Genomic DNA, 288,358 nt, shown 5'->3' with positions numbered 1-288,358 from the left:
GGAAAGGTGTCACTGAGCTTTGTAGGTATGCCTGGATGCCACCTTTTCTCCTCTCCAAAGATAGAATAACAACCACTTAATCCTTGGTCAACAACGATCAGTCAACAGAAATCAGTATTTCCTGAGAAGTGTGGAAGTGCTGAAGGAAAGCCCTGGAAGGGTCTGATGGCTGAATTACTTGGTGAAGATTAAGCCACTGCACTTTGAAAATGCAGGCACTTGGACTGGTACCCACTAAAGCTAATGGAATTTAATCCAAGGGATATTAGGAGTTTCGCCCCCTAGAGTCAGCCTCACTGGTATGCCATTCACAGTTGCTGTCATTTACATCAAGTAGCATCATATGTGGGCTTACCAGGTGGCGCTAGTGGTAAAGAACTTGGCCGCCAATGCAGGAGACATAAGACACTTGGGTTCGATCCCTGGGTCAGGAAGATACACTGGAGGAGGGCATGACAACCCACTCCAGTATTCTTGCCTGGAGAATTCCATGGACAGAGGAGCCTGGGGGGCTACAGTCCACAGGGGCACAAAGAGTCAGACACGACTAAAGTGACAGCAGAAGCAGCAGCATCATATATATAGTTGGTCTGTTTTAGACCATGGAGCAAACTCAGCTCATTACCGGTGAGAAAACTGTAACTCCAGTGCTGTGCTGACTGCAGGCAGTGAACTTCTGGGCTCCATTAACTCCCCAGCCTCCAGAACCCCTCAGAGACAGCCTGTGTGGCTACATCCCTGGCACTTCATTGAAATCTTGAGACCCTAAGGATCTTTGAAAAAAAGTTGGACAAAACAAAAGAATGAATGCCTGAAAGACATAAATAATGCATTTGAAAGAAAAGAAACTCAGTTCCCTGGATTTTTATTGGATCTTGCACTGCTTTCCTTTTCTCTATTATAAATCTTCTCCTTCCCTTTCCATCTCTCTCTCTAAACCATGAACACACATCACTACACCTGTGTGGTATGATGGAAAGAATATTGCTAATAAGTCAAAGGCATACTTTTTCGTGTGTGTGTGTGTGTGCACACGCTTGGTCGTGTCCGACTTTGCAACTCCACAGACTGTAGCCCACCAGGCTCCTCTGTCCATGGGGATTCTCCAGGCAAGAATACTGAAGTGGGTCATCATTTCCTACTCCAGGAGATCTTTCTGACCCAGGGACTGAACCTACGTCTCTTGCTTCTCCTGCACAGGCAGGCAGATTCTTTACCATTGAGCCATTTGGGAAACTGCTTTTTCTAGTACTGGCGCCAGCTCTACTTTGCTGTGTGGGACTAAGGAAGTCACTTAACCTCTCTGATCTTCCATTTCAATGCTGAAATTTAAAAACCAAAAACAAACAACAGCGACAACAAAAACCACGGTCACTTTGTAGGATGATGTGAGGACTGAATGAGATCATGAAATTTAAGTACGTTTAAAATTATAAACCCTCTAGTCTAAATGCACTTAAAACATAGTGCTGTCAATATGTTCCCACTATGTTAGATAATTTGGGAAGCAAAGCAACTGGATGGATAGCTTATAACCAATGACTGATTGACATCTTAACAAAATAAAATAATGATTTTCAGACTTGGCTTATTTTAAACGCAACCTTGAGAGCACTGGTCTGAGATCTGAGGGTCTAGGAAGAGGCTTGAATACAGGGACTGCAACAGAAGTTATGAGATCATCTTTTCCAAAGACTTATAGCCATCAAATATGTTTAAGCAATATAACCCCACTCTTTCCCTTTAATATCTATGCTCATCCTATTAATTTTCTTTTTCTGTCTCATCTCAGAATCCAATTTGAGAGAGTAGAAAGAGTACTGTGGATTTTTGGGCAAAGATATCCGGCTCTGCCACTTAGCCAGTTATTCAACTCTCCAAGCCTCGGGTTTTTCATGTGTAATATGGACTCACAGATATGATCGTATCTACCTTAAATTAAAGGCAAGTAGGATGGGGCTTCCCTGATTGTCCAGTGGTTGAGAGTCTGCCTGCCAACGCGAGGGACACGGTTTAGTCCCTGGTCTGAACCAGCGTGTGGGAGGATCCCACGTGCTGCAGAGGAACCAAGCCAATGCACCACAACTACCGAGCCTGCGCGCTACAGTCCGAGAGCCGCAGCTACTCAAGCCCGCGCACCTACAGCGCATGCTCCACAACCAGAGAGCCCAGCAAAATGAGAAGCTTGCACATCGCAACTAGAGAGTGGACCGGCCCATGCTCGCCACAAATTAAAGAAAGCCCTCATGCAGCAGCAAAGACCCAGCGCAGTTAAGTAAATAAACTAATTTAATTAAATCTTTGTTTATAAAAGCACTTAAGACATAAATGTCAGTTTTTTTTTTTTTGATTGTACTCCAATTGTTGAAGATTAGGAACATTACAGCAAACAGGAACATCTTTAAAAAAAAAATCCCAAGTGCTGTAATTGGGCTCTCCAACCTCCCTATCTGGACTTGTTCCTTCTGAAACTTGGCTTTTATTTACCCTAATCCCCTAATTTGGATGACATTATGCACCCCCAGCTGCCTAGCTGCCACCATTCAGTAATTCCATTCCCTCCAAATCTAAGATCAGCTCACCTAATTATTGTTCAGTCTCTCAGTCGTGGCCGATTCTGTGCCCCCATGAATTGCAGCACGCCAGGCTTCCCTGTCCTTAACTATCTCCCAGAGTTTGTTCAAACTCATATCCATTGAGTGAGGCCATCCAACCATTTCATCCTCTGTCACCCCCTTCTCTTCTTGCCCTCAATCTTTCCCAGCATCAGGGTCTTTTCCAATAAATCAGCTCTTCACATCAGGTGACCAAAGTACTGGAGCTTTAGCATCAGTCCTTCCAATGAATATTCACGGTTGATTTCCTTTAGCATTGACTGGTTTGATCTCCTTGCTGTCCAAGGGACTCTCAAGAGTCTTCTCCAGCAAGCCCCACAATTCGAAAGCATCAATTCTTCAACACTCAGCTTTCTTTATGGTCCAACTCTCACATCTATACGTGACTACTGGAAAAACCAGACATAGCTTTGACTATATGGATCTTTGTGGGCAAAGTGGTATCTCTGCTTTTTAACTCACCATCTAGGTTTGTCATAGCTTTTCTTCCAAGGAGCAAGCGTCTTTTAATTTCCTGGCTGCAGTACCATCAGCAGTGATTTTAGAGCCAAAGAAAAGAATATCTGTCACTGTTCCCACTTTGTGTGTGTGTTAGTCACTCAGTTGTGCCCAACTCTTTGAGACCCCATGGACTGTAGCCCACCAGGCTCTTCTGTCCGTGGGAATTCTCCAGGAAAAAATACTGGAGTGGGTTGCCATGCTCCTCTCCAGGGGATCTTCCCAACCTAAGGATTGAACCCAGGTCTCCTGCACTGCAGGTGAATTCTTTACCATCTGAGCCACCAGAGAAGCCCAAAGGAAGCCACCAGGAGAGCATATCTGAGGTGATGGATATTTCTCCTGGAAATCTTGATTGCAGCTTGTGAATCTTCCAGCCTGACATTTCCCATGATGTACTCTGCATATAAGTTAAATAAGCAGAGGGACAATATACGGCCTTGATGTACTCATTTCCCAATTTTGAACTAGTCCATGGTTCTGTGTCCAATTCTAACTGCTGCTTCTTGTGCTGCAAATAGATTTCTCAGAAGGCAAGTAAGATGGCCTGGTATTCCCATCTCTTTAAGAATTTTCCAGTTTTTTGTGATCCACACAGCTTTAGTGTAGTTAATGAAGCAGATTTTTTTTTAAATTCCCTTGCTTTCTCTATGATCCTACTGATGTTGGTAATTAGATCTCTGGTTCCTTTGCCCTTTCTAAATCCAGCTTGTACATATGGAAGTTCTATTTTCCATGAAGTTGAGAGTGACTGGCAGCCCGTTAAACTTCCAAGGGATATTTTTCTTTTAAAAGCCACATTCACTGCAATGCTAGGAGATGGGATTGGCAATGCTACAGAGTGGAAGGAGGAAGCTGCTGCTTCTCCTAAACGTCAGATACAGGTGATGAATGCCTTCCAGAGAGGTACCCTGCCAGCCTTCCTGGCTGCACACCCATCTGCCTTGGAGGTCAATGCCAAGCCATTCCACCCTCTACCTGTCTTCTACACTATCATTAATCAACCAAGATATCACCTAGGATGACAAACACAGGAAGCTCAAAGCTCAACTAATTACCTTCCTTCCTAAACCTGTATACCCTGTCCTGGTAAATTAAACCACCATAACTCTAGTCTGAAATTTAGTTGTTATCATCACACCTTTATGTCCCACAACTCTGTCCTGATTCAAATCCTTTTTTCAAGCAATGGCCTCCCAATTAACCTTTCTTTCTCTGGACCTGCTTCCTCCAATTGCTCTCAACAGGACAGAGAGAATGGTCTTTCCAAAAAGTGAATGGAATAATTTTACACTTCTGTTCAGAATGTTTACAAGCGCCCTGCTGGCCCACAGGACAACATCCGAATCTTCAACCTGTCACCCTCAGTGAGCATTTTCGGCACCCCCTCACCAGTAATTCCCAGTGTCCTCCTCTGCTCTCTGTGCATCTCTGATCCGTTAGACACCTCCAGGTCTGTGAACTTGCCTGCCTCTCAGAACGCCTTTACTTTCCTCCCTCTCAGGTGAACTCCTGCTCCTCTTTAGGTATTTAAGCTCAAGGGCACCTCCTTCTGGGCTTGCCCCTACGCCTGCCCTACAGCCAGCCCCACCTTACCCCCTCCCTACTTCCCTTCATCTCTGCTTTGTACAAACCTCTTGTGCACTGAGTGTCCAGTGTGTTTGCTATCATTTGCCAACAAGTCATGGTAACTTTGAAGGAAACAACTACGCTTTGATCATCTCAGTGTCCCCAGCAACTGCTGTGTAGCTGTCCCCTCTTCTGGTAATACATATTAAGGCATCCTTCAAGCAAGTTTGTGAGGATTTCACGGTGATGGAAGAAAGCCCACTGGGGTGCCCATATTTTACTTTGCCCAGTGCTAGTCAAGAAATAGTGGAAAACAGTGTAAAGTAATGGAAATTATAGTTAGTTGTCCAAGTGTCTGAAGTAGTTATTTATAATTCAAAAAAGTGTTAGGTTATTTACATAAGTCTTGGAATTGTTATTTTCCTATTTCCTTTACTGAATGCCTGAGTTTCCAATCTTTGCCATCCTCTCTTTCCTTGCTTCCAAATGGAGACTATTTAGTCATGTGTAGCTGAAGTATGTCTCCATATGTTACAGGGGCTATCAACCTTAGAAATCTTGTTTCAATCAAAATGAATATTTTGCCTCAAGGTATTTCAATATAGCACAACAGTAATACCTGTCATATGCTGACACCACACACGGTGTTATTATAAAGAAACTATAATTTGGAATTTTTTTAACCACTTCTTTGTGCCTTATTCACATTTCTCCAAAGTTTGACTCCCAAGATGCTATGCCAATGCTTTTTATTGTTTTCACTGCCATTAAGGCACTTTCATCTGAGAATCATTTCTTCATGACATCAGCTTAGTCTTTCCCATTGAGAAACTTTATTGGGGAACACTCTACAAGAATTAATGGGACACAAAACTACACCCAGGATTTATTCAATTTATATCAAAATATCAAGTCAACAGCATAAAATGTGGCTGTAGAATAATCACTATTTTTCAAAGCCACAAAATTTGTAAACCTTTTAAACCAACTAGAAAAATAAATGCACTCTGTATTCCTTTGACTTCTCTTATTATTTGTATTCACCACCACTACATTAAAAAAAGGGGGCTTTCTTCCAGAGACAAATCCACACACCTAGTGACACCTTATCTTTGACAAAGGAGGCAAGAATAATATACAATGGAGAAAAGACAATCTCTTTAACAAGTGGTGCTGGGAAAACTGGTCAACCACTTGTAAAAGGATGAAAGAACACTTTCTAACACCATACACAAAAATAAACTCAAAATGGATTAAAGAGCTAAATGTTAAGACCAGAAACTATAAAACTCCTAGAGGAAAACATAGGCAAAACACTCTCTGACATAAATCACAGAGGATCCTCTATGACCCACCTACCAGAGTAATGGAAATAAAAGCAAAAATAAACAAATGGGACCTAATTAAACTTAAAAGCTTTTGCACAACGAAGGAAACTATAATCAAGGTGAAAGAACAGCCTTCAGAATGGGAGAAAATAATAGCAAACAAAGCAACTGACAAAGAATTAATTTCAAAAATATACAAGCAGCTCCTGCAGCTCAATTCCAGAAAAATAAATGACCCAAGCAAAAAATGGGCCGAAAAAGTAAACAGACATTTCTCCAAGGAAGACATACAGATGGCTAACAAACACATGAGAAGATGCTCAACATCACTCATTATCAGAGAAATGCAAATCAAAACCACAATGAGGTACCATTTCATGCCAGTCAGAATGGATGCTATCCAAAAGTCTACAAGCAATAAATACTGGAGAGGGTGTGGAGAAAAGGGAACCCTCTTACACTGTTGGTGGGAATGCAAACTAGTGCAGCCAATATGGAGAACAGTGTGGAGATTCCTTAAAAAACTGGAAATACAACTGCCATAGGACCCAGCAATCCCACTGCTGGGCATACACACCAAGGAAACCAGAATTGAAAGAAACATGTGTACCCCAGTTTTCATCACAGCACTGTTTATAATAGCCAGGACATGGAAGCAACATAGATGTCCATCAGCAGACGAATGGATAAGAAAGCTGTGGTACATATACACAATGGAATATTACTCAGTCATTAAAAAGAATGCATTTGAATCTGTTCTATTGAGGTGGATGAAACTGGAGCCTATTATACAGAGTGAAGTAAGTCAGAAAGAAAAACACCAATACAGTATACTAACGCATATATATGGAATTTATAAAGATGGTAATGATGACCCTATATGCGAGACAGCAAAAGAGACACAGATGTAAAGAACTGTCTTTTGGACTCTGTGGGAGAGGGTGAGGGTGGGATGATTTGAGAGGGTAGCATTGAAACATGTATATTATCATATGTGAAGCAGATCACCAGTCCAGGTTTGATACATGAGACAGGGTGCTCAGGGCTGGTGCACTGGGACAACCCAGAGGGATGGGATGGGGAGGGAAGAGGGAGGGGGGTTCAGGATGGGGAACACATGTGCACCTGTGGCTGATCCATGTCGATGTTTGGCAAAAACCACTGCAATACTGTAAAGTAATTAGCCTCCAATTAAAATTAATTAATTAAAAAAAAACAAAGGGGGCTTTCTTAGGCAGTAGAGTGCAGTATATAAGATCAATTGTATTTGAGATTTTGCCCATTTAATTGATTTCTGGGGGTGGCAGAGGGAAGGGAATACTTTCACAGGTATGTGCACAGGTGATGTGTTTGTGTGAGGCATTTGTGGTTGTTGCTGTTGTTGTTAGGTATTCCCTCTTATTATATTTTTTGTTGTTGTTGTTGTTTAGTTCCTAAGTTGGGTCTGACTCTTTGTGATCCCATGGACTGTAGCCCACCAGGCTCCTCTGTCCATGCAATTTTTCAGCTAAGGATACTGGAACAGGTTGCCATTTCCTTCTCCAGGGGAGCTTCCCAACTCAGGGATGCAACCCGAGTCTCCTGTCTTGACAGGCGGGTTCTTTACCCCTGAGCCACCAGGGAAGCCCTATTATATTTTTATCCCTCTTATTATAATTTTATTAAACTTGCTCTTTACCCTGATTTTTCTTCATTCTGATACAACTTTATGTTGTATTGATAACTATTGATTAAAAATTCATTTACAATGTTTGGTTACAACGGGTAGGTTCTAATCAAAAGAGTACTAATAGGATGGACAATCTTACTTGAAAAATATTAGTCATGGCAGTTCATCCAGATGTTTTAGTCACGTGGGATTAGTAATAACCTAAGCCAGACTGTTTCTAACTTTATAGCACATTAACTTTTATTGAAAATATTCCTTAGCCTTAAAATGCTGCCTCTAATAAGACTGTAAAACACTACTTTGTGGAAAATGCTTATATAGTTAAAAACGAAGTTTTCATAACAGTTAATGAAGAATGTACAAAGCCCCCCAGACTCTTAAAGAGCAAAGAAAGGGAAAAGCTGACTCCAATGTTCAGGTGTCCCTGAATCAACTAAAAGTGGATGTATGTTGGAACCAGAGACTCCCAGAGGCCTTCAGCCATTTTCATGTGAAAATTTAAATTGATTGCTGATCATTCAGCTCTATCAGCAGTGAAGGATTTTATCTTTTTTCCCTTTTTTTTTGGTAGGAAAAAATTTAAAGAGATAATACTTCCTAATGAAATAAAGTATTTTTCAAATACTCTATTTTCAGAGACAAAGTGAAAGGAAAGGAGAAGAACATTTCAAGAAGGCTCAGACATGGTATACATCCTGGTTCAGGCCTCTGCTAGGGCAGCCTGCTATTTTATTTCTCGCCCAGGGACAGAGGAGCCTGGTGGGCTGCCGTCTATGGGGTTGCACAGAGTCGGACACTACTGACGTGACTCAGCAGCAGCAGCAGCAGCATAGGTAATTTACAGTGTTAGTTTCAGGTGTTCAACACAGCAAATCTGAAGACACTGCACAGTGTGTATGTGTTAATCCCAATCTCCTATTTTACCCCTCCGCCCAGCCCCCCTTCCCCTTTGGTAACCGTAAGTTTGTTCTCTATGTCTGTGAATCTCTGTTTTGGAAATAAGTTCATTCATACCTTTTTTATTTTAGATTCCACATATAAGTCATACCATACACTACTTATCTGTCTTTGTCTGGCTTACTTCATTTAATATGATAATCTCTAAGTCTACTCATGTTGCTGCAACTGGCATTATTTTATCCTTCTTTATGGCTGAGTAGTATTTCATTATATACCACGTCTTCTTTATTCATTCATCATCGGACATTTAAGCTGCTTACACGTCCTGGCTATTGTAAATAGTGCTTTCCCTTTTCTCTCTACTCTCTCCAGCACTTACTGTTTGTGGACTTTTGATGATGGCTAAGATAAGCTACTTAATACAAAGTTTTATATCAGTTTTCAGGTGGAATCTCACAGGAATGCCTGTTACACAAGAAGATCCCAGCCCAGATCTACTACAGTTAAGATCTTCTATAATGAATACCATTTCAATCAGGTTTCTATAAAACAGAATTATTTCTGTGTACCAACAATTTGTGGATCTGACTTGGCAAATATCTAAAATAAACCTACTTAACAAATGGTATCCCTGGTTCCTGAACACATAAAAGGCCTTCTCTATTGTACCTACATACCTACTTGTCTGAACTATACAATTTAGAACTCAATTTTACTTCTGTGAATTGATTCCCGTATGCTATTATAGTCTTTGGAATTAAAAACGAAAATGGATGCTTGAGAGAGAAATAGCTTTGGGTAAACTTCAATCACTGTGTTTAGCATAGATAAGAAAGAAGTTTCCATGTGCACCCAGACGTACTCTTCACTCCCATCCCATTACACAGAGTTCTACACTTTTGGCTTTATCCATGCTCATTGCAACCCCAGCGTACAGCCAAAGCCAGCAGGTCATTCTGACCTGGCTCTGTCAGCTCTCTTCACTCATGACTCATCACTTTTCTGCCAAACAGACATCAGAATTTAGTCCTCAGGCTCAGTACCCTTTCTCTCAAGGCTGACTTGGGAAAAAAACATGTAATTAACCTTTGCTTTTGATAATAGCAGACTTGGTAATCAATACCAATCTTTTCACTGAAGACAAATTGGAAAATGCTGGATGAAATAATTTTAAAACAGCTTCTTAAAAGCGCCAAAGAGCTAACAAGAGAGTGAGAACTACCGGGCCAAAGGGGAGAGATGGAGAGTTGGCCGGCTGCTTTTTCCGTTAACATGTGTCAGCCTGGAAGGGACAACTGAGATGCTGAGTTGCACAACGAGCAGCAGTCCGCCCAGTTAGAGGGCCAGGCAGGCAACGGTGAGAGCCCAAGGCCCGTGAAGGTTAGGGAACTGGGCAAACCACACTCTGCCTTAGGCTGGGATCTCACAGGTCTCCACCCTTAGGAAATAGGGGAATCCCAAAGAAATAAAAATGTCATCATTCACAGACAACATAATTGAGAATGTAGAGAATTAAGAATCTGCAAATAAGTTATTAGAATTAATAAGTGAAATTAATAATGTCATTGGTTATCAGACCAAAATCAACTGTATTTCTCCGTGCTAATGTGAAACACTGCAAAATGAAGTTTTTGAAACAATGTCATCTACAATAGGATCTACAAGTCAAACACTTAGAAACAATTGTTTTAAAAGACACATAAGACTTCTACACAGAAAAAAATATTATTGAAAGAAATTAAGAATCTAATAAAAGGGTGTACCATATCTATTTTCAATGCAACTCCAAACAAAATTATAGCAGTGTGCATTTGTGATGACTGACACTCAAGTTTTTATAAGATGCAACAGACCAAAAACAAATAAGATAAGCACAAAGAAGACAAAACTGGAGGATTTACTCCACCAATTATCAGGGCTTATTAGAAAGCTCTAGGAATTAAGCCAGTGTGCTACAGATACAATAATAGACACATAGCTCAATGGAAGGGTAGAGAGTCCAGGAAAAAAAAAACATACATATATGATCACTAGATTTATGACAATTGTGGCACTGTAAGGCAGTAGGAAACGGTCATATTTTCAAAAGATGGTGCTGAGTCAATTGGATATCCATATGAAAAACAATGAAACTTGACCCTCACTTCACATCATACCAAAAAAATCAATTTCAGGTGGATTGTAGATCTAAATGTGAAAGGTGAAACCATCAAGCATCTCAAAGATAACATAGGAAAACAACTTTGTGACCTTGAGGTAGGTGAAGATTTATTTAACAACACTAACCATAAAGGGAAGATTGATACGCTGGACTTCAATAAAATTAACTATTTCTGCTTACCAAAAGACATCACTAACAGTGAAAAGGCAAGACACATACTTGAAACACCAGTAACAGACAAAGGGCTGGTATCCAGAAGCATAAGGAATGCCTATAAGTCAATATACCTATCAGATGGACAGATGACTTGAAAAGACACCTAACAGGAGAATACCCAAATGGCCAGTAAACCTATGAATATATGCTCAACTTTTTAATGATCAGAGAAATACAAGTTAAAACCACAATGGCGTGTCACTACACACCCAACAGAATGCACAATATTCAAAAGACTAAAAAACTGACAATACCAAGTGCTTACAAAAATGAGAGCAACCATAACTTTTATACATTGGCTGTAGAAATGTGATCTGACAGAGCAGTTTTGAAAACTCTTTGACATTATCTACTAAAGTTGCACATATACATATGACCCAGAAAAACCACTCCTAAGTGTATATCCAACAGAAATCTGAGCACATGGATACCAAAAAAACTTGTATAGGATATTTATAGAAACAATCTTAATTGCCTGGAATAGGAAAATAGTAAAAAAAAAAAATCCATCAACAATAGAATGGACAAATGGTATAGTTATGCAATGAAATATACCTATCCTTTGTTGAATGATTTTAATTCAGTCCTGCAAACACTGCCACTACTGACTCATCACTAATTCCAGTGTGTGGAGGGGGTTTTCCCACATCACCAAGCAATTCTGACACTACTAACCCGGGGACAGCACCATGTCCCACAGGTTAAGGACTCAGTCCCACGAGACTGCACCACTCCCTGGCTTCCATCATCACCTGTGCTTCTGACTAGCTATAGATTGAAGGAAGTTTTCAAAAATGCCTTCCTTAGGTTCAGTTACTTATTAGAGTGGCTGGCAGAACTCAGAGAAACATTTTATTTACTAGATTAATAGTTTATTATCAAAGGATATAACTCAAGAATAGTCAAATGGAAAAACTGCATACGACAAAGTGGGGGAAAACGGTACAGTGCTTCCATACCCTCTCAGAGTGCTACTCTTGCCCAGTCTCCACATGTTCACCAACCCAGAAACTCTCCCAATCCTGTACTTTTGGGGTTTTTATGGAGAAAGAGCAATATTGCATAGGAACCTGGAATGTTAGGTCCATGAATCAAGGCAAATCGGAAGTGGTCAAACAGGAGATGGCAAACGTGAAGGGTGACATTTTAGGAATCAGCAAACTAAAATGGACTGGAATGGGTGAATTTAACTCAGGAGACCATTATATCTACTACTGTGGGCAAGAATCCCTTAGAAGAAATGGAGTAGCCATCACAGTTAACAAAAGAGGCCAAAATGCAGTACTTGGATGCAATCTCAAAAACAACAGAATGATCTCTGTTCGTTTCCAAAGCAAACCATTCAATATCACAGTAATCCAAGTCTATCCCTGACCAGTAATGCTGAAGAAGCTGAAGTTGAATGGTTCCATGAAGACCTACAACACCTTTAGAACTAACACCCAAAAAAGATGTCCTTTACATTATAGGGGACTGGAATGCAAAATTAGGTAGTCAAGAAACACCTGGAGTAACAGGCAAATTTGGCCTTGGAGTACGGAATGAAGCAGGGAAAAGGCTGATAGAGTTTTCCCAAGGGAACGCACTAGTCATAGCAAACACCCTCTTCCAACAACACAAGAGAAGACTCTACACATGGACATCACCAGATGGTCAATACCGAAATCAGATTGATTACATTCTTTGCAGCCAAAGATGGAGAAGCTCTATACAGTCAGCAGAAACAAGACTGGGAGCTGACTGTGGCTCAGATCATGAAATCCTTATTACCAAATTCAGACTTAAATAGAAGAAAGTAGGGAAAACCACTAGACCTTTCAGGTATGACCTAAGTCAAATCCCTTACAACTATACAGTGGCAGTGAGAAAAAGATTTAAGGGACTAGCTCTGATAGACAGAGTGCCTGATGAACTGTGGGCGGAGGTTCGTGACATTGTACAGGAGAGAGGGATTAAGAGCATCTCCAAGAAAAAGAAATGCAAAAAAGCAGAATGGCTGTCTGAGAAGGTCTTACAAATAGCTGTGAAAAGAAGAGAAGAGAAAAGCATAGGAGAAAAGGAAAGATATACCCATTTGAATGCACAGTTCAAAAGAATAGCAAGGAGAGATTTTTTAAAAAGCCTTCCTCAGTGATCAGTGCAAAGAAATAGAGGAAAACAATAGAATGGGAAAGACTAGAGATATCATCAAGAAAATTAGAGATACCAAGGGAACTTTTCATGCAAAGATGCACTCAATAAAGGACAGAAATGGTTTGGACCTAACAGAAGCAGAAGATATTAAGAAAAGGTGGCAAGAATACTTAGAAGAATATACAAAAAAGATCTTCATGACGCAGATAATCATGATGGTATGGTCACTGACTTAGAGCCAGACATCCTGGAATGTGAAGTGAAGTGGGCTTTAGGAAGCATCACTATGAACAAAGCTAGTGGAGGTGATGGAATTCCAGTGAGCTATTTCAAATCCTACAAGATGTTGCTGTGAAAGTGCTACACTCAATATGCCAGCAAATTTGGAAAACTCAGCAGTGGCCACAGGACTGGAAAAGGTCAGTTTTCATTCCAACCCCAAAGAATGCTCAAACTATCGCACAATTGCACTCATCTCACATGCTAGTAAAGTAATGCTCAAAATTCAAGCTAGGCTTCAGCAATATGTGAACTGTGAACTTCCAGATGTTCAAGCTGGTTTTAGAAAAGGCAGAAGAACTAGAGATCAAATTGCCAACATCCTCTGGATCATCCAAAAAGCAAGAGAGTTCCAGAAAAACATCTGCTTTATTGACTATGCCAAAGCCTTTGACTGTGTGGATTAAATAAACTACGGAAAATTCTGAAAGAGATGGGAATACCAGATCACCTGACCTGCCTCTTGAGAAATCTGTATGCAGGTCAGGCAGCAACAGTTAGAACTGGACATGGAACAACAGACCAGTTCCAAATAGGAAAAGGAGTACAAGGCTGTATATTGTCACCCTGCTTATTTAATTTATATGCAGAGTATATCATGAGAAATGCTGGGCTGGAGGAAGCACAAGCTGGAATCAAGATTGCCGGGAGAAATAGCAAAAACCTCAGATATGCAGATGACACCACCCTTATGGCAGAAAGCAAAGAAGAACTAAAGAGTCTCATGAAGAAAGTGAAAGAGGAGAGTGAAAAAGCTGGCTTAAAGCTCAACATTCAGAAAACTAAGATCATGGCATCCAGTCCCATCACTTCACGGCAAATAGATGGAGAAACAGTGGAAACAGTGGCTGACTTTATTTTGGGGGGCTCCAAAATCACTGCAGATAGTGAGTGCAGCCATGAAATTAAAAGACTCCTTGGAAGGAAAGTTATGACCAACCTAGACAGCATACTGAAAAGCAAAGACGTTACTTTGCCAACAAAGGTCTGTCTAGTCAAGGCTATGGTTTTCCAGTAGTCATGTATGGATGTGACAGTTGAACTATAAAGAAAGCTGAGTGCCAAAGAATTGATGCTTTTGAACTGTGGTGTTGGAGAAGACTCTTGAGAGTCCCTTGGACTGCAAGGAGATTCAACCAGTCCATCCTAAAGGAGATCAGTCCTGGGTGTTCAATGGAAGGACTGTTGTTGAAGCTGAAACTCCAATACTTTGGCCACCTGATGCAAAAAACTGACTCATTTGAAAAGACCCTGATGCTGGGAAAGACTGAAGGTAGGAGGAGAAGGGGATGACAGAGGATGAGATGGTTGGATGGCATCATCGACTCAATGGACATGGGTTTGGGTAAACTCCGGGAATTGGTGATGGACAGGGAGGCCTGGCGTGCTGCAATCCATGGGGTCACAAGGAGTCGGACACGACTGAGCAACTGAACTGAACTGACTGATGGAGACTTCATTACACAGGCACGAGTGATTAAATCATTGACCACTGGCAATCTATTCAACCTCTGGCCCTTATCCCCTCTCAATGGGTTGGAACATTCCAATTCTCCAATCACATGGTTGGTTCTCCTGACAACCAGGCCTCATCCTTAGGTGAGATCCAAAAATCACATCATTAACATTACAAAAAACACCTTTATGACTCTCAGTTTAGGAAGTTCCCACAGTTTTAAGAGCTATGTATGTGCCAGGAGCAGTGAAAGAAGGCCAAATTATATTTCTTGTTATAAATCACAATACCACAGCTACTAAAGCAAGAACAGTCAATAAAAAATATTTCCATTAGTGTTAATGGAAAAAAACTAACGCATTTTATTCCAATCATATAGGCCCAAATAATATTCACAGATAGAATATGTATCCAAAGAAAACAAGTTTGTATAAGTGAAAAAACATAGTTAAAAAGTAGTCTGCACATAAAATATAATGTGATATAAGATTTATTTTACTCTTTCTTTTTTATTCTTCTGCACCACTATTTATGTATTTGTTTATTTACTTATTGAAGGATAGTTGGTTTACAATATTGTGTTAGTTTCTGGCGTACAGCAAAGTGATTCTCAAATATATTTGTATGTATACACATGTATATATTATTTTTCATATTCTTTTCCATTGGTTTATTATAAGATTGAATATCTTATTGAATATAGATATTGAATATAATTCCCTGTGCTATATAGTAGAACCTTGTTGTTTATTTTATATATAGCAGTTTGCATCTGCTAATCCCAAACTCCTAATTTATCCCTCCCCTCTCCCTTTCCCGCTTTAGTAACCACGCAATTGGTTTTCTATGTCTGGATTCTGTTTCTGTTGTGTAAATAAGTTTATCTGTGTTATATTTTAGACTCTGAGCTTCCCCGGTGGCTCAGATAGTAAAGAATCTGCCTGTAGTGTGGGAGACCTGGGTTCAATCCCTGGGTTGGGAAGATCCCCTGGAGGAAGGCATGGCAATCCATCCAGTATTCTTGCTGGAGAAACCCCATGGTCAGAGGAGCCTGGTTGGCTACCATCCATGGGATCACAAAGAATCAGACATGACTGAGCAACTAAGAACACACATTTTAGATTCCACTTATAAGTGATATCATGGTGTGTGTGTGTTAGTTGATCAGTTGTATCCGATTCTTTGCGACTCCACAGACTGTAGCCCGCCAGCCTCCTCTGTCCATGGAATTTTCCAGGCAAGAATACTGGAGTGGGTAGCGATACCCTTCTCCAGGAGATCTTCCTGATCAGGGATCGAACCCAGGTCTCCGGCATTGCAGGCAGATTCTTTACCATCTGAGTCACCAGGGAAGCCCTATAACATGGTATTGTGAATCATTTTTTATAGCAACCTTTCAACATTTTGGTGGTTATGGCTTTTGCACTCAAACTGCTCTTATAACTAAACAAAGTAACATACGTTAAGCATAGTAAAACAAAATAGAGAACAAAATAAAGGCTAAAATGAGATTTCCTGGAAGCAATAGAAACACAGCAGTCTAAGAGTCATGGGAGATATCACGTCTGCCTTCCCTTCATGTCCATTCAAGACAAACACATTGTGGTTTCATGCAAATATGATAGAAATTTAGAATCTGTCCCATGTGACATAAATCAAATGTCACATATCACTTCCTACAGCATATTCATTTAGTATGCTTTAGGGTTGAAAAAGTCATTTTACTGAATAAAAAGAAGTCATTTCAAAAAAGTGGAATAAATTTTCAAAATCCATTATAATGAAGAGTTGTTAACCAACTAGTCATTAGGTAGGGTAAATCAGAACTACAATGAAAGTGAATAAACTATTGCTACGTGCAAGAACATGGATGAGTATCAAAAATATATTGTTGAGGGGTGAGAGGAGGTAGGAGATGGGAGGGAGATGCAAGAGGGAGGGGAATATGTATACCTATGGGTGATTCTTATTGGTGTATGGCAGAAACCAACACAATATTGTAAAGAATTATCCTTCAATCAAAACAACAATCAACACAACAATCAAAACAACAATCAACACAAAATTGTAAAGAATTATCCTTCAATCAAAAATAAATTATATATCTATATATATTGCTGAGTCAAAGCCAAATTAAAAAATTATATAAAAAACAAAGATGCAAACTTATCTGTAGTGTTAGAAATCAGATTAAAGGACACATTCGGTGAAGAGGGATGATATCATAACTGGGAAGGGCATGAGGATGATTTCTGAGTCATGGCAATATTCTGTTTTTTTATTTAAGTAGTAATAGCCAGGGTATGTTTTAGTGATAATTCATTCAGCTGCAATATCTGCGTTCTCTGCATTTTTCTGTTTGAGTGTCATACTTCACTAAAAATTTATTTTAAACAATTCTTTAAATATGGTTGAAAATAACAACAAAAATATTAAATACCTAAGGAATAAAACTAATAAAAGATATATAAATCCCTTAAACTTTGTTGAGCAAAATAAGAGAAGACCTAAAGAAATAGGGCTATCCCTCATATTCAGACGTTAGAAGAATAAATGTTATAAAAACTTAATTCTCCTCAAAAATGATGTATAGGCTCAACATAATCTTAATCAAAGAACCAATAGATCGTGTGTGTTGTGCATGTGTGTGAGTGTGTGTGTGTGTGTGTGTGTGTGTAATTTGACAAACTGATTCTGAGATTTATATAGAAAGGCCAAGGTCTAAGAATTGTCTATATTCTAGACATTCCGAAAGGGAAGAACAAGGTGGGAGGGTTTTTCTCTGCTGGGTATCAACACTTAATATAAAACTAAGATAATGAAAGGATTGTGATTCTGGTGAAAGATTACTGAAAACAGCTGATGAAACGGCGCAGAGAGGACAGAAATAGACTTGCGCACATAAAAACACTTCATGACAAAAGCGGCGCTGCAGAGCAGTCAGATGACCATGCTTTTTTATAAATGGTGCTTGGACAACTGGGCAAAGATATGGGAAAAACACAACTGGAAACCATTTCACACCAAACAAAAAGTCAATTTCAAACCTATCATAGACATTACTGCAAAAGGCAAAATAATACAGCATTTAGATGATAATATAGAATAGCTTCATGACTTTGAGCTAGAAAATGATTTATTAAATAAAGGGAAAAAAAGAAAGAAGAGAAAAGCCACCAAAAATCTTAGGAAATTAGACTGAATTGAATTAACTTCAGTTATTAGTAAAACTGAACTTCAGCTCACCTAAAAACACCATTAAATGAGTGACAGGCAAGCCACATAGTGAAGGAAACACTAACTGTAATACCTATGATCAATCAATGTGGGACTCCTATTATTAAAAAAAACAAAAACAAAAACTTTTACAATTCAATAAGAAAAAGACAACCAATTTTAAAAATGCACAAAAGACTTAGGCACTTTACAGAAGAGAAAATCCAAATGAATAAAACTAAATAAAGGCAAACAAATCTACCTCACTATGTATCCTTGGAAGTGTAAATTAAATCTACAGTATGACTGAGCTGCCACTGAAATGTCTAAATGTTTTTTAAATCCGATAATATCAATTGTTTATGAGGATCCTGACCAATAAAAAACTGTCAAACACTGCTGATGATAGTATAAATTAATATAAGTGGAAAACAATTTAGCATTATTGGTAAAGTTCAGGACATAAATATCCTATGACCTAGTGTTAAACTCCTAGATGTAAACCCAACAAAATGTACATGTATGAGAATGTTTATGGCATCAGTATTTATAATAGTTACAAAATTTTTTAAAGTGCCCATCAACACAGAAAAGATTATGGCATATTGTACTGCAGTGATAATTAATGAACCACAGTACACATCAACATGGATGAATCTCAAAAACACATTGCTGAAAGAAAACAGACACATAAGAGTATATACTATGTGATTTCACATACATGAAGCTCAAAAGTGTGATAAATAAATAAGCATTATGGTATTCAGGAATGTGTTTTTCATAGACAAATCTATAAAGTTATTTTAGTTGTCAGCTGATTAACTATTCAGTCTCAGGAAGTTGTATGAATCAGTTAAACTCCTACAACCAGAGTAATTCATGTAAATCTAATCACCTCATTATTTCAGGATTCTAAGTCAGCACTTTCTTGCAATATAGCAGTTAGAAAAGTTGACAAAATTTACTGGATTCACCTGGTCACATTTAAAGACTCTATGTTAATCAAATTCAACATTAGGAATTGTTCTTTTTTCTTCCATGATGTTCCTTCCAGATTTATCAGGGCAACAGGCAAAAAAAGTAAACCTATCTCATTCCCCAGTGATTTAATACTCTAAATTTTCCCCTAAACCAGATTTGAGATCCTCTAATCCCCAGATTGGGCTTCCCGCAAGACTCAGCAGTAAAGAATCTGCCTGCCAAAGCAGGAGACGCAGGTTTGATCCCTGGGTCAGGAAGATCCCCTGGAGAAGGAAATGGCAACTCATTCCAGTATTCTTGCCTGGAAAATTCCATGGAAAGAGGAGCCTAGAGGGCTATAGTTCATGGGGTCACAAAGAGTCGTACACGACTCAGAGACTGAATAACAATGAACTCTCAGAGTAGTTTCACCTTGCTTACTGGGTAAAGCTTGTTCTGGCTGGTTCTACTGGAGCCCAAATATCACTCCCTTGCTTACTCTGATCACACAGAATCCTTTCCTTTCTATCTCATGCATGTGTGCTAAGTCGCTTCAGTCATGTCCAACTCTTTATGACCCCGTGGACTGTAGCCCACCAGGCTCCTCTGTCCATGGGATTCTCCAGGCAAGAATACTGGTGTGGGTTTCCAGGCCCTTCTCCCCTTTCTATCTCAACCACCTGCAAAGTACAGTACCCCTGCATGTCCCCCACCAAGCATCCTTCCAAGTCCTCAGTGATGGCCATCTTCAAACTCTTCACACATGTATAGTCATACATCATCTTGAGTTGCGTGCTATTGGGGGTTTGTTCTCTCTCCCTAACTATAGCTCTTACAAGATAAGGATTAAGCTTCACCCTTGGCCTAAATTTCTCCACAGCTTCTAACATATTTCTCATCACCTAATAGGCCCATTGAGTGAGGATGGCAGTGTTGGAACAAGACTGTCTGCATCAAACTGCCTGCTGGAACACTGCTAAATGCTAAATGCACCTTAAATCACGCTGTGCCTCACCCACAGAATATCAAAGCAGGTGGAAGGAGAGAGGGAAGCTCCATTAATCTCCTTTGCTGAAGTTCTAAGTTTTACAAAATGCACATGGTTGATCTCTTCATCTTTCCCTTGTCTAGGAGATTAAAAAAGGCTATTTATTGTTGGTTCACTCTGTTCCCAGCCCCAGAAGGCCAACCTGCAGGGGCCTTGTGAGCAGACTGCCTTCCTGGCCCACCGGCTTTCAGCAGATTAAGAGGAAGAGTGAGGTCAGGATGTTATTCTTCCACCTCCGTCCCAAAGGAGTCCCCAGAGGTGAACAGCATCCTTCCACCAAGGGTTTTAACAACCCTCTTCTCACAGCCTCACTGTGTCTAGGTCCCGGTAACCTCATGCCCTCCCCCTGAGACCTCAGAGTGGTGATATTTTCCTATTCTGTCCTCTACTGCACTGTACCCAGTGGTTCTCCTACACCCTGCTCACATATCTGCAAAACTCTCTTCAAATCACCCAAATTGAATGGGTTCTTTCCTTTCAGGACATTGTCTAGTACAGCTCTTTTACTTTATGATCTTTCAATTTTAATCTTTATGGCATATTCCTAGTTTCAAGTAATTGAGCACCCATTATACTGTGCCCTTCTCTTAATAATTCAGGGTCATCAGTGAGACTCACAGACATGGTACCATTGTTTATTAGCTTTTTCCATCCACACTCTGCTTTAAAGACACTACCTCAAGCTCCGCTTTCCTCCAAAAAAACCTATGAGATAATCTGGTAAGTACATTTTATAGAACCAAGGCTACATATCTGTTAAGTGATAGAACTAGGAATGTGAGCCTGAATGCTTTGTTACAAAACCTGTCCTTAACTAGTACATGAAATTAGTTCCTCCCCACACTATGTTGTCTTAAAGGGCTAGTGACTCACATTGATATAGTGATTCTTACACTCAATGGTCCCCAGTGTCGCTTTTTCTGAGTTGCAATGATGATTTGCATACCTCCTCTATAGGACTGAAAATTAATCTGCATCCCAGTACAAATAAAACCTGACAGCCATGGCCCTATCCATTCACCTGCCTCTAGAAATCAGCCTTGACTGTCTAATTGACTGCTTATAATCTTCTATAGGCCAAGTTACATGAGGTGCAGCCCTACTGGAATTGTGAAATAAGAGAAACAATTTCTTGCGTAAAGGGCCTAAGAGATTTTGGAACATGAAATCTGTGAAAGTTACTTTCATCATCACTTGACAGCTCATTTTAATGTGTAATGAGTATCACAGTGTTGGGAGACCAAGCCACATGGAAAGGGCACAGGTAGAAACACAAGTTCACAGTGTCCCAGCTGAGGCCAGCTTTCAAACGCTTCCAGTCCAGGTACCAAATGTGGAGGGAGAAACCTGCAGAAGATTCTTGGCCCTCAGCCATTCGGTCATCCCTAGCCACTCACTTCTTCCCAGCTGGGGTCTCAGAGACAAGCTATTGCCATTGTGTGCTATGCAAACTCCTAACAACAAATTTCATGTATGTAAAAAAATGGTTTTAGTTTTATGCCACTAAGATTTTAGAAGGTTTTTTACACAGTACTGCTGCTGCTGCTACTAAGTCTCTTCAGTCGTGTCCGACTCTGTGCAACCCCATAGACGGCAGCCCACCAGGCTCCGCGTCCCTGGGATTCCCCAGGCAAGAACACTGGAGTGGGTTGTCATTTCCTTCTCCTTACACAGCACTGGATAACTGGAATACTGACTGTTAAGGGGAAAAAAAGGAGTTGAGATGTTATGCTATAAATTATGATAAACCAGAGATAATTAAATTGCCCCAACCAGAGCCTGTGTGTGTGTGTGTGTGTATATATATATATGTATATAGTTGTTATTCAGTCACTAAGTCATATCCAACTCTTTGCGACCCCATGAACTATAGCACACGTCTTCCCTGTCATTCACCATCTCCTGGAGTTTGCTAAAACTCATGTCCGTTGAGTCAGTGATGCCATCCAACCATCTCATGCTCTTTCATCCCCCTTCTCCTTTTGTCCTCAATCTTTCTTTTCTATACATATATATAATACATATTTATAATTACATACAAATAGTCAAGGCTATGGTTTTTCCAGTGGTCATGTATGGGTGTGAGAGTTGGACTATAAAGAAAGCTGAGTGCCAAAGAATTGATGCTTTTGAACTGTGGTGTTGGAGAAGACTCTTGAGAGTCCCTTGGACTGCAAGGAGATCCAACCAGTCCATCCTAAAGGAGATCAGTCCTGGGTGTTCATTGTTAGGACTGATGTTGAAGCCGAAACTCCAATACTTTGGCCACCTGAAGCAAAGAGCTGACTCATTTGAAGGGACCCTGATGCTGGGAAAGATTGAGGGCAGGAGGAAAAGGGGATGACAAAGGATGAAATGGTTGTATGGCGTCACCGACTCAATGGACATGGGTTTGGGTGGACTCCGGGAGTTGGTGATGGACAGGGAGGCCTGGCGTGCTGCGGTTCATGGGGTCACAAAGAATCGGACACAACTGAGCGACTGAACTGAACTGACTGATATAATATATGTATATAATTACATACACATATAATAGACTCTATAGTCTCATTTAAATATTTTATATATATTTAAGGATATATATTCTGCTATTAGCAGAAAACTCTGGAAAGCTAATTGGATCATGTTCTCATCTCCCCTCCAGGCCCATATCTGAATCTTTAATCTTACCACCAAAAGACAAGCAGCAGCATGAAAGGACCAAAAAGAATGAAAGATAAAAGAATTTATCAGTGCTGCAATGTGGAGCAAGAGACAGACAAGAAAAGTACAGACCTCTGCAGAGAGCACACCTATTAATAACCCAACCAGTTGATGGTGTGATTAATAATCTAAATAGCCAATAAAAGTAACATTCCCTCCTCTTCAATAGAGTTGCCTAAAGAACTTCCTCTCCACCCTAAGGGCTATTATCAGCTCAAAGGTAAAGTTTATTGGACTCCATTTTTCTACTTATTACTAACATTAAGATGGAAGTTGCCTTCTTAAGCCCATGATGTCCAAATTCTGCTTGCTATGAGGAGGCATAGGTAAGCTTGGTGACAGCCCTCAGCTAGGAATGTTCCCTGGATCTGAGTCAGAAGGAAGGTGCAACTCCAAGGCACAGTTCAAATGTACATCACCAGGACAGACGGGCAGGGTCCTAGTGCCAATGGACCAAGGGCATAATCCAGAAAGATAAGAGCATGGGTCCAATGAACAAGGTAAGGGTGAAATGAGAAAATAGGTAGTTGGGTAACTGGACGAGAGGGATGAACAGAACAAGACAAGATGTAACCTCTGCTATCACCCTTTTAATGTGGCACAGGCATAGTGTGGGAAGCAAAACAGGTGAAAGGTGGTAATTGGGGTCACACTCCCTGCTTGCTTATTCTGCTTTGTGGAATAACCATCAGCAAAGTCCTAGGCAGATGCCAGAGGTAATTTGAGAGCAGGTGACACCCAAAGGAAAAAAAAATAAAAGAGACGATTTCTAGGCAAAGGAAGGGCAAGAGCAAAGGCCCAGAGGCAGGAGATGCTCAGTGTTCAAGGAAGAACAAGCAGGCCAGCAGGGCTGGAGCAGAGAGAAGAGTAATAAGAGATGAACACGATGAGCAAACAAAGGCTAGATAATACAGAGTCTTGAGGCTACTATGAAGACACGAGCTTTACTCTGAGTGACCATTGGAGAGTTTAGAGCAGACAAGTGAAATTATCTAACTTCTTTTTAGCAGGATGACTCTGGGAGCTGTATCAAGAATAAACTAGAAAAAAAAAAAAAAAGAATGAATTGAAAAGGGCCAAATTAAAACAGGATGGCCAATCTGGAATCCACTGCATTATTCTGCCCTGGATATATTAGTGGTTGGGCTGAGTAGTGGAAATGGCAGAAGTGGTTGAATTTTCAGTATATTTTGAAAGGAAAACCATCAGAATTTGGTGACAGATCAGAAGTGAAATTGTTCCCCTTTCTTGTGTGATTCTTCTTTATATAACACTTATCACTCTCTGACATAGTACACATTTAATGTTCAGCGTTTTATTGACCTTCTCTCACAAATGAGAGCTTCTGAAGGTAAGGAACTTTTTGGTTCATTTTGTCCACTGCTGACCCCCCCAACTCCTGGTACACAGTAGGCACTTAGTTCACAGTTAACTAAATTAATTCACCTGAAGAATTTTTAAAACTTAATTAAGATATTTACACTTGTCACATTTTCTTCCTTTTATAAACATAAGTTATTATTATAGGTTTGATCTCACTGTTCCATGATGAGTCACTTACACAGTGAATCCACTTTTAATTGATCTACATTGTTTAGAAAGTGCCACCTAAATTACTTCTACAGTTTGGTAACCCTGTTCTGATAACTGGTATAAACAAACAGCTCTTGATGTGCTAGACATGGAATTAGGTCACTGCTGAGTTCTAATCAACTTCATTTAATTAGTGTGGATGTCAGTGAGGCATATTCAGAAAGGCAGATGGTGTAACAACCACTCTTGTGTTGAGGTAATGTGCCTGTTTTCTATTTTGAGTGTATGATCTGTTGATGAAGCTGCTTTGATGAAGCCATTTTGATGCCAAGATAACATAATGAGACCAGTCTGAGGGAACACTTTGAAACAAGAACACTGTGACACTACCTAAAAACAAACCATCAGATTTCCACCTTTCATGTTCTACCAAGTGATGAGCTTCATTCTCTCTTTGAGGGAACTGTGGCTGAAGACAAGATGGGGCCAAGAAAGAACTGAGGGATGGGCTGAAGTTAGGCTCTATCTTTAAGGACTCATAGGTTTGCTACATTTGCATATCTTAGAGAGGGACACCAAGGATTCTAAATGGAATTTCTCTCTTTCTTTGACATTCACCTATATCTTGCATGATCTGCACATTGAATAATCACCTGCTTTTATTTAATCTCTTTAGTTTAATAATGGCAGATTGTTCTATTTAGCATATGAGAAGACTGACTGAACTCCTTTGATTTTTTGCAGTGCTTCCTCCTGTCAGGCCAGCCAACCTTGCTTGATTAGATTTCTGTCAGACCCCAGAAATGAGGGGGGCAAGGGAGGGTATCAAGGCAAAGCAGATTTCCTATTCTCAGTCTCAGATGCACAGAAAATCCACAGTCAGATTTCTAATGCTTTTCTTAGGGCTCTCAGTTATATTTTGTAGATAACATATTTTATGCTGTATGTTGTATATAATATATTTTATAAAATGATTTAATAAAAAAGGTATTGACTGAAAAATATCACACTGCAGACCTAGTTAAATAACTTAGGACACTGAAAACACAAAAGAAGCCCTGAAATCTGCAACTATAACAGGTCAAAACAATTCCTTGTACCCTAATCATGTAAAATTTGGAATTTGCTTAATCCCAGCCAAGTGCTTACAGTGGATTTAAGCAGATTAAACAATACCATATATTTACATTAGCCAAAAAGAGTGAAATGGCAATAATTCCACCAATGATAAAGGGCACTTGTAAGACTGTTTTGCAATTTATTCAACAAGTATTTATGGAGCCACCTACTAGATGCCAGGCAGTCTTTTATAACCTGGGGATATAAAGGTAAGCAGGTAAACAAAGTTTGATATCATGGAGATAACTCCAGAGTGTGGGAGACTAGAAAAAAATAAGTCAATACATAAGATAACTGCAGGTTATGGCAAGAGTTAAGGAAAGAACAGTAAGGATGCAGGAATAAAGTATGAGAGAGGGAGGGGCGGGGGATACGGTGGTTAGGAAAGGTTTCTCAGAAGAGTCTGGTGAGGAGAGAACTACACTAAGATCTGGAGGAAGCGCATTCTCGGCTTTAGTAAAGCAGGTTTTAAGACCGGAAGACTGGGAGAAAAGGCCGATGTGTCTGGACAGGGAGCAGGGAGCAGAGAGCAGTTTTAAGCGGTCAGTTTGAAGAGAGAAGCAAGAAAACAAGATAATTCAGAACCTTAGAGACTCAAAGTAAAGAAGTCTGGATTTTACTTAAAGTGTAATAAGAAGTAATGGTAGTTTTAGTTATTATATGTTAAAAGCCAAAATATAGCACTGATTATGAACTTGGACTATTCTAAATGCCTTACAAATATGTACTCATTTAATCATTTAACAAGCCTATGAAAGAGTCACTACTACAGCTGACCCTTGAAGATGCAAGTGCTAGGGGGGCAGACACCCCACACAGTGAAAAATCCCTGTTACTTTACAGTCAGCCCTGCATATCCAAGGTTCCACATCTGCAGATTCAACCACTCATGGGTCATTTATACTGTGTTAGTCACCCAGTCGTATCCAACTCTTTGCAACCCCATGGACTGTATCCTGTCAGGCTCCTCTGTCCATGGGATTCTCCAGGCAAGAATACTGGAGTGGGTAGCCATCCCCTTCTCCAGGGGATCTTCCAACCCACAGATCGAACCCAGGTCTCCTGCATTACAGGCAGATTCTTTATCGTCTGAGCCACCAGGGAAGCCCAAGAATACTGGAGTGGGTGGCCTATCCCTTCTCCAGGGGATCTTCCCAACCCAGGGGTCGACTGGGGTCTCCTGCATTGCAGGTAGATTCTTCACTAGCTACATGTATACTGTAATAGGTATTTACTGAAAAAAAGCTGCCTGTAAGTGGACCCTCACAGTTCAAACCCATGTTTTTCAAGGGTCAACTGTACTATTCCTATTTTACAAATAAGGAAACAGAGGCCCAGAGACATTTCGTCACATATCATCACACATACTTATATACAACAGAGCCCTGATTATAACTAGGACAACTATCTTATTTTTAAAATTCACTCTGGTTGCAATGTGGAGGACAAAATGTAGGAGGGCAAGAACAGTTCAGGCCTGAGATGATAGGGCTTTAGGCCCAGAAATGACAGTGAAAACTGACAACTGAAGTAAATGCTACAAAGGTAACAAACAAGTTGCTGACGTGGAAAAGGGTAAGGGAATGTGCTTAAACAGGGAGGTCAAGGAAGGCCTTTCTGTGAAAGAAACTTTTGACTTGGGACCTGAAGAAGGACAGGAAAAAGATCATTCCAAAGTCCTAGGATAGGAGAGGTACGTGTAAAAAGACAAGTGCGGACGGGGCTGCATGAATGAGGTTAGAAAGGTGAGTAGAGCTTGAAGCTCAAAGACAGGACTTCACAGTATGCACTGTAATAGGAGGCCCGTACAGGACTCCAAGCAGAAAGATGGCATCATCATATCCTTTCGGGCAGTCAGTGAACAAATATATACTGACCATGCACCACATGACAGGGACTATTAGGTCCTGGCATATGCATACCCTAGAATACAGGGGGCAGAGAAGGCAATGGCACCCCACTCCAGTACTCTTGCCTGGAAAATCCCATGGACGGAGGTGCCTGGTAGGCTACAGTCCATGGGGTCGCTAAGAGTCGGACATGACTGGGTGACTTCACTTTCATGCATTGGAGAAGGAAATGGCAACCCACTCCAGTGTTCTTGCCTGAAGAATCCCAGGGACGGGGAAGCCTGGTGGGCTGCAGTCTATGGGGTCACACAGAGTCGGACACGACTGAAGCAACTTAGCAGCAGCAGCAGAATACGGGGGGAGACAAGAGGCCATCCTCTGTGTCAGTGTTGTGTGCTCCAGAATTCATCCAGCACCTCTAAATTATAAAAGAGGGACCTGAATGAGGGGGCGGTATACTTAAAATACACGTGTAAGTCAATCAAATTTACTTTGACTCCTAAATGCTTAAGAAAATAACCTAGTCTGTTTTATCCTCATAGTAGTTCCTGAATTAAGGCTTACAGGCTCAATGCACAAGTGAATAAATGATAGCAAAGTCAACTGCAGCTCTAAATAGTAGGCTATAAATGAATCAAGCATAAAACGGTAAGAGTTCCCAGAGTAAATATTTTCCTACAGTCATTGATAAATAATTCAGATTTTGGCTTGCACCACCTGTCAGTGTTTCTGAGGGAACTAAACTGAATATATACCTGCCTGTGACACCACTCCTGATTCATAAGTCACAGTGTGAACAAGGATACAGATGGGAGAGAGGCATCCTTCTCCACATTCTCTCTTGTTGAGTCGGCTTTCTTGTGCACAAACATCCCAGAAACTACAAAGAGTAACTAAGGAGGAGTTGCAGAGGAGGAATAGGATGAGGAGGGTTTTCCCCATTCAGGAATTATGGCAGTGTGGGTGTGTGGTGGGCTTCCCAAGTGGAGCGAGTGGCAAAAGAACCCGCCTGCCAGTGCACGAAACTAAGAGACATGGGTTCAATCCCTGGGTCAGGAAGATCCCCTGGAGGAGGGCACGGCAACCCACTCCAGTGTTCTTGCCTAGAGAATCCCACAGACAGAGGAGCCTGATGGGCTACAGTCCATGGGGTCACAAAGAGTCAGACACAGCTGAGGCAACTTAGCACACACACATGAGTGTGTGGTAAAGACCTCAAACTAGGAAGTCTAGAAGTCTGGGTTAGGTTCCTCACTTTGCCCCTTCCTCAGGTTCCAGGAAAATTGTCTTAGACATACTGAGTCTTAGGTTTCTCATCTTACATCATAGGGGGAAAAAATAGCTATAAATAAATTAATAATGATGATCATTTCAAATAATGCTAAATGCTATGAAAGAAGAAAAAACTGAGCACTATGACAGAGATTGGGAGAAGTGGGAATTCTGAGTCAACGAGATAGTTCGGAAAAGGACTAAGCTGCAGGTGCTGTCACTCTGCACTGAAGGGAATATCAAGATTTTACACATCAGAGGTTATGAATATTAAATGAGGGGGAAAATAGTAAGCATAAGCAAGTGCTCACTCTTCATTAATCCGTGTGTAGAAAGTAACACTTGTCTGAGAGGACCAGGTATTCAGAGGCAGGGCTGAGACCCTCACCACCATGAAAGGCAAACCAGGAAATAGTGACAAACAAGCAAAAATCAAGACTTACCCTGCTGCATCTGCATTTCAAAGGGACCCCAAATCTAGGCCAGTGGGTTGTCAGCGACACAGGTTCTAAACCAGAGGCTTCCATAGTCAAGGGATGCGCTTTTGTTTCTGAATCCCTCCTGGCTCACACAGAGGTTGACACGAGAATGGGAGCTGAATAGGTGAGAGAATACGTTAACTTATTTTTAAATTTAAGCCTTGAAAAAAAACAAGACAACAGATCCCAAATGGAGTCACTTATGTTAAACCTCACATCACCAAACCAAAAGGTAACTTATTTACAATTTTGGCTCTCCCAGAAATGGAGTCTAAACCCAGTTAATCAGGAATCCCCTATCAAACTAGGGTCCGTCGGCACTAATCTACCTGACAGACCCCTACTACCCCATAAAGGAAAGTGACCTTCCAGTGACCAACCCCAACAGTTTTACTGCTTAATATAACGTCCTCGGTACTGCGCTCTTCTGCTTAGATAAGTCTCATTTTGTATAGATCCTAGGTGGTGGTGTTTTAGTCACCAAGTCGTGTCCTGACTCTTTGCAACTCCATGGACTGTAGCCTGCCAGGTTCCTCAGTCCATGGAATTCTCCAGACAATAATGCTGGAGTGGGTTGCCATACCCTTCTCAGGAGATCTTCTCCCCCAGGAATCGAACCCAGGTCTCCCACATTCCAGACATTCTGTACCATTGAGCCACCAGAGAAGTCCATGGATCTTCGGAGCTCCTTTCTAACTGCTGGATGGAATAGTGCCTGATTCCAATTGATTTTGGCTCAAAAAAAAACCCCTCGGAAGTTTTAACGTGCCTCAGCTGATCTTTTAACGGCCCTGACTTCAGCAGAGGGCACCTGAGGAGACTCCTGAGAACCCCGTGAAGCAACAGGCGAGCGGGTGTCTGTACCTGAGACCCCCTCGTTCTCACTGCTCTCTTGCAGGTGGGGAGTGAGTCCCTCCCCCTAGCTCAGCAACTTTCCTGTCGCGTGTCGTGAGTTTTCGAACTTTTCTTGAGGGGCTCTTTTTCTCGCATTGGGGCCGGAAACCAGCTGGAGTCCAACCGGTTCCGACTTGGAAGCTGGACCGGGTCCGGGGCCAGCCTGGGTCCGACTGGGAAACCAGACCGGGTTCCCATCCACCTTCAGCCGGACCGCGTCCAGTTCGAGGCCTCACCGAAACTGAGTTTTGCTTCAAGGCCGAGCAAGCAAGTTAACCTTATTGGAAAATAACCTTGAATTACCGTGACTGCAGCGAAGAACTTTTCACCTGGATAACTTCTGCGTTTCCCGGATGCCCTGGAGGAGAAGGGCCTCCGCAAAGCACTCGCCATAATGGGCAGAGCGAAAATTCTTTTTCCTCCTCCTCAGTTTCTCATGACCAGGGTTAGAGCCTCCGGGACACCCTAGTGGCCGTGGCAGATCCTGCACTCAGAATCCTGGGAGAATTCTTACCAAAGTCAGCTCTTCAGATCTGTCTCTGTGGTGCTAGGTTAAGAAAGGAAGGTAAAATTTCACGTTGCCTCTTCCTTCCCAAATGCAGATTGGGGGGGGTAGGGGATTAAGAATTACATTTCGAATTGGGAATTGTGAACTTGCTTTTGGGTACTTTTTGTTGATCTTTTCTCTCTCAGAGACGAGATCATTGCCTTTTCATTCTTTCTTTCCTTCCTTTTTTAAAAATTTGGCTGCCTCGGGTCTTAACTGCAACATGGGAGCTCTAGTTCCCTGACCAGGGAGGAAACCCCGCCCCCTATAGTGGAAGCAGAGCCTTAGCCATTGGGTCACCAGGGAAGTCCCTGTTGCCTTTTGCCTTCTTGTTTGCCTTGACTTTGTGTCCTGAGAACTAGATTTGGCAACTATCAGGTGGCAGGGGCCCCAAAATATGGGCAGACAAAAATGCAGGATTCTGGGGTCCTGCAGAGTGTTGCCAGCTCTCGGAGGAGTTGTCTTTGGTCGGGACTGCCTCTGGCTCTTGGGACGGTAGTATCTTCTGCATCCTCTTTGGAGCTTTCCACATAACTTTGTGGTAAAGAATCTGTCTGTCAAAGCAGGAGATGCCAGAGACTCAGTTTTGATCCCTGGGTTGGAAAGATCCCCTGGAGAAGGGAATGGTAACCCGCTCCAGTATTCTTGCCTGGAAAATCCCATGGACGGAGGAACCTGGTGTGCTACAGGTTCATGGGGTCACAAAGAGTCAGACACAATGAAGCACACTTCCTTTCCTTTGGAAGGCCTTTTGCATCCAGGAGGTTGTTGCATACTGCCAGGAATAGTTACTATTTGTCCTTGAGGAAACCTGATTTTTGCTCAGATAAACTCTTAAAATTTTTAATGTGCCTCAGTTTATCTTTTAACAGCCTGCACTGCAAGCAATTGCATGGCAGCAACATAGTCAGATTCAGAGAGGTGGCTCAGAGTCAGAAGTTCGAGCATTTTTAATAGCATTTAAAAGAAAAAATTATCAAATTTGTCACTAAAATAAAAAAAAGTTGTTCATTCACCTGCTTAATTATAACTTTTTAAACTCATACTATCAACAATAAATCAGAGGGACCAAACCTGAACAGAAAGACTTCCAACTGCACCTTAAAACAGCATCAAATGAAAAAGGAGGCCATTTTAAACAACCAGCTTTCCCAAACCCTGAGGAAGCTGGAAGGCTGTTAAAACCGTTATTAGCATATCTAGCCACCAGATGTCACCATTGGTTTTAGCAAATATACTCTACCTAGCTCTAGGCTAATTCATAAATTCATACCATTTTGGACCCCAGAGACAAATGGCATTTCACCTGGACAGCTGATGAAACTGAGACTCCGGTTAGTTCCTAGTATTTACAGAGAAATTATTTTTTAGGATTCAGTCTTGCATCTTCAAATTCCCTTCCTAGTGCTTTCTGTTCCATGTATTTTTATTTTAAAAAAATTGAAACCAATATAATGATGCCCTTTACGCTAGTAAACTACACCTAAGAAGAATTAAATCAAAACAGTTGTCTGTGTCATGGGGCTCAGATCCAGGTAATAGTTTTCACTTACTTTTTCCCTTTTTAAAATGCCACACTCTTGGGTATTGCTAGTTGAAACACACCTTCACAAAGGAAAAAGGAAGAAGCTGCCAATCAAAGTCCAGTTAAAATGTATTCATTTTAGGCAGGTGATGTTTAAATAGGATTCCATAGAAGATAGTTCATATTTATGAACCTTACAAATGACTTTTTCACTATATATGTGAACCTAGAATTACTTTATTCCTTAGTTTCTCTATTTTTGATAAGTATAAAGGAGATTAAATGTTAACATCTCTTGTTGCTAATCCTTTAGCTTCTTTCTGTGGAATAGCAAGTACTTCCATTTACACAAATCTATTTTCTCTCCAACAAGACTCCTTCTGCATCCTCACCCTTGTTCAAATATCCCAAACAAGCAACTTTTTACATTTCTATCTCCTCCTTCCCATTCTCGCCACTTCTACTGCCTTGTAGGGAGAAACATCTAATAGATTTTCATTTCCTAAAGACACCACAAAGATACCCTGGAAGTTCCTCACTACATAGAAACCATCATTATTGCTTTTCCCCCTAAAAATAGAGCCAGGAAACAATACATGACAGAGCAAGGACCAAAGGGGAAAGCAAAGAAATGTGTGCAATGGAGATTTTATGAAAGAAAATTCCAAGAATTTACTCTTGGTTTTTTCTTATTAAATCACATTATTCTGGCATTGTGGTTTTATAGCTCTATGATTTTTTTATTTTTAATTGATGTATAGTTGATTTACAATATCATGTTTATTCAGGTATACACAAAGTGATTCAGTTATACATATTTTTTCAGATTATTTTGCATTAAGGCTATTATAAGATATTGAATATAATTCCCTGTGTTATGTAGTAAATCCTGTTGCTTATCTATTTTATGTATAGCAGTTTGTATCTTTTAATCCCATACTCTTAATTTATACCTCCCACCCCACCCTCACTTTCCCTTTTGGTAACCAAAAGTTTGTTTCCTATGTCTGTGAATTTGCTTCTGTTTTTTATATACATTCCTTTGTATTATTTTTAGATTCTACAGATAAGTGATAGTATATAATATTTGTCTTTCTCTGTATGACTTACTTCACTTGGTATATTATCTAGGCCCACCTATGTTGTTGCAAATGGCATTATTATATTCTTTTTTATAATTGGGTTTCCCTGGTGGCTCAGACGGTAGAGTGTCTGCCAGCAATATAGGCGACCTGGGTTCAGTCCCTGGGTTGGGAATATCCTCTGGAGGAGGGCATTATAACATTAATTTTATAATTAATGTTCCGTTATATGTATATATCTTCATAAAGATATTTATATCTTCATCTTCATAAATGAGTTTGTTGACGGGTACTTGGATTGTTTCCATGTCTTGGCTATTGTAAATGGTGCTGTTGTGAACATTAGGATACATGTGTCTTTTCAAATTAGAGGGTATCTTTTGGGGGTATATACACAGGAGTGAGATTACTGGATCATGTGGTAGCTGTGGTTTTAGTTTTTTAAGATAACTCCATACTGTTTTCCAGTAGGTGCACCAGTTTACACCCCACCAACAGTGTAGGAGAGTTCCCTTTCCTCTATACCCTCTCCGGCATTTATCGTTTATAGATTTTTTGATGATATATAGTTCCATGATTGCTTTTCTTTTAATTGGCAAACAAAATTACAGTCACTATTCAAACAAAATAACAAGGAATTGTGTGAGCTGCAATGAACAAAAATGCATAGTTGATTTATCTAAATCCTAGAAGTAATATTCAATGAGTTTGAGTAAAACTTGCTGCTAAAAACAGGACATTAAAGGTAATTTAAATATATTCAGTGCAGTCATTTATTCCAGTTTCATACACATTAAGTAGGTTTTTATCTCTAAGGTGCCATCAACGGACCTCTCAGACATTCAAAATACCAGCTTTACATCATTAACACATTTCTGGTCAATGAGTTGGGTAATGTAGAACTTATGAAAATATATATTGCCATTCTCTTTCAAATGAGCTGCATATTACATCTATTAACATAGCTCTATTGGTCTAATTTCCTTATTTTCAGTAGCGTACAGTTTAGAAATACAAATTGATAAATGAGAGCCAAATGAGGAAAGGGGTCTTACACAAAAGATCATAAATTATAAAGCTTCAACAAGGAATATCCTAGATAATTTCCATGATGTAAAAGTGTTAAATAGTATGCATTTAGGTTTTTCTTTTTTTAAAGAAAATCTTATGTTGTTTTAACCATTTTATTTCAGCAAATCTGTTGGTGGTAGATAATTTGACCTTTTTTAATTTTTTTTTCATTTATTTTTATTAGTTGGCGGTTAATTACTTTACAATATTGTAGTGGCTTTTGCCATACATTGACATGAATCAGCCATGGATTTACATGTGTTCCCCATCCTGAACCCCCTCCGACCTCCCTCCCCATCCCATCCCTCTGGGTCTTCCCAGTGCGCCAGCCCTGAGCACGTGTCTCATGCATCCAACCTGGACTGGCGATCTGTTTCACACTTGATAATATACATGTTTTGATGCTGTTCTCTCGGATCATCCCACCCTTGCCTTCTCCCATAGAGCCCAAAAGTCTGTTCTATACATCTGTGTCTCATTTTCTGTCTTGCATACAGGGTTATCGTTACTATCTTCCTAAATTCCATATATATGCATTAGTATACTGTATTGATGTTTATCTTTCTGGCTTACTTCACTCTGTATAATGGGCTCCAGTTTTATCCATCTCATTAGAACTGATTCAAATGCATTCTCTTTAATGGCTGAGTAATATTCCATTGTGTATATGTACCATAGCCATTTCCTACTCCAGGGGATCTCCCTGATCCAGGGATCAAACCCAAGTCTTCCACATCTCCTGCATTGGCAGGCAGATTCTTTACCACTGAGCGACCTGAGAAGCCCTACTGGGGCAGGAAAGATGAAAATAAAGATGATTTGATGATTTGCTGTTATGATATCATGAGTCTTGCACCAGATACATTATATATTTTAAATATACATCTTATATTTATTTATTTGTTCTTGTTTAATCACTATGTCATGTCCAACTCTTTGCAACCCCATGGGCTACAGCCTGCCAGGCTCCTCTGTCCATGGGATTCTCCAGGCAAGAATACTGGAGTGGGTTACCATTTTCTCCTCCAGGGGATCTTCCTGACCCAGAGATCGAACCTGTGTCTCATGCATTGACAGGCAGATTTTTTACCACTGAGCCACCAGGGAAGCCCAATATATATTTATATATTATAAATATATACTATATAGTGTATATAATAATTATACCTAATAAATATTGTATACATTTTTTAGGGCAAATGTTTCACAAATTCTCATGAATTGAAGGACAATAATGCCCTCGATTTTCCATCTGTGCTATTCAAAATGTGGTCCATGAACCAGCAGCATCTGTATCATCAGAGAGTTTTACAGAAATGAAAAATCTCAAACCTCATCCCAGACCTGTTGAATCAGAACCTGGATTTTAACAAGATCCCCAGGGGACTCAGATGCATATTAAAGTTAGAGAAGTGTTCCCTTGTACCACCTAGTTGTCCATAAGAAAATCTTTGTGAGATTTTAATATCTAGTAATTGTGACATAACCAGTCCATTGAAGCTCGTCATAAAGGACTCACAATAACATCACATATTTTACAGCACTTCGGCATTGTCAAGGCTCAGCTTATCTCTGTTCTACTCACAATTAACTGGTTAATTTTTAATCCGGTTTAGGTTTTTCACCTGTGCACTTTATGCACATGCAACTGGTCAGACAAGTGACAAGAAAGCCTATTTCTAGCACCTGGTGTTCCCAGGCCACCTTCTAATATGAAAGAAAGATTAGATAGTTCAGCGTCTGTTATTGGGTAATAATATACACTTATTAGCTTATCTCTGCAATTTAGCCACAGAGCTTCCAGATTCTGTGGGTAATACAGCTTTCCAGATTTTCATAGCCTCAGGAAAACTTGCCTGGGTGGCCTTATCAGCAGAAATGAAGACAGATTACCTCCTTTGGCTCTTACCGCTCCTTCAGATCCGCCTCTGTCACTAACTGGGAAGCCCGCAGCTACGATCAAGAGGCAAATTACCATCTGAGTTTTAGTGGGTGCATTCAAGGACAGACCATACAAACATAGGTTTTGGGAGAGCCAAATAAGATGCAGCATAGTACCGGAGAGGTACTGATGCTGGGAAAGATTGAAGGCAATAGGGGAAGCGGGGCAGGAGAGGATCAGGTGGTTAGATAACATCACCGACTCAATAGGCATGAATTTGAGCAAACTCCAGGAGTAGGGGAGGACAGGGAAGCCTGGTGTGCCGCACTCCACAGGATTGCAAAACGTCAGACACAACTTAGCAACTGAACAGCAACACCCACCAGAGAAGTACTCAAGGCCCATGCCAGCTGTGAGCTGCATGGGCTCACAGAACCTGGAGGATAACAAATCAGTATTTATTGAATGAACACATAAACCATAGATTAATATTCAATAAATGAATTCACCTGGAATTCGTATCTTTTAGGCTATTTTGTGTTTCTAAATTCTCATAGTTCCCTGATGAATGAAATCTCACACAATATTTCTTTTTTCATTCCTTCTCATGCCTGACCTCACGTTATAGCTGTGGGGATTCCATTTGTTTCAGGAGAATAATATCATAATCCAGTAAGGCCATCATCACATGATCACTAGCTATGGTGTTGAAAGTTTAATCTGGGGCCCACCACTTGTAGGCGGTATAATCTTGCATAGTGACCTAACTTTCAGAGCTTCTCTGTCCTTTCTTGTAAAACAAGACTTGTCTATAGGATTATTTTGTGATTTAAAGGGATAACATCTGTGGACATTTGTAGCATGGGTAGGTGGCAAGTCCTCAATAACTTATTGTACATTTCTCATTACCTCACCCCTACCCTAGATACGTTGTTCTGACTTTGCTTAAATCTTATCCATGTCCTTACTAGATTCAACTTCTGAGGGTAATTTAAATTGTCTACTTTTATAAATTGTTCTTAGAGGCAGAGCATAGAATTAGCTTTATTTTAGTACTTTCCAGTCCATTTGTTCATTCATTCATACATTCTTTCAAATGATCATTTTCTGAGTCCTTAGCAAGCATCAGGGCTTCCCTGCTAGCTCAGAAGGTAAAGGATCAGCCTGCGATGCAGGAAACTGGTGATCAATCCCTGGGTAGGGAAGATCCCCTGGAGAAGGGAATGGCTACCCACTCCAGTATTCTTGCCTGGAGAATTCCATGAACAGATGAGCCTAGCGTGCTACAATCCATGGAGTCTCAAAGAGTTGGACAAGACTGAGCAACTAACACTTTCACAATTTTAGCAAGCATCAAATATAGCCCCAATATATCCAACTAGAAAGAAGCCTCATTAAAAGAAAATTCTATAATGAGTGCAATTACTATCATCAGAATGCTTGCTGCTTGTTCTGCTCTGAACCTTAGTCTACATGCATAGAACTTCATCTACTCATGATGCCAAAGGGGAAATGGATCAATAGCAAATATCTCAGCATTAGATACATCAGAGTTTCCCTGATGACTCAGACGGTAAAGAATCTGCGATGCAGGAGACCTGGGTTCAATTCCTGGGTAGGGAAGAGCCCTTGGAGAAGGGAGTGGGAACCCACTCCAGTATTCTTGCCTGGAAAATCCCATGGACAGAGGAGCCTGGTGGGCTACAGTCCATAGGTCACAGAGTCAGACATGACTGAGTTAATTTCAGATATGTGAAAATTCTAATAGACAGGTCTCTTCACAATAAAACAAACATATACATCAGGTTATCTTTATGTCCAATATTTTTTTCATTTTATTTCCTAGAGAAAAGCTCAAATACTAGACTGATTCAGAATGGGACACCTGTCAGCATCTTTAAACTCCATCTGGTGAGAAGTGGCCTTCCTAAATACAGTCTGAATTCCTCAGGTGCCATGATTCTTCCTGAGCAACACCATTAAGCACCATACTCAGTAAGCAAGCACAGGACATTTTGTTGAATCCTGCTCATATTAGGTACTTTTACATTCACAAGCGCTACAAATTCTTCAAAGTCACACGCATCAAACTAAGAAAACTAATACCAACAGTCTGTAGGAGCTAGAACACTATTTCAGGTATCGGATTAGAAACAAGGATGATTTAGCCTCGGTTGCAAGTGACTTTATAACTTGTATCTTCTGAGGAGCGAAAAAACTAACTCAAGAAAAAAAAATGTAACCTATAAATTTTGTAGGATGTTTTCAACAATAGAAGCAGATATTGCAAGTGAAAAATAAATCTCAGAAAGAAAGTACACTTTGAAAGATAAAATATTAAGTCCTGGAAAAACCAGTGACTACAAAGATGAATAAACCTAGTTTAGACAGCAGTTGGGAACTTCAAGGAGAAGATGAAATTTCCCAATAGTAGAGCAATTGGCAAGAGATCCAGCTGAACAGAAGGTGACGAGACCATCAGTAAGAGGCAGGAGAAGAGTCCGGGGCTTCTCTTGTACCATGCCAAATCTCTGCTGTTGTTTAGCCGCTAAGTCGTGTCTGACTCTTCCGGGACACCATGGACTGTAGCCTCCCAGGTGCCAATGTCCATGGGATTTCCCAGGTATGAAAACTGGATTGGGTTGCCATTTCCTTCTCCAGGGGAGCTTCCCAGCCCAAGGATTGAACCCACGTTTCCTGCACTGGTAGGTGATTTCTTTATTACTGAGCTACGAGGGAAGACCGTGCCACATCGGTAGGTATTAGGAAATGAGCACAATGAAACAGACTCTCAAATGTTTAAGTAGTGTTCACAGCTGTACCTCACCCTGTTCAGCTGGCAGTGGGCTTTCAAGTGTCTCCAACGAGCTACGCACACCTCAAATCTAGCATAAATAAGGCTTCGTCCTTGCTCAGGATTCAGAGAAATCACCTTGCTTCCCAGTGTTCTGCCTGGATCAGAGTAGGTGTTCTGTAAACATCTGCTCAGTGAGGCTGAACTAAACTAGAATTTTGTTTGGATGTTCCTGTATCCCAAGATTTTGAAATGAATTGTGACCTTATAATGTGTGTGTATGTTTGTTCTAATAGAAATTAAACTGACAAAATAGACTTTATTAAATGCGCCCAATAAAAGAAGCTCTGTAAAAACATTTTAGTTGCTCTATAAGGTACCTTTGCTCTAACAATCCTGGCTGAGCAGAACTGGCTAAGGGCCAACTCTTAATTAAGTCATTTGAGCAAACTGTCCCTTTTAAATTTATTTTCCATTTTTCCTGATTCTTTTCCCATAGGGTAACCTGTGAAGATCTAAAAACAAAACTTTATTTGAAAAAGGTCATTTTTTTGTGAATAGAATAATTTCAACTTGACTGCCAAGAATTTTTCATATTTATCTAGATTTTTTATGATAGATGAAATTACTGAGTTGACCACATTGTGGTTGTGGTTTACTCGCTAAGTCATGTCTGATTCTTGCAGTCCCATTGACTGTAGCCAGCCAGGCTCCTCTGTCCATGGGATTCCCAGGCAAGAATACTGAAGTGGGTTGCCATTTCCTCCTGCAGGGGATCTTGCCCACCCAGGGACTGAACTTGTGCCTCCTGCATCTCCCGCATTGCGGGTGGATTTCTTACGGCTGGGCCACACATTAGTGCAGAGTAAATGATACTAAGTTACAACTTGTGTTTATTTGTGTTTAATTTGCCATTTTAACTAAAATTATTGCCAGTAAAGGTCATCATGTGGTGTTGGAGAAGACTCTTGAGAGTCTCTTGGACTGCACGGAGATCCAACCAGTCAATCAGTCCTGAATATCCATTGGAAGGACTGATGCTGAAGCTGAGACTCCAATACTTTGGCCACCTGATTGTGAAGAACTGACTCATTGGAAAAGACCCTGATGCTGGGAAAGATTGAAGGCGGGAGGAGAAGGGGATGACAGAGGATGAGATGTTTGGATGGCATCACCGACTAGATGGACACGAGTTTGAGCAAGCTCCAGGAGTTGGTGACGGACAGGGAAGCATGCTATGCTGCAGTCCATGGGGTCACAAAGAGTCGGACACGAAGGAGCGACTGAACTGAACTAAAAGGTCATCAAGTTTTCTATAATTTTTGCAAGTTTCAATGAAATTTTATATGTGCCCAAAGACCACCACAACAGATACATGATTTCACCAGACAGTTTTAGAATTATCATAACTGCTAGTGTATTTATTTAGTAGTCTTGGCTCTTAAATCTATAAACACACTACACTTCAATTAACTATGCAAGAGAATAAATCAAAGTAAGTTTTCTGCAAGCATACTTTTTGTGAGCAGCATTAGAAATAGAATACAAAAAAGACTGCAATTGGAAAGATATAATAACAAACATAACCTATCAGTATCCGATTAATGATAGGTGCTCAATGAATGTCTGGCTGAGTGAATGGACACAGGGAAGATGAATAACACAACTGTGGGATATGTAAGTTTATAGATAAAGAGCTATAGAAAAACTTTCTGAACAAAGCAGAAATAGAAGAGTGTGTTTTTATATTCAAGGTATCTCAAAGACAATAAAACAAATCATGTTCAAGCTGCTGGTGGCGCTAGTGGTAAGAACCCACCTGCCAATGCAGGAGACATAGAAATGCAGGTTCAATCCCTAATTCGGAAAGATCCTCTGGAGGATCTACTCCAGGACTCTTGCCTGGAGAATCCCCTGGACAGACGAGTGTGGTGGACTACAGTCCATGGGGTCACAAAGAGTCAAACATGACTGAAGTGAGCTAGTACATGAATGTTTTCATTCTCCATTATTGATTTGAAATAATAGAAAATATTAAAATCCAAGAACAAGTACAGGTTTAAAGTATTGAGGAAGAAGAAAATTTTAATTAAATTTTGCAAACAGAATAAATCTCATTTAAGTATGAACGCCTCTTCGAAAAGCAATTACTAATAAAAATGCTAATATAAGTTGAAAAAATCAAGAGCATTGAAAAAATTAAGACAAAAAGACAAAATTAATTTATAAAGACAGATTATTCCAACACAATAAATACCAATAATGCAATAACAGAGAAGCATAACAGGAAGTCAGGAAGGAACTAGTTTCACAGAAATAGATTTACAGAAAGAAAAAACGTCTGAAAGAGCCATTAGGAAATTTCCCAGTATAATGTGGGTTAACAGAAGCTGAAAGTGACATTTATTTTACAGAAAATACACGTACCACAGTATGGCTTATGCATTAAACAAAGGTTTATTTAGAGTTGACATTTGCTTCTTATTGAATTCCTTAAGGAAAACTAAGTCTAAATTAAGAATTTTATCTTGTGATTCTTAAATTGTGTTTCCAGTAATTAGTATATCAAAGATGAAATGTCAAAGGGAAAAATAGTTATTTTTTTAAAAATAGGTATCTCTCCATCAAAGTGCTTCATGTTGTTCCAAGTCTAAAAATGTCTTTAAGATGACACAGTATCAACAAAGATCAAAGAATGGAGATTTTTATCTTCCTAAGTAAATAGAGAAAAAGTAATCATAAAGCTCTTTCAAGCTCACTACAACTCTTAACTTTAAAAATTGAGAAGGCGGGGCTTCCCTGGTGGCTCAGTAGTAAAGAATCCACCTGCCAATGCAGGAGACATGGGTTCGATCCCTGATCCAGGAAGATCCAAAATGCCTTGGAGCAGCTAAGCTTGTGTACCGTGACTATTGAGCCTGTGCTCTAGAGCCCAGGAGCCACAACTGCTGAGCCCACACACCACAATGACTGAAGTCCGCAAGCCCTATAGCCCATGCTCCGCAACAAGAGAAGTCATTGCAATGAGAAGTCCATGTACTGCAATCAGAGAAAAGCCCACTCAGCAACGAAGACCCAGCACAGCCAAAATAAATAAATGCATAAAATTATTTTTTCAAATGTTGGATGCATTTACCAAATACACTTTAAAATAGAGTTTCTAAAAAAATTGGGGAGGTGGATCATTTTCTATGGGGCAAATAATTCAAGAAGTCAGAATTTTTTAAAGAAACATTGATTTGTCTTTGTCACTGTGAATGTGACTAACTTACTTTTGCAGCAAGTACTATTTCTTATTGGTACTTGAAATAGTTAATGCCTTCCTCCTGCCCAGCAGGTGCTTACTTTTCGTTTCTTACTATCTGTGCTTACACTTGACCTGTTTTCTTCAATGCAAACCCAAAATTATCTGGAAATGAACAAAGTGAAACCTAATCTTCACCCACAAGAAAAGTAACTCTTAAACACAATGACAACCATGCCAGACAAAAGAGACAAAATTTCCTATTTGCAGTCTAAGGTTGCTTAAAAATATTTTGGTGTAACTAGTCCCTTAAACATTCAAAGTTAAGGTGTTTCTGGTTGAACTGCTAAACTAGCATTAAAGCAAAATATGATTCTGTTGTATTTTTAATGATGTTGGCTAAACATCTCTCCAGAAGAGTAGCAAGTTGCACTGGTCGCAGGAGCTGGACTGTCTCTGCATTGTATGAAGAGTGAAAGGAATGAGGGTCCATGGTTGCATTCTCCCTGGCTTTCTGTCTTCTGGATTCCTCAATGAATATTTGATTTAAAAAATTGGTGAGGGAGTGAGGGTGGGGAGGGAGGGACAAAAGGAGCTAAGAAAAAAAGCAGATTTTTTGTGATTTAAAAGTTCTTGAATTATCTCAAAAATCACTGGGTAAAACAAGTCTACCAAAGGTCGTATTAGTTTTCTGGGGTACAGCAGGCCAGCAATTCCCCACCTGAAAAATAAAAGGACTTCCATATGTCTTTTCTTAAGGCCTAAATGTCTCATGTGTAACAAGGACTTTTATAACCACATCAGCTTAACTGTGGATTGTCTGAGTTGCTATGACTGACGTTGCACTTCACTTAGCTGTGTTCCTCAAGTGTGATCAATGACTGGCCCTGTGGTGATTTGCATGGGGCAGTGCTGGTTTGGACCTATCCTTCCAGTATAATTGTTCATTAGTAGCAACTCACTTCCCTCTCAAAAACTTCCTTGCTTGGAAAATAATTTACATGTGGTCACTCGACCAATGACTAACTGCCTTTGAAAATCTTTGTTTTTATTAAAAGTTGAGCTTCCTGGGTCCCACCTTGAACCTAATAAATTAGGACCTCTGAGGGGCTGGCTCAGAATATGCGTTTTAACAAGAACTTCCTAGGTAATTTTTAGGATTACTAAGATTTGAGAACAGCTTCATTAATATACATTAGAGGTTATTATATTTCAATGAGAAGAAAGCTGGAAAGACCAGGAAGAAGGTGACATTAATAAGCAATAGACCTAAAGAGACCAATGCATAATTTTATTTGGCGAGTTCCTTTATTGTCTGTATCCACTATCACCAAAAGGTCTACTTTTGTCTCTGCAGCAGCAGGATTAATAAAACAGTACAGGAGTGAGGAAGCTAGTGTTGGAGGACTTCCTCTGGCTTATGAATTTATACTTGTTTTGATCATCTACTTGCCTTTACTCCAAGTCTATGTATCTTCACTTTTTGTTCATCCGACCTAGTTCTCACTAAACCAGATACACTAGGCTACTAATCATTCCAGATGGTATGTTTCACCCCTCCCCATGCCATCTCCTCTGTATATCCAAAATTTAACTTTAGAAAAATAAATGTGATTATTCCAGTAATTAATGCTGATTTTTTTTTCCACCCAGAATTAAGAGAATAAGGAGGGCAGTATAACCCCATGAAGAAAGAGATAAAGTTTGGAAGTCTTCCTGTCTTCTTATAGTTGTCTTCTTCACAAACAATTGATTTTTTTCATTAAAATTAAGCAACCACATCCAGGATCACTCCATACATAGGTAGTCTTTAATTTCTGTATTAGCTAACTAATGTTCTTTGGTTGTGAGGAACATAAAACAAATCTGGCTAATTTAGACAACAAAGGAAAATTATGGGAAGGGTTTCAGAGCATTTCATGAAATCCGAAGAGGAGTGAAGGACAAAGGTTCAAAAAGGCAGTAAGTGGGGAGTCTCCAGGGCATCAAGGCGTTTATAAATCTCTCTTTAGAATCTACCCTAATGTGACAGGGATCAAATGGCTTTCCAACTCTCTGTCTCATCATTCCAAATGGTAATAGTCGAGCTGCAGAACATGATCAGGCAGCAACTCCCAGACAAACATCCATGGCCAGGGAGACAGAATCACATGGCACAGAAAAAAATCTCCTGGGCCCATGTCCATGCGCAAAGGAACAATCTTTCTGAGAAAGGAGAAATCACAATTGACCACACAGATACCCTAAAGCTAACTGCTACAACCCACCCTCTGGCTGCCCATACACATACATGCACACACACGCACACACACACACACACACACACACTCATTCATTCATTCTCTGTCTCTGTCACACATTCTTTCTCTTTCTCTCTCCCTCTAATACATACCTTACCCCCATATCCCCCCAAAAATCACTCATAACACATGACCCAACCAGTCCCCACACAACTGCAGTGGGAGACAACCACAGTCATTTCCAGCCACTACACACAGAGGTAAGATATTGGCCAGGACCTCTGGCTTCCATTGGATTGTGTCCATTCCTCTTCAGTTCTGTCACAATCCCGTCTCAGTATTCTACAGCCTTATAGACTACATGATAAACTCAACCACTACTTAGATAACATTGTGTACCCCTGAAAGAAAGAGGAAAGAAGAGAAAAAATTAATTATTTTTAAAGTATCATTTAAAAAGGAAACAGGAGAATAAATAGCATACTTAGCAAGGAAATACTGGTGCAAGTCCTCCATTCTGCTGGCATTCATAAGAAGGATGCTGACTTACAAGATAGATTCCTCCTCAACTTGGTCCAAATTCTCCTGGCTTCCAGCCAACACCACAGCTTGCCAAGGATCTTTGCCCTGATTGCAAAAAGAATCTCACATATCCAGGTGGCAGTCTCAGCTGCCATTTCAATCAACTTACATTTTTTTTTAACCCTTAGCTAAAGCATCCCTTCATTGAGTACTAAATTCCTTATGCTGAAGAGTTAAAGAAATAATAGCTCTTTTAAGAAAAATTAAAGCAAAAATTCTGAAAGTGAAAATGTAAGTATAATGTTAAAGAAGTCTTCACCCTCTGGGTCCTAGGTTGCATTCTGTCTATGAAGACAAAAGTCAATCATATTGACCACTGGTTCTGCTCATGTTGAGTTTCCTACAATAGAGGACACCAATATCACAAGGGGCTACTTCTTAGATAGTGTGTGTGTTAGTTCATCAGTCATGTCTGACTATTTGTGACCCCATGGACTGTAGCCCACCAGGCTCCTCTGTCCATGGGATTCTCCAGGCAAGAGTGCTGGAGTGGGCAGCCATTCCCTTCACCAGGGAATCTTCCTGACCCAGGATCGAATCCAGTTCTCCTGCACTGAAAGCAGATTCTTTACTGTCTGAGCCACCAGGGGGATCACTTCTTAGGTAGTGTTCTGGCATCACTAGGGTGACTGAGTATCCATACAGTAAGATCAGGCAGTTAGTAGCCTATCACATTTCTCCTTTTGCAATGCGGTGAGCTCACCTGTCAGAAGCCATGTATGGAATCCTGTGATGCTTGAGATGCACATGAGCAGGGAGAGTGAATCCAAGTCCAGAAAGATGATGCATGTTGCTATTCCATGATGAAAGGGCATTTCCAACTCAAAAAAAATTATCTGCCACAGGGAAGTAGATCAGGTCCCCTAGAGGCGCATTGCTAGTCATTGTTGCTAACAGTATATGAATCAACCTTGAGGAAAGGAAATTTATGTTATTGAATTCAAGCATTACCTCCATTCTGGCCATCACAACTGTTCTGTCTGTGAACCAATAGACTAGCTGGAGAAGGAGGAGGGCTGACTCCCACAGAAGGAGTCATATTGTTCTGCTGGTTATTAAGACACAGTTCAGTCGCTCAGTCATGTCCAACTCTTTGCAATCCCATGGACTGCAGCACACCAGGCTTCCCTGTCCATCATCAACTCCTGGAGCTTGCTCACTCATGTCCATTGAGTCGGTGATGCCATGCAACCATCTCATCCTCTGTTATCTCCTTCTCCTCCTGCCTTCAACCTTTCCCAGCATCAGGGTCTTTTCCAATGAGTCAGTTCTTCACATCAGGTGGCCAAAGTATTGGAGTTTCAGCTTCAGCATCAGTCCTTCCAGGGAATATTCAGGACTCATTCCCTTTAAGAATGACTGGTTTGATCTCCTTGCAGCCCAAGGGACTCTCAAGAGTCTTCTCCAACACCACAGTTCAAAAGCATCAATTCTTCAGCACTCAGCTTTCTTTATGGTCCAACTCTCACATCCATATATGACTACTGGAAAAACCATAGGTTTGACTAGACAGAACTTTGTCGGCAAGCTAATGTCTCTGCTTTTTAATATGCTGTCTCGGTTGGTCATAACTTTCCTTCCAAGGAGCAAGCATCTTTTAATTTCATGGCTGCAGTCACCATCTGTGGTGATTTTGGAGTCCAAGAAAAAGTCTGTCACTGCTTCCATTGTTTCCCCATCTATTTGCCATAAAGTGATGGGACTGGATGCCATGATCTTAGTTTTTTGAATGTTGAGTTTTAAGCCAGCTTTAACACTTTCCTCTTTCACTTTCATCAAGACACTCTTTAGTTCCTCTTCACTTTCTTCCATAAGAATGGTATCATCTGCGTATCTGAGGTTATTGATATTTCTCCTGGCATTCTTGATTCCAGCTTGTGCTTCATCCAGCCTCGCATTTCGCATGATGTACTCTGCATATAAGTTAAGTAAGCATGGTGACAATATACAGCCTTGACATACTCCTTTCCCAGTTTGGAACCAGTCTGTTGTTCCATGTCCAGTTCTAACTGTTGCTTCTTGACCTGCATACAGATTTCTCAGGAGGCAGGTCAGGTGGTCTGGTATTCCCATCTCTTGAAGAATTTTCCACAGTTTGTTGTGATCTACACAGTCAAAGGCTTTCAGGTAATCAGTAAAGCAGAAATCAATAAAAGGAATTCTCTTGCTTTTTCTATGATCTAACAGATCTCTGGTTCCTCTGCCTTGTCTAAATCCAGCTTGAACATCTGAAAGTTCACGTACTGTTGAAGCCTGGCTTGGAGAATTTTGAGCATTACTTTGCTAATATGTGAGATGGGTACAATTGTACGGTTATTAAGAACTTCTTCTGTAGTGAAGGCATCTTAGCATTCACATGGACACAGATATTTTCAGACTCTAGTCATATTCTGAAAGGTCCATCCACCCTTTCCTAAAACCTTCTTGTCATCAGTTCTCCGGTCTTGATCCTTCTATGTCTCTGATTATCTAGTCAAACCAGAACAACAAAATTGCCCAGTATTTATTCATTCAGCCTTGCGTGTGTGCTCAGTCACTGTGTCGTGTCTGACTCTTTGCGACCCCACGGACTGTAGCCCTCCAGGCTACTCTGTCCATGGAATTTCCCAGCAACAATACTGGTATGGGTTGCCGTTTCCTTCCCCATGGAATCTTCCTGACCCCGGGATCAAACTTGCGTGTCTTGTGTCTCCTGCCTTGGCAGGCAGATCCTTTACCACCAAGTCACCAGGAATGACCCAATTCAACCTTAAACCATCTCTAAAACATTGCCACTATCCCAAACCCCCTGCCCCATTATATCCACCATTGCCAAAGTCACTCTGGTTCTTCCCTCGGCAACATCTCTGACTCCCTACCATCCAGCAATAAAGGGGTTAACATCTGGCACCACCGGGAGGGTCTTCAGCCCCAGTTTCACTGCTACATTCCAACTGCCTTTCTTATCACAGATCTTGAATATCACCTCTGTGCCAAATAAAAAGCTCAAGAATCAGCTCAGATCCTGATCTCAGGTAAAAGCACAGACAATAATATGTTCCTTTCTAGACAGAGTGAATCATAAAATTACTGCTCAAAATTTAACCCTTGTAAAAAAAAAAAAAATTTAACCCTTGTAAGCATTTAACTTCTCAGTTGTAGTCAGGGCCACCCTGAAGACCAGCAGCACTTCCTCTCATCTGTCTGCTGCCAGTGCATCTTGCAAAGTCATCTGTACAGCAGGTTCAGGTTACTCTACAACTTGTTCACTGACAGTCCTAGGAGGCTCCCAGGAGACGTAAGGAAGAACCTGTAATGTGGAAGTACAACTACTTGCTCATACAAGTTACCTGTGTCTTTAGGCTTCCCCTAGACTCAGCCTTATAGGTTTCTCTTCCATCTCAATTTACTTGATGTAGATTACTGCTGGGAATGACTGGCATTATGCTAAGTGTCTGAGACAATACCATTTTAGGTCAGGAATGGAGGTACCATGGCCATCTTATGCCAGATGGTTGAGTGATTCAGCCTCTATATGAGCCTAACAATAAGCCAGGAGTCATTTCTCAAAATGAAGACTCACTTGCTAAACTAGTCTTTGCATTTTCCCAAACAGAAAAGGTCTCTTCTGCGATGGTCTTGTTGGGGCTTGGCATAGGTTCCACACAGCTTTCAGAAGAGTCACAGACCATTCCAGCCACACTGGACCCACTAGCTCCCTAGAGCCAAGGCAGAGATGCTTGCCTTGCATCTGGGGCCAGTTAGACAACCTCCTCTGACTCTGGGCCCCACTCCAAATGGACAGCTTTTTGGGTGGTTTCTGACAAAATATACCAGGGTATGACACAGAAAAGTGGCAATGCTGCTGCTGCTGCTAAGTCACTTCAGTCATGTCCGACTCTGTGCGACCCCATAGATGGCAGCCCACCAGGCTCCGCCGTCCCTGGGATTCTCCAGGCAAGAACACTGGAGTGGGTTGCCATTTCCTTCTCCAATGCATGGAGGTGAAACGTGAAAGTGAAGTTGCTCAGTCATGTCCGACTCTTCAGGACCCCATGGACTACAGCCTACCAGCCTCCTCTGTCCATGGGATTTTCCAGGCAAGAGTGCTGGAGTGAGTTGCCATTGCCCTCTCCAAAAGTGGCAGTACTACATTGAAAATCCTAAGAGGCCTCAACTCATCATGCTTGGTAAATTCTTTCTAAAAATTTGTGAATGAATGTTTCATATAAATTACAATCTCAATATTGAACTTCAGAATGCTAAAATTTTGAAGTGATGTCTATTATACTAATCAAATTTGGTCATTATTGTTTCCCACTTAATTTCTTTCATTCATTCAGTCCTTATTTAAATTTCAGTTCAGTTCAGTCGCTCAGTTGTGTCCGACTCTTCGAGACCTCATAGACTGCAGCACGCCAGGCCTCCCTGTCAATCACAAACTCCCGGAGTTTATTTAAATGTATCTTGCTTACAAAAGGAGTTGAAAGTGTCATGTCATGTCACATGCTTTTTCCTAATGGTATCAAGTAGTTACAGAATAAGACAGCATCTTATAAAATTCAAGTGAGTTCATTTAGCAGCTACATTTAGTTTCTATGTTATGAATGCATATGCAAAAATATGTCTGAAAAACTAGTCAAAGACCACTTGAAAACTCTTAGAATCTTTAGTTTTTGTGTAAGACAAGCAAAATAAATATATCCCTACCTGAGCAAGAAATCATCCTTCTCCATTCTCTTTCTTTGGAAACCACCATGGCAAAAGCTTTTAAATAAATGTCTGCAAGGAATTTTTTTTAACAAAACACTCTTTTGTTTATTTCTTTGAACAAAAATCAGAAGTAAATTAACATCTATGTCCCCGTGACCTTTTTTAAGTGGTTTTAACACTTGTTGATTTTGAGTGCACCCCAAAAATGCTTCACTCCATTTGTTAATACTTTTACAAATGTCTATTGGTCACCTACTATGTACAAGTTCTAGGTGAGGTCATAGAGAAATAAGACTCAGTCAATAAACCATCAAAAGATTATAATCTAGTAGGGAATATAAATAAATAGAAAGAAAATTACAATATACAAACAGTCCCCAACTTATAATAGTTCGATTTGTGATAGTACAAAAGTGATACACATTCAACAGAAACTATACTTTGAATGTTGAATTTTGATCTGTTCCTGTTCTGGCAATATCTGGCACAATACTGTCTTGTGACACCAGGCCATTCCCAGTCAGTCATGCAGTCACAACCATTCTATATCCAGACAACCATGGTGTTTTTTACTTTCAGTACAGTATTCAATAAGTTATGTGAGTTATTCAATACTTTATTATCAAATAGGCTTTGTGTTAGATGATTTTGCCCAACTGTAGGCTAATGTAAGTGTTCTAAGAACATTTAAGGTATACTGGACTAAGCTAAGATGTTCAGTAAGTTAGGTGTATTACATACATTTTTGACTTACAATATTTTCAACTTACAGTGGTTTCATCAGGACACAGCCCTATCATAAGTCGAGGAAGATCTGCAGTTTGACAGGGTCTAAGACAGGAATAACAAAATGATACTAGAGTACTGGGGATCAGGGAAGACTTTTCAAAGGAAGTGGTATTAAAACTGAGGCCTAAAAGGAGAAGTAGGAGCCATTCAGACCAAGATCTTAGTAAATGAAGCAAAGACTGTGTTGTGGGTAAAGCAAAAGTCATGTGCAAAGACCCAGACACCACAGAGAATATAGCATGTTTGAGTGCTGAAGGCAGTTCAATTAGACTGGCTTTTAGAATTGGGGTGGCAATGATTGTGGTAATAGAAATATATGTATGGGAGATATGGCTTCTCACTATACACAACTCCACTTTCTATTCTCTGCTAACAAAGCCTCTAATAACTAGCACAGGTCCAGGGATTTATGGCCAGCTAGAGAATGAATGAAGGTACTTTTCACTTCAGAATCATGAGTCTGGGATTGAGCATGTGATCCAGTGCTGGCCAATGAGATCTAAGGACAAGTCAGCAAAGGCCTCCTTTCCAGGCTAAAAGCAGACCTTCCCAAGCAGAAAGCTGTTGCCCTCTGCTTCCTTATCGAAGATGCTCACATAAGTCTTAAAGACTATCTGGAGCTGCTACCCCCGTCTTGGGATCAAGGAAAGACTCAAATTGCAAAGAGCTAAGGCATTAACATTTTGTTGTTGTTTAGTCGCGAAGTCATGTCCAACTCTTTGTGACCCCATGGACTGTAGCCCTCCAGGCTCCTCTATCCATGGGATTCTCCAGGCAAGAACACTGGAGTGGGGAGCACTTTCCTTTTCCAGGGGATTGAACCCTTGTCTCCTGTAACTCCTGCTTGGCAGCAGATTCCTTACCACTGAGCCCCCTGGGAAGCCTCATTTAGTTGAGCTGATAAACCATTCCCAGCACTATGTTTGTCTACCCTTCTTGGTACAAGAGAAAACAGAATGCCTTGTAAGTCTGTTTGTCTGTGTTCTGTTACTTGACGCTGAGCATCTTCCTAAGAGTTATATGGAGACTATGATTTGATAATCTGGGGCCATATCATGAAGGGCCTTACAAGCTATTATTTTTTTCTTCTTCAGTTACACTAATGTTGATTACATTACCAGTCATTAGTTCTTAAGTGCCAATTCTGTATTAATGTAACCTAAGAGGACTGTGTATCCTTTTGTTACAGGGATGATGCTGAAAATCAGGCAAATGATCATGACAAGGATTAACAGAATGCTTGCTATGTATCAGGAGCAGTCGTATTTTTCCTTACAAGCTGTTCTAACCAAGACTCTTTTGTTTGCAAGTGACAAAAACTTACTTCTAAGCCTAGGTGAAAGGAGGGACGTTATAGGAATGTACTGGGGTATCTTATGTGACACAAGGAAGAACAGAACAAGCAACTTCTGGAAGGACAGGGGTACAGGCAAGAGTTAAGGCCAGTTTGAACCAGGGCTTCCAACACAAGCAGCAGCTTGCTCCCTGTCTCTCATTTCTGCTTCTCCTTGCAGTTCCTGCATGGAGTGAAGAATATGGCCATTGACAGCTCTTGAACTTCTCCTCTTTTAGCTGCCATGCCCTAGGAAGGACTGGTTTATGTGCCCTCTAATATTAAATTTAAGAATCTCATTTAATTTCCATGTGTAATGAAATCATTCCGGATGACCAGAACAACAGAGAACACAGCACAGGAGACCAACAGAAGATTTTAAACAAAAGGGAGAAATAGGAAAACGTATATTTTAGAAAGATTGCCTTAGTTAGCCTTAGGCTAGAGAATGGGTTGGGAGGGTTGTTCTGGGACAAGGGGCAGTTTCTGTAATTCACATGAGAAGTAACAGAGTTTAAACAAATATAGAGATGATGTGGATATGATTATAGCTCTTATTTGAACAGCCCTGACTTAGCCATTATGGTTAGTCTTTTCCAAATCACAATAAAGAGCACAACTTGTCTGTGGGAAGCAGGGAGTGGCAGGAAGATGGGCAGAGAGCTGTGTTTATAATTGGAGTTTTATGCAAAAGATTTAGAAAAAGATTGATCCATTTGTCTGCTCTCATCCTGATCTAGGGCTTTCTAGGTGGCACTAGTGGTAAAGACTCCTCCTGCCAATGCAGGAGACATAAGAGACTCAGGTTCTATCCTTGGATCAGGAAGATCCCCTGGAGGAGGGCATGGCAACTCACTCTAGTATTCTTGCCTGGAGAATCCCATGGACAGCAGAGCCTGGAGGGCTTCACTCCATGGGGTCACAAAGAGTTGGACACAACTGAGCAACTTAGCAGGCGCACACAATCTAACCTTTTTTTTTTTTTTAATCTTTCAAACTTTTATTTAAGGGCACTGATCCACAATGGATTTTAGATCTTGTTGAATGCAGCCACAACCATAGACTGTACATACTCATCAAAAGCAGTGATCTGCTCCTCCAGCATGTCTGTCCCAACTTTGTCATCTTCAACTACACACTGTATTTGAAGTTTCTTAATGCCATACCCAACCAGAACTAGTTTAGAAGACTCCCAGACCAAGCCATCCTCTTGAACACTTCTGATGCACTCCTCTAGTTTTGCTATATCTGTGTCACTATCCCAAGGTTTCACATCTAATAAGATGGAAGACTTGGCAACAAGGTCTGGATTTTGGGCTTTCTTTGACTCATACTGTGCAAGGCACTCTTCTCTTAGCCTCTTGGCTTCTTCACTTTCCTCCCCCTCCTCAGATCTAAAGCGATCAATGTCATCATTGTTATCTTTACTATCTGTAGCTCCACTTTCTGTAGTGTCTGCCACTTTAGCAGGGCCATACTTGCCCAAGGCCTTCTTCACTCCTGACAGGCTGGCCTTTTCCTTTTCATAAGAGGTGATGTGACTATACCAACGGAGGGCATGACACAAGTTAGCAAGTGGTGGGCTGGAGACGGCTTCAAATACTGCCACATCTGCTTTTGATGGCATGTACCACTCGATGTAGCTCTTGTCCGCCAAGTAGTTGTTGAGCACCTGGAGGTCTGCGGGGCTTTTTAGGTCTCCAAAACCCATGGCGATGGCTAATGGGGAACTAGGCGGCAGCAGAGGGAAAGAAAAGCACAGGCATGCCACAGCAAGAGCTAAAAGGGAAAAAAAGGCGAACTTTTTTTGAAGTCTAGTCTTAAGTTTCTTCAGACTTCAAGTACTGTTGAGTCTGATGCTTATTCAGTACTGATTTACCATAAAAATTGATTAACAATTCACAAGTTTCTTTAAGACATAAAACATAGAATATGAAAATCCAGTGATCCATCCTTACACGTTCCTACCAAGCTAACATATTTTAGTAGAAAATCATTTACTGCACGTTTTGCAGAAAGAACACAGTTTACCTGAAACCATAGGCAGATGAAGCCTCAGGATGCATTAAAGTGCTGGTGAAAAGTGAAAGTTGCTCAGTTGTGTCCGACTCTTTGTGACGCCATGGACTATATAGTCTGTGGAATTCTCCAGGCCAGAATACTGGAGTGGGTAGCCTTTCCCTTCTCCAGGGGATCTTCCCAACCCAGGGATCAAACCCAGGTCTCCCACATTGCAGACGGATTCTTCACCAGCTGAGCCACAAGAGAAGCCCAAGAAAACTGGAGTGGGTAGTGCTGGTAAATGAAAGTAAACAAATAAAAGCATAGTCATGAAATGAAAGGTAGATCAAATACAATTATACATAACAGTAAAAATAATTAACCCAAGTGAATTATCGAATGTGTTAATGATGTAATTTAAAGATGAATTGGGTGTTTGTTTGTTATTGATGTGATTTCTAATACAGAGGGTTTTTTCTTTTCTTCATTTTTGCATCCAGGTCTGCTCTAGATGGTTGTTTCCTCAAGAATGGACCACAAACCAACAAACCAAGGGAAAAGACAAATATGGGGAAAGGTCAGGATGAAGGAGGAAAGGAAAACAGAAAGAGAAGGAAAGGGAGTATTTCCTTATTGTAAACCAATGTGTTCACTGTGTCTTTGCTGACCCAGTCTCCATGCTGGGATCGGCAACAGAAGTCAATAGGCCTTACTGTAAGCTCCAAGCCTACCAACTGTTGGAAGAGGTCATCCAGAGAACATGACCACCAGTTACCCAGGAGTTGGACCTGCACAACTGGAGGCTTCTTCCACCCTCCCCTTCCCTTGGAATGTATGTTCTGCCCACCATTCTCACAGTGGGAACAGTTTCAAGGACACAGCCTTGAGAGAGCTAAGTTTATTGAGACCATCTGGATGGTATACAAGACAGAACGCTATCAAGGCCTCTACATAAACTCTTAAGATTCTGGTGAGCAGCTGAGGACACCTCCTCATCTTGCAGCTGCCCAAGACAAGGCTTCGATGTAAGTTCCTTTGCCTATTAACTGCCACCTACCAATCTAGCGTTGCCTGCCTCTTTCTTTGTTCTCTCCTTGCCCTTTGTCGCCAGGCTGCAGTCCATGGGGTCGCAAAGAGTCGGACAAGACCGAGCAACTGAACTGAACTGAACTGCCCTCTGTCCATGGAATTTTCCAGGCAAGAATACTGGCGTGCGTAGCCATTTCCTTCTTCAGGGGATCTTCCCGACCCAGAGACGGAGCTCACATCTCTTGCATCTCCTGCGTTGGCAGATGGATTCTTTCCCACTACACCACCTGTGTGCTGTGTGGTGCTCAGTCATGTCCAACTCTTTGTGACCCCATGGGCTCGCCAGGCTTCTCTGCCCACGGGACTCTCCAGGCAAGAATGCTGGAGTGGGTTGCCATTTCCTCCTCCAGGGGATCTTCCCAACCCAAGGATCGAACCCAGGTCTCCCGCAGTGCTCACGGATTCTTTACCAGCTGAGCCACCAGGGAAGCCCCTAAACACATGGTTACCTAACATTATTTGCACAAAGGTGAAGTGTAGGAAGGAAGAGAATACAGAGTTCCTTACAGAGTTCTGTGTCCGGATCCTATGAGCCCTGCCGTAGTGTCTCTACCTCACCGAAGGTTCCCCAGCCTCTTAGTTCCATAGAGCCAGTACTTCTCAAAGTTCAGTGTACGCTGGAATAACCTAGGCAGATAGCTTAGAATCCAGAATCTTCAGCTTCAACCCAAAGGTTAATCCACCAGGTCTGGATAGAGTGTACATTGTTAATGAGCCTCTCAGGTGCTACCCATGTGCAGTGAAGCTGAAGAAAGTGATTCTGAAAGTGATCCAGCCCGAGAGAGACAGATTCAGGTCAGCAGAGGATCCACACATTCTCTGAGAAACAGCAGATTATAATTATAGCCATTAGAAAGGTTAAGTATAAATCAAGAAAGCCAGTTCAGATATAAGAAAAACACTGCCAGATTGTATTAAAGATTGAATGGTCCTGGCAATAAAGAATGGTACCCATATGGCTTCAAAAATTGTTTTACTTTGCTTTTTATTTTATTTATGGCTGCACGGGGTCTCCTTTGCTGCACTCGATCTCTAGTTCGGGCGAGCAGGGGCTACTCTCTAGTTGCGGTGCATGCGCTTCCCTTGTTGGCAGAGTACCAGCTCTAGGCATGCAGATTCTGGAGCACAGTCTCAGTAATTGTGGCACATGGGTTTAGTTGCCCCATGGCATATGGAATCGTCCCGTACCAGGGATCAAACTTACGCCCCCCACGTTGGCAAGCAACTTCTTAACCACTAGACCACCAGGGAAGTCCTGGCTTCTGATATTTTTTAAACTATTCTAAAACTGTTTTCTGCTTACATGATGAAGAGAGAGTTCTGACAGGAGAAAAGTAGAACATTTATGACTAAATATCATGGATAAAGCAAAAGGCCTAAACATAAATAGCAGACTCACCATGGATAGCAACAGGGCAACAGAATGACACGTTTATCTTTATACAGTTGTAGTTGCTGGAGCCCCACTCCAGACCTATGGAGTCAAAATCTTTGAGAATAAACCCCAGTCAAGGAACATGTTGATACACTGTAAGAGCTGAGAACCACTGCTTTAAACCAGGGCCACTAAATTTACCTAAATTGTAAGGTTAGCTTTCTGAATGATGGTTTCCTTCACAAGCTGAATCTATCCCACTAAACTGTTGAACTCATCATCACAATTATAAGCACTAAAAATATATATATATTAAAAAATATTAAAATTATTACTGGCACATTTGTTAATTTTTATTAAAAATATTTTAAACCCTAAAATATAATTAGGTTTATATAAAGTTTTATCATTGAGGTTTCACTAGTGGCTCAGACAGTAAAGAATCTGCTTGCAATGCGGAAGACCCCAGTTCAATCCCGGGGGCAGGAAGATCAGATCCTCTGGAGAAGGAAATAGCAAGCCACTCCAGTGTTCTTGCCTGGAGAATTCCATGGACCAAGAAGCCTAGACGGCTAGAGTCCATGGGGTTGAAAACAGTCTGACACAACTGAGCAACTAACACACAAAGTTTTATCATTTATAACATCTTTTCACATGTATTAATGAGAGTAATATTTTTGAATGAAAGTTATTGTCCACATTTGACTCATGACGAAACAGAGAGAGTAAATTAGTCCAGTGATTCCCAAGCTTGTTTGTGTGTTGAAATCAACCACTCAGGGGGAGGGGAGGAGGAACGTCGAAAAACACTGATGCCTGTGTCTCAGCACTAGAGAATGTGATTTAATTGGTCTTGGGTGTGGGCTGGGTTTTGAAATTTTTTAGAGACCCTGTGTGGGCTTTCCTGGTGGCTCAGATGGTAAAGAAGCCCTGTGATTCTAATTTGCAGACAAGTTTAAGAAACACTGGACTAGCCCCCAATCACTTAGATGGTAATTAACAAGGCTGGAATTCAGGCATTCTGACATCAGGTTAATGCTCATGGAATTGTCTTTGGCATAATGATCAAAGAGAACCATTAACCTCAACCAATATTTATTAAGTATCTCAATAGAACAGAATTTCCAAATTTCTCTGGCCGTAAGAATCACCTCAGTTGGGCGTTAAAAATACAGATTCTGAGCATCTTCCACAGAACTTTCTGATTCCGTAGGTTTGGAAAGGCCCCAAAGGCCTTGAGTATGTGCATGCTTCACAAGCCACCTTAGTCTACTTGGGATGCTATAAAAGACCCTGGGGGGCTTGTAAAAAATAGAAATTTCTCAGTTCTGGGGGCTGAGAAGTCCAAGAGCAAGATCCTGGCAGATTCAGTGGCAGGTGAGAGCCCTCTTTCTGGTTCTTAAATGGTTGTCCTTCCACTGAGTCTTCACACACCAGAGAGAGCTCTCTGGGGTCTCTTTTATGAGGAAAGAGTAGCACATGCATGCTCAGTCATGTCCAATTCTTTTTGACCCCATGGACGGTAGCCCGCCAGGCTCTTCTGTCCATGGGATTCTCCAGGCAAGAATACTGGAGTGGGTTGCCATTTCCTTCTCCAAGGGATCTTCCTGACCCAGGGATCGAACCCATACCTCCTGTATTTCCTGCATTGCAGGTGGATTCTTTACTACTCGAGCCATGAGGGAAGCCCCTTTGGTTGTTCTTCAGTCACTGTCATGTCTGACTGTTTATGACCCCATGGACTGTAGCACGCCAGGCTCCTCTGTCCTCTACTATCTGCTGGAGTTTGCTCAAATTCATGTCTGTTGAGTCAGTCAGGCTATCTAACCATCCCTTCCTTGCTGCCCTCTTCTTTTGCCTCCAATCTTTCCCAGCATCAGGCTCTTTTCCAATGAGTCAGCTCTTCACATCAGGTGGCCAAAGTAGTGGAATTTCAGCTTCAGCATTAGTCCTTCCAATGCATATCCAGGGTTGATTTCCTTTAGGATTGAGAGGTTTGATCTCCTTGCTGGCCAAGGGACTCTCAAGAGTCTTCCCCAACACCTCAGTTCAAAAGCATCAATTCTTTGGCAATCAACCGTCTTTATGGTCCAACTCTCACATCCATACATGATTACTGGAAAAACCATAGCTTTCACTATATGGACCTTTGTTGGCAAAGTGATATCTCTGCTTTTTAATATGATGTCTCAATTTGTCATGGCTTTCCTTCCAAGGAGCAAGCATCTTTTAATTTCATGGCTGCAGTCACCATCTGCAGTGATTTTGGAGCACCCCAAAATAAAATCTATCATTGCTTCCACCTTTGTCCCTTTTATGAGGACACTAATTCTATTCATGAAGGCTCTGCCTTCATGACCTAATCACCTCCTAAAGGCTCTACCCCAAATACATTGGGGATTAGATTTCAGCCCACAAATTTGGAAAGACACACACATTTACAGTCTATAGAACAAGTACTTACATGATTTTTAGGATAAAATTAAAGTGGAAGAAACTGTAACAAAGAATATCAAACCACATCATTCAGTACATAATAGTACTATTGAATGTTAAAGTTAGGTTTAAAACATGGCTGAGGATTAATGAAGAGACATCACCCAACACAAAGCCAAGAGAAATAATTGACACTCACCCTGGGAGGATCCAGTTGTATAAAACTATTTAATCATTAATTCAAGCAATTTTCTTAAAAAAAAAATTATTTGTGTATCAGGTGTTAGTTGCAGCATGTGGGATCTTTGATCTTTGTTGCAGCATGCAGGATCTTTTAGTTGGGCTTCTGGAATCTAATTTCCTGACCAGGAATTGAAACTAAGCCCCCTACATTGGGAGCTCAGAGTCTTAGCCACAGGACCATCAGGGAAGTCCTCAAGAAACTTATACATCTAAAGCACTCTGGTAGATAAAGACAAGATAAAGTCAGAATTTTTGCTCTCAAAGACCTAATTATCTATGTACATCTCTTGTGGGAAAATACAAACTGTTTGAGCTGAGTATGGGATATAAATCCAGGAGTCCTTATTTTCCTGAGAAAGTTACCATTTAAGATTGCTTCAGCAAGCCTATAATGAGAACTCTAACAGGCATTTGGGAGATACAGAAAATGTTGTGGCAGTGGTTGTGATAATAATCAGAGAAGGGCCAGGAAGTACTGGGATACCCTAAACTCAGGGTTGAAGGACACCTCCAGTGAAAGTCTGACCTTGCAGTAGGAGACGGTGATCATTCTTGTGTGAATGAGTCCAGGAAGAGGGGAGTGAATATCGGGAGTGATGAACAAGAGATGACAAGCAGGAATCAGTTGGAAGGTGAGTAAGGCAAATTAGGAATGCTGGGAGAAATATCAATAACCTCAGGTATGCAGATAACACTACCCTTATGGCAGAAAGTGAAGAAGAACTAAAGAGTCTCTTGATGAAAGTGAAAGAGGAGAATGAAAAAGTTGGCTTAAAGCTCAGCATTCAGAAAACTAAGATCAAAACTAAGGTTTTGAATTTCTTGATCAGGCATTTGATTTCGATGTAACCTTTGGAAGATTTTATAGCTGAGACTGAAGCCAGGAAATCATAATAGTGTTTAATTAACTTCATACTTTAAAAGTAATTCTGAGACATGGATTCTGTCTTCTATTACTTTACACATCATCACCCCTTCCACCATCACCCAGCACACCCACACAGTCACACTCACACACGTACATGCAATTCTTAGCATAAAGCAGGTACAAAAACAAGTACTAAAAATACTTATATTGCAACCCTCTAAACTGACTTAGTATTGAAGTATCAATAAATATACAACCCTAGGTGGAAAGATTTTAAGTTCCAGGTAAGAAACACCCAGGGTTGGAAAGACAATGGAAATAAGACTGAAAACAGTAGACAGAAAAACTGAGCAACACTAGTTAAAGAAACTGTAGTTCCTTGTACTGAATCATAAACTTAAAGTGAAACAGAGTTTAACATAATTGAGTATGAGGTAACCTACTAGAAAGGAATTCAAAATAATTTTGAGGCTTTTCAGCTTGCCTGAATACATAAGAGAGAGAGCTCTGGAAGGAAACATGGTCGAATCATGTCAAATTGGAGGTAATAAATTCTAATTTAAAAAATGATAAACCAGCCTAGCAGTGATATCCTGAATCTAAGAGTAAAAAGGCCAAAACCTTTGACTGTGTGGATCACAATAAACTGTGGAAAATTCTGAAAGAGATGGGTATACCAGATCACCTGACCTGCCTCTTGAGAAACCTGTATGCAGGTCAGGAAGAAACTGTTAGAACTGGACATGGAACAACAGACTGGTTCCAAATAGGACAAGGAGTACATCAAGGCTGTATATTGTCACCCTGCTTATTTAACTTATACACAGAGTACATCATGAGAAACGCTGGGCTGGAGGAAGCACAAGCTGGAATCAAGATTGCTGGGAGAAATATCAATAACCTCAGGTATGCAGATAACACTACCCATATGGCAGAAAGTGAAGAAGAACTAAAGAGTCTCTTAATGAAAGTGAAAGAGGAGAGTGAAAAAGTTGGCTTAAAGCTCAGCATTCAAAAAACTAAGATCATGACACCTGGTCCCATCACTTCATGGCAAATAGATGGGGAAATAATGGAAACAGTGCCTGACTTTATTTTTCTGGGCTCCAAAATCACTGCAGATGGTGATTGCAGCCATGAAATTAAAAGACACAAGGAGTAATCCTTGGAAGGAAAGTTATGACCAACCTAGATAGCATATTAAAAAGCAGAGACATTACTTTGTCAACAAAGGTCCGTCTAGTCAAGGCTATGATTTTTTCCAGTGGTCATGTATGGATGTGAGAGTTGGACTACAAAGAAAGCTGAGCACTGAAGAATTTATGCTTTTGAACTGTGGTGTTGGAGAAGACTCTTGAGAGTCCCTTGGGCTGCAAGGAGATCCAACCAGTCCATCCTAAAGGAGATCAGTTCCGGGTGTTCATTGGAAGGACTGATGTTGAAGCTGAAACTCCAATACTTTGGCCACCTGATGAGAAGAGCTGACTCATTTGAAAAGACCCTGATGCTAGGAAAGATTGAGGGCAGGAGGAGAAGGGGATGACAGAGGATGAGATGGTTGGATGGATGAGATGGTTGGATGGTTGGATGTCATCATGTCCGTGACTCAATGGACATGGGTTTGGGTAGACTCCGGGAGTTGGTGATGGACAGGGAGGCCTTGTGTGCTGTGGTTCATGGGGTCACAAATAGTCGGGCATGACTGAGTGACTGAACTGAACTGAAGAGTAAAATAGAAAAATCCTGATATAAATAAACGAAAAATCAATTCATGATCCCTGTTCCCACTCAAATATGGACTACATCTGACCCCCAAGAAAAGCAGAGATTTATTTTTTTTTAATTGGAGGAAAATTGCTTTACAATTTTGTGTTGGTTTCTGTTGTACAACAACATGAATAGGTCATAAATATATATATTTCCCCTCCTTCTACAGCCTCAGTCTCCTCTCCCCATCACACCATTCTAGGTCATCACAAAGTGCCAGGCTAGGCTCCCTGTGCAGTATAGCAGCCTCCACTAGCCATCTATTTCACACATGATGGTGTATATATGTCAACACTACTCTCCCAATTCGTCCTACCCTCTCCTTCACCTGCTGTATCCACAGTCTGTTCTCTACATCTGCATCTCTATTCCTTCCCTGCAAATAGGTTCATCAGTACCATTTTTGCTAGATGCCGTATATAGGCGTTAATATATGATATTTGTTTTTCTCTTTCTGACTTACTTCACTCTATATAACAGGTTCTAGGTTCATGAAAGCAGAGATTCTTAGAACCACTTCTAGCTTTTCCAATCCTAATGCTTTTCTACATGTTTTCATAACCAGCTCAAGACTGTCACCCAGGAATAAAATCACTTGAAATAGGAGGAAAACTAGAACCTGAACTAGCGTAAGGGTCTCACCATTAGGCAGTCTCTAAGATTTACCTAAGCAATTCTCATTTGACATGGCGGCAGCAACAGCAAGCAGAAGAAAGCCACAGACTTTTAGCCCTGGAAGGAATCTTAAAGGTTGGTCTAGAGGTCAGAAGCATAAAATGTCAAATCAATAAGGAATTTGAAATCAATAAGAAATCATATAACCAGGATTTCCAAACATTTTCAAAGGTAAGGATCTCTTCTATTTATTTCTAGTGTCATAATTTTAATATTCCTTATATCTGCAAATTGTAAAATTCAGTATGTACACTATAAAACAAATCCAAGCATTACCACAGAGTATAAGTGAAAATGCAACTTTCCCCCTCCTCCAACCTCAGCCCAAAGATCACTCCCTGGAGACAGCCTCTGTTAACATTTTAGTGAATAACATTAAAAGCCTATGCTTATATATAAAATATTTATTTAAATAGAATCATATTTCACATGGTGTTGTGCAAGCTGCTATTTTCACTCAAAATACAAAGAAAGAAAGAAAACATCTTGACCTCATTTTTTAAATAGCTGTCAGTGTTCCAATGTCTAAATGTACCATAATTTAGTTAACTAACCCTTCCTTTAGAAAGACAATTTACTGTTTTTAAAGTTTTAATATTATAAACCGTGTTGTGATGCTCATCTCCAAATGTTCACTTTTGTAGATTCATCTAATTATTTCTGTGGGAAAAAAAATCCTAAAAGTGGAACTGTGAGGTCACAGGCATGCACAATCATTTTGTATGCATTGCCAAGTTGCACCCCATAAAGCAATGTAAAATTTTTGTTTCTAACCTAAGTGTCTGTTAGTGGATATGTGGATAAAAAAGTTGTGATCTATATATATCATATTTAATATATATATAAAAATATTATCTCCCTGGAGTAGGAAATGGCAACCCCACTCCAAAATTCTTGCCTGTAAAATTCCATGGACAAAGGAGCCTGATGGGCTACAGTCCATGGGGTCACAAAGACTCGGACACGACTGAATGACTGAGCATGCACACATAAATACTACTCAGCCATAAAAAAGGAAATCCTACCATTTTCAACAAGGATGCACCAAAACAGCATTATGTTAAATAATAAATAATAAATAAATCAGACAGAGAAAGACAAATACTATATGATCTCGTTTACATGTGGAATCTTAAAATAAAAAGCAAACACCTCCAAACTCATAGAAAGACAGATCAGACTTGTGGTCACTATAGGCCAATGGTGCGAAGAGGAGAAACAGCAGGATGATGACTAAACTTTTAGTCATAAGATAGGTAAGTACTAGGGACATAGCATACAATCTGATGACGGTAGCCAACACTGCTCTATGATACACAAGAAAGCTGTTGAGAGAATAGAGTCTAAGAGGTCTCATCATAGAAGAACTTTTTTACTTTTATTGTACCTGTATAAGAGGACGGATATCAGTTAAACCTACTGTGATAATCATTTCACAATACACATAAATCAAACCATCAAGCTTACACTTGAAACTTCTACAGGGATGTATGTCAATTATTTCTCCATAATACTGGAAAAAATTTTGTTTTCATCCTCAGTTTATGAGAGTATGGGCTTGTCCATGTCCAATATCTTCAACACTAAGAATTATGCTTTTTTCATGTTTGCCAGTATGATAAACAAGAATGTTTTTAAGTTGAAAATTTTGTATTAAAAAAATTCTTTTGAAAAATTTTACTAGTTTAATTTCTTCTTTTATGAATTGTCTGTCCCTGGGCTTTTCAGTGGGAATGTTTATGAGGGCCCTTCTTCAATACTAAAAAATTCTTAGACTCTCGCCCACAAAATAGCAATATTAAATACACACGTAATATTGACCAAGAAAATACATAATACAAAGTTACTGTTAACTCATTAATGACCAAGATAGAGTAACAGGAACCAGATGTAAGCATGTACCTGAAATAAGTAAAACAAATAATGCCATTCAAATATTAGATATTAGCGGGAAATATTTATCCTTCCATCCCTCCACCTAAGTCCCTGGCACTGATTTCTTTTCTCTTTTCCATCTCCATAGTTTTGCCTTTTCCAGAATGTCATGTAACTGGAGTCATACAGTTTGAGGCCTTTTTGGACTGGCTTCTTTCACCTAGCAGCATGCTTTTAAGGTTCCTCCATGTCTTTTCTTAACAGCAAACTTTTAAACACTAATATTTCACTGTGTGGAGGTTTATTTATCTACTCACCCATTGAAAGACATCTTGCTTACTCCAAATTTTGGACAGTTGTAAATAAAGCTGCCATAAATGTTCACATGAAGGTTTTTGTGTGACATGTTTTCAACTCATTTGCGTAAAAGCTAGGAAGTGAAATTGCGGGTTAGTGTGTTAACCGCTTGTTTAGTTTTATAAGAAACTGCCAGATACTGGGTTTCCCAGATGGTACTAGAGGTAAAGAACCTGACTACTAATGCAGGAGACCTAAGAGATGTGGGTTTGATCCCTGGGTCAGGAAGATCCTCTGGAGTGTAGGAAATGGCAACCCACTCCAGTATTCTTGTCTGGAAAATCCCCTGGATAAAGGAGCCTGGTGGGCTATAGTCCATAGAGTCACAAAGAGTTGGACATGACCTAAGCGACTTAGCACACATGCACACCAGACTATCGTCCAAAGTGGCTATATCATTTTATATTTGCACCAGCAATGAATGATGGCTATTTTTGCTTTACATTCTCAACTGTATTTGGTGTTTTTCAGCATTTTAGATTCTAGTAGGTGTGCATTGGTATCTTATTTTAATTTGCAATTTCTTAAGGATAAAAGCACAAGCTGGAATCAGGATTGCCAGGAGAAATATCAATAACCTCAGATATGCGGATGACACCACTCTTAGCAGTTCAGTTCAGTCACTCAGTTGTGTCCGACTCTTTGCGACCCCATGAACCGTAGCACACCAGGCCTCCCTGTCCATCACCAACTCCCAGAGTTTACCCAAACTCATGTCCATTGAGTCGGTGATGCCATCCAACCTTCTCATCCTCTGTCGTCCCCTTCTCCTCCTGCCCTCAATCTTTCCCAACATCAGGGTCTTTTCCAATGAGTTAGCTCTTTGCATCAGGTGGCCAAAATATTGGAGTTTCAGCTTCAATATCAGTCCTTCCAATGAACACCCAGGACTGATCTCCTTCAGGATGGACTGGTTGGATCTCCTTGCAGTCCAAGGGACTCTCAAGAGTCTTCTCTAACACCACAGTTCAAAAGCATCAATTCTTCAGTGCTCAGCTTTCTTCACAGTCCAACTCTCACATCCATACATAACTACTGGAAAAACCATAGCTTTGACTAGATGGACCTTTGTTGACAAAGTAATGTCTCTGCTTTTTAATATGCTATCTAGGTTGGTCATAACTTTCCTTCCAAGGAGTAAGCGTCTTTTAAGTTCATGGCTGCAATCACTGTCTGCAGTGATTTTGGAGCCCAAAAAAATAAAGTCAGGCACTGTTTCCACTGTTTCTCCATCTATTTGCCATGAAGTGATGGAACCAGATGCCATGATCTTAGTTTTCTGAATGTTGAGCTTTAACCCAACTTTTTCACTCTCCTCTTTCATGTTTATCAAGAGGCTCTTTAGTTCCTCTTCACTTTCTGCCATAAGGCTGGTGTCATCTGCATATCTGAGGTTATTGATATTTCTCCCAGCAATCTTAATTCCAGCTTGTGCTTCCTCCAGCCCAGTGCTTCTCATGATGTACTCTGCATATGTTAAATAAGCAGGGTGACAATATACAGCCTTGACACACTCCTTTTCCTATTTGGAATCAGTCTGTTGTTCCATGTCCAGTTCTAACTGTTGCTTCCTGACCTGCATACAGATTTCTCAGGAGGCAGGTCAGGTGATCTGGTATTCCCATCTCTTTCAGAATTTTCCACCGTTATTGTGATCCACATGGTCAAAGCCTTTGGCATAGTCAATAAAGCAGAAGTAGATGTTTTTCTGGAACTTTCTTGCTTTTCGATGATCCAGCAAATGTTGGCAATTTGATCTCTGATTCCTCTGCCTTTTCTAGAACCAGCTTGAACATCTGGAAGTTACGAGAAGTTACCACTCTTATGGCAGAAAGCAAAGAGGAACTAAAGAGCCTTTTGACTCACTGGAAAAGACCCTGATGCTGGGAAAGATTGAAGGCGGGAGGAGAAGGGGACAACAGAGGATGAGATGGTTTGATAGCATCACTGATTTGAGTTTGAGCAGGCTCTGGGAGCTGGTGAGGGACAGGGAAGGCTGGCGTGCTGCAATCCATGGAATCGCAAAGAGTTGGACATGACTGAGTGCTGGAACTGAAGTGAACTTAACAACATCATAGGGGAGATGAATTAATTAGGATAAACGCTGGGCCATAATAATATTCAAAAATATAATGGCTTAAATAATATCAAACTTTATATCCTCATAAAACAATCCACTAAGGGCAGATCAGGTAGTCAGGAATTCATCTCTTTGTCGTCCTCAAAGTATTTCCCTCACCTGCATGGCCAGACAGGATCCAAACTGTGGGAGGGGGGAAGGCAAAGGTAAGGGTCTGTTTCTTTCAAAAGCATGACCCAAAAGTTACACACATGTTTTTCAGTCACATTGTATTGGCCAGAACCTGGTCACCTGGCCATGCCATGCCATGCCATAAAGCACGCTAGAAAATACAGTCTTCAGCTGGGCAAAATGTGCTCAGTTGAAATTTGTATTACTGTAGGAAAAAAGAATCAACAGTGAGAAATGACTAGCAGTATCTGTTACTAGTTACAGATACTAACAGTATCTGCCAAAGAAAGTTAGCAATGGAGTTAAAATCAGAAAAGATGGCGTTTCCCTGGTGGAATCTGCCTGCCAATGGAAGGGACACAGGTTCAATCCCTGCTCTGTGGAAGATCCCACATGCTGCAAGGCAACTAAGCTCATGCACCACAACTACCAAACCTGTGCTCTACAACCTGAAAGCCACAACTATTGAGCCCATGTGCTGCAACTCCTGAAGCCCGTGTGCCCGAGAGCCCATGCTCCACAACAAGAGAAGCCACTGCAATGAGAAGCCCGCACACCGCAAGGAGAGAGTAGCCCCCATTCTCTGCAACTAGAAAAAGCCCGCACAGAGCAATGAAGACCTAGCACAGACAACAAATACACAGATCAAATTTTTATTAACAAAGTAGAAGAGGAAAAGTGCATCTGATTGGGAATTAGGAAACAGGGGTTATAGTCCTAATTCAGCCTTACCCTGATTAAACCAAATTTTGACCCATGTTTCAACCTGAGTTCTTAGTGAGTCTTCTAAACTGTCCCTGTGCACAGAGAAAGAGACAGCAAAGACCTAGAGCGTGCCTTCCTAATCTTTCAGTTAAGTCCTGTTCTTTGTTAGACAGTGACCCTTTGAGGTGGTCATTATCCCCAAGTCTGCCAAAACCAAGGAATGGCTATGACCTCTGGGCTAAAATTTGCCCAGATCCCAGATGAGAAGCAGGGTTATACTGGATGGCACATGATTAAATAAAATTCTCCACTGGCAGTGAATAAGATGTCCCTTTTTTATGCCATCACCAGCAATTTTCTTGCAGAAGTTTCAGTGAATGATACTGGGGCTGGAAGTGTAAGGAGCTGTATTATTTATATATAAATCTAAGCTGGTGCAGCAATGAAAATAATTACCTTTCTCTTCAGTGTAAAATAAGCCTTCTCATTGTAGCCTTAATTTTGAAAGGAAAGGAAGTTAATTTTAATTAATGAAAGTTAATGCTTTTAATTAAACATCTGCTCTATTTTCACATGCACATAGAAGTTTGCTTAAAGATATAATCAGTCAATCCTAAAGGAAATCAACGCTGAATATTCATTGGAGGGACTGATGCTGAAGCTGAAGATTCAATACTTTGACCCCTTGATGTGAAGAGCCAACTCTTGGAAAAGAGTCTGATGCAGGGAAAGATTGAAAGCAAAAGAAGGTTACAGCAGAGGATGAGATAGTTACATAGCATCACTGACTCAATGGACATAAATTTGAGCAAACTCCAGGAAATAGTGGAGGACAGAGGAGCCTGGCATGCTGCAGTCCATGGGGTCGCAAAGAGTTGGCCATGACAAAGCAAGTGCACAACAACAAACAACTAAATACTGAGAGTGATAACAGAAGCTTTGTTTTGCTATGTGCAGAACACAACTAATCACAAGAATTAAACAAAAATTGGTCAATATATTTAGTACATATCTTTGAGTGCATCTAATTTCTGTATTACAAGATACAGTGAATAAACAACTTTATCTCTGCCAGTAAAATTTAGCTTAATCCTTCTTTAAATTTCTATCACTGATAAAAATTAAACAAATTTAATAACTTTTAAAACATCATTTTTTTTCAAAATTTATTCCTGTAGATTATGTAATTTTAATCACCTAGCAACTCTGAAGCAAAAACATTTTTATCAATGAACAGAGATTTGCATGTATAGCTCATATTAAACACATTGATAATAAGAATAGCTTAAGCTCTATCTTAGCAGGTACCAAGAGTATAGATGATGATGTCAAAGATGAGTCATAAAATAAAAGGATTTCAGGGCTGTAGAAAGCTGTATCTTTCTGGATGAATGGAAGAGCAAATATTTGCTTTATGGTGCCATTCACCAAGAGGCACAAGGATTCTGCCTCACGTGCTTTTGTTGGCTGAGAGCACAAGCAGCATTCAGAACATTAAAATATATTATAAACAGTACACTAAAATGTATAATATGTAGATGGATAATTTGTGTCTCTATATATATTCATACATACATTTTATGCATGTGTGTTGATGTGTGTATATATATATATATGTAATTTTTTTCCTCTCCAGCCCTAAGCAAACACCAATCTACTTTGTCTCTGTAGATTTCCCTATCTTAGACTTTATATGAATGGGATCAGATAATACCTTGACTTTTGTGGCAACTTCTTTCACTTAGAATGTTTTCAAGTTTCATCCAAGACACAGCATGTATCAGTATTTTGTCCTTTTTCACGACCCAATAATATTCCACTGCAGTACATTTTATTATTCATTCATCCACTTATACATAGTTGGATTGTTTTCACCTTTTGACTGCTTTGAATAATGCTGCTATATGTGCAAGTTTTTATGTGGACAGAGGTCTTCATTTCTCGTGGCTATATATACATAGGGGTGGAATTGCTGGGTCATATGTTAACTATGTTAATTACTTGAGGAACTGCCAGATCATTTTTCGAAGTGGATATATCCTTCTACATTCCCACCAGCAACATATGAAGGATCCTATTTCTCCACATTCCAGCTTGGACTTTTCCTTGAATAATAGCTTATTTGCTAAGAATGGTGGCACAGGAGAGGGGGGCAACACCCCAAGGAGCTAGCAGAGGCCATACAGCCCTGGGCAGCCTACTTTCCAATTCTTTTAATGCGGGAGTAAAATAAATCTCTATCTCATTTAATCCACTGTTACTGTGTGTCTCTGCTAAGGGCAGTTTAACACAATTCCTAATTCATGTGGTCCCATTAGCAATCTAGAACCAGCTTAACACAATTCCTAATTCATGTGGTCCCATTAGCAATCTAGAACCTGGGAAGCACCCCCAAAAAGATCATTGAATATGTAAAGATTTTTTGATCCTGTTACGTTCTAGAAAATGCACATTATTTCTGCCACAATTTCACATTCCAGCGTTCAATAGCCATTCTCTTCTTGGTACCTGTGTTCCAATTACCTGCATTTTGAGGAGATCCTGTGAACACACAAGCAACTTGCCGTCCGACTGGCTCTGGATGTCTAGGTTTGGCTCGCTAACAAATGTATCCACCACAAAGCCAGTCTTCTCAGAAATTGTTTCCAGTTCTCACTAGCACCTTGTAGGTGCTCTGCAAGACTGAAACACCTTGATGTACAGAAGGAATGGAAGTATTATAAATGGAGCAATTTTTTAAATGGGAAGGGAAAGCCCTCCTTGTGGCAATGCAGGACAAGCACCAGTTTATTTCTTCCTTTAAGTATTATCCCCAATGTTCAGTTCAGTTCAGTTCAGTTCAGTCGCTCAGTCATGCCCGACTCTTTGCGACCCCATGAATCGCAGCACGCCAGGCCTCCCTGTCCATCACCAACTCCCAGAGTTTACTCAAACTCATGCCCATCGAGTCGGTGATGCCATCCAGCCATCTCATCCTCTGTCGTCCCCTTCTCCTCCTGCCCCCAATCCCTCCCAGCATCAGGGTCTTTTCCAATGTATCAACTCTTCGCATGAGGTGGCCAAAGTACTGGAGTTTCAGCTTCAATGTTAGGACAACCTGAATAATGATGAAAAGTCATTTAACACTTAATGTTAAACTCTTTATGTTAAACCCAAAGCATTTCAGTGCCATGTTGACTAACATGGCCTTTTGTTAGGTAAAAGGAAACCTGAGTAATTAGTTTCATGAATCAGCTTTCTTTCTCACTCCCCCCAGTACCTGTGTTCCAATTATTTGCATTTTGAGAAGATACTGTGAATACCAAGCAACCTGCCATTCTACTGGCTCTAGATGTCTAAAGCTCATTGATGCCAAAGCTCATTAACAAATGTATCTACCACAAAGCCAATCTTTAATAAATAGGGCTTCTAATACATTTTCAGTAAATAACCAGTAAATAGCCTTGGTGGAAAGGAGAACATTAGAATCGGGAAATTTTGTGACCTATTTTTCTCTGAATGCTTTGATTAACTAATTGATACATTCAGCAACATTTATTGAGCAACTACTATGTTACAAATAACACTTCATTCTGTTAAAAAAAAATGTTTCTTTTAAACTCCCTAAGCTAGGTTTTTACAAGTTAATGGTTCTTGGAATCAAATATTTTAAAACAAAATATCTTAATCATCTCCCTTTTGCAAGGAAGTCTTTTTTTCTCATTTTAAAAGGATTTTTTCCCCTTTTTATAAACAGGACAATCATTTGGCTTGTGTTATGAACAGATTCATTTGAAGGCTTCTTATAAATTTCAGTTATATATGAGCAATGTTTTTCTTTTCTCAATTTTCTCCTAAATCTCAGCTTCTCATCAATTTGCTGTTTCATAGATCCTATTCATTCAGCATTTGGTTTATTCACATTTTTTAAGGACTTGATATTTGCTCAGCTCTATATTTTGTGCCCTACTGGGACAGGCTCAAATCCATTTGTGACAAACAGAAACCCCAAAGAATATATCCAGAGAATTATGTCAACTTTAAAGGTTATATAAATTCCTGGAGCTGTACCATCTTACTACCTTTCTATTAAAAGATCAACATCTTCTATATTTTTTCTGTTTCCATCTTGGTCAGACACCTTTCTATCCTGTATGTTAGCCATTCAGTCCTATCGGACTTTTTGCAACCCCATGGACAGTAGCCCACCAGGCTCCTCTGTCCATGGAATTGTCCAGGCAAGAATGCTGGAGTGGGTTGCCACTTCCTTCTCCAGGGGATCTTCCTGATCCAGGGATTGAACCCAGATCTGCTGAATTGCAAGGGGATTCTATAATGTTTGAGCCACCAGGGAAGCCCCTTTCTATCTTGAGATTAAATCTCTTGGTTCAGACAACCCTGGATTCAAACTTATGCTCAACATCCTATTAGCTGAATGCCTTTATGGTACTCTGGGCAACGTTTACATCTGTAAAATATGGATAATACTCTACCCACATTATTGGGTTGCTGAAGGATTACAGTAAATGTAAAGTATACAGCATATGCCTGGCACATAACAAGCAGCCCATTCATGTTACCTGTGGATTTCAGGCTTGTTTGCGTCATTACTCAATCATCTTTCCTTTCACCCCGTTAAATTGTTTCAATCAGTGACTATCAATGAACCTTTTAAGAAATATATAACATGAGGGATGAGTCATAGCACATTAAGACTGCTTTTCAGCATAGATGATTTTAGCAAGCAACACCTTTTCTTCATGTGATCACAGCAGGGTACTCAAAAACAAGAGGTTGGTTCTTTCCTGTTGACAAAGAATAAGAGAAGATGAAATTACTCTAAGTGTCAGTAACCTAGGTAAAAACGATATGTGAATATATGGGGATGAAATATATATATATACAGTTATTTTTCTTTTCATAGAGCCTTTTACCATTAAGCCCAAACTTGATTCCCAGATAGAGGCCTCTGTAACTTTTTTTGGCATTGGAGTCAAGACACGTCCTGTCCTCTAAAGCCACGGAAATCAATCGTGGAGGGAAGTCGCACGCGCAACGCACAGCACAGTGGGAACCCCGGGGCGTCCGCGGCTGTTCCCACCTGTCGGCCAGGTCATTGTGACGCAAATTCTATGGACACGTGGAACACCTGCGGGAGAGCCGGGGCGGGGTCACCCTGGGCGGCGGATCCGAGCGGGGGGCACCCCAGGAGATGGGGGTCGAGCAAGGACCCGAGGGAGTAGAGAGAAGGAGACTCACTCCCCCCATCCCGGACCCGCCCCAAACGAGGTGAGGCCATCGGCCCCTCCCTGCTCTGGGTCCCGGGGTCCGGCCGAGAGGGGTCGCCCGCTGGGCGTCCTCGGAGGGGGAGAAACAGGGAGGGGAGGCGGCGGCGGGGTCGCGGCCCTGGGAGCTCGCGGGGAGGCCGGGGCGCCCGCTCCCCCCGGCCGCTGCGCTGCGCTGCGGCGCGCACGGGCTCCGCCGGCTGCTATTCCGGCTGGCGGCGACCGCCGCAGGAAGGACCGGTTCCTGTGCTCCCTCCGCCCCCTTCCCTCGCCTTCTGCTGACGCTGACGTCGGATGAGGGAGCTGGAGGAACGCTCCGTTCGCGGCCGGGAGGCTCCCGGGGGCCGGGGCTCCGAGGTACCTGCCCTCCGGGGCCCGGGCGGGGGCGAGCTGGGCGGGCGGCAGGCTGCCGCGGGAGATTCCCGGCAGCCGGGGCGGTCGGGGGCGCCAGCCTGGGGCTGCCAGCCCTGCCCTCCGCGCGCTGGGTGACAGACAGGTCGCCTCCTCCTACCCCCCCATCCCCGTGCGGGCACCGCCACAAGCCCCTTCCCCTTCCCCGCCTCCGCCCTGGGGCCTGGGAAGGTCTGGAGGCTGCGCGCGCCTCGAGAGCGCGCGCCCGCCCCGGGGCAGCGGGAGGGACGCGTTCCGACTCCGGCCGCAGCTCTGGACTCCGCGTCGGCGGCACCCTTCCCCCTCCCGCGCACCCCGCCCGCGCCGGGCCTCGCCTCCCCGGCCCTGCCGGCCCCGGGACCCCGCGGTCCCTCCTGGGCCGGGACTTGACTTGTTGCCGAGTTCACCTGCCGCAGCCCCCGGTGTTCGGCTTTTTCCCTTCTCCCCATTCCCCATCTTTGGCGGAGGTGGAAGGGAGCACCAGAAGCACTCGTACCAGGAGGCCTGAGGTGGAGCCCGTCCCCCCTCCCCGGGTGAGGTGCTCCGAGCCTCGGACCGGACTGGAGCGGGACCCCCTAAGCAGGCCAGGTCCCCGCGAACCCCCGCGCGCCCGTTTCCTTTGGGTGCCGCTGACGCCGCCTTTCCTGCCTCGCGGCTCTCCTGCTTCCTCTAGAAACGAACATATCCTGTTATTACGTCTGCCTTTGCCCAGAGCGACTGTCCATTAACCTTCCCCGTTGCCTTCTGACTTGGCGTGCCCCTGAAGGCCCCTCAGCTTCTCTTTGGGCATCTTAAAAACGGTGCGTGCGCCTTTTCCCTGGCGAGAGGCATATAGTTTAGAAAGGGAATGGGGTTCTCTCCTAGATACCATAAAAAAATTATCACCAGAAAGGGTGCTGGTGGCAGCCTTAGTATCTGAGATCTGGTAACCCTGTAAAAATTATCAGGGCCTAGAAAATGTACTACCAGATCGTTTGAAAATGATATTGAATGTAGGAAGAAAAGCACAGAAGGCATTGGTCATTAATTCCTATAAATTATGACTCACTGCAAACATGTTCATGTCCAAACATTTCAGTAAAAACTCGCCAGAAAAATACCAAGTTGGTTTCTGAGGACCTTTAGTTCGGTTTTTCTGAGAGCTGAACTGTTCTCTGAGCTGAGGGAATGAAATAGGAAATGCCTACTGGTTTGAAATCAGTGGTCCAGATTCTGTTTCTTACCTTCTGTTCAAAACACACACTTTTTTTTTTTTTTTTTTTACTTTTAAGTAAGTTTTCAAGTCAGTTTTTTGGTTTGTTTGTTTTAGGTTTAAGTCTTTATTTTTGAAACATCGTGTGAGAATACATACCATAGGGGCAAAATTCTTTGGTTTTAGACTGCCATATATATCTAGTTTAAGGAGATGTAGCTTTCTAGTTGTATCGTTTTTTCCATCAAATAGGTAAAGAGTTGTACTGCTATTATAGATGAACCTTTAGAAAATGACAGTTAAGCTGGTGAATACTAATTATAATAGTGGAGAGACCCAAGGCTGAAAAGCTAATTGTGGACACTCAACCTAATGGGGCATTAACTGCTAAAGATACCGGATGGTAAATGCCTGGCAACTTCATTATATAGCTCTTTCCTTCATTTAATCCACCTTTGTACCTATCTGACTGCTTTCTCTGAGCATCTTTATTGCCATGCATTTCTCTCCACGTCAGCCTTATGAAAAACACAGAAAATTTTGTTACTCAAAAAACCTTCAAAACTGCTGCATTTTCAGTGTATTTGACTAGAGAGTACATTTTTTTTTTTTTTTCAGGTGCCAGCAGGTTTATCAGAGAAAGAGATGTGTGGCAACTGTGAAGTGACATGGCAGGGTCAGCCAGTTTCCGTGTGAACTTTTAAGTTACAGAAACCTCCTTCAGGAGAAAGTGGTGAAGTTAATAGGCCACAAGGATCAGGAAGAATTCTTCCTCTTTATTGGTTGAGCTGTACATCTGGAAACCTGAGGTGGGGTGGGAACATTTAGGATCAGTGCACTGGCTGCTAATGTCCTTTTTATTCCATCTGCACTTTCAGATTTATGGGAACCATGGACAAGGGTGCTATCTGTATGTTTATGTCCATGAGGCAACATAGATCACTGATTAATTCACCTTTTCCCCTTCTTCACCCCCATTCAGAATCTGCCTCAGTAAAGCCTTTAAACTCAAATACCAGTATAGGAGGAACATTCCCCCTCCCCCCGCTCAGGCTGTCACATTTTATATCACTGTCATATCTAGCACCGTGGACAATGGGCAAGGACAGGCTTTGGATCCCAGTGGAGCAGGATTGGAGCCCCAGCTGCAGCACATAATTAGCCACGTGACCTTGAGCAAGTTATTTCAGCTTTCCAGGTCCTTATTTGCTTATCTATAGAGCAGGAATATCCACCTTACATTTATACACACACACACACAGACATATATATAATGACTTTCACAGTAAATAGGACTCAAGTTGGGCTTCCCAGGTGGTGCTAGTGGTAAAGAATCTGCCTGCCGATGCAGGAGACGCAATTTGATCCCTGGGTCAGGAAGATCCCCTGAAGAAGGAAATGGCAACCCACTCCAGTATTCTTGCCTGAAGAATCCCATGGACAGAGGAGCCTTGCAGGCTACAGTCTGTGGGGTCACAAAGAGTTGGACAGGACTGAGCACACACACACAGCAGGACTCAAGTAATAGTAACTTAATTATTCTTTCACATGCTAAACATATGTGCTGTCTATATCTGAGAAGGATGCTGCTGCCTTTCGCTCATGATAGAGAACGCATTCCAGTTGGTTTTGAGTTGTTGCGGTGATTTTGTACCAATCCTGAGAATTTGGGCTTTATGGCATCCTCCCTCAAGTTGGGCAGTGCAGCCTGTGGTTGAGGAATAAAGCAAAGCTAATTTGTTCCATTAGGGGTAGACCTTCTAAACCCCTCCCGCTCAAATGTGATCCATGGACCAGCAACGTTGACCTCCCTAAGAGCTTCTAAGACAGGTGGAATCTCAACCCACCCTCCCCCGACCGCATGTCCACTGAATAAGAATCTCATCTTAACAAGATCCCCAAGTGAGTCCTATGTACATTAAAGTTAGAGAAGCATTGTCCTAACCTGGCATTTATTAAACTTTTCTGTCTGATAGAATCATTTGGGGGCTTGTTAAGTGTGGATTCCCGGCCAGGCAGCTCCCATCAGGTAGCTCTGATGCCTAGGCTTCTCCCACTGATCTTTGAGAACATGCTCACTCAGTGGTGTCTGAGCCTTTGTGACCCCATGGACTGTAGTCCACCAGGCTCTTCTCTCCATGGGATTTCCCAGGCAAGAATACTGGAGTGGGAAGCCCAGTCTTTGAGAAACACTGCACCTAGCTTTTTATGCAGCAGAGTATACTAAGATGGGCTTCTGCCCTCTTCTTTAACAAAGCATGTTGGCAGATACGACCTTTGATATTCAATTCCCTTTGAGGTAAATAGGTGTTATAAATCCCTATCTATCTGCTTAGGAAAATTAGGACTATGACCATGATTTGCTGCTGTGGATAATGCATATGGTAGAACTGCCTGATCCTCTATAAATCATAGTTGACCATGCTTCCACGACTCTAGCATCCAAATTAAGGCCCTGAAGTAATTTCAAATTTCAGTGAATCTCTCCAGGACACAGATGACTCTAAGGTGTTCTATACACACTTTTAAAACAAAGCCTTCCTTCTGTGTGACTCGCGGCCAATTACTTAGGATAAGTAACTGATTTTGAGCTTCAGCCATAAAATGAGGATGACGTCCCCTGGACAGTGTCGCCAGGATAAGCATACCGTGCACAGAGCATTCATGTTGGTGCCTGAGAAGTGTTAGTTCCTCAACTCATAGTAGCTACTTGTCCCATTGTAAACCTAGTGAGAGGGTGAGTTCGTGGAAAGGGGAGACAATGGCATTGCTCATGATGAGGAGTCTCTGCTGCTGGTTAGATGATGTCATTCATCAGACCTTCGGCCAAATCAGAGAAGAGGGGTCAGCGCTCAGTTCTCAGCAAGCATTTGCTGTGTGCGTCATGTGCCATGCCTCGTTCCGGTACTGGGAATCCCAAGACAAGACCCAGACCCTTCACTGCTCTGGAGAAGCCTGCAGCCTAGGGAGGGAGATCAATGGGTCAGGTGACGATTACATTTCAGGAAACGTAGGGAGAGGTGAAGCCCAGGGCAGAGACACCCAACCCAGGTGGGGCGGAGGGCAGAGAAAACTGAGAAGATTCATGGAGGGGGTGACCCTTGAGTTAAGCCTTAAAGGACCAATAAGAATTTGGCAGGTCAGAGAAGGTGATGAGTGGAGAGAGAGTTTCCCATGCAGTACCCAGGTGTACCAAGGGAGGGAATACCGGCAAATAGTCCTCTTGCCTGGAACCCAGTGTGCATGCATGCCTCTTACTGTCCGAATGACCTTGGGCAAGTTTGATCACCTGTGAGCTGAGAGGCTTAAGTGTATTAATCAGGGTAAGCAGAGGACCCGTTTCAGTTTGTGGTGTACAGTCATGGAGAGCTGGTGAAAATATTAGTAGAAAATAAGGGACTGATGTTAGAAAGCTATTAGAATTAGAGGAAAGTAAAGGGGTCATTTTTAGAAGACATTTTACAGAAAGTACATAGAATTGAAAGAGGATGCCTGAAAAAGACAATGCAATGAATTACCATGGGGTTGGATATGTGAGGTATCTATATTCAGTGATGACCAATGAGTGTATAGATAATGGTATATTGCTAACCCTGAGAGTCTAGACTTGAGAGTGGTAGGCCCTTCTCATTCTGTGGTGAGAGTATTTGTGCAAGAAGTGATTATAAAGTATTGCAGCTACTTTCCCAGACCACACATTAAAATCCATCCCATTGCTCACCAGCATCATGATCTCTCACACCCACTGCTCTGTTCCCAGAATAGGGCATGAAAACCTAATGGTACTTAGGGGAAATTCAGCCTTCTCTGCATGTTTCTTTGATAGTACATCCTAGACCAGGGACCAAGGAGCTACTTGGCACGCCCTGTTCTTCTTGGTAAGAACCCTGAGAGCCGCCAGGAGTCTTCAGCAAGGTTTTGTTGTGTATAAGCATGATGGAAGCTACGGGTTTGGGAGTAACAGCACCTGAGCCTGTGATAGGAGAGATTGTTTCTGTACAGAAGCTGAGCCCATTATCCGAGCTTCCCTGGTGGCTCAGTGGTAAGGAATCTGCCTGCCAATGCAGGACACTCAAGAGACCAGGGTTAGAGCTCTGGGTTGGGAAGATGCCCTGAGAAGGAAATGGCAACAAACTCCAGTGTTCTTGCCTGGGAAATCCCATGGACAGAGGAGCCTGGTGGGCTACAGTCTATGAGGTCACAAAAGAGACATAACTCAGCGACTGAACAACGAACTAACAACAAGCCCATTATCCAACCCTTTGGTCCAGGAGTAGAGTGGAGTGCTTAAAAACAGGATTTTGCAAGTCAAAAGCAGCCTTTCATTTACTAGTTGTTGACTTTGGGCAAATGATTTCACCTTTGTTTCTCACTTGCAAAATGGGCCATATGCCCTTCTGATATTGGCGGGACTCTGCTCAGGGCTTCACACGTGTAGAGGGCAGCACGTAGTTATTGCCCTTTATCCAGCACATGTTTACTGAAGGCCTGCTGTGTTTCAGATTCTGTGCTTGGTGTAAGGAGGCAAAGATGAACCAGTTAGGACTCCTCTCCTCAAAGGACTTCCAGGCCAGTGCAGGGGCGCGCATGCGCGCTCTGTCGTGTCGGACTCTTTGTGACCTCGTGGACCTGCCCGGCTTCTGTGTCCTTGGGGTTTTCCTGGCAGGAATACTAGAGTGGGTTGCCATCTCCTCCTCTAGAGGATATTCCCGACCCAAGGATCAAACCTGCATCTCCTGCATTGGATTTTTTAACTATTGAGCCACCTGGGAAGGGCTAGTATGTGTGTGTGTGTGTGTTTTTTGGGGGGGGATGCAGATGTAATCAGCTCATTGCAGGAGAATAATGGGACTGCAGGGCACCACCAGCATTGGTGTGGGGCAGTTAATTCTCTAGTGGGGAGGGCAGGAGTGGGAGGCCCCTGGGGAGAAGGAGCACAGGTGTTGGTTTGGGGAAGACTTCACTGAGGAGGTGATATTTGAGGAGAGTCTTGAGGTAAGATTAAGTTGTTGTTTAGTCATTGAGTTGTGTCCACTTCTTTGCAACCCCGTGGACTATAGCCCACCAGGCTCCTCTGTCCATGGGATTTCCCAGGCAAAAATACTGGAGTGGTTGCCATTTCCTCCTCCAGGGTATCTTCCCAACACAGGGATTGAACCCATGTCTCCTGCATTAGCAGGATTTGCATGTTATACAAAGAGTTCAGACAATGGTGTAAAAGATTAGAAAGGGTAGATACAAGGATGGTTTTGCCTCTGAAGGCCTAGACTAAGCCCTGACTGTGAATCTAAAAGGAGGAGATGTGTTTAGTAGCTTTTTAGGAGGTAGGATGAAGAGGACTGGGAGACTGGCTACAAAAGATGAGAAGTCAAGTTTCCAACTTGGCCACTCAGTAGATTTCCTGCTAGTAATTAGCACTGGGACCACAGGAAGGAGAAAAATTGAGGGGGTGGAGATGGAGAGAGAATTTTAGTTTTAGAAGTGCTGAATTTGAAGTGCCTATTGGATGACCGTGAAGATGACCAGAGGGAGTTGGCGATTTAAAACCCCTCTCCAGAGTGCTAGGGGGCTCCCCTTGCAGCTCAGATTGTAAAGAATCAACCTGCAATGCAGGAGACACGGGATCGATCCCTGGGTCGGGAAGATCCCCTGGAGAAGAGAAGGGCAACCCACTCCAGTATTCTTGCCTTTGGAATCCCATGGACAGAGGAGCCTGGCTGGGCTGCAGTCCATGGGGTTGCAGAGAGTCGTTCACCACTGAGCACGTACACACACACACACACAACCCACACACACATGCCAGAGCACCAGATCCACATTTATAAAGAGTCATACATGACTGAGCATGTACACACACACACGTGCACACACACACACACACACACACACACACACACACACACCCCAGAGTGCCAGATCTACATTTTGATCCTCCCACTGTAGCCTCTGGAGAGGGGTTTAATTTTAGAAGTCATACAGCTGTTGATCGAAGCCCCAGAAGAGAGTTAAATCAGCTAGAGAGAGCAAGTAGAGTGTAATAGAAGACAGCCAAGGTTGGAACCTTTTTGTTATTTAGTCACTCAGTCATGTCCGACTCTTTACGATCCCATGCGCTGTAGCCCCACCAGGTTCCTCTGCCCATGGGATTCTCCAGGCAAGAATGCTGGAGTGGGTTGCCATTCCATCCTCTAGGGGATCTTCCCGACCCAGGGATCGAACCCGGGTCTTCTGCATTGGCAGCCAGATTCTTTCCCACTGAACCACCTGGGAAGTCCTGGAACCTTGCAGGTCGTTGATATTCAAGAGGTGCACACATAGAGGGAAAGGAGCCAACAAAGGAAGCTGAAAAGTTGCAAAAGTGTAGAGAGTGTTTACTGAGCAATAGAGGAAGGGGAGCCTAGTCAAAGGCCGAGTGAGAGAAGGACCTTAGTTGGGCTCACAGTGAAAACCTTCCTCTGGTGTGGTGGAGCAAGGAAGCACGCTGTGTGGGCTTAGAAGAACTCCCTCTGTGAAGAGAAGGAAGAGGATGCTGACTGGAGGAAGAAAGAGGTTGAAGAATATGGGTTGAAGGCAGAAAGGGAGGTTGATTGACTTGAAAGAGAAGGAATAATAGATGGAATAAGGTGGGAAGGGCCAAGAGGGTGAGGCCGGTCCCTTGTGAAGAGAAAGGAACAGCAGTGGGCATAGTCATGGCGCTGGATGTCCCCCAAAAATGAGTAGTGGTGATGAGGAGAGGAAGCTGTGAAAGAAAGGACCCAGTGCAGTGCCCAGGGCCATGATTCCCCATAGAGCGTGAGGAGGGAGCCTGGGCATCGTCCTCCTGGGGCGTTTCCTCCTGCCTCCTGCTCCCTGGAGGCCAGGAGCTGAGTGACCTTGGATCTCATGCCTTTTCCTCAGCATTGCCATAGGCAGCACGGGCGTCATCGTGAAGTAGGTAAACTTGCACCGGTGCCAAACCACTGCCCACTTTCTGCTTCCTGCTTCTCTCTTGTCTGCACGCCTGACCTGAAGCCCTGCGCCTTTGGGATACTTCCTGGTGGTTCTTTCTGCTTGTTCTTCCTGCCTTACCACGTGTATGCCCAATGGTCCTGTCTTTCCTGATTCCCACCAGAAAAACTGGTCTTGTGCCTGATTTGTTATTAATAATGATTAATAATTCATATTAGTAAAGCAGTTCTACTGCTGTTACTTATTTCAGTCAACCTCTTCCCTAAGAAAGTAGCAATAACCTGGAAAAGAGATCTTTTATTAGTTCTTGGATAACACCAACCAGATGATCCACTTTAGGCAAGGGTGGGTCTGCTAATCAAGGTACATGAAAACACAGAGCTCTCTCCCTCTGCTTCCCTTTACTGTTGACTTTTAGTTGAAGGTCTTCCTCTTGCATCTCCCTCCCCTTCCTAGGCTGCCTTCATCCCCTGCTCTTGTGTGTGCATGCTAAGTTGCTTCAGCCGTGTCTGACTCTGTGGGACCCCGTGGATTGTAGCCCACCAGGCTCCTCTGTCCATGGGATTTTCCAGGCAGGAGTACTGGAGTGGATTACCATTGCCTTCTCCAGAGGATCGTCCTGACCCAGGGATCAAACCCACATCTCATGTCTCCTGCATTGGCAGGTGGTTCTGTACCACTAGTGCCCCCTGGCCCCTTGCTCTTGCTGCTGCTGCTGCTAAGTCGCCTCAATCATGTCCAACTCTGTGCGACCCCATAGACGGCAGCCCACCAGGCTCCCCCGTCCCTGGGATTCTCCAGGCAAGAACTCTGGAGTGGGTTGCCATTTCCTTCTCCAGTGCATCAAAGTGAAAAGTGAAAGTGAAGTTGCTCAGTCGTGTCTGACTCTTCGCCACCCCATGGACTGTAGCCTACCAGGCTCCTCTGTCCATGGGATTTTCTGGTCAAGAGTACTGGAGTGGGGTGCCATTGCCTTCTCCAGGGGATCTTCCTGACCCAGGGATCAAACCCACGTCTCTTATGTCTCCTGCATTAGCAGGTGGTTCTTTACCACGAGTGCCGCTTTGCCCTTAAGCTAGCCCAAACTCCAACATGATTCAGGGACCACTACTTCACCAAAGAAAGTCCTTGAATCTGTGCCGTTTCCAAAGAAAGGAGTTCATGCTGGTTTATTCACAGGACCTGTGCACAGCGTAGACATTTTATAAACAACATACTGGTGTCTGTGTGTTTCAGTAATTTAAAACTAATGAAAAAGGCTTACTCTATGCCTTCGGACGTTTTCTTCTGTTCTGGGTCTCTGTTAGCTCATCTCTGAAAGGAGAAGATAGGACTGAATGATCTGTAAGTCCTCTGCTACCTCTGAGTGACCTGTGGAGGCCTAAGAAATTACTTGATCATTTCTGTAAGAAGCTTTAAATTGTGAATGTAACCTTAAAGAACAAGAGCTTTATAAACGCTAGTGTCTTGCAGATTGTTCTGATTGTTGACATTGTGCTTATGTGTAATTTCATAGAGGTGTCATCACTGCATTCATATTTTTGTCTTCCTTCACACTTATAATATTATTGACCATTCATATTTGTATATGAATTATGTATATTTCATTTATAAATATATGCATGCATTTTATATATGTAGGTGTTTATATGTGTGCTTTTGTGTGTGTGTATAGTGAGAGAGTGATTGATTTATCTTCTCACTTTTGATGATCTAATGGTAGTTCATCCACTTCACTAAATCATTTTTATAAATCTGATTTTAAAGAGAGAGTATTTTACATATAGAGTTTGATCTTTTTAAAGCAATTTATTGTGAAAATGCAGATTGTAGGTCATTTTAAAACACCATATTGTAGGTCATTTAAAAAGACTATGTATACATATATACACAGACACACATATATATAGTTTATGTACATATACATATATAAGTGAGATTTTATTTTTATAATGATGTATATGACAGTGTAATTGTCAGAGAGATTCTGGGGAGAAAACTCTATAAAAATATCTATATCTGTATAGAATATTGGTGACCTGAAAATTAATTTTTGGTTCTTTACTGCTTTGCTTAATGCCTTAGACCAAAGCTATGTAATAAAAATGTAAGGGCAGCCACATTTGTAATTTAAAACATTCTAGTGGGCACATTGAAACAATGAAAAAGAAGCAGAGAAAATTAGATAATATATTTATTTAATGCATCCAAAATATTATTTCAACATAAAATATAAAAATACATATATAAAATATAAATAAATATAAATGTAATTTGTAACATAACATAAATATATTTATATATAATATAGCAACATAACTATATAAATTTTAAGTATACATACATAAATCAATATAAAGTACATATAATTTTAGCAACATAAAATATAAATAAGTATGAAATATAAATTTCTTATTGGACACTTTACTTGTGGGATTACTAAGTCTTCAAAATATACTGTGTGTTTTACTTGAAAGCATATCTGTATTCAAACTAGCCATATTTCCAAGCTGCTCAATAACCATGTTTGGCTAGTGGCTGATGTATTGGATAACACAGTCTTGGATGAGAAAATTAGTTTATCTAAGATTAATTTTTCAAAAAATTGTATCCCAGTTATAAAATGCAGTGTTAAAATTTAAAGAAAATATGTATTCCCATCATTTAATGATGCTGTGTGCTGGCAGTTAAGGGTCTAGTATTTCTTGTTTTTTTTTTTTAATTTATGTATTTGGCTGCACTGGGTCTTAGTTGCAGCTCTTGAGTTCTTTAGTTGCGGCATGCAAACTCTTGGTTGCAGCATGTGGATCTAGTTCTCTGACCAGGGATTGAATCCAGGTCCCCTGCATTGGGAGCATAGAGTCTTAGTCACTGGACCACCAGGGAAGTCCCATAGAGTCTAGTATTTCTTGACAGAAGTTGATTGGAACCTTTGAGTAGTGTGTTCCTTCATTGTTCACCTTGTGAGGTTAAGCTTTTACAGAAAAGGCACTATAAATACCAGAGATTAAAATCCATTTGCTAAATTGTATTTGAAAGTTGCATATACCAAACTAAATAAAGTCAAAGGTGAGTATATAATTTATACAGCAAGGTCTTTAAAAAAAATCCTTCCTTTAGCAAAGATACACTATTTGTTCTTTTTCTATTTCCAGTCTTCTACTCCATTTCATATTATTTGCTCTTGTAGATTCCCTTGAGGTTTTTTTCAGGGCCAGCCTTGTTATTGCCATCATGATTTTTGTCACAGCACAAAATTCACCTTTGATTCTCCTAAACAAGCAGGGTTGTAAGCAAGAGAAAAAATAGCAAGACCTAGATCATGCCCCTTCTGAGCAATTTGAGTTTGGGGGTTATTTTGTTTTTAGTTTCTTTCATGGGGCCGTATTATTTTTAACTAAAATTAATATTAAAGATGAAAGCCTTTTAGAAAATACATTAGCTTTTTTAAGTTTCTTTAAGTATGAGATGCTGTATTTGATATATTCCTTTGAGAGACATCTCTTAGAAGAGAGGAAGAGACTCAGGAAAACATGAGGTTGCTAACTGGCTGACTAGTGTTTTGGACCTAGAATTCCTCCATGAAAACTTGATCTTTAACCTGACCTCCAAGAAGTCTCTATTTCCAGAAACCCAATTTCCTCATCTTTAAAAAGGAACATGTTGTGTTCATTATCTCTAAGCTTTCTCTTAAGTGAAGGTCGCTCAGTCGTGTCCAACCTTTTGCTACCCCATGGACTGTATAGTCCTGAATTCTCCTGAACACTGGAGTGGGCAGCCTTTCTCTTCTCCAGGGGATCTTCCCAACCCAGGGATTGAACCCAGATCTCCTGCATTGCAGGCAGATTCTTTACCAGCTGAGCCACAGGGAAGCCCAAGAATACTGGAGAGGGTAGCCTATCCCTTCTGCAGCAGATGTTCCCAACCCAGGAATTGAACTGGGGTCTCCTGCATTGCAGGTGGATTCTTTACCAGCTGAGCTACGAGGGAAGCTCATCCTCTGAAAAATAATTAAAATCAGCTTTATGGTTTTGTGAATAAGGGCAACCTAGATGTCAGCTAGCTTCATCTACTATTTTACAGTTAAGCCAAGTGTAAGATGAGCAAGCCATGCTTCAGTTTGACTTCCCAGGTCACACTAGTGGTAAAGAACCCGCCTGCCAAAGCAGGAAACATAAAAGATCAGGGTTTGATCCTGGGTCGGGAGGATGCCCTAGGGTAGGAAACAGCAACCCACTCCAGTATTCTTACTTGGAGAATCCCATGCACAGAGGAGCCTGGTGATTGCACAGGGTTGCAAAAGAGTCAGACACAACTGAAATGATTTGGCACACAAGTGGAAGAGGGATAAGCTTGTATCATGATCATGGGCTTACAGGCTTTTATTTTATACTAAGCAGAATATTGGGAGACAAGTTATATTGGCATTGGAAATATTTACTTCAGGATATGATTTTAATAGAGTTAGGGAGTTATTAAAGCTTAGTTAATGCCTGGATATAATACTTGAGCTGTTTTGAAACATGAATGATCATTTAACAATATCCTAAGCCACAATTCATTAACAAAAATGCAAATTTTAATAGAGACTTGCACATGTAGGGTTTAAATGAAAAGTCATCCATCTTTTAGCTGCCTTGAATACGGTTAGAATTCTGCTTTCCTCCCATAAGATTTGCTGACTCACAAAATTAAAGCATGACTCATAAAATTAAATCATGATGGTGTTTCACATTTGCTTGTGAATTTATGAAATGTCAAAAATCATTTGCAGGAGACTCAAACTCAACTGAAAACAGAACCCATTTAAAGTTCTGTGGAATACTCAAGTAGTCATAACCTTATCAAAATCTGAAAAGGAAAGCTGGGTGATATCTGAGACATAGGAGAAACACCCATAAAAACTAGTCAGAATCACATTACTTTAATGTTTGGCTTTTGAAGGGATAGAAGATGATTCAAGTTCCCACCCTCCACAGGGAACCCTTTTTCTCAACTATGTGTGAACACATTTTGATGAATCAATATTGAAATAATAATAATAAATGCAGTTAGTTACGTCTGGAGGAATTGCTTTAGTTTTTCCTCCCCATTTCTACTGAAACTATTTAAACATTTATACTTAAAACACTTTTCCTTCTGTATGTGGGGAATTCTAAGAATCTTCCTAGACATGAGAAAAGGGTGAAAGTGTTAGTTCCTCAGTAGTGTCCAACTCTTTGCAGCCCCATGGCCTGTAACTCACCAGGCTCCTCTGTCCATGAAATTTTCCAGGCAAGAATACTGGAGGTTGTAGCCATTTCCTTCTCCAGGGCATTTTCCCAACCCAGGGATCAAACCCAGGTCTCCTACAGTGCAGGGGGATCCTTTACCATCTGAGCCACCAAAGAAGCCCAAGAGAAAGTGACTAGAGATAAACTTTTGGGGGGGAAAGATGAAAAATATATTGAGCAAAATAAGAAGGAGGAACATTATTTTTTAACATGGTACCTAGCACCTCTGACAAATGTGTATTTCTTCTGTCCATTTGGCAATTCATCAGAAGCCTGTGTCTGAGTCCTGGTGCTGGAGCCAGTTTGCTTTGTCCTCTCTGGATCACAGGTCCCCAGTTTAAAAGGAAGGGGCTTTGTTCTGTTGTTTCTTAATGACCTTTAGATTCTAAATTATACAATTTATATTAGTTCTGTGGTTGTATGTCAGAGAAATAAAACCAACTATTGAAAACTGGTAGTAGTTCTAGATGAAATTGTTCTCTGAAAAAAACAGAAAGGTGGAATGAGGAGAAAATTATATAAATTAGTACCCTGCAATGGGAAGTTAAATCCAGGAGACCTGCTAGAGGTGTCCAAATTTGTTATGAAAAGTCGGTTAGGAACTCTCTAGCAAAGACAGGACACAGAAGGTAATCTCTACATGTGAAATAAACCGCGTCACACGTCTGCCCTCCAGGAGCTACAAACTGTATCTAAATGCTGGAGAGTGACGAAAGGTGCTTTCAGAGATTGGTCCCCATGTGTCCCCGTGTGTCCCCGGCCACAGCGCTTGTTCTTAAACGTTGCAGGGGTGCACAGCTGCTTATGGTTGGTTGAGTGTGTGCGCGCGTGCACATGCACACACACACACACCCCCATGCAGTTCTACTGCAGAAGCAGTTTGCTCTTTGCTTTCCCGCTGTCTGCAATAATACCCTCCCAGCATACCCGCAGGCTGCCTCGGTGGCACTAGTGGTAAAGAACCCTCCTGCCAGTACAGGAGAGGCAAGAGATGAGGGTTCGATCCCTGGGTCAGAGAGACCCCCTGGAGTAAGGAAATGTGGCGTCCCATGCCAGTCTGTATTCTTGTCTGGGATAGCCCACGGGCAGAGGAGCCTGGCGGGCTACAGTCCATGGGGCCGCAAAGAATGGGACATAACCGGGCAACCGAGCGCACGTACCCACACACACGCCTACCCGTCTCCTGGCCAGCAACTACTGATTCTTGGAACCCCATGGCCTACAGGGGCCATGTAGGAAGTCAGCCCAGTGCCCTGACCTCTCTTTCCTTCTAACCCTGGGCACCTCCCCCTGCCGTGACACTTACTCCCCATCACAGGAAGCGCTCGGCACTCCCTGACTAAGTGAAGATTCTCCTCTTCACTTACACACACAAGTAGCCCCGAAAGCCTGTGGCAGGTAGTGATGGGTAATTTTATAGAGGTTTAATTTTAAAGAATTATTCTGTATTTCATCAGATATATGAACTCATTGCTCTTTCACCATCTTATGTTGCATGAAGAAGAAAAATGACTACCAAACAGTTGACAAGGTATCGATTGTAGGACACATCCCAGCTTCAGGAATGTTGCAGTGTGAACAGATCTGCATCTGAGATTTGGTGACATGTAGTGCCATGAAGCTGGTGTTTGGGAATGAATGATCTTACTATGGGATGATTCAGACATACCCCCCTGCACCTACGTATACTGTAAGACTGTTCTGTTCTCTTGCAAAGTGTGTTTAAATGCTGATGTGCACAACAGAATGAAGCGCTTTAAGATGGTGACAGTTTTCAGTTAGAAAATAGAGACTTTGAATAAATTAGACAAATGACAAATTTGGCAGTGGTTCCGATCTGCAATTCAAGAGAATCCGCCATATGCTCAGTGCAGATTAAGGAGAAGGGGATACTGGACTCAGCTTCAGCTAGGACTCCAGCTAATAGAAAACCTGCTCACTAAGGGAGGAGAAAAACCTATTGCTTAAGTTGGACAAGGAATTAATCTGAGACATGAAACCTGTGCAAGAAATAGGACACAGTTAGGAAACATGAGGCAAAAGGAAGCTTACTGTTTTTGTGGGTTGAGAGTATTGGTTTGGTGACATATAACTACTCATCTTTACCTTTACTCTGAGTAAGGGTTGGCTCAAGAATTTTAGACTCTTTGCATAATTCAAATATAATCAGAAGTGCCATCAGCAAACTCCCTAAGCTCCTAGAAAAGGGTTGTGGGCCAGAATAAATGTTCAGTGCAGCTGAAGGCAGCCTGTATGGAATGAAAATACTTAACGCATGTTACATTTCCAAGGAGGAGAATTCAGTATCAGGATTTGAGGCAGCTAAAATTGACTCCTTTTGGAGCAGTGCATCAAACTTTGCTTAAACTAGGCTTGCTTTAGTGTTCTATGAAGCTTAAAGTTATTCAGAAGAAACTTTTGCATATGTGTTGGCCAACCTGTGTGTTCAGAACGGCTTTTCAGTAGCTATAGAAAATAGAAACAAGTGGGACAGCTGTGGTCTGTCCACATGGGTAGATAAAATTGAAGAGTCAACTCACCAAGCATGTAAGAAAAGCAGAGATGAGAATGGGCATAATGATTGCACAGAACCCTGTAGAAAATGTAAACAAAATATCCCTCCTCCCTGTTCGTCCAGTTTTCCCCTCGTGGCAGGATGGTCTCTCAGCCACGTGGGTATATTTGAGGACACTTCCTGTTTTGAATGCCTGGCCTTAGAGCCTCAGGAAATGGCAACCCACTCCAGTCTTCTTGCTTTGGAAATCACATGAACAGAGGAGCCTGGCAGGCTACAGTCCTTGGGGTTGCAAAGAGTCAGACACAGCTGAGCGACTGAGCACCCTGGAGCCTGAGCTGGAGACATCACAACCCCGTCAGAGTGCAGCCCGGGAGAGTCTTCAGAAGCCTAGGTTGGTGGTCTTGCTGTCAGCCTCAGGGTCGCTGCTGGCCTCAGCGCTGTCCTACCTCTGAGCGGGGCTACGTCTTTCCCCTTTATTACTCGTCTGAGACACAGAACCTGCTCTTCACTCACTCATCCCTTCACCCTCAGGGTTGCTGCATCAGAACTAGGAACTCACTTTTCATTGATCTGTTAATTCATGGGTCCCTGCTTCTTTGAGTAGGTCTTAAATTATTATTGGTTCATCTGCTTTGTCCTCGGGGAGACAGAGTTTAGTGAGGCACAAACATCCATGCGGTCAGGTGCTGCTGAATTGAACAATATTGGTGCTTTTATTTTTCTTATCATGGGACTCAGAGTCCAGAAGTAACTTGATACTTGCTCTTCATTGCCTATCTCCCAAGGTAAGGTGACCACAAGTAGAACTTGAGGAAGTCTCTGTGCTATTAACAACCATTTATTTGGGGTTTCTTGCATAAGTGCCTTGTGGCAGAAGTGGAGAAATAGCTTCCTGTGCAGAATCATGAATTGAAGTATTAGCTATTCTTAGACTTTATTTTATAGGGCAAGTGATATTTTTACAGCAGAATTTACAAATTTGGGGATACATGAAGATTTCTTTAGGTGTCTCTTGCAAATGTCAGGAGTCTCCTGGATCTGGAAATTATGTTTGTATTCATCAGTCTTTCCTGCTCAGCCTGCTTTGTCTACTACTATAGCCAATAATCACATGTATCGTTTGAGCATTTAATGTCACTAGTTTCAATGTAAAGTGCACACAAGATTTCAGACTTGATAGAAAATCATGAGTGCAAATATACAATTTGCAATTTTTAAATTGATTGCATGTTGAAATAATGTTTTAAGATATATTGCATGAAGTAAAATATATTTAAACTTTTTTACCATTTCTTTTAACTTTTTTTTTAATGAATGACTTTTCCTGTTAGTCTTTGCTAGGATTGGTATTTTCAACTTTGTGTGTTTGTTTAGAGTGTAACCATTCTAAAAGATGTGTAGGATATCTCATAGCTGGTTCTATTTGCTTTTCCCTAATGTACAATGCATTTATTTTCTCATAATTCCCTTGTTATCAGTGTCTTTGTATATGATTTTATTCCCATTTGTATACCTTCTATGGTGAGGTGTCTATACTTGCCCTTTTTTTTTTAACATTTGACTCCCTTCACCCGTTTCTCCAGCCACTTACCACCCACCTCTGGCAACCACCAATCTGATATGAGCTTGTTTTTTGTTTGTTTTTGATTCCACATATAAGTGAGATTAGAATGTATTTGTCTTTCTCTATCTGATATATTTCAGTGAGCGTAATGCCCTCAAAGTACATTTATGTTGTTGCAAATGGCAAGGTTTCAGTCTTTTTTATGTCTGAATAGTATCCCATTAGGGCTTCCCAGGGGGCTCAGTAGTAAAGAATCTACCTGCCAGGCAGATGTGGGTTCGATCCCTGGGTCAGGAAGATCCCCTGACCCACTCCAGTATTCTTGCCTGAAGAATTCCATGGACAGAGGAGCCTGGTGGGCTGTAGTCTATGGGGTCACAAAGAGTCGGACATGACTTAGCAATTAAACAGCAGCAAGCAGCAGCAGGAATATCCCATTTTTTATGTATACGTGTTTGTATGTATATGAATGTGTATACACACACATGTTACAATTTATCCGTTCAGGCATCAGTGGACACTGGAAATTTAGGCTGTTTCTGTATCTTGGCTATCATGAATAAGGCTGCAATGAACATGGGGGTGCAAATATCTTTTTGAGTTAGTGTTTTCATTTCAGATAAATAATCAGAAGTAGAGCTGCTAGATTGTATGGTAGTTGTATTTTTAATTTCTTAAGGAACCACCATACTGTTTTCTCTAGGGGCTATGCCAGTTTACATTCCCACCAACAGTGCACAAAGGTTCTCTTCTCCACATCCTTGCCAACACTTGCTATCTCTTGCCTTTTTGATAATAGCCATTCTGACAGGTTTGAGGTGATACCTCATTGTGGTTTTGATTTGTATTTCCCTGATGATTTAGCATATTTCCACGTACCTGTTGGCCATCTGTATGTCTTCTTGAGAAAAATGTCTATTCAGATCTTCTCCTCATCTTCAGATCAGATTGTTTTGTTTTTGCTGAGTTGTATGAGTTCTTTATATATTTTGGATATTACCCCATATCAGATATATGATTTGCAAATATTTTCTCCCATTCAGTAGGTTGCCTTACATTAGCTTTTGAGTAAGATGATGTCGCCATTATTTATTTTTCCTTTTGCTGCTTTTGCTTTTGGTGTCAGATTCAAAAAGTTATTGCCAAGACCTACATTAAGGAGATTACTGCCTATGTTTTCTTCTAGTTTTATGGTTTCAGGTCTTACATTTAAGTCTTTGATCCATTTTTAATTTATTTTTGCACATAATGTGAGATAGTAGTCCAGTTTTATTCTTTTGTATATAGCTCTCCACTTTTCCCAACACAACTTTTTGAAGAGACTGTTCTTTCCTCCTTGTATATCCTTGTCTCCTTTGTCATGAATTAATTGACCGTGTATGTATGGGTTTATTCTTTTTATTTTTTTAATGTGACTGTTAGGTCATTTAAAATTATTTATGTAGCTAATAAAGATCTTCCCTGGTGCTCAGCAGTAAAAAATCCACCTGCCAGTTCAGGAGATGGGTTAGATCCCTGGGTTAGGAAGATCCCCCGGAAAAGGAAATGGCAATCCACTCCAGTATCCATGCCTGGGAAATCCCATGGACAGAGGAGCCTGATGAGCTACAGTCACGATGTCACAAAAAGTCTAAAATAAACAAACAAATGTAGCTCATAGTATATTTCTGTTGGACAGAACTGACCTAGACTATAGGTCCCTTGAGGCCAAAAATGGTGTCTGACACATATTAGTCAATGCATGTTTGATAAATCAAACTGTTGATATGAAGTGAATGAATAGATGAGAACTATAATAATTTTTTAAAGTAATGATTTTGACACTGTGGATGGATTTAGAAGGTGATAGGTCAGATGAAATGGATTTTGTCAGGAAGTCTTTAAATGTTTATTAATTTTCCCCAGTAAATGGGACTGAAACATACATTAAAAGAGATGCAAGTTCTGGCAGCAGCTGCTACTCATGAGACATTGAGATCTTCCCTGTACAGGCTAACCTAATTTTGCTACCCACGATTCCTTTGTTTTGCGTGCTAGATTGCCTCAATTGTGTCCGACTCTTTGTGATTCCATTGACGATAGCCCACCAGGCTCCTCTGTCCATGGGATACTCCAGACAAGAATACTGGAGTGGGTTGCCATGCCTTTCTCTCCTTTGTTCTAGTGCCATATATAATATAGAAATTTATTTAGGAGTGATCCATTTCCAGAGAGAATTTTTCCTGTGTATCATTTAGCTGTGGTTCTCAGACTTTAATGTGCCTAAAAGTCACTTGCAAAGCCTGTTACAAATGCAGATTCCCAAAGCCATTTCCAGAAATTCTGATTCATTAGGTAAGAGATGGTGCCCAGGAATCTGCATGTCATCACCCCGCAAGATTCCAGCATGACCCGTAAACAGTACCTGGAGGAACACTGCTGTTTGGCAGCTTAATCTGGGTGTAGCCTGAAAGTTCAGGTAGAAGAGGCAGGTTGCTTAGTGATTTTCCCCTTCTCCAGGGGATCTTCCCAACCAGGGATTGAACCCAGGTCTGCTACATTGCAGGCAGATTCTTTACTGTCTGACCCACCAGGAAAGCCCATTATACTATAAAGAACTCAAATTGGTAAATATTTTAATACTCAAAAGTTGCAGCAAAGGAAACAACAGTGAAAAGGCAACCTACCAAATGGAAAAAGATATTTGCAAACCATATATTAGATAAGGGGTTAATATCCAGAATATATAAAGAACTCCTACAATGCAATGACAAAATAACTTACTCAATTATAAAAAAAATAGGTAAAGGACTTGAGTAGACATTTCTCCAAAGAAGATATGCAAATTGCCAGTAGGCACATGAAACAGTGCTCAATGTGCACATGGTCAGGGAAATGCAAGTCAAAACCACAATGAGATACCCCCTCACACCCATTAAGATGGTTGCTATCAAAAAAACAACAAACAAAATAATGAGTGTTGGTGAGGATGCAGAGAAATTAGAATAATTGAAGCCCTGTTGGTAGGACTGTAAAATATGCACTTGCTATGGAAAAAAATACAGAGATTCCTCAAAAAGTCAAAAATAGAACTACTGCTGTGTGATCCAGCAATCCCACTTCCTGGTGTATGTCTAAAAAAGATAAAAACAGGATCTTGAAGAGATATTTGCACACTGATCATTCACAATAGCAGAGATTTGGAAACAATCTAGATGTCCATCAGTGGATGAATGGATTAAAAAAAATGTGCTATATATACACAATGGAGTGTTATTTAGCCTTAAAAAGGAAGGAAAAGCTATCCTGTCCTACAATATGGATGAACCTTGAGGACGTTATGCTAAGTGGGTTGCCGTGTCCTCCTTCAGAGGACCGTTCTGGCCCAGGGATCAAACCCGTGACTTTTACAGCTCCTGCATTGGCAGGGGGGTTCTTTACCACCAGCGCCACCTGGGAAGCCAAAGTGAAAGAAGCCAGTCACAAAAAGACAAATACTTTAGTGTTCCACTTATATGAAGTACCTAAGAGAGTCGAACTATATAGTAGAGTGATAATTGTCAGGGTCTGGGGGGGAGGCAGAAATGGGGAGTTGTTCAATGCGGGTAGAGTTTCAGTCATGCAAGATGAAAACATTCTGGAGCTCCAGAATGTACAACAGGGCACAGATGGGTAACAGTACTGTACTGTTTACTTAAGATTGTCCCAAGGACAAATTTGTTATAAGGCTTTCATCATAATACAAAGTTAATTAAAAAGTATCAACTATCCTAATAGTTCATGGTGATATCAAACTCAAGGAAAGAATATCATTTGTTTCCTTGGATAATATCCTTTTTTGAGAAATTTTGTTGGAAGCCTTGAGCTACATAAAATAAATGTGGACTTGCTGTGAAGCTGTGTGGGTGGTGAGAGGAATGGAAGCTTGTGACCTCTCCATGATTTGTTAAATAGAAGGCAAGCCTTACTCATCGTGAGTGTCATTCCCAAAGCAACTTGTCCAAAAACCTGGGTGCTCTCCAGGAGGAAGAGAGGTGCTGGTCATGGGATGCTGTCATCTCAGAGGCATCCGACACGCTAAGAAAATGTCATCCTTTCTCTCTCCTGTCCCCATACCTGAAGCCTGGGATATCAGAACCTCAATTGCATTTCCCTTGAAACATTTAAGAAATTCCTTAGAAACTCAAATCATTTTAGGGATCCTGGTTGCCAGGATGGGTTCTGAGGCAGAGGGAGAACGATGGGGTTAATGTTGCTGGAGCAGCCAGAGCCTTCATACAATGAGCACTCGCTGTGGCAGCCAGCAAGCCGTCTGTGTCTGGTCAGAGGCCGTTCATTTAGGTAACGAGTTCTCCATTCATTCTGGTAACTGGGAGGCACATGTGACTGGGTGGGCTGGCTCTTCCCCTCCCAGGGTTTGCCTAGCTCCCATAAGTGGGGCAAATGGTGAGTCTTTACAACCCTACGGACTATAGCCCACCAAGCTCCTCTGTCCATGGGGTTTCCTAGGCAAGACTACTGGAGTGGGTTACCATTTCCTTCTCCAGGGGATCTTCCTGATGGAGAGATAGAACCTGGGTCTCCTGCATTGCAGGCGGATTCTTTACCGACTGAGCCACCAGGAAAGCCCAGGGCAAATGGAGTGAAGTGCAAAGGCATCAAGTGACTCCCGTATTTACTAATGAGATGAAAATACAGTACTGGATTGATCAAAACTGAAATAATCACATTTTCTCCCTTTGTACCTTTATGGTGTTTTGTTTTGGCTTCTCTTTTTGTTTGCTTTTGTTTTGGCGATGTGCTGGTTTACTTTTCAGAAATATTAATTATGAGCGATTTAAAATCTAGAGAGACGTACAGATGCAGTATACTCACGACTTAGCTTATCAAAGAAGACATTGTGGGTACAAAGTCCCTGTATATGCCTCTCAAATAATATTCCCTGTCCCTACTGCCGTGGTAGCTGCTATCTGGAATTTAGTGTTTGTCATTCCTAAGCATTTCTTTATACCTTCTCTATATAATGCCTGTAATATTTCAATAGTACAGAGTATTGCTTGCATGTTATGGCCTCATTTTCTGTAGTCTTCTGCAACCTGCCCTTTTCACTCAACCTGCCTATTTACTTCTTAAACCTCATTTGGGATATTTCTTCCAGTGTTACTTAGCTAAATTACTCTAGATGCTGGGGTACAGTGTTACTGTGGAGTAATGTTTGGCTCCTAAAATGGCTTAGATTGAAAAATGTTTTGTGTCAAATTAATGTAATAGTAGTATAGTGTGTAACTGTTAAATGTATTTGTTTTATTTCAGGTTATAATATAACTTATCCTCTCATGCTTTTTCCCTGCCCCTTCTCCCCAAATCATCAACAGTAGAAAAAAGAAGAAGGAGGAACCATGTCAGGACACAAATGGTAAATAATTTGTTGTCTCTTCTGAATTGGGGGAGGCTACTGAAAAGGGAAAGCATTTAGTCTATACTCAGTAAATGTCTACTGAATGGAAAAATCAGGAGTCACAATAGCAGTAAATAACCTATCAGCCTTCAACCAGTGTTGAGTATGTGCTATGCTGTGCTATGCTTGGTCATTCAGTCATGTCCGACTCTCTACGACCCCATGGACGGTAGCCCACCAGTCTCCTCTGTCCGTGGGGACTCTCCAGGCAAAAATACTGGAGTGGGTTACCATGCCCTTCTCAGGGGATCTTCCCAACCCAGGGACCCAAGCCAAGTCTCCCGCATTGCAGGCGGAGTCTTTACCCTCTGAGCCACCAACGAAGCCCCCATGCTGAGTACAGTCAAGTTCAGTATCCCTACTAAATGTAATGTGAGAAGCTAAAACCAAAAATAGTCTCTGAGAAATTCATTTACATGTAACTCTTTTTCTTGGGAATCTAGCGATAGCTTTTCTTACCATCATTTTTTCGGTGTAATGAGTTGATACATTTTTCAATCTCTGTCTTATTTACAACTTTTAATATTAGAGTTATAAGGGAATTTTATACAGGGCGGCTGTAAAGTAACCATGTAACTGTATAATGACAAAAATAACTCAGACTCATTAATTAATAACTCAGAAGTCATTAATAGTCATGACTTCAACCTTCATGAACATCCAGGAGCCAGTCATTGCTAGAAACAGATGATGCTGAATAAAACAGATGTGGCCCTCACACAGCAATTATTAGCACTGCCATTCACATGCCTATAACTCATCTAAGCATCATGTTAAACTGCTTATAAATTCAGGTCTGCTATAAGCAGTGTTTCTGAATCCTTTTGAAACCTCGATCCACTGGGCAAGGTAATCTTTGTCATGCTTTACCTCCTTTAATTTGTATCATGAAAAAAATACAGTGCCTATTTTCATTTTTGAAAGGTACAATTCATTACAATAAAGACTATACTTTTTAATCCCTCCTCTCTCAGTAGAGAAGCAGTCAGGTCCAACTCCTCAGTAATATCGAAAGTCACACTTTAAAAGAATTTTGCATGTCTTAAAATGTAATGAGCTTTAAAAGGTAATTAATAAACAGCTAAGGGATTTTGTTTCCCTGAGTGTCCCCATTTGATAACTCTCTAAGAGTTGTCAGACTGTTTTTTTAATTGTTCCATCTTGCCTCATTAAGACAAAAGGATGGCTTCATCCTCTGCCCCTCTTAATGGCTGTCATATCTTGGCAGCAGGCGCAGAGAAGCAGGTAGTTAAGTCCCCCACTTAACTATTTGGGAGAGCCCCAGGAGGTGGGCCCTTCCCCAGAGCCTTTCTCCCATTTACCTTATGAAGCCACTTTACCACTTGCTACTGAGATGTGATGGCTGCAGAAAACATTGAAATGCATGCTGCACTGGGATTTAGAGGCCTGGATTTTAATCCTGTGTGATTCTGGACAAGATTCTTAACATTTTGAAAACTGAGATTCCTCATTTGTTAAATGACAGGAGTGAAGGGTGTTGACTAGATCTCCAAAGTCCTTTTTTCCCCCCTCAAAATGAAAAAAATTTTTAATCTATAGCCTTTGACCAAAAAAAAAAAAAAAAAAAAACAATAGAAGTCCGTCCTTTTCCCCATCTTGAAAATGCCTTTCCCTTGAAATAGCCACAGTTTGGGGAAGTATATTCTCCCATCTTTTTTTTTTCAGCTGCTCTAGGTGTCTGTTGCTTTGCGTGGGCTTTCTCTAGTTGCAGTAAGCGGGGGCTACTCTTTGTTGCAGTACGCGGTCTTTTCGTTGTGGTGGCCTCTCTCATTGCAGAGCACAGACTCTGAAGTGTGTGTAGTGATGGCACGCTAGAGTGTGCAGGCTTCAGTAGTTGCAGCACACGGGCTCAATAGTGATGGCACACAGACTTAGTTGCTCCGTAGCATGTGGAATCTTCTGGACCAGGTATCGAACCCATGTCCCTTGCACTGGCAGGCAGATTCCCAATCACGGGGCCACCAGAAAAGTCCTCTTCCCATCTTTTAACGCACATAGTATATAGAAGGATTATCTTTTATACAAAAATTATACATATTTTCATTTCCTTTTCTCTGATTTAAGCTCATAATAAAACCTTTTAATTTGCACTTAATTTTAAATAATAATTATATATATTTAAGATGTGCAACATGATATTATGATATACATAGTGAAATCATTGCTGCAGTTAAGCTAATTAACATATCATCTCCTTTATAGCTACAGCTTTTTGTGTGTGATGAGTGCACATGAAGAGTAATGCTCCCCTCCTAGCCTGTTTTCAGTGTTCAATACAGTATTATTAAGTGTGGTCACTGTGCCTATACATTTGTTATCTAGACTCAATCCAAACTTTGAAATAATGCAGAAAGATATAAGCCATAATCCTTCACCTCTTTCCAAAGATAACCATTGCTAAGGAAGTCATCTGAAACTCTGATTTTTTAAGAACAAGTGTGTGAATCAAAACTTGTAAATATTATCTGGCAAGAGAGTGTAAATCATCCAGGTTTGAAATACATATTTTGGTGCAATAGTATAAAACAATTTCTGTTTTAGAGCCCAAGTCTGGCACATTTGAGTGCTAACAGGATTGGATGGAAGAAGTTATGTGTCTGCAGAGGGAGACACCTGGGGGTCCCATGTGGACCTCTGGATGGGAACCCTAGACACACAGGAGGTGGTGTAGGCAAAACCAAGAAGGATGGAGCCCCACAGCAAGCTTTCTGTCAGGATTTGGGTACCCTGGTCACTTTTATAGAATTCCACTTCATTCTCAATTGGGTTTTTTCTAATTTCTTCTTTACACCCCCTTTTAAAAAGCTTTTTATTTTGTATTGGGATATAGCCGATTAATAATGTGATAGTTTGAGGTGAACAGCGAAAGGACTCAGCCATACATAGACATGTATTCATTCTCCCCCAAACTCCCCTGCCATCCATATCATTGAGCAGAGTTTCCTGTGCTATACAGTAGATCCTTGTTGGTTATCTATTCTAAAAACAGTCATGTGTACATGTCCATCCCAAAGTCCCCAACTATCCCTCCCCCTCATCCTTCACACAGCAGCCGTTAGTTCATTCTCTGAGTCTATTCTTGAGTCTATTTTTGATGTGATCTTCACTGTGCTGTACCTGAAGAATAGCTTCCTATCTGTATTTTAACCATTTATGTTTAAGAATTTGAAGTTTTAGTATGAAAAATCCATAACCAATTAAAAACATTTTTTTTTTTCAAAATTTTGTCTGTCTGTAGTTAAGAACACTTGACATGGGATCTACCGTTTTAACAAAATGTTAAGTGTAGAATACAGTGTTATGGACTACAGGCATGAGGTTGTACAGCCGACCTCTAGAACTTACTCGTCTTGCACCGCTGAAATTTTATGCCTGTCGATCAGTCATTTCCCCTTTCCTCCTCCCTGCCCAACATCAGGGAACCACCACTCTGTCCTCTGATTCTATGAGTTTGACGAGGTGAGGGAGCTCTGTGACAGCTTTCAGGTACGCTATTTTGCAGCCCCTCACCTCTACTTTTCTGCCGTCACTTCCGTGCTGGCTGCAAAGCAGACTGGAGAGAACTTTGGTGTTCGGCTTTATCTCTGACTCCCTGGGGTGCTTGAGGCAGTCCCCTTGCCTGGCTTGGCTTCCCTTTCTCCATTTCTCCAGTCTTTCAATATCCAAAGTCCTCAAGGTTGAGTTTCTCGGTTTCCTGCCAAAGTTTCTTAATTTCCTCACTACCTTTTAAGGTTTTGGTGTAAGAATTAGATTTGATTAACCTTTTGGTGTAATAACCATGTAAGAAAGTACTTCTGTGTTTAGTAACGTTGTGAATGTTTGGATACATTTGTTTGCGCTCTGATGTCTTAAATCTTTTTGAAAGCCATGAGTAAAACGGCTCTTTGAATGCCTGTGCCTTTTAGCAGTTATCCCTGGGACTTACACAATCGATATCCCCAAGACAAGTCAGTTGTAAATAAGATGCAGCAGAAGTATTGGGAAACGAAGCAGGCCTTTATTAAAGCCACGGGGAAGAAAGAAGATGAGCACGTTGTTGCCTCGGACGCAGACCTGGACGCCAAGCTAGAGGTGAGCACTTCATGACCCTTGACCCCAGTATGGCCATCTTGCTAGGGTCAGAGTTCTGAGAGTGTGTTCACAGAAGCAAGCATATAGGTGTGCTTTGGATTTGAAAACTTATTGCAAGCAAACTCATTCATGAGGAAAATCTAGGACCAGATCAACTGAATTCCAGCATATTTTTTTTAAACCCACAAATTCTTCTGTAACCGCCAGTATACCTCAGTTAATTCATTTTTTAAACACTTTATTGAAATGGATGGAATATGGTAAATTCTCAATGAATGTTTATTGAAAAACATTAACTCAAAGAGCCAGTGCTATTATAGATAGCAATGCTAGGGTCAGACAAATGTTTACATTTAAAGAAAAAAAAGGATGACAGCAAAAAGTCCTGGAACGTGAGTCTAATAAGATTGTGTTGAATCCTGGAAAATTCAAGAATGAATTAACGAATATTAAGTTCGACTAGTTAATAACACACTAAGCTGAATTAGTAGCTGATTGACTCTCAAATAACTGGTGAAAGGGCCACTAATTCCCTACCTTGCTGGACATTCTGCTGATAACTTTAGATAAAAATTTAAAAAAGCATTTACTGTACATCAGAAGCTAACACAACATTGTAAACCAACTATACTCCCAAAAAAATTAATTAAAAAAAATTTAAAAGCATACTTATTGCTTCTGGGAATGAGAGGGCAGAGAGAGAAATAATGTGTTATGTGGTCTGATAAGAATTCAGAGTGATATCAAAATATAAGCTACAGTTCATGAGCTGAACACTTAATGAGAGGAAGGTCAGAAGTTCAAGATTTCAAAAAGCGTTCTGAGAAGGGTGTGGCCAGGATGGTGCAAACCATGCTTATTCTGGAAAAGAGAGGCTGAAGGGGCGATGTTAGGCATCGATTCTCTGGGGTGGGCTGTCACGTGGATGAGGACAAGGTTCATCCTGTATGCCTGGGGGTAGAACTAGACCCAGGGCCACTACTCCCAGAACTACTCTCATATGGAATTATCTCAAGTGTTTGTTTGCCTGCCCTCTCTCCATCAGGGGTCAGATTCCATGTCAGCCTTATTCACTATTGTACGCTCAGGCAGACACACAGTACACATTCTGTAAGTAACCAGTGAATACGTATGCATGGTCATACAAGTAACATGAGTTCCCAGCCCTCTCTCCTGTGAGCGGGATGGTTCTAACGGAAGCCAGGCTTGACAGAGATGCTCTAGTAGAGATTCCTGCAGCGGAGAAAAGAAGAACCAGGAGGCCTCTATTCTTTTTTTTAACAGATAACATATTTGGGGGAGGGGCATGTCCCATGTCATGTGGGAGCTTAATTCACTGACCAGAAATTGAACCTGCATCCCCTGCATGGAAGCGTGGAGTCTTAACCACTGGACCACCAGGGAAGTCCCAAGGCCTCTATTCTGATTTTAGTATATTCTAAACAGAATTGAAATGATTGTAAGTTGTATATGCTTCTCACATCTTATAGATTTATTTTTTTCCTCTTAACAACCTAGTAAATACAAGCATTATTCAAATTTAATATGTTAATTTCTAGTAGGTGAAACAAAATACAGTAATTTTAGGTTTATATTTAGGCCCTTGCAGGAGCATTTTCAGGCTTCCCAGGTGGCACTAGTGGGCAAGAACACACCTGCCAATGCAGGTTGATGTGAGAGGCACAGAGTCCATCCCTGGGTCAGGAAGATCCCCTGGAGGAGGGCATGTCCACCCACTCTAGTACTCTTCCCGGAGAAATCCACGGACTGAGGAGCCCGGCGGGCTGCGGTCCGTGAGGAGGCAGAGTCAGAGACTGAAGCAACTTAGCATGCATGCACGCATACTCCACGTGACCAAGATTCATCATGTTAAGCGTTCATAAGAGTGGTTTTTAATCTTTTCATATGCACATGAAATACGTATATATGCATAAGTCCATTTTTGTTAGAACATTTGGTCCTATTTATCATGAAGCCAGTCTTCTGTCTTGACTCAAACAATGAGGTGCTTTGTAACAGCAGTCCTAACGGCTCCATCACCGCGGCCAGTAGGCCGGGGGCGAGGGGGGACGAGCCGTGCCCTTCTCCCCTGGCGGCTCTTCAGGGGCGCAAGGTTTGTCTGCCAGGTTTTTTATTGATACCAGCACTGGTCTCTGGGTCAGTGGACAGAGGGTGGAGAAAGTGTGATGTCTCTGAACTATCTGCTCTCCTTTAAAAAAAAGATAATGGAGTATAGTTGATTTACAACTGTTTTATCTTCTCTTAAACTGTCTCCATTTCTGAAGCAAAGACCAGAACCACCAGAAATTAAAATCTAGTTAAATTCTTCCCCCTCTAGCCCACCTGCTTTCCCCTTAATTTTCTCTGTTATAGCCATGGCATGACATATTAGGTTTCTTCTACATGTATTTTATGAAATAATTGGGAAAAGAAGAGTGATAGGGCCTGCTAGCTAAACTCCATTTTAACCAGATGTCTTCAAAGCAGACAGAACATTCAGCTGATTGATTTTTGTTTGTTTTTATAGAGTTGTTTAAGTATGCATTAGGATCATAGAATAAGCTAGTATCGTGTTTTAAATATGATGCTTAATTGACAGATCCTCCATTTGGGAAAAAAGACAGCAAGTGGTAAAAGAAATAAATTAGATTATGAATGAATATTGGGTCTCTGGTTTACCAAGTCCTCTAATGGGCCCTGCACTTAGAATTTCTGTTTTTCAGCTATTATTTGAGTGGTCTGAAGGAAATCATCTTTCTGCAGATCTCATTTTAGATTGCAGAGATGATGAATTCTAATAAATATAGAAAAACAGGAGCATATTTAAAAGCTTTGGTCACATTTTCTGTTTAGTACATCACATAACACCAAGCATACTTAGGCATATGATCTTGTTTTTAGTGGGCAAATCAGACATTATGGTTATATTCACTGCTGCCTGTTTTATTTAGCATTTTGTTTGTTTGTATTTTTATTATAGCTGTTTCACTCAATTCAGAGAACCTGTCTGGACTTGTCTAAAGCAATTGTACTCTATCAAAAGAGAATATGTTGTAAGTATGCCTTAAGTATGAATATTGACCAAATAGTAAGATATTGGATATTTTGCCCTAATGTGTAATTTTATATGTTTAGGAGGCAAGCCAAGAAAGCTAATGTTTCAGGCTGTCTATCTTTGCTCTTTAATTGGTAGGTTGGGGTTTAAAAATTTTATCAGAAATTCTTTTCATAGGTTGTTTATCTCTCAGTGCAAGTACAATAACAGAAGAGTTTTCCATTGAGTCTACCATGGATAAGTACGTGCCATTTCTTTTCCTAGTTATAAAAAGTTTTCTCAGTTTTATATCATGGGATTTAAAATTTTGGAGCTGTTACCATTTGATTGCCTAGGCTCTCATGTCTAGTTTTGTTCCTTTTAAAATGACCAAATGAAGAGAGAAGGCACATACAGTTAATCCATTAACTATATTTTGTTGACAGCACTTCTTCCTGAACATTTTTTATGTCAGATACCGGTTTTTTTAGGGAATAAAGTTTTCCTATGGTCATCCCATCTTAAAATCATTACCAACAGAGTTGTCTCTGAAATGCTAAATATCAAGTTGTACGTTGCTTTGTTTTTAAGTTTCCGTGTGGAGAGCGTTTAAGAGTACAATTTCTGTATTTCCGAGACTAACCTATGAGAAGTTTGTTTCTGACTCCTCAAGCCCCTTTCCAGTAATCACAAATTAACAGGTGGCCATTTTCCTTTAATAGTAATCTTTTATGAAGACTATTTTGTGGAAGTACAAAATCCTAGGATTTCGAGGCAAAATTTGGTAAATTGTCTGTGTTACTAATTACCAGGTATTTGAGCTAAGATGTCTCCAGCACTGTCCCTCCAGAGTCTTCAGGCATGAGATAGTCCAGACACGTGGCACACTGCCTCCGACGTGTCTCTGTCCCACATCCAGTCAGTCACAGCTGCTGGGCAGGTGTATCAGCTAGTTTGCTTTCCAGTTCTCCTTCCTCTGCCTCTTCACGGCCACCGCCTTCGTTCAGGCCACCGTCATCACTCTTCCTTGGCGGGCGGCATCATCTTCCTAACTGGTCTCTCCGCCCCTACTGTTGCCTCCTCCAGCTCGTCATCCACACGGTGGTCAGAGAGCACTCAGCCAGCTCCCAGAGCTCCCAGAGGCCAAAGCTGGGGTGATCTGAGCAACAACATAAATGATGGATAGTATTAGGTTATAACCCATGAAGTGAGGTAATGTCCCTCAAGTGTGTGTATAGAAATAAGCAAAGAAATGGGGGAGAAGAAATAGTTCCTCCTTATAAAATAATTGCGATTAATCTAGAAAGAATGAGGGAACCACAAAATCACCTAATGGTGATTCTGTCACACCCACAGAAAGAATTGTGACACACAAGATTCCCGGAAAGATGTTACAATTAGTGAGTGAAAGTTTGAGAAGAGACTGCATCTTCATACAGTCTTCTGAATTTACCCCCAAGATTTTTAACAATTACAAAAGGAAAAAGAATCTTAATTTTACAGTGGGGAAATCCAATAGACATGACATGAACCAAATGAATAGGGTTAGTTAATATCACCAGTTATGATGTGTGTTGATCTCCTGTAGCCCTGATATCTTACACTAAGAAGGAGACTCCACTTCTGCTGTTTCCTTCCACCAAATCTATAAATAACCACAGTCTAATTGTGAGAAAGCAAATAAACCCAAATAGAGGACAGACCACAAAACACCTGACCAGTGCTCTTAAAGGGTACCAAGGTCATAAAAGTCGAGAAAGACAGAGAAACCGTCACAGGTTAAAGACCAAACAGACTTGACAACTCAATGCAATGTGGGATCCTGGAACAGAAAAAGGATATTAATGGGAAAACTAGGAAAATCCACTCAGATTGTAGTTTAAATAGTACTACTGTATCAGTGGTATTTTCCTAATTTTGGTCAGTGTACAACGGTTATATGAATTTCCCTGGTGGCTCAATGGTGAAGAATCTACCTGCCAATCCAGGAGATACGGTTTCAATCCTGGGTCGGGAAGATCCCCTAGAGAAAGACATGGCAACCCACTCTAGTATTCTTACTAGGCAAATCCCATGAACGGAGGAGCCTGGCAGGCTACAGTCTATGGGGTCACAAAGAGTTGGACATGACTTAGCAACTAAACAACCACAATATCAACCATGGTTATGTATGCTGCTAATGTTAGGGGAAGAAGGATACAAGGAAACTCTGTATCCTATTTACAGTTTTCCTATCAGTCTAAAACTGTTTCAAAATAAAGGTTTTTTTTTTTTTTTTTTTTAAGTACATTCGATCATGTTCCTCTGCTGAGAAGCCTCCAGTAGCACTTAATGTAAGATGTACACCTCCATACCACGGGTTACAAATTCCTACTGGATCTGACCCAGCTCACCTCTCCAGCCACTTTTGCTCTTACACAACCACGTGACCTGAGGACTTTTGCACTCAGCACTTCTTCCATCTGGGGTGTCCCTACCCTCATTGTCTCAAGTGGCCCCTTATCTCAGAGCTCAGCTTATCGTTCTCCTGCTCAGAGACACCTTGCCTGACCACCCAGCCCAAAACAGTTACCTGTCCCTCTCTCTTATGCCCCATCCCCACCCCCCCATCTTACCTGGCATTTTACTTTTTGTGTGTTGAGTTTGAGTTTTGTACTTTTTATATTCTGCCTCCTAAGTTGCATCAGCAGGGTCCTCGTGTGTCTCATCCATCTCTTTATTTCCAGTGGCTAGAACAGCGCCTAGTACAATGAGGTCATCTATAAATTTGTGCTAAGTGAATTAATGCTGCCAAGCTAATTGGTTTTATAGTTCTTTGGTTCCCTTTTCAGGGCACATCTGAAAATCTAATCAGCAATTAAATATGAATAGGTTTTTATTTGTCTCTGAATTAAGTCCTCGTTAAGTGAAACCTTGTAAGTAGGAACATTAAGAGTGATCTGATACCTGTGTTGCAGCTGAATTTTAGACTTTATAAATTTATTTCAGTATTTGGATTTTAAAATTGAATTTAAAGAATGAACATCCCTTCTTAGAAACTGGAGCCTGAGGCCCCTCAAACGTCCCACCACCCTCTGAGCAGCCCTGTCCCATTGATCAGAGTCCAGCTCTTAAAAGGAAGCCTGTCTGACACCCCAAGTTTAATCCTCAAGTGTGGAAAGTAGCCAAAACTGAATTCTCAAATGCTCCAACCTACTTAGGTTTGTATAGCAAAGGGTACATTTCACCAGTCTTATAGTCCCTGGGCTGGGAAGATCCCCTGGAGAAGAGAATGGCACCCCACTCCAGTATTCTTGCCTGGAGAAGCCCATGGACAGAGGAGCCTGGCGGGCTACAGTCCATGGGGTCGCGGAGAATCGGACACTACTAAGCGACTAGCACCACTAACACACATAGTCATTTAGGGCCATGAATTGGTTTTCTTCCTGGCCTTGAGCTCATGTGTTCATCTGTATGTGACTTGAGGCTTGAAGGTAAAGAAGGTGCAATAGCCTCACTCTGTTGTAAGCAAAAATATGAAATTGTTCCTAATGGTGCATGAGTCCCAAGTGAGTAAGTGGAAAGGAAGAAGAATGGAAGGTAGTAAAAAAAAACAATAACACTTCTTATAGGAATTTTTTAAAAACTAGAACCATGACATATATATAAGTATCAGATAAGCATGTAAAGTGAAGTAAAGTATACAGGGATAACAAGGCAAAAATTATAGTTAGTTCAGTTTCACAAGCATTTAATTAATGCCCTGAATAAGACTTTTCTGCTCCGCCTTGGGAACCCATCGTTTGGATGAGGTCCCTGTCGAGAAAGCTGGGATTCCCATGGGAAAAATAGACACGTGCCCACCCACAGACACTCCAGGGCCAGGTGCCGAGAGGGCGCTGCTCTCACAGAGGAGGGGTCACCCGCTTCACAGAGGAAGTAGCTTTTGAGCAAGGCTTTGGCCAATGCACTTGATTTTGAGAAAACAGAAGAGGAAAAAGGGTAGTCGTTCACCATCAGGAAAAACCTCTTCTCCGTAGAATGTTGACCGTAAACTGCAGTCACAGGTTAACAGGGAAGCATTAGCAGCTTTAACATTCACCTTTGGGTTACTGGTTCCTGGCTAATGTTTTCTAGTTGTTGCTGGGGACGTTGTGTCAGGGGCGGGGTGCATCCTGAAAGAGGTCTGGATTGTTCATGAAAACGGACAAGAATCCTGGTGGCATTTAGAATACATTTTTAGAGACAAGTGATTGGAAAATGCATCAATACAAAGATGTGAAATGAGAGTAATGTTCAAAGCACATCCCTATCAAAAGCTGTGCTTAGAGAAAAAAGCATTCAAAGAAGCTCAGTGTCACTGCTTGCCTGTGGCTCATCTGTCAGTGAGAGTGTATTCAGACCAGTGGCTGCAAAACAGTGCACACATCCATGGTGTGGGTGCACCACATTGATTAAGTCAGTCCCCATGGTAGAGAGAGAGAGAGTGTCTTGCTATTGTAAATAACTGTGCTATGATTATATCTCTCTCTATATATATATCTTTGTGCCCATTTTACTACTTCCTCAGGATGTACTCCTATCAGAAGTACAATGTCAAAAGATAGATACAATTTTGACTTTAAAAAAATGTTTTTTAGAGATTCTTTAAAAAAAAAAAAAAAAGAAAGAAAGAAAATCTGTGCTTTATTTTGTTTGTCAGTTGTTTGGCCATACCTTGTAGCCTGTGGGATCTCAGTTCCCTGACCAGGGATCGAACCCACGCCCCCTGCATTGGCAGCGCAGAGTCCCAACCACTGGACTGCCGGGGAAGACCCGCAATTCTGACTTAAATATTTACGGCCAGATCAGTCAGTAGAGGGCTTGTAGCAGCCCCTCTCATATCAGTAGTGCCCTCCGAGGCTGTCTTTAGAAACAAGGCCAGATGCACACAAATATTGAATCACTTTGATTGTACACCTGAAACCAATACAATATGTCAGTTATACCTCCGTTTTATGTTTACAAACTGTGAGGTCAAAGTTAGGCATAACCGATTCAGATTTGATTCCAGCTCTGCATTTTAAAAATCCGCCAAGTCATCAGCCTGATTACCTGCTGCTAAGTCGCTTCAGTCGTGAAGCGACCCCGTAGAGGGCAGCCCACCAGGCTCCCCCGTCCCTGGGATTCTCCAGGCAAGAACACTGGAGTGGGTTGCCATTTCCTTCTCCAAGGAAACTGAAAAATGAAAGTGAAGTCGTTCAGTTGTGTCCGACTCTTAGCGACCCCATGGACTGCAGCCCACCAGGCTCCTCCATCCATGGGATTTTCCAGGCAAGAGTACTGGAGTGGGGTGCCATTGCCTTCTCCAGCCTGATTACCCACATACCCTCTATCTCCACCCCCCTCTTCCCACCAAATACTTGTGCCACGGATAAGATATTTGAATTGCTGTATAATCAAGTGGAATGTTATTCAGAAGGCAGAGATCGAAAGGCCAGCAAGAGGGAATAAAAGGAGGAAACGGGCCCTACAGGCAGCCACAGAAGATTCCCACAGTCATACTCCACAACCCAACTTTTTCATTTCAGCCCAGAGCAATACATTATCGGCTCGCTTTTCAGGATAGAGGTCATTTTCTGGTTCTGGTTACCGGGCAGCAAACGTACTGACAGATGTGCTGAAGTGAATTTGATCTCTCATTTTGTCAGTGGAAGAACAGCATGCACGTTAAATGCAGGGGTGGGGGGCCTACCTCACAGCCTGCCACTTGGATTTAATTTCGTCTCGTCTTTGTCTCTAGAAGAGAGAGGACCTTGTGATTTGCCTCTTTCCTTTCCTCTGTGGTAAAAATGTTCATTGTTCATGGCTCCTTTCGCTCTTTTCTCCATCAGTCTTGTCTCAAGAAGAAAACGAACTGGGAAAATTTCTCCGGTCCCAAGGCTTCCAAGATAAAACCAGAGCGGGAAAAATGATGCAAGCGACAGGAAAGGCCCTCTGCTTTTCTTCCCAGCAAAGGTGTGTGGCCTTCACTGGGGCTCTGCTGATGGCGATCGAGGGAGGGGGAGTCTCCTGAGAATCTGGGACCCACTCACTCATGAAGGGAACCTGCCCAGGGTCTTTAGAAGGCTCTTGTCTGAAATTGACGGCCTCCTCTGTTCACAGTTGTTAATCTGTATTCAACTCTAAGATAACATATATAATCTTTTTCCTTCCCTATTAATTTTGTAAAACGTTTTCATGTCTCTTCTGGTCTATAGTCATACACCAGTCCTGTGAGTGCTGTCCTAGGCTTATAGTCTGACCTCCTGCGTTGTTTGTGGCAATCTGTCTGGGCCACTTCCAGCAGGAGCCTAATGAGACGGGGTGGAAGGGTTCGCTCACTGCTCTTGGGGGCAGTCGACTTGAGAGGGGTGCCCTTCAAGATGCTCTCTATAGTTTGGCTCAGACGCTGGGGCAGCAGCATCAGCAGCCTCATTGGAGGAGAGCTTATTAGAAATGCAAAATCCACCCCCCAACCCCGGAACTGGTGAATCCATATCTACATTTTAATGGGTCCCCCAGTTGTTTTCCATATGCATTCAAGTTTGAGAAGCTCTGGGCCAGAGAGAATTGTGGTAAACCAGTGACTTTCCTTTTTAACACTCCTGTGACTCATGTTCAGGGTCCATGTAGAATAAACAGGCGCCATTGCAGAGACACACTTGGTTTCTGAGGTGGTGACATTCCTTCTCTCCTCCTCCTTCCCCAGTAACTAAGAAGCCCCCTTCCCCCAGCATCATTCACTAAGATTAGGCAAACTTTATACCGAAATGTTACACCTAAATAAGGCTTGGGGGCAGTCTCCAAAAATATTCGGGCTACAAAAATTTCACTCACCCAGACTGCCCAACAAATTAACTGTCTCTTGTTAATTTCTCCTTACTGCCTTTCTCTCACAGTGGCCCAGGAGCAGACCCTCACCTGTCCCTAGGAAGACCCAAGAAAGCTGGGGTAGAAAAAGGAGGTCAACTGTGTCCATTTTTCAGTGGTCCCCCGTCATGGGCATTTTGGTTCTTTCTAATGACATTTGGACCCCAACTTTCATGGTTGAATGGAAAAATTTCCAAGAGTTCTCTACCTCAGCTTTTCAAGAAAAGTGTTTATAATCTTGAATTGTACCCTTTAGTCTTATTTATAACTATATTCCTTGTAAAAATAATACATCCTCATTCTAGGAAAATTTTAAAACAGGAAAAAACAAAAGGAGAAAATTACAAACAACTCAAATTTTGCAAATAGAGACTGACTCTTTTTTAACCCCTTGATACAGATACATTCAGTGCTTACATGCTTTCTGCAGTCTTACAAGGATCATTGATTCTTGAAAAACCTTTCATAAATTCTCATGTATATGGTTATCACTAATTTCAGTGGGAAAAATTCTTATACATACCTTCATGCTAAGATTAACATCCATTTATGGGAAAGAAACCAAATACTTGGACATAATCACTCCAAGAGTTACCATTACTGATCATATAACTTTATAACATTGCTATCCAATTATATAGTTTCATACTTATGTAGCAAGCTATCTCAGAAAGCATATGGCACCTTAAGTTCATATAGTCTACCTTTGGATACAGACAAAAGCATTAAAGCAATGCAAATGATACTGGGAAGTATCATTACAATAAACCTGTACAGCATACAGCAAACTGCCCTGTATCCATAAATTAATGTGGCTTGCCCAGTGTTGCAACTTGAAAGATGCCCTCCTACAAGATGGCTCTGATGCCATGATACTCAAGTGCTCACCAGGCACATGAACTCGAAACGAGTGCTCTGCACAGTGAAGAAAGAAGGAGGATGATGTAAACTCTCATAAAGTCAAATTCTCAAACCTCAAATGGACATAACTTGGGATTTGCCAGAATATATTTTTAATGTAAACAGCATTATACCACATAATTTTGTATAGTACTGCATACTGATTATTTAGCAAATTGGTTTCTGACCAAATAATCCTGCTTTTTATGTCCATATATACATTTTATAAAACATCCATAACACAGTATTTCATCATCTGGGCATGTCATGATGCATTTATCCCAGGCCCTCTGTCCACTCTGTGTCATTTGTACCTTTTCCTACTAAAGAATAAACATCTTTGGACTAGACTTCTAGGTATTCTACTGATTATTCTCATTGGGTTGATTTTAATGAATGGAAACATGGGCTGGTCTTTCACTGAAGCTTGACATTTCCAGTTATTGAATTTTTTCTTGGTCTAGACTCAGTCCCTTGTACCACAAGTGAATGGGTTTTCACCTTTCTGATTTTATGTGAAGCAAGTTACAGGAAAAAATGATGTGACTTTACACACCTTTTTCTTTTCTTCAAGATATTAACATCTATCATCATGTCATTATATCCTCACAGGTTTCTAACTTTACAATAGTCCAAGAAATGGAGACTATTTTATTCACAAGACTCTGTATCAGCCAGTTTTGTAAAGCTGACAAATTCTAAAAGCAGAGACAGAAGAGACCAGAAATGAACGGGATCCTTAGAGGGACAGCTGAGGGCTCTTTCTTTAAATAGGAGTCTCCAATTTTATAAACCTTCACACCAGCATTAGTTTTACTCACTTTATTTGGTAGTCATTGCTACAACAGCCCATTCAGTTTGATGAAAAGTAAGTATTAAATTTAATCCAGTGGTGATAAAACACAAGCTTACTTTATGGCACAACAATACGTCTTTGAAAACAGCCCACATCATCTAGGTAGGCTGATGTGAGCCAGCTATTTTTAGAGAAGTGCTGAATATTTAATAAGGATGCTTTACAGACGAGGAAAACTGGAGAAAATAGTAAAGGGAATCTTTTTTCTTTTGAATAGTTTGTTGTCCCATCTATAATCTTAGAGTGCTGTGTACATATGAGGCACTGTGATGTTGATGGAACTTCCAAGAGCTGACTTCAGCTCACTGACATCATTATTCCCTTCAGCTTAACAAGTTTGCCCTGAAATTGAGATGTAAATACTAATCTTTTATTTTTTTAACCTATGCCCTGCAACTTCATGGAGACGACTATATTTTAAGTGTATAATTCATCTGACATTACTCATTTTGAGAAGGAAGATGGAAGAAACAGTATCCTCCTCCCCCTCCCAAATAAATATTTTATCCAGATTTTGATATGCATCCTGGGTGGGGAAGATCCCCTGGAGGAGGGCATGGCAACCCACTTCAGTATTCTTGCCTGGAGAATCCCATGGACAGAGCAGCCTTATGGGCTACAGTCCATAGCATCGCAGAGTTGGACACGACTGAAGTGACTAAGCACACAAACATTTTTTAGCTGAATAAATGGTGGTATGTTACGAACAATATTACATTATTTTATACTCACTTTGTTGTATCATATACATTCATTTCTGATACAGTATTCTTGAGTTTTCTAAAATGAGAATCAAATCATATAGCGTATCTGAAAGCGCCCAACACAGTAGACCCTCAGTAAACGTACTTGTCCCCTTCCTAGACCATTTAATGATGCTTCTGCTTGTCCTTCATTCTCTGTGACTACTGAAGCAAAGAGCAGACGCCCTGGCCTTCACAGAGTGATCCAGAATGAGCTCATCACGCCCATGCCCATCCCTTCTCAAAGGGCCAGGCTTCAGGGAGGCAGAAGGCAGGGAGTGGCCAAGGGCAGAAAGGGGAAATGGTCATTCCTTGGTGTTCCTCTGTGAACAAAAGATGGGTTCCAGCTTTAAATAAGTACTCTGCCCAGGCATGAGACCAACCCCAATAATACAGATGGAGAGACTGCCCAGAGATACCGTTAAGTAACAGGAATTAGCTTGGATAACCGTCTCCTGGTTGACTTAGAAGTTACGTACATTTCAGTTTCTATGTCTGCAGATATTTCTGCAGCCTGGAGTATGTTTCACGCACTGTTCTAACTCATGAATTTAAGATCGGTAAGTTGTCAAGGATTCAGATTGCTGGCCCTCTCGGTTTCAAGACTGTGGCCTTCCCCTCTGGTCTAGGTTGGCTCTGAGAAACCCTCTGTGCCGCTTTCACCAAGAAGTGGAGACTTTCCGGCACAGGGCCATCTCCGACACCTGGCTGACGGTGAACCGCATGGAGCAGTGCCGGACTGAATACCGAGGGGCGTTACTGTGGATGAAGGACGTGTCCCAGGAGCTTGATCCAGACCTCTGCAAGCAGATGGAGAAGTTCAGGAAGGTAGGAGATTTCATGAGGGTTCCCGAAACGGATACCTGCTGGAAGGTAATGAGACGTGAGTGATTTGAATCCCCCTAGTGAAGAAGACGTAACTCAGAACACCAAGGAGGCAATTAATCATCGCTGGTGTCTCTGTATGTGACAGAATACCAATTAATGTGATATATAATTCTCTAAGGATAAGATAGAAGAGACAGCTGGAAATTGCTGGGATTTAGTAACTGATTTTAATTGAAGTCAGATTTTCATATAATGTGCACTTTTTTGTAAGTCTGTCACTTCTAAATGCTTTTTCATGCATAACTAAAAATCAAGATTAGATCAAATGAAACTGGAAGGTGAGAACAGACTACTGGGGAAATCTTTTTTAATTGCTAATGAATATTGAAATTAATAGAATAATAATGTTCCTTTGTTTGATGAGAAGGTTTGGAAGCAGTGGGTTGACTTGTAGGATTAAATAACGTGGCATTGACTCCATCTGCAGCAGACCCTTCACATATTTGTATGAGCAAAATAGGTAGCTGAGGAGATGGCTATGTTCTTAAATTTCCCTGAAATGAATGGTGAGCAGCAGAGGGACGATGTTTCATTGGTGTTTAGTGTCCCAAGTCGATTTAGCTCTTTGGAGATTGGTCATGCAAAGATATGTTACACCACTAGGTGGCAGTCATACACTGAATATTTATGAAAATACAGAGAGATTTTTGTTGTGTATAATCTTGGTAGGTCTTTGTTTGATCTACTTGGGTATATTTCAGGGTATGAAAAACAACAAAAATCTAGCAAATGTTAGATTTGACATAATATTGTGTCAATTGTCTTACTCATTTCAACTGATCCATTTGTAATTGTGATATTGCTTAAAATCCCTAGATTTCTAAGTACATCATTGCAGAGCAGTGGATGGGAAACCTTTCTGGTGTATAGGAGGTTAGATGGTGGGGGAGGGGAGACGGGGGGATATATGGGGCGAGGGAAAAGAGGAACCTTCTGTTGCTTAAGAATAGGGTCACCAAATGTTGACCCAGGTATTAGATTGACAAAAATCCTTTTAAAAGGCAAGTTTTACTGTGGTTTGTCATTTGGAATCCCTCTTTATGAAGGGACTCAGAGACCATTTTCTTTCTGCTCATAGATGACATTAGTGTTTTCTCAGTAGCCAGTTCCTCAATAAGACAAGTTTCTGAGCTCATGGAAAATGAGACCTGAAAAGTTCTTTAAAGATGAGTTAGTGACAGAGAAAATCAAGGCCCCAAAATAGTAAATAAAACTTTCCAACAGTTGATAGCTAGGTGTTGGAAAGCCCAGGCTACATTTGAAATTTCCTGGCTTTTTAATCAGGCTGGTGATTTGGTTTGTCTTTGACATTTTATTTGGAGATTGGAAGAGGATGGAGTGGAGAGGTGAGAAAGGAAACAAAAACCCCAACATTATCTGCAGGGTGCAAACCAGTCACTCTATATTTACTACCTCCTTTAAGCCTCACAATAACCAAGACACAGACTTAATTTTACAGAGGAGGAAAGTGATACCTAAGTAACTAGTATGGGATCAATGAAATGACAGGAAAATGAAAAATCAGAATTCTAGAAAATATGCATCATTGTTTCTTTAAGAGGAGAATAAAGGGGAGTTAAACAGCATACCTAAGATTGACAAAGGCATTTTCATAGTTACAACCCTCCTGTGGTTATTCATTCAACATAAATTTACTGAGCACTTTCTGTGTGCCAGGTAATAAACGTAAAATTATTCCGGAAGGCAGAAGGATTTTCATGTGAGATTGTATTTGTTCAGTTTTGTTACGAAGGGTGGTTACTAGCTGTGTAAGGATGAAATAAACCAAGAACGCTTCGTCATTGGTTTGAATGTCGAAACATTACCCACTCTCTAGCGTCATCTATCTGTTGATTTTGGAAAATATAGGTTTTTTTTTTTTAATTCTTTGCCATGCACAAGTAGCTGAAGCAATGCCTTCCTCCACAATCCTGTGTGTGCTGGATTTAATTTAATAGCTGAACCTGGTATACTTAGAATTTTGGGAAAGAATTTTTTTTTTTTAAAGGGAGTCTGTATGCAAGTGTATACTTGATTAGACTAGCCTCTCCATGAGGATAGGAACCAGTTTAGTTCTCTTTACTAACAATTCCCAGGCCAGCCCAGCACGTGACTCTAGTTAGCACCCATATCATGGCCAGATGCCAGCTGTGCTATTTGCATGCCAAATTCATGCCTTCTCACACCTGCAAAGCCTTCCCACCCCGTGCAACTGACTTTATAATGTTTGGGGAATTGACATATATGGTTTTGCAAGTAAGAAGTAGCACTATGGGTTTGTGGCTTGCTGCCCTCTTCGGAATGAATTTAAAGTGTGGAGGTTGCTGTTCGCTTGGAGTTCATAACATGAATCTTAACTTGGAGCCAGCCTTAGTGTTTTGTCCCAGCAGGATTCCGTTTTAAACAGAGTCTCCATTTATCTCTCCGGGAAAGAGTTACCGAAAGGCATTTCTGAGTCCCCTGCAAGAGTAGGAGTCACTGTGTGTGTTGCGGGGCGGCGGGGGGGGGGGGGGGAGTTAATTTCCTCAGAGCCAGCTGCCTGCTTCCCTTTTTTTTTTTTTTGGAGTTATTTGTGGGTTTTTTTAAATTTCTTTTTAATTGGAGGATAATTGCTTTACAATCTTCTTCACATTTTAGCTGATGAATCCTGAATTAAATTCTATTCTTTGAGTTCATACTTTCTGAGGAAACAAAATTCTAATTCATACCTCACAAGTGGGACCCCTCTGGTTGCAGTCTTTAGGGTACCTTCATATATCTATTCATTCGTCCAACAAATGATATTGAAGGCCACCTCATGCCAGACCACGTGCAGAGGGATACAGCGGTGAGTGAGCAGACACAGGGGCTGCCCTGCTGTCCCAGGCGGTCACGTGGAGACACAGCAAGTACACGCGGTGTGGTCAGATGAGCTGTAGCCCATGGTGTGGCACAAACACCCTGACCTGGCGGGCTTCCTGGAGGAAGTGGCATCTAAACCACCTTGAAGGATGAGCCGGCGGGGGGCGGTGGGGAGGGGCGGGACTGCAGAACAGAGTCCCAGTCTGAGGAGGCAATGTGGACAAAGGCCTTTGGGTGAAAGGAAACAACACATTTCGCTCCTTTTAGGCCCCTGCAACCAGAGGATGAAAAGCGAAGTGGGGGTGGGTCATGGTCCGGGCAGGTAAGCAGACCACAGCAAAAGGGACATCTCCCTGAGGGCCGGGGAGAATGAAGGGTGTTGAGAAGGGCAGACAAGTGATCCAACCTGTGCTCTCACAAGCCTGCTCAGATTCTAGCACGGAGCGGGGACTGGAAGTGCCCAAGCCTTGAGGCTGGGCGAGCCGCAGACGAGACAGGGTGCCCAGGGAGCGAAGAGGGAAGTGGACCAGGGAGAAATGTCCTGTTCTGACCTCCACCAGACTCCACAGCAGCCCCACGGTTAATTACAGAGCTCTTCACTTTTTTTTTTTTAGAAACAAGCAGAATTCGTATAAATAAATTAATAGCGAGATCAAACGTACTTTCACTTCCAACAGAGGCTTTTCTCCCCTAGTGTTTTCGAGATGCTAAACAACTTTTTTTTTTTTAATGACACACAGTGAGCATGACTGACATGATGAATGAAAAACTTAAAATTAAACAAAGCAAATGATCCGTTTTCAGCCTGACACCCTTTGGGCACAGGGGCCTGGTGACAGAGCTCTGGGTGGCAACGTTAACAAGCATTTATGAAGTGCTGTCTTTGGGGAGGGAGACACAAGGTGGGAAAACCTGATGCCGGCCCTCAAGAATGACCCTGCTAGTCATCTGCTCCCTGTCAAAACGACCATGGTAAGCAAGACACCTGGAGAGTGGGGCCTCGTGGAGCTGTCTCCTAAAGACCGAATCATGGGAAATGGTGGATGCATTTCAATGGGTAGAGCTGGACTCCTGTTGGAAACCCCTCCTGACAGTGCAGTTCACCCCAGGAGGGAAATGGATGGGAGACAGGGCCACAAAGTATTTTATGAGCAGTTACAACGTGTGATATATGTGCCCTTTGAAGGCAGAGTAAAAGGGTATAACTTAAAAATAGAAGTCAGCTTCTTGTAGCAGATTACATCAGCTTAAGTTGTGAGCTCACACAAGAGCTTTTGCAGCCTGGTGCCCTTGAGAGAGTCCTCCTGTGGTCAATTAAGTGTCTTGTTTTTCTTGAAAGTCAGAAATGGGATAGAGGGTAATTATTCTAAATGGAATGAAAGCTGTGTTAGGTGTAAGAAAATAGTTCTGAATCCTCTAAAGAGATGAGATGGAAATGTCTATGCAGGCATTTGGATTAGCCGGAGTCCTTATAGACAAGGACAAGGGAACTGGCGTTTTAATGTGGGCCATTTATTAAATGTTTTAATGAAATCCTACAGCATTCGTCTTGCATTTCATCACTGTAATTCAAAAGGGTGTCGAAAAGGTATTGTAAAGAGGGTGGAAGATAACACACGGGTGTTCTCAGGCTTGTACCTATTTAAAGAGTGTTAGGTTTCGGAGAACTGTGAATTCACTGAAGTTATATTATCAAAGGATATGTTACCATGAGAAGGTTTATTAACAAGTGGTGGTGGCTTAATAGGCGTCGGGTGCAGGGGGAGACCTTTTAGGGCCATCCGTCAGTGGTGTCCCATGCCCTCACTGAAGGTTTGGGTCTGCAGAGCTTGGTGAAAGACTAGTAACAAGCAGTATTGACATCAGAAGGATTTTTCTTCCTGTGGACAAAGACTTGGGTTAATTAATTTGACAGTATCATTACTTACTGCTGAAATCATTGGTCTTTGTCAGAGGTCAGGCTCTTTCAGCAATTGAGGGCAGGTCCCTTGGGATCTGGAGATGCCAAGTAATGCAGGCAAGTCACCACTCAGCCATCTCCCCGTTCTGTGAGAAAGGCCTTTCCTTTCTGCCTGAGCCATCCAGCCTTTGGGCCTAAACCCAGCATTCTGCTTCTGTTCAGGGCCAACCTCAGGGCTCCACCCAACGAGTCATGTCGAGCGAGTGCTGGAAAATGTCAGGATTGGGTCCATGCGATAAGCCAGCACGAAGTGTCTATAAAGGGAGCTCCCACTCGGGAGCTTTGCCCAATTCGTACATAAAAGCAGAGGGAGCCCTATAATTCAAATGTTGATGCCATTAATACTGTCCCAGAGGCCTCTGAGACTATCCTCAGTTGTTTTCATTCCTTTTTCTTTATTCTGTTCTTCAGCAGTTATTTCCACCATTCTGTCTTCCAGCTCACTTAACTATTCTTCTACCTCATGCGTGCTAAGTCACTTTAGTCGTGTCCGACTCTTTGCGACCCCGTGGACTGTAGCCCACCAGGCTCCTCTGTCCATGGGATTCTCCAGACAAGGATACTGGAGTGGGTTGCCATGCCCTTCTTTCTCCAGATCTTCTGCCTCAGTTATCCTCCAGTTAAGTGGAAAAAAAAAGAATAAAGATTATATTTACCCTTACACTATGAAAAAATAAAAAGAGTTCTTGTGAGAAAAAAAAAGCAAGCAGAGGGAGGATTTGACCCCTTACCACCTGTCTCTTCTGGTTCTAAAATTCTCCGCACTGGCTTGAGCTCTTTGATGAGGTGAAAGTCCCTCCTATAAAACCAACACACGCTACCCTATCTGCTTCAGAGGCCCGCTTTCACTTGTTGCTTTTTGACGTGTGCTGTGTGTCTGTTTTGGGTGTTTAGCTAGGACGCCTGTTTTCTGTGGTGCCCGGGAAGGCTCAGTCTAGCCGCTAGTCTCCATTCCCCGGGCTGCTGCTTCTTGATGTTGCCTCAACACTGTAGGAAATACACGCCGTGTTCACGTGGTGCAATGTGGAAAGGGTGACAGATGGTGATCCCCCCTTGCTTTCGTTTCTGAATTTCATGAGATATGAGGCCTTTGGGGCCCTGTGTGTCTTCATTGATTTTTCTCCACTGAACTTGAGCAAAAATTAATTTCAGGGTTAGACCAAGACCATTTGGAAAAGCAGGCACAAAGCAGCTAACTCTGGGGAAGCTGGGTGCTGGCTAACTGCTCCTAGCGGTTGGAAATAGGACAAAGGAGCACGACCTCCGAGTGGGGTGGCTCTTCGCCCTGGCCCCGCTCTGCCTCCACCCTTGGCGGTGGCCTGGATTGGGGTGATAAGCCAGTGGCGATGTCCCATTCACCCAAGCAGGCGCACGTACTGGCCGAGCACCAAGCTCTCCTCCAGCTGTAATATTTTTACTTTTCCCCTCAAATCATTAAGCTCTAAAATGGTGAAGCCCATCGGCAGAGACGTATACACACTGGAGCCGGGCGAACCTGACCTTTTGGGTCACGTTTTCCTCTGACAAGCAAGTTACGGTCTTGTTGAATTTGTGTCCCCGGGGTTGCTTCAGTTGTGTCTGACTCTTTGCGACCCCAAGGACCACAGCCCAACAGGCTCTTCTGTGCTGGAATTTTCCTGGCAAGAGTGCTGGACAAGGTTGCCGTGTCCCTTGTTGAGTTTACTTGGTCTTATTCCTGTTGCTTTAATCTTGGACTCTGGGGGTGGGAGGGGAAGGAGTATTTCACTCCTAATTTTTGGGTAGAGGAGCTCTTGGTGTTCATAGACCATTAATATTTATCTCTTATTTAGATATTAATACTTCCACAAGGGTCAGAAGCCTGTAGTAGCCCATGGGTGGGCCACCTAATTTTGCAAACGTTGTTTATCGTTAACACAACCACGCCTTCATTTATTTATTGTCTGTGCCTGCTTTCACAGAGTTGAGTGGTGGATGACAGAGACTGCAAAGCCAAAATATTTACATCTGCCCCTTTACAGAAAAGTGTTTGCTGTCCCCTGATTCATCGGTACCTGCGGTACCTGTTGAGGATGGTTTTATGTCGTAAAATGGACCGTCTTAACCATTTTTAAGTCTCCACCTCAGTAGTGTTAGGTATATGCACTTGTTGTATATCAGATCTCCGAACTTTTCATCTCAAAAAACTGAAAACTCTATACCCATTGAACAACCACCCTGCCTGAGCTCCCCCTCCCCAAGCCACTGGTACCTATCATTCTGCTTTTTGTTTTTAGGACTCTGATTACTTTAGATTATCTCAAGTAAGTGGAATAATGCAATATTTGTCTTTTTGTGACCAGCTTATTTCACTTGTCATAATGTCTTCAAGATTCATCCATGTCGTAGCATGTGGCAGGCTATCCTTCCTTCTTAAGGTTGAATGATACGCTGTTGTATGTACATTTTATTTATCTTTGTTTTTTTTAAATCACAGACACATTTGAGTTTCTTCCATCCTTTGGCTTCCCTGGTGATTCAGATGATAGAGAATCTGCCTGCAATGCAGGAAACCCACGTTCTCTGGGTCGGGAAGATCCCGTGGAGAAGGGAGTGGCAACCCACTCTGGTATTCTTGCCTGGGAAATCCCACGGACAGAGCAGCAGACAAGTTGCAGTCCATGGCGGCACAAAGAGTCAGACACAGCTGAGCAGCTAACACTTTGGCTATTGTAAATAAGGCTGCTATTAACATCAGTGTGCAAGTAACTCTTTAAGACCACACTTTGAACTCCAAAAGCATGATAAATATCTGGTTTTAGTGTTTCTTTTTAGTGTTTTATTTAATCCTGCCATTGAATAAAAATGAGACTCAGGCTATGCAAGCAAGGAGTCATTCGATTTTGATATTATCATCTTGGAAGATACTATCTACACATACTAACTCATTATTTATTAATTTCTACAAGAATCATAAATATTTCTATGATTTTTAAAAATAAATGTATGTAATACCATAAAAGCTAATGTGTAGATTAGCTAAAGCTAAAGCTAGATTTTTTTTCCCCCTGTCTTAAAAGAGGTATCAAATCTTTGCATGTGCCGTTTCTCTAACTGTTAGGGGGGAAAGCTTGCTAAACTCTCAAAATGGACTCTGGACACTAGTTCATTAACAAAGTGTGAACTGATCCAGTCTAAGATAGTTTTCCTTTTGCCAGACTGTCTGGTTTTTCTTCCTAAGACTTAGATGTCTTGGATAGCATATGCAAGCCTGGTCTCAAGAATTTTATGGACGATAGTACACAAAACATATGGATTTTGCTGAGAACCATCAGGTTCCAGATCAAAATCTTATAACCATGGCTTTCTCAGTGCCTCAGTAGCTCGAATGTCTCAGATGGGTTCGTTATTTCCATGTTTCATCACATTGTGCTTTTGGTTGTGGGGGTCAGGGGGATGGCTGGTGCCCATGATACCCTCTCCCCTTCCCCAAAACACACACTGTTCCATCTGCCTCTGTCTCCTTTCAGGAGCTCCTGGAGAAGGTGTCATTTTAGATTACAGTTTAATGGAAAATTACTGCATTCAGGTAGCATGGTATACTATTACTGTTGCTATAGTTTCAGTCCCCAGGCCTGTCATGTCTGTATATCCCTGTAGATTACTGTCTTCCTTTTGGTTAACAGCTCAAGTGTCATCTTTCCCAGCTATTCCTTATTCTCTCATGGTAAATTGGTTGCAGTTTTTACCACCATCTTCAAGAATTTTGTATAAAAGAAGACTGTTGCACCTTGCTGGATTAACTTAGCACCCTCTTTTTAAATGTTTCTGCTTCGGGGATCTATTCCACTATGATATTATTTTTATTTTACAAAATGGTGGTTTTCTTAGACACACAAAATGGAATGAGGATTTTATTTAATCTCAAACAGCAGTAATATATCTGCTATTTCCTGAGTGCCAATAGCTTTACAGTCCTGTAAGATACTTTTATTAGAGTTAAAGCGATTTTCAAATACATTCTTCTTTCCAACCAGACTTTTCTGTGATAGAAGAACATAATGATTTGATGGTTGTCTACATTGTCACTTTTAAATCAGACTGGATTTATAAATTGGCTATGGAGAGTTAGTATTTCAGAAAAAAAAGCTCTGAATCATAATTGCTTTATGAAAAAACAAACAAGCAAACTTGGATTCTGTGTTAGTTTGTCATCAAGGGATATTGAAAGAATCTGAAAACCAATTTTTAAATGATTAAATTGTTTTTGTGAGCCCCCTAACAAAGCATCCCTGACGAGATTCATCCAAGCAGTGCTGGCCTCATAGTGGAGTCATAGACAGTCAGTGGTTACAGAGGTCTTCCTGTCTGTCAGTGAAACTCATCTTCATCTCAATTCCAAATCCATCCATACATTAGTGTTCGAACTATCACAAGAATGAGTCCATTGAAAACTGGTGTTTTCCATTCACAGCTCTGAGATTTAAAAAAAGAAAAAGCTATCTGTGATTCTTTGGTCTCCAGGGAACAGATACAATTTTAATCTCAGGGAAATTAGCCAAGGAGGTCTATATATGACCTAGTGTATGACCTGAGCATGACTGCTCTGCTCGCTAAATCATGTACGATTCAACTCACTCCTTTCAGAAGGCTTCCTTTTACCTCCCTTAATGAGTTTTTGGTAAAAGTAAAACCTTAAAAGAAAGCATCAACGTGTGTGTGCTTACCCTTCTAGCATAAACTTTTCAGGACAATTTCAGGTAGAAGAATATTATCCCCCAAGTGAAAAAATTCCATTTCCTGTTCAACAATTATCCCACACTTAATCATCACACAAGATAAATGAAACTCATATATAGGAGCCCTAAAATCTCTTACACTGGCCAATTTTACATGGACTCAGGGCGCCCTAAGAAGAAGCAGGCCCTTGAAAGGCCATATGTATAACTTTGAAATGAAATTCCCACATGCATTAATCAGGCTTCTGTTGTTCTCATCAAATGAAATATGATTTTCAGGCTTGGTAACACTTCACAGTTGATTGGCTCTTTCTATCCAGCGACCCATCTATCTGTCCATCCATCTATTTAAATTCACTCCCCAGCTGTGATTCTGAGACAACCATTGTCATTTAGATGCTGATTCCTGACTGTGGTTCTTCTGGTGACTGCTGACATTGGAATAAGGGATACCACTCAAGATAGATTAATTATATAAACAAATGAAGGATGGGAGTTTTTTTCTGCTTTGTTCTTTTAAATCTTTTTTTTCCCCCTGGGCCTTTAGAGATGGGACTCTGCATTCTTAGGAGCAAAAATAGTTCATGGGTATTAGTTTATGTTCTGAGAGAGGTCCAGGCAAAGAGACTTGGGAAATACCCACATCTAGGGAGGAAGAACCATATGGAAAGCCCATAGATGCCTGTATGGGAAATAAATGAAGAAATTTCTCAAATTGAATGAATGCTGAAAAGAAGTTAGCAGAGTTAAAATGTATTACATTTAGGATCTCATTCCCTTTCAGTTTTTTTTTTTTTTTATCTTAAATGAGGGAAAGAAAGAGACCGGAGGACCTGGCAATTATAATTGCTTCTGAGGCAGGGGACTAGATTAGAGAAGAGAGGAGAGGAGATAAACAGAGATGAGAATGAGGATGGAGTTATACTGTATTCCATCTTGTGCCTTTTAAATTTTGTACCGTGTGCATATGTTATCCTTAAAATAATAATGTATAAAAAATAATGAGAATAACTGAGACCAGAATGGGAACAGATAAGATTTGATAGAAGAAAGAAAGGGATAATGACAGAAAACTCCCTTAGTTTGACAAAAATGAGGAGGGATTTTTAGTTTGTTTTCATAATAATAAAGGGAAGAGGGAAGACGTGTTAGAGGCAAAGATGGGAAGCTGACTTCCCAAGGTTATGTCATAGGGCATCTGGATGGAGGAGGTTGGAGGATGAAGTCATTCTCGAAAGCCGTCAGCAGGGAGAGTCATGTGAGGTGGTCAAGTCACTGAGGAATAAGACGATCAAAACCAGTGCCTGAGGGAAACCTACCAAAATCAAGAACAATGAGAATGTTTCTTTTAAAAGCCTTCGCTGTTCTAAGAGAACTAGAATAAGCAGAGTTGGGCTTCTCATCGGGTTGGGAAGAGATGAAGAAGCAGAAAGATAACTTTTTCCATTCTCCCTCAATTGCATCCCAGAAGAAATGAGTTCTGTGTTTTGCACCAAATAAGAACATAGAGAAAACTCTTTCCCAAAGAAGAATCCAAGGGAAAGAGGACTTCTCTTCCAGAGGGGATTATCTCCGCATTTTCCACCCAGGCTGGGGCCTCTGAGTTGGGTTGCAGCATTGCAGCATCTATAGGTTGGTGTTGGATCTTTTACTTGGTGGGGGGGCAGGGGGGAGGGAGTGGGGTTCTACTGGCTTTAATGACCTTTCCTGTGTTCTCCATCCATTTCTAATTCTCATTCACACTACTTAACAGGCTCAGACAAAATCTTCCCCTACAGCATCTCTGCATGCTTTTCTCTAAATCTAGCAATTTCATCAGTTCCTTTTTAATTGGTCATCTTCCAGGTTTTAGAAACTAAGAGTATTTATGCTCCTGTGAGCCCTAATTTTGTCATTAACATTTCTTAAGAAGTAATATCAGTTCTATAAATCCATCACATCCCTTTAGCTTCCTAGTATTTATTTATTCCTAGTTTATTTTTTAATACTCTCACAAAGGCCTTCTACTGCTCAAGTCTAGAGACAAATGGAAATATATGCAGATTCTAAACCACACATCTTTTTGTGCACACATTATGGCCTGGGCTCCCCCTCACACAGTATACATGTCAAAATCAGAAGTGCTGGGGAAGGCATAAGGACATAGTTGCTCCCCGGGCTTCCAGAGTCTGCAGACCAGACTCAGGTTTCCCTGGAATTTTATCATGGTCACCATAAATCAAGTGTTTGAGAATAAAAAGTTGAAACACGTCTTTAATTTTAAAGCTTTCCATATCTTCCTCATCCAGGCCATGTAGGCGATACTTCCTCACCCTCCTTCCCCAAGCACTGCCAGGAAAAGCCAGTGATTTGTAAATTGAAGCTATGTCAGCGAAAGCTTTTATTGCTACTTATTATCTGGGCCTGTGTCTGCTTTTAATTTTAATTCTCTGCTGAAAGAACTAGCTTTGCCTTTAAAAATGTTTGCACGTCTTTTACTCTGTGATGAGAAGACAACAGCTAAAAGTAGTGATGTGAAGCCAGACAATGATTAGATTTCTTAAGTTAGCCCCCTCTTCCCCATCCATAGTATATTTTAGGTTTGGAGCAAAACCTCTTGTATTCTGTATCGACCTACTTGTCCCTCTTCTCTCCTGGCATGTCCCCATTTCCCCCACCATTTGGCAGTTTCAACTAATAAATCATGTAAGTAAAGTAGACATTAAGAAATGGATGTTATGAAAGAGGGTTTTGAAAATGAAGATTTGATCAACTTTTTCAATTATTCTTTAATCAAGAAAATAAGAGTAGCCCATTTTAAGAGAATGTTAAACACAAGTTGTGTGGAAGTCAAAGCACTGCTCATATTTTGCTTAAAGCTATCTTTTTCATGGTACAAAAGCACAGCAGATATTTAAGCTCCATATTGAACAATATGATAGGTTTATTTATGTTAAGATAATTAACATATTTGAATTTTTTCCCAGCCTAAGGTTTTTCTTAGCATTCTGTGTTATAGATAAGATGTAGCAGCAACTTAAATATGTATACAGTGCAGGATATTTCTGGTTAAATATTTGTAAGGTGTCTTCAGTTTACAAAGCTGTTCCATATTCATTACTTGGTTGGAGCTATACAACAGCTCAGTGAGGGCCTGAATTCTTTGTCCTGTTTCATAGCGAGGACCACTGAGGTGCCACAGGTCTGACTGACTTGCCCACAGCCGCATGTGTAAGGCAGGATTCGACCCAAGTCCTCTAACTCCACAGTCAATGATGTTGCCACCACCTCTGCCCTGAGTTCTTCCACATCCAAATCCGATAAATGGATCCTTTGTAGTGCTCAGTCACCACAGGGGAAAATGTTTCTGTGGTAGGAGAGACCAAACCTCGCATTAACGTAGCAGCCACCTCTTCCGGCACATTCCACATTTTCTGTTCTCATTTTCTCTGACCCCAAGGGCTTATGTTCTGTGTTAGGCTTGTAGCATTTCTCCCACTTCATTTTATTCCGTGAGTGCAATTTGCAGTGCAAAATGGCTGGTGTCTCCACATCAGTCCTGGGGGCCAGGTGCTTGAACCCTGCTGCGGTATACTTTTTAGAGCCCCCAGGCCTGAACAGACAGGATAAGGCTCAAGGATGGAAGGCTGACATCACAAAGGCCAGCACCTGGCCGAGGATCCTGTGTGTCAGCTTATAGGCTTAAAGCCAGTGCACTGCAAAAAGGTTAATACTCGTAAGAGGAGAGTACCAGAGACCCTACAGCAAATAGGCTCAGAAAGATAGGTGGCCTCCGGGCCCATTTCCAGTAAAGGACATTTTCCTAACCCTGAATTCAGGCCTCTCTGGCCTGGGTTGTTTAAGATTCCTGAGGAATGAGTAGGACATAGAGAATCCTAGGTCCCAACTAAGGATTCTGATTCAGGAGGCGGGAGGTAGAACCCAAGAGTATGATTTTTAATGAGCTTCCAAGGTGATTTCCTTGTGTGGATCACACCTTGAGACATATTTTCCCAGCACACCACTGTGGAATAATTGATGCTCCAATGACGACTGACCCATCCAAAAAAAAAATGATTTTGTTCTGTTTAATAAGACATCCCCAAAGACAGGTGTCAAATGCATAAACATTTCTTATTTTTAAGGTTGTTTTTAAAAATAAACTTGAATTATATGGAATGGTCACTAAATGAAACCCTCCCCCCCTCAAATTCTACTATATTAAGCATTATTGTGTTTTTTGGTACTCATCATACATGTTTGCTTAAACCCTTGAGCCTAGAAATTGGTATATTACAGACACTCAAATACACTTACTTTGCCCATCTTTGATCAATATAACCTCACGCATTAAATTTCTTCTCCAGTTTCAGCTGAAGTTTCCTTAACGCTCTTCAGGTTGACTCAGGAAACTGAAAGAGCTGGGATGGAGCCTCGGGTTAGTTAATATCTAGAGTCGATTACTCGGGAACTTACCGCTTTGTGAACACATAGCAAACAGCTCTGAGAATTAATTTACACATGCTAAGGACAGGGAATTTTCCAGGAGCAACCTGGCACTATTATTGTCCCGATATGCATGTTTTTTTAAAAAAGCCTGTAGCATCATAAATCAATCTTCTCCATCTGCATACTTTCTCATTCGTGTGGTTTGACTACAGCCTAAACTTGGTCGATTTCTTAGGACCAGATCAGCCTGAGACAGAGAAGTCTCCAGCACCGGGTCATCTACCACTGCCATCATCTTGTTCTGTGGTCTGTTACAGCTAACATCGTTCATGAGCAGTGACGTCCTGCTTTGAGTTACTTCCTGTAGTGAGAAAGAGTCGGTGATGGTGTGAAAACAAAAATTTTCATTTGTCCCAGAATGACATCCTGTACTTTTAGGGATGCCTGAGAAGCTGTGAAATCAAAAATAAAGATGTTGAGGAGCACAGTTCTTTGACATTTCTTGACAGATGTATGGCCAGTCTTAAATAGGACAACGAAAACTTTGAAGCTGAATGTCTTAGTAGAAATGATGTCAAAATTAGGAAATATATTATTGAAAGTTTCTCTTGTGGCAGCTCCTATTTTAAGCACTTTACCTGAATAGCCTCATTCAAATTCTCCAGAGGGTAGATAATTACAATCCACTCTTCATGGATGAGGATTTTGAAGCTTAAGAGAGGTTAAGTAAATTTCTCATTATCCCATAGAAGGTGGCAGGGCCAGGTGTAAAGGGGTTGTGAATTTACTCATATGTCACATGTACACATCTTACTTTCTAGACCTGCCAGTGGCTTCTTTATGAGCATGCATGGTGGGGACTTCAGGACTTGTCAGTTAAATGAGGTTAAATATAGCCTCCCTCATTCATGATGCTCTTTCAGAATTCCACCCCCGCCCCATCCTGCCCAGGAGGGCACTGGCTGACTGTGTCCTGGAGAGAGAGGGGAGATGGCATCCTTGAACCACCCTCTGTCCCCTGGCTCCTTTCTTGTCGTTGCTGCAGCACGGCCATTCTGGGCTTGCATGGTGTATCCCTAAAACCTGTGTCTGGGCCGATGCCTGGGCTCCTTCCTCCGCCCTGGCAGTGTTCAAAGAGCCTTCGCCACCTTCCCCTGATGAATCACCCTAATGGCAACTCAGACTACGTTAGGCTCCAATTTGGCCCTCAACCCAGGGCCACTCCCTGGCAAGCTCACTAACCCGCTCACTTTGCCACCTTCCTTTTCCTTCTCAGAGAATGTAAGATTCTCTGAATTTCTTCCTCTCCACACCCTGAGAGCCCAGGGAAATATTTTTTGTTGCTATTCAGTCATTCGGTTGTGTCCAACTCTTTGTGACCCCATGGACTGCAGTACGCCAGGCTTCACTGTCCTTCACCATCTCCCTGAGTTTGCTCAAACTCATGTCCATTGCGTCGGTGATGCCATCCAACCATCTCATCCTCTGTTGTCCCCTTCTCCTCTTGCCCTCAATCTTTCCCAGCATCAGGGTCGTTTCCAGTAAGTCAGCTCTTCACGTCAGGTGGCCGAAGTGTTGGATTTTCAGCTTTAGCCTCAGTCCTTCCAGTGAATATTCAGGGTTGATTTCTTTTAGGATTGACTGTTTTGATCTCCCTGCTGTCCAAGATATTCCCAAGAGTCTTCTCCAGCACCACAATTTGAAAGCGTCAATTCTTCGGTGCTTAGCCTTCTTTATGGTCCAGCTCTCACATCCGTACATGACTACTGTAAAAACAATAGCTTTGAGTATATGGAACTCTGTCGGCAAAGTGACGTCTCTGCTTTTCAATACACTGTCTAGGTTTGTCATAGCTTTTCTTCTGAGGAGCAAGTGTCTTTTTATTTTGGAGTTGCAGTCACCCTCCACAGTGACTTCGCAGCCCAAGAAAATAAAATCTGCCACTGTTTCCATTTTTTTCCCCATCAAGGCAAATATGCCTTGAAGTGATGGGACCAGATGCCAACCCCATGAACACAATGAAAAGGGAAATATTGGCTTTGCCAAGAAGTTCATTCGGATTTTCCTGTAAGAAGGTATGAGGTTGATGCATGAGACAAGTGCTCAAGGCTGGTGCACTGGGATGACCCAGAGGGATGGGATGGAGAGGGAGGTGGGAGGGGGGATCAGGATGGGGAACACATGTAAATCCATGGCTGGTTCATGTCAATGTATGGCAAAAACCACTACAATATTGTAAAGTAATTAGCCTCCAACTAATAAAAATAAATAGAAAAAAAATAAAGAATTTCAAATGTTCTAAAAAAAAAAAAGAGGGTATGGAGAAACCCAAATGAACTTTTCCCCATCCCAGTACTGGGGAACCTAATTCAGCCCTCTGTTGTCAACTGTGTTGCTTTGCTGGGGTGCAGCTGATCTTATTTAGATGAGAGACAGGCTTGAGAGGCAACCCTTTTGCAAATTCCCAAACTGGTAGTAGGACAGGCCATGTTCTACCTTTAGTTTTTCCATCAGTGCTTTCCCTCCATGGGACAAAGTGGGGTCCCCCATATCATGGCCCACTTCCCTGATTGACTTGACCAGCCAGAGGGGATGGACAGTCTTTCTCCCTTTCTCTGTCCCATCATTAACCTCCCCATCCCCACCCCCACCACAAGAAAAATATGATCAAGCCTGTGTACTAAAATGGGAGAGAAAAATGGTATAGTGCTTTATTGTCTGGTAAAGTGAAGTTTAGGCTTATTACTTGCAGCAGACTTCAAAAACCTCATTTGGGCTGTCAGGAGCTAGAAAGTACCACTTCCTCTCTCTATTTCTCTGGTAGCAGTCCACATGAACAGCCTCCCACACATCCCAGACAGATGTATGCCCTGGGCTGACCATGGAGAAGGTCAGGTGCATGGATAAGCAAACAGGAAAACACACTATTTGCAAAAAAGATCACCTTGAATTTCCCACACCTGGAACATAAGCTATGTAGGCTTCCATCCACTCTACTCACTGACCACGGGCATGAATGAGATTTGTTGTTTTTTTCTTTTTTTTTTTTGCATTGATAGAAAAGAACAGTGATAAAAATAAATCAGACATGAAACACTTCACTTTAGTCCAAAAGATATCTGCAGTTATAAAAGTAGAAGCCAATGCCATCAGCAGATTTCCTGAAAAGTACCAATTAACAGTGACAAAGTAGAATGACAAATCATGAAAGTATAACCGGACGTTTGGTAGAAACACCCAATATCACCAGTTTGGAACTCAACCAGTATTCACACCCTGGCTTAAATCTTTCTTAAAGTCATTATGTCCAAGAGTCTAAAATGGCACTCAGTAGATACTTGATTTAAATCCAATTTCCTGTATCCATGTGTTCTTTCAGCTCCTTTTACGTCATACCTCATCAGTTTCATCTCTCTGATTCTCAGCAAAACCCCTTCTGTGTATTTGTCAGCCTTCACATGGCAAGTGCAGGCCCCCGCTTCCCTGCACTTCCTGACTGTGTCACCCAAACAGGAAGTCTTTTCCTTAACTTCCCCCCTGTCGATTTACGGCCACCCTCTTCCCCAAGCCTCACTTGAAACCCAGAACTTCCAAGAATTCACTTTTTGGTTAATACACTGCTTTGTAATTGTTCTAATGTACTATTTTGTACTTGTTCTGGTGTATTTTTCTTTCCTTCAGCTATGCTAACTGCTCTTAAAGACATTAAGAAGCCTTAATTACCTTCCAGGCATGTGACACTGTGCTTTATTTCAAATATTTAGCAAATCTTTTTCATTTGACCTGCTTTCTTAATTTATTTTTATCTACAGTGTATGATGGGAGGGTCAGATTGGATTAAAACATTTCTAACCTTATTTCGACTTCATTCCAGTTTTCTAACATTGTTGTCAAAACACTGAATATCTGTTTCAGGTTGCAATTAAAAGTGTCCATCTTCTTTATGAAAGAGAAATCCGTAGTTAGGAGGAGCTTTTCTTGAATGTGTATACATGGTTCCCAATCATCCAAACTTGAGGGCTTTGTGAGGAGTGATAAAGGCTTTCTATAGTTGAGCCTAAACTATTCATTCATTGTTTGAGCCACAGCTGTGAGCTCAGTACTAGGTATGCAAGTTGAGCACTTGAGAGTGATGCTTAACACATACTGGGTGCTCACTCTGGGTCAGGCCCTGGGCCAAGAAATGTTGCATGCATTACCTCATTAGGTGTCTCAACAATTCTGTGAACCAGTCAGTATTAAGTACCCCCACTTTACCTTTTTAGGTTGGATACAGACTAACTCTGTAGTGAGATGTGTCTGTGTTCCTCCCCATAGAACATTAAGAGATAAGGAGAATGGGGAGTTCTTTCTCCCTTGGCGAGAACAGCAGAGGGCAGGGCAGAAGGGTGTGTAAAGCAGGGAGGGTTGGGGAGAGGGGGTCAGGGGACAGGAAGTCCGGAGCAGAACGTGTAGAACGTGTAGAAACGGAGCCACAGCCCAGGGCTGTTTGCTTTCTGGTTGCCAGGGAGCTGGGCGCACGTGAACAATGTCACCTGTGCCCCAACACTTGGCTTTCTCAGCAGCTACTTGTCTGATATAAGGAGGTGTATCAGGTCAGCACTGAAGGGACAGCAGGGATGCAGGATCCCTACCCTGAAGAGGTTTCCAGACAGTCGGGAAGAAAGGCAGACACACACGTGATTAACACCAGTGCAGGGAGCTACACCCAAAGGCTCAGAAATAGAGAAGGAATGATTAATTTCTCAGCTATTCACTGTTCTGCTTCTTCTGGTAAATTTCCTTTCTCCTTCCCTCATCCCACTGACGGGTGCCTTTTCATTCTCAAGCTGATGAGCAGGACATTCCTCAAAATCTTCATCAGCTCCTCCGTTCATCGTCCTCACATTCTGTAAGCAGCCTCATCAGCTCTCATGGCTTCACTTCCACAGTCTCAGGGTGGACTGTAGGATTTCTCTCTCTCTAAGCCTGATTTCTCACTTAAGATATTTGAGAACTTCTAGGAAACACTAAGATCTCTTTACAGGCCACACGTTTGTGTCCCAGCAGCTCTGCATGACACTGCTCTATCTCCACTCCCAGTCTCCTCCCCAGTCCGCTGTTTTGTTTTGTCTTTTTACAACTTACCACCTTTGTTGATTAACCCTAGCAATATTCTGGGCTCCAAACTCAGAACCTGACTCATTCCTTAGCTTCATCTCTTTTGTCCTATCGTATCCTGCTCAGAGTCCCTTCAAAAGCCTCCTTGGAGTGGTCCCTTCCTCTTACTTCTCACTGTGACCACCTGATCTTGACTTTTCACCGCCTGGAGCTTTAATGAAAGGTCTCCTAACACATGTGTCTGTCTGCCTCTCTGTCTCTCACTCACACACACCCACATTCACACTCAAACACACTTCACCGAAGTCGTACGTTCTCTGAACAGCGGTCTTGTCATGATGCATCTCTTCTTAAGGATCTACCGTGTTTGTCTGTCAGCCTCCCAATCCTCTGTGCTCTCCGTGACCATGCCCATTTTGTCTACCCGATGCTGGCCCACTCTCCTTCAGAGTAAAACTGAAACTCTTCAGGCTGTATTATCAGACCAAGTACTACTTGGTGATAAAGATCCTGAGGAAATTAGCTGTCCCTATAGGAAGTGTCCTAAGGGAAGTGGGAAGCCTCCCCCTTTTCTGTAGATTTTGTAGCAGTTAAGAGGCAGCCAGGGCTTCCCTGGTGGCTCAGTGATAAAGAATCTGTCTGCAAAGCAGGAGACCTGGGTTCAAACCCTGGGTTGGGAAGATCCCCTAGAGAAGGGAATGGCCACCCACCCCAGTATTCTTACCTGGAGAATTCCATGGACAGAGGAGCCTGGTGGGCTATCATCCATGGGGGTCATAAAGAGTCACACATGACTGAACGACTCATACACACACACACCCACACCCACACCCACACACACACACGAGGTAGCCGCGTTTGGATGTTTTAGATATGGGTGCCTAGTGGATGATCTTGTTGTATCCCCTTTAGACCTAAGTGTGTATCTGTCCACACAATAGTTGCCTTTTTCTAGTGACAAGGTCTGGAAAGCTTTTAGTATTTAAGCCTTACCTGGCTGCATTGTGCATGTTTCATCTAGATCAGGCCCAATACACCTTGTGTGGAACTTGAGTTAGATTTGTGACTCTAGTTGGTACCCTTTACTGTTTTTTTTTTTTTTCCCCAACCTCTGCTTCAATCAGAAATCTTGTTCTTTTTCATGTTTTCTTTCAAGCATTTTTATATGTCTGTTTCTGCATTAGTTGAGAACCCCTTGTGGTTTAGAGAATAATTCTTGTTCTCAAAGCATTTGACAGCATTGCTATTCCTCATTGTCTTCCTGTGAATCGGGCCAGCAAGCCCCACCTTGTCCTTTCACATTTTATGTTGTCCCCTCGCTAGGGGTGGAGTTCTTCCTTGAAATACTGGTCAGAATTCTGGTATCATTACCCTAATCTGAAGGAGACTCCCAGAGGGACAGGCTGCCCATTCTATGAAGAACAGGAGCTACAAAATTAATGGGAATGTCAATCAAGGAAGGAACCAGGTTTTTAAAAGGTGATTTTTTAAGATCCATTTCAGCATGAGTGCCTCGATATTTCCCTTCTCTGTGGCAATTTTCATGTGTTTTATCATTTTGCTTGAATTGTGGAGCATAAAGTCACATTTGCAAAGGAAGCATCACTTCAAAGATAAATTAACTGACCATATGTCAGCAGAAAACTCTAGGCACACTTTCCATCCTTTGATCTTCCTTCAGTGACTTCACTGGCCAATTACTGAGTATGCCTGTTGTGTTGGAACGGTTGTACAGTGTAGGTGGGGAGATAAGACATTTACTCATGAGACAGAAAGAATTTGTGTGAGGGTTTAGTGTTCAGATGAGTAGCAGAGTCCACATGTGGCATTTCCCTCAGTTCCTATCATCCCAGAACTTCCTGGGGACATGAAGTTCCATCTGAACTGGGAGAGCATGCCACTTTATTCTGAACTAAGTGTATTTCCATCACAATTAAAATTCATAAGCCAGATGAGAGAAGGATCTCTAATAATAACTACTCATACTCTGAGGATCCCATTTTCTTCATCTTCCACTTTTTTTAGTCGCAGCTCGTGTGCTGAGAGAGAGCTATTGCAAAGAGGGAGGCAGAGACTCCAGAGTTTGGTTTACTTGTGGTCACCTTGGAGAGCCTGACACACCAGACACAGACCCACCTTCCTGCTGACTTCAGATCCAGTGCCCCTTACAGCCTGAGCGTGATTTAGGAGAGAGCTGGTTTCAAGACCAGCCATCCCAGCCAACCCTTCTGGCTGGGAGATGCAGGAAAGAAGCTTGATGTTACTGCTGGATACTAAGGCTCTGGTTATTTTTAGGAAAGGTAACCAAAAAAAAAAAAAAAATCATTATGATGACTACCTCATATGGAGAAGGGAACAGCTACCCACTCTAGTATTCTTGCCTGGAGAACTCCATGGACAGAGGAGCCTGGCAGGCTACATCCGGGTGGTGCTAGTGGTAAAGAACCCGCCTGCCAATGCAGGAGACATAAGAGACGTGGATTCTATCCCTGAGTCAGGAAGATCCCCTAGAGGAGGAAATGGCAACCCACTCCCGTATTCTTGTCTGGAGAATCCCCATGGACAGAGAAGCCTGGCGGGCTACAGTCCATAGGGTTGCAAAGAGTTGGATACAACTGAAGCAACTTGGCACGCACACACTCATATGGGAAAGCTAGAGGTTTTGGAGAGATGGTGTGTGTGTGCGAGAGAGAGCACGTGCACAACACACACATGCTCAAAGCCAGCATCATCTCTGCTTCTGAGGTTTTTCCTGCCTGTGTTTACATGACTAAACCTCAGTTGGAAGCAAAGGGCTAGGCCAGCACTGAATTTCTATAGGACACTTTAATTCAGCAGCTCCCGTCACAAGTCAGCACCTCTGTATTCCATGGCACTTGGCAGCTTTCTGCATCTCCTCTATTGCTGTCAAATAATCCTGTGGTTGCTCTGCTTTGGAGGTTTTAATTCTCCTCTTGGAGTAACTCATTCTCCAAACAGGTGTCTGTCTCCTCCTGTTTGAACACACCGGTGTGAGACAACTTTTGAGGGCACACAGCTTACTAAGAGACAGCCATTTAAAGAGAAACAAATCATAGATTTATGTCAGTGATAGGTATAAACATGGAGATATCACCATGTAGCATTCCCCAAAGACATTTCTTGACTGGCCATCTCATGACATGGTACAATTTTATGTAAATTGGAGAAGCTGGCTTACCTTAGTCTTCTCAAGCTTACATTAATGCCGTCATTCAATCCATTATAATGAAAGAAGAGGAATACTTCAGTGAACAAGTGCCATTAGGTGTTAGCATTCAACAACTCTTTGGAGTCCCTAGTCTCTCCACAACACTGGGGACTCAGCACTGAGCCACACAGGCATGATCCCTGCCCTCAGGGTGGGACTAATAGGGAGGCTGTTGTCATGGCTGACCAAACACGCTAAGTCATGTCAGACTCTTTTGTGACCCCATGGACTGTAGCCCACTAGGCTCCTCTGTCCATGTGATTCTCCAGGCAAGAATACTGGAGTGGGTTGCAGTTCCCTTTTCCAGGGGATCTTTCCAACCCAGGGATCGAACCAGCGTCTCTTACGTCTTCTGCATTGGCAGGATGTTCTTTACCACTAGTGCCACCTGGGAAGCCCATATAGAGGAATACAGAATTTAAAGTTGTGCCATACTCTTTGGAAGCATGGACAGTGTCTTATGAGAGTACGTGCCTGGGACCTTGTTTAGTTGGGAGAATGTACACAAACTTCTCTGCATGGAGTCACTAATCTTAGCTCAGCGTTCGAGGATGCTTTGATGCCAGCCAAGAGAAGTTTCAAGAGTAAGTTCTATGGACCTCACAGCATATGCAGATTCCTAAGGTGGAAAAGGGTTGGAAGGAAGCGGCCGTGTTGTTAGAGCATAGTCAGAGAAGGGTGGAATGGGTAAGGACCTTGGATTTAAGCTCAGTACACTGAGAAGCCAGTGGAGGACTGTAAGCAAGAGAATGAAATGGTCAGTTTTGTGTTTTTAAGTGGTTATTCTGCTTCCTTTTTAAAAGTATTCTGAGAAATGGATGAGGGATGGAGTGGGGGGCATGGATAGACCGAGGGAGAAAATGAACATAGAGTTAAGGTGGCCCGTGGTGGTGGCTTGGACAAGAGTACCAGTATCAGTGTGGAAGAAAGTGGAGGCATTTGAGATCTACTTTGGGGTTAGCTTCCTTTGTGGCTCGGCTGGTAAAGAATCTGCCGGTAATGTAGGAGACCTGGGTTCAATCCCTGGCTTGGGAAGATCCCTTGGAGAAGGGAAAGGCTATCCACTCCAGTATTCTGGCCTGGAGAATTCCATGGACTTTATAGTCCTTGGGGTTGCAAAGAGTCGGACACGACTGAGCAACTTTCACTTCACTTTTGGAGTTAGCATGGACAGAATTGGGGAAAGACTTGCTTATGGGGAGAGAAGAGTCAAGGATGGGCTCTCCATCTCTGCCGTGTTGGGGAGAGATCACCTTTACTGAGCCATGGAGAACACGATGAGAGACACATTTGGGGCATAAGAAAATAATTCATGTAGGAGATGAATGTGAGATAATCCCAATGGAATTGTATGTTTTGTGGTGGATCTCTAAGAGGTGCTCACATTTAGGAATTGTTGGTATCTGTGATTGATATGCATGAGAACAAATGAGATCCCTTAGTAACAGGTTTGGGAAAAGAAGAGACAAGGGGATTGGAATATCATCACCTAATGGTTAGGTAGAGGAGAATCCAGAGTAAAGAAAAAGCAAGAGTATTTGGTGTCGTGGCAACCAAAAAATGGAAGTATTTCGAAGGAAGAATCTGCCAACTCTGAATGTCCCCACTGTTAGGTCACATGTGATGAAGAATAAAAAGTGTTCCTGGATTAAGCATCAGACAAGTGTGTTTTGTAGAATTGCCAAGGAAGGAAGAATGAGGAAATATGAGGAGGAGGAAATATGGGTATAGGAACAAGTCTTTTGAGAAGCTTGGAGGGAAAGTAGAGTGTGGATGAAGGACAAAAGCCTGAGCGAGATTTTCCTGATAGGAGAAAAGCCTGTTTGCAGATGAGAAATGGGAGGGAGGTGGCATGCAAAGTTGAAGATACAGAAGAGAGAGGAGTATCTTGGAAGACTAGAAGGATTGAAATACAGAGTTCGCACAAAGGGACTGGTCTTGATAGGAAGACAAAAGACAAAAAGGATGGGTGTAAATTATGGAAAGAGTGTGGATACGACAGTAAGATAATTAGGGAGTTCCCTTATGATGACGGGCTTCCCTGTGGCTCAGCTGATAAAGAATCTGTCTGCAATGCGGGAGATCTGCATTTGATCCCTGGGTTGGGAAGATCCCCTGGAGAAGGGAAAGGCTATCCACTCCAGTATTCTAGTCTGGAGAATACCATGGATTGTAGAGTCCGTGGGGTCGCTAAGAGTCGGACACAACTGAGCGACTTTCACTTTCATATGATCCTAAGGCACTTCCCAGGTGACTCAGTAGTAAAAGAATCCGTCTACCATTATACAGAGTGAAGTAAGCCAGAAAGATAAAGAACATTACAGCATACTAACACATATATATGGAATTTAGAAAGATGGTAACGATAACCCTATATGCAAAACAGAAAAAGAGACACAGAAATACAGAACAGACTTTTGAACTCTGTGGGAGAAGGTGAGGGTGGGATGTTTCGAAAGAACAGCATGTATATTATCTATGGTGAAACAGATCACCAGCCCAGGTGGGATGCATGACACAAGTGCTCGGGCCTGGTGCACTGGGAAGACCCAGAGGAATCAGGTGGAGAGGGAGGTGGGAGGGGGGATCGGGATGGGGAATACGTGTAAATCTATGGCTGATTCATATCAATGTATGACAAAACCCACTGAAAAAAATAAATAAATAAAGGAGAAATTGGAAAAAAAAAAAAAAGAATCCATCTACCAATGCAGGAGACTTAAGAGATGCAGGTTCCATCTCTGGGTCAGGAAGATCCCCTAGAGGAGGAAATGGCAACCCATTCCAGTATTCTTGCCTGGAGAATCCCATGGACCAGAGGATCCTGGTGGGCTACAGTCCATTGGATGATCCCTAAGAATCAGACACTACTTAGCGACTGAACATATGATGGCTCCAGTTTTCTTGAAGTATCGGATATAGACATCCCCCGAGAAGAAAGGGAAGAAGAGTGGGTTTAGGAAGACAGGTGATGGCATGACATATTTGACTAAAAACATCTAGAGGCATGAGTGCCTGGTTGAGGCTAGTCATCCGGGCCACTATGTACAGCTGTGTAGGCATTGCGCAAGGTTGCCGTACCTCAGAGGGGCACTGTTCGCCTCATAAACATCGCAGATTTATATATTTGTCATGACAGGTTTCTGATTGATGGCAGTAAAGTACCTTGTTCTTGGAAAATCAAGACATCACCACAGATTTCTGACAGAGAGTAAAGTGTCCTGAGGAAGGGAGGTCGTGTTCTGATTCACACGCAAGCACTGTTTGGGATGCCTGTATTGTTACTCATGCAGTTAGAAGATAATACCAGTCTGCCCCAATGGTGAATTTTTCTTCAGCACACAAGTTGCTGCAGGCACAGACACGAGAAGGTAGGAGGTGGGTCCCCATCCATAGCCAGAGTTTTCTAGGAAGTTACGACCTGAGTAAAAGAAGGACTGCCATAAGAGCCAAACAGCGTTTGATATGATGCCCATACAATCCAAGCTAGATGAAGAGGAAAGGGAGGACAGAGGTCAGTGGATCTGAAGCGTCTGTGAGAATGCGGGCCTGGCTATCAGCTGTTATACTGGGAGCTCCTAAGAAAGTAAGTCTCAAGGATGGGAAGCTGTGATCAAAGAGTCTGATATTTGGTGATTCTGGAGGTAAGAAGTTTCTGGTGATGTTAGGGTCGGCATGGAGCAGCGGTGAGTGTGCTATTGATAGACTTAGTCTTTACTCAGTGGGATGATGGGTTTCCCTGATGACTCAGCAGTAAAGAATCTGCCTGCCAATGCCGGAGATGTGCAGAAGACGCAGGTTCCATCCCTGGATCGGGAAGATCCCCTGGAGAGGGAAATGGCAACCCACTCCAGTATTCTTGCTGGGAAATTCCATGGACAGAGGAGCCTGGTGGGCTATAGTCCATGGGGTTGCAAAGAGTCTGACACAACCGAAGCAGCCGAACACACACCACACACAGTGGGATAGTAAGGAAACCTTTTTTTTAACCTTTACTGTCAAGGTGCTCAGAAATCTAAAACACAAATCATATCCCAATAACTAAAGAGTTTGCTTATCTCAACTTTCTACATTTGCACTCCAAAACATGAAAATAGAAATTAAATTGAAAGCATGATTCATGTTTAAAATACAGTTTTATGTATGTGTGCTTTCTTAGATGTTGCTTAGCTATTTCTTAGGAATTACTAAGAGGATTTTAATTGTTTTACTCTTTAATCTGAAAAATATTTTAGCTCTGTTATTTAAGGTAAGATTCTGTGCATTAGAGACATTGACGAATACGTCAGTGATTTATGATTCATATGATTTATGAATACTTATGATTTATTCTAGAAATTTTGCAGGTAATTCCTCATAGTGTTATTACCTGTGTTATTTCAGAATTGTGCTCTGGGAATAAGCCCAGTGTCTTTGATGTTTTCTGGTAAGCAGAGGTAGAGATAGTGTGCCTTTCTTGATATCTGGTGACATATTGGTAAGGCTTGTTTTAAAAATAAATGCTCTGTGTGTGTGTGTGTATGTGTGTTACTGCTCAAGGGTAGAAAAGAGTAGAATTGAGGCTCAAAAAATTTACTTTTGGAAAATAGGCTAGCACAATGGAAAGCTATTTAGGTGTGATAAAGTATTAATTATAATAAATGCAAAAGTAGTAAAAAATGTAGAGTTAGGAAAGTATTTGAATAAAGGCCACTTGAGGGATAAAGTTGTGGCTTAGACATAAACATTTAGGGTACATGTAAGCTGAAGTCTGGGAAGTGAATAAAAATTTCTTGTATTCAAGAGAGATGAGAACAATGACTTTCAATATGCCTTATGACTGTGTCTGGGATACAAGGATATCTTGTTTCTCCCTCATGGCCGTGTTTCCCTGATTGGATATTTGGATGCTGTTCCAGTTACTATGGCTGAGTAAATTACTCTGAAACTTCGTAGAATAAAACAGCCATTTATCATACTCACAGATTATGTGGGTCAGGAATTCAGACAGGGGACAGAAATGACCTTGGTGACTTCCAAGGCAAAGGACAGTGCAGCTTGGGACTGGCTCTTTTTCTCAGGAGGCTTGCCCTTGGAACCCAGCCGGCAACCAGCATCAGGCCTGAGACAGGTGGGCAATTTGGGCTTCCTCACAGCTTGGTAGCCTCCCCAGATAAAGAGCCAGTTGGAAGCTTCATCGCCTTTTGCCTTAGAAGTCACACAGAGTCATTTCTGCCTTCCATTCATTGTCAGTTCATTACCGAGCCTTTTCCACGTGTGACTGGAAATAGTACTGTGGCCATTTCTACAAAATACAGTCTGCCATATACACTTACCTATTCCTTTAAGCATTATTCAAAAGTGTCTTCCTGAGAGCCAGTGACACAGTCATTTAAAATATATATTATTTCTTGGGCTTGTGGTTACCAAAATGCTCTGAAAAATAGAGAGCCCCAAATACAAACAGGGCCAACCCTCCCAGAACACCTAAAGAACAGTTTCCTCTCCTGACTCTTCTAAACCTGCATAAGCCTCCTTCGCTTATGACCAGGCCCCCTCCTTCAGTGAGGACTATTGGCTTTCTTACCGTGCCCTTCTCATCAAAACTCAAAACCACAAGAACAAACACTTTTTCACCTCATTGTAATTCAGCCCAGCTAGCTTCCCTGCTGGCTCAGCAGTAAAGAACTTGCCTGCCAATGCAGGAGACATGGGTTTGATCCCTAGAGGAGAAAATGGCAACCCACTCCAGTATTCTTGCCTGGGAAATCTCAGGGACAGAGGAACCTGGTGGACTGCAGTCCACAGGCTTGCAAAAGAATCAGACAGGGCTTAGCGATTAAACAAAAGAACTCTCCTGAAATCTCATGACTTCCCCGTGTTCAAAACCTATCAACGATTTTCAGGCTTTATCTTAAGGAATCTCTTCTCTACAGTACTTTATAATGTTGACCACTCCTTCCTGCTTTAAACTCTATGACCTTGACTCTCTGAAATTCTACACCCTAATCTTCCCTTTGCTCCTTTTCATTTCTTTGCCCATCATGTTCATGTTGGCCTTTCCCAGGATCCCATCTTTGGCTAAATGTCAATTTGTGTTCTTGATTCAACTACAGTTGACTCCAAAATCTTTATCTCCTACCTAGTCCTCTCAAACCCTTCCTAATATGCCTAACTACCAGTTGAGCATCTCTGCTTTTCATGAGGAGGTGGGCCAGAACCTAAATACAGGTCATCTGAAACTAATGTCATCTCCTTGTTTGCCTGTATCACTACTCCCATCACCTTGTTCATTACAACTGACTTCTTTATTCTCACTGAGGTCAAAAACTGAGGAATATCTGAAGGCCTTATTTTTTTGTATCTTCTGTTGTATCTAACAGATCACCAGACTTGTAAATTTGACCTTCTAAATATTCTTTAGATGTGTATTTTCTGTAAGCCTACCATCTCAGCTCTCCTGGGCTACTAAGCTCTGCCGCACCTCCCTGCTTCACGTCTGCCTTCCACACTACCCAGTGTGATCTAAACAAAACCCAGATCCAACCACATCACGTCTCTGCTCAGTGGCTGCTGAGGCCACAGGATCAAGTTCAAGCTCCTCAACATCCCACAGGACCCACTGTGGCTTTGCTTCTGTCCAAATCTAGGGCCTTACCTCACACCATTTCCAGCCTCATTCTTTATACTGCAAAAACATGATGATGCTTAGCTTCCTCCAAACAACCAGCTGTTCCTTACACTCACCCCTTTGCTTATGTTGTCTCCTCTGCCAGGAGAGAAACTGAGGTCAATACCAATTCAGCAAGTAGGCGGTTGATAACCTTGAGAAAGAGGACAGAAGTACGCAAGGAAAGTGGGGGGTGTGGGATAGCACAGCGTGCAAGGCAGGATGGGTGGATGTTTGTGACAATGGGTGACATTTGCTCAAACCACATTTTCTGCCATAGGCCATTAGCTTGTATTCTACTTCCATATTCTGGCTTGTGGTAGACCACAGTCAGTATTGTTTGTCACATATATAACTTACGGAAACTTTATAGTTTTCAAAAGAAAATTCATAGAAATATTTGGTTCCAGAATATACAAAATATTCTGCTGACAAAGTTATCTCTTTGGGCAAACACTTTTGGTTGATTCCCTAACTTCCATTGCAACCCAGATGGTTAATCTTAAGACAGTAGTTCTCCAAGTGTGGTCTGAAAACAGCTGTATCAGCATCACGTAGGAACAGTTAGAAATGCAAATTCTTGAGTGCCCCATCAGACCTATTGAATCAGAAGTTCTGGGGGTGGGACCCAGCAACCTATGTGTTAATAAGCTCCTCCGGGTGATTCTGATGTATGCACAAGCTTGGGAACCAGTGGTCTGAGACATCATTGAGAATTTCATTCTCTCTGACACTAACTGGTTTAAGAATTTGTAGGTTACCCAATTCTTACTAGTGAGAGAAAGTTGATCAGAGGCTTGGTAAAGAGCCTTCTGTGAAAAATGTCCTTGTTCCTAAGAAGGATGCTCAGAAAAAGGCCACTCCTGGGAATTTCCTGGTGGTCCAGTGGTTAGGACTCTGCTCTTTCACTGCTGAGGGCCAGACTTCAATCCCTCATTGGGGAACTAAGAGTCTTCAAGCCACATGGCATAGCCAGAAAAACAAAAAACAAAAAAAAAAAAACTACTCCTGTACTTACCTGGATGTTATCATGTCTGGTTGTGACCCTGGAACTGCGTCAGCCTTCTGCAAACCATGAAATGGAAAGTGAGTGGTAGTCACTCAGTCATGTCCGACTCTTCGCGATCCATGGACTGTAGCCCACCAAGCTTCTCTGTCCATGGAATTCTCCAGGCAAGAATACTGGGGTGGGTAGCCAGTCCCTTCTCCAGGGGATCTTCCCAACCCAGGAATCAAACCCAGGTCTCCTGCACTGAAGGGAGATTCTCTACTATCTGAGCCACAGGAAAACCCCCCCAGGAATCATGAAGGGTGCCAGCTAATGGCAAACGCAGTAGGCTCAGAATGGTTACACAGTAAATTGAAATAAATTTCAGTCCTTCAAGGGCTTCCCTGGTGGCTCAGATGGTAAAACATCTGCCTGCAATGTAGGCTACCGTTCGATCCCTGGGTTGGGAAGATCCCCTGGAGAAGAGACAGGCTACCCACTCCAGTATTCTTTTCTGAAGAGTCCCATGGATAGAGGAGCCTGGCGGGCTACAGTCCATGGGGTCACAAAGAGTTGGACTGGACTGAGTGACTAACACTCAGTCCTTCAGGACTTCAGAGGCAGCTTTGGAGGCTGTTCTACCTCTTGAGTATGTAGTTAGTGTTAATTCACTAAATGCATCCTAATTGTTTACGCCTGTTTTAACTGTTCTCTGATGCTTGTTTAAAAAAAGTAAAATAAAAATGGCTGCATATACTGATTCTTTATATATATACACCTGCACTTAGTCACACCTGAAAGCTCTTCCTTTGTTTTTATAGATGACACTTTGGTGATTTTAATTACTTAGCATGTTTGTGAGATTCTTCGAAACCAAGTGAAACCCAGATGTCCCATTCACTTCCATAGTGGCCACACTGCACTTGAACCGTCAGATAATGGTGCTCCAAGCCCTTTCCCCATTTCTCCCAGAGGTACAGGCCTTCCTGGGAGCCCCAGCCCAAGCACCCCCTGGAACCCCCTCGGGAATACTGCATTCCTCCAGTCTGCCGTGTCTGTGAGTCCTCCATCAGCTGGCAGCCTCCAGTCTGCCTGGCTGCTTTCTGTACCCATCCCCAGCCTGTAAGGGAGGACAACTAGAATGCGGATGTGTGAGTCCTGATGGAATTCCCTCCAGGTATTGATACTTTCAGAGTCTCCTTCTGGAGGATGCCCAGAAGGACCCAGCAGGTCCTCTCCAGACCCAGCAGGACCCCTTGCCACAGAGATGGCTTCACTCTCCCACCGGGAATGCCAGGTGGCCTCCCCCTGAGGCTCTCAGAGAAGACTGAAGTCTTGTCGAAGGGGAAGCTGTGCTGGAGACGCAATCCACCTACCAGGAAGATTAGCACTCACTTTATTTTTGTTTTAATGAATGAATGAATTTTAGTTGGAGGATAATTACCTTACACTATTGGGATGGTTTCTGCCATACATCAGTATGAATTAGCCACAGGCATACATGTGTCCCCCACATCTTGAGCCCCCCCATCACCTCCCTCCCACCCCAGCCTTCCAGGTTGTCACCAAGCACCGGCTTTGGGTGCGCTGAGTCATATATCAGACTCCCCCTGGCTGTTTGTTTTACATATGGCAGTGTATGTTTCAGTGCTATTATTCCCCACCCGTTCCTTCTCCCACTGAGTCCAAAAGTCTGTTCTTTACGTCCGTTGTCTCTTTTGCTGCCCAGCGCGTAGGATTTCCGGTACCATCTTTCTAGATTTCATATGTATTACTTTATAACGCACAGCACTTTCCCTCCTCCTCCCTCCCTTCTGCCTCCTTTCCAGAATATGTTCTTGCTTCTGAATAATCAGAGACCTACTCAAGTGCTTTCCTGAGGTCAAAGGAGCAATTTCTCCCCAAAGATGAATTCAGAACTCCCTTGGAAGGTCGTTTCCCACTTTTTAGCTGTCGAGGTTTTCAAAGACGTTAAAGTTGAGTTTTTGCTGAACCAGCACTTTGCACAAGGATCAGGCGCTCTCCGAGGGGTGGTGGTCAGCACGGGGCTAGGGGTTCTGAAGACAAAGCTGGAAAGAAAGCAGCCCCCAGAGCTGCCAGACAAGGCCTTTCACGAAGAGCACCACAACTAGACCTCAAAGACTCTGGAGCCGGAGCGTCCCTTGGGGTTTGAAAAACGGGCTTATCTCATCTCTCCCGCAGCAGTAGAACTCAGCGGCCTCCTCGCCAGCTGCACGGCCACTCTCTGGGTCTGGTCTTATTATAAAGTCTCCCCACTGCTCATTGTCTGTCTGCTTCCACATTCCCCAGTTCAGACTTCAGGAGAGAGAGTGTGACTGGCCTGGTTCATCAAAGCCTTTTGTGTTTGAGCTGAGTTCCTTTTATACCAGATGACCTCGCAGGTTATTGACCCAGATGGAATGACTCCCTCGGGTCGGGTGTCAACCCCAGGTCTAATCAGCTGTGTTGACAGCATGGAGGTAGGGGTAAGAGGCCAGGTCTCCACAAAGCCACTCCTCTTCAGGAAACAGGCTGTGGTTACTCCTTCAGCAGAGGCTGTGAGTGGGGCACTTGCCCTGAAAGGCACCTGTGGGGTCTGGTCGGGGTAATTATGTTGCAGTGTAGCTCCATAGTGGCGTCCCTCCTGCCAATGCAGGAGATATGGGCTTGGTCCCTGGGTCAGCGAGATCCCCTGGAGAAGGAAGTGACAACCCACTCCAGTATTCTTGCCTGGGGAATCCCATGGACAGAGGAGCCTGGTGGGCTGCACTCCATGCGGCCTCAAGAGTTGGACGCAACTAAACAACAAAGTGGTAGAATGCAGTCCCTTCTGCAGGGAAAACAAGGAAGGCTGACTTTTCATTAATGATTGACATCCACATTCTGACCTCATCAGGTTGTCCTTTCTGGGCCTGTTTCTTCTTTCTGTCTTTTCTTTTTTTAACTTTTTATTTTTTATTGGGGTATAGCTGATTAACAAGCAATGTTGTGTAGTTACATGTATACAACAAAGGGACTCAGCCATACATATACATGTAACCATTCTCCCCCTAACTCCCCTCCCATCCAGGCTGCCACACAACTGTTGAGCAGAGTTGGATGTCAGTTTCTTCATCTGCAAAATGAAACAGTTTATCTTAGTGATTTCTAAATACCTTTCGCTCAGGGCTGGTCCCAGTTTTGCAAGTCCAGGCTTATATAGTATTTGGAACTCCCTTTAGGAAAAAAAGCCTGCAAAATTAGGTGTGAGGTCTTTGAAGGGGCCCTGACTCAAGCTTACTCCATTTCATATAAATCCATCTCTGTTTAAATGCATTGTCGACTTAGGATACTTTGAACTTATGAAGAGTTTATCAGGGTGTAACTGCAGTGTAAGTCAGATTAAGATCTGTATACATTCTTCAAGGTGCATCCATGCTTCAAAGACAGTAGCAGTATATTTCAGCTAATGTGTATCTTCAGGCTCTTGATATGTTATAGCTTATATTTGTTGAGTTTGTGCAATACCATTGTATTGCACTGTATCTGCCTCTTCACACAACATGGATAAGTAGCTCCAAAGAAATTCCTGGTAATGTAAAAATTGATACAAAAATATTGATGTAATAATTCAGGACAACTAACTTTATACATAATAGTGAACAGAGCTCGGAAGGCAGGGAGGGGAGGAGTGGATTGTGATATATATTTGCTGGTTGGGTTTCACACAAGCAACCAAAAAGGAAAAGTTCTGAAAGGAAATATGGGATTATGGAAAAACTAGATTTAACCAACTCATCAAAGTCAGGGCAAGAACAATTACGGGTTTTTTCATGATATTTTCTCCATAATGTCCAATGTACGTCTGTTAAACTTAGGGGGAGAGGGATTTCCCCCATAATAAGACAAAATAATGCTTTACTTCTAGTATAAAGTTAATTAATTTTAGTAGCAAAACAGAGGAAAACAGTAGAATGGGAAAGACTAGAGATCTCTTCAAGAAATTAGAGATACAAAGGGAACATTTCATGCAAAGATGGGCACAATTAAGGTCAGAAACTGTAAGGATCTGGCAGACAAGATTAAGAAGAGGTGGCAAGAATACAGAGAACTGTATGAGAAAGGTCTTAATGACCCGGATAACCATGATGGTATTATGGTCACTCACCTAGAGCTGGACATCCTGGAGTGTGAAGTCAAGTGGGCCTTAGGAAGCATCACTATGAACAAAGCTAGTGGAGGTAATGGAATTTAAGCTGATCTATTTCAAATCCTAAAGGATGATGCTGTTAAAGTGCTGCACTCAATATGTCAACAAATATGGAAAACTCAGCAGTGGCCACAGGACTGGAAAAGGTCAGTTTTCATTCCAATCCCAAAGAAAGGGAATGCCAAAGAATGTTCAGTCCACCACACAATTATGTTCATTTCACATACTGGTAAGGTTATACTCAAAATCCTTCAAGCTAGGCTTTAGCAGTACATGAACCAAGAACTTCCAGAGGTACATGCTGGGATTAGAAAAGGAAGAGGAACCAGAGATCAAATTGCCAACTTTCGTTGGATCATGGAGAAAGTAAGGGAATTCCAGAAAAACATCTCTTTCTGCTTCATTGACTACACTTGAGCCATTGATTGTGTGGATCACAGAAAACTGTGGGAAATTTTTAAAGAGATGGGAATACCAGGCCACCTTACTAGTCTCCTGAGAAACCTGAATGTAAGTCAAGCAGCAACAGTTAGAACTGGACGTGGAACAACTGACTGATTCAAAATTGGGAAAGGGGTACTACAAGGCTATATATTGTTGCCCTGCTTATTTAACTTACATGCAGAGTACATCATGCAAACTGCCAGGTTGGATGAATCACAAGCAGGACTCAAGATTTCTGGGAGAAATATCAATAACTTCAGATATGCAGATGATACCACTCTAATGGCAGAAAGTGAGGAGGAACTAAAGAGCATCTTGATGAGGGTGAAAGAAGAGAGGGAAAAAACTGGTTTGAAATGCAACATTTAAAAAACTAAGATCATGGCATCCAGTCCTATCACTTCATGGCAAATAGATGGGGGAAAATGGAAACAGTGACAGACTTTATTTTCTTGGGCTCCAAAATCACTGTGGATGCTGACTGCAGCCATGAAATTAAAAGATTCTTGCTCCTTGGAAGGAAAGCTATGACAAACCTAGATAGCATGTTAAAAAACAGAGAGGTCACTTTTGCCGACAAATGTCCATATAGTCAAAACTATGGCTTTTCCAGTAGTCATGTATGGATGTGAGAGTTGGACCATAAAGAAGGCTGAGCGCCAAAGAATTGATGCTTTCAAATTGTGGTGCTGAAGAAGACTCTTGAGAGAGTCCCTTGGACAGCATGGATATCAAACCAGTCAATACTAAAGAAAATGAACCCTGGATATTCATTGGAAGGACTGACGCTAAAGCATCATTACTTTGGCGACCTGGTGCAAAGAGCTGACTCATTGGAAAAGACCCTGATGCTGGGAAAGATTGAGAGCGAAAGCAGAAGAGGGTGGCAGAGGATGAGATTGTCAGGTAGCATCACTGACTCAACGGACATGGATTTGAGCAAACTTTGAGAGATCATGAAGGACAGAGGAACCTGGTGTGTTGCCGTCCATGGGGTCACAAAGACTAGAACATGACTTTGTGAATGAACAGCAACAAAGTCATACTGATAAAGGCATTTGCACCATTGTTCATGTTTTTTGAGTAAACCTGGTCCATACTTTACCAACTCAGAACTGAGAAGCTGTGTTCTTTAAGGAATCAATGTGAAAAATGCAACTTGTAGTGCCACCTCTTGTTTTTTTTCGCCTTGGCTTTTTGCTGTTTTATTGTTCAGTTGCTCAGTCGTTCCCTTGATATCTCCTATTTTCTTGAAAAGATCTCTAGTCTTTCCCATTCTATTGTTTTCCTCTATTTCTTTTCCTTGTTCAGTTAAGAAGGCTTTCTTACCTCGCTTTACTATTCTCTGGAACTCTGCATTCAGTTGGGTATATACTTCTCTTTCTCCCTTGCCTTTCACTTCACTTCTTTCCTCAGCTATTTCTAGAGCCTTCTCAGACATCCACTTTGCCTTCTTGCATTTCTTTTTCTTTTTGATGATTTTGGTCACTGCCTACCAAATCTGTTCTCTTGAATCTATTCATGACCTCCACTGTATAATCATAAGGGATTTGATTTAGGGCATACTTAAATGTCCTAGTGGTTTTCCCTGCTTTCTTCACTTTAAGTCTGAATTTTGCAATAAGGAGTTGATGATCTGAACAAGCTCCAGGTCTTATTTTGGCTGACTGTATAGAACTTCTCCATCTTCAGATACAAAGAACACAATCAGCATGATTTAGGTGTTGACCATCTGATGATGTCCATGTGTAAAATCATCTCTTGGGTTGTCGGAAAAGCGTGTTTGCTGTGAGCAGCATGTTCTTTTGACAAAACTGTTGGCCTTTGCCCTGCTTCATTTTGTACTCCAAGGCCAAACATGCCAGTTATTCTGGTTATCTCTTGACTTCCTACTTTTGCATTCCAATGTCAAATGATGAAAGGGACATCTTTTTTTGGTGCTAATTCTAAAAAGTGTCATAGGTCTTCATAGAATTGGCCAGTTTCAGCTTCTTCATGTCCGACTCTTTTCGACCCCATGGACTGTAGCCCACCAGGCTCCTCCATCCATGGAATTTTCTAGGCAAGAGTACTGGAGTCGGTTGCCATTTCCTTCTCCAGGGGATCTTCCCGACCCAGGAATTGAACCCAGGTCTCCCACATTGCAGGCAGACACTTTACTGTCTGAGCCACCAGGGAATCCATAGCTGGGGCATAGACATGGATTACTGTGATGTTGAATTGTTTGCCTTGGAAACAAACCAAGATCATCCTGTCATCTTTGAGACAGTACTTGCACCCAAGTATTGCATTCAGGACTCTTGTTGACTATGAGGGATACTCCCTTTTTTCTGAGGGATTATTACCCACAGTAGTAGGTATAATGCTATCTGAATTAAATCCACCCATTCTCACCCATTTTAGTTCACTGATTCCAAAGGTGTCGATGTTCAGTCTTGCATCTCCTTGCTAGACCACTTCTTTACTGGGAAACGTGAACAATGGTGCAAATTCCTTTATCATTATGACTTTGCTCTTTCCCAACACCTAATGAAGGAACCAACTGATGATACATAGTTTAACACAACTTAAAGCCATATTTAAATACTGCAGTAGGCTGTAAAATATTAGAGCCCACTGTCACAGAAGACTGGATTGGAATAAACTTTCCACCACGCCCCAAGTGGATACAGCTCTCCAGCTTTTTTCAGTGTGAAACGCCAGTCAGTTGGCTGGTGAACTAGCAGTGGTCTTCAGTTATAAATATCTCCACCGTGTTGGTTCATGCTCAATTTGAAAAGGAAGACATTGTTTTTGCTCTTCTTTTCTTTTAATGTGGTTGGCAAATGGTAGACATAATTTTGGAAGAATCTGAAACACAGTTTTTATCATGTTTTCATGGTTACCATCTCTGTTGTTTTCACCCTTCCCACAGTGACTGCTTTTATTAATGCCCGTATGTATATTCACATCAGAATTGAAGCAGAAATATGGAGGGTCCCCACATAGCCCTCCCTCACCAAACACAGCCTCCCTTGTGAGCAGGATCCCATATCAGTGTGATATAGTTGTCATAATCAATGAACTAGCATTGATACATTATCAACCAAAGTCTGCTGTTTACAGTATAGTTCACTCTTTGTGTTACAGATTATATGGGCTTGAATAAATGTATAATGTCATGTATTTACCATTATAGTATCATATGGAATAGTGTCACTAAACCAAAAGAAGAAATCAAATTAAAGAATTAATAAAATACAGTAGAGAAATAAAACATAAAATTCTTATACTAATTGTGAACTAAAGTATGACAGAGTTGAGATCAAACATATTAGTCTTATCAATAAATGTAAATGAGCTTAACTCACCTATTTAAAGAAATGGTTTTCCACTGGACTCACCAAGGAAAATTCAACTATATGCTGTATCTAAAATAAAATTGTTAATAAAGCCTAAAAATAAAGGGATAAGCAAAGAGTTACCAAGCAAGTGGAAATAATGTTAATAAGAAAGCAAATGTAGAATATCTATACAACTTAAAAAAAAAAAACACCTTTTAGGTGAAAAAAAGGACACTTTAATGCTAACAGCCAAAGTTTACAATGGACATAAAACATTTATGGGTATCTAGGTACTAAATTATTCAGCAACCACTTTTAGAAAGTAAAATTTACAAGAGATGCAAAGGGAAACACAGAAGAAAAAACCTACTAATAGAAAAATCTAACTTAATACTCTCAGTGTAGGACAAATCAAGTTAAAAAAAGTAAGGATGTTGAAGATTTAAACAGCATAATCAATAAGGATATATATCACACTATACACTCAGACAACAGAAAATACAGTTTCTTCTTTTTTTTTAAACTTTTTATTTTGTATTGGAGTATAGTCAGCTAACAGTGTTGTGATAGTTTTAGGTGGACAGCAAAGGGACTCAGTCAAACATATACATGTATCCATTCTCCCCCAAACTCCCCTCCCCTCCAGGCTGCCACATAACATTGAGCAGAGTTCCATGTGCTATACAGTAGGTCTTTATTGTTTATCCATTTGAAATACAGCAGAGTGTACATGTCCATCCCAAACTCCCTAACTGTCCTTTCCCCCCATCCTTCACACTTTTTTAAGTGAACATGAAACATTCACCAAAAAGAAAAGATCCTGTGTAAATTGAATTTCTTGAAAATAATAATGAAAAATACCACATAACAGAATCTGTGGGATACATATAAAGTAATGATCAAAGGAATATTCAAAGCCTTAAACACTTAATAAAAGTTAAAGAGGGCAAAAGTAAATTCTCAATTTAAAAAGCTAGAAAAGGAACAAGAAATAAACTAGAATATAGCAAAAGGAGGAAAAACATGAAGATAACATTGAAATTGAGAACAAAAAAAACAATAAATCTAATGAATAAACTAATTATATAAGCCATTAATTACCTAACTCAACAAAAAAGGGAGAATGCACACATACACAAATAATTTTCTAGAAAATTCGTTTACCAAAATTGATCTTATTAGATTAGCTTATTAAAAAAAAATTTCCTTAGAAGAAATAGAAAAAGTTACTAAGAAACAAGAAAAGCACCAGGACCATAAAGTTTTACAGGGAAATTATGCCAAAACTTCAAAGACCAAATGGTCCCATAAATGCTCCATAAATTGTTCAAGAGTATTGTGAATGAAGGAAATCCTCTTAATTGTTTTTACTATGAAAGTATAATTTCAATACCTAAACCTGATAGAAACAGTACAGGAAGTTATAGACCAGTATCACTTATGAATATGAATATAAAACTTCTAAATAGAAGAGAATAGAATCTGATAATACATGAAGAAAATAATATACCACGACCAGGTGGGATTTACCCCAGGAATATAGGATGACTCTATATGAGGTAATCAATTAATTTAATAGCCCTATAAATAGATCTGAGGAAGAAGATCATATAATTATCTTTATAGATTCTGGAAACCTTTTACAATTGTCAACACTCATTCCTGATAAAGTCACTTAGGGAAAAGGAATTGACAGACATTTTCTGAAAATATATGGTTTTATCAAGCACAAATATTCATTAGTCTTAAGGCCAGCCTAAGGGGGAAACACTAGCACTGTTTCCACTAAGACTAGAAGCAAAGCAAGATTACCAGTTGTCCTATTTTCGTTCAACAATGTGCTAGAAATATTAGCCAATATAGGTAGACGTTAGAAACCAGTGAGCGGCGTAAGAGCGGGAAAGGTGAAGCTGACTCTATTTGCAGATGATATATTAGTAATTATGGACCTAAAAAGTCCTAAAGAATTAATGGCAAAACCAAACAAAATAATAAGAGATTTCAGAAAGCCGCAAGCTATATAAGAATATACAAAGATAGAGAAAACTGCATTACAATAGCAACAGTCCTTTGGGTCACAAAGAGTCAAACATGACTAAAGAGACTTAGTATACACACACACACACACACACACACACACAGAAGATAAAATACTTAAGAATACATTTGACATGAAATATGCAAAATCTTTATAAGGAGAACTATAAAACATTCCTGAAAGATAAAAATAACTTGACCAAACAGAGGATAAGAAAAGATTTTAACTTCAAATAACTAATATAATTACAATGAAGAGGGGTGGAAGAAGCAAACCCTGATAACTCTGAATACAGTATTGCAACAACATGCTCTTGGGCTAAAAACAAAATAACTCTGAACAGATATTGAACTCGAGTTAGCAGACCTCTCTTTCTGCAGAAGCACAGGTTAGCAATTCTGAAATCATTTTTTGTATGTTCTAAAGTTGAGCAAATAAGTTGTGGATAGTGGGAGTCAGGTTTTATATTTTGAGAGAGGGAAGGTGCAGTCAGAGTAAAAGAAAAAAATAGAATGAACTCTGCAGTATTGGATTGGAATTGGAGATATAGGTGTGAACTCGAGTTCTAACACATAGACATACATATGCACATACATATGTAGTAACTGGATATAGATCTGCATGGATTATGGTATCTGTATTGTGCACATGAGTGTGTGTGTATATGACATATTTGTCTATATGTATGTGTAAACACTCCCCAGCTTTGTCCTCTGAGAAGGCAGTTGAAGCAGTTGCACCCCGGCAGCAGTGAGCACACCTAGAGGCAAGATCTTTGTTTCTATACACCCAAATTCTCCACTTAAAAGGAAGTAGAGAATAGGGTATATATATAGTCCACAAAGAAATGATTGAGGCGGGTAGAGTATTAGAACCTTGTTATGCCCCAAAGTAAGAATGTGCTTATGATAGGGATATGTCAGAATGGCGGAGGATCCAGTTTTAAGGAACTCCAATTGACCAAATCTGGGATGATGTAATCATTAAAACACTAATTTAAGCTCTTTCCTGGCTGGAACCATGGAGGGTGCAGAAAAGAAGAAAAAGAAGGTTCTTGCTGTGCCAGAAACCCTTAGGAAAAAGTGAAAGACTTTCGCAGAGCTTAAGATCAAGCGCCTGAGAAAGAAGTTTGCCCAAAAGATCTTTGAAAGGCAGGGAGGAAGCTTATTTGTGAAAAAGCTAAGCATTACCACAAGGAATAAAGGCAGATGTACAGAACTGAAATTCAAACAGCTAGGATGGCACGAAAAGCTGGCAACTTCTATGTACCCACAGAACCCAAATTGGCATTTGTCCTCGGGATCAGAGGTATCAACGGTGTGAGCCCAACGGTTCAAAAGGTGCTGCAACTCCTTCGCCTCCAGCAGATCTTCAGTGACACCTTTGTGAAGCTCAACAAGACTTCAGTTAACATGCTGAGAATTGTGGAGCCGTACATTTCATGGGGGTACCCAAATCTGAAGTCTGTAAATGAATTGATCTACAAGTGTGGTTATGGCAAAATCAACAAGAAGCAACTTGCCCTGACAGATGACACACTGATTGCTCGATCTCGTGGGAAATCCGGAATCATCTGCATGGAGGGTCTGACTCATGAGATCCATACTGTTGGAAAACATTTCAAAGAAGTGAACAACTTCTTGTGGCCCTTTAAATTGTCTTCTCCACGAGGTGGAATGAAGAAAAAGACCACCCATTTTGTAGAAGGTGAAGATGCTGGCAACAGGGAAGACCAGATCAACAGGCTTATTAGAAGAATGAACTAAGGTTTCTACCAGGATTATTTTTGTAATCTGATCAGTTAATAAACAATTGAAACAAACAAAAAAAATACTAATTTAAGTAAATAATGATAGTAAATTTAATACTACTGAATAAAGTAAGGCTCCATGCACTACACCAGTATAAATGAACAAGTAAACAAATCATGAAGAAGGGAAAGCTTTAGTATAATAGAAAATGCATTAATAAATGTAGACAGAATGATGGAATTAGAAAATCACCTTCTACCAAGTCATCACAAAAATAATTGTTACAGGCAAGAATCATCCATGAATGCTAAAACTAATAGATAAAGTTGGAGACTAGAATAGGCTAATACCGTTTTGCCAAGAGAATGCACTGGTCATAGCAAATACCCTCTTCCAACAACACAAGAGGAGACTCTACACATGGACATCACCAGATGGTCAATACCAAAATCAGATTGATTATATTCTTTGCAGCCAAAGATGGAGAGGCTCTATACAGTCAGCAAAAACAAGACCAGGAGCTGACTGTGGCTCAGATCATGAATTCCTTATTGCCAAACTCAGACTTAAATTGAAGAAAGTAGGGAAAACCACTAGACCATTCAGATGTGACCTAAATCAAATCCCTTACAATTATGCAGTGGAAGTGAGAAATAGATTCAAGGGACTAGATCTGATAGACAGATGCCTGATGAACTATGGACAGCGGTTCATGACATTGTACAGGAGACAGGGATTGAGACCATCCCCAAGAAAAAGAAGTGCAAAAAGGCAAAACGGTTGTCCGAGGAGGCCTTACAAATAGCTGAGAAAAGAAGAGAAGTGAAAGACAAAGGAGAAAAGGAAAGTTATACCCATTTGAATGCAGAGTTCCAAAGAATAGCAAGGAGAGATAAGAAAGCCTTCTTCAGTGATCAATGCAAAGAAACAGAGGAAAACAGTAGAATGGGAAAGGCTACAGATCTCTTCAAGAAAATTAGAGATACCAAGGGAACATTTCATGCAAAGATGGGCACAGTCAAGGGCAGAAGTGGTATGGACCTAACAGAAGCAGAAGATATTAAGAAAAGGTGGCAAGAACTATACAAAAAAGGTCTTAATGACCCAGATAACCATGATAGTGTGATCACTCACCTAGAGCCAGACATCCTGGAATGTGAAGTCAAGTGGGTTTTAGGAAGCGTCACTATGAACAAAGCTAGTGGAGGTGATGGAATTCCAGCTGAGCTATTTCAGATCCTAAGATGATGCTGTGAAAGTGCTGCATGCAGTATGTTGGCAAATTTGAAAAACTCAGCAGTGGCCACAGGACTGGAAAAGATCAGTTTTCATTCCAATCCTAAAGAAAGGCAATGCCAAAGAATGCGCAAACTACCGCACAATTGCACTCATCTTACATGCTAGTAAAGTGATGCTTAAAATTTTCCAAGCCAGGCTTCAACAATTCATGAACCGTGAACTTCAAGCTGGATTTAGAAAAGGCAGAGGAACCAGAGTTCAAATTGGCAACATCCGTTGGATCATCGAAAAAGCAAGAGAGTTCCAGAAAAACATCTACTTCTGCTTTATTGACTATATGAAAGCCTTTGTGTGGATCACAACAAATGGTGGAAAATTCTTCAAGAGATGGGAATACCAGACCACCTGACCTGCCTCTTGAGAAATCAGTATGCAGGTCATGAAGCAACAGTTAGAACTGGACATGGAACAGCAGACTGGTTCCAAATAGGAAAAGGAGTACGTCAAGGTTGTATATTGTCACCCTGCTTATTTAACTTATATGCAGAGTACATCATGAGAAACGCTGGGCTGGAGGAAGCACAAGCTGGAATCAAGATTGCCAGGAGAAATATCAATAACCTCAGATATGCAGATGACACCACCTTTATGGCAGAAAGTGAAGAAGACCTAAAGAGCCTCTTAATGAAAGTGAAAGTGAAAAAGGAGAGTGAAAAAATTGGCTTACAACTCAACTTTAGGAAAACTAAGATCATGGCATCACTTAATGGCCAACAGATGGGGAAACAATGGAAACAGTGAGAGACTTTATTTTGGGGGGCTCCAAAATCACTGTGGATGGTGACTGCAGCTGTGAAATTAAAAGATGCTTGTTCCTTGGAAGGAAGGTTATGACCAAACTAGACAGCATATTATAAAGCAGAGATATTACTTTGCCAACAAAGGTCCATCTAGTCAAAGCTATGGTTTTTCCAGTAGTCATGTAGGGATATGAGAGTTGGAGTATAAAGAAAGCTGAGTGCTGAAAAATTGATGCTTTTGAACTGTGGTTTTGGAGAAGACTCTTGAGAGTCCCTTGGACTGCAAGGAGATCCATCCCGTCCATCCTGAAGGAAATCAATCCTGAATATTCATTGGAAGGACTGATACTGAAGCTGAAACTCCAATACTTTGGCCACTTGATGCCTCATCTGAAAGGGCCCTGATGCTGGGAAACACTGAAGGCAGGAGGAGAAGTAGACAACAGAGGATGAGATGGTTGGATGACATCACTGACTCAATAACCTGAGTTTGAGTAAACTCCGGGAGTTGGTGATGGACAGGGAGGCCTGGCATGCTGCAGTCCATGGCGTCGCAGAGAGTCAGACATCACTAAGCAACTGAACTGAACCAAACTAAGACTAGGATATTTGCATAGTCTCCAAATATATCACAGCAAGCTGCCTTTTATTTACAAAGAGTAAAGTAATAACTAAGTGGAGAAACCTGACAACACCATCTTAACCGAAAGGTTAAGGTTTCCATTGCTCTTAACGGGGCCATTATGCACTTCTGAATATACCACATAGAGAAAAAACCAGAGTCACATTTGCATTATGCTGCCAGAGGTGTGTGGCCTTCATCTAATCACGGGGACACAAAGGACAATTCAAAATGTGCGACATTCTATGAAATGCCTGGCCTGTGTAAGAACAGACTCAGGAACCATCAGATTAAAGGAAACTGAAAAGTCATGACAACTGAATGCAGTGTGTGATTTTAGACTTTCTTTTGCTATAAAAATATCACTGGGACAATGGACAAAATCTCAATAAGATTTTATAGATTAGATAATATTTCAGTATTAATTTCCTGATTTTGACAATTTGCTGTTTACATAAGAGATCCCTTAATTTTAGGAAATACACATTGAAATACTTAGTAATAAAGGAACATTATAATCCAAACTTAGACAGTTTGGAAAAACTATGTGTGTTTATGTGCATTTAGAAAAAGAAAAGACAGTTTAGTAAATGTTAGCATTATGAGAATCTAAGTGAAGTGTATCTAGGAATACAAAGAATTCTTGCAACTATTCTGAAAGTCTGAAGTTACATATGATGACTTCGTGGTTTGAACTTTGGTACACTCCTTTATAATGTTATTCAAATTAATAAATTAAGCGTTAGTATGATGGAATGGCACTGGAAAAAGTGACAGCAGAGGTTTGTATTAATTCTGCATATAATATTGTATTTATATTGTAACCGTGATTGCCCACCTGCCAGTACAGGAGATGCAGAAGACACGGGTTCAATCCCTGGGTCAGGAAGATCCCCTGGAGAAGGGAATGGCTACCCACTCCAGTATTCTTGCCTGGAAGATCCCACGGACAGAGGAGCCCGGAGTCCATGGGGTTGCAAAGAGTCAGACACAACTCAGCACACACTTTTTAAAACATGATTGCATTGGTCAAAATAAAGTGCAAGCATGTGTCTTTGCAAGTGTAGTAAAACCTGGTCTGTGTCTTTCAGGTGAGATGGTCTAGGGTTGGCTGGTATCAGTCACATTGTGCACCAAGATAGTGATTTCAGTCACTCTCACATAAATTGGAGGAGGGGAGGGCAGATGGGCAGCCATAATTCTGTTAGATTATTGGAGCTTATTATTATTGGAGCTTACTGAAGTCAGATAATGGTTCCTCACATTTGCTGACTGCTCTGTGGCTATGGAATAAACAACTCTGATGGCCATTTAGTCATCATTCTACTAGAGTCATGTCCCCGAAGAACGCCAGAGCAGTAAAATTTTAGAAGCTAAATGTTTAACTTTCCAGGCTGTCTGGGCAAAACAAAGCAAGGTTCACAGAAGCAAGCTTCCTTGTTCACTAAACACTCAGCCCAGAAAACTGAGAGGTTGCACATGTCACTGTGAACCTTGCACTGTCAGATTTATAAACTTCACAAACCAAAAATAGATTCTGTGGTTGATCCAAAAACCTACAGGCTCACGATAAACTCCTGGTGGGTGAAACCTTTTAAATGTTAGTTTTAGTTCCTACTCTGTTCCCCTGCATGTGATTGAGTCAGGTTGAGCTGATTTGAGCCTGGGAGAAGAAATATTGCCTCTGTAGGATTTTCTAGGACCTCTGAAGAAAGATACCAAATAACCAGTTTGGGTAGGTTTTAGGATCCTCCAGGGGGCACCAGAACATTCCAGTGCAGTCGACCACATTTCATTCAGAAAGGCTAACAGTTTTACCTCATTATAATTGATTCACCTACTGTAACTTTCTCAGTTCCACTAACACTTTTTTCGTACATTTGCTTTTTTTTCTTTTTTTCGTACATTTGCTTTTACAACATTTATGAGTTTATGGAGTGTTTCTGCCTCTGAGGAGGCAAAGGAAGGAAAGAGATCATCTCTTGGATGAGCCTTAGAAACCAGAGCCATGTCTCCTCAGGGTAAATATGAAAGCTTTCAGCCCACTCTCAGTATAAGGATTTTCCAAATGTTCCTAATCTGGCTGGGGGTAGAGGGGAAACTTGAGGAAACTGAGAATTCATTCACTTTCTCAGCTTCAGGCTGTATATAAGCCACCCTGTTATTATCATTATTAATAATAAACAGTGAATGTCAAATAGGCACTTCATGGTGGATTTTCATATGAATTTTATGCAGAAGTGAGGGGTTGCCTGGCTACTGCATAATATTAGTCAGTTCTGATCCAAGAGCACAAAATTCCGACAGGCCTCCCGAGCCTGTCCCTTCAATTAGTGGCTGCTTCATTACGAATAAAGAACCCTCATTACTGTGGGCCTTCAAGTGAAATAGGATCCCCTACCTCTTGAAATCTGCCTTTCTAAGTACAGACGGTTCCCAACTTACCAACAATCCACTTAAGAACCACCAAGGCATTCAGAGGCTGCCTAGACTCCTGCAGCTGCCGCCGGCCCGGGCCCCCTGCCCAGCTCCCCGCGCCCCCAGCCATGCCCCTGGTCTGCTCAAGGGAGCTCTGCCCTCCCCCCGCAGAGCCAGCTGCCCACCTGCCCGCCAGACTATGGACTCAGAGCTGGGGGTTCAGTGAGGCCTCAGAGCTACCGCTGGTTTTATAGCTGAGCTCAGCTATGGGGTAAATAGGCTTTTGTGGCCTGGCCTGGGAACCGAACCACCATTTATAAAAAAAGAAAAAAGAAAAAAAAAACAACCTGTCTCCATGGGAGAATGTATTGTGCATTCCCAACAAGGAGCCAACAAAGATTAGAATGTCTGTGGAAACCGTCTCTATGCTCCCAGCAGGGCAGAGAGGAGGAGGAAGGGTGGCCAAGTGTCCTGGGTTGGGGTACAACTCTAGCACTGATGCCCTCTCTCCCCCAGCACCAAGGAGCCTTGCAAGCCCTTTAATATCTCTGCAACACAGTGGGATTGGACTCAATGAGTTAAAAACATCTTTCTGGTATGGTTGATCAAAGGTCTATCCTCATTTCATTCATTCCTTCATTCATTCACTCACTGGCATTTTACTCAGGATACTGGCTTTGTGCCCGACTCTGGACTAAGTGTGGGCTTCCCAGGTGGTGCTAGTGGTAAAGAACCCGCCCGCCAACGCAGGAGACTTTAGAGACGGGATTCGATCCCCAGGTCGGGAAGCTCCCCTGGAGGAGGACACGGCAACCCACTCCAGTCTTCTTGCCTGGAGAATCCCTTGGACAGAGGAGCCTGGTGGGCTGCAGTCCATGGGGTTGCAAAGAGTTGACATGACTGAGGCGACTTAGTATGCACGCACGCTGTTAGGGATACCGTCAGAGAATTCAGATCCTATAGATCCTTGCTCTCGGAGTGTTGAGTGCTTGGTAGGGGAGACAAGTGTCTAAGCAAGTGCTTGTAACATGGGTGCTATATGAGATGATCACTGGGTATTATGAGGGCTGTTGGGCAGGCAGCCTCTAAGTTGATGAAGATTTCCTCAAAGCGGGGGGCCTCCCAGATTTTCTCCTGCCTTAGTTTCTGCTTTCATTCTCGCCTCTCTCTGGTTATCAAGTATGGCTTCTTCATTCGCTGTTCTGGCAGTTGAGCTTAGTTCCTGGGCCTCTCCGGGGCAGTCTTTCCCTGCTTCCTGAATCACTAGGAGGTGGAATGCAGGGGACGGGCCTACCAAACCAGAGGCTTGATTCCCACGAGCCTGCCCTCAACGCTGCCTTTTTCCCTGCCCTGGTGAGCCACTGCCTAAAAGACCCTCTCTTCCTCTCCTCAGAGCCTTCCCTGCCCTCACCCTTTGGATTGCCAGCAGCTGTGCTATTCTCTCATTTAAAAAAGGTCTTCACCCCCAAATGCTTAAGGCCTAGCTACCTCCTGCTTGCTTGCATCTCTAATCCCTGAACCGCTTCTATCAAAAACCCCTGCCAGGCTACCACCCTCACCCCATTCTGTTGGTGGTGGTGGTGGTATTCAGTCGCTCAGTCGTGTCCAACTCTTTGCGAGCCCATGGACTGCAGCACGCCAGGCTCCCCGTCCTTCACTGTCTCCTGGGGTCTGCTCAGATTCCTGTCTGAGTCTGTGATGCTATCTAGCCATCTCACCCTCTACTGCCCACATTCTCCTTTTGTCTTCAGTCTTTTCTAGCATCAGGGTCTTTTCCAATGGGTTGGCTCTTTACATGCTCACTATTAAAATAATAAATATGAAGGTGATTCCAAAAGGTGATAGAGATAGCCATTCAGGCTTGAATCTTGGCTGTCTAACATTGTATCTGACATTAGGAAATTACGTCACTAGGAAGGTTCCTAAGCAAGGAGGTCACTCTGGTAAAGTGGTTTGCGGGGAACATTATTTTGGTAGCTCTATATAAGCTGCTAAAATGGAAAGGAGGAAATAGATGAGAGATTTCCAGGGTAGAAATGATGAGACTTAGAAACCAAATAAGCATGTCATTATGTGATACAAAATTGTGGCAGTCTTTTTTATACTGTCTTATTCCTCCGAAGTATTATAGGAATTAGGTGTTCTGTTTATTTTTGTACCCATGAAGTTCATTTCAGTTCAGTTCAGTCGCTCAGTCGTGTCCGACTCTTTGCGACACCATGAATCGCAGCATGCCAGGCCTCCCTGTCCATCAGCAACTCCCGGAGTCCACTCAAACCCATGTCCATCGAGTTGGTGATGCCATCCAACCATCTCATCCTCTGTCGTCCCCTTCTCCTCCTGCCCCCAATCCCTCCCAGCATCAAGGTCTTTTCCAATGAGTCAGCTCTTCTCATCAGGTGGCCAAAGTACTGGAGTTTCAGCTTCAGCATCAGTCCCCATGAAAGCAGTTTGATAATTGTAACAGGAAATGACTCAAAAGCTCTTCATTTAAATAATAAAATACCCAGGAAAGTTTTAGATAATAGTTTTCCAATCCCAGTTGCATCAAGTTCCGTTAGGATGTCTTTAATGTAAGACACCGCCTCGTACCATGGTAAGGGACCCGTTCTCTTGCCACCTAACACTTTCTGCTTTGTGTCATGATTATTTGTAAGCTAGTGTAGCTCCTCTTCCAGATGGAGATCGTGGAAGAAAGAAGCGGTGTCTGATCAGCACAGTGTTTCTTACAATATTGAACACAGGGCCTTCCCTGCCTAGAAGAATAGCAAGCATCAGTTACTGGGTGCTTACTCTGCATCAAGCACTGTGTGTTTGATGTGCATATACTTTATATCCCACCTGTGTGTATTTCCTCATTTAATCCTAATGATAGCCCTGAAAGGTACCATGTCTCTAATTTGGTACCATTTTTATTAATTTGGAAATTGATGCTTGGGTTAAATGACTTGTTCTAAGTCACAGAGAGGGTAAGTCTAAGTGAAAATATTTGAACCCAAATTTCTCTGACTTCAAAGAACATACTGTTAACCTTTTCACTCCAGGAGGCTGATTCTCAAACTTTAGCCTGCAGCACAATCAGTCACTTGGAAGACATAAAATATGGCCGGACCCCATCATGCTTTCTGATTCAGCAGGTCTTGATGCAACCTGGGCCTTGAAGGACAATTGGTCCTATCCAAAATGTCCATTGAGACATTTGGGCCACGATTCATTAAATAATACATTCAGCTTTGTTAAAATTATACTTACATTATTTTTATTGTAAATGAATCACAAGCTGGAATCAAGATTGCCCAGAGAAATATCAACAACCTCAGATATACAGATGATGCCACGCTAATGGGATAAAGTGAAGAGAAACTAAAGAGCCTCTTGATGAAAGTGAAAGAGAAGAGTGAAAAGGCTGGCTTAAAACTCAAATTCAGAAAACTAAGATCATGGCATCTGGTCCCATGACTTCATGGCAAATAGATGGGGAAACAGTGACAGATTTTTTTCCCTTGGGCTCCAAAATCACTGCAGATGATGACTGCAGCCATGAAATTAAAAGATGCTTGCTCCTTGGAAGAAAAGCTACGACAAACCTAAATAATGTACTAAAAAGCAGAGACATCACTTTGCCAACAAAGGTCCATCTAGTCAAAGCTATGATTTTTCCAGTAGTCATGTATGGATGTGAGAGTTGGACCATAAAGAAGGCTGAACACCGAAGAATTGATGCTTTTGAATTGTGGTGCTAGATAAGACTCTTGAGAGTCCCCTGGAGAGCAAGGAGATCCAACCAGTCAATCCTAAAGGAAATCAGTCCTGAGTATTCATTGGAAGGACTGATGTTGAAGCTGAAACTCCAATACTTTGGCCACCTGATGCAAAGAGCCAACTCATTGAAAAAGACCCTGATGCTGGGAAAGATTGAGGGCAAGAGGAGAAGGAGGCGACAGAGGATGAGATGGTTGGTTGGCATCACTGATTCAGTAGACATGAATTTGAGCAGACTCTGGGAGACAGTGAAGGACAAGGAAGCCTGGGGTGCTGCAGTTCATGGGATCACAGAGTCAGACGTGACTTAGCAACTGAACAACAACAGCATGATGAATTTTGGATTTCACATTTATTCTTACTCTTCCTTGTTGTGACCTTCAGCAGGGTTACTGTTAAGCTGATGAGCAATTGCCCTCAAGTATATGTGGATCTGATTATTGACTTTATCTGTTAACAATTTCAATTATATGCATTTGGTTTTATTGGTATCATGGTGAAGTTGGTGGCCATATTTGAGTGTGACCACCAAAAACTTGGGTGATAACTTGTTCATTGCTTTCCTGTCCTTTAATACTTCAACAAAGCTTCAAATTGAAGGATGGTGTACTCCTGTCAGCTTTTGAAATTTGCAGTGCTAACCTTCCACTGCATTGTTTATCCTGTGCTATTCAGTACAGGTGTGTAAAGGGCCAGAGTTTCTGGTGGAAGTCTTGGAGCATCTGATCTTCTGCCTCTGCCAAGCCTTCCATGGACATAACACACCTCAACATAATCCACTAGGTCATCTAAATTTTCTTTTGCATTGTCCACAATGCACTCAAAAGTTTCATTTATGTCTTTCAAAGGCCCAAATAGTAATGCACAGTTAGTGTTACTTTCCATTGTCACATATTCACATGTTAGACTCAAAGAAGGTATTTTTTAAGATTTGAAAAGTGAAAAGAGCATCCTTTTATTCATGCATTTAATAGGAGCAGTCAAATTGTATTCATATTTGCAACCTCAAAATCCATCATGCCCAATGAATGGTTAATGTCAAGGTTTTTTCGTGTGTACACATGAGGTACTGTGTCTTCTTGCTTTTTCATTTGGTGCATAAATCAACAGTGTAACATAACCCAGTACTTACATTATGTACAGTAGGTAGCTGATCAATATTGGTGCCATCTTGAAGGTGCTATTACTGAATATTGTGGTACTAGCATTTAAATATCAAAATGTTATCATGAGCTGTGTAAACAGGATTCTGTCATCATCTCGAGCAATGGAATTGTGCATAAGAACTGATTCTCCACATCTGATCACTTTATATACTCCTCTGGAATTTCATTTACATGCGATATAGTTTGGTTTGGATGCTAATGTCTGTTTTGAATCCTGTTTATTTACTTGCCTCTTTAATGAGTTTCTTTCTGGTAGCATTTGCAAGACCTCTTTATCATGAATATCAGAGAATTCTTCAAAGTACCTATGATGGTGTTGCATTTGGTTCTTCTCTGTCATTTTAACCGATTCAGGTTTTTCCTTACTTCCCCTTCAGCACAAAAGTTGTGCTGAAGTTTTTGTGTCCATCTTGAATGATTATATTATCCAAATCCTGACCATTTGTCTATGGGGCATTGCAGATTGTCTTCTCTTCACAGCACCAGTACCTTTTTACTCCTATCTCTGTTAGAGGAATGGAAATGGTAACAAAAGCCACTATTATGTAGCCATGGCTTTTCTTTTTGTGAGTATAATATTTCTGCTATATTCTGCTGAGAGTTTTTAAATAAAGATGTCATATTGCCAAGCAACAGAAGAAGGGATTTTTATTTCTTTTGTAGACTTCTGAGCAGTGATCACTGGTTCAGTGATAGGGGAAGGCTTACTAATGTGTTATGGATTGAACACCCAGTTCAGCCTGGCTGGGTTATTAGCCAGTGGGTAGGCACCAGCCCACAGTGTGGTGCTCCATACCGATTGATGGGTAAGTGTGGGAGTCATACCCCCTAAAATCTCTCCAAATACTGGCAGATGCTTCTCGCTGTCTACAAGATGGTACCTCTATGACACTGATTCAAGGGAAACATTGCCCATTAATCCTGGGCAATAGGGTAGTTGTAGGTGGATTAATTAAATACCTGGTATCCCCCTTCATGATAGCTCTTACCCCTGACTACTACATAATAGGGGCTTCCCAGGTGGCTCAGTGGTAAAGAATCCGTCTGCCAGTCCAGGAGACATGGGTTCAATCCCTGGGTTGAGAAGATCCCCTGGAGGAGGAAGTGGCAATCCACTTCTGTATTCTTGGCTGGAGAATCCCATGAACAGAGGAGCCTGGCGGGCTGCGGTCCACGGGGTCACAAAGAGCCGGGCACAACTGAGCGACTGAGAACGCACACACGAGGTGGTAGAAGAGCCACAGCTATGCTCATTCCTCCCCAACAGGCATGACACTCGGTAAAGTGTTCACATCATCACGTTCTATTCCATTTTACATCGTGGCTTGCTGGAGCTCCTCCTGTCATACTTCAACCTTATAGAATGACCCCGCCACATTCAGCCAGGTGTTTGGCGACATATTAATGCACCTTGCATCGTGAGACCTCACCCTCGACTTGCCCTCTGCATTTCCCTAACCTGCAGGATTCTTCCTTAGTACACATAGTAATATAAATCCTGCCCTTCTGCAAAATTTGAACCTTGACCCTTCTACCTAATTCTGTGTTTTGTTACCAAGTAGGCTACTGAGGCAAGAAGGATTACTACTGTCAATATAGCCACAGCATTGTTACTGGACCAATAAAGCATGATAGTGTTTTATATACTAGCCCTACAAACCAAACGTTTCAACAAACCTTCTGAGCTGTTTGAACCCAAGGACTTTTTCCAAGCGTGAACAATTTTGAAAGGAACAGATATCAGGGACCACTTGGCATGGACTAAATAAGCTCATGAATACTGGGGGGAGGACCAAATATTAAGGACCTTTTGGTACTCACCAAATGTCTCTAGGCACATTTTGGACAGGATCAAATGTCCACTAATCATACCCAAGAATTACATTTCTCACAAGCTGCCATGTGATCCTGATGTTGCTGCTCTGGGAGGCATATTTTGAGAACCACTGCATAATCATAGTCACTCATCAGTGAATAGACGGATGCATGATGGATCATTTGATTTAAAGCTTCCTAAGTCTGCTCTGTATTTTCTGCATTAGGTACATCACATATTCAGTTATAATTCTTCAAAAATTAGGGTTAAATTGAGTTTTATTTTAAATGCCAGCTTTAACTGTCTCATAGTATTGTTTAAATTTGAATTTTAGCTTTTTCTATCTTTTTTAACCAAAGAAGGATAGAACTCTTTTCATTTACCCCTTTTCCTTTTCATTTTCTTTCGTATGTTAAAAAATATTTAAAATAATGTTAAAGGTGGTGTGTATCTCACCCCTCTGCCTCTGAGGTAACTTTTGTCATCTTCTTCATCTTCTTCTTTGTTTAACACACAATATGTATTTAATCCACAGTAGGTCATTAGCTTTTATTTCAAGTATGAATTATTTCTTCCAACCTAAATCTATTCTAAAGGTATTATTTAAAAGTAGCCTGGGAAGAGAGAAAGCCATCTTGTGAGTTTTATATTGTAATATATTCCCCAAGAAGCATGATTAAAGCAAATTTCCTCTTTTTCTGTTCTATCTCACCTGTTAACCAAAAAACCATGATATGAATTCAGCTATTATTTCAAAGTAAAGAGCGGAGTCCTTTCCCTATTGAGCATGTTGCATCTTACTGATAAGAGGTACAGCTGGAGCTAAAGGCAGTGTGTGCCCTTTTTCTCTGATCCTCCTGGAGCCTAGAAATGGTACCCAGCCTTAATGTACTGGAGAAGGAAATGGCAACCCACTCCAGTATTCTTGCCTGGAAAATCCCATGGACGGAGGAGCATGGTAGGCTACAGTCCATGGGGTTGCGAAGAGTCAGACACGACTGAGTGACTTCACTTTCACTTAATGTACAGGCAGACCTCAGAGGTGTTGCAAGTTCAGTTCCAGACCACAGCAATAAAGCAAATACTGAAGTAAAGGGAGTCGCACACATTTTTTTTGGTTTCCCAGTGCATAGAAGTTATGTTTACACTATGCTATAGTCTATTAAATATGGAATAGCATGATGTCTAAAGACACAATGTGCACATCTTAACTTTATTATTTTATGATTTATTAATACTTTATTATTTTATTTATTATTTATTATTTTACTTTGCTATTAGAAATGCTTACTATTATCTGAGCTTTCAGCAAATCATGGTAGAAACACCAAAGATCGCCAATCACAAGTCACCATAACAAATACAACACTGAAAATATTTGAAATATTGTGAGAATTAGCAAAATGTGGCACAGAGACACAGAGTGAGCAGGTTCATAAGGGGCCTGCATTGTGCTAAGCATAGGACCTCACATGCGTCTCCTAACAGCATTGAATGCCACAGCTTTAAAGAAATATCTGATATCCGTTCTCTCTGTTATTTATCTCATTCTTCTTTATCTCTAGCAGCAGAATCTCAGAAATGTTAAGTAACTTGCCCAGTTTATAAAGCCGAGGAGTGTCTGACTCATGCATAGCAGTCAGGCCTTCTAACCCCAGATCGGATACCCTTTCAGTTTCCCACACTGCCAGGAGTCTCAGTAACTATTTGTTAACTGAATACATAGAAGTGCACCAAAACTAACCCCCTCCAGGTAAAGAATCCACCCGCCAATGCAGGAGACCCCAGAGACACGGGTTCAGTCCCTGGGTCGGGGAGATCCCCTGGAGTAGGAAGTGGCAACCCACTCCAGCATTCTTGCCTGGGAAATCCCATGGACAGAGGAGCCTGGTGGGCTAGAGTCCATGGGGTCACAAAGAGTCAGACACGACTGAGTGGCTGAGCTCACACGCACACTACAGAGTCCACTCCTCACACACACCAGTATGTGTGTGTCTTCTGTTAGGCTGTATTCTGATGTGGCCACAATGTTCAAGCTGCAGAATAGCCCCACAGCTGTCAATGGGGGCAGTAAGGGGTGGGGATGGAGGGTAGGATAGGCTTTAGGGGAACAGATGTACACGGAAAGAGGTTTTCAGAATGATGCTAAACAGTCGATACAATCTTCACTTCCTTGGGTAGGACTTTTAGGAGCACAGGGAAATTTAGGTTCAGTCTCTGTTTGATGGCTGCTAAACTGATCTCCCCAATTCCCCATAGGAGACCACACGCTGAAAAAGCAAATTCAATCTTGTAAATCAGGCTGTTAGGTTGTAGCTTCCTTTTCTTTACTCTGTTGCCCCTTTGAAGGCTTTAGGAAAGCTGTGGTTAGAGGGTCTAGTCTATCTTCATCGTGTACTGGAAAATTAGGCACATGTCATGATAAGTCCCTGTAGATGCCAGTCTTGTTATTTGGGGGGCTATGTCTTAAAGACGTGAGTGGTGATGCAGGCAGGGATAAACCATCCAGGGGTATGATCTCTCATGTGGAGATTCTTATTTACAGTGCCAACCTCAGAGTGACAGTGAGTTGTCTTTCTAAAAGACCTATGTAACACACGCATATATATGGAATTTAGAAAGATGGTAACGATAACCCTATATGCAAAACAGAAAAAGAGACAAAGATGTACAGAACAGACTTTTGGACTCTGTGGGAGAAGGCGAGGGTGGGATGATCTGAGAGAACAGCATCGAAACATGTATATTATCAAGGGTCAAACAGATCACCAGCCCAGGTTGGATGCATGAGACAAGTGCTCAGGGCTGGTGCACTGGGAAGACCCAGAGGGATGGGATGGGGAGGGAGGCGGGAGTGGGGATCGGGATGGGGAACACAGGTAAATCCATGGCTGATTCATGTCAATGTATGGCAAAAACCACTACAATATTGTAAAGTAATTAGCCTCCAACTAATAAAAATAAATGGAAAAAAGAAAAATGAAAAAGTTAAAAGTCATAACACAACAAAAACAAAAATTTTAAAGACAAAGCATTTTTAAAATAGGATAGGTTGGGGCTTCCCTGGTGGCTCAGACAGTAGAGTCTGCCGACAATTCAGGAGACCCGGGTTCGATCCCTGGGCCAGGAACATCCCCTGGAGAAGGAAACGGCAACCCACTCCAGTATTGTTGCCTGGAGAATCCCATGGATGGAGGAGCCTGGTGGGCCACAGTCCATGGGGTCACAAAGAGTCAGACACAGACCTAGCGACTAACACTTGCACTTGGGCTTGCAGTGATTAAGACCTTGCCACCCAATGCAGGGGGTTCAAGTCTGGTCATCAAGCTAATATCTCACTTGCCTCATGGCCAAAAATCCAAAATATAAAAAAGAAGCAATATTATAGCAAATTCAGTAAAGACTGAGAAATAAATAAATAAAATGGGAAAAATTCTGAATGCTAGTTCTGCTGGTTGTTCTCGAAGAATGGTCTTCTGTCAAGGTAATCCTTTAATTCATTATTTACTACTTTATGTTTTACCAACAGTAAAAATTAGGAAGAAATGTAACACCCCTACCAGAATTTCAGAGATAATAAGCATTTGGTTAATAATTTCACTTTGAAACAGCCTAGTAGTGGGTCTCTACTCAAGTTTTCAAGAAGGAAAAGACAAGAGTCCCATTCTTCTGCTTTGCCCAAATTTCATGGTAATTCCTTTAAGGATTTATTGGGCAATTAATATATCCCAGATACTGTACAAGGCTCTGAAAATAAAATGTGCGTAAGGCCATTGCTGCCCTTGCCTTCATAGAATTCATAGTGTAATAGGGGAAACAGACATTACTCAATCAATCAAAATGTGGAGTCTAAGCTAGGATAGAGGATCTGAAGAATCTTGCTGAGGTACAACTTAACTACCATACATAATTTCAACTGATGGAAGCACTATGGAAAACTGTTTAGAGTTATTGTCTAAAAATAGCCTACTTCTGGGCATACACCCAAGGAATATGTGTGTAAAAAACATATACAAGACTGTTCACAGCAGTGTTATTCATAAGAGCCCCAAAGTGAAAACAAATCAAATGTCTATCAACAGTATGATGGATAAATCAATTGTAATGTTATTCAATCACTAGAACACTATAGAGCAATGAGTAAGAAATAAACATTACTAGATTGCAATAATATGAATATATCTCCTGCATGTGGTGTTGAGAGAAAGAAACAGACATCACAGGGTATGTAGTATATATATGCTTTCCATTACATTAAGTTCAAAATCAGACAGAACTAATCCGTGGCAATAGAGGTCAAAATATTCTATTTTTGAGGAGGTGTTGACCAGAGGGCTGAAAATGTTCTTTGTATTGTTCTGGGTGATACTTAAGTGGGTATATACATATTTCAGAGTATATAGGGCAATCAGCTTCATATTTTTTCACTCTCAGCTAAACCTCAACAAAATAGTTTAAAAAAAAAACCTGAAAATAAGGAGTTTGGGGAGAGGAAGGGAAAAATAGAAGCACAGAGCGTATCTGAAAGAAAGCACAGGCTGAAATGAATTTTAGTGACAATTACTTATAGGCCTTTTAAAAAGAAAAGGACCATTTTAGTGAGGGGTGTAGTTTTGTTTTCATATCCAATTCTAATTTCCTCACCACTTCAAGCATATATCTTCCAGCCCAAAATATCAAAAGACCTCTTTTATATAAAAATATGAAAAGCATTTTTATATAAAAATGTTCCTTTCCAAGGAACATATAATAAGCATTTGGGAGCTAATTTGGGTAAATTGGGCTAAGAGGGTTGGAAGGTCACCAGAGCATCATTTAAGATTTCTCAATTCTGATGATTAAAGAGGCACCAAAGGATTTTCCAGCAGTTTCCCTCTTCTCAGATGCACCACACGCACACCCTGATTGCCCCACCATTGCTGCCTGAAGGCCTTTCTTTAAAAAATCAGTGGAGAGGGAGATGGGAGGGGGGATCGGGATGGGGAATAAGTGTAAATCTATGGCTGATTCATATCAATGTATGACAAAACCCACTGAAATGTTGTGAAGTAATTAGCCTCCAACTAATAAAAAAATTAAAAAAAAAAAATCAGTGGCATTAAAATGAATTGTTGAACATTTCAGTAATTTCCTGATGTTATTTACATTCTTGTTGATGGTCAAATTCAGACTTAAATCGAAGATAGCAAGGAAAACCACTAGAACATTCAAGTATGACCTAAATCTAATCCCTTATGATTATACAGTGGAAGTGACAAATAGATTCAAGGGATTAGATCTGACAGAGAGCCTGAAGAACTAAGGATGGAGGTTCATGACATTGTACAGGAGGCAGGGATTGAGACCATCTCCAAGAAAAAGAAATGCAAAAAGGAATAATGATTGTCTGGGGAGACCTTACAAATAGCTGTGAAGAGAAGAGAAGAGAAAAGCAAAGGAGGGAAGGAAAGATATTCCCATTTGAATGCAGAGTTCCAAAGAATAGCAAAGAGAGATAAGAAAGCCTTCCTCAGTGATCAGTGCAAAGAAATAGAGGAAAGTAATAGAATGGGAAAGACTAGAGATCTCTTCAAGAAAATTAGAGATACCAAGGGAACATTTCATGCAAAGATGGGCTCAAAAAAGGACAGAAATGATATGGACCTAACAGAAGCAGAAGATATTAAGAAGAGGAGGCAAGAATACACAGAAGAACTATACAAAAAAGATCTTAATGACCCAGATAACCACGATGGTGTGATCACTGACCTAGAGCCAGACATCCTGGAATGTGAAGTCAAGTGGGCCTTGGAAAGCACCACTATGAACAAAGCTAGTGGAGGTGATGGAATTCCAATTGAGCTATTTCAAATCCTAAAAGATGATGCTGTGAAAGTGCTACACTCAATATGTCAGCAAATTTGGAAAACTCAGCAGTGGTCACAGGACTGGAAAAGGTCAGTTTTCATTCCAATCCTGAAGAAAGGCAATGCCAAAGAATGCTCAAACTACCGCACAATTTCACTCATCTCACATGCTAGTAAAGTGATACTCAAAGTTCGCCAGGCTTCAGCAGTTCATGAACTGTGAACTTCCAGAGATTCAAGCTGGATTTAGAAAAGGCAGAGGAACCAGAGATCAAATTGCCAACATCCTTTGGATCATCGAAAAAGCAAGAGAATTCCAGAAAAACATCTACTTCTGCTTTATACACGAAAGCCTTTGACTGTGTGGATCACAACAAACTGTGGAAAATTCTGAAAGAGATGGGAATACCAGACCACTTGACCTCCCTCTTGAGAAATCTGTATGCAGGTCAGGAAGCAACAGTTAGAACTGGACATGGAACAACAGACTGGTTCCAAATAGGAAAAGGAGTACGTCAAGGCTGTATATTGTCACCCTGCTTATTTAACTTATATGCAGAGTACATCATGAGAAATGCTGGGCTGGAGGAAGCACAAGCTGGAATCAAGATTGCCAGGAGAAATATCAATAACTTCAGATATGCAGATGACACCACCCTTATGGCAGAAAGTGAAGAAGAACTAAAGACCCTCTTGATGAAAGTGAAAGAGAGTGAAAAAGTTTGCTTAAAACTCAACATTCAGAAAACTAAGATCATGGCATCTGGTCCCATCACTTCATGGCCAATAGATGGGGAAACAGTGGAAACAGTGAGAGACTTTATTTTTGGAGGACTGCTAAATCACTGCAGATGATGATTGCAGCCATGAATTAAAAGACGCTTACTCCTTGGAAGAAAAACTATGACCAACCTAGACAGCATATTAAAAAGCAGAGACATTACTTTGCCAACAAAGATCCGTCTAGTCAAGGCTACGGTTTTTCCAGTGGTCATGTATGGATGTAAGAGTTGGACTATAAAGAAAGCTGAGTGCTGAAGAATTGATGCTTTTGAACTGTGGTGTTGGAGAAGACTCTTGAGAGTCCCTTGGACTGCAAGGAGATCCAACCAGTCCATCCTCAAGGAGATTAGTGCTGGGTGTTCATTGGAAGGACTGATGCTGAAGCTGAATTTTCAATACTTTGGCCACCTGATGAGAAGAGCTGACTCATTAGAAAAGACCCTGATGCTGGGAAAGATTGAGGGCAGGAAGAGAAGGGGACAACAGAGGATGAGATGGTTGGATGGCATCACCAACTCGATGGACATGAGTTTGAGTAAACTCTGGGAGTTGGTGACGGACAGGGAGGCCTGGTTTGCTGCAGTACATGGGGTCTCAAAGAGACAGGACTGAGCAACTGTACTGAACTCAACTAATGATCAGAGTAGTAATGGAAATGGCAAACCTTTGGAGAGCTGACAGTTGTCTATGGGACTAATAGGCTTTAACATGCTCCCAACACTGTATATAGCATCTTGTCATTTTTTTTTAAGTTTAGTATTATTCTGTGCTCAAAGTCTTCCTTGCTGCTGACAGGCTTTTCTCTAGAGCAGCAGGTGGGTCTATTCTTTGTTGCAGTGTGTGGGCTTTTCTTGTGTTGGCTTCTCTCGTTGTGGAGCAAGGGCTCTAGAGTGTGGGCTCAATAGTTTTGGCACAGGGGCTTAGTTGTTCCACAGCATGTGAAATCTTCCTGGACCAGGGATCGAACCCTTGTGCCTTGCATTATCACGCAGATTGTTAACCACTGGACCACCAGGGAAGTCTGCATCTTTTCATTTAAACAACCTTGTCTTAAAACCATGCCTATGTTAGAAAGAGTAGTTTAGGCTAGGCTGTAGTACAAAGGAAAGGAAAAAGAAAGTGAAGTCACTCAGTTGTGTCCGACTGTTTGCGACCCCATAGACTGTAGCCCTACCAGGCTTCTCCATCCATGGGATTTTTCTGGCAAGAATACTGGAGTGGGTTGCCATTTCCTTCTCCAGGAGATCTTCCCAACCCAGGGATTGAACCTGGGCCTCCCGCTTTGTAGGCAGACACTTTACTGTCTGAGCCACCAGAGAAGTCCAAGGGATACCCCAAATCTCGTAATTCCATAGCTTAAGCCAATAGAAGGGGTTTGTTGTTGTTGTTTTGGTTTTGTTTGTTTGTGCTCACCAAATAGTACTGGGCAGGTATCCTGGTTTTTGGAGTGGCTCCTCCTCTGAGTCATTTAGAGGCCAGGCTGAGTGCAGCTTTGCAGTTCTTAAATGTTCCCTTCAGTGTTCCTAGATGTGGACATCCCAGTCATCCCCAAAGGAGACAGAACCCACAGGAGCACAAGTAGAAAGGCTGGCCAAACCTGGAAGTGGTGCCCGTTACCTGTGCTTACATTCTGCTGGAGAGAGCTTTGTCCATGGCCACCCCTGTTGTCAGGGGGGACCTGGAAACTGTAGAAGGGCACATGGATATTGATGGACCACTGGCAGCCTCCGTCACAGGAGCATTTACCCATCAACTGAAAATCTGAGATGTTCTCAGGCCTGTAACAACAAAAGCAATCGCCACCGACCACTGACACAGAATGTTAGTGAATGAGACATATACAAGGACCACAAAACCCAAGTTTTTCCAGAAGACCTGACGTAGAACAAATCGGAATGAGATGATTTCCAGCAGGAAGGAGCAAAGAAGTGCTATAGAAATGTGTCAAATGTCAACACAGAAAATGTTTTTAAGATTTAGATGAACGGGGAATTGAAGGATCTGGACCCAGTTCCTTCTTGGCATGAAATTACTGTGACGTGTCTTCTTAAATACACACACACAGGCACACACACACAGACACACATACTCCTGAAGTGAGAGTTAACGTCAGTCATCAGACTATAAAAGTAGAAGCTGGGACTTCCCAGTAGTCCAGTGGTTAAGAATCCTCCTTGCAGTGCAGGGGACATTGGTTCGATCCCCAGTCAGGAAACTAAGATCCCACATGTGGTGAAACCAGCAAGCCCTTGTGCTCCATAGCTACTGAGCCTGCGAGCTCTGGAGGCCACAAGTAGAGAGCCAGTGCGTTCAACAAAAGACCTCACATGATACAGTGGAGATCTCACTTGTTAAAGCTAAGACCTCAGGTAGCTAGGTAAATAAATAAATAACATTAAAAATAATTTTTTTTTAATTAGAAGCTACAGGCCCAAAGCACGTGATGGTGTGTGTTGTATTACTATGCACCAGGTTCCCTGGTGGCTCAGCTGGTAAAGAATCCTCCTGGAATGCAGGAGACCCTGGTTCAATTCCTGGGTCATGAAGATCCCCTGGAGAAGGAATAGGCTACCCACTCCAGTATTCTTGGGCTTCCCTGGTGTCTCAGCTGGTAAAGAATCTGCCTGCAATGTGGGAGACCTGGGTTTGATCCTTGCATAGGGATGATCCCCTGGAGGAGGGCATGGCAACCCACTCCAGTATTCTTTCCTGGAGAGTCCCCATGGATAGTGGACCCTAGCAGGCTACAGTCCATGAGGTCCCAAAGAGCTGGACACAACTGACTTTCACTTTCGTGCACCAGGTTAAAAACTATTTCTTTAGCTAGCATTTTTAGCTCTTCCTATTAGTACCAGGGTAACATAACCAAGATATGGTTCCTGCCCCAAGCTCCCTGGAGAATACAGACGAAGATTGTCAATTACAGTGATAATGACCATGTAATGTGATGTGTCCCATGAGAGGACAGTAAGGTGCCATTGAGGCACAGAAAGAGGAGCATGTGCCTTAGGGATGGAAGTGTGGTTTCTAGAAGAAGTGGCACAAGCTGGATTGTGAAGGGCCAACAAAGAAGAAAGAAGAAATATGACATCATTGGGAACCACATGTGAAGAGGAAGAGGATGAAACCACTTTATGAGCTGGGAGAAAAGAATTAGGGGAGAGAGGCAAGCACATGGGGCAGAGGCACGAAGGGTGTGCTTGTACAGGTTACAGAGCCTGTCTTCACTCTGCGAGTTCTGAGAACCAGCAAAAGTGTTGTTACGAGTCGGTCTCTTCCAGGTTTCTCTGAATACCCAGGTCCACCACACTTTGGAACTCAAGGACAGTCAAAGACATCCACAAAGGGAAAGGCTCAGTCTTTTTCCCTTTTTTGCTTTATCCAGGACCTGCAGCAGAATGAATGAACAACACTCCTCAAGCAAGGTAGTTCTCAGCAAGTCAGTTCACCTGTTAATTTAGGAGTTGATTTGTGTTTATGTGTCATGATTACTTACAGAGCCACCAATAAGCATAATTAAAATATACCATAATGTGATGTACAAGCAGGTGTAGCTTGGGCAGCCAGTAGACAACCGGCACACTTGTCAGCCTTTCACGTGAAATGTAGATGTGAATAAATGATCCCAAAAAAGTAGTAAAAAGAAAAAGAATAATGATATATGTTTAAAACCTCAACAAAGCACAAGAATATCAGTGGGATAAAGACAGTACTATAGCCCTTTTACTCTCTCCTGAAACATGTGCTTCTCAGATTAGAGAGAAATTGATAAAGCGGGTACCCTGGGTTTGGTCTTGTGACCTGAGTTAATACTTCCACTAATGACCTAAAAGAGGAAGTGAACCCAGTCGGTTAAATTTTCTGATGACAGAATTGCTTTCTTAAGTTAAAAACAGAAAACAGACAAAAAAAAAAAAAAAACAACAGCGCTAAGCAAACATTAAAACACTCGGGGTCATGTGATAACTAACTAAATTAACCTGAGCTCTGTCGGCATATTGCAAACTACTCAATTGTGACTCATTTTAACCATCTTTCTTTCAACTTGCTAAGGCCTTGAGAATGTAAAACCTCTTACTCTTTGATTCCAGTGTGAATGAATGTATTGCGTGGCGAACAACAGTTTGTATTTTCAAACAAGAAGCCAGAGTCACAGACGTTGAATATGTTAGATTATTTTGATGCAATGAGTTGACAGAGTGACAAGGAAAAAAACAGTAGTGGACCAACTGCTGACACCCACATTTTGGGTGATATGCAGTTCATCTTACTGGTTTGAGATCTGCTACAGTTAGGACAGCAAAGTGTTTCGGTGACATGAGCGTGGCCTTTCACATCCTGCCCCTCCCCTGCCAGTCAAGTGAGCTGGGGCGAGTTACCTAATGTTTCTGAAAACCAGCTTCCTTCTCTGTGAAACAGAAACAAAATTATGGTGTAGGAGTGTTGTGAGCAGCAAATGAGAATATGTGCCTGTGTATCATCTCAAATCAGTTAATGGTGGAGAATTGGGGTTGAGGAAGAGGGACAGTGTCTGGGGAAGTCTAACAGTAATTCAGCAGACAGAGCATGTGGTGCGTATTCCATAGCCTGATGGTTCACTCCATCTGGTATCCTCTCTCCTTACTCAATGTTTTTTATACCTGCTACCTGGAGGCATGCAGCCTCAGCCTTAAAAAAACTGGGTAGTGTACTTTCACCCTCACGTAGCTTCTAGTTCAGAGGATAGCTGGTCTTACCGGGGAGCAGGTAGCACTTCCCATAGCTTTGTGTGCTAAGCCAGTTTGCAAGGTGCCTTGATTATACAGAGGAAGTGGCTGCTCACTCTCCTGAGAAGCTACAGGAAGAGGGTCTCATGGGAGAAAACCTTTGCGTGGAAGCTGTACAGTGTGAGAACGAGTTGCCATGTGCACAACAAGGGGAAGGGGGCTTTCCAGGCAGAGGAAATGAGCAGAAGCATGGATATGGGTTTGACCTGGTGTAGCTGGACTGTATAGTGCCTGGCAGGTGATGTGGGAGAGGAGGCGGATGAGCTGAAGGCTGGCAGGCAGGGTACGGGTGGGGCGTGTGTGCATGCTAAGTCACTTCAGTTGTGTCCGACTCTTTGTGACCCCATAGACTGTAGCCCGCCAGGCTCCTCTGTCCATGGGGTTTTCCAGGTAAGAATACTGGAGTGGGTCGCCATGCCCTCCTCCAGGGGATCTTCGCAGTCCAGGGATCTAACCCATGCCTCTCATGTCTCCTGCATTGGCAGGCGGGTTCTTCACCACTAGTGCCACTTGGGAAGCCTGTATGGGTGTGGACTTCGTACTTTATACAAGAGGAGACAACATCTAACCCAGGCCAGCCCCTGGCCTTTCTACTTACTGGCTACTTGGTTTTAGGCAAATTACTTTGTACATCAGTTTTTTTCTTCTATGCAAATGAAGATAATTTTGCATACTTTGAAGAACTGCAGCATGAAGCATTTGTAGAACAGTGCTTTCCGGAGCGTTCATTCCTTTTTCTTTTCTTCACCCAACTTGGAACACGTGATCACACAAAATAAACGAAGGGGAGTTAAAACCCTCTTCCCCGAAACTCGGAAGAGTAGACTATGATATGGGTGCCTGCTTCTCCTGCGTTGTCATTAAGGTAACTGTTTGATGAAGGCATTGGTACAGTACAGTATCTTATACATCCCTAGTACAGTCTTTTATCCATTCCTAGAAGATCACTTTGAGACATTAGTGCGCTCCATTCTCCTGGGTGACTTTTATGCTCATGATCAGAACATTTATAAACTTGAACTTCTGAAGAGCAGGAAAGAGTAGAAAAGAAATTGGCTTTTTTTCCATTAGTGTCTGAAATTGAGTATCTAAAAATGAGTGTCTGAATGATAGTGTTTGTGTAAATGGGTTGAGAGCATGTCAGCCACAGTTGTGCCTGTCCTGATTACACAGGTGGATCCAAAATTGTTGTCTTGAATAAAGTTTTATTAATTTATGTAAAGGGAATGCTAACCAAAAAATTCAATTTTATCTGTAATTTCAGCAGTAATGAAAAGCTTTAAAATTATCACTACTTATTTATTATTGCTGAATTGTTAAAGTTCAAAATGCATGCTTAGGAGGAAATGAAGTAAGATGACAACTGCATCTTTCTTTTTGGGGGCTAAATACTGTTTATATCAACCGTCAAGCTGCAGCGTTAAAGACATACAGGTCTTCCTCAACTTACATTGGGGTTATGTCTCAATAAAATCATCATAGGTTGAAAATGCATTTTGGAAAAAAAGAAAATGCATTTGATACACCCAGGATAAATGCCAGGCTCCTCTGTCCATGGGATTCTCCAGGCAACTTTACTGGAGTGGGTTGCCATTTCCTCCTCCAGGGGATCTTCCTGACCCAGGGATCGAACCTGGGTCTCTTGCATCAGAAGGCAACTCTTTACCACTAGTGCTGCCTTGGAAGCCCCAGGATAGAAACTAAAATCCTGAGCACACCTTCAAGACCCTGAGATATGCCCCAGCCCACCTCTCTTGCCTCGTCTCATACCACCTTTCTGTTTGGACTCAGCAATCCAGCCACACTAGTTTTCTGGGACCTGTCTCACTGCCCTCCACCCCAGGGCCTTTGCACATGCTCTCCCCTCTGCTGGAGCTCTCTCTCTGCGTGGTTTCTCATGCTCAGTCCTTCCGAAAAGAGCTTGAGTGCCGCCTCCCAGGAGAACAGCCTCTCAATCAGATCTCTTGGTAAATCATTCTTACGGAACTGTGTGACTTCCCTTTGGGTCACCTCCCTCTGTTATTTCCTCACTGATATGAAAATGCCCACTGAACTAGCATCATGAGGCCTCCATTTTGCTCACTGCTATCGGCACATGGGAGATACTCAGTAAATGTTTGGTAAATGATTGAATAGAGAGAGCGGCAAAGGCATCTTCTCAAAGATAATGTCAGAGTAAGAGTAAGATGGGGAGTTAGCTTTATTTTACTTTTAAAGGAGAGAAAACACTAGGACAAAACGCAAAGCTACTCTCCAATGATTTGGTTGTGGAGTAATATGAAGACCTTTCCCGCTGAATGGAGAAGCCAGATTGCACTGAGTATGAATAGCTTGGCTTCATCATAAGCAGTTCAAGTTGGGGCTAAGAGGTAGAATTTCAGGTTAGGAAACCTAAGTACAGAGAAGTGCCCTGTCATTTTGACATGCAAGACATTCCTCCTTTTTCTGGTGAATTGTATTTTTGCAGTCTTGGGCAGGCAGGACCCGTGCTAAAGAGGATCTAATTAATATATGTGATCATTTCCTAGAGTGTGGAAAGTAAGAGGACAGCGTGGGGCCAACAGGAATAAAATTAAGAAATCAGAAAAGATACATTTATTTGAAGATTTTCTAAAGAACCTTGAAAACCACAGGAGCTCCTCAAGATGTTTATGTAATTGAAAATAATTTATTTGGGATTGAAAGGAATAATAAGACATTTTCACTTAAGTGCTAGTGGAGGCACATGGTATTAGACTCTCGATGTGGCCTGGGCTCACCTGTGTCCTTGGTGTTTTGTCCTCGGGCAGCAAACTAGAGATGTGTTTTAGAGAACAGACATGGAACACAAAATATTAAATGAACTTTGCCGTATTCACAGTGCCCAGCAGTATCACCTCCTTCTTGTTTGGCAGGGAAGGAGCTGCACATTTGGAAACTCAGCAGTGCATTAAGTATTTTAATAATCATTGTTGGCACACAAAGCATATGGCCTTTCAGAACTCACTGAGTCAAGTGTTGAAGTCTTCTTCTAGGTTTCTAAAATTACTTTACAAAATTCAGACAGAATTAAATTAGGGCACATTTCAGTGTTTAATTCATGAGCCTAGTGATATAAGCAAGGGAATTAAATTTTCTTCTAGGATAAAAGAATATCTATGTGTAACTTATTTTGTTAATGTAAAGGAAAAAGCAAAATTCACATCCCACAATAAAGTTATTTGCATTTAATTAGAAAAATCTAGAACCTCTGCATTAACAGGCCAGCCTTGTGGCTTCCGGGTAGTTACCGTGTACTCCTATTCGTGACCTAAGACCCACCTCAGATATCCCCCCATCTCAGCGGTCTTCATTATCCCCCAACTCACAATTTATATCAGTGGCTCAGCAGTAAAGAACCTGCCTGCAATGCAGGAGACACAGCCGTGGGTTCGATTCCTGGATGGAGAAGAATCCCTTAGGGAAGGAAGTGGCAAGCCACTCTGGTATCCTTGCCCAGAGAATCCTATAGAGAGCCCATGGGGTCGCAAGAGTTGGACACAACTTAGCAACTAAACAAGAACAACATGGCCATAATAATGCTATGAAATAAGCAACTGCAACCCTCAGTGGCTTAAAACAGTGAGCATGTCTTACTGCTCACAGGTGTGAGTTAGCAAGGCACTCCTGGTCTCTGCTGGGCTCAAACGTGAGTCTTTGGTCAACTGTGGGGAGGGGAGAGGCCCGGCTGGTCATGGCTGGCCTCTCTCAGATATTGGGTGTCAGCTGGCCAAAGGCTGATCTCTTAGGACCACTGGGTTTACCTCCTCATGTCTCTTGCATGCACAAGCCTCAGCATCACTTCAATTGGCCAGCCCAGGCACATTCTCAGGTTGGCCGGGGCATCTTCTCATGGCAGTCTCAGAGAGGGGAGAAAGCGAAAGCATGCTAGCTTTTTTTTTTTTTTGCCCAAGCTTCCAGGTTCATCACATCTGGCCCATTGGCCAAAGCAGGTCACACACCATGCCCAGTGTCAGAGTGGGCAGAGACTCCAGAGTCTCAGGGCTCAGGGTGTGGATAACAGGGAGGGCTGTAGTTGGGGATACCATCGGTCCACCCCCACCCCTGCCACCCTCAGCATTAATCAGTCCCTTGTCCGTGCTGCCTCTGTCTTTACTCAGTTCTGCTGTACTTCTCCCATTATATTAAATATAGTTGCTAACTTGTCCATCTTCTCTAAAAGATCTTTGTGCCTCTGTGCATTCATCCTTAAGTATTTTTTAACCACCTGCCAGCGTCTTATTCCTCTACAGACCTCCCAGTGCCTAGCTCTGGTCCTGACGTAGAAGCAGCTCTCACACTCACTAAGGATGTGTTGAATGAATGTTGCGTGAGCGCTCACACCTGTAGTTGTTTCCTCCCCCTTCAGAAGGAAAGGGTAGGACAGATGCCTCTCAGGATCCCCGCCGAAGTGTTCTTCCCAGCTCGAGCATCGAGTGAACCAGAGGGCACCTGCCGTGGAACTCTCTGAGGCTTAAACACCTTTCCCTTCACTCTCCCACTTCTCCCTTCAGGAACTAGGGTTTTCTTTTTTGTATTATCCTTACTCTTCTCAGAGGAAGGCAGAAAACCACTGACATTTCACACATCCTAACTTTTTACAGCTTGCACACCCCCGTAGTTTTCCCTGGAGTCTCTCCATTCCATAGCAAGGAATGGTCGCATTCTGGGATTTATTTAAGCTCACGGTGTGGCTTGAGGGGAGCTTGATGGCTTTTATTTGCTGGGTTTCCAAACTCTATTGACTAGGAATACAGAGGAATTCTTAGGAAATGCTTTACACAGCTATTGAAACAAGACGCTATTCATATAGGGCGTTGATTCTGTCAGTATGATATTAAATGAATTGCCTGATTATTTTCCAGTTCCATAGACACCTACAGCGTGTGTTTCTGGGTAGAATCATACTTTTGAGTTTCTTGACTTTGCAAGAAGTTGTGGAAGTTGTTTGTGGGGCAGGGGACAGACAGTGCAGCTTAGGAGTCAGGCAGGCTAATCTAGATTGCCAGCTCTGCGGGTCAGTTACGTCCTCTGACAAAGCCTCTTCTCGGCAGTCAGACAGGGCCATACAGAGGCTAACAGAATAAAGCTGGTATGTGATGAGTGAATTGTATTAATTGTTCAGTTGTACCAATTGTATTCATTGTGACATATCTATTGCTAAATTGTTTTCAATGTTATTACGAATGATAGCCACTGTATCAGTGGCTACTATTATTGTATACTGCCCTATAATTTTAAAAGCTGCAAATATAAATTATTAGTGGGAAAAGTTATTATAATCTAAATCACACGATCTTCATGTTTATTTTTATGTAAAATTTATTACTTTCAATACTGTTCTCAAGGTTCTACTTTAAAATGGTACTCAGGCACTTTACCTTTTGAAATGGTCTGGAAATTTGCTTCATTCAATCACCAAATATCTGTTCAGTTGCTCGGTGCTTCATATACTGGTGACTAAGGTAGACATCATCCTCAAGTCCCCCACCCCACCCCCTACCCGACGTATCCTGTGATGAAAGAGCTGCCATTAATGAGTCAGCATTATTCCCAACTCCCAGTTACCTCCATGGTCACTACAACTGCATAAATTATCTGAGATAAATTAATATGTGACTGACTTCCCAGTTACAGTAGGATGTGTTGATGCTTCAGGTTAGAGAAAGGGGAAATTTTGGCTCTGCTATTTGTACTGTAACTGTATTAATTTTTTAAACTTTATGTTTTATTATCAAATAATATGTAGAACAGACATTTCTGAAATCTCCCTTATCCCCCCCTCCGTCCCTGAATTACTACTGATACATGGCATAGGGATGGATGGAAGATTACTTGGGTACATACACAATAATAAAACATTGAAAGTTTATCTGTGGGGATAGTTTTTTAGGCTGCATCACAATTACCTATGTGGTATCCTAGATTGGATCTCAAGACAAGAAAAAAAAGACAATGGGAAAGCTGGTGAAATCTGAATAACATCTGTTGTTTAGTTAATAAGATTGTATCAGTGTTAATTTCATATTCTTTTACAAATGTACCATGTTACGTAAGATGTTTATTTTAGAGGAAGGTAATGAAGAGTATATGGAGAAGTCAGCTTCAAAGAACCATAGGAAAACAACAGGGAAAAAATAGTCCTCTTACCACCGTAAGTCTGTGAGTTTCCAGACTTTTCCCCACCGTGGTCAGTTTGTGAATGCCTTGAGAGGAGAGAAATTCTAACATTCGACTGAGAAAAATATTCTCAGCATAGTATGTCTGCTGTAAAATCATGATAGACAATACTATCATTGAGGTCCTTTGGAAGTAAAGAGTAGATATTGTAGGGTTTTCTCACTTGCCTGGAATTTTCAAAGGTGTTTTCTTGTTTGAAAGAGATAATCCCACTTTTGGTCTTTTTTCATGGACAAATTTTTATCACTTAAAAATTTGAATTTGAGTGGGTCAAAGATTCTCTTTTTACTTTCACAGGTGCAAACACAAGTTCGCCTTGCCAAAAAAAGCTTTGACAAATTGAAGATGGATGTGTGTCAAAAAGTGGATCTTCTTGGAGCGAGCAGATGCAATCTCTTGTCTCATATGCTAGCAACATACCAGGTAACAAAGTGAAAACTGTTTGTCGCAATGAAACAAGTATGTGACAGGCTTTAGATGGCAGAAAAATGGGTTTTGAGCCCAAAGTATGATTTGGGCATGATGAGGCTCTGATTGCCTTTGTCATAATTTACCTCCCACATCTCTCCTATTTAGCATCCCGAGCTGCGTGCAGAGTTGCTTCAGGCATGTCTGACTCTGCAACCCTATGGACTGTAGCCTCCCAGGCTCCTGTGTCCATGGGATTCATCCTACAGTCAATCAGACTGATGGTTAGCTATCCCCTGAGCATACACTGTAATTCCCCACCTCCCTGCATTCATTCAGGTGGCTCCTTCTGCCTGAGTGCCCTCCTTCTCCACTTGAACCTTTCCAAATTCCACTCATTTGATGTACCAACAGTGTGTTACCTCCTTCAGTAAGCCTCCTCTGAACTCTCTTAGCATTGTTGCCTGTAATTCTCACGGCATGGTCACTCCCTCATTAGGTTGTCATAATTTAATGAACTTGCTTCTGTCTCCTTGCTGCTCCGCGTTCCCTCCGGATGGCACCTGCGTCTATCGACTGTACTGTGGAGCACCAGCCGAGTGTGGGAGGGAGCCTCTGGGTGTTGTAGGTTATATACAATGGATACGACCAGATTTCCTGTCCTCAGGGAATGTAGAGTTTAGAAAGGAAGTCAGAGACAGTAACATCTGACTATGTTGTCTCTGCCTCAAAGACAGAACAGGGTGTGCTGAGTGAAATGAGATCTACCAAAAGTCCAGTGGAGGCTTGAAGAGGGAGACATGGAATCAGGTGAGGGATCACAAAAGTCCATTGTCAGTGGCCAGCCCTGGATTTTGGAGGATGGATCAGATGAGATGAGTACAAAGAGACTGGAGAGGAGAGCCTCCTAAGGGGTGGAGCAGCATGAGCCGTAAGGGGACAGGGAGCCATTAAGTTTGGCTGAGATACAGGGTGTGAGTGGGGCTGTGATAGGAAACCAGGCTACAGAGGTGGGTCAGAATCGTGTCTCAGAAGCTCTGGAAAGCCACAGATGGACACACTTCTTCTAGGGCCCATGACTAGATCTGAGGCGTTTAAAATGCTAATGGCTTTACTGTCTTTCTTTACAGACCACTCTGCTTCATTTTTGGGAGAAAACTTCTCACACTATGGCAGCCATCCATGAGAGCTTCAGGGGTTATCAGCCATATGAATTTACCACGTTAAAGGTATGAAAGCTGGAAAGTCCACTAGAAAATCTTACAAAAAGTCAAGTCTTGTTTCTATCACCAGCAATGTACATTGAAGCAAGCATCATTATTATAACAGACTCTTAATGTCAAAGAGATAATTATGCCCCACCTCCGCCAGTAGGATCTTTTTCACCGCATCAGTATTCAATACAACAAAAGCCATAGCATCCAAAACCACAGATTGAACCTTGGTACTTGTAACCGGGAGATGAATTGTGGCCACCCTGAGCCTAATGATTGGCCCAGCTCCTTCTAAAATACTCGTTTGATGTTGCTAAAGAAAATATTATGCAAGTCTAGTACACTTTGTTACCTTTTACTCATTAACATATATTCACTTAGGAAGGTATTTTCTTTTTTCTCTTCTAGCAAATATTTTATTCTATGAGTCCCATCCCATATAGAATATCACTTTTTCCTAACACTGCAGTCATATTTTCTAATTGAAGCAGCAATATCAAACTCAGTGATTTCTCAACCCAAAAGGAATACATGCAAAATGTCAGGTCCTCAGCCTCAACAACTGAAAGTGGAGTCATTTTGCAATCTGATGGTTGCTGCGGGTGAATGCATATTGCGATAAGGAAGTGATTTAGATTCTAGAAGAATTTTCAGAATGGTGGCAGAACACTGGGTGCTTCGTTGCCAGGTCAGATTAATATCTTTGAAAGGAAGAGATCAGGAAAGAACTCATTAAACTTCATCTTGAAAATACCTTCCTTTTAATTTTTCAGGCAGTTTGTAAGTAGGTCTCATCACTTTGCTTAACAAAACATTAAGAAGTTTTTACTTTTTTTTTCTTTTTATTTGTTGTCCTAAAACACCTCTTTGATTTTGAGATGTTTGTAATGTCACCATATCTACAAAAGTGCTAAGACAGTAGTAACCCTGTGTATCCCTGGCCTCCAGTGTTAAGGAAAATTCGACTCCTTAAATTTTTCTGTGATATTTTTTCCTGCAGAGAGGACTGAGCTGATTATGCTAGAGGATTTCTGGGCAGAGAATTTAGTGAAAGTCTGGTGGCCATGCTTTAGGATATAATTCAAAATATTTGGGGCAGATGATTACCCATTGCCTTTTACATCCCCCAGGCCTTCCTTAAATTATGGTTTAAGTAACAGTTTAATTATAATATAAATTCAGTAGGAGTAATACATCTGTTAAGGTGTAATAAGATTATAATAATGTTAAGAATGTAAAGTGTCCAGAAGTCAACCAAATAAAGTGTGCTTTTATTACCTCTTTAGAATGCTATTCATCTAAGCTTTCAATGATGACATGTTATATTAGAATCTGACGCTAGTAGCTAATTATTTTCTTTATATGGACTCAAACCCATATAATAGAACCCTGTTATTACCCAGCCCATTACTGCCTAGATGGAGGCATGTTGCATATCATATTGTATGCCACAGACTGTGAGAATGAAAACCATGAATACCTATGTGTCACAGTCAAATATGGACTACAACCTGATTTACCAACCCTCTTGCACTAATAATGTTTTAAAAATACAAGTCTTTTATATAAAAGATTTTGACTGGATCAAGTCATCTTTCAATATACATATTGGTATATCCACATATGTTGTATATATACACGTGTGTGTGTGTGTGTATGTATATACACATATGAATGGCACTGTATATCGATAATGAATATTTTGAAATTTAAATAAATGTTTTCATGATTTACTTGTTCCCTGGATTTACCTAAGCAAATAGCCCCTGAAATGCCTTTTGAGACACTGGCTGGAAAGAAAACAATGTCTTTGGAGAGGTGTGCCAAGCTTTGTTAATGAAAAGCAACTCATTTGCTTTCTTTGCTGCAGGGCGTATTCTGAGTGTGTTGGTAATTGTGCCATTGCAGCTGTATTTCCTGACTGTTAGTTTTATGCTTGATGAAGGATGATAATGAATGTGTTAAACAGTCGGTGCATCCTGTTTGGAGCAGAGTCTTCTGTTGCAGAATTACAGGGATGTAACTCACATCCCAGGAGTTCAGGTTTTATTTCTTATAAGCCTTTCTCTAGAAAATATGTGTAATTCTTTCTTATATTTTTATATTTATATTTTCTTTATAAAAGTGGACTGAGTCTCTATCTCACACAACTTGAAGTTTTTCCAAGTGACTATTTTGACATTTTAGGAATATTTTGTGGAGTTTGCTCAGCGTTCAAATGTTCTTTCGATGAATTTGTAGGGGAGAAAGGCCTGGTGTGATTATATTGATTCCATGCTTATTGACATACTCCTTCATCATTCTGATTTGATTATAAATAAGTTTTTGTAGCATTTTAACCTTTTGTAAAATTTAGTCTTAAAATTTTAAATTATTTTTTAAAAAACTCTGTTAATCTAATAATGGTAACAACTCAAACTGGGAGTTGAGAAACTATCTTTTGAGTGGTTTCCAATAAAAGAAGCAATTCCCTAATCTCATATTTTCAAACAATAAATATTTATTGGTTCATTACAATGTTACTAAACATACATATTTTGCATGAACATCATTGATGTGCTCGTTTTATACTGATTCCAAATCACCTGGGAATGTTTTTTACATGGTAGAAGTTATTAAGTCGTGGGGAGAGGAATGGAATGTGACTAGCCCTATCTTGAAAGCTTTTTTAGAGAAAGTAATTTAGACTAAGAGTTTAAAGCTTTTGGGGGGAAATAGTACAAGAAGTGCTGTTTGTAGGAAGGCAGTACCCGTCTTCAATTACCAGCCTTCAGATGTGGTCACATTTGCTTCATCCTTTCAGGATGTCACTTACTTACACATCTCCCCACAGAACCAGAACAGGCGTCAGGGGGGGAAAGAATTAAAACATAAAAAGGAAAAAAAAAGCCCTTAGGAGTCAAGTGGCTTTTCTTTGGAAAATCTAAAATCCTGGCCTTGTCTCTGCTCTCTGGGGCACGTGGACTGAGTCGATTGTCTTTACAGAGAGTAAGCAGTGGGGCCTTTGGGGACATGGACAGGCTCCCTGGGAAATGCTGGTTAAAGGGAAGGCATGTCCTTCTGCATTTGTATTTGGACAGGGCTGAGGACCTCTATTGAATGGAAATAGTAGCCGAGTGTATTCCTGTGGTGTACCCCATTCCAGGGCTTGGGGGAGGGAAGCAGGTCTTAGACTCTGATAACGGGATAAAGACGTGGGAGCACAGACGGGCCAGCTCCGCCACCGCCCGGTCGTGTGGCGCTGGCGGCGGTTTTCACGGGAGTGGCAGCCTCCGGGGGAGCACCAGGAGCCCCTGGTGGGGATGGTAGGGATGTACTTGTTAAACATTCTTTAACAGGTCCAGAAGGGGCTTCCCAGGTAGTGCTAGTGGTGAAGAACCCAGCTGCCAATGTAGGAGACGTCAGAGACGCCAGTTCCATCCCTGGGTTGGGAAGATCCCCTGGAGAAGGAAATGGTAACCCACTCCAGGCTTCTTGCCTGGAGAATCCAATGGACAGAGGCGCCTGGCGGGCTACAGTTCATGTCATTGCAAAGAGCCGGACACAACTGAAGTGACTTAGCGTGAGCGCACGAATAGGTCCAGAAAACCACCGTTGGCAGTATCACTACAGAAGGGTTTGTTGTGGTTGTCAGGTTCCATAGCCCAGCTTCCCTTACTTTCTTTGTTGTGTTATTATCATCGTTCAGTCACTCAGTCATGTTTGACTCTGTGCGACCCCATGGACTGTAGCCCACCAGGCTCCTCTGTCCATGGGTTTTTCCAGGCAAGAATACTGGAGTGGGTTGCCATGCCCTTCACCAGGGGATCTTCCAGACCCTGGGATCGAACCCAGGTCTCCTGCATCGGCAGCCTGAGTCTTTACCACTGAGCCATTGGGAAGCCCTCAGCTACTTCCTTGCTCCCTGTCTTCACCCTGCGTTATTAGTTTTGCACAGGCAAGGCTGTGAATAGCAATGGGATAGTAGGCCTCACAGAACTTGCCGAGGGAAACCAACCTCCTCCCTCCCTACTCCCTAAGACACCCCTGCAGCCCTTCTGCCCTGAGGCCCTGGTCTTGGCTCAGGTCATTCCCACCAGGGACAGGAGCGGGCAGGGCCAGCCTGCACCCGGAAAGGTAGGAGGACTTCCCACCCCCGAAACAGGGCTAGTACTAAAAAATGCACTTTGCCTTTGCAGCCAGCCCTGTTCTGTGCCAAGAGTTTAAGGAAATCTGAATTTGAAAACCTAACTGTGCATGTTCAAAAATAACCATTGAAACAGATGTGCCAATGTTCCCTCCTTTCTTTCCTGGGGTCAAGGACTTAGCATGATGATATGGATCATCATTCTGGAGACCGAAATGCTTTCAGCTCTCAAAATTCAAAAAACATCTTTTTCTAAATTTTGTTTTTCTCAAATCTCTATGCCTAACAGCCTTCTTCCACCCACCTCCACATTTCTCAGTTAATCACTTGAGCATTTACTGACAAGCCACATGGCTCTGTAGTTACTTGCTTTGAAAATAAAGCCATAATAGTTTTTATGAAAATTGGGTAAATATCTTTGCGATGCAATTTTAGTTGCCAGCCTCAACATGGCAATTACTCATGGCGAACATCCAGAATATCCTTTTAGACTTTCAAGTATTCTCTCAGCGTCATTACTTTACACAGCATTTAGCAGAATAATGTTTTCCCCCAAGCTGCTCCAGACCAGATCACTGCAAACAGCAAATTGGGATGCAGCTGGGTCACCGGGAGAGGAGGGGCAGAGAGGCTGACCACCACTACCACTGAAATCAGAGATGGACAAGCCCAAGCGCAACTGCTCATCCATTCATCCTTCCCATCCTGTGACTGACATTGGTTCTTCCAGGCAGCTGGTAGCCCAGGCCCTGTTCACAACAGCGCAATGTTTCTCCATCCATCTCTTCTCATTTTCCAGCTTTTCCTTGAGGGAAAAGGAAAGAATATTATCATTGTATGCAGAGTTACTTTATGCCAGGCACTCCACTGAGGGTGAAGGGCAGTAGTGTCTAAGAGAATTTCTCATGCTCCGTGTGACTCTAATGTACCAAGATTGGATCTCATAATGAATAATACTGTTAGGTTCAGCATTGACATATAGAAAGTGCATATATTTTAGTTAATCCTCAAAATAGCCTTGGGGAAGTGGGCATACTTGTTCTTGTTCCCATGTTTCAAATGAGGAAACTGAAGCTCACAAAGGTCTAGTAATTTGCCCAAGGCCACATGCTCAGTACATGGTAGATCCTAGGAACAGAGATGCTTATTTTTCTTGCATTCTGTCACGTGGTATTTCTTCCAGGTGGCCTTCTGGCCATGAGGCAGGAGGGCAGAGAAAGCAGAATTGCCACTTTTAAAAATTACCGCTGTGGGGCTTCCCTGGTGGTCTAGTGGTAAAAGAATCCGCCTTCCAATGCTGGGGACACAAGTTCGATCCCTGAACCAGGAAGATCCCATATGCGGCAGGGCAACTGAGCCCGTTCACCACAACTACTGAAGCCCGTGTGCCCTAGAGCCCATGCTCTACAACAAGAGAAGCCACTGCAGTGAGAAGCCCACACACCGCAACTAGAGTAGCCCCCATTGGCCACAACTAGAGAAAAGCCCAGGCAGCAATGAAGACCCAGTGCAGACAAATAAATAAATACATAAACATTTTAAAGGTTTAAAAGTACAGTACAGCATTTAAAAAGTACAGCTCTAAACCGTCAATTAAAAATAGCACTTTGAAGTATTCGCTTGAAAACGAAAAGCATCTTTTATATGTCAGTCTTCAGGTACCTGGAACCCATGACCTTTCCTTTAGAATTTGGAATGAAGTCCTCTCCATCTCATGGGCACTTTAGATGAAAAGGGAGTTCAGTAAATATTCTTGGCTTGGCTATTCAATATAATTTCTTAACTAGTTGTAGGATTGTAAAGACGTGGATTCAAATATTGTCTCTACTTGCGAATGGTTGACTGGCCTTAAGCAAGTTATTTCCCTTCCCCTGAGTCTCTGTGTCCATTTCAGGAAATCAGAATGACAGTATTTATCTGCATTTTGGGAGATGTGTGAGACATGGAATTCGGTACCAAACACATGGAGTACAGAATGAAGCAGGGCAAAGGCTAAAAGAGTTTTGCCAAGAGAATGCACCGGTCATAGCAAACACCCTCTTCCAACAACACAAGAGAAGACTACACATGGACATCACCAGATGGTCAATACTGAAATCAGATCGATTATATTCTTTGCAGCCAAACATGGAAAAGCTCTATACAGTCAGAAAAAACATGACTGGGAGCTGACTGTGGCTCAGATCATGAACTTCTTATTGCTAAATTCAGACTTAAAGTGAAGAAAGTAGGGAAAACCACTAGACCATTCAGGTATGACCTAAATCAAATCCCTTACAATTATGCAGTGGAAGTGACAGACTCAAGGGATTAGATCTGATAGACAGAGTGCCTGAAGAACTATGGACAGAGGTTCATGACATTGTACAGAAGGCAGGGATTGAGACCATCCCCAAGAAAAAGAAATGCAAAAAGGCAAAACGGTTGTCTGAGGAGGCCTTACAAATAGCTGTGAAAAGAAGAGAAGCGAAAAGCAAAGGAGAAAAGGAAAGATATTCCCATTTGAATGCAGAGTTCCAAAGAATAGTAAGGAGAGATAAGAAAGCCATCTTCAGTGATCAATGCAAAGAAATAGAGGAAAACAGTAGAATGGGAAAGACTAGAGATCTCTTCAAGAAAATTAGAGATACCAAGGGAACATGTCATGCAAAGATGGGCACAGTCAAGGGCAGAAGTGGTATGGACCTAACAGAAGCAGAAGATATTAAGAAAAGGTGGCAAGTACTATACGAAAAAGGTCTTAGTGACCCAGATAACCACAAATGTGTGATCACTCACCTAGAGCCAGACATCGTGGAATGCGAAGTCAAGTGGGCTTTAGTAAGGATCACTATGAACAAAGCAAGTGGAGGTGATGGAATTCCAGTTGAGCTATTTCAGATCCTAAGATGATGCTGTGGAAGTGCTGCACTCAATATGTCAGCAAATTTGAAAAACTCAGCAGTGGCCACAGGACTGGAAAAGGTCAGTTTTCATTCCAGTCCCCAAGAAAGGCAATGCCAAAGAATGTTCAAACTACAGCACAATTGCGCTCATCTCACATGCTAGCAAAGTAATGATCAAAATTTTCCAAGCCAGGCTTCAACAGTACATGAACCAAGAACTTCCAGATGTTCAAGCTGGATTTAGAAAAGGCAGAGTAACCAGAGATCAAATTGCCAACATCTGTTGTATCATCACAAAAGCAAGAGAGTTCCAGAAAACATCTGCTTTATTGACTATGCCAAAGCCTTTGACTGTGTGGATCACAACAAAATGGAAAATTCTTCAAGAGGTAGAAATACCAGACCACCTTATCTGCCTCCTGGGAAATCTGTTTTTCTTTGTTTGACCCAGGTCAAGAAGTAACAGTTAGAACCAGACATGGAACAACTGACTGATTCCAAATTGGGAAAGGAGTACATCAGGGCTGTTTATTGTCACCCTGTTTATTTAACGTATATGCAGAGTGCATCATGCGAAATGCCGGGCTGGATGAAGCACAAGCTGGAATCAAGATTGCCGGGAGAAATATCAATAACCTCAGATATGCAGATGACACCACCCTTATGGCAGAAAGCAAAGAGGAAGTAAAGAGCCTCTTGATGAAAATGAAAGAGGAGAGTGAAAAAGCTGACTTAAAAATCAACATTCAAAACACGAAAATCATGGCATCTGGTCCCATCGTTTCATGGCAAACAGATGCGGAAACAATGGAAATAGTGACAGAGTTCATTTTTTTGGTCTCCAAAATCACTGCAGATGGTGACTGCAGCCATGAAATAAAAAGACACTTGCTCCTTGGAAGAAAAGCTATGACCAACCTAGATAGCATAATAAAAAGCAGAGACATTACTTTGCCAACAAAGGTTCATCTAGTCAAAGCTATGATTTTTCCAGTAGTCATGTATGGATGTGAGAGTAGGACCATAAAGAAGGCTGAGCACCAAAAAATTGATGCTTTTGAACTGTGGTGTTGGAGAAGACTCTTGAGTGTCCCTTAGACAGCAAGGAGATCAAACCAGTCAATCCTAAAGGAAATCAATCCTGAATATTCATTGAAAGGACTGATGTTGAAGCTGAAGCTCCAATACTTTGGCCACCTGATGCAAAGAACTGACTCATTGGAAAAGACCCTAATTCTGGGAAAGATTGAAGGCAGGAGGAGAAGGGGATGACAGAGGATGAGATGGTTGGATGGTATCACCGACTCGATGGACAGGAGTTTGAGCAAGCTCCGGGAGTTGGTGATGGACAGGGAAGCCTGGCATGCTGCCATCCACGGGTTTGCAAAGAGACAGACACGACTGAGTGACTGAACTGAACTGAACTGAACACAAAATGAGCCTTTAAGACATTGCACCCCTTTTAGATCTTTAAAGTCATTGATAAAACACCTTTTGAGTACTTACTTTGAGCTTGGTACTCTGCAATAGTGTTATCTCAGTTAATCAGCACTAGTGGTAAAGTTTCCACCCGCCAATGCAGGAGACTCGGGTTCCGTTTCTGTGTCAGGAAGGTCCCTTGGAGTAGGAAATGGAAACCCACTCTAGTATTCTGGCCTGAGAAATCGCGTAGACGGAAGAGCCTGGTGGGCTACAGTCCATGGGGTTGCAGAGAGTCAGACAGGTCTTACCACACATCCATACCCACACATGTCACAAGAATGGATAACTTACCGCCTTTGTTCTGACGGGTAAACAGGGACTCCCGAGATGTAAAGACCCTGTTCCATTGTGCAGCATGAAGCTTTTTCCAAAGTCCGTCTCTTTCCACTGCAGTATGATGCCTTCTTAGTACCAATTTTCCATCTTATTTTAAGAGAATAGATTGTGTTTTTCTCTAATTTCACTAACTCCTTTGTTCTACAGTAGAATTCAAGAGTACCTTCTCATGCTAGATTAATTGTGTCTCTTGTATTGTGCCTTTATAAATTTATAGCTGCATGGGTGGGGAGGACATATGTGCTAAATATCCATAAATTGTGCACATCATCATGGCCACTGCTTTTTATTCCTCACATGCTACTAATTATACAAACACAAATGCGCACACGCCCAACTGATTCAGCATCTTTTCACCATGGCTTGCTATTTTGAGCACTTTTATTTCCTTTTATAAACAATTGTTTGGCACCTTTATATACATATCGTGTAATTAATGAGAAGTAGCCTAAGAAAATTAAAAGTCATAATTAGAGAAACTGTCACCTTCCTGTCAAACATTACATGTAAGTCCTTAGATGAGGGCTGGCTTCTGGTGTTTGCCTGTGAAATTTGTTTTGCTGAGCAGTTTTTCTTTCATTCAGATGAATGTTGCTCTTGCTTTTATTTTCCTAATACAGGAAGTAGTAACTCCCATAATTATATTAAGCTGTTTCCTCTCTAAGACACTTTTGCAAGCTCGGTCTGTGCATTTCCTCTGTCATGCTGATCTTATACGTTGTGTGTGCGCTTCCTGAAACCATTTAGGCATTGATGGAAACTATTAGCATGTCAGTGCAGCCCTAAGAGAGAAAGATTATTTGGTCTAGGAACATTCCCTCTTTCTCAGAGAGCCTTTCTGTCTTACAGGAGGCTGTATCACTTCTAATGCACTGTGATTTTCACAAGCAATTTTAGTGAAGGACCTAGAGGGTTTGGGGTTTAGAAACAGAATGCTTTGACATTTTATTTCTGGATATGGATGGGAAGGTGGCATCCATCAGTGATTCAAACTACTTCCATCTGATGTCTGCCTGGTCAGTATAGTCAGCCAGGCCTCTGAGATTCCTTTTGCCTGAGCAGATGTTCATGTCACACAGAAGATGCTGTCACCTCTGACTTTTAAGGATGCTGCAGGGTTAAGTGTTTTCAGCTGAGTTGTGGACTTGAAAATAATCTGAAGAATTTACCTCCAACCCCCTGCCCCGACTTGGGCCTTTGTCATCAAACCTGGGAAAGAGTCGTGATTCACTGCGTAGCGTATCCTGAATCTGACAGTCACACCCAGGAACTAATTTTGAGAGAGGAAGGCAGGCATGATTTGTCCTCCATAATGTTTCAGAGTTCCTCTCAGCCTCTTTATATCTTCAATGTGTGCCATCTTTGGTAAGAAACAAGTTCCATATGTGGTGGTGTGTGGTTTTTTCCATTGCTCTATAGAGGAACATATAGCTTAGTTTGGTCTAAGTCTCTTTCTTAATACAAGAGATGCCTTCTGAAAATGTTCTAAAATTGATTGTGGCAATAGTCGCACAACTGGGACTACACTGAAAACCATTGAATTGTACACTTTAAATGAGTGAATTGTTGTATATGAATTATATAGACATACATACACACACATGAGTCCCCTTAGTTCAAAATTCTGATATTTAATAATGTGCTCAGTATTCAGTTTGCTTATGATTTTACAAACCTTTTCATATTGTTCTCCTGAGCCTTAGAATGTCCTATCTAAAGAGCTCTAATTTTTGCAGTTTAACCTTATGTACATTAATTTATCAACCAACAAGTACATACACAGTACCTCTCTTGAGTGACAACAACCAAATTGTTTTAAGGACAATGGTAATAGTAGGAAGAAAGGAGTGATTGTCACAGGAATTATTAATAATAAATTAAAGTAGCAATTGGAACCGCGGCCTTTCTGTGGGTGAAGAACAATAGTGACTTAACTGTGATTGTGGTGACAGGGAGCCAACAATTGAGTCCCTGCTAATGGCCCAACGGGGGCAGGGGTTGAAAAGAAGGAATAAGTGGTTTACATTACAAAGGGATTGTCTGAGAGCCGCTGGAGTGTGGTTCTGAGGGGAGGTCAGGCTGGAGACAGAAAGGATGATAACCGTGGAGCTGTCAAGGGCATCTCAGGGGCTTAGGCAAGCACTGCGGCAGCTAGACACGGCCGGCTGAGGGCCGCCCCGGCCCCGCCAGCGCTGCTGGATACAAAGGAAATGCAGCGAGGAGACAGCCGGAGCCAACCGGCGGCCCGAGCCAGTGTCCCAGAATCTAAAAGCCAGACTTGTAGCCTCCGGAGCACTGGCTGGAAATTCTCCTGGCTTCACTTTGACCAGGGTTGGACCACTCTATGGAGAACAAAACTGCTGGAAGTGGGGTGTGTGTGTGTATATGAATACAATGGCATGATTGGCAGCTCAATTGAAAAGAGTAAGTCCTTGACATCTGTTGAACTCCTCGTTGTGGTTGCACATTTCCAAGATACACTTACACATGTGTGTCCAGCTTTTAGCAGACGTGTGTGTGTGTGTGTATGTGTGTGTGTGTGTAGAGAGAGAGACAGAAAGAGAGACCAGCCAGAGTGCAGCCCGTATTCCACTTGCCTCATTTGTCCCAATGCTGCCCTTCACAGCATTTCCTGCCCCCGGCCAGGATCGTGGATTCCATTTAGTTGTCCTGCAGTGGAAAGATGGAAAAATCAAACGAGCATGAGGAAACTAATGGGGGAAAAATGTTAAGTAGTGAGGAATGTGAGTCAAGGAAAGGAACGGTCTCCCTGTGTGACCCCTGCTGACCTCTTTATCGGGGTCTCATGAGACTCTTCCTGTTGCCCCCTTCACCACAGCCCAAACAAGCCAAGCTGTTTCTACCTCTTGGCCTTGTGGTCTCCCTGAGCTGCCTGTAGCTGGCTCCTTGGCGCCATTTAGCTCTTAGTTGAAATATCACTTCTAAAAGAGGACATTCCTGCAGACGACGATCAATTAATTTCTAGCCCCCTATTTCACTTCTCTGCCTGGACCCACCACTTGCTTGCTGATAATTTTGTCTGTCTTGTGTGCCATGGATCCCCAGCACCCAAAACAGTACCTGGTCCTTGGTATGTGCTCAAACACTGCTAACCAAGTGTGCTAATCTAAATGTCCAGGGATAGGGAATCATTAAAAATGATGGCAGTGGTTTTTGGTTGTAGTTTATGCAAGAAAATGCTTTAGAACCCCGATCAGGGGACATAGATTGAAAGAGAATCTAGATTATTGACAAATGAATGCACATTTATATTTTTAATTCAATATTAGTGTTTAAGATATAAAATCTTTCTTACATTCTGCACTGTAATTGTTTTGAACATGAAATGTCTACATAAATTGGTTAAGAGGACATCTATGCTCTATAAAAATATCTACTATACAAACAAGGATTACAATTATGTAAGCAGATGAATATGAAAATAATCAGAAAGGAGATATATGAAAATAATAACTCACAGTTTTAGGGAAATGGAATTATGAATAATTTTTCCTTTTTTCACTTCCCAAACATTATACATGTGGTTTTGTCATTTTTCTAATTTAAAAAATATTTTTAAGAAACAAAACCTAGTATAGAATGTGTATAATGAAATATTAATAAGACTATATGTATCTACAGTTTGGAGATGGGCTGACTTTCTTGAATTTGGCATGCTCAATGAATGAGGCTTTATGGAAAATGGTAGTAACTGGGGGCTTTGCAAAAACTGATAGGACTTTGAGTATAAACAGTTAGGTAAAGAGAGTTTTTTAGACTTCCCTCGTGGCTCAGCAGTAAAGAATCCACCACTAATGCAGTTCAATCCCTGGGTCTGGAAGATCCCCTGGAGAAGGTAGTGGCAACCCGCTCCAGTATTCTTTTCTAGAGAATCCCATAGACAGAGGAGCCAGTCCATGGGGTCACAAAGAGTCATACACAACTTAGCGACTAAACAACAACAACGAAAATAAAGAGCTTTTTAGGTTAAAGCAGCAGAATGAGCAAAGATAGGAAGAGAGCAACTTGCACATAGGAGACCAGGAGGAGAGAAGCCTAATTGAATGGAAAGTCTCTTACAGTTGGTGGGAAGGCGTTTGGAAGAGTAGGGTGGGAACACATTTTAGAAGATCTTAAAACTTGGTTAGAGAAGTTTAAAAATGGAAAGAAATAAGAAATTACCATGGGTTTGTGAGAAAAAGAGTAACATGATGACCTGGGCACAATAGGAAAATTATTCTGGCAGGAAGGGTGACACCAGCATCCATCTGATGTCCATGAAAAGTGGAAGTGTTGGTCGCTCAGTCGTGTCTGCCTCTTTGCAACCCCGTGGACTATAGCCCACCAGGTTTCTTTTCCATGGGATTCTCTAGGCAAGAGTACTGGAGTGGGTTGCCACTCCCTCTCCAAGGGATCTTCCCAACCTGGGGATCAGACCTGGGTCTCCTGCACTGCAGGCAGATTCTTTACCATCTGAGCCACCAGGGAAGCCATAGCAGACTCCAAAATCAATCCCAGCTCTGCTCTGCTGAGACTCAGCCTGCAAACCATCTTTACCCAGCCCTCTGGTCACCCATTGGTGAATGAGAAGTAATTGCCTCCTCTGTGTGTGTGTGTCATACTAGAAAAGTGAAGGATGAGAAGGAGGAAGATGGGAACAGAGAGGTGAAAACCCAAAGGATGAGGACTTGGATTTTAATAGTTATAAGAATAGAAGCAGGATAAGTATCTTGAGATACTTCCTTTGTGTTTGAATTATAATTAAGGCCAGAAATAGAGATCTTTTGTGTAACTCACTATTCAGTTGTTAACAGGAATGTTTTGCTTTTTCAGGCTTTGTCACTGGTGTACAGTTCCTAGGCACTTCCTTTTTTTTAAAAAAAAAAAGACAAAAACAAAACTTTTCCTTAAATATTTAATAAACTTTAAGAACAGTCACTCAAAGAAATTATTTGCCAAAACAATACTCTCACCCGTTCTTAATCTATGAAGATTTAGATGCACCCTCTCTGTCCACTTGTGGGAATTAACTTGTCAGAATATGTTAAGCCACTATTTTGGGTTTTAAAAAAAGTGGGGGGAGTTTGTTTGCTCTTTGTTTTTCAAAAATAAGCTGTTTTAGATTGCAAAATAGCAAACAAAATTAAAAATAAAATTGTCTCATCTTTGAGGGAGAGCAAACTTCTGTTCTGTCAGTGTGTGGGCTGCAGACAGAACAGAGTGTTTATCTTAGCTGCATGTTAAAGATGGAAAATAAAGTTAGCAATTGCCAAAATGCCTTCTTTTGAATAACTTATCACAAAAGGGAAAACATAAATCTGGTGACAAAACAACTCTCCTTTACAAGCTCATATTTCTTGGATGGGTCTGAGAACATAACATTTCATTGCTGTTGACTTCATTGGTTCAAGGTTACCTCCCTAAACGTCTCATTCAAGGTTTGATGACTTGGTCCAGTGGCAGTTGAGTTTTTAACTGATGTTTCTTTTGCTTTTGTTTTCTTTCCTGTTATCACAATCAAGAGCTTACAAGACCCTATGAGAAAACTGGTGGAGAAAGAAGAAAAGAAGAGGATCGCCCAGCAGGAAAGTGCAGAGGCCGTGGCGGAGGAGCCAAGTCAGTAAGTAACCACCCCTTCACTGGGCAAACCTTCCTTCCCACAGGTAAGGGCTCACCTCCCTCCCTGGCCGTGTCTGCTGGGGTCTCTGGCACAGGGTGATGGCTTTCTTTCCTCAGTTCTCAGAGTAGATGTACTAAAACAGAGACCAGACTCCTCCCCACACATATTCCTCTAGGCAGGGACTCACGTGTCCCGGTAAGAGACCCATACTGGGGTCTTTAGGAAGGGAGGCTTGAGAGGACTTGACTGGGGCCAAAGAGGCAGGCGTGCCTGGGGCTCCTGGCCTGAGCCCCAGGCTGTCACTCTCTGGGGTGCCTGGACCCTGTCTGTTCCTTCATCACCATCAGTTTTGAGGGCCTGTCCTAGATGGGAAATCCCCGGCTTCTCACTCACAGGAGGAAATAACCATGAACTTGCTTCACAACACGTGTAGCCCTCTGGGGCTCTCCTACACAAGTGTTGGGTTTTGACGTTTTGTTTTCTACATACAGACCTTCCATTTTCTCTTCTGTGAAGCGGAGAGCAGCTTTGAGGGTAGGAAGGGACTCTCCATCTTGACTTCTTGCCTCTTTATAGAGAAGGTGCCTCCAGTCATTTTAAATACTTTTTAAAGATGAACTTTGCCACATACATGGTGTATAATTCCTAACCTCATACAGCAAGGAGGAGGTTTCAGTGTGAACCTATGCTTTTTCTGGTTAGATGACATAGCCCATGAGAACGGGCTGACCTACGAAGGCAAAGTAGTTCGCCTGACCTCCATTCACTCTTCCTTGTCCACACAAAAAAGTTTAGATGACAATCTTGTGGTAAAACAGGCTTACATTTCTACTGGGTTTCAAAATAAGTTCAGATAGATCTTTTTTGTCCAGCAGAAATATTTGCTGCCTATAATGGCCCTCTGTAATTTTAAAGCAAGTACGAGAAAATGTCTTTTTTGCAAAACAAAGACAATTTTTTATTGCAGGAACAACTATAGAATGTGGTCTGAATCTAGTACAGTTGACCCTTTTAGGTGGAAGCAGTTTAACCTATTACCAGTAGTAATGGTAATCTGGGCTTACCTGGTGGCTCAGATGGTAAAGAATCTGCCTGCAATGCAGGTGACCTGGGTTTGATTACTGGGTCGGGAAGATTCCCTGGAGAAAGGAATAGCAGTCCACTCCAGTATTCTTACCTGGAAAATTCTATGAACAGAGGAGCCTGACAGGCTATGGGCCGTCGGGTCACAAAGAATCTGACAGGACTGAGGACTAACACACGATGGCAATCCAACCGCCATTCAGTGAACACCTACTGTGTACTAAACACAAAGCCAGGTGTTTTCTTCATGTCGTCTCAGCTCATTCTCATGATGCCCCTCCATGTGATCAGGGTAGGCTTCTCCCTGTTGTGTTACTGACGGAAGCGAGCTCAGAGAACTTAAAGGTCTGCCCACAGCCCCTGTGTGGTAAGGGGCGGGGCCTGCAGTGAGTTCTGGTGCCTTCTTTTCACCTTGTGTTACTGAAATCAAAATAAAGCATTAACTTTTACTCAGAGAGGAAGAACCACCCAAGATGGTGTGGATTAGTTTTAATTAATTTCATATTTCTTCATTATTTTAGTACTTCCTCTTTAACGCTCAAGAAGTATAACCCAGTAACTATTCTTAATGACATTGAAAATTTCATAAGAATTTTGTTCAGAAATGGTAGGTAAAGTGAACCTCATGCTAGGAGGGAGGTTCAGAGGCACTGGCTGGATCTCAGGACAGTGAAGTGTCTCTGCCGTGACCCTCCCCATGAATAGTGAGAGTTCAGTAGGTGACAGTCTTGTGAATTTGAGAGTGATACTGCTTTTAGCCTTATGTACAGTAATTTAGCTAAACTCCTGAGGTGTCCTCTTCTGTAACTACAGAATCAGAATAAACACTCACTTGTCCATCGGTTTTTTAACTGTGTTTTTAAAAATGATGGTAAGTATCTATCTTTGTTATACCTAAATACTGACTTAGATGTTTACGAAATATGTGCCTTAGCATGAAACCAAATCCAGATGTTAAGATACTACTGAACACCAGGGACAGGAGAAAGTCAGCAAATTTATTTCTTCTTCCAAAAATGTATAGCATGTAAATGGCTATATGTTCGTATTTTATGTGTGTGTAAGTATAGTAATAGATATTGTACAGAAGATCTGACTGTCATACATATGACATTTTCAGAACAACGTTACTAAACTTTGTTTTTTAATTTTAAGGTTAATTTCACTAGAGGATGAAAACCAGCACAAGGAATCCTCTAGTTTTAAGAGTAAGTTTCGATTTTTTTTTTTTTTCAGAATTGCTTCTGAAATACTACTGCACTATAGCCAACCCATTTTCTTCTCTTGTCAAACTCCTTCTAGACCTTTTTATTTCCAACTGAAAAAATTATTTACTTTGCTTCTTAAGAGTTTAAAGTTCAAATATCAGTGCTGCTGACCCCAGAGTATTATGGAGAGAGGCTGTGTATTTTGAACAAAAAAACAGCCATCATTAGTCATTTCAGCAGCAGCCTGTTGGGGGGCATTCCAGTTGAGACTCGGCGGAGAGCTGTTTGCTTTACAACAGGTAATAGCATTGCTGCGTTACCACTACGAGCTGTAACTGATGTTTGGGCCGTGGAGATGGTTGTGATGAGAGCACGTGGTGACATTGGGGGGTTTGATTTCTGCTGTGTCATGGGCTGGGTGCTGGTCATTGTTGGGAATCCGATGGGAGGGCTCAGACTCTGCTCTTCCAGGGAGTTCCTGGGCCTGCTCTGTACTAGTGAAGTGTAAAAGTGAAGTGTTAGCCGCTCAGCCCTGTCTAACTCTTTGGGACCCCATGGACTGTAGCCCACCAGGCTCCTCCTCACTGAGTGACACCAGGTCCCTGGGGCATACTGACCCTCCTCTGATCCTGAGGGATCACAGCACTCGTGACCCAGATGCTGTGGTGTTGGAGGGCTTGCCAACAATCCCCGCCTCCTGCCATCACAGCCCGCTCTTTCATCGGCAGTTCTCTCATAAGGAGCATAGGGTAGGGTTAAGTGTGATGGAACTCACAGGATGGAAAGCTGAGTCTTTCACTGGGACTCGAATCCTTGGAGATGAAGGGAACAGTCTTACATACTGTGAAGAGATCGGAAAGGACCTCAAACGCCTGTTCAGCCTGGCCCTCCCAGGACATGCACACCTCCACTCTGCTCCGTCGTCTCCTGGAGGCCCGACAGGCAGAGTACACCCTGGAACCCCCCCTCCCTTCCATCCTTTCCCCCAGACTTTGTCTTCCTTCCATCTTTTTTCCTACTTTTCCAACCACTCCACCTGCTTTATTCTTCTTCTCCCATTTTACTGCTTCATTTGCTTTTCCTCCATCTGTCTGTGAACAGGAAAAATAAACTGTCACCTTTCTGCCTCCACAGCTTGACTTCCTGTCATCCTTTCATACTTGTTTGCCTTCCTTCTTCACATCTTTGTTCATTTGTTCAGCACATGTTTATCTGTGGCGGGCATAGCTCGGGGCTCTGGGTGTTCAGTGGTAGATCCTTCCAACATGGGGCAAACTATTACACAAGTTACTGGGTAACCCCAAGTTGGGTGAGTGCTACAAGGGCTGTTTACAGGTATTTGTGATTGGGAGCCCTCACCTGTTTGAGGGCATTGGGGAATTATCTCAGTCAAGGCTATTGCAAGACCTATCAAAGCAAAAGAAACAGCCTGCGTGAAGACTGTGAGCCAGGGAGAACCAGGAGAAGGTCAGAGAAACAAGGTCCTAAAGCATGAGGGAGGCAGGGAGGAAGTGGCAGAAGAAGGCAGAGAGGCAGGCTAGCCATGTACGAGTTCTCTGAACAGTATTGATCCACACCCACCGACCTCAGGATCATGCAAGGCCAACAGCCTGAATCCTGTGGGAATCTTAAGCAGTTGAACAGGAAAATTTTACTTTTGTGGAAACATGTAAACTCCAGTTTATTATGTTTGTATTCAAGGCATTTATGCAACATGTGACAACACCGGGGGATGAAGTTTTCTCTTTGTGCAGTATGTTCACTTGTCTGTGGTAGTTGCATAATATTTTGAGATTGTACCTGTTGATTACCCTGTTTTATAGATACATAGAATGAAATCCATTAGAAAGAAGTGCCATCTGTCTTTCATTCTGGGACTTGTAGAAAGTCTAATGTACATATGAGCAAACCAAGTTTTAAGGCTGTGCTGTTGTGTACACACACACACACTTTATTGGGCAGAAGGCACAAAGAATTCCTGCATGTTCCTTGCCCCCACACATGTATAGACACCTCCATTAGCAACATCCCCCACCGGGGTAAATAATCAAATGAACCAACATTGACATATCATTATTACTCAGATTCCATAGTTTACATTAGATGTTGTACAGTCTGTAGGTGTTCACAAATGTATAATGGCACATATCCATTGTTACAGTATCATACAGAGTGGTTTCACTGTCCTAAAAATCCCCTGTGACTTCACCTATTCGTCTTCCCCTCCCCCAAACTCTAGCAACCGCTGATCTTTTCACTGTCACCGTTGTTTTGCTTTTCCCAGAATGTCATATAGTTGGAATCTTGCTGTGTAGCCTTTACAGGTTGGCTTCTTCCACCCAGTAATCTGCCCTTTTATTTTAGCCCGGCCCATGTGACTGAGGTTCATTAGCCCCAGCAACTTGTCCTTGGGTACTTAAGTCACACATGTGTCCCTGGAAGGAGAATTGTTAGATCAGTGGCATATAGTTATTCTACCAAACAAAGCAAGGATTCAGGGCAGTTAACTCAGCGTTCATTGAGAGCCAGTTGCTTGACTAAAATGTCATCTGAGGACCCCTGCTCCTTCCTGAGTGAGTTTTCAGATACATTTGTTCCTGAAGCATGTGCTTTCCTTATAGCACATTAGTATATGAACTCACACACCTTTCTGAAGTGGTAATAACCAAATGCATGTGTTTTATTTACAGCCGAAGATAGAAAAAGTGTTTTATCTGCCTTAGACAAAAGCTCTACACATAATGCATGCTCAGGTAATCCAGATTAAGGAAAACAACTCAATTTTAGTAATTTGACTCAAAGTCCTTACAAAATGAAACTAACATAATTTTCTTTTCTTTCTTCTCCTCTAATGAACCTGTAGATGAACTTTTAGACATTAAACCCGAGGAAGGTGGTAAGATTTATGCATTTCTTTGGGGTTATAATTTGTTTAATATTTTAAATACTGTGGTTACACGCAGGCAAATGCAATTTTTATCTTTTGAATAGCTTTGCATTCCCAAGCAGTTGTTTTTAGGTAACTGCCATTTGTCTTTATGGAGTGAAGTAAAGTGAAAGTTGCTCAGTTGTGTCTAACTCTTTGCACCCCATGAATAGTAGCCCACCAGGCTCCTCTGCCCATGGGATTCTCCAGGCAAGAATGCTGGAGTGGGTTGCCATTCCCTTCTCCAGGGGATCTTCCTGACCCAGGGATCAAACCCAGGTCTCCTGCATTGGAGGGAGATTCCTTACCATCTGAGCCACCAGGGAAGCCCTCGTGACTTTAAATATGCTCACGCACAAAGAGTATGTGCAGATGTGTTGTCATTACAATGTTCAAACCGCTAAAGCTAACAGGTGCTATGTCAGAGTAGAAAAAATGTGGCTTTCAGAATCAGACAGACCTGACTTTTGAATATGGTTCCCTTATAAATAATCTCTATGGCCTCAAGTAACTTGCTTCATCCTTAAACTCTTTTAGCCTCAGTTATTCTCATTTGTAAATTGGAACCAGTAGCTACAGTCTTGCTGGGTTACTGTCCGGTTCGAAGATCAAGTATGCAAAGGGTCTTTCATGATCTCTGACACAGGGACACTGTCTAAGTGGTAAGCAGTTGAGATGTAGGACTAGAAATGTTGCCCTGCTGGGGCTTCCCTGACAGTCAGTGGTTAAGACTCTGAGCTTCCACTGTAGGGGGCATGGGTTCAATCCCTGGTTGAGGAACTAAGACCCCCACATGCAGCACATGGCATGGCTAAAAATAAACAAACAGATTATAAATTATGAGTTTATATAATTTTCAAAAAGAAAAAAATCTAATTATGAAAAAAATAAAAAGAAATATTGCCATGCCGATGCACAGTGCTTATCTTCATTGAACCTTAATTAAATGCAGAGGGAAAGTTTGCTGGCTAGGTCCCACATCCAGGTTCACCAGACCTAAAAGTCATTTACTGAGTAGCCCCTCACAGGAGGTTCCAGAACTGTGGGTCTGGATGAGACATGCCTAGTTTTAAGTGATCCCAAGAAATTGAGTGTTTTCAGCTTGCTCATCGCATTTGCTTTTCATCCTACCAAGAGTCTCCTCCTAGTGATTTACCATAGGTCCAAAATATCCCTGAGATTGTCATCCAAATTCTGGAGTATCTCTTGCCCCAGGTGATTGGCATACAGTCTACCCTGGACTCACAGGTTTCTTTCAGGACTAGAAGTGGGCCAAGATATCCTGTCGGCCCTAGTTACCTAGGGCCGAGGATTTTCTCTACCCAGTCTTTGCTTGATTTGGATTTAGTTCCCAGAATGTGAGAGGAGAGAGTCTGGGAAACAGAGGACATTGGTTAAAGTTTTTTTCAAAATTGGAAAGGCAACACAACTCTAGCATTTAAGTTTCCAGGGCTTGAAAAAAAAGTTTCCAGGGCTAAGGAATATAAACTTGAGGGCAGAAACCTGCTTTCCTTATTAATTTTTCACCCCACTGTGCAATATTTCATGAATGTCCATGTGTATTTTATCAGAATGTCTACTTATTTGTGAATGCTGAAATCACATAAGATTATGAAAGTAAAAAAGCAAGTAATAATGCAGATTGCCATTACATTGCCTATGTTTTCATAAAATCATTTCTCCCTTGGCTTAAGGGTAGAATTTTGATGAAATAAAGGTGTTTTCAAACAAATTAATTTTTGGAGGAGGAAATAGTTCAGTCTTACAAACTGAGATAGAGATAATAATGTAACAAGTAATAGGTGCCTACAATCTAGCTTTAGCAAGTCTTAACAGTTAACGAATTATTCATACATAAGCTTCAACTTATTTTGATAGGAATATGATTTCTCTTATTCCCAACCTCTTGTTTATATAGCTTTTCCTTTGTTTTTATTATCTCCTACTTAATTTCATTATTTTAATAAGCATAATTTTTGAGTAGGTGGTGTGTTCACATTAGTGCAAAAGCAAAATGATAATAAAAATGTATACAGGAAAAACAAACCTCTCACCCACATTACTGCTGCCTACCCTCCTATCTGTTCCAACACTCCCTCCCCTCTTGCATCCCTCCAATGTTTCTTTCCACAAACACAAGCACACTTGAGTCCACAGCCTCATGTTTCCCTTCTTATGAAAAAAAATTCTTGCTCTTGGATTTTGATTTTTTTTTTTTAACTTGGTCATAGTAGTACATGGCTAACCCAGTAGTCATGCATTTCTTCTCAGAATTTAGTCAGAAATGCTCCTGCCCAAGATGCAGTCATGAGCTTCTTCCATCTCATGGGCCAAGATTCATTGGAATAAGATTGCTATCTTTCTCCTTATTTAAAACAACTTCCACACCTCATTGGTTTTTAGGTACAATCTTTGTTTCATCGAATTGCAGCTCATAGACTTTTTTTTGAGCACTCAATTTAATTCTGAAGATAAAGAGATGAACATGCTCTTCCTCAAACTGTGTACTCATTTTCAGGCAGAAAAACGTATTTACAAATTTTCTTGGTTAAATGCAGTTTGACATAATTTCTCCTTTCCCTGTATCACTGCCAGCCCACAAAGCTCTCCTTGAGTCACAAGCCATTCTTTCCCTCTATCTGCCTCTTCTGCATCTGCAGCCCCTGGGGTAGCATCAGCTTAAAAATTACCACAGCCGCAAGTATAAAAATATTCTCTCAGTGTACAAAGAACTTGAGGTGATGGAAGAAGAGAACGCTCTTAATTAGTTGACTTCCAAATGTGTGCCCTTCGGAAAACTGCCAGAAGGGCCAAATCCCGATTTAAAATGCTGGTTGTAGTATGTAAGACATTAAATAATCAAGAGTTAAAAAGAGCTTAATCCAGGGAAGGCTGACTTTATAGGACTGGCAGTAGGGCTGTAAGCTCGAGCAGTCTGCTGCATGAGGAACCATTCACTCTCAGTGGTGATTCTGTTCAACAAGTCAGTCCTGGTACGATGTTGTCAGAGAGCAGACCACTTCTGACAACAGCAAGGACACAATTCTTCAGGAATCATGGCCCAGAAAATCACTCTGACTCAGTGTCATAGTGAAATGTGTTTTCTCCTACTAAATAGATAATGAAATTAGAAGATGCTTGCTCCTTGGAAGAAAAGCTATGACAAACCTAGACAGCATATTAAAAAGCAGAGATATCAATTTACCAACAAAGGTCCATTAGTCAAAGCTGTGGTTTTTTCAGTGGTCATGTATGGATGTGAGAGTTGGACCATAAAGAAGGCTGAGCACCAAAGAATTGATAGTTTCAAATTGTGGTGCTGGAGAAGACTCTTGAGAATCCCTTGGACTGCAAGGAGATCAAATCAGTCAAGCCTGAAGGAAATCAACTCTGTATATTTACTCTAAGGACTGATGTTGAAGCTGAAGCTCCAATACTTTGGCCACCTGATGCGAAGAGCTGACTCATTGGAAAAGACCCTGATGCTGGGAAAGATTGAGGGCAGGAGGAGAAGGGGCCAACAGAGGATGAGATGGTTGGATGGCATCACTGACCCAGTGGACATGAGTTTGAACAAACTCCAGGAGATGGTGAAGGACAGGAAAGCCTGGCATGCTGCAGTTCACGGGGTTGCAAAGAGTCAGACACGAGTTAATGACTGAACAACAACAAATAGATAATGTAATGGAAAACCAATATTTGGCCAGTTTATACAAACATTTCAAGTGAAGAAGAAACTGAGTTACATTTTGAAATACTTGGAAGTGGCTCTGAAATCACCTTGTGACCACATGTGACGATCCTTAGCCTCAATTCATGGGTTATAACAGGTAGAAATCTTGTGTTCCTCAAAGTTGGGCCAAGAAAAATAACTCTCAGATAACTGAACAGAAAGTGGTGGCATAAAGCAGAAGAGAGTTCCATCAGCTCAGCTCACCTAAGTCTGCTAACTTGGTTTCATCCAAAGGATCCCTCTCTCAGATGGGACTGACTAAATGAATTTTAGAATTTTTTAATTGTTCATATTATAGTTAAAATGTTTGTCTTGGGCTGCTTGCTTGGTTTCTATACAGACTTGCTATTCTGAATTCTGGCCAAACTTCAGAATGACTGAGACCCTCACTCAGTAGCTCCCACAGGTCTGGATGAGAAGCTGTAGCTTGAATCAGTAACACGTGTTTCTGTCACTGTCCCAGGTCTTTCCCAGTCATTCAGAAAAGTCTCCTTTGTATGTGTGTGCGTGTGTGTGTGCGAGTGCGTGCACATGCACCAATCGCATCCGACTCTTTGTGACCCTTTGTGCTGTAGCCCACCAGACTCCTCTGATATTCCAGCAAGAATACTAGAATGGGTTGCCATCTCCTCCTTCAGGAGATCTTCCTGACCCCGGAATCGAACCTGACTCTCTTGTGTCTCCAGCATTGGCAGGCAAATTGTTTACCAGCTGAGCTTCCTGGGAAGCCCCTCCTATACTTACCCATGTATGTGTAGCTGACTAGGGATCTGACTGCTTCCTCACAGCTATGTGGCAAATTCTAAACTCCTTGTCTTTTCTCATAAACTTTCCCTTCCTGTCTTCCTCAGTGTCCTAGGGAGAAAACGGCTGGGTTGCTTCCTTTCATGAGCTAATGGTGCACTTTTAAAACCAAGTACTGTTCTTAATTGATCACCTTATAGTCTGGAGTGTTCCGTGTAGATTTACCCATGGTCCAGGTATCAAGTTTTCTAGTAAGATTGCTTGCTTGTTAAATTCTAATTTTACAATGGAGGACCAGGCTTGGGGATCATGAAAAAGTATTTCTGAGTGCCTACTCAGGGTCTAGCATTGTTGGGGTTTTTTTTTTTTTTCACTCGTGGAGGAGGAATTTTTTGTTTTATTTTTTGTTTGGCATGTGTGTGTTTGTGGGTGTTTGTGTCTCAGAGAGTGGGTGCTGTGGATTTTCCTCCATCTGCTATTATTATCCATGTCTTTTTTCACCAGAAGGGAGATTTTAGAAGTATTCTTGAATTCTAAGCAAGTACAGTTTCTTCCCAGAGGCTTTTATAAGGAAGACTTATTTTTCTTGTTAGTTTTCTAAGGTGGTTTCCTACCCATCTTTGTCCCATGCTGTCTTCTGGGTGATGTGAGGATCGTGTTGGTGTTTGGGGTTTTTCATGTGTGTTTCAAGTGTGAGGCCTTTACAATTAGTCATAACATTGAGAGCGGGGAGCCGGGAGCAAACCCAAGCGCCTTCCTGTTTCACACACAGATGAAGGGAGCTGCGTGACATTTATCTGTTTGCTTTCCTGTGCTCTCATTTTGGGTCTGCGCTCTTACGCGTCCATCTTCCGTGCTCCTCATTTCTGCTGAGGTCATGAAACCCGGCATGATTTCAGAAATGTCACCTGAATGGGCTGTCACCCCTTCCCCACCTTAATTTTCTGTCACCCACAGTCGGAACACGAGCACTTCCTCTGAATGTCAGTTTTCACTCATTGAAAACTCACTGGCTCAGAATCAGTGTTCCTGAGGAATGTTTTCCCAGAGACATAGGGTTTGATTTTTGAAGCCTTGGGCAGAGCAAGGCAAATATGATGAGAGGGTCTGTCATCTTGGCCATTCTGCCATGATGCCTGCAGCCAAGAATTTTGCCTAGCAGCCAGTAGAGCTATATGACCTTAGAAACCCTACAGACTTTACGAAAATTTAAATATTTGCTTATATTTGGGATCCTTAAAAGGCTCTGAAGTGTTCAGCACTGAGAAAACCTGTGCACCAGGGGTCCCTAGCCAGATAATCCATAACTAATAAATTAGATGACCTTGAGGTCATCTAGCCTGGGTCTCTCTTTCCTCATCTATAAAATGAGTTTGAGGAGATGATTTATAAGATCCTTTCAGTTGAGTATGACTCTGCCCTTTGGGCATTTCACTGGGAAAACAGCAGGTTCCTAGATGGGAAGATGGGGGAGCATGTGTGAGGAATGGCAGGCAGAAGAGTGTTATCGAACCATAGGCTTCCCTGAAGGCAGTGTTGGTGAGCTGTGGAAAGGGCTACCTTAGAGCTTGACTGCAGAGGTCCTGAGCCCACGATAAGGAGCATCACTTCACTCAGGAAGCAGAGGGGGCCATGGATGTTATTTGAGGAAGGGAGTAATAACCTCACAGCTGAATTAAGCAAATGTATACAGCAAGAGGGGCTTCCCAGGTGGCGCTGGTGGTAAAGAACCTGCCTGTTAATGCAGGAGACACAAGAGGCCCAGGTTTGATCCCTGGGTCGGGAAGATTCCCTGGAGGAGGGCATGGCAACCCAGTCCAGTATTCTTGCCTGGAGAATCCCACGGACAGAGGAGCCTGGTGGGCTATGGTCCACAGGGTCGCAAAGAGTCAGACACGGCTGAAGCAACTGAGCGCGCACACACACACACATACACATACAACGGGAGAGTGTCTTTCATGGAACGCCAGCAGGCTCAGCAGTGGGCCAGCCCCAAAGGGCCTCCAGGCTGGAATTTGTCATCAGAGTTTCAGGAAAGCATTTGGAATTGGAGACAGGGGTTTGAGACTGTTCCCAGGTGACACTAGAAGCAGGAGAACACATAAGATCTTCTATGTAGAGAATGTAGGGAAGAGAGAGGTGATGGCTTAGGAGGAAGTCTCAAGGGCAACCAGAGTCGGAGGAGGCGTCAGGGAAAGTATCATCAAGAAGACAGGAGGACATCCAAGAGAGCCACTTCCTGGGACCCCAGGAGACCCAGCATTTCCAGGGTGGGCAGTAGTGCAGAGTTCTGAAGAGACCAAAGCAGCCTCAGAGTAGGTGCTTGGAACCTGCCATGAGGACCTCACTGCTAACCTCCAAGAGGGCCACTTCAGTGTAGAGCGGGGCCAGGAACTTGATTACAGATAGACCCAGAAAGAGTGCTGACAAAGTGGCATGGCTGGCTGTAGAAGGAAGAAGAAACTTGAGCAGTGACTTGACAGGAGGCGTTGGGTAAAAAAGTGAAAGTGGAAGTGTTAGTTGCTCAGTCATGTCCGACGCTTTGCAATCCCATGGACTTATAGCTTGCCAGGCTCCTCGATCCATAGAATTCTCCAGGCAAGAATACTGGAGTGGTTGCCATTTCCTTCTCCAGGGGATCTTCCTGATCCAGGGATTGAACCCAGGTCTCCTGCATTGCAGGCAGATTCTTTACCATCTGAGCCACCGGGGAGATGTTGGGGGAGGCTGCAGTAACTGCAGTATCAGGTGAAGACTGACACTGTCGGAGTGTGAACAGACTCGAGGCCCGGGAGAAGCCTTGGAGGATGAATGATTACAGATGCTAGAGTTGGAATAATGCGGGGGGTGGAGCAGGCTTCCCAACACGGGGAGAGTACAGTGGGGGCCAATGTAGCAGGGGAAAGGGGGGTGCCTGAGGGATCATAGAGTTGGAGGGCAAGCAGTGAGCATTGGAGTATGTCACATAAAGTATTGGCCTTTATATTTGTAGTCATGTCTGTGATTGGGTGACTGCTAGGAAAGTAAACCTGGAGACTTGAGGAACTAGCAAGGGCATGGAAGGGGGCTTGGAGGCCCCTCTGTGGATTGGGCACCTGCGATCTCCGTCACCCTTGTTCATTCTTCAAGACAAAGGCAGGGGGCTTCCTTTGTGGCTCAGTGGTAAAGAATCCACCTGCCAGTGCAGCAGACACAGGTTCGATTCCTGGTCCAGGAGGATCCCACATGCCGCAGAACAACTCAGCCCGTGCATCGCAACTACTCAGCCTGCACTCCCGAGCCCAGGAGGCGCAAGTTCTGAGCCCACAGGTCTAGAGTCTGTGCTACAGCAAGAGAAACTACTGCAGTGAGAAGCCTGTGCATTGCAACTAGAGATTAGCCCCCGCTTGCCACAGCTAGAGAAAAGCCCGCGTAGCAATGAAGACCAAGCCAAAAATAAATAAATAAAATCATTAAAAAAAAAAAAAAAAGACAGAGACAGGATGGGGCTCAGAAAGCCAGGATTGGTACTTGCTTGTCTGCAGGGGTGGAAGCCCTGACTCCCGCTGTAGCTCTCACCGGCTTCTTATCGTATCTAGCTTTGCTCTCGTTTTCTCACAGTTGAGTTGAATTATTTCCAAAGAAAATGATAGCATGATTCTTAAGAGCCGACTGACTAGTGTTACTTTTCAAGTCTTGACTTGTCTGGTTACAGACCTAAACCTGAACTTTTCTGTTGGTAATTATGTTTTTCTTACGAGTGATGTAGAGTCATTTGAAGCATCTTAATTATCAGGGCTATAATTGGGAGGTTTCCCTGCTTTCTGGTTCAAGTCAGTGTCAGTTTCATTGCTTTCAGCTAACAAGTTTTCTTCAAAGAGAAAATAGCCACAGTTCGGCCTGCTCTGACTGTGAAATAACCAGGACGCTAAGTAATAGGCCACTTTCCATGGTTGTGTGTGTGTGTGCCTGTGTATGTGCATACCGAGTCAAGTCTGGCTATTTGCGACCCCATGGACCCTCCAGGCTCCTCTGTCCATGGGATTTCCCAGGCAAGAATGTTGGAGAGGCTTGCCATGCCCTTTTCCAGGGAATCTTACCGACCCAGGGACTGAACCCTAGTCTCTTATGTCTCCGGCATTGGCAGCCGGGTTCTTTATCAGCTGAAACACCAGGGAAGCCCCCTTTCAATTGAAGACCTCTATTCAAAACCAGTTCTGCACAATAACATCCCCCCCCCATGGGTCCTTTTTTCATTTAGTCACTAAATTTGTGTTGTATAGGATAGATTATTAGTCAGGAATCATTTAGTTGGAAGTAACAAATTCTTCTTTGAACAGTTTAGCTTTAATAGGAAAAGAGAATAGAAGACTGTATGGATATTGGTCCATGTAGCTGAGGATACACAGTGCTGGATTGACTTCAAGAAAGGCTGGATCTGCCTGGATTGGGAGGGAAGTTTGGGGGAGAATGGATACATGTATATGTATGGCTGAATCCCTTCACTGTTCACCTAAAACTATTGCATTATTAATTGGCTATGCCCTGGTACAAAATAAAAAGTTTTTAAGAAAAAAAAAAAAAGAAAAGCTGGATCCAGGGGCTTAAAGAGTGTTTTCAGGATTCTCTTTCTAACTCCTAAAGCTGTTTACATCCCTGTTAGGCTCCATCATCACTGAGAGCCTCAACTCTGCATCCCTAGAACTTAGAATCCCAAAGAAGAGAGCCCGGCTTCCTCCCGGCTTCCATATTCCAAACTCAGGGAAGCCCCGGGCTTGTGCCCACCCTCGAGCCAGTCACCATGGCCTGGGCAACGAAGAACTCTGGCGAGCCTCGGTCACGGGTCCACCTGGGATGAGGTGGTGAGGCATCTTAAGTGGAGTCTCACCAGGATGAGGAGGAGAAGGTGTCTCCCCAGAGAGAAAGGAAAGAGGGGGAGGAAAGGGATGCTAAGTTAGCAAAACCACAGAGGGCTCCATCAGATACCACTGCACACAACATAAACAGTGAACACAAAGGTAGAGCTTTTCCAGTCTATAGCTATTGTTGTTTTCGCTTTATTTTTATTGGATGATAGTTGCTTTACAATGTTGTGTTAGTTTCTGCTGTATAGCAAAATGAAACAACTATGTGTTTCATATACATAGTTATATATACATATAACTATATACATATATACATGTACATATATATATACACATATGTATATATATATCTTCTTTGGATTTCCTTCCCCTTTAGGTCACAGGCTGTAGTTATTTTCGAAAGACTCTCCAAGTTTATTATTTGCTGTTGCTCATGCTGGTCATGCTCGTCCCTGGATTGACATCTAGATGAAAGCAGGGGAGGCTGCCCTCGGGTTTGACCCAGCGGAGGGCTGTAAAGTGACTTTGGGAGGAATACACACAATTGTGAGTGTTCCTTCGAAGTCATCTCTTCCTCTAGGGTCTAGACATCGCCTTGAATTGGTTCCAATAAAGGGGATTTGGTTCAGCAATCATCTGGTTTCAGACAGGCCAGAAAGGACACCGTGAGAAAAGGTTTGGGCAATTAGGTCCAACCGAAAGTAGGAAGTACTGAGCTCTGCGAAGTGAATGTGTGTAAAAAGGCTGCTGCTGAGAGAGACTGAAGGAGAAGTGGGAAGGGACGCCCAGATGAGTGTTGGCGACACGCCCTGTCACAGCCAAGGCCCCTTCCTGCGCTCCCAGCGGGGAGCAGCCTCACCTCTCCTGCAGGCCCTTCCCACCGTGAGCAGGCCTGGGTGGTTCCTGAGCGCCCCCGTCACCGCAGAACCGGCTCGGAAGCCGGCATAAATAGAACGCCATCTTCCTCATCTTCTCACCACCACACCCACAGGCTAGATCTTGGTGCAAACCTCTGTGATAACACAAACAGAAGAATGCTGAAATTAGACAGTTGTCCAAATATGGTGATCCTTCGCCACTATTTTTAAACCACAGTGATACGAAAGTGCCTGTATTCCTCCCCCCCGCACACCCGCCATGTATAGACAGTCTGCTCAGCACACTCCAAATCTCCCCAATCTTTCTATAAAGTGTGGTTGCAAATAGATCCAATAAAACCAATGGAGATAAGAGCTTTATTTAATTCATAAGTGAAGACTTTAAAAAAGTATCTCATATATTTGAGGAAAACCTCTTAATCTCACTGTGACAGTATCAGCATTAAAATCTAGCTCAGAGAAAGTATAAATCATGATTGTTCCTTCTCTTCATGACTTACAACAAAAATGTTTATAATTTCCAAGTGGCAGTTAGATATCACAACAAAGCCAGAGTTAATAAACCTATCAGTTCTTAGTTTTTAAACTATGTAGAAAACTCAGTGACAGGTTATAGGATTCGTGATAATTAACGCCTCCACTTTACTTGTGCTCACTATTTAGTATTTTCTCAGTGTTTATGTGGTAAGAATCAGTCTCTTCTTTAAAGTCTTTCTTCTAGACCAGCAGTGAGGTTTAAGATATATTCCTTTTGATCTTCCTGAGGATATCCCAAAGTGGACATTATTAACATTATAATTTTGTAGATGAAAAAACAGAGGCCCAGAGGGGGTAAGGATTTCAATCAAGTCATACGGCGAGGAAATGATGGTCCCGCGTTCACTCCTCTGGTCCAGCCAGCCCTTCAGGGCTGTGTCTTTGGCCTGTGAAACTCATCCTTTAGTGTTTTGCCCTATTTTCCTGTCATCCTTCCGCTGCTGCCCTCAGGCAAACCAGACCCACCTTTCCTTTGCTTTATGCAGTTACGGTGCCACAGAGGACGTCTTTCTTGGTCGTTGTTAGACTTCCTGACACCTCTGCTCCCTGCTGCTAGCCCCACTTGGCACTAAAGCCAATTTACTGACACAGGATGTGGTGAAGGAAAGTACAGCTTTTATTGCAGGGCCAAGCAAGGAGGATAGGCAGTTCATGCTCAAAAGGCCCAAAGTCCGTGATCCCTTTTAGAAGAGGTGTGGGTTGCAGGGTGCCTCTGATCGTCCTGTCTGCTGGGTCACTCTGGGCTCTGATGAGGCGCCCCTCCTCAGGCCGGACGGCAGGGCAGGCTGCCATGCGGTGCTTCAGGTGTGGATGCAGGGCTTCTGTGGGAAGATTCAGGAAGCTACAGAAACCAGAACTAAGATCTCCAACATGCCTTCAAGCCTGGCTTTGTTTCATATCCAAGAAATGTATTGATAGTAAATTTGTTTTTATCTTAAGGAGACACCAAAGCTCTATAGAGTTTTTATGGAAACTATATGAGCTTCCCTGATAGCTCAGCTGGTAAAGAATCCACCTGCCATGCAGGAGACACAGAAGATGTGGGTTCGATCCCTGGGTTGGGAAGATTCCCTGGAGGAGGAAATGGCAACCCACTCCATTATTCTTGCCTCGGAAATCCCATGTACAGAGAAGCCTAGTGGGCTACAGCCGAGGGGGTCACAAAGAGTTGGACACGACTGAGCACATATCCATCCATCCATGCATCCATTTCAGTGCAATTCTATTGATGCTTTGAAGGAAAGGAAATGAGGAAGAACTAAATAAGGATCTGCTTGCCCCACTTGCGCTAAAGCCAATTTACTGACACTGGATGTGGTGAAGGAAAGTACAGCATTTATTGGAGGGCCAAGCGAGGAGGATAGGCAGCTCATGCTCAAAGGCCCAAACTCCATGATCCCTTTTAGGGAATAGGTGTGGGTTGCAGGGTGCCTAATCAGCTCGTGTACAGTTCTCTGACTGGCTGATGGTGAGGTAACAGGGTGATGTTTCAGGAATCTCAGTCATCATCTGGTTCCAGCCTGTCTATGTGCTGGTGGTCAGCACGAAGTTAACTTCCTCCACTGGGTGGGAGTTTTAATATCTGCAAAACAACTCAAGGATATGGCTCAGGATATTATCTAGATAGCCCTTGAGGAGAAACCAAACGTCCTTGACTTTGTTTTATGACTAAGCTATTATGATTGGGTTGACCAAAAAGTTGTTCAGGTTTTTCTGTAAGACAGTATGGAAAAACCCAAACAAACTTTTTGGCCAACCCAGGGTCTTGTTTCATTGTTCTTTGTTTCTGTTTCATTTTTGTGTGTTTTTTACTTCTCTGGTTAAATTTGCTCTTTGGTGCTCTGGGAAGGCCTTGGAAGCTTAAGCGTTTTTACAAGCAAGAGGCTTGGGGGTCATGGGGGAGAGGTGTGTCTGTCAACAGGAAGGCCCCACAGGATCTTGCTTGCTTTCAGTGGGAAATTTCTGAAAGGTTATAATAGGGTTAATTTATATTTTGATTAACTTCTTAAAAAAAAATCTAGCTAGTCTATCTCAGCCCAGCCCCTACAACATCTGTTCCCTAGAACCCAAGCCTGTGGGAGTGATGTGTTTGTGCTCTGTTACTTCAATCAGCTTGCCTGGGCCCAATGGCAGGGACCCCAGAACTTGAAGGTGCTGACAAAGACGACCTGCTGCTGTTGAGTGAAATCTTCAATGCTTCCTCCCTGGAAGAGGGTGAGTTCAGCAAAGAGTGGGCCGCTGTGTTTGGAGACGGTCGGCTGAAGGAGCCAGCACCCACTGCGGCCCTGGGAGAGCCGGACCCCAGGCCCCAGGCAGGCTCAGGATTCCTTCCTTCACAGCTTCTAGACCAAAACATAAAAGACTTACAGGCCTCGCTGGAAGGTACGGACCACAGGGATTATAATGGGGTGGTAGGGTGGGGGGAGGGAGGGGAGTTGTGGTGGGGAGGTGGTGGTGATATATTGTTTGTTTTTTAATCCAAAGACCTATTTTTCTTTATCTTCTTTTTTGTGTTTTCTGAGTTTTATCTTATATCCAGTGTCGTTTATTTTTGTTTTGTTTTTGTTTTTTTATTTTATGTCCATTGACTTTAGCTGAAGCTTCGGAATCACATTCTAGCCTTAAGATCTGTATTAGGGTTTAAAATCCTCTCTGCATAATTTTCTCTCCATACTAACACTTCCTATTAATCAGAGGCTAGAGGGGTGGTCCTCAGTCTTCCTGTCTTACTTTGATTTTAGACTTTTTCATGGCACCCTTGAGAGGTCAGAGTGCCTTCACAGTCGTGGCCTATTCACATGGCCATTCCTGCCTGGCCAGTGCCCTAGCTGAGTTCTCCCATATCCTCGTGAGACAACGTTCCCACAGACATGGGGCTCTCTGTGTGCTTTTCCCCTCTCCCACCATGGCCCACCCCTTTCCTGAGTATGCCCTCAGCTCAGCCATTCCTGTCCTACCTGAAACCCAACAGAAACAGAGTTTTCACACTGATCAAAAGTGATGAGACACCTTGGTAAGGGTCCAAGGTGCCCCAGAGCTCACATGCTGGTTCAGAGTTATTGATGTGCGGAGCAGATTAATTTCGAGTGCAGAAACTAACACTCAGGTTGAAAGTTAGATTTTTAAGTTGGAGTTTCTAAACAAACAGACCTTGAGAAGAAAACCATTTCAGTATCAGAACACGTTTTTCTCTTTCCATGTTTTAATTATAAGACAGGAATCGCTGTTCAGAAGTTCTCAAAGTGTTTTAATTTTTCCATGAATTTAGGTTATCTCCTTAATAAACAGTGTGTTTATCTGGCACTTAGAGCTGAGAACAAACAGCAGAGCTGGAATGATTAAGTAATTATGGGCTATTAAAAAAAAAAAAAAAACACTCAGGTCTTTGCAGATGAGATCATGGACGTGGCAAAAGTTGGTGGGCAAGACCAAAAGAAAATCTCTCCTCTTTTTTATGAAATACGTGTTTCCTTTCATCTTCCTTTTTGAGTCCTATTTTGTAGCCATCTCGTTTATTCTCAGTAATGAGGTTAGAGATGAGAGGGATAACTGCAGTCCAAAACTACTTCTCTGCCCCGAGTCTCACCCCAGTTTCACCACCTCTTTTGCTGGAACCCCAGATGAACAAGGTTGCCAAAGACCAGGTTTCACCCCCACCCACCTGTGGTGGAGGCGCTAACAAGGCGTGGGAGAGTCGGGAGAGGCAGGGCCGGAACGGGATCCACAGCTCAAAGCCCAGGGCTGGGCTGCTGGAGACCCTGCAGCCTTGCTGCAGGGTGAACCCCCCGGAGCCCCCAGCTTTGGAGACAGCTGGGCGCCTGCTGCCGCCAGGAGCCGCGTGGCAGTGCTGCGCCTTAGCTGGGGTGGCTGAGCATCACTCTCTCATGGGCACCTCGGGCTGACAGTGAGAACTCAGAGCTTCACATCCTCTTCCTGAGCGGGTGGAGCAAGACCTTAGCCCAGGCCCAGAGCACTGTCCCCGGAACTCTGCCCAAGAGCTGAGACAGGAGCAGCAGCCATGGCGCTTCAGACTCGCCCCAGGGCCAGGAGAAAGGCCCGCGGCCACACTTGGGGCGGAGGAGGGAGTTGGTCACACGGCACGAGAGATGCAAGCTGGCACAACGGAAAGAGAAAGACGTACTTTAAAGGGAAGCCATTTATGTCTCAGGCAAACAGTTTCACTGGAGGTTGCCGCCCTAGTAGCACTGCAGCAAGGTCCTTGTTTGTCCAGCAAAGATGTATTCAGTCCTCTGGGTGCCAGGCACCGGGGAGTCACCGGAGAACAAAACAGACAAGGCTTCTGCCTTCCGGGAGCTCACATTCTAATGGAGAGGAGATAATTGTGGTGCTGGAGAAGACTCTTTAAAGTCCCTTGAACAGCAAGGAGATCAAACCAGTCAATCCTGAAGGAAATCAACTCTGGATATTCATTAGAAGGACTGATGCTGAATGTCCAACACTTCGGTCACCTGATGTGAAGAGCCACCTCGTTAGAAAAGACCCTGATGTTGGGAAAGGTTGAGGGCAGAAGGAGAAGGGGATGACAGAGGATGAGATGGTTGGATGGCATCATTGACTCAATGGATATGAGTTTGAGCAAACTCCTAGAGATAGTGAAGGACAGGGAAGCCTGGCGTGCTGCAGTCCATGAGGTTGCAAAGAGTCCGACCCGAATGAGCAACTGAGCAACAGCAACAAAACATAATGAAAAAGCAAATCACATTGTAGGTTAGAAAGTTACCAATGATATGGAGAAAAGGAAAAGCAGAGCCAGAGCTATAGTTGGGGGAATGGCAGAGCAGGTCAGGGAGAGAACTAAATGGGACTCTTACTGAGAAGATGAGATCTGAGCAGAGACTCACAGGAGGCCAGAGAATTAGCCATCAGAAGCTCTAGGCAGGGAAACCCCTGTGCCCAAAGGGAGGATGTGCCTGATACAATTGAGGGTCTGCAGGAGGAGCACTGGGGTTGGAGTGAGAAGGAGAAGTGCTTGGAAAGGAGATGGGCTGGGTCATATAGGCCTTGTAGCCGTTGGAAGAACTTAGGAACCATCATAGCATCTTGGACCAAGGATGGACAAGATCTGGTTTACCATTTACAAGACCCATTCTGGATGCCAAAAGTTTCATTTCCTCTGCTGAGGTTCTGTCAGGATCAATGTTAAAGGAGTTATTTTGTAACCTCTGAGTTATCCTGTTTCCTTTGCATGTGTGTGTGTGCACATGTGCACCCACGCACACACACTTAGTCACTCAGTTGTGTCCAACTCTTTGTGACCCTGTGGACTGTAGCCCACCAGGTTCCTCTGTCCATGGGATTCTCCAGGCAAAAATATTGGAGTGGGTTGCCACTTCCTTCTTCAGAGGATCTTCCTGAACCAGACATCAAACCCACATCTCCTGCATTGGCAGGTGGATTCTTTACCACTGAGCCACCAGGGAAGCCCCAGTATTAGGTATTAGACTCACTAAAAAATTCTCAGGAGAGACTCAAGTCATCTGAAGGAGCTTTCTACTTTTCCACAGATGTTGTCTTCTTATCCCTGGGTTAGCCCCCACTTCAGAGACACTGAGGCCTAAAACTGATTTCCTTTATCACGGTAAAATAACAAGAACTAGCTCTCCATATGGCACGTGCAATGGGTCAAGCACTGCCCCATGTGCTTTAGGTGTGTTATTTCATCCTCACCACACCCTTCCCAGACAGGCAGGCAGGCAAGCCCTGGTGTCATCTCCAACCTGCAGCCTGGGAAACAGAGAAACAGGGAGTAAGTAATTTGCCCTAGATTAGACGTCTGGTAGGAAGCAGGTCGGATTGTGGGCCTGAGCCCCTAGACTCCAGAACTGACCCTTTTCGCAAATCTGTGCTGTTGTCACCAAGTACCACATCTCTGATGGCAAACGTGATTCCCCGATGGGCTCCCTCAGGCCTTGCCTTGGGTGCTCCTAGAGGAGCCGGAGTTGCAATGACTGTAACCTTGGTCCTAGGCATCCTGGGTGCATATAGGGACCAGGGCAACCACACAGTCATGGAAGAGAGGTGTGGGTGTGGGAAGGAAGGGTTGTGTCAACCACAAAAGTTGGGTGATGTTCCAGAATTTTGTTTTTCTTCAGTTGTTCAGTCACGTCTGACTCTTTTGTGACCCCATGGACTGTAGTCCGCCAGGCTCTTCTGTCCATGGAGTGGGTTGCTATTCCCTTCTCCAGGGGATCTTCCTGATCCAGGGATCAAACCCCTGTCTCCTGTGTCTCCTGCATTGAAGGCAGATTCTTGACCCACTGAGCCACCGGAGAAGCCTGATGTTCCAGAACAGAATATGTGCATTTGAGATCATCTCCACAGTCTTTGCCTGTGCCTGCGGTCACCCCTTGTTGACTCTAGCACTGTCTTGCTTGGTCTGGCCACCACTGTTGTGGCTTTCTGTGAGGACCAGGTGGGGCTGCATCCCCGGGGTCCGAGGGTCCATAGGACGGAGGTGGGCAGCCGTCTGGACGCAGGCGCAGACCTCTAGGGATCTTTCCCCTCTATGCCCCCTCTGCACTGCCCCCTCCCTCATCCACCTTCACCTCCTCAGGCTTCTCCCCTTCTTCCTCTCCATTCTCCGCCTCCCTCTCCTCTTTGGCCTCCCTTTGCCTTGGGGAAGCAGAAAGAAAAGGGGAGGGGTGGATTTCATAAGAGAACAATTATATCTTCCTTCCCCACCTACTTCGAGCTCTAGAAGAGCAAAACAAAGGAACTTACATTTAGGATCAAGTTGTGCTGAAAAATGTGAAGGAGTCCATTTTAGCAAGGCTTTCTAAGCATTTCTGAAGTTGTCAGCATGACAGGGGCCAGGGTTTTCTGTGTCATACGGGGAGGAGAAATTGCACCTTCCTGAGGTCTCTTCCAGTGAGGAGGAAGGGGCCACCCAGAGGCGTGCCTGAGGCAGAGACCCGGCCGGGCCTTCTTAGACATTCTTCTCCATTCCCACCAGCATCAAGATTTAATTTAGAAACAGATGCTGATACTGAAAAGATAACCATCTGCTCAAAAGAAAGCCACCAGGACATCTTTTAATTTACGATCCTGCTGACCACAGTTAGGCATCTTGTTCCAGAATCTCACAAACATACAGCCCTTTATTCCTTCTAGATGTTCTTTTGTTTCAGCTAAGCCTGAGGTGCTTTTGCCATCTGAATGGGTTTCCATTTAAAGCCAATGTCATGTCAAGCTTAGCCTTATCTCAGATTCGCCTTTCCTTGAGCAGAGCTCACCTCTTGCTGTCTCTGGCTTAGCCTGGCTCGGGCCTCAAATGGAATAACGTGAAAGAAAAGGCTGTGGGCTGCATTTAAAGATAATTTGAACAGAGAGCATGAGCCACTGGCGTTATTATTTGTTCCATCAAAGAAGCAGCACTTTCTAAACCTGTTAGGACGCATCCCCAGGTCTTGGCTAAATTCTTGCAAAATTTAAGTGCCTCTGTTAGTCCATAGAAGGAACCTTGGTGACCATCTCCTCCACCCTCATTTTACACATGAAGGGTCCCAAAAGGGTCTCCTGACTTGCCAAGTTGTTGTGGTTTTATCCACCATCCACATAAGCTTTAAACTCCTCTGCTCCTGTTCAGTCGCTAAGTCGTGTCAGACTCTTTTGCTTCCTGATGGACTGTAGCCCACCAGGCTCTTTTGTCCATGGGATTTCCCGGGCAAGAATACTGGAGTGGGTTGCCATTTCCTCCTCCGGGGGATCTTCCTCAACCAGAGATGGACCTGCGTCTCCTGCATTGGCAGGTGAATTCTTTACTACTGAGCCACCTGGAAAGCCTCAGCTTGGCATAAATAAACACAAGCTACACTAAACTCCTCATCTTGGCTTTCGAGGTCCCTTAGGGCCTGACCCGGTGTCATCACTGCCCATACCCCCCATGCCTTTACTGAGCATGGTTTAATGACATTGTTCTGCTGGAGACCATGTGTCATGTCTAACCTGGACTCCAGGGAGCCCGACTCTCCCCTCCCCCCAGAGCATTCCACCCACTTCACACTCGTGATGTTTTGCTTGGCTGACTCCTCATCCTTCAGGTGCTCATGTCCAGCATATCATCCAGGGACGCCCTCCGCAGTCAGTGTTGGCTATTTCTGCTCTCCATTCCCTTTATACCCAGTACTTAATCATTCCTCTCATTTCACCTCATTGTAAAATGGGTTGAATTTTCTGTCTTGCTTTACATTGTCATGGGCAGGGCCCATGTTTGTGTTGCTCCCTATCATATTTCCCAAACATAGCTCAGTGCCTGGAATCGATGTTCCAGAAAGACATCTGGGTGGATGGGCTGATGGATGAGTGGATGGATGGCAGACAAGAAGGAAGGGAAAGGTCAACTGACGCTGCATCACTAATTGAAGAGAAAAAGGTCTGAAAACAGTCTCGGGTTGGTTCTCATGTGTGCTGAGTGATAGCAGAAATCCAGAATCATTGGATTTATGGAGCGCCTGCCCCTTAGCCTCTGTACGCCCTGGTCTCACCCACGAGCTCCCATTTTATCCATACAACAACCTAATGACACAGGAATTTTTACCTGCCTTTTGCCAGTATGGAAACTGGGGCTCAGAGAAGGTGTGGACGGCAGGCTGGTGCCTGGCCACCATGGCCATGGTCTTCCCACATTCCCCGTCACAGCCAACCCTGTCCCAGAGGGCCCAGGGCTCTGCTCCTCAACCCAGCCTGGGCTTTGCCCTCCCAGCCAGTGAAATTACCCTCATGGTAAAGTGCTACACTGGGTGGTGTTACTTTGGCTTCACTTGCTGCTCTAGCTGGCCAGTATTATTTCTGGCCGATTTATATTTTCCCTTATGTCAGTGAAGGGGGCAGGATTGCTCCAATAAAATTTTATATGTGTTTCCTGCAGATGGGGAGCGCACAGTTGATGTATCAAAGGGGCCGAGAACTAGGCTCATCAACTTGCCCCCAGAGCTCTTGGTCTCATCTGCCCTCACCCTGCACCACCCCATCTCCTGAAACAGTTTCTCTGAGATGGGGAAAACATCCTTCCAGCCACACCTTCCTGTTAAAAACGCCTCAGCCAACAAACACCAACTGAAGAGTTGATGGCAATTATAGGAATATTAGCAACACTGAGTTCTCTGTAAATAGCATTTTTTCCTGACAGAAGCCAAGACATTTGAAGTCTGACTTGGCATTCCATCCATAATTACCCTAGTTGTACCCCTCCCCTAAAGAATTCCCAAAGCAATATGAGTGAGAGTGAAACTGCAGCTCAGCTTAGTATTTGCTTAAAACATACATATATGGGTTTCCCTGGTGGCTCAGTGGTAAAGAATTCACCTACCAATGCAGGAGATGTGGGTTCAGTCCCTGGGTTGGGAAAGATCCCCTGGAGAAGGAAATGGCAACCCACCGCAGTACTCTTGCTGGGAAAATCCAAAGGACAGAGAGCCTGGCAGGCAACCGTCCATGGGGTCGCAAAAGAGTCAGACATGACTTAGCAACTAAACAACAATGACAATATATACATACGTAGCTGGGGTCACAACGATAACATTTCCTCCCCTCATGTGCGAATAGTTGGGATTGTTCGATTTATGCTTAATAGGTGTTCTGAAGAGAAATTGTGGTTTGGCAAACTGGCTGTTTCTGCTTCACATTGTGGGACCAAAGAACAATGACACCCTGTGTCTTTGGGAAACTCTGAGGTCTACTTTCCCCATCATCTATCATCTTCATCCCCAAAGGGGCAATGTCTTTATGCTCATCCTCCTCCGTGTCCTCTGCAGCAGAGAAGCCCCCAAGTCTGTAGATTCTCCATGTTGCCCTTATGGTTCCTGAGTGTTTAGGTGAGCAATATTCAGAACTCTATAGTTACAAAGGAATCCAATTAGAAGACATTGTCTTTATAATAAAGACAAGGCTTCCCTTGTGGCTCAGCTGGTAAAGAATCCACCTGTAATGTGGGAGACCTGGGTTCGATCCCTGGGTTGGAAAGATCCCCTGGAGAAGGGATAAGCTACCCACTTCAGTATTCTGGCCTGGAGAATTCCATGAACTGTATAGTCCATGGGGTCACAAAGATTTTTGGAGAAGGAACTGGCAACCCACTTCAGTATTCTTGCCTGGAGACTCCCCATGGACAGAGGAGTCTGGCAAGCTACAGTCCTTGGGGTCACAAAGAGTCGGACACAACTGAAGCAGCTTAGCACAGTCTTTATAAAGGGGCCTGCCGTTATAATCCTTTAAATGATAGGCTTTAAAATACAACTTGTGTTTCTGGGACTCTAAAAACATGACTTGATATACAGATGTTCTGTTTGTTTATAACCATTTGGGAATATACCCCTCATATACAGTGAGGGGGTCTGTGTTTTGACATGTGAACTTATTTCTGCTTCCTTGAGGAATGTGCTCTATCTTATACTCTGAAAAAAGACAATGATTGAGCCTGACTCTTTTCCAGCATTCTCTGGAGCTCAATGTTGTGCATGTTTTTGGAATGGGAAGAATTATCTCGTGTTCCCACTGTATCAGCATTTAGAGATAGGGGAGGGGTGGCCTTCCACACCTCTCACGTGCCTTTTCTCTGCATCCATTTGGATTCTCTCTGGAAGTGTGGGCCTCCCTGAACTGAGAGCGCTCAATGGGGTCAAGGAGCTTAAAGCTGTGGGAGCTGGGAGGTGGGTGCTCTCTGTTTCCGAGGAGGGCTTCGCTCCTTGTCCCAGCTCTGGCTTCAACAAGAGTGAACCTGATCCTGGCAGAGATGGTGGCCACAGCAGCTCCTTGGGAACCATCTACGGCAGTGCCTCCCACACTACACTCGCATGAGGGTTGCTGAGGGTTTGCGGTTCCTTGGACTCCACCCGAGGGTTTCTGATTCAGTAGGTGATGTCCCAGCTGCTGGGGCAGGCACCACACTTTGAGAAGCCCTGCCCTAAGAGACAGGGGCCAGGCTGCTAGCATTGAGAAAAGGTTGTGTGAAGTTTCTGCCGAGCCACAGGTGGATCTTGACCCTCAAAGTCCAGGAGAGGTTTGTAGGGAAAAATGAAATTGACCCAGTTAGATGCTACCTAAATCTTTTAGCGTTATTTGGCACTCAACGAGACTGCAATTTTAACTTTCCACATTTACCACTATTTATGTGATTAGGGTTTGGAAGGAAAATGCCCACGGGCCAATTTTCTAGGAACCAGGGAGGTTATGTTACTCCTGGATTACACCAAATACTGGTCATTTTTTAAAAACGGCTTTATTGAACTATAATTTACATACCATGATATTCACCCATTGTAGGGGAACAGTTCAAGGATTTCTGGTAAATTTATATTGTGTAACCATCACCACAGTCTAGTGGGAGAACATTTCCATCTTTCAAAAAAGTTCCCTTGAAATCTGGTGCTTTTTATTGTTCGTGAAATATGTTAATAACATGTTCAAGGACCATCCCAATGAATAGCAATACTTTTTAAACTCTCTGTACTTTTTCAATATTTTAAACCCAATAAATAGGTCACAGGCTGCCTGTTTCGTTTGTCCTTGGTTAGTCTTTGTAGGGTTTTCAATGTGCTCAGTGGTAAAGAATCCACCTGCCAATGCCAGAGCTGCAGGAGACTTGGGTTCGATCCCTGGGTCAGGATGAAATGGCAACCCACTCCAGTATTCTGGCCTGGGAAATCCCATGGACAAAGGAGCCTGGTAGCGCTACAGCCCATGAAGTTACAAAGAGTCAGACATGACTGAGCACACATGTACACAGTCTCTATTTGTATGCTGCTTGCCTAAAAAGAAATAATTCAACCAGCGAGTATTAGGGCATCTCCAGTGGCAAGCATTGCTTTGCCATCTCTCAAAATAATGTTTCATAAGTGTAGTTCTCATAATTGAAGAGTTCTTCGATGGTTATCTTAATTTCAACACTCGTCATGTGCCCAGGAAGTACCCTAAAGAATGTAAAGATGAATAATACATAGTCCCTGCCTTCAAGGGGCTCAGAACTCTAGGAGATGAGACAAAAGTACAAGCTAGTCAATATCAGTTCAGTTAAGTCACTCAGTCATGTCCAACTCTTTGCAACCCCATGGACTGCAGCACCACAGGCTAATCAATATACTATGCTTTTAAAGTGGGTCCCTTATTACACATCTTAAGTATAGGGTAAACAAATAGTATTGCATCTTCTCATTTCTGTAGCATATGCCGAGTGAGTTTCTTGCCTCCGAAGTTGGTTTCACTGCCACAGCTGAACTCTACCATCAAACTCAGAGACAAAACTTTTTCTGTAGAAGACACTGTGAGCAGAGCATCCCAGTGAAAGGATATGGTTTTAACTATTTGGACCCCACAGTGATGCATCATCTGATGGTCTGTGTTTCACAGTGAGCATCACCAATGGACTCAGTCCACACACACCTACCTGTACCACATTAGATATTATGGAGCACATTGAAGAAACACTTTCTTGTCTCTTGGAGAAGACAGGACTTACACATGAAGAATTACAGCAGATGTGCAAAGAAGTATATGGTAAAGTTCTAAATTAAATGAGTCATGCTGAGACATCTAGCATAGACAGTAAATGCTGGGGGGAACTAGGCTTGCTCCCCACCCCACAAAACAGAACTGCTGAACACCTCTTATTGATTAGCAGCAGGAAGAGCCCAAGGGGCCTTCAGAACATTGGGTTAGACAAGATCAATGCCATCATAAGTATATGGCATCAACTTAAGGCAGACATTCTTCCCTCTCATATATTTGGACTGGGCTGCCAATTATCTGTATTAACTAAACTTCATAATTTAAATTAGCTGCATGGAAAATAAATGGACTGGATCATATTGGAAATAGAGAAGACCAGTTGTTCACTAATTCTGTCACTGCATTTAATGGTACTCACTTTTTGGGACATGGACACAAATCGTGCCCATTTGTGACAGAAAAACAAGGCACTTGATTTCCTAGGAACACTATTGATAATCTTTGGTGTGACCATGAAATGATATCAGTTGGTAAGAAAAATGGGTATAAAATCAAAAGCAAGAATGCTTTAACCATAGCAATTTCTCATTTGCAGTCTTCCCCCTAATTTTCCATACTTTCAAGTTGGTGTTCCTTAGTCAGTCGTGTCCAACTCTTTGCCACCCCATGGACTGTAGCCCACCGGCTTCCCCTGTCTATGGAATTCTCCAGGCCAGAATACTGGAGTGGGTTTCCATTTCATTCTCCAGGGGATCTTCCCGACCCAGGGACCGAGCCCCAGTCTCCTGCATTGCAGGCAGATTCTTTACCATCTGAATCACCAGGGAAGCCTTTTTGAAGTGGGCAGCATTATACAAATCCACTCTCCCCTAAAACGTATTCCATACATGAGGCACATGGAAGAAGGGTCGTGGCACACCAGCCTCCTCTCTCTTCGGAGGCCATCCTAGTTGAGAGCCACGTGTGTGCCGCACGTGGAACTTACCAGACAGTGTGGCTGCTCTTCCCTGAGATCTAACGACCTCTGGTTTTGAACATTAGGCTGGTCAGAGAGCAGTGTCAGCCCTTCTCCTCCATGGCCAGCACCAAAGGCAAGCAGTCCAAATGTCAACTACCCTGCAGTGAAAGGTAATACATCATTCTCTCCCCCTTAAGTGACCGTCACCCTCCTTTCCAGCGGCCTAACACTCTTTGCTTTATCTCTTTACTAATTTCCATTGGAGCACCTGGGATTCAGAGGCGGGGATACAAGGGCTGAGAGTTGTGCATGATCCTAGGAAACTAACATTTTAACTTTTTCCTGGCTTAAGGTCCTCATTCATAATTGGCTCTATCAGACCTAATGAGGAGGACTCAGACATCTGTCTGCATGTGACCGGGGGTTCCCCAAGACTGGATAGGGGAGAAAATGGCCTCTGAGATTGGCGATCCTCAGCTGAAAATACCATTGCTTCCACCAGCCAAAGCATTTGATTAATGCTTTTTGCAAAGAGCCAGGTGCCTTCGTTGTCAAAAAAGGGCCTTTCAAGCTTGTGAAATCTACTCTCTTTTGAGACAGAACATCTGCCTGAGGAAGATCTCATCTGTCTTTGCATCTCTCTTCCTTTGGTCATCACTTTCCCTGTGTTGACCACAGGACGTTAAGGGAAATGTCAGTTTTATTATCATCAGAAAGCATTCCCTTGATGTTCTTTTAGGTGTTGTGCAAATAGTTGCACCTGGTTTTCCCTCCCACAGTGGAGGTCTGGGGAATGTGAGGATTCCCCTTCCCCCAAGTATAATCACCTGGCTACTCACAGCTGGGCCACACCCACCATTGGAAAGCCCCCCTGGGGAGGGGCAAGGAGGGTGGAGTGTATTTCACTGGCACTATCACTAAGATGTCTTGATACTCTCTATCAAGGACAGACTAATCCTCCAAAATCAGTCTTGCTCCATACAGTTTCTTTGTGTGACATCCTACAGGACTAAAGAAAGACAAGTTATAGCCCCTTTAAAAAAAAAAAATTTTGTCTCCCCCACCCCCACCAAGCTATATTGAGCTCTCTATAAAGTCTCAGCTTATCATATCAATAAACCAAGTGTTTTAGGGGCTCACTGCACGCTGTGAAATTAATGTTACGAAGTAACAGCTTGCATGTTACTAACTACTCTTGTTTGCAATCGCTTATCTCTGTAATAGATGCATTGTTGTCTCATTATAAAGTAATATATTTACAAGAGACTGGAAAAACAATAAAGGGAGGGGAAATCAGAACTATAAAGGGATCAGTACATTGTCTTTAAGTGCCGTTTTAGTGAAAAGATCAAAGGCCCCGTGTATGTTGGAACAGTCCCATCAGTACTCATGATCACACTATTCATAGAAGCACTTTTAGCAACTTGTCCTACCAGTATTTTTTGAGATTCTTCTCAACCAGATGGCAAGCACATTCCTAGCTGCTTTTGGTTAGAAGGATAACCTGTCAGACATTTTCTTCATGTTTTTGATGGTCCCACCTGTTGGAGAAAGAAAAAAAAGCATAGGTCATCCAAGTCAATGAACTTAGATTCTCATGTGGAACGATTTATATAGAGAAGAGCCCCCAACTTCTTTGTAAATCTCTTGCATCAGGCACTCTTTTGAAAATGCCTTCCTCATCTGGAAAATAATTGGGGTCTGTCATCGTGGCATTCAAGAAGTTAGGGCAGGTGGTTCCGTATAAGAACACTTGAAGGCAGGACTCTATGGAGCATGGAAGGTGAGGGGCTCAGGGGCAATTTAGAGCCCAGTGGGGAAGGGGAGGCCTGTCTAAGGCCCCCTTCCTCTGATGGGAGAGGGTTAAAGAAGGCTGAAAAGTGTAATCACCGTATTTCTCTTGACCCAGCAGATTAGAAGGTTCCTCCAGGGGACGCTGGAAGGCACCTTACTTCCTGAGTCGTTCAGTCTGGTTTCTGAAAGGAGCTCTTTCCTGGTGGTGCTGAAGCACAGGGTCTGGGGTTTCAGGCAGCTCTGTGGGCTGTGGCCATCTGCTGGGTAGGGGTGCCGACTGGGGACTGACACAAGAGCTCACTGTTTGCGCAGATTTGTAAAGACCATGGTATAGAAGTGTTACTCAGCCAACAGGCCAATAGTGGGGCATGGAATACCCTACCAAGGCTTAGAGACCAAAGGCAGCAGGGTTTGTCCGACTGAGCGTCTTCCCTCTTGAAGGTGCTCCTGGCCCTGAAGCCTGGCAGAGGTGGGATTTAGCAAGGTGGCTGGGCTGATGTGTCCTCTTCTCTCCCCAGAGCCTGCCAAGGCCTCCTCGGACCTGACTGCCTGGTTCAGCCTTTTTGCTGATCTCGACCCACTATCAAATCCTGATGCTGTTGGGAAAACCGATAAAGAACATGAATTGCTCAATGCGTGAGCCTGCTTCCTCCGTCTGGGAGGAAGCCCACAAGTGGCTGCAGATCAACACGGCGGGGGGCTCACGGATGTAGGAAGTGATCAGTATGCTGTTTTAATATTTACGTGCCATTTTAATAAAATGAAAGGGTCAGAGGCCCTGTTTATATTGGTAGAATTATTTACTCTTATTTGGCATAAAGGGTGTCAGTGTGTTCTCTACGTGGTCCTGACAGTACCGGATGGTCTAGGAGCTGTGTCCAGGCCTGTCAGCTGACAACTCCATCTGCTGACTGCTGCGGTGTCACCGGGTTGCTACAAGGTCCAAGTTCACATCATCAATCTACTTTGTGTTCGGTTGAAAGAAGGTGTCCTCCAGCCTCAGAGGCAGCGGGAGTCTTAGGAGGCTTAAGTACCTCCTTTTGTACCCCTGGCCCATGTCCCTCTTAGAGGGGGGCTGCAGGGAGCCTCCCTTTTCCTGCCCAGCCACCTTCCAGCGAGCTACAGGTGACGCTCCGGCCAACCCAAGACTCCCCCGCCCCTGCCTCCTGGGCCGCGGGTTCTCTCATGGGCAGAGGGACTGAGCTGGTCAGCGCTGCACAAACCGGTCTGTGGAAACCAGCCATGTCTGCAGATCTCAGCTTTCCAGCCCTCTCCTTGGCTGGAATTCAAAAGCATGTATTTCTGGAGCCCCGTGTGACATTAACTGTTTTTTTTTTTTTTTAATTAAATGGAAAAGATATTTGACACACAAAGTTAATGAGTCTGTTGGGGGGATGGGGGTGGCTCGGGGGGGGGGGGGATTTCTATGAGGTGGGGGGCTGGAGAGAGAGGAAAGAGACAGGTCCCACCTGCATGAAACTGCCAATATGACCCAGACCTCCCCCAGATACTGCAGTGGAGGCAGCAGGGTGGACACTTGGCTTACAGGGGAGAATAGCAGTTTTGCACGTGGGCACAAAACCCTGAATATTCAGAGGACTGAAGCTGAAGTTCCAATGCTTTGGCCACCTGATGCAAAGAGTTGATTCACTGGAAAAGACCCTGATGCTGGGAAAGATTGAGGGCAAAAGGAGAAGAGGGTGGCAGAAGAAGAGCTGGTTGGGTGGCATCACGAACTCCATGGAAAGGAGTTTGAGCAGACTCTGGGAGATAGTGAAAGACAGGGAAGCCTGGCTGCTGCAGTCCATGGGGTTGCAAAGGGTTGGACGCCACTGAACAACAACCCAGAAGCGACTCAGATAGGCCCATCCTAGTGAGAGGCACCAGGCCTAGGGCCTGCCTTCCCGCCCAGGGCCCAGGTGAGGTGCGGAGTCCACACAGGTGCGCAGAAGCCAGCCCGCGGGTGCGCCGGCCCGCGTGGGGGTGGAGTCCGGGGCCAGCCCCGGCGGTTCTCAGAGCTCAGCCTGGCCGGGGGGCGTCCTCGGTCCCGGGGCCGCGTCTCCAAGGGCACCGAGACGCCAGACCTCTCCGCCCCGGGGTGCGCGGCCCCAGCGGCAGCCCCAGCGGAACGGCCCGGAATCCGGGCCGCGGGCAGCCCTGCCTCCTTGGCTGGAGGAGACACAGGTAAGACGGCGTCCGGCCCTTGGCGCGAGAGCGGTGGGTCCCACTCCGCTCGCCTATTGGGCCAGACCAGCACGGCCGGTCATCGCTTTTGTTAGAATTTAGCAGATTCCTCAGCCACACACACACACACACACACACACTCGCTGGACCCCTCGGACCCCCTCTCCTCTCTAGGACTGTGCGTTTGCTGCTCACTGGACCCGGGACGCCCCATCTCCTTGCCCTCAGCAGCCTTCACGATGCTACCCGCCCCTTTTCCTTTGAGGAACTGCTGCTCCTCTCTCGCCCTGGCCTCCCATCTCAGAAGACCTCTGCCTGAGTCTGCCACTGGGTGTTGCCACCCCACAAGACGACGGAGTCTCTTATCTCCCTAAATCGTCTCTTGTCTCCCCAGTAACCACCCCTCTGGAGTCACCTTGTAAGCCCGGGAACTAATGATTGCTGAGGGAAGCTGCCTTGCGTGGAATGTCGATTACGGCCTCCTGGTTTCGTCCTGGGTCCCATTTGTTTGCAGCTGTAAAGAGTTAACTTGGGAGGGCCTGACCACCTCATCCAGTCTAGTGGCCCAGGGAGCTCGGTTGTCCAGGAAGCCAACGGTTGCAGCGGTTCTTTTCTGTTGAATGGATCACTTGTAAATACTAACAGGTTGCATTTTTAAAGTTTGATCCATGGGTGAAGGGGAGAGGAAGATTGTGGTCATTGGACAGGCTTTGCTACAATTAAAAAAAAAAAAAAGCAGTTTTATCCTTGGATTTTTACATTTTTGCTAAAAACAAAACAAAACCTCATTCCCTTTTCTGTCTGCAGTCCACTTGGCCAGGTTCTTGATCCCTCTTGATAGGTGTGTTTTGATCCAGGCTCACACAAAGCCCCTTCGACCACCTCTCCAGTCTAAGGAGAAGCAGCTGCTGCCTAATTCTCTTTTAAGTGACCTGTGTGTGGCCCTGCCCCGGGGGCTTCCTCCAGGGTCTGCCTCAGGCCGGGCTGTCTCTGTCTAGAAGTTGAAGGCACCTCCCCTCTTCATGCCCCAATCTTGCTTCTCCTTAATTTTCAACCTGTGTCGTGAGGCTGCTCTGAACCCTCAGGGACACCAGAGAACACCTGGTTTTTGGGAACTTCCCATCCCTTGGAGATGTTCCCCTCCCCACTCCCCCTGCCCCCACCAGTATAGAAAGAACATTCACATTTATGGGAGGGAGCCAGGATGTTTCTATTTTCTCCTCCGTTCCCTGGTTAGCTTAGGCTTTGGTGCACGTTACAGATTCATTCGCCTTCAAGATGTAATTTTAGAAACATCAGGTTGATTTTGAGTTCTGAGGGAGGCAGAAAGGCATCCGTCAGCTTGAGGATTAGAAATGCTCCAACTTAGTACCAGCACTTATTGTCGTCGGAGGTTGATGCCCAAGAAGATATTACCTGCTCAGAACTGGCAGCCTTGGGAGCCCTTGGGAGCCCGGAGTTGCCAGTGGGCATACAGGGTCATCGTGTTGTGGGCAGTGTTGACACTGGGCGTGGGGCCAGGGCTGAGCCCCCACCTGCACCCCGAGGCTGCCATGTGGGTTAAGATGGCACCCACCAGACCTCTCCTGCTCAGGCTTTGGCTCCAGGAGCCAGCTAACTAAACTCCGTGCTTTTCTCTCTGAGACCCCATTCCAAGGGATTTCCTGGCAGTGGCTTGGGGCTACCTATTAGCTCTATTTGATTTTGCCAGTATGGCGAAGTTGCTCCTGTCTTTGTGATCAACGTGGCCTCTGGACTGGCCACGGCGGTTAAGGCTCTGCTTTGGTTTAAACCATCTCCCAGTCCCGTGACTGGCATCGGTCATAGTGTAGTGCTGTAGGTGTCTTTATCGTTGTTGTTCAGCAGCTATGTTGTGTCCCACTCTTCACGACCCCGTGGACTGCAGCCCTCCAGACCTCCCTGTCCCTCACCATCTCCCGGAGTTCGCCCAAGTTCATGTCCATTGAATCGGAAGGCGTCTTAGCTTTGTTGGAAATAGATTTCAGGTTGGGGTCAACTGCAGGTGATTAGCCATGGGTGCCAAGAATTCTGCATTGAGAAGAATTCTTATAAATGAGTGATATTTGTGATGGGTACAGGGCAGGAAGTGGTAACAACAGTGCTATATTTATAATTACCAACAGTGCATTAGACCTTGCCTTTCATGCAGCTTTTAGATTTAACAGCTTCTACTTCTTATCCTTCTCTCTCTTTTCTCTTTTTCTGCTTCCTCCTCCTCCTCTTCCTCCCCTTCCTCTTCTTTTAATCAGAAATAACTCAGATTTGGCAACATTGACAGAGAGGCATGCATGAATGAGAAAAGCAGAAAGTTCAAAGAACACTTTATTACTTACACCTAATTCAACTCAAATTAACTTCAACAACAAAAAAGTGGGAATGGATTTATTTGCTCAGGTAACTGAAAGTTCACGTGTAGACTTTCAGGCATGGCTGGATCTAGGGGCTCAAACGTTATTCCCAACAATTGTCTCATCTTCAGCTCCCAGCTCTGATTTCCTCTGTGAGGCTTCGTTCCATAAAGAAGCCAAAGGCCTCCAGCATCTCCGGCCAAAGTCTGGATTTGAGTCTGCCTTTGTCCTTTGTCCAATCATCAATCAACCACTGGGGTGGAAAATAGGCTATTTGCCCAGCGTTTCATGAGCCTGTCCCTGGAGCTCAACCCTCCAGGACTGGCAACAGAGAAAGGACAATTCCTTAAGGGAAAACTAGGGTTCCATTATTAGGGGAGGAGGGAATGGACCTTGGGAAGAAGAATGCCATAACAATCCACTCTAATTTCCAGTAACTTTGGAAGGACCCTGAGGAGACACTATGTAACCTTTCCAGAGGGGTATAGCCTGAGCTGGGTGAAAGAACTGGAATGTTTTCCAGAAACCCCACTGGGGTTCCTTTTGAGGTCAACCCCTGGCACTGGGGCTAGAAGGCTTGGTGCTATTGGTGACCTTTGAAAGATCTCTACCTTGCAGCTGTCCTTGACTGTCCAAGGAAGTCAAAAGGGATCATAGAGCTCTTTGTATCCAGCCCCTGATATCCAAATGAGGAGACTGAGGGACCTGGGTGACACGGAAAAACCTACATGTTAGTAGAAAACCAAGATTACAGCCCACCTTGCCTCACGTCTAGACCAAGGCTTCTTTTACTTCAAGGTATTTGCTAGGGTTTGGGTTCTGAAGCTGGGCAAATCTGTAGATACCAAGATTACATTGACGCAATTGCAAATTGTTTCTGGTTACAAGTATCCCATTGCTCTGGAGTAACTGTGTGTTGAGAGCGATGGGACGCTTGTAATCAGAAACATGGAGCCAGCAGGAGCAGAGAGGTACAGACCAGACTGGGTGGAGTGGGAAAGAGGGTGAATGTTGGCCAAACCATGGAGCAGCCCAGGCTGTTCCAGTGCTCTCGGTTAAACTTCTTCAATCAGTTGAATGAACCTCTTTGAAAATAGAATCTTTGCCCTTAATACAAAATATATGTTTACATCTATGTCCTGCCTTCTGATAATTAATCGATAAGAGACTGATCTGAGGACTCTGCTGCTCTCAACAGGCCCAAATGCTGGCTCTTGAGTTCCCAAGAGGAGCCACAGTCGTTGAGTGTGGAAAATCATGATTGTTCTCAATAGAATTCTGGGACCCCACCCCCACCCCCTCCAGGCTCTCTCACGTCTCTCTTTCCCCTCTGATCCTATGGCCTGACCCTCTGGTGGCACTTCCCGTATGTTCAAGGGCACTGAGATGCTCCTCCTTCCGCTGCTACAAACCCTGCCACCTCCCCACCCACTGGGGGGGAACAGTAATCTCAGTGTTGCATAACTTCTGGCTTTGGCATTAGGGTATCTTCCCTGGTGGCTCAGCTGGTAAAGAATCTGCCTGCCATGCAGGAGACTTGGGTTGGGAAGAGCTCCTAGAGAAGGGAGCGGCTACCCACTCCAGCATTCTGGCCTGGAGAGTTCCATGGACAGAGGAGTCTGGCAGGCTACAGTTCATGGGGTTGCAAAGAGTCAGACATGACTGAGCGACTTTCACTCTTTGTATTAGGGTGGTGATCGCATGACTTGGCAGAGAACTAGCTGATCCGAAGTACCCTGGAAACCTCTAAAACTCGACAGAGGCCACCTCTGACAGCCAGGGATGTGGCAGTTGATTTTAGAAATGCCTCATCAGTGGAAGCTGGATTATATATCAGCTCTCCGGGGCTTCCTTCTCCAGCTGCTTCCCAGGGAGCTCTTCTACTGATTTCGATCCAAGGTATCTCCTTACTATTTCTGATCCTGCGCTGTAGTGCCCAAGGGTCTGTCTCACATTTAGAGCATCCCCCACTGTGCCCCACCCCTGGTACAGATAGAAGGATTCTCAGGATGGAGGCTGGATAGATCAACACCATTGCTTCCACCCTTTTCCAGCAGCTTAATGCTATTTCCAATGGCTGGCTTCTAAATCCTTTCTGCTCTGCTATAGTGTCTGTTCTGGCCCAGGGAATTATGGACCTCTTAGCATCAGGAGTTCTGTATATCCTCTGAGATTGTCTTGTAATTTTGTGTGAAAATACACCTCTATGGAAGTTTTTTTCCCCCCTGATAAAACGGTCTAGAGCTCCCGTAATTCCTCGAAGGGCTTGATGAACACTAAACATTCATACTCATCATCAAGGCTTCACACTCTCACAGAGGACACCAACGCGATCGGAACTTCTGTGAGTCCCGAAATCCCGCCTCGTCCACGTGTCAGCAAGCAGGGAAGTCCGCGCCACTCCGCCCTGTTTGCTCTCTCCCGGCCTTTCAGGGCTGAGTTGGCCGTGCGTGGGCTCAGTGGTCAAACTGAGGGGTAATTTTATCCTGCCGGCAGGAGCTGCCCTCCTGGTTGAGCCGTGACTTTGGCTCCAGGGTGAAGGAAGAAACTGGCAGGAGAGAGCAGATCCTGATGACACTCTCCTGAGCTCTTGCCACCCTCGGAAGCAGCCCGGGGCGGGGGGCACGGGGCCCTAGTCTCATCATCTTGGGTTTCAGGGGTGAGCCCATGGTGAGAGCAGCCCAGGGCCAAGCAGGTTTTCCACCCTAGAAACCAGGCCTTTGGCAGGCTGATGTAGTTGTGTTTATGGCTTTCCTCCCTTCATTCTTTCTGACCCCACGTGGACTATGGAAAATAAAAACCGCTGTTTTCCGGAGGAACTCTGTGCTGGACACTGTGCCCTGTGCACGTAAGCCCAGTCATTTTCTTAACTGTCCTACGTGGTAGGATTTGTGTGTGTGTGTGCACATTGGATTTTTAAAAATTGAGTTACAATTCACATACCACAAAACTCACCCTTTTAAAGTGTATGATTCAGTGCTTCTTAGTATTTTCACAAGGTCATGCAACCATCACCATTATCTAATTCCAGAGCATTTTTTATTACCCCCCAAAGAAACTCTGTACCCATTATCAATGACTCCCTATTCCGTCCTACGAATGGCAACAACTAATCTGCTTTCTCTCTCTATGAATTTGCCTGTAATGGACAGAATGGGATCCTATAATACACAGTCTTTCGTAACTGGTTTCTTTTGTCGTTCAGCCCAGTGTGGGTCTGCTCACTGGTACAGCAAAGCTGCAGTGACCCTGGTTTATGGTGAAAGAAAGAGCAGTGTTTATTGCAGGGCATCAAGCAAGTAGTACCAGAAGCTAACATCCAAAGGAAAAGGCCTGAATTTCCTGAGGGCTTTTAGGCAGGGGTTTTTTAAGATAGGATGAGGAAGAGGGGTACGGGATCACTGGTGGACAGTCTATTTTTGGTCAGTGTTGAGGTAATCAGAAGTCAACGTCAACCTTCTGGTTCTAATCAGTTTGGTGTGTACATGCTTGTGGCCAACGTTCAGTTAATTTCTTACACCTGGGGGGATTTCAGTAGCTGCAAAACAGCTCAAGGATAGGGCTTAGAATATTATTAATATCTATAGCCCTGGAGGAGGAGCTAAAGGTTTTTTTGTTTTATGGTTAAACTGCTATTTGTCTTGCTCGACAGTTTTCAGTTGTTTGTACAATTCCTTGTGTCTCTGATTAAATTTGTTCTTTGCAACTCGGGGAAGGCCTGGGAGGCTAAAGTTTTTCTGTAAATAAGAGGTAGATGGAGGATATGGGGAATCTGTTCAGGGAGGGCCCCATAACGTTCTACTTGATTACAATCCCATCTTTTCTTTGATAGTCCTCAAACTTGACAGGGAACAGGTACAGGACAAGAAAGGGAATAGTCTTGGTTAGAGAAGTTAATCATAAACTTGGCCAAGGGACTCGCTTTTAGGAGGATTTAGTTTCAGTCTCCACTCTGTTTCAGCTTTCCCCAAATCTTAGAGGAAATGGGGCTCTGGATAGTTCCTGCTGAAACGGGGTATAGTCCTTCCTCAATCTGAGGACTGGATTCAGAATTGGTCATATGCCCCGGTTTCAAGCCTAGCATCGATACTTTATATTATGAAAACATTACCTTTCTCTTCGACTGATTTGTCATAGTACATGTACAGAGCTTGGAAAATTAGCAGACATACCACAATGAGGATAATGATTAAAATGCACCTTGTAGTATTCCTCCAAATAGTCCTCCTATTTTAGATGGCAAGCAGGAAAATACATCCAGTAAACGAGCAGCTTTTTTAATTGTTCTGTATTTGCATTTTAACTTTTCTAGGTTTTCTTTTTATTGAAGTATAGTTAATTTACTGGTTAGTTTTAGTTTGTGTTAGTTTAGTTGTGTATAGCAGTGATTCAGTTACCCATATGTAATATAGATGGGGTTGATGTGCTTGTGGTCAGCATTCAGTTAACTTCTTGCACCTCGTAGGGGTTTTAGTAGCTGCATTAGTCTCTGGTGTATAGCAGAGTGATTCAGTTATCCATGTATAATATATATATATATTCTTTTGGACAGGCTTCCTTTGTGGCTCAACTGGTAAAGAATCCACCTACAATGCAGGAAACCTGGGTTCGATCCCTGGGTTGGAAAGATCCCCTGGAGAAGGGAAAGGCTACCCACTCCAGTATTCTGGCCTGGAGAATTCCATGGACTGTATAGTCCTTGGGATCACAAAGAGTCAGCATGACTGAGTGACTTTCACATATTGTTTTTAAAAATTCTTTTCCATTATAATTTATTACAAGATATCAAATATAGTTTCCTGTACTACACAATAGGACCTTGTGGTTTATTTGTTTAATATATAGTGGTTTGTATTTGCTAATCCTAAACACCCAATTGTCCCTGCCCCCTTTTCCCCTTTGATAACCATAAGTTTGCTTTCTATGTCTTTGAGTCTGTTTCTGTTTTGTAAATAAGTTGACTTGTATCTTTTTTTTTATATTCCACCTGTAAGTGATAGCATATGATATTTGTCTTTATTTGACTTAGTATGATAATTTCAACATCCATCCATGTTGCTTCAAATGATATTTCATTCTTTTTATGGTTCAGTAATATTCCATTGTATTTGTGTGCACATATATGCCACATCTTTATCCATTCATCTGTTGATGGACACTTAGGTTGTCATCAAGGTTCTTTGTCTTAGCTATTGTAAATTGTGCTGCTTTGAACACTGGGGTACATGTATCTTTTTGAATTAGAACTTTTGTCTTTTCTGAATGTATGTTCAGGAGTGGGATTGCTAGCTCATATGGTAGCTCTATTTTTAGTTTTTTAAGCAACCTCCCTACTGTTCTCCGTAGAGGTTGCACCAGTTGACATTCCCACCAACAGTGTGCAAGGATTCTCTTTTCTCCACAACCTCTTTAGCATTTCTTGTTTGTAGACTCCTTGATGAGGCCATTCTGACTGGTGTGAGGTGATCCCTCATTATAGTTTTGATTTATATTTCTCTAATAAATAGCCATGTGGAGGATCTTTTCATGTGCCTGGTGGCCATCTGTATGTATATCTTCTATGGTAAAATGTCTGTTTAGATCTTCTGCTCATTTGTTGATTGGGTTGTGTTTTTTTTTTTGGTTTTTTTGTTATTGAAGTATATAAGTGTTTATGTATTTTGGAAATTAAGTCCTTGTTGGTCACATCATTTGCAAATGTTTTCTCCCATTCCATAAGTTGTCTTTTCATTTTTGTTTTGTTTATTCTGTGCAAAGCTTCTAAGTTTAAGCCTCGTTTGGTTATTTTTGCCTTTATTTCTAACGCCTTGGGAGACTGGCCTAAGAAAATATTGCTGTGGTATATGTCAGAGAATGTCTTGCTATGTTATCTTACAGGAGTTTTCTGGTGTCACGTCTTAGATTTAAGTCTTTTAGCCATTTTGAGTTTATTTTTATGTATAGGGTGAGAGACCATTTTTACTTCATTGATTGACATACAGCTCTCCAGGCTAGGGATACAACGTATACATAACAGGAGTTGTTGGTCACAACACACATCTCCCTTTTTGCCAAAATATTCCTTAAAGCAATTTTATTATCTAATAGTGTCCTGGCTGAAGAATCTAGTGCCTAGCTGGGAGGCTGTGGCTTGAGCTACTCTGTTTTCTACTCCTATCCTTAAAGTAAGAGAAGGTTTCATAGCTCCAAGAGGAGACCTTGAGACCATAAGGATGCAGTTGGCAGCTGCTCGTAGATAATCTTTGGAGAACATCTGGTTGTGTCCTTGAGTCAGACACTGTTTAGAAAACTCGAGTGCTCAGTAATATAGAACTGTGTCTGAAACCACATCCACAATGTCTACCTAGCTGTGTTTTGGATGCCTGAACAACGAGGCCTGGAGTGCTGCAGTCCCTGGAGTCACAAGGAGTCAGACATGACTGAGCAACTGAACTGAACAACAGTTATTCTATTTTTTTAAGTGTATTTTTCAGTGGTTAAAACAGATGTACAGTGTATGTTTAATAGGCCACAAATGGGCAGTTCTGGTTAGCCTAAAGTTCAATTTAAGTCATGTCATGAGCCAGAATGACTTTCCCAGACCTCAGTATGTGAAAATTTCCAGCACGTTTCCCACTTAGATAGAATGCATTAATAATCAAAGTGATTGTCCCTTGTTGCCATAATGGTAGCTGCCTGCCCTGGGTCAGTGATGTCCCTCAGGGCTAGGCCTACAGTTTGTGTGTATGCATGTGTGTGTGTATGTATAATTTGCCTACTTATCCAAGTTGGGGGGAAATAACGAGACAAAATCAATAAGCACAGAGGCATGCTGATGGGGAAACACTTTGCAGGTTATACCCATTATCAGTTACACTGAATTTTCCTACAAACATCATACATGCACTTCAAGCCATAGACTTGGAGCAAGGAGTGGTATGTGTCCTGAGTAATAATACCTTGTGACAACTTCACTAGAGAATTTTCTTTCCATCCTAAATACTGGTAGCAGCAGTATGGTTAGAAATAAAACAATAACGTTCAATGTTGATAGGGAGACAAAGTTTTGGTAAAAAGTTCAGTTGAATTAGTGTGATAGATCTTACTGACCTGGTCTGGATTCTTGGGTTAGCTGTCTGCCGCGGCTGCCATCCCTTTTTTGTCCTCTCGCGGATATCACTTGGGATCAACAGTCCTTTCTATAGACCAGTCCGATTCAGAGGTCTTTCTTAAGGGATAAATATGAATTAAAGAGTTAACTCCCTTCAGTTTCGTTGTGCACGAGGTATTAAAGAACACCTGGTAAGAGTTGTTTAAATGATGCCTTTTCCAGTAAATATAATCACCTGGTTGCAGGTCATGGGGCATCTTATCTTCATCCAAACTTAGAGTACTGTCTTTGACTTCAGAAAAATAGCATAGAATATTTTCTTAATGATTCAGACTTTACAGTAATGTAACATAGTAACAAGGAGCTACTTGGGAAGTGAGTCTTAAGCAGTAAATACTGACTTCAATCAACAAAACTAGAATTTAATATCCATTGAAACATCTTTTTCTTTCTAAAATTGCCCTCATTTTTATTTTATTTTTTTTACCAAATATAGCCAAATTAAAACTAATTTGTTGACCAAGTAAGTCTGATTATGGTTGATTGATCACATAGGCTCTTTTAAATTGGTTATGCTGGACCTCTTCATAAAGAACCTCATCAACTAAATAGGCCAGGAAAGCTATACCATTGGCTTGTCATCAGATTGTGCCTGTAATATATACATTTGGGTGATTTCTTCACTTCTTGAAGTCCCCCAGATATCTTGAGGTTCTTGCACCAATCAGGAGGTGACCTTTCTTATTCATCTGATAAATCTACAGAAAGCTTAAGAGTTTCCAGTTCCTGGAAGGATCAGGTAGAGGGACAAGAGAAGTGTTTGAATTTCACTTACAAAAGTGTAATTTCCTAAGCCGTTATAAATTATAATTAGGTTAAGGGGAAAGATTTCCTTATATCTGGAAAACAGATTAAAAGTCAATAACAGATTTGGAACAAGATGGCTGAGGAGTAGGTTGACATGGAGTACATCTCTCTCCGGTGATAAATCAGGAATACACTTTCAGACACAGAAGCACATGCAGACCACCAGCTGTGAACGGACAGGAGTACCTGACCAGTGCAAAATATATAGACGCACGCAAAACTCTGTAGGATGAAGGAACTAGGGGGATAAACAGGAGTGTTAGTAGGACTGGACCTGCCCTCAGTGGATGGGGGAACTGAAGCAGGGGTCTGAGTCCCACACTGGGGCAATTATCTGAGTCAGAGGAGAAACATTTAAGGCTGAGAGTGAAACAGCTGATCTGTGGCGGCCTAAATGGAATGAGAATCAGTCAGTCCTTGCCGCAGCCATGCATCCCCTGGTCAGGGATGCAGGTCCCCTGGAGGATTCAGCAGCTGGGAGCTGGAGTTTAGGGATTGTGGAGCAATCCCAGTGTGAGGGCTGCTGCTGACTGTGGAGAGATGGATCGAGGGGATGAATGTGAGGGAGGAGATCATGGTAGGAAATGCCTGTGGAGGAAAGCCGGGCAGACTTGGAAGCAAGGCAGTACTGCTGAGTCACGCGTAGTGGGTGGAACCATCACCATAGCCTCTCTTTCTCATCAGCAGCTGAACAATAGAGAGGCTGACCCACCAAATGCCTGACGCACTGAACTACAGAGTAGGACCCCACCCAGGGTGCTCCCTTCAGTGGCTGATGCGCTGAACTAGAGTAGGACCCCAGCCAGGGAGGACCCTCTATGTGCCCGACGTGCCAAACAACAGAGAAGGACCCCAGGCAAGGGAGCCCTCTAAGTGCCTGAACAGACAGAGCTACGGAGAAAGACTGCCAAAGAGGCCTTCTGATCACCAGCTACAAGAGTTTCGAAAAAAGACTCTGATAGGACCACAGCTCCAGCGGTGGAGACAGTCCGTGTCCCCGCGCACTTGGCGCCACCAGGGCCCCCGCAAGCCCAGCAGCTGCGCCACCTTCACGCTCAGCTCTCACTGGGGCAGAGCTGCCACAGGCAAAAAATGTGTTCCACCCATGCATGCAGGGTCACTTCAGTCATGTCCAACTCTTTGCAACCCTGTAGACTGTGGCCTGCCAGGCCTCTCTGTCAGGGGGTTCTCTTTTGTACAGCAAAAGAAACTATAAGCGAGGTGAAAAGACAACCTGCAGAATGGGAGAAAACAATAGCAAATGAAACAACTGACAAAGGATTAATTTCCGAAATATACAAGCAGCTCATACAGCTCAGTGCTAGAAAAACAAACAACCCAATTAAAAAGTGGGGAAAAGACCTAAACAGACATTTCTCCAAAGAAGACATACAGATGGCTAACAAACACATGAAAAGATGCTCAACATCGCTCATTATTAGAGAAATGCAAATCAAAATCATAATGAGCTATCACTGTACACTGGTCAGAATGGCCATCATCAGAAAGTCTACAAACAATAAATGCTGGAGAAGATGTGGAGAAAAGGGAACGCTCTTGCACTGTTAGTGGGAATGTAAACTGATATAGCCACTATGGAAGACCGTATGGAGACTTCTTAAAAAACTAGGAATAAAAGCACCATATGACCCAGAAATCCCACTCCTAGGCATATACCCTCAGTAAACCAAAACTGAAAAAGACACATGTATCCCATTGTTCAGTGCAGCACTGTTTACAACAGCTAGAACATGGAAGCAACTTAGATGTCCATCGACAGATGAATGGATACAGAAGTTGTGGTACATGTATGCAATGAAATATTACTCACCCGTAAAAAGGAATGCATTTGAGTCAGTTCTAATGAGGTGGATGAACCTAGAGCCTATTATACAGAGTGAAGTGAGTCAGAAAGAGAAAGATAAATGTCATATTTAATGCATATATATGGAATCTAGAAAAATGGTACTGAAGAATTTATTTACAGGGCAGCAATGGAGAAACAGACATAGAGAATAGACTTATGAACATGGGGAGAGGGGAGGAGAGGGTGAGATGTGTGGAAGGAATAACATGGAAACTTACATTACCATTTGTAAAATAGCCAGCCAACGGGAATGTGCTGTCTGGCTCAGGAAACTCAAACAGGGGCTCTGTATCAACCTAGAGGGGCGGGATGGGAGCGAGATGGGGGAGAGGTTCAGAAGGGAGGGACTACACGTGTACCTGTGGCTGATTCATGCTGAGGTTTGACAGAAAACAGCAAAATTCTCTAAAGTAATTATCCTTCAATAAAAACATAAATTTTAAAAAAGTCAATAACATTTCAGACAAAAACTGTAAAATTTTGATCACACTTAACAGGTCACTCATTACTGTATAACTAATCCTTTCTGTTAACAGTTTTATGAACCATCCAGGTTTCCATTAAAATTAATGTTTTACCCAGTTCAGCAGTATGATCTTAGTTTTATCAGAAACCTACGCTTTCAGAAAGCCCTTTCTATGAATCTTCTTGAGGATGAAGCATCCACCTGAACAACAACTGTCTATGAATGACAAAAGACTTCAGAAGTCACGGTTATGGCTCAGTGGTAAAGAATCAGCCTTCCAATACAGGACACACAGGTTCAGTCCCTGGGTTGGGAAGGTCCCCTGGAGAAGGAAATGGCAACCCACTCCAGTATTCTGGCCCATGGAAAATCCCATGGGCAGAGGAGCCTGGCGGGCTCCCGTCCGTGGGGTTGAGAAAGGGTGGAACATGACTTAGCGACTAAACAACAACAGTGCCATTGATCATAAACACAACAAAATCAAGAACTATTTGGAGTAACAACAAGAAAAAAAGAATTCTGTCAGTTTGATTACATTCTGCTCTGCAGAAATTATAATCATTTTCATCATGTGGTTCTGAAAAAATCCTGCCATGTTTATGGATATACAATGAAAGAGCATAATTTCCTCCTGTTGTGGCTTAGTTGTACTGGTATAGTCTTATGTCCAAGATTTTCTGCCATTTCACTGAAAAAGAACATTGACTGAATAACTGAAAGTATGCCAGCTCTTGAAACAGTTCTTGTTTTATTCTCTTTCATGGTGAGGCCAAGGAGTCTTTCTAAGTGGAGATCGGGAAGCGGGAGCCAGACTCTCCAGGGAAGGACAGAGAAGCACCAAGTCTCTGCTCGCTGAGAACTTAGTAGGTGGCAAGCAGGGCAAAGAGCTGACTCTGACAGACACAGGAGGCTGTAATGAGACGTGACATTTGCCCGGTGCTTTGGGAACTCTGGTCTTTGAAAGTATATACGTACATCATACGTGCATATGCATATTGTTGATCCCAACAATAACCCCCAGAGGTAGGCAAAGTATTCTTTCCATCTCAGAAATGAGAAAATGGAACAGGTTGGGGTTAGAGTCACAAGAATAACAAGCAATGGAATCACAAGTAAATTAAGCAAAGAAAAAAACTGAAAACAAGGAATTTGGTAAGGTGAAGTCAGAAGAGGAGGAGACCAGGCATGAGCAAAAGTTAGTCTCCATCCCTTGTTTGATGAAGAGGGAGGTAAACAGTGTGGCTGACGGAGAGGCTTTTGGCTGAGGAACACAGGACTGGCCAAAGTATATGATTGGGCGGAGAGGGAAGGAAGAGACCAGGATGAGCATGGAGTTTGGACTTAATGTGACTCTGTATTAAGTTACAGAATTATTTTTAAAACATACCCTAAACTGCAGGCAAAATATAGTACAGACAACATCTTTGTACTCCCTCTAATCTTTAGGAAATACTAGGAACTGTTCCTCCAACAACACTAGGTCCTATTATTACTATTCCCATTTTACTGATGAGAAGACTGAGGCACAGAGAGGTTAAGTGACCTGGTCAAGGTTGCTAAGGTAGGCAGGGGCACAACTGGCATCTGAACCAAAGCAGGCTGGATTCAGAGTTCATGCTCGTAACCACTGCAGTATCATATTCCTGTAAGCAAAAAGAAGACTCTTCCAAAAATGTCTTCTGAAGGTTCTCCTGTGATTTACCTTGTGTATTACCGAAAGAGCCAGTCTTATCAGCAAAGAGGGTTAAACTTGTGGCTTATCCATTTTTACTTGACTATTTAGTGAAACCCAGAAAAAGCCAACATAAACAATGTTGTAAGCAGTAGATGTAACATCAGAAATATTCAGGGGCTTCATATTATATGCATGCAATAAAACCTGTGAGAAAATTAAAAGGCATCTAAAAAAAAGTTGCAGTTAAAGATCTGGCTGCAATGCAAAAGGACTTTGGGACTTAACCAAGTTGCTGTGACATACATTTTGAGGTAATAACTAGAATTATGACTAACAACGTCATATCAAAGCATATTTAAATTTTGGAATTTCATATAATTTCTAGAACACTTTTATTAATGACGTCCATACAGTATAACCTAAGAAGGTTTATCATTCCTGTGATAGTGCTTCCCATGCAATACAACATACAAAACAATCCTAGTTAGTTTAATATTTCTCTCTCAGATGCTTTAGGGGCTCTCTGAAGTATTCCAAAGTTAGCTGGAGATTAAAAGAACTTTAATTAAAATTTGATATTTGGGGAGTTTGTCAGAAATACCGAAAAATTTTCAGAATATTTGGACAAATAAGATCATAGATCACTGTGAAACAATACTTTTCACTTTAACCAAAGTGACAGAAGATTTGAAGAGCAAATGCCAATCATTTAGTCTGTCCGAGGAAGTCCCCATAGGCTCCTGCTTGGTTACACTTTTACTTTGCATAACATTTTAAAAGTTCATCCATGTTGTATCATATGTACTTCATTCCTTTTTACTGCTGAATTAGTAGTTGTATGGTTATGACACATTTTATTTACCTAGTTATCAACTGATGGATATTTGAATTGTTTTCACTTTATGTCTATTATGAATAATGCTGCAGTGAACACTTCTGTGCAAGTTTTTGTGTAAACATTTATTTTTGTCTTGAGTGTATACCTAGCAGTGGAATTGCTGGGTCATATGGCAGCTCTATACTTAAACTTTTGAGGAAATTTTAGACTGTTTTCCAAAGTGGCTGCATCATTTTATGCTCCCACCTGTAGTATATGAGTTCCAATCTCTCCCCATCATCACAAACATGTGCGATTATTTGTCTTCTTGGGTATAGCCATCCTGCTGCTGCTGCTGCTGCTAAGTCGCTTCAGTCGTGTCCGACTCTGTGCGACCCCATAGACGGCAGCCCACCAGGCTTCCCCGTCCCTGGGATTCTCCAGGCAAGAACACTGGAGTGGGCTGCCATTTCCTTCTCCAGTGCATGAAAGTGAAAAATGAAAGTGAAGTCGCTCAGTCGTGTCCGACTCCTAGCGACCCCATGGACTGCAGCCTACCAGGCTCCTCCGTCCATGGGATTTTCCAGACAAGACTACTGGAGTGGGGTGCCATTGCCTTCTCCAATAGCCATCCTAGCAGGTTTCAAATGGTATCTTATGGTTCAGGTTTTCATCTGATTTTCAAATACCTAATGGCAGTAGGTATTTGCTTGCTGTAAATTGTGTCTCCCCAACGATTCATGTTTTGAAGTCCTAAAGCCCCAGTGTAATTATATTGCAAATATGCCCTTGGGAAGTAATTAAGGTAAAATGGGATCATAAGGAAGGGTGGGGCCCTGACCTGAAAGGATTAGCATCCTGAGAAGAGACACTGGTGCAGAGGACAGGCTTAGTGAGGACAAAGTAGCCATCTGCAAGCCAGAAAGAGTCTCTACGAGAAACTGAATCCTGCTGGACCTTGATCCAGGACTTCCGGTCTCCATGAACAAGAGAAGTAAATGTCTGTTGTTTAAGCCACCTGTCCTGTGGTCTTCTGTTCCAGCACCCCAAGCACACTGAAAATTATTATCTCTGTTTTGCAAACCAAGACTCTCAGGGTCACAGGGTCATCACTCGCTCTTGTCTGATGCCAAACCTGGACCACATCCCCTTATGCCACTCTGCTTCTGGGTCCCAGAATGTGGGAGAGACATGGTTTTCTATCTTGTAGAGCCGGCCAGCAGACCAAAGCCACAAATGACAAAGTGTGAAGACTCAGTCTGGAGAATAAGGGGCAGAAACTGACCAAAAAGTAGAAATAAGGAAATGTCCCAAGTTACTGTCCACCCCATTGGCTTAAGCCAGCTACAGATTCAAAAAGTAACAGGAGCGACCGAGTCCTCCTACGCTGGTGATTCTCAAGCCAAGGACTCCACTGCAACTTGTTTAGTGCTTTGATTCCTGATCTCCTCCAGTTCAAATCCTGGTTGGCATCCCCCTCACCTGTGCCCACTTTGTGCAAGCTCTATAAAGCTAGACTGAACAACCCTCAATGAAGAGTGTACCGAGAAACAGGAATCATATTCGAGAACCATCTCTTGGCCACTTTCAGGTTCCTGTCGTTTGCCTGGAGCAGGGAGTTCTTTCAGTTTTTCTGGATGAGGTAGTTCAAGAAGTTTAAACAATGGAATGGACTGCGGAGCCCCTGGGTGCCCACATCACAAAGCCATCTCAGCGTCGTGGACGGCAGTTGGTGTGCGCCATGCACCAGGGGATGCTCTGTTCTCGGAACTGAAGATGCAGCCTCCTCCAAGTGAAATGTACCTCCAATTCCAAGCTTAAATCATTTTTAAGATGTTTTGTTTTATATTGGAGTATAGTTGGTTTACAGTGTTGTGTTACTTTCAGGTATATAGGAAAGTGATGCAATTATCTATATACATATTATCTATGCTGATTCTTTTCCCATCTAGGTTGTTAGGGAATATTGACTGTAGCTACCTGTGCATAGAGTAGGTCCTTGTTGATTATCTACTTTGTATATGTGTGCATGCGTGCATGCTTGCTAGATTGTTTCAGTCATGTCCAACTCTTGGCACCTAGGGACTGTGGTCTGCCAGGCTCCTCTGTCCATGGGATTCTCCAGGTGAGAATACTGGGATGGGTTGCCATGTGTTCCTTCAGGGGATCTTCCCAACCCAGGGATCCAACCCATGTCTCCTGCATTTTCAGGTGGGTTCTTTACCACCTGGGAAGTGATGTGTAATGTCAATCCCAAGCTCCCAATTTATCCCCCCTACTCCCTTTAAATAATTTAATCCTCTTTACCTGGTTATGAAGCTGTTGGGAGCCATTTTTTTCTCCCTAAGAGGAAAAGGCTTGAAACTCTGTCATATTTGGACTCTTGCACGGAGCCAAAATTCACTGTACCAAACCTTCTCTCAAGCCACCTTGATTTTAAGAGATCTATGGCTCATTTCTGTTAAAACTAAATCTTTTCTACCATTTCCTTCCTCTATTCCATATTTTTCCCCCCTTCTCTTAATATTTAGAAATTAACATGCATTTTCTCCCAGATTATAAGGCTAACAGTTGCTGCTAAAGAAAATGTAGAAAAATAGAAACACAAATGTTCATGAGAGATTATCTACAACCCAGACATAACCACTGTTAATTTTTGTACCTTCTTCATGTCTTTTTTACAATTCACATATATATCTTTATAAAACTATAGGTCACACTGTTTTGTTTAAGTCCTTCCATGCTCTTCTTCAGTAAGGTGGACCAATTTATTCTTCTAATGGTATATATGAAGATTACCATATCTTTGCTACCCCTTTAAACACTGAATATTATCCTTCCTGTTAATCTTCACCAGTTTAAAGGAAACAAATTGATTCCGTTTGCATTGCTGTGATCATTAGTGAGGCTAAACCTTTATTTTCACATTGATCACTCCCTTGAATTCCACCTTGTCTTTATATCAGGAGTGTGTGAAGCGTATATCAGTGTACCAGAAGTGTGTATCAGTTCAGTCACACCCAGGTCAGCCCTGTGTGCTGCAAGTCTGATGAATGGATAATAAGAAGGGGGTTGCAGGCAGAAGGAAGATTGCCAAGGATTCTGCAAAAATGAAGATCATGTTCCTTGTCCTCTTCTTTTAGAACACATGACTAAAGGAATGCATGCTCATTGTAAGCAGAAATCAAGGATTTCAAAAGGGCTTATGAATACTGTGAACGCTCGCCTCAGTCCTCTTCTAGCACCATCCGCAGATCCTGTCCCCCTGGTTTAACCACCTGTGGTCTCCTCCTCCCGTCTCGTGTGTTGTCTCCCTGCGGGACCTGGAGTTAGCAAAGTGACCAGGAGAAAGGGCCAGGGATTCAAAACGAAACGGGTTCTTCATACAAAGCTCCCAGGGTGGTCAGTTGGGAAGGGAAGCAGGGCAGACCACCCCAGGGGTTTGTCTGAAATCAAGCGGGCAGATGAATGGAGGGCAAGCTAAATTACCCAGCTTGCCTTGATTTCAGTCTGTATGAAAAATGGCAGGCTGTTGACTGTCACACATGAGCAGTGGCCTTTGTTAAGTTCTGTCCCTTGAGTATAACCCCTTTCCTTTACAAAGCGGAATGGAAAAACCTGAGAAATGGTCTGCCTTTTCCCTCATGAACCCTTTGCTCCGTCTGGCAGGTCTTGTGAAGCCCTCCATCCACCTTTGAGCTAGCCTGCTTCCCCATAGCGGTTTGAAATAACATCCGCTGCCTGCAGGCCCACACCCAGGTCTGGCTTAAAGGATGTCATCAAAGTCGCGCTTAAAATTTATGCCAAGATCTGAGTAGAATCTGTAGTGTGAAATGCGACCCATTTCTTATCATCGGAAAATCTTTTGGAGGGAAAATGATCTAATTATTCAAATTCTTAGTCATTTTTAAGAAAATGACTCTTTTGAATGAGAGGGGTCATCACCCAACTGATCTGGAACCTTTGAAAACATTTTCCTCTCCTGAGCAATGCAGATGCCTCTGGAATGGAATAGGCCATTAGAATCAATGGATCACCAGCCTCTTGTTCACTAAAGGAAAAAAAGAAAAAAGACATTTGAGATGGAAATGTTTCCCGTTATTTTTAGATTCTGCTTTTCTTTTCCACTGATCATCTATCTTCCCTCTCTTTGCCTCCCTTCCCACAGGGAATCCTTTCCTGCAAGGATTTAATTTTTCCCTCCACCTGATTGTCTTAGGTATGATGGTTTAGTGTTAGACAACTTTCTGTCACAATCTATTAATAGTAGACTTACTATCAGGTGAGTTGTTCAAATAACAAAATTATACATGAGAAAGCTTTGTCTTGAACTTAGGCCAAATGGCCTTCATTCAAGAAGTGTCCATTCCGAAAAGGCAAGCATCATTTTCTGGACCCAGAGGGTGGAATGATACAGTAAGACTCTAGGTGATATTGGTGGCAGTAATGGTGCTAGTGGTAAAGAATCTGCCTGCCAATATAGGAGACCCAGGTTCAATCCCTCGGTCAGGAAGATCCCCTGGAGGAGGGCATGGCAACCCATTCCAGTATTCTTGCCAGGAGAATCCCATGGACTGAGGGGCCTGGGAGGTTACATTCCATGGGGCTGCAAGGGAGGCTGGAGAAAACCTTCTGTATTGTATATTAGTTCTCTAACCCAATATGACAAATTACCTCCAAACTTAGTACCTTAAAACAACAAACATTCTCTCACACACTTTGTGAGGGTCAGGAGCCCAGGAGTGATTTAGCCGGCCTGGCTTGAGGTCTTTCATAGGAGTCAACAGTCAAGCTGTGGCCTGGGGCTGCAAGCATCTCAAGCTTGACTGGGGCTGGAAGAGTTGCTTCCAAGCTCAGTCGCGTGGCTACTTGCAGGTCTCAGTTCCTCGCTAGATGGCGGCCAGAGGACCCCGCTGCTCGCGGTGGGTCTCTCCATAGACTCCCTGAATACCCTCACAGTGTGGCTTTCCCCAGAGCAAGTGTTCCAGGAGCGCGCGTGCAAGACAGCAGCCTGTCTTTCTATGTTGCTGTTGTTCAGTTGCTAACTTGTGTCCGACTCTGTGACCCCAGGGATTGCAGCACGTCTGGCTTCCCTGTCCATCACCAGCTCTCAGACTTTGCTCAAACTCATGTCCATTGACTCAGTGAAGCCATCCAACCATCTCATCCTCCGTTGTCCCCTTCTCCTCCTGCCCTCAATCCTTCCCAGCATCAGGGTCTTCTCCAATGAGTCAGCTCTTCGCATCAGGTGGTCAAAGTATTGGAGCTTCACCTTCAGTCCTTCCACTGAATATTCAGGGTTGATTTCTTTTAGGATGGACTGGTTTGATTTCCCTGCAGTCCAAGGGACTCTCAAGAGCCTTCTCCAGCACCACAGTGTAAAAGCATCAATTCTTTGGTGCTCAGTCTTCTTTATGGTCCAATTCTCACATTCATACTTGATTGCTGGAAAAACCACAGATTTGACTATATGGTTGTCTTTCTGTAACCTAAGCTTGAAAATGACAACCTGTCACTTCTGCTGTTTTCTATTCTTAAGCAAGTCCAGCCCACATTAAGGGGGGGGGGGGAATTAAACTCTACCTCTGGAAGGGAGTAGTATAAAAAATTTTTATTTACACTGTTTTATAAATTTTTGGTGTACAGCAAAGTGTGTGTGTGTGTGTGTGTATATATATATATAATTCTTTTCCATTATAGTTTATTAAAAGATATTATAGTTCCCTGTGCTATACAGTAAGACATTGCTTATCTGTTTTATACATAGTAGTGTGTACCTATTCATCTCAAGGTCCTAATTTATCCCTTCTACCTCTTTCCCCTTTTAAGTTTGTTTTCTATGTCTGTGAGTCTGTTTCTTTTTTTTTTTTTTTTAAAGAAAATTATACCATTTTTTTAGATTCCATATATAACATGAAATCATATTTGTCTTTATTACTGACTTCATTTAGTATGATAATCTCTAGGTCCATCCATGTTGCTGAAATTACATTATTTCATTCTTTTTAATGGCTAACATTCCACTTGTGTGTGGGTAAATATATATATATATATACATGTCACATCTTCTTTATCCATTCATCTGCTGATGGACACTTAGAGTGCTTCCATGTCTTGGCTGTTGTAAATAGTGCTACTATGAACATTGGGTACATGTATCTTTTGAATTAAGAGTTTTTGTCTTTACTCGATATGTGCCCCGGAGTAGGGTTGCTGGCTCATATGGTAGCTCTAGTTTTAGTTTTTTAAGCAGCCTCTCATACCGTTCTCCACAGTGTTTGCACAAGTTTACATTCCCACCTACAGGGTAGGAGCATTCCCTTTTCTCCACACCCTCTCCAGCATTTATCATTTGTAGAGTTTTTGATGATGGCCATTCTGATTGGTATGAGGTGATACCTCATTGTGGTTTTAAATTACATTTCTCTAATAATTAGCCAAGTTGAGTATCTTTTGGTGTGCCCATTAGCCATCTGTGTGTCTTCTTTGGAGAAACATCTAGGTCTTCTGCCCATTTTTTGATTGGGTTGTTTTGTTATTGAGCTGTTTTGAGTGTTTGTATATTTTGAAAATTAAGCCCTTGGTGGTCTCATTGTTTGCAAATATTTTCTCCCATTCCATAGGTTGTCTTTTTTTTCTCTGTGCAGAAGCTTATATTCTGCACAAAATCTTATAAGTTTAACTCCCATCTGTTTGTTTTTGGCTTTATTTCTATTGCCTAACAAGACTGACATAAGAAAACACTGCTATGATTTATGTCAAGAGAATGTTTTGCCTACATTCTCTTGTAGGAGTTTATGGTGTCATGTCTTATATTTAAGTCTTTAAGCTATTGTGAGTGTATTTTTGTGTATGGTGTGAGGGAATATTCTGACTTCATTGATTTGCACATGGCTGTCCAGCTTTCCTCTATTTCTTTGCATTGATCGCTGAGGAAGGCTTTCTTATCTCTCCTGGCTATTCTTTGGAACTCTGCATTCAAATGGGAATATCTTTCCTTTTCTCCTTTGCTTTTCACTTCTCTTCTTTTCACAGCTATTTGTAAGGCCTCCTCAGACAACCATTTTGCCTTTTTGCATTTCTTTTCCTTGGGGATGGTCTTGATCCCTGTCTCCTGTACAATGTCATGAACCTCCGTCCATAGTTCATCAGGCTGTCTATCAGATCTAGTCCCTTAAATCTATTTCCTACTTCCACTGTATAGTCATAAGGGATTTGATTTAGGTCATGCCTGAATGGTCTAATGGTTTTCCCTACTTTCTTCAGTTTAAGTCTGAATTTGGCAATAAGAAGTTCATGATCTGAGCCACAGTCAGCTCCTGGTCTTGTTTTTGCTGACTGTGTAGAGCTTCTCCATCTTTGGCTGCACAGAATATAATCAATCTGATTTCGGTGTTGACCATCTGGTGATGTCCATGTGTAGAGTCTTCTCTTGTGTTGTTGGAAGAGGGTGTTTGCTATGGCCAGTGCGTTCTCTTGGCAAAATTCTATTAGCCTTTGCCCTGCTTCATTCCATACTCCAAGGCCAAATTTGCCTGTTACTCCAGGTGTTTCTTGACTTCCTACTTTTGCATTTCAGTCCCCTATAATAAAAAGGACATCTTTTCTGGGTGTTAGTTCTAAAAGGTCCTATAGGTCTTCATAGAACCATTCAACTTCAGTTTCTTCAGCATAACTGGTTGGGGCATAGGCTTGGATTACTGTGATATTGAATGGTTTGCCTTTGAAATGAACAGAGATCATTCTGTCATTTTTGAAATTGCATCCAAGTACTGCATTTCGGACTCTATTGTTGACCATGATGGGTACTCCATTTCTTCTAAGGGATTCCTGCCCACAGTAGTAGATATAATGGTCATCTGAGTTAAATTCACCCATTCCAGTCCATTTTAGTTTGCTGATTCCTAGAATGTCAACATTCACTCTTGCCATCTCCTGTTTGACCACTTCCGATTTGCCTTGATTCATGGACCTAACATTCCAGGTTCCTATGCAATATTGCTTTTTATGGCATCAGACCTTGCTTCTATCACCAGTCCCATCCACAACTGGCTTTTGTTTTTGCTTTGGCTCCATCCCTTCATTCTTTCTGGAGTTATTTCTCCACTGATCTCCAGTAGCATATTGGGCACCTGGGGAGTTCCTCTTTCAGTATCCTATCATTTTGCCATCTCATACTGTTCATGGGGTTCTCAAGGCAAGAATACTGAAGTGGTTTGCCATTCCCTTCTCCAGTGGACCACATTCTGTCAGACCTTTCCACCATGACCCGACCATCTTGGGTGGCCCCACATGGCATGGCTTAGTTTCATTGAGTTAGACATTTCAGGCAAAGGTGGGTTCAATAAAGGACTGAAATGGTATGGACCTAACAGAAGCAGAAGATATTAAGAAGAGGTGGCAAGAATACACAGAAGAACTGTACAAAAAAGATCTTCACGACCCAGATAATCACAATGGTGTGATCACTGACCTAGAGCCAGACATCCTGGAATGTGAGGTCAAGTGGGCCTTAGAAAGCATCACTACAAACAAAGCTAGTGGAGGTGATGGAATTCCAGTTGAGCTATTTCAAATCCTGAAAGATGATGCTGTTAAAGTGCTGCACTCAATATGCCAGCAAATATGGAAAACTCAGCAGTGGCCACAGGACTGGAAAAGGTCAGTTTTCATTCCAATCCCTAAGAAAGGCAATGCCAAAGAATGCTCAAACTACCACACAATTACACTCATCTCACACACTAGTAAAGTAATGCTCAAAATTCTCCAAGCCAGGCTTCAGCAATACGTGAACTGAGAACTTCCAGATGTTCAAGCTGGTTTTAGAAAAGGCAGAGGAACCAGAGATCAAATTGCCAATATCCGCTGGATCATCGAAAAGCAAGAGAGTTCCAGAAAAAACATCTATTTCTGCTTTATTGACTATGCCAAAGCCTTCGACTGTGTGGATCACAAAAACTATGGGAAATTCTGAAGGAGATGGGAATACCAGACCACTGACCTGCCTCTTGAGAAACCTGTATGCAGGTCAGGAAGCAACATTTAGAACTGGACATGGAACAACAGACTGGTTCCAAACAGGAAAAGGAGTACGTCAAGGCTGTATATTGTCACCCTGCTTATTTAACTTATATGCAGAGTACATCATGAGAAACACTGGGCTGGAAGAAGCACAAGCTGGAATCAAGATTGCCGGGAGAAATATTAATAACCTCAGATATGCAGATGACACCACCCTTATGGCAAAGAGTGAAGAGGAACTAAAAAGCCTCTTGATGAAAGTGAAAGAGGAGAGTGAAAAAGTTGGCTTAAAGCTTAACATTCAGAAAACTAAGATCATGGCATCTGGTCCCATCACCTCATGGGAAATAGATGGGGAGACAGTGGAAAGTGTCAGACTTCATTTTCGGGGGCTCCAAAATCACTGTGGATGGTGACTGCAGGCATGAAATTAAAAGACACTTACTCTTTGGAAGGAAAGTTATGACCAACCTAGATAGCATATTAAAAAGCAGAGACATTACTTTGCCAACAAAGGTCCATCTGGTCAAGGCTATGGTTTTTCCAGTGGTCATGTATGGTTGTGAGAGTTGGGCTGTGAAGAAAGCTGAGCGCCAAAGAATTGATGCTTTTGAACTGTGGTGTTGGAGAAGACCCTTCAGAGTCCCTTGGACTGCAAGGAGATCCAACCAGTCCATCCTAAAGGAGATCAGTCCTGGGTGTTCATTGGAAGGACTGATGCTGAAGCTGAAACTCCAGTACTTTGGCCACCTCATGCGAAGAGTTGAATCATTGGAAAAGACCCTGATGCTGGGAGGGATTGGGGGCAGGAGAAGGGGACAACAGGGGATGAGATGGCTGGATGGGATCACCGACTCAGTGGACATGAGTTTGAGTAAACTCTGGGAGTTGGTGATGGACAGGGAGGCCTGGCGTGCTGTGACTCATGGGGTCGCAAAGAGTCGGACACGACTGAGTGACTGAACTGAACTGTACTGTCCAGCTTTACCAAAACTACTAGCTGAAGAGACTGTGGACATATTTTTGAAACAACCACATTTATGACACAAGTTACCTAATCTAGCTTATTCTTTGGTCTATAGCAGAGGTGAATAAATGTTTTTCCTCTAAGGGTGGTTGTCGTTCAGTCACTCAGTCGTGTCTCTTTGTGACCCTATGGACTGTAGCACACCAGGCTGCCCTGTCCTTCACCATCTCCTGGAGCTTGCCCAAACTCATGTCCATTGAGTTGGTGATGCTATCCAACCACCTTGTCCTCTGTCATCCCCTTCTCCTCCTGCCTTCAATCTTTCCCTGCATCAGGGTCTTTTCCAGTGAGTCAGTTCTTCACATCAGGTGGCCAAAGTATTGGAGCTTCAGCTTCAGCATCAGTCCCTCTTATGAATATTCAGGATTGATTTCCTTTAAGATTGACTGGTTTGATCTCCTTGCAGTGGAAGGGACTTTCAAGAGTCTTCTCCAACACCACAGTTCAAAAGCATCAATTCTTTGGTGCTCAGCCTTCTTTATGGTCCAACTCTCACATCCATACATGACCACTGGAAATATAGCTTTGACTATACAAATCTTTGTTGGCAAAGTGATGGCTCTGCTTTTTAATACACTGTCTAGGTTTGTCATAGCTTTTCTTCCAAGGAGCAAGCATCTTTTAATTTCATAACTGCAGTCACTGTCTGCAGTGATTTTGGAGCCCCAGAAAATAAAGTCTGTCACTGTTTCCATTGTTTCCCTACCTTTTTGCCATGAAATGATGGGACCAGATACCATGATTTTCATTTTTTGACTGTTGAGTTTTAAGCCAGCTTTTTCATTCTCCTCTTTCACCTTCATCAAAAGGCTCTTTAGTTCCTCTTTGCTTTCTGCCGTAAGGGTGGTGTCATCTGTATCTGAGGGACCAGACGGTAAATATTTTAGGAGCCACACTGTCTCTGTAGTAGTTCCTTAATTCTGCCATTGTACAGCAAAGTAGCCAAAGGAGTACATAGGCGACTAAGTGTGGCTTTGTTCCAGTATGTATGTATGTGTTAAGTCACTCAGTCACGTCTGACTTTGCAACCCCAACACCTGTAGCTTGCCAGGCTCTTCTATGGGGATTCTCCAGGCAAGAATACTGGAGTGGGTTGCCATTTCCTTCTCCAGGGGATCTTCCCAACTTCCCAGGATCAGACCTGGGTCTCCTGCATTACAGGCAGATTCCTTATCATCTGAGCCACCAGACAGCATAAATGTAGACATTTATAAAAATAGGCATTGGGGAAGATTTGGTCCGTGGGCTATGGTTGGTTGACCCCTAGTCTACAGCTGACGAGATTTTTGGAAGTCCAGCAAACTTATTTTTCTTGCCACATGAATCCTATTTCAAAAGAAATTCATCCACATGGCCTGGCTGTCTTATCTACCACCATCACAGCTCCAGCAGCTTGATATTTAGCAGTGAGATAGTAGGAAGACAGGCAATTCTGATTTAGGTGAAGAAAATGTCAGAAAATAGTATTCTAGTCCTTGTTTTCTGGGAAACAGAAGGAACATAAATGTGAAGAAGAGCTAACTTGGTGTGACAGGAACAAGAGTGTCTTCATTCCTTTCAATCACTGAAGTTGAAATGAGGCGAGAAGTCCGAGAGGAGATGCTTGTTAGATATCTGGAACTGTGGGGCTAGACTATGGCATTCAGTTTTCGACTCAAGGTGTGAATTACGGGATCTACCTTCATGAAGTTCCAGTAGTTCTAAGGAACCCTAAGTTCACCAAAGTGAGTTTACCAGGGAAGACAGACTTGTGAGGTCCAAAGATGGGGTAGGAGACAGAAGCTGCTTATAGGGAGTAAGTGGGGGATAACCAGACTTCAGAGCTAGACCTCACGTCACACTGTGGGTGGTGGTAAACATTTATTTCGTGATATTTCTATCTTTATTTCTACTAACCTTTATTTCTAGTAACATAGGCTTAAACATAAAACAAAATTCTTAGAATTTCTCCTTCCTTGTTCCTTAGGTTTGATTTTGCAAATACTAACTTGTCTCAGGGCCATTTAATATTAAGCTTATATGATCAAGCAGAGATGGGGCTGAAATTCCACTTTTTCTTCACATTCATTTGCAGTGGAATTTTTAACTTGTATGCAGTAGAGGACTCCTTGCCTAAGTCATATATTGTCCTGAAGAAGACAATTGATCAAACTCACTCTTAAAAAGTTATATATTTTTTAAAGCCCTAAACATAGTCATTTTAGGTTCAATTTAAAAGCCAAATCTTTTCAGTGAGAGGTGCTTTGGAAATGAAGACTATGCTGCTGGCAAATTACTTCTCAAAGCAGTTCATTTTTGCTTTTGAGCCACCACGTGGCCTACTCTATTTAGGTAACTGGGAAAAACATCAACACTCTTTTGCTCTGTAAATAAAGAGTAGAACATTTTTTTTAAAATTTTCCTGCAACTTCCTTTGTGGTGATTTCATTAACGCAAACTTATTTTTGTAAATAAGTCTTAGGCATAAAATGATGACATGGGGACACTGTCTTCTCTTTTTAAGATGCTCATAGCTGGGAACAGAACAAAGACTTGGAACTTGAGACATCACGTTTCTTAGCTTGTGATGGAAAGCGTGTAAATTAAATGTCAAGAAGAAACCAGGCTGTGGAAATCTAATCCAGTCAGTGTACCTCCAACCCGAGAGCTGAATTCATCCTTGTCAGGTAAGACGCTAAAAGCCCAGTCTTTCCAAAAACAAAGTGAACTGTTCCAGTTTTACTAATAACTTTATTTAAATAAGAAGACACAGGAACTTCTATACTGAAAAAATACAAAACAAAAGCCACACATTTCCTTGTGTAAAGCCATATTGTATGGTAACTCGAATACTGTTCAGCGCAGTGTAGAATTAAACAGTACAACTATATACAAAATTTAAACAATCTCTGACAAATTTCTACAGCTGGATGTAGGATACATTTGAGCTCAACAACTTCTGGGAAATTTACATGGCAAAGCATAAGCTTTAACACATTTGGTTCAAAACTTTAATATATGCTAAGAACAAATGTACAACACAATATTTAGTTTTCTCATGAGAAAATAAAAGCACGTCACTATAAATATCGTACATCAGATTTCATTACCAAAAAAAAGCATATTCAGTCCATCATTCAGAAATTGATATTGATACTATTGCATCTTATTTGGACAAAAGCAGAGTATAAGATCAACACATTATGTAATGCTAAACCAGATATCAGAAGTTAATGGAGCTCATATTTATCTTACAGAACTAATAATTTTCTGCCTTTAACCATAATCTACAAAATATAGTATTTTCATCAAGGCCTGAGATTATTAGGGTTAAAGGTGTCTTCTGCTGAATCGATTGTTTTAAAAGGTTCCCCTGTTAAATGGTAAAAGTAAACTGAGTCCTTTCCCATGCCAGTCTCCTACTATATAACACTGACTAATTTAAAGGAGCCAGAATGCACCTTCTGGAGAGAATATTACTGCAAACTTTGGTGGACAGAAGATAATTGGGATCATGACAAAATAATACACTGAACACACACACATACATATACACACACATATATATACCATTTCTTAAAAAAAAAAAAAAAATCAATGGTGTTGCTTTCTTCTTTATCACATCTTCCTTCTTCAACCTCCTTATAAAATAAAACAAAGAAAAACCCAGGAATGACTGAAAGGAACTGAAACGTTCCTGTAACTGTAGGCACCTTGTTCCCCTAATTCTTAAGAAAATTGTGCCATACACTTCAGGTGCAGATGAAACAACTGTTTTATTGAACTGAAAGCAATGAAACAAAAACACAGAAACTTCTCTCCGCTTTTGAACATACTCTGTGCTGCAGAAAACAATGTCAGAAGTTGGGCTCTTTCGCTGACCAATCAGGAACATCTAGGGCTCTCTTCACACTTCAAGAAGTTAGGTCAAGTCTGCAGGTTCAAGGCTCTTTACTTGGGTTTATGGTCTACTCCATGCTTCCAAAATATGAACAGAAGTATTCATGGTATTATTATGAGAGGCTTAAATGAAACAGCTGCACACTACTTACACTTGCAAGTCACCAGATAACCTATTTTGAATTCTGACGCTCACATTGCTCTCTCTACCTTAAAACAACTCATGCACCTGAACTGCTTGAGGAAAATAACCAAAGTGTGTCATTTCTTAACCTGCAGATTCAAGAATTTCCAACAGAGAAACGAAAGGTGACTATGCCTTTAGATAGATCAGTAGCATTTCATAACCCTGATGGCCAACATAAACAAAACACCTCAGCCATCCTCCGGGAAAATGACACCTAGACATTCTTGTCTTTAACATCCACACACACACTGGGGGAATGTTTTGTACAGCCTATACCTGATACTTTATTTGCAACATTGTATCAGTCATTAACTGAGCAACACCCAGAACTTGTTTAAAAAAAAAAAAAAAAAGCCACATTTACACATGTTGAAACAGTGAATGCAACAGTTGTTTTACTTGTAACCATGTGACAAAAGTGATGTCAGACACCACGGTTTTGCTGGTTCTCCTCGTGTTCACCCATGTCCAGGATTTCTGTTCTCCTAGGGTTGAATGCACTTCTTATTCTAAGAATGTGGAATGTAATGAGGAAAGGGAAATGCATAAAAGAAGAAAAGGCAAAAGAGTGCTGTTCCCTCTTTAGCTTTTTAGCTGTGAAATAGTTAATATCCCAATATGATATACATTCCAAGTTACCTGAGTTTAGACTTCAACTGAAGTACCTGAAGCTAGGCCATAGGGTGGGCCCTGTGCAACTGTTGTGGCCATTTATTTATTTTTTGCATTGTATGTATTACAGAAGTTAGAAACAAACACCTGGATCAATTGTAAACATAATCCTGAAGTACAGTATTTTTCCATAGGACAAAACACAGCAAGACATTTTCCATTTAGACAGGCAACTTTCTGATATAGAGCTTATTTATACTGAAGATTTGGGGACAAAACAAGGACACAGTACTAATCTGTCAAACATACTATGAAATGCATAGTCTCCACTTTGAATGCTGAATGATACACACATTTTGCAAGCATTACTGCTTTCCACAAAAACTGCTGAATAGGAGTTCCGTCCCTGCCAAGGTAAGTGTTGAGATACTTGATGACTCTGATTAAGTATTCTGTCGGTGGTGGTGGTGTCGGAAAGTTGGTCACTCCATGCAGATAGGTGTCTGAGATCTAGTTCCTAACGCGTGGAACACAGGGTGGAGGCCAGCTCCCCCCTCACTCTAGATGACCATGTAGTTGTGAGTGGAGATGTGGTCCTCACCCGGCAGCTCCTGCAGGAACTGCTGCTGCTGGGATGGCTGTGGGACAGAGGCCTCAGCGGAGCCCGCTATGCTGGTGTCGTCGGAAAGGGACGTGAAGGAAACGCGGGAGGAGAGCTGCTCGACGGTCAGGGTGGCCAGAGCCGAGCTCGGGCCCGAGTTAGGAGAGTTCTTGAGCATCAGGTCGGAGGCAGGGAGGAGAGGGCCTAGGAGCTTTACAGGACAGAAAGCTGATCCGGTTGGGATGAAATTAACCTTGTTTTTGTCAGGACATGAAAAGAGAGGGGCTGAGATAGGCTGACGAGACCTAAAACCATAAAACAAAATTAGGTTTTACAATCATTAAAAAAGTCAAGTATTTTCCAAATTAACTGGAGTTCTCTAAAACGGCTAAAATGTGAATGGCAGGGAATGGATTCAGTGTACACAGAGGGATAAACATCTTCCATAGCACAAGTCAGCTGGCATACTACTGACGTACACAGCACCGAGGTGATATTGAAAACAAAAGGATTCTCTACAGGATTGGGCAGACAGAAATGTTTCTGAGATTAGTGCTCTCATTTCTTTAGAAACGTGGATTATGCAATGTCAAAATGACCTCTTCTGCTAAGTACATGGGAGAGGGATTACCCCATTGGATATTTGGTTTTAAGTACTTCCTCCTTTTTCTGTATCTCTATACATACTTCTAATAATACCGATCAGGAAAAATAAGAAAAAAGTTTCGGTAGCATCTTGTAGAGCCAGTCAGCCCAGCAGAGCAGTGTCCACAAGCCCTTCATCTCCCCCCGTTCCCGGGAACTACACCGTCACCTCGTGTAAGACTGGTCTCTGTCCCCTTGGAGGTCACAGGAGCGCAGCGGCCTCCAGCGGGCAAGCCTGCACTGGGGCAGGGGGGCGAGCGAACCCAGGAGCTGCACACTCTTTTATTTTGAGCTGTTCTGCCAAGTATTTATAGCATCAGTCTCTCTTCCCTTGAAGTTTTCTATTTTATACATACTGAACTTCCAAAAAGAATAAAAAAAATCTGAGCAGGAAGTCTGAATTCAATGAATGCACACGTTAGATGCGTCTACGGGGGGGAGACAGCCCCTCTGGCGCATGGGGCCGCTGTCGTGAAGCCTACGCACATGTGGGTGTTCACCGTGCTGCTAGAGCTGTGGGTTTTCTTCAGCCACCTAATTAACAGAGCTTGTGAAAGGAAATTCTTAAAGATTCAAACTTGATCTTTTAGGTAGTGGGGATGAATTTCCAAGTTTCTCTGTGTTAGCGTATTTCCAGCACACAGACTTAATTTCTCCTTAAGTCAGATCTCTTTGGCCTACCGAATTCTCTTTCCATAATTTGCTTCTGAAACACATTATCAGCTGGACGGAGTAGTTGATTCATCTGTAATCAACTGGTCTCAGTAAAAAGCTTTACAGCTTTGCAGATCCCAGCTGATAGAAAAGACATTACTTACGCCATTTCCTCAAAGACCTTCACTCGCTCACATCCCTCTGGGGGCTCCCGTTTGAACATGTAGCTGTTGTTTGGTTTGGGAGATGAAGCATACTTGGGTAGCGGTGAGCTACTCCCACTGTCTGTAAATTTAAAGCAGTTATATTAACTAGTGATTGAAAGTTCTTTTAAATTAAATGTGATTTCCAAACAAGCAGCCTTTTGCACAATTTATCCACTGTTGCCCCTTGGCTTCCACCACAGAGCTTCCTTTATTGCAAAGCTATTTCTAACATCCTTGTGTTGTACATTTCTTATAAATAAAAGCTTCAATGCAACAGAAGTCTGCCATACCACAGAACATAAAAAAGCTGATAGTCTGGTCCAGAAAACGGCATTTTGAGTAAAGCAGAGCTGTAATCCTGAAAATAAACACATTATTATGTATTTCAAAAAGGTAAACAGATGGGGTAATATGTATAAGCCATGCAGAAGAATTGTAAGAGATTAGGATACAGGGTTCTCTATATTTTCTCACTGTTCAACTGATTTAATTGAATATCTTAATTTGTGGTATAATCTTCATTACAAAAGTTGTTAGCAGAAATGTTACTAAGTACTATGACATGTATGCAGTGAAAAACAGGCTAATTACACAATATACTTTCCCTTGGCCCACAAATGAAAAAGGTAATGCTCAGAACCCTGCCTTTAAAATGTCTATATAAAAGAACTTTTTGGGGCACTATTTGTGTATTTTTGCTGCTGGAAGCATGAGAAATCTAAAAGCATCTTCGTATTTTTGACCAAAAAGAAACGGTCTATTCATGAAAAGCCATAAAACCTATATGCAATTTCTTCCTTTCCTACCTGGCAAACGATTTTGGAAATTCAAATCCACCAAAATGTGTCATTATCTTTTTAAGATGCCAAGTTTTAAAGTCAGTAACATACCTGTATAAATACAGTAGTCCTATTTAAACAAATTCTGACTTAAAGCAAAACCAATCCTCAATGCTAAAATACTAAGCACATGACCTACTGAGGATGTATTATTTTCAGACATATTTTGAAAGATGGCATTAGCACCATAATTACAGGTGTCACAATTTTGATAAGTTGCTTCAGTTTAAGATTCAGGGCACAGTCCAACATTCATAATCTGAGTAACAGGTTTTTTTTTTTAATCATTTATGAAGTATAGTACATGCTTAGAAAGTAGACCCTTGAGGCACACTTGAAGTGTACCTGGTGAATAATTCAAAGAGCATCTATCCAAGTCGTGGGGGTGCAGATGTGTGCTTGTAGTTGTACACGGCAGTATCTCTGGCTGGAAAATCATTGCCTGCAAATAACAAGGCCACATTATTGGGAAACCTAAGAGAACCAGACAGTTTCTCCATCACTACTGTTACACATGTCCATACAGATCATGTATAGTCTCTTGGAAGGAATGAAGTTTCGGAATTAAACTCGGTTTCTTCAGACTTAAGGATTTTTTCAGATTCAGCATTTTTTTTTTTTCTTTTTAAACTGCTTGAACAAATGGGAAGGGAGGACAAGGAATGTTTCTTCTCTTAGGGAGCTGCAAAACATCACGAACCTGACTAGAATCTGGGCTTCCTGCTCCTTGAGCTAGGCTAGACAAAACGACTGGTCTACCTCATAGTCTACCGCGAGACCTTGAATTCAGTGTGACCTTGCTTTACTATCCAAATGACCAGCCTTGCCGAGGACCTACATGAGAAAGTAGCTGTGTCATCCGGCGCCCCGTGGAGAGGGCTGGTGGCGACACGCCCCACTGCCTGCAGGATAGGCTCAAAACCACGGGCTCGATCCTTTCACTTGCCTTTTCTGCCATCAGCAGAGGTGTGACCATGTCTGCAGTCAAGCAGCCACCCTATTATCATGTAAGGAAAGTCATCCTGGCCACAGTCTTTTGTGTCTTATTTCTTGCCACATCATCAGACCTACTACATGATTTCTCTCATAACCTCATTGATGGTTTCAAGGGACCTTCCCAGAATGGAAAGCTAGCTGTTGAGCTGGAAGCTGGATAATCTGCAAAACTGTCTTCCTATTAACAATATACAGTGAATTAGATAGTAAATGGTTTTTCTTCTTAAAAATTTTCTAGTATCAGAGGCTTATATTTCTACAGAGTTTACCTACTTAAAAATTCTTTTTTGGGAGAGGGGGAAGGTGATAAATATTTAAAGAAACACAGTATACTGCTGTCCCAGAAAGATGGTATTCAGTGTTATTATATTACCTTGCATTTTCAATAAAAACTATTTGTAGAAAATACACATGCACAAACACACACACACACACACATATATCCAATGTTTGGTGCTGGAAAGACAAAGCTTGAAAGAAAAAATATTGGTGCCATAAACAGATTTCTTAAATCTGTTTTCTTCCCCCCCTAAGGTAAATATGCAATCTGATAGAGCATAAACAGGAAAAAGGAACAGAGATAACTTTCTGTGATTTTAGCTCTGTGACTAGCTGCAGAGTTCTATAACCTTCAACACAGCTGCCCCTGTAAGTTTCTATTATAACTACAGGAATTACCATTCCTAACTAAAATTCTGTGATTTGGGGGAGGGACAGTTAGGGAGTTTGGGACTGACATGTGCACACTGGTACATTTAAGATGGATAACCAGCAAAGAAGAGGGCTTCACTGGTTCAGACAGTAAATAATCCACCTGCAATGCAGGAGACCCAGGTTTGATCCCTGGGTTAAGAAGAACCCTTGGAGAAGGGGATGGCAACCCACTCCAGTAGTCTTGCCTGGAGAATTCCATGGACAAAGGAGCCTGGCGGGTTACGGTCCATAGAGGTCACAGAGTCAGACACGACCAAGCAACTAGCACTCAACACTTTCAACCACCAACGAAGACCTACTGCATAGCACAGGGAACTATGCTCAATATTACGTAAGAACCTAAATGGGAAAGGAGTCTGAAAAAGGACAAATACAAGTCAATCACTTTGCCGTGCACCTGAGCCTATCGCAACATTGTTAATCAACTGCACTCCACTATAAAAATGCTCTTAAAAATAGGTTCTAACATACAAAAGAGGGCACTGTACCAAAATGTTTTTTGCTTTATAAATGGCATGCTTTAAAAACAACTCCCATGAACAACTCATTATACCCATTGCAGACTTAGTTGTCTAACTTCTGCAGGTAGAAGCCTGTGTTGAGTTTGATAGCCACATTTCAGTAACTAAATGTGAGGTGAGCATGTCTGCTCAGGAGATTCAGGATGAAGTCTCATGGTAGTCTGTACTCAGTCCCTTTTGTTCACAGCATGATACATTTTCTCATTCTGTAATCCCATGTTAAGACAGTAACTAGACATGTTACTGAGATTAAGTTAAATGTTACCTTATGTTCTTATAACTGCATAAGCCATATGAATTATGAAATTAAATGTGATGAATATGATTATATGTCTGCATTCACAACAGTTTCATCTATATTTATAACAGATTCATCCAGATCTGGAAACATTTTATTGACTATTTTGTTATAAAAGATTATACTTAAGCATGTACCATACTTACAATTAAAATATAAGTAGTATTTTTAAACACATGATAATGAACTAATAAAGCTTGGAAAAATTAAAGATATTATTGAAGCCTGAAATTCCATATAGAAACAAAACTCATTAAACTTTGTGTTTTTGCAGTTTTCTGAATTTCTGCTTATATATAGCCTCATTACTTCTGGTGTGTTAAGTTGTATGACCCACAATTCTAGTATTAAAGATTGTAGATATAAAGTTGCTTCATTTATGTAGGAAGGTATGTAAAATCTCTGCCATGGTTCTACTCTAGCCCTAAGTCTTTACATGTGCTTTATCTGCTACTATCAGATTACTTTATCAAATTAAATAAAATTAATTCTAATATAAACAGTATAATTACAGGGTGGTGGTTCTCAACCCTAGTTTCACATTAGACTCATCAGAAGATGTTTTAAAAATACTAATAAATGCCAGTGTTGAAACCTCATCCCTATAGAGGTTCTGATTTAATTAGTCTGGGGCCCCTTTCCCAGGCATGTGCTGTCCCCACCCCCCATTTTTTCTGGTAAAGCTCCCAGATGCCTTTGAAGTATAGCCAACTTTGAGGACCAGTTATGAAAAGCACTGGTGTGGAGTCAGGCCACCTCACTTCTATCTAGGCCTAACTGTATGGCCAAGGAACAGTGTCTTCCTTTGTGCTTTGATATATAAGATAGGAATAACTACTGATATGATGGCTGTGAAAAAAACCCGTGTACCTGAAACATAGCAAGTTCTCAATAAATATTGCTACAATAGTAGAAAGAAGACATCATTACCAATTTACCAATTAAACAAATGTGCACCATTCAGAAATTAAATGCCTATTCCACTCTGTTGGCAGAAGAGAGTAACAGAAATGTCCTTTTTAATAGATCTGCACACTAACTTTATTATGATATATAAAAGATGGAATCTTTTAGCATACGGAGATTTATCATTCTGAAATTTAACAACTAAGGCCTAAAGTATACAGATTCTATAGATTCCTCTACAAAGAAAATATTTATTATATGTGCAGCAAGAGTCAGTAAATATAATTATTAATTTAATTCTAGTATGAAAATAACTTCTTTTACAGAAGATGTGGTACATATATATGATGGACTATTACTCAGCCATAAAAAAGAATGAAACAATGCCACATGCAGTAACATGGATAGACCTGACTTGGAGGACACTATGTTAAGTGAAAGAAGTCAGAGAAAGACAAATTCTGTAGGACATCACTTATATGTGGAATCTAAAAAAGTACAACAAACTAGTGAATATAACAAAAAAGAAGCAGATTTATAGGTATGGAGAATAACTAGTGGTTACCGGTGGAGAAAGGGAAACAGGGAGGGGCAACAGAGGGGCAGGGAAATAAGAGGCACAAACTACTAGGTATAAAATAAGCTGCAAGAATATACTGTACAATGGGGATATAGTTAGTATTTTACAATAACTATAAGCATAACCTTTAATAATTGTGAATGTTATATACCTATAACATATAACAGTACACAGTAACTATGCTTCAATTTTAAAAAATTACTTATTGTGCATTAGGAAATGAAATTTATCAGTGGTAGTGTGATTTGATGGCCTAACGGAATCAATAGAAACAACTGTATAAGCATGTTTTGATGACAAACTTTTGGCCCTAGTTGGCATTACCTATTGTATTGAACACTTGCGTTTTCAGTGAACTCCAAGATCAAACTGTGAAAGAGCAAGCAAGGAGAACATTTGACTTTTACAAATAGTTTCTAAGATTTCTCCATAATTTCAAAGTCAACCTTTTACGTGAAGGTTTGTTGTTGTTTAGTCGCTAAGTTGTGTTCGACTCTGTTGCAACCCCATGGCTTCTCTGTCCATGGGATTTCCCAGGCAAGAATACTGGTGTGGGTTGCCACTTCCTTCTCCAGGGGATCTTCCCAACTTCCCAGGGATTGAACCCATGTCTCCTGCATTGGCAGATGGATTCTTTACCACTGAGCCACCAGGGAAACCCTTATGAGAAGGTTACACAATTAAAAAAGAAAAAACAACACAGCTATAGACAGCTAAGATCTTTCTTAGATCAGCATATAGCAAAAGGTAAGGAGGAAAAAATTAACATCATAACCCTTGTCACTTGTATTTTTGAACTTTGTTCTCAAATAAGACTGTGTTTTGAATTAACTGGGACTTAATTTGCATTCCAAATGTTAGACCCATGTTTTACATTTTATTCTGCATTCACTGAATTGATAATTTACAAATTAAGCAAACAAACTCTAGTTGCTCCTTTGTTTTTGTGTACTCACAATACACAAGAGCTGCTTTTGCAAACATAATCCTGACAGGCAGCACAACACTGCTTAGTATTGTCTTCAAATGTGACTTGGCGTCATCAACATACTAACGAGTCACTCAGACTTGTTCACGAATGTGAACAAATCACTCCGAATTTATCTGACATGGCAGTTAAAAATGAAAGCAAATCACCCTATTGAAGACAGTCTTCAAACCAATTTATAGACTAAAATCATGCCTCTTATTAATCACAATGGTAAAACTAAACTGAAAATAAATTTCAGATTACCCAGAATATTTTATATCTGGAAAAGTAATGTAATGAAGGATCTTAGGAGAGTTCTTCTGATAGAACCTTAGTTTTCACATTCTTGAGCTTTTTAGATGAACAAATTTCCAGGGACATCAGTTTTCAAAAACCTGAAACACAGTGTTTCATATTAAAGTGCTCCTAAAGTGTCCTACAGAGGGAAAAATGAAAACTTCTAATAAAAGTTTCAATATAATTTTAACAGAGGGAAAAATGAAAACTTCTAATGAAAGTTTCAATATAATTTTAAATGTGCACTTATATATTTACAGAGCAAAAGAGAAGGCAAAACAAAATGCTATGTATCAATATTAGGTGAAAGTTCAGTATTTCTCCTCTCTCCTCATTCCTGCTTAAAGGGAAATGGCATTATAACATCTCTAAGCAGATAACCAAATATAATGTTAAACTTATATAATAGTCACCTGAAAGCCTATTCCTTCTCTGACATTCACTGCCTTATTCACAGTGGTAATTGTTTTCCCATGTTCCAAGCTAGAACTTTGTTAGAACTCTGCCTTTATCCTCATTTTTCTAACCCCTCACCTTGTACATCTAATCAACCACCAAATGCTGCTGCTGCTTCTTCAGTCTATTTCTTTCAATTCCTCTGCCCATGCTGTCCCTCCTCATCTTTGCCCTACACTTGTGGGTTCCCAACTAGAGTGCACTGAACAATCTGCTGACATGCAGGAAGAAAACTGGAGAACATTTATGTGTATTTACTTTTTACCCCTAAAAGTAAGAAAACTTTACTAATACATATTTTGTATATGGACTGAACCATGTACTTAGATAACTCAGAAATATATAAATTCACATTACAGGTATAGATTAAAAACTGCTGAAAAAAGTGTGTAATGAGCCAAGTTTGGAGACTCAGGACTAGACTATTAAAACAGCATCTTATCTCCTCCTCTTAAAGCCTCTCTCCACTTCTGTAGCTTTATCCTTAGAGCCGGTCATGTCCTTTAGCTGACAAAGTTCTTTGCTCGGTTGTCTGTCTATTTCAGCGAGGCTCAAGACCCTTCTGAAGCAGCGACCTTCCTACCTGCGTCTCCACCCTCACTGCCTTCTCCTCCCTGCCACTTACCCTGGGCTCCAGCCATACGACTTTGTACTCTTCTCCACACACCAGGCTCTTTCACAGCTGAATGACTGTGAAATGGTCATTCCTCTTGCAAAGGCGGCAACAAGTAGTGTGAAGTTCCTACAAAGATCTCTGTTGGCCTCTGGACTCCATAGACTTTAGGAAAGCTAACTTCATTTCTCTAGGCCTTAGGCTCCCCATTCTTAAAATAATGACACTGTCCCTACTCACAGGATTGTGGTAATATTACAGGAGATAAAAAAGGTAAAGGCACCTGAGCACCTTTAATCATCATAACAATCCTATGAGGCAGTGCCGTCACTTCCCTTAAATTACAGGTCAGAAAACCAAGATACAGAGAACCTGAGTAACTTGCCCAGAGACACACAACTAGTAAGTGGAAGAGCAGAGATTCAATGGCTGCAGCAGAGTCAGAGTCCGTGACCATCAAGCTATCTGCATCACTGTTTTGATCTATCTCAACTGTAGTGTCCTCATGAGACTAGATGATCAAGTTCCAATCTAACATTCTAGGCTCCTACTTAAGAGTCTTAGAGCTTCGGCAACAGCTTCACTGGGTCTGCCTTCTATTACAAAGGCACGGGGCAAAGAATGGCTTCAATGCTTTCTATTTCTTCTTAGAGGAACATAAAAGATAACAGCAAGAAAAAATTCAACAGATTCTCCTTTCCTCTAGTCTACTTGATACCCTACTTTTTCCCTAGTCATGATCAGAGTATAAGAAGTGATAGATTTTAGCAAAGTTACTTTCTTTTCTGTAATTTCAATAGGAAATCTGAACTTTATGGCTTCTTTCTCGCCAAAGACCTGTCATCACTGTTAGCATAACCTAGAGTGGTTACTCTTTATTGTCTTTTTTTGGGTAGTAGGGAGGATTATCCTACTCTTCCCAAACATCCCAAAACCTAACATATATAATTAACTTAAAGAAAAGGATTCTATTGTTTTAAACAATATATTCTTTAAAAAATGGACATACCATGAAGAAAGAATACTCAAAAAATCTCCACTTAAGCATTACTCTATACTAACGCTAGGCAGCACTCTAGTTGTTGAGGATAAAGTAATGAGAAAATTAAAGTTACCTGCTCTTGATGGAGCTTATATCCTAGTAAATAGATAACTGGAGATTAAGTGAAATTATATATGCATCCATGCTCACTGGTGTCCAAGTCTTTTGCAACCCCATGCACTGTAGCACGCCAGGCTCCTCTGTCCATGGGATTCTCTAGGCAATAGTGGAGTGTATTGCTATTCCCTTCTCCAGGGGATCTTCCCGACCCAGGGATGGAAATTATATACATCAAAATTATATATGCAGGCATATAAATAAATTTTGGTTTGCTTTTGTTTTAGACTCTAGGTTGTAAATGCCAGAACTGAACTGTATACTTACTAATAATTTTGAATTAAGAACAGTAAGTCATCTACAGAAAGTCAGCAGAGCAACTGTAAACATTCCAGAAAGAGTGGGGAAAGGCATTTACTGGATGCTTAAGCACATCAGATAATGTAAATACACATAATTTCAGATGCAATCCTGAAAAAGCAAAACAGGGAAGATGAACTGAGGGACGTCATTCTCCAGAAGTTCAGTTTTTAACCTATGGAATAACTCCTTTGTTGGAGCAAGAGTTCTACACTCTTTGTAATTTTACCACGGAGGGGTTCTTCTAGGATAGTAAGCACTTAGAATCATGTGGGGATAACCTTTTAATCGAGAAACAGATCAAGGCTCAAACAAAGTGATTTTCAAGGTGTAGTGGCTAAAACAAATATATCTAACCTATTTTCACAACATAAACCACAAAGAAAAGTGCCACAAAATCTGGGCCGATGAGGCTGTCTAGAAGATGGAGGGTTAAAGTATGTTAAAGGCAAACATCAAAGAGTGTTAAGAAACAGAGCTCTAAAGATGACTGCAAATAGAGTTTAAAATGTATACAGAAAGGAATAAGACGTCAAAGAGAGTCTTTTTCAAAAGTCTGGCCAGGGTCAGCCCTAGACCCTGAAAAGATAATACTGTTTCTTTCTTTCCTGCAACTATGGACTTCTCAGTCCTAACACCCAAAGTTTAGAAATATTAATGAGTTAAATCATGGTATGAGTTAAACAGATTGACGTGCACTGGCCCTTGGAAACTCCATCCACATAATATACATTGTTCCTGTGGGAAAACCCAGTTTAAGTTCCAAGTAGCCAATTTATGGAATCTTGGAATACAACTCCTGGTGGTTGGCCTCAGTAGAATGGTTCAGTTGACTTCATGATTAGAATAATCAATGTTTCCATAATATCTTGCAAAACTGCAGAATTTTATAACTGCCTAAGTGAATTGTGCCAAAGATCAGCTATAAGTGGCAGAATGAAGTCTAGATTTTGTGACTTGGTTCCAATAAGAAAAGCTGGCAGAGCTGCTGAAAGAACGAGTATCTGACACGGCCATTTACAGTATATAAATGGCTGTTTTTCTCCCTTGCATTTTGGGCGTGATAAGGTAGAATTTAGGCTAACTAATCATAGGGTATATCCTGCAGATGTGAACTCTTATTCAGGATCCCTGAATTCTCCACACAAATCATTATGTACAACTGTGGCTGTTACTAGGCTAGTTAGCCAAGCAACTTTACACATGATAGCTGGCTGCCTTCAGCCTTTAAGTCACTGGAAAAATCTGTCCCCAAACCACCCAACTCAAAAAACTAAAACCTGAAAATAGTCTCTTAAAGACTAGATTTTTCTTAATAGAGTGTTTTCGTCTTGGCACTGCAATTGAAAGAACCAAAGAAAAACCAACATGCTAATCAACTAAAATTATTTTATAGGTCTCAAAGTATACATGTGTCATGGAGAAAAACAGATGTTAGGGATAAGCAGAAATAACAAAGTCAGGAAAAGGATAAGTATATAGCAGATGAACACTAGAAAAATAACCACACCAGCCCACCTCTCATTAGAGCAATATGCTCACATGCCTGTCCCTCTCCCGTGTGTGCATGCCAGTTCTGGATGTCTAACCTAGCTATTCCACACACCAACTACAGAAGAGGTAGGTACTCCAAATCAATCCAAACCTGTTAGAAATCTGTAGCTTCCCTTTTTTCTTTACAGGAAATAAATACAAAGAAACAAAAGATCAATTTAAGCTTTACTGTGGAAAAGTGTTTTTGTAGTGTTAAAGCTGTAAGCCAGAATTAGTATTGTAAAAAATTGGGCTGTTCATAGAGAAGCAATGAGTTAGAGATTATTCTATAGTTTGAATGACTTAAATATGTAAGTTTCAGGAATTGCAAAACTGACAACTCCCTCTCCTTTGTACCTTTAGTATTCTGAACATACTTGTGTAATAGTGTATATTTGTTAACGTTACTATTAATCCTTATTAGAGTATAAAGCTCTTAAAAATAGGTATCACATCTTCCTCTTATCTATTTTTCCACTCTCCAGTACAGTCCCTGACATACATTAGATGCCCAAGAAACATATCTTGAATAAACCAGAAGCATAAACTCAGCTGAAATACATAAACCTCCACTCCCAATCCTAAAATACATGTATGATACAGACACATATACATACATATGTAAAAGAGACAGATGCTTTTTAATCTTCCTTCACAAAGAAGGTAGTTGATTTGAGACCTAGAAACTGACCACTGTAATAGGTCACACAGTTTTCCAGAAAACAGTAATATAAACTTGATCTTAATTGCAAAGTAATGCCTCAAAGCTACATTGGTAAGTACATTAAGAAACTTATGTCATGAGGTCTTAAATTTCCAAACTGAGGTAGTTTTGTAGAAAATGGAAAAGTGTCTTAACTGATTCTGCAATCTCCTTAGTTTCTAAAGAAATTTTTTTTAAAAAGACTATTAGTCACACCCAACACTATTTATTGAATGTTTACTACATACCAGGAGTTATGCTAAGCACTTTGTTCCAATATCTCATTTAACCCCAACAGTGGTATGAAGTATGAAAACACGTACGATCACCCTGTTTTACTAAGAAAACAATTTTTTTTTTAAACTGTTGGCCTTAAGAAATGATCTGGACAAGTGTTCTCATTTTACATTAAAAAAAAACAACACACAAGAGGAACAGAGCGTTAACAGGCAGATATCTGGTAAAAAGAATAAAAGGGGATAGAAAAAAAATATACAACCAAAGGCAAAGTCTTAGGAAAAAGTCTAACTTCCCTAAAAAATCATCAGAATTCAGATTATTATACTATCTCAGAGAGATACATGTGTTCCTATGTTCACTGTGGTATTATTCACAATATCCAAAACATGGAGACAACCTAAGTGTCCATGAACAGATAAATAAAGAGAATGTGGTTCTAAGTGGCTGTGAGACTGCCTCATTGAATACAGTCCCATAGAGGCTGAGAAGGCAACCTCACAAACTTAGCTAACCAAAATGGAACTCATCTATCAATTTCCTAATACATCTCCCTTTTGGTTCAGCATCTCAGTTATCCACAGTATTATACTTAGAAGAAAACAAAACTTCAGAATTTACTGCCTAGCCTTGTATCACTGTTATTTTTATTTTTCCTTTTAACCCAACTACAAGTGCTAATAAGTAGCAAAAGTGATCTGCACTTATCCTTTTTACTGGTATAACAAAAAATACAGGTTTTGGAATCAATCAGACAAGATTTGCTCCACCATTTACCACCTGTGCATCCTAAAACAAGTTATGATTATTAACCTTCAAAACAAACCCTCCTACTAGAGGCAAGGTGTCTTCTTGTTTGATTTATTATGAAACATCCATATAGAAATGTGAGGAATTGACTGAAGTGTCTGCTGCGGTAGGACACCTTAGTGTATTGGAAGTTCCCTAGTCTGATGTTCTATGAAACAGACTTTCCACTTGAAGCAGAGAGACGCCTAACTAAGGTTCTGCTTTCAATACATTCTTAATGGAGGAAGAGAACCCCAAGGCTTCCAGTAACAAAAGGGTGAAATGAAAGGGGGGAACTGTTGATATCCACCCACAGAAATAAAAGCAGACGACCAAGTCCAAGGTAGCTTCCCTCTAAAATCTCAGCAGAGAGTCAGGTATAATGATGACTGAAATAAGCCAGACCAAAGGAACACAGACTGTATCATTTCATTTCTGTGAAATCCAGTAATGGGGGGAAATTAGACTATAGTGATGGAAGTGAGAACAGTGGTTACTTCCAGGCAGAGAGGAGAAGGATTCTGTCTGGAAAGGGAGCTAGAGAGCCTTCTGGGATGCAAAAAATGTTCTGTATCTTGATCCAAGAGGTGGTTGCATGAGTGCAAACATGTGTAAAACTTCAGGGGGCTTAGCACTTAATATCTGGGCGCTTTAAATGTATTAATACCTCAAAACAAACTGAGAGGACTGGGGGTCAAGCCGGGACAAGGCCCATAAAATCCTGTAAGATTTTGTAAACTTTATTTTTTACATGTTTTAAAATTTTTGTTGCCTATGATCTGTTTCTCTGTGGTGAGAAGCAGTAAATGTGTTACAAAGGAAGCTCAGTATTCCTTGTAAGTCACTAGGAAGGTGGAAGTGGGACAGTCTTTGGGACCTTCTGTGCCTGAGGGGCCAGAAACTGAAAGGAGAGTGAACACTGGTGGGCAAGTGCCTGACACCAGGACAGGGGCACGTAACAGGGAGGGAGGGCCTGACATCAGGACAGGGGGATGTGACAGGGAGGGAGGGCCTGACACCAGGACAGGGGGACGTGACAGGGAGGGAGGGCCTGACACCAGGACAGGGGGACACGGGCAGGGAGGGTGGGAGGGCCTGACACCAGGACAGGGGGACGTGACAGGGAGGGAGGGCCTGACACCCAGGACTGGGAGGGACAGGACAGGGACGGACAGGGAGGGCCTGACACCAGGCAGGGGGACACGGGCAGGGAGGGCCTGACACCAGGACAGGGGGACATGACAGGGAGGGAGGGCCTGACATCAGGACAGGGGGACACGGGCAGGGAGGGCCTGACACCAGGACAGGGGGACATGACAGGGAGGGAGGGCCTGACACCAGGACAGGGGGACGTGACAGGGAGGGCCTGACACCAGGACAGGGGGACATGACAGGGAGGGAGGGCCTGACACCAGGACAGGGGGACGTGACAGGGAGGGAGGGCCTGACACCAGGACAGGGGGACACGGGCAGGGAGGGCCTGACACCAGGACAGGGGTACACGGGCAGGGAGGGAGGGCCTGACACCAGGACAGGGGGACGTGACAGGGAGGGCCTGACAGGCAATAAGAGGCCCCACGGGTTCTGCACTCTTATTGGTGTTAATAATTCATCTACATACCATAATATGATCCCTGATGTGCTGCAGGTACTTGTTAAACTTTATCCTACTTGGTTAAAAATATCCTCATTCTTCCAACAGAATTTTCAGAAGTTATTTCCTTCCAAAGTAATCTGATTATGAAATCTAACCTCAGGCACGAGAAACCTAGAGTCTACCATAACCATCCTTAACTCTGGACGACACCGAGGGAAAAACTGTGTGCTGTGTTATGTGAAGCTGTCCACACTCATTTTATAGCTTTCGTTAGCTGTTAGAACCACGCGCTGTGCTCCTCTGACACATTTATGGAAGATGTTTGCGAAAGTCACAAAGAAGGGGGTACGTGAAACCAATGAACAAACAAACCTAGATCAACCAATCCTTTACAATCCCACCATTCAACAAAAGAAAAAAGGTGATGTAATGGTCTAAGACAAAGGAAGTATAATGAGCAAGGCCCTGCAACACCCGCCACCAAGTGGGTGAGCCCACCCTCACCTTTATCACGATCGTCGAGCAGGTCCTCTGCCGAGCAGGGGCTGCCGTCCTGGGAGCCGGGGGCACAGAAGGGGGAGACGCAGGGCGAGTGGCTGCTGCAGCTGCTGCTGCGCCCCTGCACCGAGGGCGTCTGGGTGTCGACGCTCCGCGTGCTGCTGCTGCGGTAGTGGGCGGGCAGCGGCGCTCTCCGGCCGTCCGGGATGTCCAAAGGCTGGAGGGGCGGACCAGCACAGTCAGGGCGGCATGCACTGCACCCACAGGCAGCACAGGCTGCTCCTTTTGATTTCACTTTTCACTATTATCGCCAGCATAGCTGCTGCTTCAGAAAATACAGAGGCCAACCTCAGGTCATCGTTTCTGCCAGCTACCTTTAGGTCAGTACTCCCAGGAATACTCCTCTAGGACAAGGGCTGCTTTTAACACTGGATCCTAATGCCTAGCACTGTGCCTGGCAAACAGCCGACACTCCATAAACATCTGTCCAAAGAACTAGTCAAACTACTCCAGAGATCACTTTGACTTACTAATAAGAAAAGAGAAATCTCATATTCACAGGTATGGATTTCCATTTGTTCATTCATTCTTTCTTTTTTCCCTTTTACAAGCCAGGAACAGATTTTGCAGGTTACCCAAAGTGTCTAATAAACAGATTTATTCTAGTAGAACTGAATGGAGGATATTAATATATCTGAACAATTCTACTAATTCGGTATCCAATTGAGTAGGACTACTAATGAATTTTGCCTAGTTCTAATGCATTGTTCTGAATGGCAAAAATAAATAGAAATGAAATTATAATTGTAGACTCATATATGAATCATATATTTTCAACCTAAGAAGATCCTAGACCTCATTAGTACAGTGCCTTCACTAATGAACTTATAGAGCTCCTGCTGACATGGTCATTTAAAAGGCATCAGAGCTTCTGACTCTACTCTGCTTCTGCTGTAAAGATGTATCTTAAAAAAAAAAAAAAAAAAGATGTATCTTACTCACCAGCAAGCTAACAAAGCAAGGTCAACAAATACGATGTATATATTAACCATTTACAGTATTTTTGTTATTATATAGACAAGGATGAAATGCTTGGAAAAAAGAACCAGTATATGCTTAGTTTATTTACAACTTATTTTCATTATTTATGGGTTATTACTCCCGAGGTTTGTCATTTCAGAGATTTTAGAAACACTGTCAGATGCAAAATGAATTAAGGCAAAACATGAGACTCAAAGAGTACTGGTTTTTTCTGTAACAAGTAAAGGCCAAAACCTAAAATGAAAACTTCATTTATCTATGCAAAGTTGCTAAATGAAAACTATACCATCTTTACAACCTGACAATGACCATGCTACTATAAAGAAAACAATCATTTATGTTATGGAACATTAATTCATTTTGTAACAAATAACAAAAGTAAAATTTTCCAACTTAGGAAGGAAATATTCCCAAAGATATATTAATTTACTTGGTCAAATGCTAAGAAAATAACTATTTTATTAATTTTTTTTCTTAGTGAAATTTAGATTTTAATTACAACTCTGCACTAAATTCTAAGAAATCATTGGTGTGGGGTTTTTTTCTTTTTTGACAAAATTACATGATAGATGTGGGAATTTTTCAGAACAACCCATCAAGAAAGATCATTTTGGAAAATATATGAGGCCTTTATGACAGAGGTCTTTCTTAGAACTTAATATATTTAAGTCTAGGAAAATCTTACTTTAATAAAATGTCAATATTGGTAATCAGTAAAATAATAATGTAACAATTTATAATTTTAAAAGTTTAAGAACCTGAGTTATCTTTTACTCATGTCCTATTTGATAAACACAATTTTTCTGTACTTCCACTTCTGAATCTATAACTGGATAATATATATCAATTTCCTTAACCAAGTTCTGTTTTGTTGGGGAGAGGGTTCAGAGAATTAGAATAACAAGACAGATTTTAGAGGTTTACATATTTACACAAAATAATGATGGAAATTATAAAGGCTTAGAACACTGATATACTTCGGAAGCTACTGGCAGGCTCACCTGCCAAAATGACAACATTTTGATTTATTAAAACTTTGAGGCACACTTAATCATAAACCTAAAAATTCTTAAAATTAATATTTTAGTTATAACTGTGTAGGTTACCCCAAAGTAATTTCAGAATGTTTACTGTGAAATTAGAATATGACTAATTTAAAACCAGAACTACATCAGTAAATTTCATTTTCTAATAAAGTTTTGCTTAGCAGTTCTTAAAGAATTAGCAAATGTGACTAATTATCTCATCCTGAAAAAATTAGACCAATTTTACTTCCTTACATTACTGTTCTTAAATGTCACATAATGTATAAAGGAAACATTTTAATGGTATGCACAGCTAAGCTAAGAGCACAATTTCTAAAGGGTTCCTTTTTGGCCTAATGAATATAACATAAAAATTTAACTCTTAGAGTAAAATGGCACAACCTTTTTGGATGGTAATTTTAGCAAAAATATTAATCAAAGTTTTAAATGTGCAAATGCTCTGACCTAGCAATTTCACTGCCAGGAAATTGTCTGCCAAGAGTACACCATGTTTTCTAAAGCACTACTTATGATGATAAAAATTGAAAACAGTCTAAATGTCCACCAGTAGGGGAGTTTTAAATTATGGTACATTCATACAATGATTCAACCTATATTAACATACAGGCACATATTTGGAAGAATATACAATAAATTATGATTAGTGCTCATATTTGCTAAGCAATATTGAAAGTTGGAAAAAGGTTTTTTAAATCAATTTTATAAATATAAAATCATGTGAATTTTGAGATAAACTCTAAGTCAGTTTTAAAACCTATACATTATTTGAAGGAATCAGATACACATTTGACATAAATCATATTTTAGTTCTAAAAAACCATCAGAGAGATAATTAAGCCAAAGGCTACTTGATGTTTTCTTTTGTTGAATATACCTTTAAAATGTGGTCAAATATAGGTTCATGTGCAGCAGTGTCCAGATTTCTATTCTAGGACAGAGATAGTTTATAAAGTATTTTTGATTAATTCAAATGGATGCAAGACTTAAATATATGTGAAAACTAGCACCGTAAAAACCTAAGAGGAAAACAAAAAACTAAATCACTGTGACCTTAGATTAGGCAATATTTTCTTAGATATGAACAGTGAAAAAGACAACCCACAGAATGGGAGGCATTTTCAAATCATCTATCTAATAAGGACTTTTTATCTAGAAAGTAAGAACTTTAGACCTTTTACATTTCAATAGTAAAAAACCTAATTTTGAAATAGGGCAAATAATCTAAATAGTTTTCCAAGTAAGATATACAGTGGTCAACACCATAATGAGGTACCACTTCACACCCACCAGAATGGCTATAATAAAAAAGGTAATTACAAGTGTTGTTGAATATGGGGAAATCTGAACTTTCATACACTGCTGGTGGGGATGTAAAATGATACAGAGTGGCTACTTTGGAAAACAATCTGGCAGTTTCTCAAAAGGTTAATCAAAGAGTTACCATACTAGCAATTCCACTTCTAGGTATATACTCAAGAGAAATGAAAACATCACATTCACACAAACATTTCTATATAAAGGTTTTTCACAGCAGCATTATTTTTAACAGACAAAAAGTAGAAATAATACAAATGTTCATCAATTAATGACTGGATAATAAAATCTGTATGAGTGAATATTGTTTGGCAATAAAAAGGAATAAAGTACTGATACATGCTACACTATAAATGAACCTTAGTTCAGCCTTAAAAACATTAGTCTGAGTGAAAAAGGCCTGATACAAGGGCCATGTATTGCATGACTACATTTACATGAAATATCTAGAACAGGCCAGTTCATAGACAGAGTACATTAGTGGTTGTCTCACTGGAGGAAAAGGAAGAGATGACTGTTAAAAAGTATGGAGTTTCTTTTGGGGGTGATGAAAAAGCTATAAAGTTGATTGTGGTATTGACTGCGTAACTGTGAACATGCAAAAACCACTGTACGCTTTTAATGGGTAAATCGTATGGTATGTGAATTATATCTAATACAGCTGTAACAAAAAAGAAGACTGAGACAGTTCACAGTATTAAAGAAAAAAGGGATTCAAACATCCCATGTACCCTTACCTTGGACACGTCCTCCTTCCCATTATTTTCTTTAATGAATACCTTTTCTAATTCGGGACTTATTCCTTCTACATTGCAGGGCACACGTGAAACAGATGATTTTGGCACAGATATGTTTGACAGCGGCATAGGGACTGATCTTGATCCAGTAGCCTACAAAACACAAGGTAAGGTGGAATCAAATTATTTGTGGATAAAGAAATTGTGAACTGAAGAGCAAGGTAATTCTTAAAACAGAAACTCGGTGAGCAGTTATTTTGACATTTCAAATACAATATAAATTCAGGTATACATATAGCAATTTAGGTTCCAAAGTAAGAAGTAAGGTAAAAATTACAGTCAAAATAATCCTTTATGAAAGTGTAAAGCTATAATTGTAAACTGTATACATTTTTTCAGCAGAATATCAGAATCCTCTGTACTGTTTTTTTATTCATTTTTCTGTTTTTACTGGAAAAGCATAGTTGGAATCATGTAAACTGAATGTATCATGTGACTCCAGCTCTGCTCTATGCTTATGTGTGTGTGTTTAAACGATTTGTTTCCCACACTGTGCAATCACCATCTAGTATTTTTCATTTCTACTTTATCCAAAATTTAAGAAAACCTTTTGGATTACTAAATAGTATGGCAACAATATCATGATAAGTTCTATAACACTCACTCGACAGCTTTAAGGCTGTTTTCAAAAGTCCTTTGTAGGACTTGTCAAAAATTAATACCCCTCACAGCTGTCCTGTGGGAGGTACCATAAAGTGGAAGTCAAGCCTGATGATTCTCAAGGAACTTAAAGGACACAAAGGAAATTAAAAACATAAAGATCGACAAGGAAAAAAGAAAAATAATATGATCTGTACCTTAATCTGAATGGTTAAAGTTGATACATATGATTCACAATGAAGTAGGCGGCTAGGCACTGATTAAATGAATATTTCCCACACACATGCTACGCTCCTGCCATTTGTGAATTGCTGCCTGCGAACATCCTTTGTCTCATATTAACGTATGCACTTTTTTCATATTGAAGTTATAACTCTTTGCCACTCATTTGCTGTTTACTTTAGTATGAAATATCTTTCTTCCAGTACTTTTATGGTTTTTCACATTTAAATATTTAACCTATCATGATTTATTTTTCTGTATGTTATAAAGTAGTATTTTTTCCCACATGGTAATAAAACTGCCCCAACATTTCTCTTTGGATTCTATCTTTGATTTCCTTAAAGTGTTATCTGACAATCTCTATTTAGAGATCCATTTTAACTGCTATAATTTTACAACAATTACATTTTGCATTCTGGTAGGGATTTTGCATTTTCAGTAGGGAAAGCCTTTTCAAATTTTCTTTTTAACTGACATAACTTTTCCACATTACTGTTGAAAATAACTTTTAAAGTAATAAAAAAATTCCTTTTACATTTCCACTGGAACTCAATTCATACATTAATTTTGGGCAAATGACTATTTGAAAAATACTGAGTCTTCCCATGTATGAATGACTGAATGACTTCCCATTTATCTCTTTTATATTTCATATCCTCAATAAGGTCTTAAAGTTTGCATATTTCTTTTAATTCTAGGCATTTTATATTTTTCACCAGATATATACTAACATGCTACTGCTAGTTGTAATATAGTAAGAAATATGTATTTGGTTTTCACCCCTGGTTCCTGAAACAAAGTTTCTGAATTCTTGTATTTCCTGAGGGATGGGGGCACTAGGAGTATCTTTTGTTCAGATGTTTGGTTTCTTTTTTTTTTCTTTTTTCCATTTATTTTTATTCGTTGGAGGCTAATTACTTTACAATATTGTAGTGGTTTTTGCCACACATTGACATGAATCAGCCATGGATTTACCTGTGTTCCCCATCCCAATCCCCCCTCCCACCTCCCTCTCCATCCCATCCCCCTGGGTCATCCCAGTGCACCAGGCCTGAGCACTTGTCTCATGCATCCAACCTGGGCTGGTGATCTGTTTCACCCTTGATAGTATACTTGTTTCAATGCTATTCTCTCAGAAGATCCCACCCTCGCCTTCTCCCACAGAGTCTAAAAGTCTGTTCAGTACATCTGTGTCTCTTTTTCTGTCTTGCATATAGGGTTATCATTACCATCTTTCTAAATTCCATATATATGCGTTAGTATACTGTATTGGTGTTTATCTTTCTGGCTTACTTCACTCTATATAATGGGCTCCAGTTTCATCCATCTCATTAGAACTGATTCAAATGAACTCTTTTTAATGGCTGAGTAATATTCCATGGTGTATATGTACCACAGCTTCCTTACCCATTTGTCTGCTGATGGGCATCTAGGTTGCTTCCATGTCCTGGCTATTATAAACAGTGCTGTGATGAACACTGGGGTGCATGTGTCTCTTTCAGATCTGGTTTCCTGGGTGTGTATGCCCAGGAGTGGGATTGCTGGGTCATATGGCAGTTCTATTTCCAGTTTTTTAAGGAATCTCCACACTGTTTTCCATAGCGGCTGTACTAGTTTGCATTCCCACCAACAGTGTAAGAGGGTTCCCTTTTCTCCACACCCTCTCCAGCATTTATTGCTTGTAGACTTTTGGACAGCAGCCATTCTGACTGGAGTGTAATGGTACCTCATTGAGGTTTTGATTTGCATTTCTCTGATAATGAGTGATGTTGAGCATCTTTCATGTGTTTGTTAACCATCTGTATGTCTTCTTTGGAGAAATGTCTGTTTAGATCTTTGGCCCATTTTTTGATTGGGTCATTTATTTTTCTGGAATTGAGCTGCAGGACTTGCTTGTATATTTTTGAGATTAATCCTTTGTCTGTTTCTTCATTTGCTATTATTTTCTCCCATTCTGAGGGCTGTCTTTTCACCTTGCTTACAGTTTCCTTTGCTGTGCAAAAGCTTTTACGTTTAATTTGGTCCCATTTGTTTATTTTTGCTTTTATTTCCAATATTCTGGGAGGTGGGTCATAGAGGATCCTGCTGTGATTTATGTCGGAGAGTGTTTTGCCTATGTTCTCCTTCAGGAGTTTTATAGTTTCTGGTCTTACATTTAGATCTTTAATCCATTTTGAGTTTATTTTTGTGTATGGTGTTAGAAAGTGTTCTAGTTTCATTCTTTTACAAGTGGTTGACCAGTTTTTCCCAGCACCACTTGTTAAAGAGGTTGTCTTTTTTCCATTGTATATCCTTGCCTCCTTTGTCAAAGATAAGGTGTCCGTAGGTTCGTGGATTTATCTCTGGGCTTTCTATTCTGTTCCATTGATCTATATTTCTGTCTTTGTGCCAGTACCATACTGTCTTGATGACTGTGGCTTTGTAGTAGAGTCTGAAGTCAGGCAGGTTGATTCCTCCAGTTCCATTCTTCTTTCTCAAGATTACTTTGGCTATTCGAGGTTTTTTGTATTTCCATACAAATTGTGAAATTATTTGTTCTAGTTCTGTGAAGAATACCGTTGGTAGCTTGATAGGAATTGCACTGAATCACAGCAAACATTGGTTTGTCAATGGTGAAAAATTGAAAGCATTTCCCCTAAAATCAGGAACAAGACAAGGGTGCCCACTCTCACCACTACTATTCAACATAGTTTTGGAAGTTTTGGCCACAGCAATCAGAGCAGAAAAAGAAGTAAAAGGAATCCAGATAGGAAAAGAAGACGTGAAACTCTCACTGTTTGCAGATGACATGATCCTCTACATAGAAAACCCTAAAGACTCTACCAGAAAATTACTAGAGCTAATCAATGAATATAGTAAAGTTGCAGGATATAAAATTAACACACAGAAATCCCTTGCATTCCTATACACTAACAATGAGAAAACAGAAAGAGAAATTAAAGAAACAATTCCATTCACCATTGCAACAAAAAGAATAAAATACTTAGGAGTATTTCTACCTGAAGAAACAAAAGACGTATACATAGAAAACTATAAAACACTGATGAAAGAAATCAAAGAGGACACCAATAGATGGAGAGATATACCATATTCATGCATTGGAAGAATCAACATTGTGAAAATGAGTATACTACCCAGATGTTTGGTTTCTGACACTGATCCTGACAGATAGCTCCTAAACCCCTTGCAATTTCCTAGGTGATAGGAACAAGGGTCTTTTGTTCCAATGAGGTGACTCTTGGTGGGTCCCTGAATAGGTTCAGAATGGGGTGCTGGTCACTAAAAAGAACCCATGACTAGAAGCTTGGGACTCCCAGTCCCACCTCTGGTGAGAAGAGAGGGAGCATGCCTATGTGATGAGGCCTCCAAAAATCCCAGCACTGTGGGGTCACAGAGTTTCCAGGTTGGTGAACATATATCCATGTACCACAAGGGCAGGACACACCTACTCCACACCAGCAGAAATTCTTACATGTGAGTTACCTCCAGACTTTGCCCTGTGAACCTCCTGATCTTGCTGTTCATTTTGTTTTTCAGTCATTCAGTTGTGTCCAACTCTTTGCAATGCCATGGACTGCAGCACG

At 42.0% G+C, this 288,358-nt stretch overlaps 4 protein-coding genes, 1 long non-coding RNA gene and 1 pseudogene across 24 annotated transcripts in view; 2 read left to right on the top strand and 4 right to left on the bottom strand.

Annotated features, from left to right (window-relative positions):
• NXPH1 (neurexophilin 1) overlaps window positions 1-30,317 on the bottom strand; it is a 464,434-nt gene extending 434,117 nt beyond the window's left edge. The window contains exons 1-2 of one of the 4 annotated variants that reach the window (XM_043462712.1): window positions 30,202-30,317; window positions 28,969-29,120 (exon numbers count right to left, since the gene is read on the bottom strand). In XM_043462712.1, coding sequence (XP_043318647.1) covers window positions 28,969-29,052 — 84 coding nt within the window. In that variant the 5' untranslated portion in view covers window positions 29,053-29,120; window positions 30,202-30,317. Of the gene's footprint in view, window positions 1-28,968; window positions 29,121-29,868; window positions 30,084-30,201 lie in introns of those variants that run through there. The other 3 variants (XM_043462711.1, XM_043462713.1, XM_043462717.1) reach the window with 3 other exon arrangements.
• Window positions 30,318-52,669: 22,352 nt separating this feature from the next.
• On the bottom strand, window positions 52,670-53,390 carry LOC122437745 (elongation factor 1-beta-like). The gene has a single exon (XM_043462294.1). It carries the CDS (start codon window positions 53,388-53,390, stop codon window positions 52,710-52,712), a length of 681 nt encoding a protein of 226 aa, XP_043318229.1. The 3' UTR covers window positions 52,670-52,709.
• A 16,968-nt stretch (window positions 53,391-70,358) lies between these two features.
• On the bottom strand, window positions 70,359-72,361 carry LOC122438137. The gene is made up of 3 exons (XR_006268453.1): window positions 72,235-72,361; window positions 71,881-72,105; window positions 70,359-70,418 (listed from the first exon to the last, which is right to left on the bottom strand). It is a non-coding gene; the product is annotated as an uncharacterized LOC122438137 (long non-coding RNA).
• A 102-nt stretch (window positions 72,362-72,463) lies between these two features.
• ICA1 (islet cell autoantigen 1) lies at window positions 72,464-232,356 on the top strand. Of its 16 annotated transcripts, none has more exons than XM_043462700.1 (16): window positions 72,829-72,942; window positions 74,786-74,976; window positions 95,825-95,865; window positions 99,834-99,999; window positions 102,980-103,052; window positions 108,886-109,009; window positions 113,032-113,230; window positions 184,641-184,766; window positions 185,882-185,980; window positions 200,317-200,414; window positions 202,653-202,705; window positions 205,396-205,458; window positions 205,569-205,601; window positions 218,480-218,749; window positions 229,871-229,957; window positions 232,100-232,356. In XM_043462700.1, exons 3-16 carry the CDS (start codon window positions 95,849-95,851, stop codon window positions 232,219-232,221), a joined length of 1,530 nt encoding a protein of 509 aa, XP_043318635.1. In that variant the 5' UTR covers window positions 72,829-72,942; window positions 74,786-74,976; window positions 95,825-95,848; the 3' UTR covers window positions 232,222-232,356. The 16 variants fall into 16 exon arrangements, with proteins under 16 accessions (XP_043318633.1, XP_043318642.1, XP_043318641.1 ...); XM_043462703.1 differs by having other exon boundaries at window positions 95,763-95,865; window positions 99,837-99,999; XM_043462696.1 differs by having other exon boundaries at window positions 95,763-95,865.
• LOC122438136 lies at window positions 151,863-155,357 on the top strand (annotated as a pseudogene).
• Window positions 232,357-261,674: 29,318 nt separating the features above from the next.
• GLCCI1 (glucocorticoid induced 1) overlaps window positions 261,675-288,358 on the bottom strand; it is a 114,254-nt gene continuing 87,570 nt past the window's right edge. For both annotated transcript variants that reach the window (XM_043462683.1, XM_043462684.1), the window contains exons 5-8: window positions 283,893-284,045; window positions 279,761-279,971; window positions 265,707-265,827; window positions 261,675-264,548 (exon numbers count right to left, since the gene is read on the bottom strand). In XM_043462683.1, the coding sequence (XP_043318618.1) occupies window positions 264,203-264,548; window positions 265,707-265,827; window positions 279,761-279,971; window positions 283,893-284,045 (831 nt within the window). In that variant the 3' untranslated portion in view covers window positions 261,675-264,202. The remainder of the gene's footprint in view (window positions 264,549-265,706; window positions 265,828-279,760; window positions 279,972-283,892; window positions 284,046-288,358) is intronic.

This window comes from Cervus canadensis, chromosome 3, assembly GCF_019320065.1.
Source record: "Cervus canadensis isolate Bull #8, Minnesota chromosome 3, ASM1932006v1, whole genome shotgun sequence".
Taxonomy (NCBI): domain Eukaryota; kingdom Metazoa; phylum Chordata; class Mammalia; order Artiodactyla; family Cervidae; genus Cervus; species Cervus canadensis.
The sequence above is the reverse complement of the archived record's forward strand: the minus strand, read 5'-3'. Positions and strand labels throughout refer to the sequence as shown.

Excerpts from the sequence above, each read along its gene's own strand:
- ICA1 (XM_043462698.1), top strand. Across the intron at positions 205,459-205,568 it reads TACACATAATGCATGCTCAG|ATGAACTTTTAGACATTAAA; the intron begins GTAATCCAGATT and ends ATGAACCTGTAG. Across the intron at positions 205,602-218,479 it reads CATTAAACCCGAGGAAGGTG|CTTGCCTGGGCCCAATGGCA; the intron begins GTAAGATTTATG and ends TACTTCAATCAG.
- LOC122437745 (XM_043462294.1), bottom strand. The coding sequence starts at position 53,390 with ATGGGTTTTGGAGACCTAAAAAGCCCCGCAGACCTCCAGGTGCTCAAC.